The sequence below is a fragment of the Lissotriton helveticus genome, chromosome 7, assembly GCF_964261635.1.
Source record: "Lissotriton helveticus chromosome 7, aLisHel1.1, whole genome shotgun sequence".
NCBI lineage: Eukaryota > Metazoa > Chordata > Amphibia > Caudata > Salamandridae > Lissotriton > Lissotriton helveticus.
In genome coordinates, this window is record NC_136068.1 from 6,277,800 (window position 1) to 6,493,948 (window position 216,149).

A 216,149-nucleotide genomic window follows, 5' to 3' on the forward strand; every position below is an offset into this window, starting at 1 on the left:
TGGGACAACACTTGTCCCTACTTTGGTGAGAACTTTTCCAGCTGGACTCGGGCGTCTGATCCTGTGGATGCGCGAGGCTGCAGCGCCCTCTGGTGGCCTCAGTGGGAACTCACCCCTCACTCCTCACTCATCCGAGGCTGCTGCAGAGGAGACAGGCAGGCCTCAAATCAAACATGGCGCTTCACTCTTCTACTCTGTTTTTCTAGATGCACAGTGACCAGCAGAAATGAGATATTTATCAGAACAAGGGGGCAGATTTACAAGCCCCGTGCGTCATTTTTGCGCCGCAGTTGCGTCACTTTTTGTGACACCGAAGAAGCGTAAAAATGTGGCCCATTTACAATGTGACGCATCTAGGGAGATGGGTCACGTTGTAAAGCCACTATCGGAGTGGAAGGGTATGCTCAGACTTGAGTCCCTTGCTCATTGCACCATCAGGATTCAAGCAAGCCGGCCCGAAGACGGCTGTGATGCCAGAAACCGGTCCCCGGAAGCTTGTTTCCTTCCCAGTATAAGAATTGGCTTGGTAGTTTGGTTTGCCCTGTTCCCATCATGCACTGGGACAGGGACAGACTAATTTGCATGTAGCCAGGTTCTGAGCTGGGATGGTGCAATGAGCTAAAAAACGGTGATGGATCAAGCCCTGATCTGTTGACTGGGTAAGAGTGGTCTGATTAACTCAGATACTCTGTTCATCACCACCCCCTTTTCTGAATCGTTTTTGTCCACTATAGGTGTGGCAGGGTATACTCAGACATGAGTCCCTTTCTCACTGCTCCATCAGGATTCAAGCAAGCCGGGCCGACGATGGCTGAAATGCCAGAAACCGGTCCCCGGTAGCTTGTCTCCTTTCTGGTGAAGAATTGGCTTGGTAGTTTGGTCTGCCCTGTTCCCATGATGCACTGGGCCAGGGACAGACTAATTTGCATATAGCCAGGTTCTGAGCTGGGATGGTGCAGTGAGCTAAAAAACGGTGATGGATCAAGCCCTGATCTTTGGACTGGGTAAGAGTGTTCTGATTAACTCAGATACTCTGTTCATCACCACCCCCTTTTATGAAACGTTGTAAAGCCCAGCATCACATTATACCTGCGTCAGGTATAATGTATGCAGGGTGGGCGATACGACGCAGGAAGGCCTCCGCCTCTTCTAGGACGCCACGGCGTCATATTCTCACGCCTGCTTGAAGCAGCATTAAGGAGTGACACAGCACACTGAGGATAGGCCTCCCACTGCATTGCTGGAGTTGTATCATGCTCGCGAAACTACTCCAGCAATGTGTGACTTTTGCGTCAACAGATGCGTCAGAATGTCCCTCCCTCCCTTTCTCTCCCTTTCCTCCCTCTCTCTCCCTTTCCCTCCCTCTCTTTCCCTTTCCCCCTCCCTTTCTCTCCTACCCTCTCCCTCTGTCTCCCTCTCTCTGTCTCCCTCTGTCTCCCTCCCTCTGTCTCCCTCCCTCTGTCTTCCTCCTTCTGTCTCCCTCTCTCTCTCTCCCTCTCTTTGTCTTCTTCTCTCTCCATCTCTCTCCCTCTGTCTTCCTCTCTTGACTTCTCTCTCCCTCTGTCTCCCTTTGTCTCAGTCCCTCTGACTGTCTCACTCCCTCTCTCTTTCTGTCTCCCTTTCTCTCCTTCCCTCTCCCTCATTTTGCCTCCCTCACTCTGTCTCTCTCTCTCCCTCTCCCTCTATGTCTCTCTCTCCTTCTCTCTATGTCTGTCTCCCTCTTCCTCTCTCCCTCTCCCTCTCTCTCTCTCTGTCTTTCAGCCTCTGTCTTCCTCGTCCCTCTGTCTCCCTCTCCCTTTCCCTCCCTCCCTTTCTCTCCCGTCCTTTCCCTGCCTGCCTCTCCCTTTCTCTGTCTCCCTCCATCCCTTTCTCCCCTCCCTCTCACCCCATCCCTTTCTTTGCCTGCCTCTCCCTCTGTCTCCCTCCCTTTCTCTCCCTTCCTTTCTCTCCCTCCCTTTCTCTCCCTCCCTTTTTCTCCCTCCCTCTCCCTCTGTCTCCCTCTCCCTTTCCCTCCCTCCCTTTCTCTCCCGTCCTTTCCCTGCCTGCGTCTCCCTTTCTCTGTCTCCCTCCATCCCTTTCTCCCCTCCCTCTCACCCCCTCCCTTTCTTCGCCTGCCTCTCCCTCTGTCTCCCTCCCTTTCTCTCCCTTCCTTTCTCTCCCTCCCTTTCTCTCCCTCCCTTTTTCTCCCTCCCTCTCCCTCTGTCTCCCTCTCCTTCTGTCTCCCTCCCTTTCCCTCCCTCCCTCTACCTCCCTCTGTCACCCTCTGTCATCTCACCCTGCCTGTGTGTGCCCGGGCTGAGACAGCTTCCCCAGCGCACGCACACAGCAGCACCCGAGCACTTGTTAATGAGGCTTTGTTGTATGTCCCCTCTTCGCCCCTGGAGCTCCACTTTATCACTGGTCGCCCGGCCCCCACAGAGCAGCGGAGTGTCTCAGACTTGCGCTGCGCCAACCAGCAGTGTTTGCAGTGGCAGTGTAAAACACGGGTAAGATGTCTGAAAGGACCGCGGGCCGCCAAGGAAGGCTTGCCGGGCCGCTGGCGGCCCACGAGCTGTACTATGAGTACCCATGCCCTAGAGAATTCCCATAGAAGCCCAGGTTTGATGTCCCTCATACCAGAACCTGGGCTTCTATTGGAATTATCTAGGGCATATTATCAAGCCCCTTATCGCTGCTGTAGTGACAGTTTCCTGGCGCTAAAGCAGAGATAATGTTATCGCCCGTTCTTGATAATTCGGCCCAGTGTATGTAATTATTGAAAAGTGATAATCTTTCTACATTTTGTTGCTGGATTGTGAATTTACCTTAAAAAAACAAAAGACAAGAGGTGTTTGGCAAAACAGGAACAGCTGCTTAAATTTAACGCTGCAGCGGGAAACAGAAACAGAAACGTGTCTGAGGACTTTCAACATACGTGTGTTCTGAGTCCATTATGTACCGTCTTTGACAGTGCTGGCCCCTCCATTCGAGTGGAGGAGCGCTGCTGCCCCACCACCACATGCGAATAAAATGATAATAAAACGGGTTTTAAACCCATTTTATTTTAAACCCCTGGACCGGCTCTCTGGACTCCGACGAGTCTTGTGGGCGGGTCCGGGGGGTGATACTGCTGGTGGGGGAGTGGTGGGGACTCCCTTCACTGCGCATGAGGAGTTTGGCCGGCCATCTCAGGCTGGCCAAACTCCTCAAGCGCAGTGAAGCTCTCTCCAGCCCCCGCTGCCTTGCTGGGGCTGGAGAGCAGGCACAGGTTCCCAGTCTTCCTGGGAGCGCAAGTTGCCAGCGCTCCGGCAAATCCTGAAGCTACTTTCAGGTGTCTGCTGCTGCTGTTGCCATGTTTTCATCCAACCACCTGGTCCCTGATGCGGTGGTGTGGTTGCTGACTGATTTCTCTGCATCAGCCAGGGTGGAGTGGAGGTGGTACTGGACATAAAAGAGCAGTGCTGCCACCACCACCTCTGAAAACAAAGCACGGGGCTGCACCCCTTCATGGCACCGCCTTCAGCAAGGCAAGTGGCTGCTTACCTTTTTATTCTCCTTCTCTGCCATGGTGCTGGGGGTAATAGAGAGGAAAAAAATAAACAGGAAAAAGAAGGAAAGTAAAACGAATAAGAAGGTAAAGTGAAAAAAGTACATAACTAAAAATAAAACACATCAAAAAGTAGAAAAAACATGAAATACACACTCAGAAAGACATAAGGTAAAGTAATAAATAAAAATGAGGGAAAAAAGTTTTAGAAGGCAAGGATTATAAAGACTGAAAAAGGATCAGAAATTAGTCCCCAGCACCATAAGCAGATTGAGAAATAAAATGGCCAAACCCATACGCACCGTGTGGTGCATTTCACGTGAGATTTCTTCCCGAGAACACATTTGGTGGAGCAGTTTGGCGTAAACATCATGCGAACGGGCCGGGCAAGGGAACTCTGCCCGACCGCGGAAATCCACGTAACTAGGCAGAGGTTTTTTACAACTTTGCGGAGTTCCGCATTGCGTGGCTACGCATACTCCGCCCGGGCCAAGGACTTTCACCTCTCATCTGCATGAGCCGTGCGAGGGGCCTGTGGTCTATCTGAACCAGGAAGTGGGTCCCAAACAGGTATGGTCTCAGCTTCTTCACTGCCAGACCACAGCAAGAGCCTCCCTTTCAATTGCACTCTACCTCTTTTCCCATGGAAGCAGCCTCCTGCTAATAAAGGTTACCGGTTGGTTGATCTACCCCTCCTCATTTAATTGTACTAAAACAGACCATATGCCACGCTCTGAAGTGTCCGTCTGCACTATAAACTCCTTAGAGAAGTGAGGAGCCTTGAGCACAGGAGCTGGTTATATGGCCTCCTCGAGGGTATAAATGTCTTTATGGCTGGCCCCTCTACATATCACCTGTGTGGGCTGCTTCTTTGAAGTCTGCTCTGTCCAGGGGGGGCCACAAAGGTGCCACACCCTTAATAAACTTCCTGTAATATCAGGTGAGGCCCAGGAAGGCCCCCACCTTCGTCTGTGTTTTAGGGGGAGGCCACGCCAGGACAGTCTCGATCTTGGGAAAACCAAAGGTGGTGATGGACGGAGCGTTGACAATGCAAGCACTCACCCCCAGACAAATGATCTGGGTTTAATCCATCACCGTTCTTTAGCCCACTCTGCCACCCCAGTTCAGACATGGCCATATGCAAATCAGTCTGACCCTGTGCCTCATGGGAACAGTCCAGCCCGAACTGCCAAGCCATGTCTTCCCTGGACCGGAATCAAGCATCCTAGGACCAGTTTCTGGCTAATCAGCCGTCATCAGCCAGGATAGTTTGAATCCAGTGGCAAAGTGAGCAAGGTACTCACGTCTGAGCATACCCTGCCAACTTATGGCAAACAAAGCGGTACAAAAGGGGGTGATGGACGGAGCGTTGACAATACAAGCACTCACCCCCAGTCTCGATCTTGGCCTGTAGGGGCTGCACCTTGCCCCCTCCCAGCATGTGGCCCAGATATGCCACAGAACCGTGCCCTGTTTGGCACTTACTGGCCTTAATAGTCAGTTCTGCACTCTGCAGGGTCCGAAGCACCCCCTGAAGGTGGTACAGGTGTATCTCCCAGATGGAACTAAAGACAGCTATGGTATCTAAGTAGGTCGCACAGAATGCCTCCTCCCCAGCTAGGACCATGTTGACCAACCTCTTAAAGGTGGCAGGGGCATTTTTCAACTCAAAGGGCATCACCTTAAACTGGAAATGGACTTCTGGGGTTGAGAATGCAGACCTCTCTTTTGCCCCCTCAGTCAGAGCAATCTGCCAGTACCCTGATGTCAGGTCAAAAGGACTGAGACACTTGGCAGCAACCCCCCGGACTATGAGCTCATCAACTCGGGCGATGGGGCGTGCGTCAGTCTTCATGATGGAATAGAGGCCCCTGTAGTCCACACAGAACCTACGTTCTGAAGTGGCACCTGGTGGGACACCCTTGGGTACCAGCACAACAGGTACCGTCGGGAGGCTCAATCACCTGTAAAACCAGCATCTTGGAGACTTCCTCCTTGATATTGGCCGTCACCTTGTCTGAGAACCAGTACATCTTATTTTAAGAGGCTGAGTCTCCAATGTCAATGCCCTGGACGCACAGGAGTGTGAGTCCCTGGTTGAGGGAGAACAGAGGTGAGAACTGCCACAGTAGCTGGTGACAGTCGCTCTGCTGTTCTGGGGTCAGCGGAGGGGAGACGTTGACACCCTCCAGTAAACCATCCTGCTCTTGGGCTGATAGATGGACAGGGAGAGGCTCACTCTCCTCTTCTGTCACCAAGAGCATGCTCAGTTTTGGCCCTCTCAAAATGTAGCTTGAGGTGTTTCACTTGGAGCACCCTTAAGGGGTTCCATGAGACTTTGAGATCCACCAAGTAAGTGGACTTCCCATTCCACTCCTTCACCTCATATTGGCCTGTCCAGCGATCCTGGAGAGCTCTGGCTTGGCAGACTGCATGACCCACACCTTCTGGCCAGCTTCAGACTCCTTTTCACAATAGAGAGTGAGCGAAGCAGATCAGTTGCAATCTCCCAGGTACAATTGCATCACAAAAGAGCAACTGCTGTTGTTTGTATGTCCCTACGGATGTCCAGACTGTCAAAAAAAGGGAGGAAAGAAAGCAAAAGTGCAAGAGGTCCCACAGAGGTTGTCTGCTTTTCCTCCAATAGATCTTCGGGTGCTAGGGTATCCAAAGATGTTGGAGAACACGCCTCACTCATTTACCGTGATATGCTTCATCATAGGCGTCTTTCCACACCCAGGTAAATGGTACTACCTGGGTGGACTCAACCAAAGATGTTATGGGAGTTCTTATATGAAATAATTACTGGCCATGCATCCAGATGAGCGATGTTAAAAATACCTACAGGTATACTGTAGGAGAGTAGGGTCTGCAATCCTATGATCACCCAGATTTTTGCTTTTTGCTGCACTGGTTTACGACTTTCCCTGGCTGTGGGCCTGCTAATCAGACCCACAGCCTAGCTGTTCTCTCTATCCAAATTGTACTCAGGTACTGAATTGGCACTGGGCCCTCTCCAAGTCCCTGTACCCAGGGCTGAGGTGTACCCAGAAGTCTCCCAGGGGCTGAAGCATGTATTGTGCCACCCCTGGGTTGACTAACTAAACTGACACAACTGGCTGCACGACAGCTGGGGCAAGGTGGTGTACTCACCCTTTGCTTTAGATATAGTATACCTATATCTAACCCTAAAATGGACACACAGATCTCCTATCAGTCACTCCTATGGCAGGCCTTAACAATCCTGAAGGCAGAGTGCTTGGAATCGTGTGAGATGGTGCTCTGGCATGAGCTGAGCCTGTCTGCGGCTTTCGGGATCCATCCCTTAGCCGTTTCCATGATATCGCATACCATATACTCTTAAGTGCATTATAATCCTCGCGGTTATGTGCCAACTCTGGTATCGCTTTATCAAAACATGTCGAGTAAGGTGTCATACGAATTGGAATACTAACCCCTCGCCAATTCTGGCGACGGGGTTAGCATTCCACCCTTCTAGAGGGACACGACATGTATGTAACCCCTAACCCCGATTAAAATCAGACAGAGCCTTAGCATCCACAAAATGGATGCTGCCACCGAGACACAAGTCTGCCCTCCTGCTGCTGGGAGTCCTCCCAGAGCAGGAGATAAGGACAAAGGGTTTCCTGCCAGGGGCGGTGCCAGCACCGTCCCAGACAGGGTTTTGTGTATTATAGGTAGGCAGGGCTTTAGAGGAAGGTGACTGCACGTGGCACCCCGGTGCTCACTGTGCATAGGCTGGCTGGAACCAGTTCCAGGGTCACTCCAGACCCTGTGCTGGGGAAAAGCCCGCCAAGGAAGTGGGTGTAACCACCCCCCTCCTAGTCCCACCCCTAGGGCAGGACTTAGTCGCGTGCCAGCCCCTTTTTACAGGATAAAGGTAGGAACTGGCCCCCTTCCAAATCAGATCATCTTTGAATCCTGAAACTACTTTCCACGAAAGGAACTCAAGACTTCTTCCTAAGATTTCTCCCTTGTGACTAAGGAGTAGTCACCCTGCATCCGCAGGCACCATCTAAAGAACACTGCGGTCTGCTGCAAGTCCTTCCTCCGGAATCCGACTGCCCAGCTCGACGAGAACCGGCTTCCCTGGCACCTCTGACCTCTACCTACATCATCAGTCACGCTGAGATTCGTGGGTGTGACGAGACCTCGAGGGACCGGCCATCTTCAAGACTGCACAACTTCTGCACAGCAAGCCCGCCGAGTGAATTCCTGGTGAGTGCTTTGGGGTCCGAGAAGCCCCCACCCTGAGCAGCTCCAGCACCGAAGAGCAGCCCCCCAGCATCTCCACGATCTGCGTGGGGCCCTTCTGCTTTTTACTGCTCACCGCGTTGTTTGGCTACTAGCCCGCTGGCTTGTGGCCTTCCCGACGACGCCCGACGACATTTCTGCTGCTGGTCTGGTTGCTCCAGACTGGCCCTTGCTTCCCTCCATCGGAGAAGTACCCTGGACCCTCCTGGTCCACCCAAGACGCCATTTTAGGTCCACCGCGTGGGCCTTGCATTTGCCAAGACTTGTTGCCCAATCCTGGGTCCAGCGACGTCGACAGCAAGAACCTTCGTGGGACAGCTCGCACCTCCATCCTGGTCGCCGACAACGCCTCCTGGTCCGAGAGACTGCAGAGCCCAGCAGCGCCCACTCACCTGACTGCGGTGACTTCGCCCGGTGCCATCCTGGTGCCCACTTAATCACTGGCTAGTGATTCAAGAACTTGGTCCCCTCTGCTTTCAGGTTTTCTTCCTCCTTGATCCAGGCGTGGATCCATTGAACTTTTCTTCACTGGTCGCCTGCCAGCAACTTCCTTCTTCCAGGCTCCTGGTCCGGCAACGAGATCCCCGACGTCTTTTCAGACCTATGCAGCTGCAGCCCCTGGGCTAGGTAACTTTGGCACTTCGGTGTCCCAGCATAGCCTCACTATCCTAGGGTCAGGATCCACTGTCGTTTTCTTCCTACCAGGTCGGGTTCGCCCGTGAACACTAACTTTGCCTTTACTAGCCTCCATAGACTTTGTCCCGCATCCCGCGTGAGAGTGCACACTCTGCACCCGAGTCCCATAGGTCTCCTAGAAGTAATCTAACGATTCCCTAGTCAAGTCCTAGCGATTCCAAAGCCTATTAGTACTGTACTTACCTGCTAGTCATTTCGCATTCCACTTTTTAAGTATATGGTTTTTCGTGCCCCTCGGGCATTTGTGTATAACGTGCTAACTTAAGTATTTTCGTAAGAGTTTTGTTGTGTGCCTAGCACCCTGTCCTCATAAAGAGTACAGGGTTGTTGTGATTCTAATAAATACACTGTTTATTTTCATAACACTTGTGTGGTGTCCTTTCACTGGGTGTTCAAGGGGTAATGTGATGGTAAAACAGCTGGCTTAACACGCCCTCTAGAGTCTTAGCCTTAGACTGCTCGTATCCATGCTACTAGGATAGCTGGTCTATAAGGTTGACTTACAACCAATCATCAATAAGGGTTGTTTGGACTGATATATAGTGATCACTAGAATAGTGAACACTGCACATCAGGCCAACTTCTCACATTGGTGAGCAGCGGTTGGGATTTGAGCTTGCTGTTGTTTTACCACACATGCCCTAAGAATATCTTGTGAAAGATCACATAAGTACTAAAGGTACATATAACTTAGCTTAGAATACTCTGAGTTCTACTGAACCAGCTGTTGTAGCTCCTAGGGCTTAGCACACCCTAAACTACAACTCTAGCAAGGGATCAGTAGGCAAACATATAGTGTAGGTAAGTGCACCACTTACACCTCACTAGAAAAGCATGTCTACCCAGGGAGATTCTACTGAGACTCCCCTGGTCAGTGTTGACCCTCCACAGGTCACTTCAAGATATGCAGCTCTCAGTTTCCAGGAGATGAGACAGATCTGTGTCTCCAGAAAACTGAAGCAGGGGTCTAACCCCACCATTCCCTTTCTGATAGGTCTCTTAGAGACATATGATGCCAGAAAGCTTTCTCAGTTACATGAGAACATGCCAGCCTTAGAGGGAACCTCTGGGGATCCAGATATCCCCAACATTGCTACTGCAGTTGAGGAGGAGGATCAAGAGGAACTCTCTGGGGATGAGGTAGACAAAGGTCTTGAGGTAGTCAGAAGGCTAACCAGGGCCAACTTAGACTTGCTTGGGCTAGGATCTGGGGGACCCCCAGTACTAACCCGAAGTGGGCCTAACCTTGGAGTTAGGAGAGATAGATCTCTTTCTAGGGACTCCAATAGATCTCTGCACTCTAATGCCTCTTCTCAGGGGAGAAGGAATCCTCCACAGAGGAGATTTACTTCCCCTCAGAGAAGGGAGCATGAAGCTAGGATGAGACAAGCTGAACTGAGGATTGAAAGGGAAGAAATTGCCCTGGCCAAAGAGAAGCTTGCCCTGGCAAGAGAGCAGCAGATGAGTGGGCTAGCTCCCACTGGTGGCAGCAATCTCCCAAGAGATAGAGAGAAGGGTTTAGATACTAAACACCTGACTAAAATAGTGCCCCCCTTTAAGCAAGGGGATGATATCCAGAAATGGATGGCTGCTCTGGAGAGGGCCTGCACTGTGCAGGGCATTCCCCAGAGTCAGTGGGCAGCTATACTGTGGCTCTCCTTTGATGGTAAAGGTCGAGATAAGCTCCTCACTACAAGAGTGGAGGATGCTAACAATTACCAGGTCCTGAAGAACACACTGGTTGATGGGTTTGGTTTAACCACTGAGCAGTACAGGTTGCTGTTCAGAGACACCCAGAAAACTCAGTCTCAGGACTGGTCTGACTTTGTGGATTGTGCCACTAAGGCCTTGGAGGGCTGGTTGCTGGGTAGCAAGGTTACAGATTACACAGGATTGTATAATCTAATGATGAGAGAAAAAATTTTAAACAATTGTCAGAACCAGTTGCTGCACCAGCACCTTGTTGATTCAGATCTGACCTCTCCCCAAGAATTGGGAAAGAAGGCAGACAGATGGGTCAGAACAAGGGTCAAGCAGAACCAGACTCAGAACCAGGGTGGTCAGAAGAAAGCAGACCAGAAGGGTAATGTTAAGAATGAGCAAAATGACCAGAAGTCTTCACCAGGTCCCCAACAAACCAAAGAGGGTGGGGGTCAGGCTTCCCAGAAGAAGAAGACTCAAGAAGGCCAGTCAAAAAGGTGGTGCCAGTACTGCAAAAGTAAATCTCACTGGTTTAGTGAGTGCACCAAAAGAGGAGGACAAACTCCTGCCACTACAGCTCCTAAAGCAACTGCACCCCCTAGTACAGTCAGTAGTGGTAGTGTACCTCCCAAGGCATTAGTTGGGTTAACCTTGGGTACTGAGGGGTCTGACAACTTAGTTGGCACACTCACTCAGGCTGTCCTTGTCTGTACAGGGGATATGGATATGTCCCCTGAGATAAGTCCCAATAATTTGGGCAAATACAGGCAGACACCTTTGATTAATGGCAAAATGGCTCAGGCCTATAGGGACACTTGTGCCAGTGTCACCATGGTGACACCTAACTTTGTGGACCCTGGACAGATCATGCCAGGTACTGATTTCCTGGTGACCAATGCCAGCAATGTCACTACTAGTCATAGTGTGGCAATTGTGGCTTTCTCTTGGGGTGGAGTGAAGGGACAAAAGAAAGTTGTAGTCAGTTCAGACCTCCCAGTTGATTGTTTGTTGGGCAATGATTTGGAGTCATCACAGTGGTCAGAAGTGGAGCAGAGGACTCACATGGAAATGTTAGGCTTGCCAGCACATGTGCTTGCTGTGACTAGGTCACAGGCCAGAAAATGCCCCACTGAACAGGTGCTGGATCCTGAAATGATGGACCAGACACCTTCCAAGAAGAAGAGCAGTAAGGGTAAGGCTTTGCCTTCCCCCTTGCCCCAGGTTGAGGATCAAGTCTCTGAGGAGGCTGATCTGGAAGAGCTGAGGGAAACTGAGCCTAAAGAGCTTGAACTTGATCAAGTTGAGTTTCTGGGCTCAGGGGGACCCTCCAGAGCAGACCTGGGGAAGGAACAGTTGAGCTGCCCTTCCCTTGAACCCCTCAGACAGCAGGCTGCTGCTGAGGCTGCAGGGAATGCCACAGGTGCCCACAGGGTATACTGGGAAGATGGACTCCTGTACTCTGAGTCAAGAGACCCCAAGCCTGGTGCAACCAGGAGGCTGGTCATCCCCTTGTCTCTGAGAGGTTTCCTTCTCACCTTGGCCCATGAGATTCCCCTTGCAGGTCACTTAGGTCAGACAAAGACTTGGGACAGGCTTGTCTCACACTTTCACTGGCCCCATATGAATGAGAATACCAAGGAGTTTTGTCGCTCCTGTGTCACTTGCCAAGCCAGTGGTAAGTCAGGTGGCACAACAAAGGCCCCCCTCATACCACTACCTGTGGTGGGGGTCCCCTTTGAAAGAGTGGGGATTGACATTGTTGGTCCAATGGAACCCCAGACAGCATCAGGGCACAAGTTTATACTGGTGGTGGTGGACCATGCCACCAGGTATCCTGAAGCTATTCCCCTGAGGACCACCACAGCCCCTGTGGTGGCAAGAGCCCTAGTTGGAGTGTTCTCCAGAGTGGGTTTTCCAAAGGAGGTCGTCTCTGACAGAGGTACAAACTTCATGTCAGGATATCTGACTGCCATGTGGAAAGAGTGTGGTGTGAACTACAAGTTCACCACACCCTATCATCCACAATGCAATGGGCTTGTTGAGAGATTCAACAGGACCCTCAAAGGGATGATTCATGGACTACCTGAACCTCTTAGGAGAAGATGGGATGTCCTGATCCCCTGCCTCTTGTTTGCTTACAGAGAGGTCCCACAGAAGGGGGTTGGCTACAGCCCTTTTGAGCTTCTGTATGGGCATCCTGTGAGAGGACCCCTGTGTTTGGTGAAGGAAGGATGGGAGAGACCTCTCAAAAAGCCTGCAACCAACATAGTGGACTATGTACTTGGTCTCCGCTCCAGGATGGCTGAGTACATGGAAAAGGCATCTAAAAACCTTGAGGCCAGCCAGGAACTTCAAAAAGCTTGGCATGACCAAAAGGCTGTTCTGACTGTATACCAGCCAGGACAGAAGGTGTGGGTGCTGGAGCCAGTGGCCCCAGCAGCTCTGAAAGACAAATGGTCTGGGCCCCACACCATCATTGAGCAAAAGGGAGAGGTTACCTACTTGGTGGACCTTGGAACTCCCAGGAGCCCTCTCAGAGTGCTCCATGTTAACAGGCTCAAGGCATATGTTGACAGGAAGGACATGAGCTTGCTCATGGCCACAGATGAGGGACAGGAGGAAGAGAGTGAACCTCTCCCAGACCTGCTCACTCAGAATCCTGATGATGGATCAGTTGATGGTGTTGTCTTTTGTGGCAGCCTCTCTGAACATCAGCAACAGGATTGCAGGCAAGTTCTGCAATCCTTCAGACATATGTTCTCTCTGACACCCAGCCAAACTGATTGGTGTACCCATGATGTTGACACTGGGGACAGTCTGCCTGTCAAGAGTAAAATCTACAGACAGCCTGATCATGTTAGAGACTGCATCAAAACTGAAGTGCAGAAAATGTTGGAGTTGGGAGTCATTGAGCCCTCAGATAGCCCTTGGGCTAGCCCAGTAGTTCTAGTGCCAAAGCCTCACACCCAGGGTGGTAAGAGAGAGATGAGGTTTTGCGTAGACTACAGAGGCCTCAATGCAGTCACTAAGACTGATGCCCACCCAATACCAAGAGCAGATGAACTTATAGATAAATTGGCTTCTGCCAACTTCTTAAGTACATTTGATTTGACAGCTGGGTATTGGCAAATCAGGTTAGCTGAGGAGGCCAAACCCAAGACAGCATTTTCTACCCCTGGAGGGCATTATCAATTTGTGGTAATGCCCTTTGGACTGAAAAATGCACCTGCCACCTTCCAAAGGTTGGTGAATCAAGTCCTCACTGGGCTGGATGACTTCTGTGCAGCATATCTGGACGATATTGCTGTCTTTAGCTCCACCTGGGAGGATCACCTGGTCCACCTGAGGAAAGTGTTAGAGGCTCTGCAAAAGGCAGGCCTCACTATCAAGGCCACCAAGTGCCAGATAGGGCAGACACAGGTTGTATACCTGGGCCACCTTGTAGGTGGAGGCCAGGTTCAGCCACTGGAGAGTAAGATACAGGCCATCAAGGACTGGACTCCTCCAATCACCCAGACTCAGGTTCGAGCTTTCTTGGGCCTGACTGGGTACTATAGGAAGTTTGTCAGAAATTATGGGTCCATAGTGACCCCCCTTAATGACCTGACAAGCAAAAAGATGCCAAAGAAAGTTCAGTGGACAGCAAGCTGTCAGAAAGCATTCAATGACCTAAAGCAGGCCATGTGCACAGCACCTATCCCAAAGAGTCCAGATTACTCCAAGCCATTCATTGTCCAAACAGATGCTTCTGAGTTGGGTGTGGGGGCTGTTCTGTCTCAACTGAATTTTGATGGTAATGATCAGCCTATTGCTTTCATTAGTAGGAGGTTGACACCCAGAGAGAAAAATTGGTCAGCTATTGAGAGGGAGGCCATTGCTGTGGTCTGGGCCCTGAAGAAGCTGAGGGCCTACTTGTTTGGCACTCACTTCACCATTCAGACAGACCATAAGCCCCTCTTGTGGCTAAATCAGATGAAGGGTGAAAACCCCAAACTGCTTAGGTGGTCCATTTCCCTACAGGGGATGGATTTTACAGTGGAGCATAGACCTGGTACTGATCACAGCAATGCTGATGGGCTCTCCAGGTATTTCCACTTAGAGCAAGAAGACTCACCTGGTCAAGGTTAGTTTATTGTCCCAAAGTTTGGGGGGGGGTCATGTAGGAGAGTAGGGTCTGCAATCCTATGATCACCCAGATTTTTGCTTTTTGCTGCACTGGTTTACGACTTTCCCTGGCTGTGGGCCTGCTAATCAGACCCACAGCCTAGCTGTTCTCTCTATCCAAATTGTACTCAGGTACTGAATTGGCACTGGGCCCTCTCCAAGTCCCTGTACCCAGGGCTGAGGTGTACCCAGAAGTCTCCCAGGGGCTGAAGCATGTATTGTGCCACCCCTGGGTTGACTAACTAAACTGACACAACTGGCTGCACGACAGCTGGGGCAAGGTGGTGTACTCACCCTTTGCTTTAGATATAGTATACCTATATCTAACCCTAAAATGGACACACAGATCTCCTATCAGTCACTCCTATGGCAGGCCTTAACAATCCTGAAGGCAGAGTGCTTGGAATCGTGTGAGATGGTGCTCTGGCATGAGCTGAGCCTGTCTGCGGCTTTCGGGATCCATCCCTTAGCCGTTTCCATGATATCGCATACCATATACTCTTAAGTGCATTATAATCCTCGCGGTTATGTGCCAACTCTGGTATCGCTTTATCAAAACATGTCGAGTAAGGTGTCATACGAATTGGAATACTAACCCCTCGCCAATTCTGGCGACGGGGTTAGCATTCCACCCTTCTAGAGGGACACGACATGTATGTAACCCCTAACCCCGGTTAAAATCAGACAGAGCCTTAGCATCCACAAAATGGATGCTGCCACCGAGACACAAGTCTGCCCTCCTGCTGCTGGGAGTCCTCCCAGAGCAGGAGATAAGGACAAAGGGTTTCCTGCCAGGGGCGGTGCCAGCACCGTCCCAGACAGGGTTTTGTGTATTGTAGGTAGGCAGGGCTTTAGAGGAAGGTGACTGCACGTGGCACCCCGGTGCTCACTGTGCATAGGCTGGCTGGAACCAGTTCCAGGGTCACTCCAGACCCTGTGCTGGGGAAAAGCCCGCCAAGGAAGTGGGTGTAACCACCCCCCTCCTAGTCCCACCCCTAGGGCAGGACTTAGTCGCGTGCCAGCCCCTTTTTACAGGATAAAGGTAGGAACTGGCCCCCTTCCAAATCAGATCATCTTTGAATCCTGAAACTACTTTCCACGAAAGGAACTCAAGACTTCTTCCTAAGATTTCTCCCTTGTGACTAAGGAGTAGTCACCCTGCATCCGCAGGCACCATCTAAAGAACACTGCGGTCTGCTGCAAGTCCTTCCTCCGGAATCCGACTGCCCAGCTCGACGAGAACCGGCTTCCCTGGCACCTCTGACCTCTACCTACATCATCAGTCACGCTGAGATTCGTGGGTGTGACGAGACCTCGAGGGACCGGCCATCTTCAAGACTGCACGACTTCTGCACAGCAAGCCCGCCGAGTGAATTCCTGGTGAGTGCTTTGGGGTCCGAGAAGCCCCCACCCTGAGCAGCTCCAGCACCGAAGAGCAGCCCCCCAGCATCTCCACGATCTGCGTGGGGCCCTTCTGCTTTTTACTGCTCACCGCGTTGTTTGGCTACTAGCCCGCTGGCTTGTGGCCTTCCCGACGACGCCCGACGACATTTCTGCTGCTGGTCTGGTTGCTCCAGACTGGCCCTTGCTTCCCTCCATCGGAGAAGTACCCTGGACCCTCCTGGTCCACCCAAGACGCCATTTTAGGTCCACCGCGTGGGCCTTGCATTTGCCAAGACTTGTTGCCCAATCCTGGGTCCAGCGACGTCGACAGCAAGAACCTTCGTGGGACAGCGCGCACCTCCATCCTGGTCGCCGACAACGCCTCCTGGTCCGAGAGACTGCAGAGCCCAGCAGCGCCCACTCACCTGACTGCGGTGACTTCGCCCGGTGCCATCCTGGTGCCCACTTAATCACTGGCTAGTGATTCAAGAACTTGGTCCCCTCTGCTTTCAGGTTTTCTTCCTCCTTGATCCAGGCTTGGATCCATCGAACTTTTCTTCACTGGTCGCCTGCCAGCAACTTCCTTCTTCCAGGCTCCTGGTCCGGCAACGAGATTCCCGACGTCTTTTCAGACCTATGCAGCTGCAGCCCCTGGGCTAGGTAACTTCGGCACTTCGGTGTCCCAGCATAGCCTCACTATCCTAGGGTCAGGATCCACTGTCGTTTTCTTCCTACCAGGTCGGGTTCGCCCGTGAACACTAACTTTGCCTTTACTAGCCTCCATAGACTTTGTCCCGCATCCCGCGTGAGAGTGCACACTCTGCACCCGAGTCCCCTAGGTCTCCTAGAAGTAATCTAACGATTCCCTAGTCAAGTCCTAGCGATTCCAAAGCCTATTAGTACTGTACTTACCTGCTAGTCATTTCGCATTCCACTTTTTAAGTATATGGTTTTTCGTGCCCCTCGGGCATTTGTGTATAACGTGCTAACTTAAGTATTTTCGTAAGAGTTTTGTTGTGTGCCTAGCACCCTGTCCTCATAAAGAGTACAGGGTTGTTGTGATTCTAATAAATACACTGTTTATTTTCATAACACTTGTGTGGTGTCCTTTCACTGGGTGTTCAAGGGGTAATGTGATGGTAAAACAGCTGGCTTAACACGCCCTCTAGAGTCTTAGCCTTAGACTGCTCGTATCCATGCTACTAGGATAGCTGGTCTATAAGGTTGACTTACAACCAATCATCAATAAGGGTTGTTTGGACTGATATATAGTGATCACTAGAATAGTGAACACTGCACATCAGGCCAACTTCTCACATATACCCAAACAATACATTTATTGGTAGGGTACCTGGGGTATGAATAAAATCGTGAACCAAACTGGTTTTATTCTGAACACTATTGATTCAGTTCTACCCTCTTGAAAGTACCAACATGTTTCAACCAGCAATGTGAGTCCTCATGGGTCTTGGGCCTTCTTCAGGGCTAGAATATCTACTCCTCGGTATCCTTGCTCTAAACTAAGCACGCATTACATGCAAAAATGAGGCCTAGTGCGCTCACCTGTATTTTCTGTTTTCCAGTAGTTTTTCTACTGGGTTTCGCTATTTTGCACCATGTGGATCAGGGGTTTGGTGCTGTCTTTTAGTCACACATTTGTCAAAGTTCAGCCACTGCCGGAGTACCTGTGTCTCTCCCCCCCGCCCATCGAATGGCCTTCTGGTCATACCTGAGCTTCATAACTTCTTGACTGGCCTTGAGATTGCTTTTTACCTTCTTCTAGAAGTGAGGCATTTGGTTGTAGCGGGCCAGCATGTAGCTGATCACATCCTGAGGGGGTTTCCTGAGAGCTTGCTCTCACCCCTTTCTCACCAGGTTAAGAGGTTCCCTGACAGGGTGACCATAGAGGACTTCAAAGGGGCTATACCGAGCCCCCTTCTGTGGCACCTCCCTCTAGACAATGAGAAGGCAGGGCAGGAGGATGTTCCACTTATGCCTAATGTGTTTTTGGCAGGCCCATTATCACACCCTTGAGGGTCTAGTTGAATCTCTTCGTTGGTTTGGGGGGGTGAAAACCCTATTTTACTCCACACTAATCCCACATGGACTTCATGTACGCTGACATTAGGTTAGTGCCTCTGTCAGACACTTCCTCGTTAGGGAACCCCCACTGATCAAAATCCTGATCAGGGTCCTGGCAACTGACAGTGCAGTCACCGACCTCAGGGGATGGCCTCGGGCTAACGAGCAGCACAGCCCAGCAAGATCAGCATGAGCCTGGGGTCTAAAGCTGTCCTGGATTCCAAGGGCCCGATTCACAGAATGAATTTAAGACTCAATCCAAAATAGTAGTAAGTTTAGGATTGAGTCTTAAGTTCATTTTTTGAATCGGGCCCCAAGGGTCCAGCAATGTCGATGCCTACCCTCTGAATGAGAGTGCCAACATTTTCCCTAACTTGTCACTGTCCTGTGCCACCTGCCAGTACCTACAGAATGCGTCTGAGGCCGTCTTCATGTGGGGCCAATAGAAGTGGGCGACTAGGCTGCAGAAGGTCTGGTCTTGCCCCAGATGTCCTGCAAGGGGTATGTCATGAACCATACCCAGTTGGAAGGCTCTGTAACTCTCGAAGACCACCAGCACATCGGCTGCCCTCGGGTACAGACTACTTAGGCCCGCTATACAGCAGGTCATTCTTCCAATAGATCAGGGGATTTCCAGAGGTTACACCTGCTGCCTGAGCCTCAGCTTGCCGCCACAAGCCCTCCTGAGTGCGGCACTCTTTCTGTGCCTGGCAGAATTCCTCCCTGGTGGGCTCACCATCAATTTTCCTACCAGCAAGCTCAGGCAGGTACCTCATTCACACTTGTCTGACTTGTCTGAGACAGAGTGTTCACGTACCTCACTCCCACATGTCTGATGTGTCTGAGGCAGAGTGCTAATGTACCTCACTCTTATACATCTGGTGAGTGTACATGGGTCTCACTTCCACCACATCAGACATGTCCGAGCCAAAGTGTTTATATACCTCACTCAAACATGTTGGACATGCCAGAGTGCTCCTGTACCTCACTCCCACACAAGTGATGTGTCAGAGGCAGAATGTTTATGTACCTCCTCAACACATCTGACGTACCTGATGCAGCGTGTTGATTTACCACATTCCCATACATATGATATCTCTGAGAAGGCAGACTGTTCATCTACCTCACTCCCACCACGTCTGACGTGTCTGAGGCCGTGCTCATGTCCATCACTTCCACATGTCATATATGTCAAAGGCAGACTGTTCATGTACCTCAATCCCACATGTCTGACGTGTCTGAGGCTGAGTGTTCACGTACCTCACTCCCACATGTCTGATGTGTCTGAGGCAGAGTGTTCATGTGCCTCACGCCCACACATCTGAAGTGTCCGAGCTTAAGTGCACATATCCATGACTCCCGCACCTTCCATGAGATGCCCTGGTTGCGGAGAGCACTTGCCTCTCACCCTCACCCGGCGCATTCCAGACCTCTTTCTTGTATAAGTGTGCAAGTGGTAAAGAGCGATCTCACCTCTTCAAAGGCTCTTCTGCAGTCACTAGGCTCCGTCTGATGCCTTCCAACCAGGTGGGAAGATATTCTTTCATAGATCCCCAAGACCTCTTAAAGGGTCATCATCCTGTGAATCCGGAGAAATGTCATCCTGTAGAGGTGCTGTAGATACTTACCTCTTCTTTAATTCTCTGGGAAACATAACATTAGTGTCACACGTACCCTCTCACACCTTAGTATCACAGGCACCCTCTCACACCTTAGTATCACTTGCGCCCTCTCGCACCTTAGTATCACATGCACCCTCTCACAACTTAGTATCACAGGCACCCTCTCACACCTTAGTATCACAGGCACCCTCTCACACCTTAGTATCGCATGCACCCTCTCACACCTTAGTATCACATGTACCCTCTCACACCTTAGTATCACATGTACCCTCTCACACCTTAGTATCACATGCACCCTCTCACACCTTAGTATCACATGTACCCTCTCACACCTTAGTATCGCATGCACCCTCTCACACCTTAGTATCACATGTACCCTCTCACACCTTAGTATCACATGTACCCTCTCACACCTTAGTATCACATGTACCCTCTCACACCTTAGTATCACATGTACCCTCTCACACCTTAGTATCACATGTACCCTCTCACACCTTAGTATCACATGTACCCTCTCACACCTTAGTATCACATGCACCCTCTCACACCTTAGTATCACATGTACCCTCTCACACCTTAGTATCACATGCGCCCTCTCACACCTTAGTATCACATGCACCCTCTCACACCTTAGTATCACATGTACCCTCTCACACCTTAGTATCACATGCACCCTCTCACACCTTAGTATCACATGCACCCTCTCACACCTTAGTATCACATGTACCCTCTCACACCTTAGTATCACATGCACCCTCTCACACCTTAGTATCACATGTACCCTCTCACACCTTAGTATCACATGTACCCTCTCACACCTTAGTATCACATGCACCCTCTCACACCTTAGTATCACATGTACCCTCTCACACCTTAGTATCACATGCACCCTCTCACACCTTAGTATCACATGCACCCTCTCACACCTTAGTATCACATGTACCCTCTCACACCTTAGTATCACATGCACCCTCTCACACCTTAGTATCACATGCACCCTCTCACACCTTAGTATCACATGTACCCTCTCACACCTTAGTATCACATGCACCCTCTCACACCTTAGTATCACATGCACCCTCTCACACCTTAGTATCACATGTACCCTCTCACACCTTAGTATCACAGGCGCCCTCTCGCACCTTAGTATCACTTGCGCCCTCTCGCACCTTAGTATCACATGCACCCTCTCACAACTTAGTTTCACAGGCACCCTCTCACACCTTAGTATCACAGGCACCCTCTCACACCTTAGTATCACAGGCACCCTCTCACACCTTAGTATCACATGCACCCTCTCACACCTTAGTATCACATGCACCCTCTCACTCCTTAGTATAACAGGCACCCTCTCACACCTTAGTATAACATGTACCCTCTCACACCTTAGTATAACAGGCACCCTCTCACACCTTAGTATCACATGTACCCTCTCACACCTTAGTATCACATGCACCCTCTCACACCTTAGTATCACATGTACCCTCTCACACCTTAGTATCACATGTACCCTCTCACACCTTAGTATCACATGTACCCTCTCACACCTTAGTATCACATGTACCCTCTCACACCTTAGTATCACATGTACCCTCTCACACCTTAGTATCACATGCACCCTCTCACACCTTAGTATCACATGTACCCTCTCACACCTTAGTATCACATGTACCCTCTCACACCTTAGTATCACATGTACCCTCTCACACCTTAGTATCACATGTACCCTCTCACACCTTAGTATCACATGTACCCTCTCACACCTTAGTATTGCATGTACCCTCTCACATCTTAGTATAACAGGCACCCTCTCACACCTTAGTATCGCATGCACCCTCTCACACCTTAGTATCGCATGTACCCTCTCACACCTTAGTATCACATGTACCCTCTCACACCTTAGTATCACATGTACCCTCTCACACCTTAGTATCACATGCACCCTCTCACACCTTAGTATCACATGTACCCTCTCACACCTTAGTATCACATGCACCCTCTCACACCTTAGTATTGCATGTACCCTCTCACATCTTAGTATAACAGGCACCCTCTCACACCTTAGTATCGCATGCACCCTCTCACACCTTAGTATCACATGTACCCTCTCACACCTTAGTATCGCATGCACCCTCTCACACCTTAGTATTGCATGTACCCTCTCACACCTTAGTATCACATGCACCCTCTCACACCTTAGTATCACATGTACCCTCTCACATCTTAGTATCACATGCACCCTCTCACACCTTAGTATTGCATGTACCCTCTCACATCTTAGTATAACAGGCACCCTCTCACACCTTAGTATCGCATGCACCCTCTCACACCTTAGTATCACATGTACCCTCTCACACCTTAGTATCGCATGCACCCTCTCACACCTTAGTATTGCATGTACCCTCTCACACCTTAGTATCACATGTACCCTCTCACACCTTAGTATCGCATGCACCCTCGCACACCTTAGTATCGCATGCACACTCTCACACCTTAGTATTGCATGTACCCTCTCACACCTTAGTATCACATGTACCCTCTCACACCTTAGTATCACATGTACCCTCTCACACCTTAGTATCGCATGCACCCTCTCACACCTTAGTATTGCATGTACCCTCTCACATCTTAGTATAACAGGCACCCTCTCACACCTTAGTATCGCATGCACCCTCTCACACCTTAGTATCACATGCACCCTCTCACACCTTAGTATCACATGTACCCTCTCACACCTTAGTATCACATGTACCCTCTCACACCTTAGTATCACATGTACCCTCCCACACCTTAGTATCACATGCACCCTCTCACACCTTAGTATCACATGTACCCTCTCACACCTTAGTATCACATGCACCCTCTCACACCTTAGTATTGCATGTACCCTCTCACATCTTAGTATAACAGGCACCCTCTCACACCTTAGTATCGCATGCACCCTCTCACACCTTAGTATCACATGCACCCTCTCACACCTTAGTATCACATGTACCCTCTCACACCTTAGTATCACATGTACCCTCTCACACCTTAGTATCACATGTACCCTCTCACACCTTAGTATCGCATGTACCCTCTCACATCTTAGTATAACAGGCACCCTCTCACACCTTAGTATTGCATGTACCCTCTCACACCTTAGTATTGCATGTACCCTCTCACATCTTAGTATAACAGGCACCCTCTCACACCTTAGTATCGCATGCACCCTCTCACACCTTAGTATCACATGCACCCTCTCACACCTTAGTATCGCATGTACCCTCTCACACCTTAGTATCGCATGTACCCTCTCACACCTTAGTATCACATGCACCCTCTCACACCTTAGTATCACATGTACCCTCTCACACCTTAGTATCACATGTACCCTCTCACACCTTAGTATCACATGTACCCTCTCACACCTTAGTATCACATGTACCCTCTCACACCTTAGTATCACATGTACCCTCTCACACCTTAGTATCACATGCACCCTCTCACACCTTAGTATCACATGTACCCTCTCACACCTTAGTATCACATGTACCCTCTCACACCTTAGTATAACAGGCACCCTCTCACACCTTAGTATCACATGTACCCTCTCACACCTTAGTATCACATGTACCCTCTCACACCTTAGTATTGCATGCACCCTCTCACACCTTAGTATCGCATGCACCCTCTCACACCTTAGTATCACATGCACCCTCTCACACCTTAGTATCACATGCACCCTCTCACACCTTAGTATCACATGTACCCTCTCACACCTTAGTATCACATGTACCCTCTCACACCTTAGTATTGCATGCACCCTCTCACACCTTAGTATCACATGCACCCTCTCACACTGTAGTGTAGCTCCTATTTTCCCAATAGGCTCTGCGCATTGGAATAGTACCTACAGCAGTAAAGGCCTAGACCAGACGTTAACTAGGTCTACTACTGTCGATACTAGACTTAATTTTTGGGTTTGCCAGGTAAGCTCAGAGTTCGCTAGAAACTTTCTCGAATGTTCAAGGAAGGAATTAACTCCCCTGATTAGACAAGAAGGGATTTAGTTTCTGACAACCATAGAACATGACAACTTTGCTCTCCCCTAATCAAGAGTCAATCTCATGAGTCGTGTGAGCACAAGGCAATTATTTTACTCAGTCAGTACGTGCATTCTTAGTCTCATCAGAATGTAGAGAAAAGGAAGAGACGGGCGTGTTCAATAAAAGATGTTATTTATTGATCAGTCTCTTTTCTCGTACAAGAGAAATGGATCGATATTATTGCAATACTTATAGTTAAGTAAAGTGCATACATTAGAAGCAATAGTATAAAATAATACTGTAAAAACATTGATATGGTTTCTGAGCCATATGATGTTTAAAATGATTAAAATATATTTACATACACATATACATTTGACTAAACGTACTCAACTGGTGTTTCTAAATACGCCTACCCCGTGTACCTGACCTAAGTCTAATGCGTGGGCGGGAATAGAAAGTTACAGTTTAAGTTAAGTTTGTTTTTGCCAAGTGAATAACTAAAGAATTCTCTAGGAGGGGTTATTCAGTTCTGTACCTGGAAGTTAGGATGAATGAGGAATGGTATCTCTTTCTCTGCTCTCGATATTCCAGGCTGCCTGCGAGGGCTGCCCAGAAGCGCCGGTGCTGGGTCTCTCGGCTTGAGATAGCAGCGCGTCTCTCAGTGCGTCAGGAAGGCGGGGCTGCTGCCAGCGGGGTCTGCTTCTGCTCTCGGCTTCGGCAAGTATGGCTGCTCCGTCTTGTCACCACGCGTGTGTTTGCATAGGGCAAGGTCGGCAATATTTATACCTTAAAGGTGCCGAGATTGACGTAAGGATGGACATAGGTACGTCAATAAAGATGTCATACGACTTGCTCGTTAGCACATTCTTTTGCAAAAGTTCTCTGTGAAATCAAAACAATGGCCGCACGGATTGTCCAGGTTGTCATAGGTTTGATTTGTTATGAGAACGTCGTATGCCTTATCAGGGGCTGGAGGAATGTCGCTTGTCTAATTAGATCTCAAGCGTTATGACCTAATCAGATAACACGTTCCTGTGCCGTAGTGTGACTGCGTCAGATAACGGTATCTGCATCATGGGGGATTTCTTGCCTCATGGGCTGACTGTTAGTTAACTTGATAGTTAGTTTAACCAGAATAGGGTCAGGAATAGGGGGACTGATTCAGAACCTATAGAAATACACGACACCCACTCCACGCTAACTATGGTCATATCTACTAATCTATGCATAGTATAACATAGTACAACATACTATAGAGTATAGTGTATACCTTACCACCCCAAAATACATAAATGCATTTCGAAATTTTCAAATATACTGAAAAATTGCAGTCATATATATTGTATGCACTTAAGATATGAATTAAATGCAAAAGTAAACACGCATTGTTATGCATTATTGCTTTTTGGTATATGAGAAATACACATGAAATGGCTCTTAATATGGCTATACAGAAAGGAAGTCCGAGACCATTTCATCACATAATAAAATATTTGTGAACCTACCAGCGGGCAGCTAAAGTCTATATAAAGTATCTAAAAATAGAAATCTTATTTCTCTAGGAATAGTTTCTTACTTTAAGCAGAAGATCAGTGTCCCGGGAAAAAATATGTAGAAAAATATTTTAGGGGCTTGCTGAAAAAATCGCTGTCCGTGAACTGGATTGTAATTGTTCATGTGACTTTATTTTTTAAGTTGAAGGCCGAATTCAGGGAACGCCGTGTGCGAGTTTACTCAAAAGTCTCTATTTCTGTTCCGGAGAGAACATCATATCATTCAGGCTTTCGAAAAAACTGTCAACAGCTTCATGGGAAAGTTCCACTAAGTCGGAAACAGGGGTAACCATGCATTCGTGCGCATGATTGTCTCCATTGACATTCTGATTTGCATTGCTGACAGAAGGTCGTACCTGTTCGATGCTGCTTTCATCTTGAACTTCACTACTCTTCAATCGTAGTGGTGAAGATTCCAGGAATGCCGTCATCAGAATTGGCAGCCTTTGAGGGCAGCACAGTGCGTGAACCTTGGTAGGAACCAACAGTGTATCTGCATCCACCGGCGCATCCGATTGTAGCGTCAGACAGGTGTCTAACACGCATTCTTCTCCGCATAGCAGACACCTTAGTACAGGTAAAACACACCTTTGCGACATTGGTCGAAATGATAGAAACCAAGTCATGTTTAGGTCTCTAAGCCGGGAGAGTCCCAGGATTTTTGATATCCGGTCCCGGTATCCAATGGCTAGGATCGTATCTTCCATTGTCGCGAGAGTTTGATCTGTGACATGGGTTGCCATAACGAAAAATAAGGACTAGGAATAGGATTCCTGCAATTAGTCCCAGGATCAGGGGAAGTCCGCCAAAAATCGAATGGACGAAATCTGGAAAAATACCCAGTATGGCTTTGAATGGTGTTAATGCCATCGAAAATACTGTCTTAAATACCTTTGAGACCCCAGTGGTATCAGAAATATTTAAGATTTCGCTCAGGATTTCCGCGAAATGTACGGGGGAATTAGTTGATAATAATGTATGTATCTCTGCAGTCGTCCTTGCGACTTGTAGATCATACGTTTCTTTAGATGACGTGAGCCTTGTAGGCGTCTGAAGAAGCACTGTTTTCATTCTGCTTAAAGTGTCTATTCGAATAGAAGTAATTTTCAAACCGGGCCATGCCCTTGCCTCCCTGTCTGGTAAGGAGCTGGGGAACAAAGAACGTCCACAGCACTTGACCTTCGCCGTCGTGGTGACGAGATAAGGAGTCCCGGGCATAAGACTACAACATCTGCGGTCTACAATAAGAATGCAACTCCCATTATAGAGTCTTTGAAAGAATGGTTCTATTTCAGTTGCAGGTGCGCCTTGCTGGTGACATGAAAGGTTGTATGAATTCCCTTCACAGGCTCCGTGCAAACTAATACCGTTACACAGAAGCGTGCCGCTTAGTGACATAGCACAATTGTTGCCACTAAGAAACACTTTCTGTCCTTTGTTACTGACACATGCATGTGAATAGGGCAGGTTCCAAGTTGTTTTAAGGTACCCCTTTCCCAATTTCTCGTACATGCCAGCCTGTATATATTTTTGGCAGTATTGAAACCTGAAGGTTGAGAATGGAATATTTATGATTCCGTGTATTATCCATTCACTGACAGGTCGTTCTGACATTGTCATTGGTAATCTTTCTAGTTTTTCAATGCTCAAGATTGTATAATCAGCACCCTTCTGCGCCATACCGATTTGTCTATCAGTAAGGTTAAAGATTTGGAATAGTGATGTTGTGTTGATTAAACGCCAAGGCACATAGCCTGAACGCAGATTTTGTAACGTCCAGCCAAGCTGTACAATGGAACGCAATTGTGACTGACCATGTTGTAATAACAGTAAGTCTTGCGATAATATATCGATTGCTGAAGACACACTGCTGTCCAATGAAAAAATTCTGGAGGACAGAGTCATTAACCCATTGTCCACTACAGAAAGTGATTTTTCCAAATTAATACGATCAATTTCACGTATTCTCTCTGCTGTTTCAATTTGAGTAACCTTCCAGGCCTCATTGTATGCTGCATATACAGAGGCTGCTATGAAACGCTTTTGACGCTGTTTGCGTGGTCCCAGTATGAAATCACGCAAGTCAGCACCATCAGTAAGTAAAGTTAGGTGTTGCTTAATTTCAGGCAGTGTGGAAGACTGTAGCCATTGAAGGCATAATTTGCCCACACTGTAGGTTGTTATTATCCCTGGGTGATGTCTTTGGGGATATCTAGGGTCTGGCCTGGTCATTTTGAAACCCTGTGTTTTATTCAGGAATCTATCTTGACAGTTATTTGTATCTGTGGGCCAGATCAACCATTGTTTCCAATCAGGATGTGTTCTGTTTTGGTTAAGTATATGGTTTATGTCTATTCCTTCATCTGTATCAGAGTTATTGCTAAACATTGTTGGCTTTGGAATAGACAGGTTATTTAAATCTTTGATTTTGGCTAAGCCAAGACAGGTGGTTTGTTGAACAGTGTCATTTAAAAATATCATTTGTTCTGGGATCATGCAGGCTCTAAACAAAGCTTCTATACCCTGTACTTGCCATTCTTTTGTACCCCAAACACTTTTCAAATCAACATTTTTGTCCCAATAATCAAATCCAAATGTATTCATTTTTTCAAAGAATGAATCTGAATATATCAATTTTGTGTTGGTTATCATGGTTTTCATCCCTGTCTTGTTTGACAATTTGTAATAAAATGTTTCAGCATTAGTTATGTTAAAACCTGAAAAATATGAATATTTGTCATAAACGGTTCTAGAGCTCCCTTTTGGAGGTGTAGCACAATGTTCCCATTGATTATAATTTAAAACATTTCTAGGTTGTGCAGATTTATGCAAGAAATGGTTACCATAATGGTTATAGCAATACATACTATCATAATTTGTAGAACCTTGCAAATAATCATGTTTTGTAAATTTAGCAGACATTACTAAGTCAGACATCATATTGTTTATACTTTCAAAGTCCCAATCATCAGCAAATGAGTTTGGTTTTGCAAAGTCACTCAAGGAGATCTTGATTTGGTGTGGATATTTCAGGATCTCGACCGGACCATAAATTTCATAGTCAGTGTTGTCCCAGGCTACCCCACCAGGTATTGGAATTGCTGTGAAGTTGGCTGAAGAAAGTTCTGAAGAAAGTTCTCGTTTCTCGACGTGTGAAGATGTGTGTGGTTTGAGGACCAAGTTGATGTTCTGACTTGCTGTGTCCATTTTAGCATATTTTCCCTCAATGAAGCGTCCCAAGGTAAATACCATGATGAGCCAAAGTATGAGGATAAATGCACCAAAACCCACCCAAAATTCAATTCATGGAGTAACCAGATATGTTTCTTTCAGTTGTTTCAAAAGTTCCTTAGCTTTGTCTTTAAAGGATTTTGATGATGGCTGTGTCTTTTGTTCGCTGAAACCTTCAGAGGAATCATCGAAGTTGATGAAGTAACCAGATGCAGTTCTGTCAATTGTTCCAATTGGTTCAGGATTTTTGTTTCTTGCATTTTCACTTGGAACTTCATTGTAGATTGGTGTGTCTCTGCTAAATGTCTTTATTTGGGTTTTCAGAGGTCTGAGTTCTATTGCATTGTTGCATAGTCCTTGTTGTTCTTCTTTAAGAGTTTCGAATGTGATGAGCCTCTTTGTTAGGACCTCTGTACTGGTAGCAAACCTTGGTGTTCTGCTACTTATTGGGAGTCCACTTGGCCTACTGTTTGTTATCGGCCACATGTTGTGGTTTTACCAGGTCGATGGATACAACTCGGTTCTCCTTTTTTCCAGCAAGTGGCGGTAGTACAACTGATCTTGTCCCGTTGACAGACAAGACAGGAACTGCTTTTCTGTAAGAAGGCCCAAATTCCTTCTTTACCGCCATCTTCTCCCTGACTAGATCCCCGACTTTTGGAATCCAGACAGGTCTTGCTGGGACAGGTGGTGATTCTTCAGTGGTTGTTGGCTGTTGTTTCAACTGTATGTTGCTCAGGTCTTTTCTTGTTTTGTTTAAGTCCTGCAAAATAGCCAAACGGTCTTTGACATCAAAGGTTTTTTCTATTACCACTGAAGTCTGACTATCAAGGTCAGAGATCAACATCCTAGTTCCGAATAATAATTCGTACGGACTGAATCCCTTCAGAGAATTTCTTGGCAAGTTATTTAGACTACGTTGGACACTTATTAGATGTTTGACCCACCCAGCTCCCGAACCTAATATCCTTTCTATTATAGATTGCTTTCTGCCTTGGTTTTTTCTTTACACCATCCCATACCCTCAGGAAGGAAGTGAGAAGATTCCCTCTGGGCTGTGCTCATTTGGCCATGTTTCCCCCCCAGGCTGGTTTGCCTGAGTGAAAGAAATGGTCGAACGTAGCATGCTCTTAGCGTATATGCCATTTAGACTCGCAAATCTTGTATAATAGTCCGGACGTCAGCCGAGTGCTGGTGATCTACATTATAAGTGGAAACTAGCCTGTATATGTTAATCGCAAGCCATTCTTTTTGCTGGTAATATTATCTGCCTTGATTCGACGAGGTATTAAACTGCTTCTCTCCCCTCTGCGATCTCTGTTGCAGTTTGGGCAGTTTTTTACAAACATGGTGTAGTGCAGGCTCATGCCTGGCCACCAGTACCGTGATTGTAATTCTTCCAGATAATCTTTTAATTTAAGGTGTCTGAGACCCTCGCCCATGTGTGCGTCTGCGATTAACAAGTGTCTCCTGTCCATGTTTGGAATCACTCTATCCCCCACTCCAGGGATTCGAGCAAAAGGGACGGAGTTTGCATCGATTATGTATGTATAATTGAGTGGATAGTTGATCGGTAACGCTGAGCAGTCGCCTTTTGATGACGTTTTCACCGCCAGCAATGTTTCACCGTCAATGTATTTTAATGTACGCTTTTTTCGATCTACGGGAGCCGGTTTACTGGCTGCCGCTGCGGCTGTTTCAGCCAATGAATTCCCTACAACGTGAACGCCATCACGCTGATGACTCAGTGAGTGAGTCACGTGAGTCTTTGGTAGTTCTTTTTTCAAAAGAGCTACTTGTTCCCAGAGAAATCTCTGCTTTATTGGTGCATCTGGGTCATCTTTGTAACCGTTCTGAATCCAGGTCTGCAAATCCTTGTTATTTGCTTTGACGCAGAAATATGAATCTGACACTATAAGTGTCGGGAATTCGCGATCCGCATTATCTAGCGCCATTTTCAAAGCTATTATTTCAGTTTGTAGTTCTGAATTAGTTTCTACTGAGTGTGATTTTGTTAATAGAGGTCTTAGTTTACCTCCGCGCCACACTTCTTTTGTGATCTCACATGTGGGATTGTATGCATGTTCTCCCCAAACGGAGGGTTGAGCATGTCCGTCTGTATAGATTACACAGGCGTAATGTCGTAGAGGCAGAATGTCGATTGGCAGAGGATACGTCTTTTCATATTTTAGATTTTTTAATTCTTCTAGTTCTTAAAAGACTGTCAACCAGGCAATACTTGATAATTCATATCCTCCGTACTGGATTTTCAGATGGGCAATTCTGGATTTTTTGAAGTTGAATTTGTAACCCTCTGCAGCGAAACCAAGTATTATGGTGTTCACTCTTTTCAAGTGAGTCTCCAAGTCATCATCTGTTAAGTAAATGTCATCGACATAAGATAATGCTTCATCATCATATAGTTGTAGTAATTCTGTTACTCTCGCTGAGAATACCCCCGGGCTGTTCTTGTACCCCTGGGCTAACCGACAGAATTGTTTTTGAGTGCCATTTACTGAGAAAGCTGTTAAATATCTGCTCTCTGGTGCTATGTTTTGACAAAAGAATCCATTGGAGATGTCCAAGGTAGTTTTGTATTTTTTGCGCACTATGTTATTCATTAGTGCAGCACTGTGTGAGTTTAGCACTGCAAAAGTTTTGCAACATGTGTTAAGGTGTCGGTAATCCAAAACTAGACGATATGAATTGTCTGGTTTGGAGACCGGAAACAAAGGATTGTTCATTTGTGAGGTGCAAGTTTCAATCACCCCCTGGTATTCTAGCTGATCTAGTATTTCATTTACTTGTTTTTTAGCTTCTTGCTTAATTGGGTACTGCCTTTGTGCAGTTGGTTGTGATTTTAACTGGATTTTGTGAGGAGGAGAATCCTCATCCCATCCTACATGATTTTTATATAAAGCAGGTGCTAAGGCCACTGCCCACTTTCTAGCAAGTGTGTATTTTTTATGAATCGGTATTTGATTCGAGAAGGCAGGCATAATTACTTCTTCGCCATGAGGGCACTCCCTGACAAACTCTGGTGGCCAGTCTTTTTCGGCAAGAAGGATGTCATAACCCTTGGAGAGGTTATCCCAAAATAGTCCCCTTATTTTCCTAGTCTTATCTCCCTCTATACGTAATGTTATCTCGTATATTTTGTGGGGCTTGCTAACTCTGGTATCTGCAGTTTCCACTTGAAGGTATTCATTCGTGTCCACTGTCTCCAGATGATTCATAAGGACTTTGCGAGCTATGCTCACCTCTGCTGCGCTGTCTAGCATTGTCTGAGCCCACTCTCCGTTTTTCAGTTGTGTCCTCAGTATTCTCGGCATTGTTAACTACCTTGATACTGGCTACCTTCTTTTTTGGAAATTGTGATTTCTTTTTCAGTTGAGCAGGTTCCTTGTCTTTGGACTTGGCGTGCTCTTCTGATCGTCCTCTTCTTTCCGATTTCTGCGAGGAATTCTGAAAAGATTGAGAGGGACGTGTATCAATGTCTTGATATCTATCAGGTTTTTTAATATTATCCCTATTTCTAAGGTTATATCTATTCCCAGAGGGTTCACTCTGGGGTGACCTTTGTCTCGGGTTTGGAGATTTCTCTCTTCGCCTAGGAGACCTTCCTCTGGACTGGAATTTCTTTTCTTTAGGATTGGATTGTTTGTTCCCATCCCAGTTCTTTTTTGGTGAATTATTATTATTATTAAAAAACATTTTTTCTGGACTTGTAGTTAGTTGCGGTTTTACTGGTATTCCACCTAGACTATCTCTGCCTAGTTCTTCATAGGATTTTTCTATGATTCTGGCAATTTCAGCTGGTTGGTCTGCTATATCTGTCTCTTTTAACCTCTGGCGGATCGCCACGTTTGCTGCTTCACCTTTTATGTTGGCTAATAATATAGCCGAGACCTGCTTGAAGTCTTTCAGTAATTTCATACCAAGAGTTAAAGCAGGTTCTGGACCGTATTCATCTTGAATTTGTTTTAGCACATCTGGTATCACCGAAATGGATGGAACACCGTGCGTTTTTGTATAGATGGAAGCAAAGACTGTACCCCAAGTGTCACAGTCCTCAATGTGTGGTGCGATTCCCATTGGGAGACATATAGTCAGAATCCTGTGTTTTTCTAATGGGGTGGTGTCAGGAAACACCGCCTCTATTTGGGTAATTTTCTGTGCCAACCAGAATGGTATTTGTTCCCGTTTAGCTGGAACTTTACCTAGGCAGGATTGGATGTTCTGTGGTGTAATTTTATTTGTGTTCCCCTGGTGAGGGGTCAGCTGTGGTAGTTTAATCGCTGGCTGAATTGTTGAAGTCCGCATTACATACTGAACTAATTGTCTATGAATTTTTAGTAGTTGTTTTAGCTGTATTAACAGCTCTGCTGCAGGCATTCTTTCGATGTCTGGATGTGGTGTGTATCCGGCTAGGACCGGCCACGTTGCTCCTGGTCTTCCTAAAGGACCGAGCCTTGTAATGTGATTGTTATGTTTTAGGGCGCCATCAAATAAGAGCAAATGCTCTTGGAATTTGAGTGGTACTTCCACCTCCTCGAAAGGAGTGTACGTTTCAGGAGGTTCCTCTACTTTGTAATAGTGGAAGTACTTTGTTACAGCATTTGCTGCTGGAAAATGTATCCATGTATAGTATACCTCTGTCTGCCGATATTCGTGTGCCTCAATTACGAATATGACTGTGCCACCTCTAGGTGTCAGTCCATTTTCTATAAGTTTTAAGGTTATAGATCTCCTTTTGGCGACCTGGATGAGTATTATATCCGGGTCTGCTGTTTGCATGGTAGCATCAGCATCTGCTATTTCAGTAGCTAATCTAATTGCCTCTCTTTCATCATCACTCTCTGCCATTTTACAGACAGGATGGTATTATGTTTGTTTGCAGATCAGGTTTCTTTATGGAACAAAGATTAGATGCACAATATTCCGGAACTGTTTTATCCTTCAACGTTGACTTGACCAAGAACCATACATAGGAGTTCCCTCCTGCGAGGTTTTGGAGGATATAATAACCTTTCACCCACTCCAGACGTCTTTGGAGTATTTGGGAAAAGGGGTCTGAGTGAGAGAGCACGACTGAGTTACTCTAAATGTCTTACGTTAGTTTTATCGCCCTTTCCAAACGCGTTGGGCGCCATGTAGTGTAGCTCCTATTTTCCCAATAGGCTCTGCGCATTGGAATAGTACCTACAGCAGTAAAGGCCTAGACCAGACGTTAACTAGGTCTACTACTGTCGATACTAGACTTAATTTTTGGGTTTGCCAGCTAAGCTCAGAGTTCGCTAGAAACTTTCTCGAATGTTCAAGGAAGGAATTAACTCCCCTGATTAGACAAGAAGGGATTTAGTTTCTGACAACCATAGAACATGACAACTTTGCTCTCCCCTAATCAAGAGTCAATCTCATGAGTCGTGTGAGCACAAGGCAATTATTTTACTCAGTCAGTACGTGCATTCTTAGTCTCATCAGAATGTAGAGAAAAGGAAGAGACGGGCGTGTTCAATAAAAGATGTTATTTATTGATCAGTCTCTTTTCTCGTACAAGAGAAATGGATCGATATTATTGCAATACTTATAGTTAAGTAAAGTGCATACATTAGAAGCAATAGTATAAAATAATACTGTAAAAACATTGATATGGTTTCTGAGCCATATGATGTTTAAAATGATTAAAATATATTTACATACACATATACATTTGACTAAACGTACTCAACTGGTGTTTCTAAATACGCCTACCCCGTGTACCTGACCTAAGTCTAATGCGTGGGCGGGAATAGAAAGTTACAGTTTAAGTTAAGTTTGTTTTTGCCAAGTGAATAACTAAAGAATTCTCTAGGAGGGGCTATTCAGTTCTGTACCTGGAAGTTAGGATGAATGAGGAATGGTATCTCTTTCTCTGCTCTCGATATTCCAGGCTGCCTGCGAGGGCTGCCCAGAAGCGCCGGTGCTGGGTCTCTCGGCTTGAGATAGCAGCGCGTCTCTCAGCGCGTCAGGAAGGCGGGGCTGCTGCCAGCGGGGTCTGCTTCTGCTCTCGGCTTCGGCAAGTATGGCTGCTCCGTCTTGTCACCACGCGTGTGTTTGCATAGGGCAAGGTCGGCAATATTTATACCTTAAAGGTGCCGAGATTGACGTAAGGATGGACATAGGTACGTCAATAAAGATGTCATACGACTTGCTCGTTAGCACATTCTTTTGCAAAAGTTCTCTGTGAAATCAAAACAATGGCCGCACGGATTGTCCAGGTTGTCATAGGTTTGATTTGTTATGAGAACGTCGTATGCCTTATCAGGGGCTGGAGGAATGTCGCTTGTCTAATTAGATCTCAAGCGTTATGACCTAATCAGATAACACGTTCCTGTGCCGTAGTGTGACTGCGTCAGATAACGGTATCTGCATCATGGGGGATTTCTTGCCTCATGGGCTGACTGTTAGTTAACTTGATAGTTAGTTTAACCAGAATAGGGTCAGGAATAGGGGGACTGATTCAGAACCTATAGAAATACACGACAACACCTTAGTATCACATGTACCCTCTCACACCTTAGTATCACATGTACCCTCTCACACCTTAGTATAACAGGCACCCTCTCACACCTTAGTATTGCATGTACCCTCTCACACCTTAGTATCACATGTACCCTCTCACACCTTAGTATCACATGTACCCTCTCACACCTTAGTATCACATGCACCCTCTCACACCTTAGTATCACATGTACCCTCTCACACCTTAGTATTGCTTGTACCCTCTCACACCTTAGTATCACATGCACCCTCTCACACTTTAGTATCACATGTACCCTCTCACGCCTTAGTATAACAGGCACCCTCTCACACCTTAGTATCGCATGCACCCTCTCACACCTTAGTATCGCATGCACCCTCTCACACCTTAGTATCACATAGACCCTCTCACACCTTAGTATAACATGTACCCTCTCACACCTTAGTATAACATGTACCCTCTCACACCTTAGTATAACAGGCACCCTCTCACACCTTAGTATCGCATGCACCCTCTCACACCTTAGTATAACATGTACCCTCTCACACCTTAGTATAACATGTACCCTCTCACACCTTAGTATCACAGGCACACTCTCACACCTTAGTATCGCATGCACCCTCTCACACCTTAGTATCACATGCACCCTCTCACACCTTAGTATCGCATGCACCCTCTCACACCTTAGTATCGCATGCACCCTCTCACACCTTAGTATCACATGTACCCTCTCACACCTTAGTATTGCATGTACCCTCTCACACCTTAGTATCACATGCACCCTCTCACACCTTAGTATCACATGTACCCTCTCACACCTTAGTATCACATGCACCCTCTCACACCTTAGTATCGCATGCACCCTCTCACACCTTAGTATTGCATGCACCCTCTCACACCTTAGTATCACAGGCACCCTCTCACACCTTAGTATCACATGCACCCTCTCACACCTTAGTATCACATGTACCCTCTCACACCTTAGTATAGCATGCACCCTCTCACACCTTAGTATCACATGTACCCTCTCACACCTTAGTATCGCATGTACCCTCTCACACCTTAGTATCACATGCACCCTCTCACACCTTAGTATCACATGCACCCTCTCACTCCTTAGTATAACAGGCACCCTCTCACACCTTAGTATAACAGGCACCCTCTCACACCTTAGTATCGCATGTACCCTCTCACACCTTAGTATAACATGTACCCTCTCACATCTTAGTATAACATGTACCCTCTCACATCTTAGTATAACAGGCACCCTCTCACACCTTAGTATCACATGCACCCTCTCACACCTTAGTATCACATGTACCCTCTCACACCTTAGTATCACATGTACCCTCTCACACCTTAGTATCACATGCACCCTCTCACACCTTAGTATCACATGCACCCTCTCACACCGTAGTATAACATGTACCCTCTCACACCTTAGTCTCACATGTACCCTCTCACACCTTAGTATCACATGTACCCTCTCACACCTTAGTATCACATGTACCCTCTCACACCTTAGTATCGCATGTACCCTCTCACACCTTAGTATTGCATGTACCCTCTCACACCTTAGTATCACATGCACCCTCTCACACCTTAGTATCGCATGTACCCTCTCACACCTTAGTATCACATGCACCCTCTCACACCTTAGTATCACATGTACCCCCTCACACCTTAGTATAACAGGCACCCTCTCACACCTTAGTATCGCATGCACCCTCTCACACCTTAGTATCGCATGCACCCTCTCACACCTTAGTATAACATGTACCCTCTCACACCTTAGTATAACATGTACCCTCTCACATCTTAGTATAACAGGCACCCTCTCACACCTTAGTATCGCATGCACCCTCTCACACCTTAGTATCGCATGCACCCTCTCACACCTTAGTATCGCATGCAACCTCTCACACCTTAGTATCGCATGCACCCTCTCACACCTTAGTATCGCATGCACCCTCTCACACCTTAGTATCACATGTACCCTCTCACACCTTAGTATTGCATGTACCCTCTCACACCTTAGTATCACATGCACCCTCTCACACCTTAGTATCACATGTACCCTCTCACACCTTAGTATCACATGTACCCTCTCACACCTTAGTATCACATATACCCTCTCACACCTTAGTATCACATGTACCCTCTCACACCTTAGTATTGCATGTACCCTCTCACACCTTAGTATCACATGCACCCTCTCACACCTTAGTATCACATGTACCCTCTCACACCTTAGTATTGCATGTACCCTCTCACACCTTAGTATCACATGCACCCTCTCACACCTTAGTATAACAGGCACCCTCTCACACCTTAGTATCGCATGCACCCTCTCACACCTTAGTATCGCATGCACCCTCTCACACCTTAGTATCGCATGCACCTTCTCACACCTTAGTATAACATGTACCCTCTCACACCTTAGTATAACATGTACCCTCTCACATCTTAGTATAACAGGCACCCTCTCACACCTTAGTATCGCATGCACCCTCTCACACCTTAGTATCGCATGTACCCTCTCACACCTTAGTATTGCATGCACCCTCTCACACCTTAGTATCACATGCACCCTCTCACACCTTAGTATTGCATGTACCCTCTCACACCTTAGTATCACATGCACCCTCTCACACCTTAGTATCACATGTACCCTCTCACACCTTAGTATTGCATGTACCCTCTCACACCTTAGTATCACATGCACCCTCTCACACCTTAGTATAACAGGCACCCTCTCACACCTTAGTATCACATGTACCCTCTCACACCTTAGTATTGCATATACCCTCTCACACCTTAGTATCACATGTACCCTCTCACACCTTAGTATTGCATGTACCCTCTCACACCTTAGTATCACATGCACCCTCTCACACCTTAGTATTGCATGCACCCTCTCACACCTTAGTATAACATGCACCCTCTCACACCTTAGTATCACATGCACCCTCTCACACCTTAGTATCACATGTACCCTCTCACACCTTAGTATTGCATGTACCCTCTCACACCTTTGTATCACATGCACCCTCTCACACCTTAGTATAACAGGCACCCTCTCACACCTTAGTATCGCATGCACCCTCTCACACCTTAGTATCGCATGCACCCTCTCACACCTTAGTATCGCATGCACCCTCTCACACCTTAGTATAACATGTACCCTCTCACACCTTAGTATAACATGTACCCTCTCACATCTTAGTATAACAGGCACCCTCTCACACCTTAGTATCGCATGCACCCTCTCACACCTTAGTATCGCATGTACCCTCTCACACCTTAGTATTGCATGCACCCTCTCACACCTTAGTATCACATGCACCCTCTCACACCTTAGTATTGCATGTACCCTCTCACACCTTAGTATCACATGCACCCTCTCACACCTTAGTATCACATGTACCCTCTCACACCTTAGTATTGCATGTACCCTCTCACACCTTAGTATCACATGCACCCTCTCACACCTTAGTATAACAGGCACCCTCTCACACCTTAGTATCACATGTACCCTCTCACACCTTAGTATTGCATATACCCTCTCACACCTTAGTATCACATGTACCCTCTCACACCTTAGTATTGCATGTACCCTCTCACACCTTAGTATCACATGCACCCTCTCACACCTTAGTATCACATGCACCCTCTCACACCTTAGTATCGCATGTACCCTCTCACACCTTAGTATTGCATGCACCCTCTCACACCTTAGTATCACATGCACCCTCTCACACCTTAGTATTGCATGTACCCTCTCACACCTTAGTATCACATGCACCCTCTCACACCTTAGTATCACATGTACCCTCTCACACCTTAGTATTGCATGTACCCTCTCACACCTTAGTATAACATGCACCCTCTCACACCTTAGTATAACAGGCACCCTCTCACACCTTAGTATCACATGTACCCTCTCACACCTTAGTATTGCATATACCCTCTCACACCTTAGTATCACATGTACCCTCTCACACCTTAGTATTGCATGTACCCTCTCACACCTTAGTATCACATGCACCCTCTCACACCTTAGTATCACATGTACCCTCTCACACCTTAGTATCACATGTACCCTCTCACACCTTAGTATCACATGCACCCTCTCACACCTTAGTATTGCATGCACCCTCTCACACCTTAGTATAACATGTACCCTCTCACATCTTAGTATCACATGTGCCCTCTCACATCTTAGTATAGCATGCACCCTCTCACACCTTAGTATCACATGTACCCTCTCACACCTTAGTATCACATGTACCCTCTCACACCTTAGTATCACATGTACCCTCTCACACCTTAGTATCACATGCACCCTCTCACACCTTAGTATTGCATGCACCCTCTCACACCTTAGTATAACATGTACCCTCTCACATCTTAGTATCACATGTGCCCTCTCACATCTTAGTATAGCATGCACCCTCTCACACCTTAGTATCACATGCAAGTCAAGTCAAGTCAAGTCAAGAAATTTGTATAGCGCGCTACTCACCCAGAGGGTTTCAAGGCGCTTAAGGGAGAGGGGTTCGCTACTGATCGAACAGCCAGGTCTTGAGTTGCTTTCTGAAGGAGAGGTGGTTCTGTGTAAGACGGAGGTGGGTGGGGAGGGAGTTCCAGGTCTTGGCCGCTAAGTAGGAGAAGGATCTTCCTCCCATGGTGGCTCTTCGGATGCGTTGAATCGCGGCGAGGGCTTGGTTGGATGATCGCAGTTGGCGGGTGGGGGTGTAAAAGGTCAGGCGAGTGTTGAGGTATCTGGGTCCTAGGTCGTGGAGGGCATTGTGTGCGTGGGTGAGGAGACGGAACGTGATGTTGACGGGGAGCCAGTGCAGGTGCACCCTCTCACATCTTATCACAAGCACCCTATTACACCTTAGCATCACATTTTGCCTCTCATACCTTAACATTAGGGGTGGGTGGTGAACTCCACTCCACTGGCAGAGTTCTCTGAGCTTTTGCCACTCTGCGCTCCGCTTGGAGAACGGAGTTAGGCAAAAAATACTCTGCTTCACCTTGTGGCAGAGTTTACGTCTACACTGGAGGATGTGTCACAGCCTGGGGGACATTGCACCACTGAATTACTCAGATCAGGCATAAGACTATGACTTCCTGCAAGCTTTGCACTGAAGAAGGTGCTTTCGCTTTCAGTCAAAATGGCAGGCTTTGGAAATTTAATCTAACCTATCGAGGCAGGTGGCGAGAAGTGGTAGGCAAAAACAGATGAATGAAGCACTTTGCTATTGGTGCCTTGGTAGTGCGTAGTGGGTTGGCGACTTTTGCAACCAGGAACGCACTTGAAAAGCTCAGCTCGCAGCACCCAGGTGTGGGGAGACACCCTTGACCCTTGAGCCTGACACTGTCCTAGGAGCAACGGTGGAAAAATCTGGCTCCAGGAACAGCAACCAGAGCAGGAGTGCCTGGCAGGCAGCAGAAAGTAGTGGCTGTTGAGGGCTTCCTGCAGGATGAGGCTGCCCCACAGCCATCCTTCCATCATGTACCCTCTCACACATTAGTATCACATGCGTCCTCTCACAGCTTAGTATCGCAGATGGCCTTTCACATTCCAGTATCACATGCACCCTCACACCTGACCCTTCTCACAACTTAGCAGCACCTGTTCATTCTCACACCTTATCACATGTACCCTCTCACACCATAGTATCACATGCACCCTCTCACACGTAAGTATCACATGTACCCTCTCACACGTTAGTATCACATGTATCTTCTCACACCTTAGCATCACATGTACCCTTTCGCACATTAGTATCACATGCATCCTCTTCCAGTTTAGTACCACATGTGCACTCCCAGACCTTAGTTTCACATGTACCAGTCATACTTAGGGGTCCATTAGGATGGCGGGCGGACTTTGGTGCGCTGCCAGCCACTTTGTTAATGCAAATGCTGGTGGGTACCACAGGTCCCCCCCCGTGTGCACACCCCACCTCTCGTTCACTCTGGGGGCCCGCAGGAGGCCCCCGGAGTGAAGACCGCATGCCTTGCCGCCACGGAAAGGCATCTGTTCTGACCGTTCCTAATATGGCTGGCGGTGTCTAATGGACACAGCCACTATGTTAGTCCTTTTCCGCCCCGGCCGCAAGGCGACCATGGTGGAAAAGCGGCAGACTGTCTTTCCGTCCGCCGCGGCCCCCCGCCATACTAATATGGCGGGGGGCATTTAGGTGAGGATGGCGGTCGGATTGCCCCCGCCAGGCTGGCAGTGGCTACCGCCAGCCTGGCGGGGGGGATCCGCCCGCCATCCTAATGGGCCCCTTAGTGTTGTAATTTGGCAGCGATTGGGTTAGCATTAGCAGTATTTCTGACAGCCATTTTGTTTGCCATGTGCTACCATGTGCTCGCCATGTGCTCTGCCCTACCTTTCTGTTAACTGCTCTTGAAATCTGCCTAGATACGAGATATATTTAGCATCTTCCACCTTCGCACATGCTCAGTTGAGCTTACAGCTGTCTTTTAATGCTGCCACTAGAATGTAACTGTCAGGATGTGTTTGCCATAAACAGCCACTGTTAGCTTTTACACTCTATGAACACGAGAAAGATCGGTGTGCATTGTTAGTTCTAGTACAGACACACGGTGACAAGCAGTGTCCCTGTGCATTTTTTTCAGCGGTTCTTGATCCTATTGCTCAAGGGTTGCCTGGATGTTTTCGTTCAGTTGCAGCAACAGCTGTGTCCATACGTCAGAGTGAAGGGATAGTTTTGACACACAAACTGTTGGTGCTAGAACCCCATGCAGTAGATGCCCTTTTGAATCAGACTAAGACACAACACTTAACTAGTGCTCGCATGACAGGATATGAATTGACACTGTTAGCACCGCATATTACCTTGAAGAGGTGCCGACACTGAACCCAGCCACTTTGTTGCCATATCCTGTGACTCAGTCTCAGTCAAAGGAGCCTCACGATTGTATATTCCTTATTGAGGAACAGACAAAGGGTCGTGTCGATTTGCAAGATACGCCCCTTCCAGATGTAGATGGGGAACTGTGGGTTGATGGGTCCTTTTTGAAGTTACCAGATGGCACGACTTCAACTGCTTATGCAATCACCACGCTTGAGACCGTAGTGGAAACAGCTCGCATACCTCAGAAGTCGGCCCAAGCAGCTGAGCTAATAGCTTTGACACGAGCGTGTCAACTCAGCACTGACTTGTGTGTGAACATCTATACAGATAGCCGCTATGCTTTTGGAGTGGCCCATGATTTTGACCTGCTTTGGAAGGAAAGAGGCTTTTTTACATCCCATGGGATGCAGATAATGCATGGAGAAGTAGTACATAACCTTTTGACTGCACTGACATTTCCGTAGAAGATAGCGATTGTGAAGTGTAGCACACACAAGAAAGAGACTGATAAGATAGGACAAGGCATTACCTTTGCAGATCGCATAGCTTGTGAGACTGCAATGCAACGAAGCACTACTTCTATGTATGTAGTGAAGTCTCAAGCTGAGCGATGGTATGATGCTAGACAGGAAGTGTTAGATGTATAGGGATCTGCTTCTGTAGCAGAACTTGAGCGATGGGCTAAAGAAGGAATATTGGACGATGAGGGTTGTTCGCGCAACAAAGACACGGATAAATGGAAATTGCCTGCAGCCTATTTACAACCTATGGTTCAAATGGCACATGGGCTGGCACATGTTGGAGCTCTAGCAATAAATAAATTGCTTATGCAAGTTTTAGAGCATCCTGAAATTGCCAGCACAGCTAAAAGAGTGGTACAGTCCTATTTGATCTGTTGACAGTATAATCCTGGAAAAGGGACACAGACTCCTACAGGAGGGTTTGCTACACCAACTGCACCTTTTGAAGTTTTGCAGATGGATTACATCCAACTTGAACGCTGCAATAACCTGAAATACGTCCTAGTGGTGGTTTGTACCTTCAGTAAATGGATAGAGGCATACCCTACAAAGGATAATACTGCTCTCACCACAGTGAAGGTGCTTCTAAAGGAGTTTTTCCCTAGATATGGTGTTTGTAAACTTTTGTGGAGTGACAACTGACCTCATTTTATTGGGCAAGTTGTTGAGCATGTCCTGAAAGGATTAGGGATCAAGCAGAAATTCCATGCAGTCTTCCACCCGCAATCAGCAGGTCTAGTGGAAAGATACAACGCTCCTTTGAAACTGAAGTTGGCAAAGATACTGGCTTCAACGTCTTTGAAATGGCCAGACACACTACCCTTGGCATTGTTGTCCATAAGATCGGTGCCACATTCATGATCTGGCCTTACAACATATGAAGTGGTCTTTGGGAGACCAATGAACATTTGGGGAGTTCCTAAGCAACGCCCCATACATGATGTTCCTTGTGTTCCGATGAACGATTATTTGGCACAGTTAACCGACAGTTTAATCTCTATTCATCAACAGGTTCGAGAAGCTCTTCCTGACAGATCTACAGGTGAGGCCCACGAACTCCGTCCTGGAGACTATGTGATGATCAAGGTCTTCAAGAGGTCGAACAGTTTGGAACCGAGGTGGCGAGGACCGGAGCAAGTATTACTTGCAACAAGAACAGCAGTTTGAGTGACGAACAAGAAGAACTGGGTCCATAGCACACGAAGCAAACGTGTGTCGTAGCCTTGGTGGAACATGCCTTGTTGACCGACCATCGAGAGATTCTGGAGACAGAGAAAGGTCAAGCTATCTCACCTGATGAATCTGCAGAAGTCTTCCCGGACTACACGATTCCTGGAGCATTGCGATACTACTTGAGACCGAGGCAAGAATCTGCAGTGCTGAAAAAGACTGGTTGAGCTACTGCCCTGGGTTAGTGAAACGGGACGCCGATGTGGCAAGGGGGGGATCAGTCCTGCGTAGTGTAGTGACACCCATCTTGGCCCGTGGTGAAGAAATCAACGGCTGCCCAGGGATAAGAGCTCCAACGATTGTTTCAACGAGTTTGTAGAAAGATTAATTATCGCTATTGCTAAAATGCATAACAAAATAATTATTTGGGCTGTAAGGTTTGCTGTTGCTCTGGTGGTTATGGCAATAATCACCTGGTTTGTTGAGAAAGTGGCTCTTGCTCGACAGCTTTTTGTTGCCACTACTACAGTACCAATGGAACATCCCTACTTCACGCATCCCTATCACGAGCAGAAGCATCGACAATCCTACTTAAACAACACATTCATTCAAATGTTGCATCATACACATAATGCCACGAATACCACCAACTGTTGGGTGTGTGGGATGATACCTGCTCACCAGAAAAAGGGAGGAACACCTTTCATTCCTCTTCCATTCTCGCCCAATGGTTCTTGTCTAGCTTGGTTTGCGCTTTCGTTTGCTTCTGGAAAGCCTTCAGTAGGTGGGAGTAACTTTCACCTCAATAAAGTATGCTATCAAGATAAAGATGGTTATCCTCAAGCTAAATGGACTAAATGGGAATGGGAAGAGTATCAACCTGACAATATTTCGACACCATATGTCTTTACGAACATGAGAAATATCAAGAACAATGGACCTTTTGTAATTTCTGTGACAAGAGCTAAAGCAGATTTATGTATTAGTAGTGTTGGAAGAATTCCAGTGGGGAGAAGTGAATGTACTGTAATTCTAACCATTGAAGGTGCTAATAACAGCAGTTTCACGTCTTCACATAATACTTATTTTGTGTTCGGAAATAAGGGATACTATCAACTACCTGTTGGGTGGTCAGGGATCTGCTATGTGTCCTTTCTGTTGCCCCCTGTGTTTTTGGCACCTGCGTCATATCACCTCGACTTCAAATAGTACAATGATATTTCCAAGAACAGAAATAAGAGGACAATAAGTACTGATGAGGTTGATCAGACTGATACCACTTTGCAACAATATGTCGATTTTAATTTGGCTTTGTTCTTCTTCGTGGATGCTGCATTAAACAGTAGAAAAATAAGGAGACTCACTCGTGTTGTGGAAGCTGTTACCAATCAGACAGCAATGGCACTTGGGAACATTACAGGGGAACTGCAAATTGGAAGGATTGTAGCACTCCAGAACAGAATGGTGCTTGATGTGATTTTGGCTGATCGAGGTGGTGCATGTCGCATCATCAGTAGCAGTTGCTGCGTATTTATACCTGATCACTCACCTTCAGTATACGACACAATATCAAAACCCCATAAGATTGCTACCGAGATTCACCCAGAGACTGGTACATGGACTTTTTCGACCTGGTTCTGGACACTATTTGATACTTGGGGCTGGAAACTACTGACTATTTTATGTATACTGTTGACAATATTATTTACATGGTGTACTTGTATACAATGTGGTCCTATGCTTTGCTCCATGTGCATCACTGCTTTTACACCTGCCAAGAGAAATATTGCAGAAATGAAAGCACAAGAAATGCTAAATAAAGAGATCACTGAGATGATGAGCACCAATGTATTGTATTCCATTGGATGGACTCCAACCACCTCCGCTGTAATTCAAACAAAACAGAGATCCTTCCCATCGGAAAGAACGCCTCTTTCAATCCTGCTCTCTGGTGGCCTGAAAATTCTGCCGCCCCCCCCCCAGACCGTCTCCACCGCTAGAAACCTCGGGGTACTCTTCGACTCTGATCTCTCTTTTGACCATCATGCCACGACCACGGCCGGCAGATGCTTCGGCATAATTAAATCCCTCAGAAAGTTTTTTGACTTTCTCCCCTTAGATTCTAGAAAGACGGTAGCAGCAGCCCTCATTCTCTCGCGCATGGACTACTGCAACGGCCTCCTGGCAGGGACCAAGAAGTCCACCCTCTCCAAACTCCAAAGTGTTCTGCATTCTGCTGCCCGTCTGGTCTTAAAACTACCTCGCAAATCCTCAATCTCTGCAGCCCTAAAGACCTTACATTGGCTCCCCCTGCACAAGAGAATACTCTTCAAAATTCTCATCATTGCCTTTCGGGCCTTCAACAAAACAGGCCCTGTTTACCTCAATAGACGCTTCCAACATTACAACCCTAGTCGTCCCCTCCGCTCTGCCCAAGAAAATCTAATGGTCTCTACCAGGTTCAACCTGAAGTCTAAAGGAGGTAAAACCCTAAACTCCCTGGCTATCAAAGTCTGGAACAGCATGCCCAGACACCTAAGACATCAGACTCTTGAGAAACCGTTCAGAAAACTTCTCAAAACATGGATTTTCAATCTCCCCGACGAATGGGCCAAAGCTTCCATTTAGCCTCCCCCTTACCCTCTGCGACTTGGACTCAAGGATCACTCAGCGCCATGATGCTCCCTTCGGAGCGAACGCAGCGCTTTATAAATACCCCTCCAAATATCCAATGTACAGGATGCGTATCTAGATTACCCCAGATAAACCAAAATGTCTTCAGCTAATGCTAAAAGGGTCGTCTGTTGTAATTTGGCAGCGATTGGGTTAGCATTAGCAGAAGCCATCCTGTATTTAGAGACTATCTTGTCCGTTTTGTGGAATCCATTTTGTATTTCTGTTAGCCATTTTGTTTGCCATGTGCTACCATGTGCTTGCCATGTGCTCTGTCCTACCTTTCTGTTAACTGCTCTTGAAAGAAAGCCTAGAGACTAGATATATTTAGCATCTTCCCCCTTCGCTGTCTTTTCAGCTGCCACTAGAATGTAACTGTCAGGATGTGTTTGCCAAAAACAGCCACTGTTAGCTCCTCCCACTTGCTGACTGTGCATTTTCTGTATGACCTTATATGTACCTAAAACAAGCATTTTGTACTTGTACCTCCTTCATTTGAGCCCCTGTGTGGGTATAAAAGGACCAAGCTCCTTCCATTCAGTGTGCTACTTCATACATTACCGAAGGGTGCTGTGTGAATGTAGTTCCACCTCATGGGGTTTAATATATTTTGTATTTTCTAATCCAGTTTCTGTGCCAACTTCTATTGTATGGTCTGAGGACTCTGTGCAGAGAAGGGAGAACCCCTAGCACTGGTAGGCCTTGCTGAAGCCCACTACTACATTAGGGGCATATTTACAAAGAGAGTGTGCCATCGGAACGTCGCTTTTTTGAAGTTTCCAGTGGCTCAATGACCTGCTTCTTATTTACAAAGTTGTGGCTTGTTGCCGCTTTGCAAATCTGGTACCCTTTCACATAGGTATCTGTGTGAATGAGGTGTGCAATAGGTGTTGCTGTGGACGTTCCACCGCAACACTCATTGCTTTTTGACGCTGCCCCAGATATACAAGGATGTGTACGTCTGAGTCAGCTCTAAAAACTAACATCATGCCATAGCAGGTGCTAGAATGGCACAAAGAGAAAAAATACATTTATTTCTCCTCGTTGTTGCTTTTTCTACGTCTGCTACATTCTGAGGCACACACAAAAAGAGCAAAACACCAGGCATGATTGTCTTTGCGCCGGAAGGTGTCACTTCCTGCACATAAACAATCATTAAATCATGATGATTTGCCACTTCTATGTGTGCTGCGGAATGTCCAAAGTAAAATCTGTTTATTATTGTACGCAGCGCAAACATTCCTGCGTGAACAAAATGTAACCTTGTGACATCTGAAAACGTCGATAGCCCAATTTAATCTGCTATTTGGGCATTGACTGCTGATGAAGACAGCTCAGAGGGACGTATCCCTGCGGCGCACACAGGGACATACTTACAAGGGATTGTGCCTGCAGAAAGACACTTTTACCGACGTGCCAATAGTGCAAGGATGTGCTCCATATTTGCAAAGTGGCGTTTGTGAAAACTGTCCTCTTTCATGGAGGTATCCGCGTGAAAGGGGCGCGCAGTGAGTGTGCTGTGGGCGTTCCACCGCAGCACCCATTGCTTTTTGACTCTGTCCCAGATTAAGAAGCATCTGTAAATCTCAGGCAGCGGAAAAAACAAATGCCGGGCAAAAGCAGGTGTTAGATTGGCTCAACTAGGAGTAATAATTAGATTTTTCCTCGTTTTTGCTTTTTCTTTGAGTTCTGCATTAAGCAGCACTCACAGAAGGAGCAAAACACCATTAATGATTGGTTTTGTGCAGGACGGGGTCCCTTCCAGCACATCAACAGACATCCCTGCATCGCAGGCACCCTTACACTAGGGTGCCAAGGTGCTTGCGTTGGCGCTCGGCAGCTCATTTTAGCGCCAGCTCTAGGGGAAACACAGGGGCGCACCTTATCCCTGTAAATACAGTGCATCTCGGTGCTTTGGAAACAGCGCAGTGCTGGAAAGTTTGTCGCAGTGCCACGCCTGCCGTTTCCTTGTAAATAATATATCCAAGGGTTTTTCGGATTCCCATATTTGGCTTAGGCAGCCGTCTTTCATTATTCCTGACGCATCCACCCTGCTCCAAGCAAAGCTGTGCTCAACCTCGCAGCCGGGCTCATCACAGACTGCAAACGCTTCGATCACATCTCCCCGGCTCTCGAATCTCTAAACGGCTCCCGATTGAAGGCAGGTCTGCCTGCATTACTCATAAAGTCCTCCGCCAAAACACTCCACAGTACCTCGCCAAGAAACTCTTCATCGTTGTTACCACTCGACCTCTGAGAAGCACCAACGCCCTCCTCCTAATCCCGCCCCTGAATGAAAAGAATTCCACACAACCTCGCTCCTTCTCTGGCAATGCTCCTACTATCTGGAATACCCTCCCGAAAAACCTGCGCTGTGACCCCTCCTATCTCAGCTTCAAAAAAGACCTCAAAATCCACCTCCTCAATTATTACTGGGGGTCCTAACCTGTGACCTGCACTTGATCTCCGATTCACCATGTATTATTTGTCCCGTAATTTCTGTCCACTTCCCGAACATCATCTACCTAGTTACCTAGGGCCTCATTTATTAAAAGTGACACATCGCTGCGTGAAAACAGCGTTGCGTCACTTTTCACTGCGCCCTCCTTGCGACACCAACGATGAGTCATATTTACAGTACGACGCATCATGACGCAAGGAGTTACAGATACGTCAGTATTTCTGATGTATCTGTATGGCGCAAAAGTCACGCATTGCTGGAGTGTGTCACAAAAGTGACGCAACTCCAGAAATGTGTCCTTTCACATGGGGCAAGCACCAAGTGAAAGGGCCTGCGTCAGTCTTACGCCTGCTGTGAGGCAGGTGTAAGATATTGACGCATTTGTGTCCTGGAAGTGGCGCAGTGAAATCTCATAGATTTCACTGCGTCAGTTCTATGACCCTTTCTCGCGTCAGAACACCCCCGCATAGATTATACCGGCGCAGGTATAATGTGGCGCAGGGGTTTACAAAGTGACGCATCTACCTAGATGCGTCACTTTAAAAATATGGTGCAAGAAGGCGCTTTTTTTACGCCACTGGTACGTCACAAAAAGTGACGCACCGGCGGCGTAAAAGTGACGCATGGCATCATAAATGAGGCCCCTGAAGTATATAACTCTTGCACCTGTATATTTATTTTGATTTGTATATTTCACAGGATGTTTCATAATCTTTTTTTCTACTTGTATTCCATGTTTGCTTTTATTATCCTCTCATTTAAAGCGCTCTGATACCTCTGGGTCTAGCCAGTGCTATAAAAAACTTTTTAAAATAAATCCTATTGTTCCAGCTGTTTGTTTTCTGTTTTCACTTTGTTTACCTTGGTGAACGTCCCGTCAGAAACACTCTCTTCCACTTCAAACTCACCACAGCCACGCGCACTGCTTTGTCTTATACGTCTGGCAGATGCTGGGCCCACTTTCTAGAGCACTGATGCCCAGTTAAGGAGCTATATGGACGGCCTACACACCCGTGCATGGCCCGAGCGCAGTCCATGGGGTACACGATCATAGTGCAGCGTAAAGTGCGGGGTGCAAAGCGCCAACATGGTGTGTGGTTCCCAGGCAGCGCTAGCTCGGTGCACGGTTCAAGGCCCCCTTGCTGCCGTTGCGCGCGCGAAACCACTTTTCCCCTTTCATTCTGTTGGAATGTTATAGTGATAGTGCACTTTTCGGCAAATAAAGCAATAACGCATGATGTGGGGGGAAATTATTTTAGTCTCACACTCACATTATTTGATGTGTGGGAAATGTGGGGCATATTATCAAGGGGGTTTATCTCTGCTTTTTTGGCTTTAAAAGCCAAGAAAGCGGAGATAAAGTTATCTCCCTATTACCTAGCTGTCGCTAACACCAGTTAGCGACAGCTAGTAGGAGATAGCGACCATCTTGGGCCCCACTTTGCATGTCAGTAATATTTATCACTAATGACATGCAAAGTGGGCGTGCCAAGATGTTAGCGACTGGAAACAGTCGCTAACATCGCTATCTCCTATTACCAACTTTTGGAGATATTCGCGCTAAGCGCGAATATCTCCAAAAGCTAACACCTGCCCTGAGCAGTTCTTAGCCATGTTATTCAATGGGAGGTGGCTAACATGGCTAAGAGCATTAGCTCGGTAATGCATGCATATCGCTGACTTGTCAGCGACATTCATGCATTGCGGCCGTTTTTTATCGCATTTGCGATAAACCTTGGTAATACCAAGGTTTATCTGCGATAAAAATCGCCGCAGCTCAGCGGTAAAATTTTGTCTCTAACCAAGCAATAGCGATAATTATCGCTATTGCTTGGTAATATGCCCCTGTGTTCTCTAAAGCACATACGTCGTCTATTTGACGAGAACACTAAATAGAATGTAATTAGCTCCTAAATCCATCAGTCTATAAGGGATTGTAAGGGATTGTAGCTGGTGGCAAGTTGCCCTCAGGAGGGCGCCAGAGGCAGATAATACTCTGACAGTCTGACAGGCAATAACTAACGTTATATATTAAATCTTATAGTTTACCGTGTGTGGGTGCCCGTTATTCACAGAACAAACGGTAGTAAATACTGCGGGGCATATCATCAAGGACCGGCAATAATTATCGCTAGGCGCACTTAGCGCTAGGTTAATTATCGCCGGGTAACGTGGAATTTTATCACTGAGATAGCGTGCTATTAGCAACGCTTACCTCAAAAGCGATAAAATTACAAGCACTAACTACCAAATGTGAGATTATCGCTGGCAATCCAGCGATAATCTCACAAAGTTTGGTGAGAGCTTGATGATAGGGCGAGGCATACTCAGCCGTGATATCCACCTTACATAGGATATCATGGCTACGTCAGTCTCGAAGCAGGCGTGAGGAAAGGAACGATAACAGAGGTTATCGCTACTTTGCTTGTCGCTCTGCAGGTTAGCGTGCCCCTTGTTAATTGGAGAAATGTCGCTTAGCGGCATTTCTCCAGTAATGTCAGGGCAGAAACGTACTTTGCATCTCGTTAGAGATACAAAGCTGGGCGTTCAGTAAACAGGCGCTAATGCAAGGTTTCACGCGATAGCGTGACCTTGCTGATTAGGCGATAAAATTATTGCCGTTTTTTGTCCGAAAACGGACGCAAAAGCGGCAATAATGTTATTTTGCCTCGTTGATGATATGCCCCTGCATTCTTATATGAACCAAAGACAGCATTGTAGCGCTACTTAGTAGCTCTCCTGGTGCATCTTGATTACTGCCTAGCCAAACAGACGTGTCCAGCTTTGATTCCTGCAAACTGAAATTATGTTTGTGTCCAGATATATATATATGAGCGAGTATGTTGCGCTTCAGACTTCGGGGCAGATTTATGAAGGCCTTGCGCCGCCGGTGCGTCACTTTATTTGACGCAACAGCGGCGCAAACAATGCGCCCTATTTACAACGTGACGCATCTAGGAGATGCGTCACGTTGTAATGCCCTGCGCCATAAGGAGGCGTTCCTGCGCAGGGGGGGCATTCCTGCGCAGGAACGCCTCCTAAAAGTGGCTGAGTGAAATCTATGAGATTTCACTCAGTCACTTTCAGGACAATGCTGCGTCCAAACCCTGCGCCTGCTTGAAGCAGGCGTAGGTCTTGACACAGCATTGTGGACATGGGGCACCCTCGAGCCTTGCTGGAGCTGCGTCGCGCTTGCGACGCAGCTCCAGAAATGCGCCACTTTTACGGCACAGATGCGTCATGCATCTGTGCCGTTTTTGCCCCATGGTGCGCCGCATTGTATATGCGGCGCACCATGGGTGGCGGAGCAGCGGCGCAGGATGACTGGCGCATCCCTGGGGATGCGCCAGTCATCATAAATCTGCCCCTAGGTACTTTTTCGCAACTTAGTTTGAGGCTAATTTCAACCAGTGCCTTAGATGGAAAAATAGAAGTATTTTTATAGCACTCACTAACCCTGACGAGGCGTTGAAGTGCTTGTACTGCTCACTATCAAGAGTACCCGTTTGCTCATGAAAAGTGGCGGTACTTTCCGTTAAATGTATGTTAGCCGTGCCCGAGAAGTGCAGGTTCTCTCCATTTCCAATTAAAGAGGTTCCCAACAATATCTGCCCATTTAAAGCACAGCTTCCAGCCGATTAAAGTGGTAATTTACTTCTCCCAAAAGGAATGCGAGCGTTCCACAGGGTCTGCACTAACCCCACCCCGTTAAAACAGACATTTACTTCCTTTGGCTGGGGTAACAAGCATTTGCAATTAAATAGGTCTCGCATTTGCGAGAGTTTGAGCTACTGGCATTGCAAATGACAATGGGCCAGATGTAGGTGGCCGTTTCAGGCCATTTACCGACTGGTAACGGCCGATTTCGGCCGTTACCGACCGTTAAATGGGTTTTCGGTATGTAGGGGCCATTGTTTACAGAATCGGTAGATTTACCGATTCGGTAAATTTAGCGATTCTGTAAAATACCGAATCGGTATTTTTACCGATTCGGTAAATCTGAGATGTAGGTGGGACTCTTCTGAGTCCCACAAGCCGTACAGAATCGGTATTTTACCATCAAATCCAATTTGATGGTAAAATACCGATTCCGGTGTGCATGCACATGTGTGCATGCACACCTCTGCCATATGACAGGCAGACCTGTGCTTAGGGCATGTATGCCGGCCACATGGCACCCGAGCCTGTCTTGGGGGGGCCAGAGGGTGTCAAAGTGACACCCCCTGCACCCTTGTGAAATTCGGTATTCAAAGCCCATAGGAATGAATGGGCATTACCGAATCGGTAAATCAATTCTACCTACATCTGGCCCAATGTGTTTTATTTGTGTGTTTTGAAAACCTGCAATCAGTGCATAAACACACACTTGGTACTTATAGTAGTAGTTGCTTACGAGAAGCAAGGCTGTTAGTAACTGTGCCTGTTTTACTGCCATTCGTGCATTTCGTAAGCAAGGACTATAAGTACAAAGTGCAAATTTACATGGGCTTGCAGGCTTTCAAAACACATAAATAAAAGGCCTTGTCATTTACAATGCTAATAGCTCAAACTCTCATATTTTTTTAGGACTTGTGCCCGGGTTATAAATAAAAAAGTATGTATTCATTTGTAATGTGACTTTTCTGTCTTTGTTCCCTTTACTTATCCGTCCTGGATCATTCAGGCCGCCCAGCAGCACAACTAAAAGTGCTCTCTATTTATATTTGCTGTTCAAAGTATGCACAGATAAGTCAATCTGGGACATCAAAATAATGAGCTGGCAACCCTAGTCATGAGACTGGAAGTTTGCTGCAGGATCAGCACATTATCAATTTCATACAGCCTCGACCCCTATTAATGCCATAATACCCATAGTTTAACTTATAGCTGAAAGCTACTCCGCCGCCCATAACAAGCTGAGTTACTTCAAGTGTCTGGGAATGCACCCTGTATTCAGACGACTCACTCCTCATTCTTACCCTTCACTTTTACACTCACCCTGAACTCATAGCGATCGCAATGCACTCACACCATTCACCCTGCACTCACACCTTCCCCCACTCACCCTGCACTCACAGTGATCACCATGCACTCACACCATTCACTCGCTCACCCAGAACTCACAATGATCAAAATGCACTCACACCATTCACCCTGCACTCACACCTTTACCCGCTCACCCTGCACTCACAGTGATCACTCTGCACTCACAATGCACTTGCGCTGTTCACCCTGTACCTCACACTGCAGTCACACAAGCACACTACTCACCCTTCACTCACCTGTCCCCCCTCAGTGCTCACTCTGCAATCTCACTCAAACAAGCCCATCACTAACCATGCGCTCTTTCGTCCCACTCTGCACCCAAATTCATATGGTCACCTCACTCACCCTGCAGTCACGTCTCTTACCCTACTCTCACACTGTTGCATTGCTCATTGTGCATTCACATGGGCACTCCTGCCACCCACAAAGCACAGCCGGTTAATGTGCCTGCTACAAAGAACGTGCACCATGCAGATCACAGAACTGAGTCTGAGTAGTGCTATAAAAAAATGAAATGTTTGTCAGAAAGGTGCTATAGTGAGATGAGCTGCATTGTTGGTGAGTGGTAGTGAGGGAATTCATGGAGAAGGAGGAAATGTGGGAGGGGCCACTAAAAAGACTTGCACCATGTGTGACCAGTGCAAGGGCCAGCCCTGGCTGGGAGTGGTAGCCCCCCCTGAAGTTCGGGTCTCGTTGCGCCTTTGGTTTCAATCCCCCGGCCAACTCAGGACTTTAGTTCTCGCTTCCCTGCTTTGTTATCTGAGGCTTAGGTCGGTGATGGCCACTGGGGAAGCAAGGGGCAAAGCCAATCCGTGAATGGGCTCAGGTGTGCCAGCCCCAGTGCCACACCCATTTAAGGTCCATTGTATAGATATGTCTATCTCTGGACATTATTCGGTACTTCCCGTGTTTTGAACCATGAGTGAAAGCTCACGGAGTTGAATATGGGCTGATTTTTTAAGCACACTGCTATGCTAATACAGAGTAGTCAGCCATGTTAAAAATAACGAGCTGTTCGAAAATGTATATTTTTTGTAGACAACAGTGTTTATAATGTGAGGGCACATAAGAGCCATATGTATCAAGAAACTATTTTGCGATTCCTAAATAGCGATTTTTAAGGAATCGCTATTTAGGAATTGCAAAATGGTATGTATGAAAAAATTGCTATTTTTTTAGCGATTCCTTACTCTTCCTTATTTGCGAATTCGCATTTAGCGAATTCGCAATTAAGGAATAATTCCCAATGCATTCCTATGGGCCAGGAGGCCCATAGGAATGATTGCGAAATAATTCTCAAATTGCGAATTCGCAATTTGCTAATCGCAATTTGAGAATTATTTCAAGGGTGCAGGGGTGTCTCAAAGACACCCTGCTGCACCCCTGAAATGTACATGTGTGTACATATGGCGCACATACATGCCCTATGGGCATGTGTGTACGTCACATGCCACTTTAAAAAATGCCAAATTGTTAATTTTTTGAAGAATTCGCAAATTACCATCAACAACAAGTTGGTGGTAATTTGCGAATTCTTAACCAAAATTCGCTACCCAAAAATGCTACATACATAGCATTTAAGGAATCGCAAAATTGCGATTCCCTAAATGCTATGGGAAAATAAGGAATCGCACAACTTTGCAATTCCTTATATGTTTCATACATCCCAAAACATGCAAAAAGGCCGTTTGCGATTCGCAAAGGCCGAAATTCTGAGAATTTCAGCCTTTGCGAATCACAAAAGGCTCGATACATATGGCCCTATGGGCCAGATGTAGGTAGCCAAATACCGGTCGGTAACGGCCGATTTCGGCCGTTACCGGCCGGTATTTGGCTTTTGACATGTAGGTGGCAGAAAACAGGCCATTTCGGTAATTTTACCGATTCGGTAAATATACCGGTCGGTAAATTTACCGACCAGTATTTTTACAGAATCGGTAAAATTGAGATGTAGGTGGGACTCTTCTGAGTCCCACAAGCCCTACAAATTCGGTATTTTACCATCAAATTCAATTTGATGGTAAAATACCGATTCAGGTGTGCATGCACATGTGTGCATGCACACCTGTGCCATATGACAGGCAGACCTGCCCTTAGGGCAGGTATGCCTGCCACATGGCCCCCGAACCTTTTTTGGGGGTGCTAGAGGGTGTCAAAGTGACACCCCCTGCACCCTTGTCAAAATCGGTATTTACCGATTCGGTAAATACCGACCGGTAATGCCCCATTCATTCCTATGGGCTTCAAAGCCCATAGGAAGGAATGGGGCATTACCGGTCGGTATTTACCGAATCGGTAAATACAGATATTTACCGATTCGGTAAAAGGAACATCTGGATGTTCCTACATCTCCCCCCTTCTTATTTACCGATTCTTATTTACCGAATCGGTAAAATTCGGTAAATAATAATCGGTAAATATTTCCTACCTACATTGGCCCTAAGTCTCTTACTCCTCCCAGTATTTATGTTAATTATTCACTGAATGTGCAATATTCATCTACATTTTTGAAGATCAGGGATTCATCTTCACAATAATCTCTCTGTGGAAAAAAGGACGGTGTCCATCACTCTGCATAACCAACTCCCTTCTAAAATCCAGTTGTATTCACCGGCAAAAGAGAAAGGAAGGTGATTGGAATCTTACTTTCAACTAACCACGTTCTCATCTCCAGCTTTACTCTAAACGTCCTAAAACACTTCAATATAGACTTGTTCAGACGGAGAGCTGTTATATGGGAACGGAGTGTATTGGAAAAAAGAAGTGTGCGCATATTTTAAAAGCAAGCTTACAACCAGCTACTATTTGTTTGAAATCATTTGGATGCTTCTAACTAAAATGTACAAGCCTTTGCTTTTCCAAGTTGCGAGCCAACGTGAGGGGCTGAAAGACATCTTTTCAAATTATTTAGGTGCAAGGGTTTTGGTGCCCCTTTGCCTGCAGGACTGTCTCTGGCCACCCTGTAACTTGCCCACCATTTCATGATGGGCTGCTATCTTCCCTCACACTTCCTTTCACAGCAGTACATTCTCCGCTCCTGTTCCATGCCAGGGCCCAGGCCGGATTCTAGGTGCTCTGCCAGGTATCATGTTTGTCGAGCCGTATCCTTGCGATCGCCTCTTCCCAGGGCCTCCTTTGCTTTCCCCAGGTCACAATTGCTGCCTCTCAAGCTGCCATTACTGGATGGGAGATTGTTGCAACCATTAAAGGCAGATACCATCCAGAGACGTTGTAAGGCATGGGCAAAATGGGCTCCGGCACCTTTATGCACAAATAAAAGGGTCATTGTTTGACTGGACGGGTTAAATGTTTATGCTGATAAATTGTATTGCTTTATCAGGCACTTTGAAATATTTATGCCTTCGTGCACACACAAAAGGGGAATTAGTTTTACTAAATAGGTTTGACTTAGCTATGCTGCTGCGTGCTGTACTTGTTACTGTTTGCCAGTCACTTTGAAATATTTGAGCCTTCAAAAAGGGATTGTTAATCTAAACCAGTTTGATTATTGCATGGTGCTGCAGTTGTTATTGTTTACCAGTTGCTTTGAAATTTATGTGCCTTTACGCACACACCAAACAGGGAATTGTTTGACTAACCTGGCTTCATTTGTGCATACTGCTGGCCTTGTTTTTATCATGCACTTTGAAAGGATTTTCCCCTTGATGCAAGAAAGTTGGATTGTTTTACAAAACATGCTTGATGTTTGTATATTGCTGGGCTGGTGATTGCTGTATTATGCACTTCGGAAGTATTTGCACTTTTCTTTTGCTTTACCAACTACAGTTTGTATAGATTCTGTCATTAAGCACTTGCTGATATGATTTGTTTTTATTCTACATGTGGTGTTATTTATGGTGTTTCTTGCACTTTTCGGTAATAGGTGTGCCTTAAATCTTGTATTTAGCATTCTTTACACTACAGAAATTATAAATTCAAACAGACAAACATCTGCATTAGTGTTCTGAAGCATCCAAACAGCTTTCATCCTCAGCCTCGTTTGCCTGCCTGTTTTGTCCTGCTTACTAACAAAGACATGATGGTAGGAATTGAAATTGCTTCCTCCGTTCACATATTTATCACACAGACCTAGACAGTCGCAAGGTTGTGGAATTTCGATAATCCACTAGTCTATTTCTCTTGGAATTTGAGGGATACTGAGTTATATCTTGTGTAATTCTCATGTATATTGTCAGTTGAGTTTTTATGGAATTACAGATTTGCGTTTGTCTTTCAAAGTTTCAAGTTATTGTCCATCAAAGTCAATTCTATTTCAGACCCTCCATAGTTGTTCTTTGATCTTCAGCCAGAGGCAGCTCCTAAGCCAATAGGACCGCTCCTTCCATTGTTCTGATTACTGCTTCAGTTAAATAATCTGCTCTTGACAGTATTGTTCTTAAAGATTGCAGGGATCTGTTAGCATGAGCTGAAAGCCATTTTGTACTTGGCAGCCATTTTAGTTAGCCATGTGCTTGCCATGTGCTTTCTCCCTCTTCCAGAGCCGTGCACATGCTCAGAGGAGCCTAGCTAGTAGAATGCACCTGCTTCTAGTATCCAACTGTCAGGCTATTCTTGCTGATGTAAGCAGTTTAGTCTCCCCTGCCACTTTGTTGAGCAAGCACATTTTGTATACCCATATTTGTCAATAGCCATGCTTGTTTGTGCCGGGACCTCCCCTTGGTTTTATGCTGACTATGTAACCTATGCATATATAAGGCCCCTGTTCTCTGTACTCCGTAGACTGCCTCCTACAGTGGCCTGATGGTACTGTGTGACGTAGTCTCCCTCATGTGAGGTTAATAAATGCATTTTGTTTATATTACTGCTTCTGTGCCAATCTCTTCTTTGTTGGTTTAAGGACCAGGTGTATCAGGGAACCCCTAAAAAGGTTTTTATTTCTACGATGTTACAAATGGCGTCGCTTAAATGTTAAGAGGGTTTCCCACTTTCTCAATAGAACTTTGAGTCAAGCATTTTATTAAATGTTGGAGGTTTCAAATCAAAATATACCAGATTTTTGGTGGTGGGGCAAAGTGGTAGGTGCTGGGCTGGGCTGCCGGGGGGCCCCCCTCCATGTGCTTTGCAGGGGGGCCCTCAAGTTTTGATACGCCCCTGGCACGTATCCTTCCCCACCCTCCACCCCGGCCATCCATCAATAGTTGTATAGATTTAGAACCAGCCAGTGGGATGCGAGAGGAGAAACAGAGAGAGGCACACGAGAGAGAGCGGATGGGCACAGAGAGGCCGTCTTCAGTTTTAATAACAATTATTTATTTACTGAAAACCCAGAAAAATAAATCAACATTTACATAGCGAAAAAAATATATTATCTTTAGAAGGAATTTATAATTATAAGCCTCTTTTGTTGGTCTCACAGCAGGTACCTGAGGTATGGAGGAAGTCGTGGTGAGTCCAGCTCACACTTTGATCCTGGGCTCTTTACAAAGTGCTTCAGAGGACAGAGGCCCACAGCTCCTCCCAGGAGGGGACCTCTTAGCACCCCCCTCCCAGAGCCTCAGAGCTACTTTCACAGTCACACATGGAACCCCCAAAATCACAGCCCACCCCACGCCACCTCTGGTCCACACACACTCCACCGGGCCAACACCGGCTGCTCCCACTGCAGGGATGAAGTATGAAGTAAAGAGAGACACAACTATAAAGTGTGGAGTTGCTACACAATGTAAAAGTAGGATGCTGAGCACTGCGCTATCCTGACCTCACTAAGCACAGTCCGCGGCCTGCGTGTAGTGCCTTGAAGCCAGTACCGCTAGAACGAGGAGTGCCAGGACTTAGGATGGACTTCAACTGGTACTTTACTCTCACTGACCTCCTGGGGAGTTAGAACATCCGGGTGTGTCCTGAGGCAGAGCGGGAGGTAGGAAGGTCATGGGTGGAGGCGGGGTCAAGTCTTGTCATGTGCAACTAAAGGCCAAAGAGTGCCTCGAAGCCTCTGGCTAGAAGGAGCTGAGGCTGCTTCTGATTGTGTAATAATAAGAGCATTCACAGGAAGAAACAATGTCATGTGAGAGGAAGTAGGAAGTGTTCCTCTATAGCACTCCTTCATGCTTGCTTGCCTAGACTAAGAACATGGTACAACCAGTGTGGCTCCGTCAGTGTGTCCCTGCTTCACACCAGTGATGCAAATATTACAGTTTAACCAGTGGGGCCTGGATTCACAGAGGTGAAGTTAGACTTTTAGTCTAAGCTAAACCGTAAGTCTAACTTTACTACTTTTCGATATTCACAAATGTAAGATCAGTGGCGTAACAATGTCCCCCGCAGCACCGACAGTGCAGGCGTCGGCACTGAGTCACTCTTTTTTACTTATATCTCCACCCATTGGCTGACGTCAACGAGGGCCATGGAGTGAGAATAGTGTCATATGCTGATGACACTCAGCTGGTTATCAAATTAGCTAATAACGACAACAGGGCTGCCGGTAACTTTAAATCATGTCTTGCTGACCGAGCGGCATGGATACAGGCTAACTGCCTGAAGTTAAATGCAGACAAAACAGAGGTGCTGGTGGTTGAGCAACAACCCTCAGTCTGGTCCTCGGCGTGGTGGCCTGCTGATCTGGTCCACCCCTATTCCAAAACTTAAAGTGAGAAATATCGGCCTCCACTTTGACGCTCAGCGATCATTTGGAAGTCAGATCGGGGCCACAGTGGGCACATGCTTTGGGGTGCTGAGGCTGTTAAGGACGTTTCTGAGGCTAATACCAGACTCTGCACAAAAAACAGTAACGCAGGCCCTGCTGGTGTCCCGGCTTGTTTATGGCAATGTGCTCTACGTAGGGATTTCTAAGGGCCGACTGGCAATGCTTCAAAGAGTACAAAATGCAGCAGCCCGGACGCTATTGAGAATTCCAAAATGGACCACCATTAGCTCCGGCCTGGCTGATCTTCACTGGCTCGCGGTTAAACACAGAATCTCATTTAAAGCTCTCTGTTTCACGCACAGGATACTAAATCGGAGGGTCCTAGCTATCTTTTCCCCTTGATCAATGCTTACACCCTGTCCAGAGTACTGAGATCCAGGGAAGCGGCTCTGGCAGTGAATCCCAGAGTGCCTTGTGCACGACTGGGGGGTCGTTCCTTTGGTCTCCATGCAGCCAAGCTATGGAACTCAATGCCTCTCAACCCAAGACTTGAACCTTCTGAGGCAAGTTTCCATAAAACCCCGAGGACAGGGCTCTTTAGACAGAGTTAGACGGAGCATTTGGGCCACCTTGCTTCTGACTCTATATCTCTGACCCTGATCTGTAGCTGCTGCTTAACACCTTGGGTGCTCATGACGAGGCCAACTCGTCATGAGCTACGGCGCTCTGGTGCTCATGACGAGCTGAGCTCGTCATGACCGTGCCCGTTCCGTGGAACGCTCGCACGCTGGACTGATTTCCCTGCTGTGCTGAACGTTCCATGGGAACGGGTGTGGCCATGACGAGCTCAGCTCGTCATGAGCACCGGAGCGCCATAGCTCATGACGAGCTGACCTTGTCATGAGCACCGGGGCGCTGGACGTGCCCCACGCCCCCCAGCACAGTGGGGGAAACAGCCCCGCATGGAAGGGGCTAACATGGGGACACTCCATCGGAGTATCCAGGCGCTCTATCAATTTAAATTATTTCAAACAGCTTCCAGGGAATGGACGAGTCTACAATCCACCTTCCAGGGAATAGACGAGTCTACAAACACCTCCAAGGGAATGGACGAGTCTACAGACACCTTTAAGGGAATGGACGAGTCTACAATCCCCTTCAAGGGAAAGGACGAGTCTACAATCACCTTCAAGGGAATGGACGAGTCTACAGACACCTTCAAGGGAATGGACGAGTCTACAATCCCCTTCAAGGGAAAGGACGAGTCTACAATCCCCTTCAAGGGAATGGACGAGTCTACAGACACCTTTAAGGGAATGGACGAGTCTACAATCCCCTTCAAGGGAAAGGACGAGTCTACAATCACCTTCAAGGGAATGGACGAGTCTACAATCACCTTCCAGGGAATGGACGAGTCTTCAGACGCCTTCCAGGGAACGGACGAGTCTACAAGCACCTCCAAGGGAATAGTTGAGTCTACAGATAATTCCAAGAAATGGACGAGTGTGGTACAGGCTAAAAACACTTCCCAGTGGTTGGCTTAACCTAAAGCCTCGCCTCAAGAGACGCTATCATCTACACGCCTCCTCATGGAGAACTCTCATTGAAAGGGAGGATCCACAGGACACTGTTGGGGGCAACACAGCTTTTAGTTTCCGCTCAAGGGCTATGGTCGATACAGACACACCAGAGGGCAGAGCCGTTCATAGCTAGACTTCCTTTTCCTACATCACCGTCAAGACCTGGAACGCCCTGCCCCTCCATCTGCAAACAGCGCCGCCCTGCCGGCTACAGAAAGAAACTCAAGCCCTGGTTGTTCGACGGAGGCATTGCACCCATTGCTCCCAGTTACCCCTAGGGGTGACAGTGATGGGTTATACGAATGCTGATTGATTAATTGATTGATTTGCACTGGATGGGCAGCCACAGATTCTCTGTTGCTGCTTCACCTTGCTTGTCCCACCACCAGTTTCCGGAAGAGGGCCTATCACTGGGCAGTCTTTCGGGGGATAGTGCCTTCCTTCATGTCTATGTGCACTGCGGGTGCTAAACACGGAAGAAGGGTGGTGCCCCGGTCACCTTTAGATGCCCTGGCCTCTAATCACAGAAGACCGATCTCTTCCCCAAGGGAACGGTGTCAAATCTGATATTTCATCATAATTCCGGAGGGAAAGTACATTATTTTCAGCATGTGGTGCAATTATAGCCACCACCAACCCTCACGCTCAGATTTACTATTTAGTTTTACGAAAAGCCGAGCAGCATCGACATCTGCTGCACTGTGTTGTGCAAGAGGGAGACACAGCAGAGCAATATCTCCTGCTAGAGTCATCTCTTAGGCTGCCGCTCAAACAAGGTGTGTGATGCACGCTAGGCCTGGGCAGTAAATTCCGTACCGCTCGGGTAATTTTTCGTTCCACTAACAATGCGGAATTGCCAAAAATTCTGCTAGCCGCGGCTTCGCAGAATTTTTTGCTTATTTGGGCTTTCAAAATGCATGTTCACAAGATATTTCTCGCCGAGCATGCAAACAGCGTTCGCGAACAGGAAAAATGCATTGCGATTACGCAGAACAAGCAATTCCGCGTGTTTGCGGAACTTTTGCATGCTCGCTGACATTTGTAACCATTTTGCAGAGTCTTGCGTAACGCGACTAGACAAATTCCGTCCACCCCTAATGCACACCCTCACACCATGGATGTGCACTTGATGCCGACCCTCCCAGTACAAACGCCTATGCATAGACAAACTCAGAAGGTGCCACACACTGAATGTGTCCCACACCTGCTTGAGGGAGACACTAGACTTTGAGGCAAAGCCCGGCCTAGTTTTCTTAGTAGATCTGGATTTGTTCCAAAACCTATGATTGTTGAGCGGATCTTACCCGCTGGCGCCAAAGTGGCACACAGCGTTTTAAGTGCTGGGAAAAGAGCACCTTTCCTAGTGCAAAGCATGAGCCACTTTGCGGTTCTTTGCATCACACTAGCACCATCACAAAGCCTTAGTATGCCTGCGTCTACCTTTTAAAGGGTCCTAATAGGCAAAATCATGACAGTTTAAGGTATATTACAGCACAGAATGAAAAAGAGGAAATACATTTATGAAAAGATGAATAGAACTGTAAGATTTTCAAAGGGTATTTGTCTCACTCATTCTCTGCTCTGTAAGACTGTGGAAGGGTAATTGTCCCACACATTCTCTGCTCTGTAAGACTGTGGAAGGGTAATTGTCCCACACATTCTCTGCTCTGTAAGATTGTGAAAGGGTAATTCTCTCACTCATTCTATGCTCTGTAAGATTGTGAAAGGGTAATTGTCTCACACATTTTCTGCTCGTGCCCATAAACGCTTCCAATGATTGGTTAAGTTCTAAAGATCCAGGTACCAATAATGCACTTATAGAGTCAATCTTCAAGTGGGTCCCCATGTGCCTAATAAATCAGTTCCTGAGAAAAGCTAGCGAATCTTTCTCTTGTCAACACCACCCTGAAGACAGAGGGCCCGATTCACAAACGTAATCTGAGACAAAATCCTAAGTTTACAACTTTCAGTATTCACAAAGGGCATTTAGGGGTAGTAAAGTTAGGATTTTGTCTCAGGTAAACTTAAGTTTTGGTCTTAAGTTAAACTTAAGACCAAAACTTAAACTTAAGACCAAAACTGTGTCTCAGTTAAACTTAAATTTTGGTCTTCAGTTAAATTTAAGACGTTAAATTAAACGTAAGACAAAAACTTAAACTTAAAACCAAAACTTTGTCTCAGTTAAACCTATGTTTTGGTCTTAAGTTAAACTTAAGACCTTAAATTAAACTTAAGACAAAAACTTAAGCTTAAGACCACAACTTTGTCTCAGTTAATCCTAAATGTTGGTCCTAAGTTAAATTTAAGACCTTAAATTAAACTTAAGACAAAAACTTAAACTTAAGACCAAAACTTTGTCTCAGTTAATCCTAAATTTTGGTCTTAAGTTAAATTTAAGAGCTTAAATTAAACTTAAGACAAAAACTTAAATTTAAGACCAAAACTTTGTCTCAGTTAATCCTAAATTTTGGTCTTAAGTTAAACTTAAGACCTTAAATTAAACTTAAGACAAAAACTTTGTCTCAGTTAATCCTAAATTTTGGTCCGAAGTTAAATTTAAGACCTTAAATTAAATTTAAGACAAAAACTTAAACTTAAGACCAAAACTTTGTTTTAGTTAATCCTAAATTTTGGTCCTAAATTAAACTTAAGACCTTAAATTAAACTTAAGACAAAAACTTAAACTTAAGACTAAAACTTTGTCTCAGTTAATCCTAAATTTTGGTCTTAAGTTAAACTTAAGACCATAAATTAACCTTAAGACAAAAACTTAAACTTAAGACCAAAACTTTGTCTCAGTTAATCCTAAATTTTGGTCTTAAATTAAACTTAAGACCTTAAATAAAACTTAAGACATAAACTTAAACTTAAGACCAAAACTTTGTCTCAGTTAAACCTAAGTTTTGGTCTTAACTTAAGACCAAAACTTACATTTAACTGAGCCAAAATCCTAACTTTAAAACTCCTAAATGCGCTTTCTGAATACCGAAAGTCGTAAAGTTAGGATGTTGTCTCAGATTACTTTTGTGAATCGGGCCCAGAGACATCAACTGTCTGAGCTTTTAACAGTCTCCTGAAGTGGATAGAAATGTCCCTAATCCCAATTCTTCGACTTAGATGATATTGATCAAACTTCCATAATCTCTTGAGAGGAATAAACCCCCAACAACTCCATGATATTGTTGAACACGTCACCCGTTGATTGACTCTATAAAGAATAAGCCGTCTAGATTAGGCTGCAGTCTCTTTCACTCTGTCTCTTCATGCAGAATTCCAGAGGAAGCACTCCCCAAAGGCATGAGCATTTTTACGGGGGGATTTGGGGAGCTTTGGGTCAGATGGCTGTATGAGGCCCCAAAATGCAGTTCAGTTAATGAGTCAATATTGAGTCTCCTTCAAGGGCTGGATGGGTCTCCAAAGAGAAGACAGAAGAGTGAAGCCCAGCCTCCGGTGAACGTTGGCCATTCACAGTGGTACTTCTTGGAGTCTGGCTCTAGAAAGATCGCGGTCCTTCTGATGCACGACTGTCTGTGCGTGAGTAGGACCAGATTCCCTGAGAACAACGATGCCACTTGGTTCAAACTCTGCGGCTGGCGACCTCTCACCGCTCAAAGGAGGCCAGGATGTCGTGAGCCAGGTGTATGTCATCTGGCGCGATGGTGAGGGCTCTGGCGATGTGCTCCTGAGGGTACCCTTCAAAGCAGAGCTGGTGAAACAGCGGGTTGGAGAAGAGCTCTGGTTCAGGGCAGCTCTCCGCTTCTTCCATGACGCCTTGACCTACAACACAATGACACAGGATTTAGATGAAGCTTCTCACAGTCACAAGATCTTCTAAGCCCTGAGTCTGCAGAGTCTGAGATCTGAAACTGGTGCAATGTGATCATTAAGCAGCGTTGATGTATGGATTGTAAGAAGGACAACGACTCACCTGTAATCTATCCTGTTATGCAACATTAAATATATGTTTCAAGCACACAACTGCAAACTATTTGGAGCTACGAAGGCAACATTGAACACGGCGCTAAAATGCTAACTGGGAATTTCATTTCTGGGAGATGGTTGCTGAAGGAACTCCCCATATTGACCATCTCCTTTAGTGGGTTTTAGGAGCATGCACCACCTAGGTTCTTATTATCCATGGCCCTGCGGACAGCGTTCTAGGCCCTGCAACTTACCAGTAGTTCAGGACATGGACATGATCCCTTGACCCTGTTATCAGGCAGGTCGCTCCCCGTGCCGCACAGCACCACCTCTGTGTCGCTGCCCTTGAGCCCGCTGCTGTTCTGCTTAGGTTCAAGCCTTGCGCTCACTCTGCCCCCTCTGTACGCGTCCATTCACCGCCCGCTCCCAGCAGCTCCTCCCTCCCACCTCCCCTTATATGGTGGCCGCTGCGGCTCCCCTCTGTCTGTCCTTCCCCAGGACTCCCCTCTGTCTGTCCTGCCCCAGGGCTTCAATCTGTCTGTCCTGCCCCAGGGCCCCCTCTGTCTGTCCTGCCCCAGGGCCCCCTCTGTCTGACACTGCCCCAGGGCTCCATTTTGCCTACCCTGCCCCAGGGCTCCCTTCTGACTGTCCTGCCCCAGGGCCCCCTCTGTCTGTCCTGCCCCAGTGCTCCCCTGTCTGTCCTGCTCAGGGCTCCCCTCTGTCTGTCGTGCCCCAGGGTTCCCCTCTGTCTGTCCTGCCCCAGGGCTCCCCTCTGTCTGTCCTGCTCCAGGGATCCCGTCTGTCTGTCCTGCTCAGGTCTCCCGTCGATCTGGTCTGCCCCAGGGCTCCACTTTCTCTGTCCTGCCTCAGGGCTCCCCTCTGTCTGTCCTGCTCAGGGCTCCCCTCTGTCTGGTCTGCCCCAGGGCTCCCCTCTGTCTGCCTGTGCTGCAGCTGTTGTGCAGTGCATGTGTCTGGTGACAGTAAACGCTCTCTGTTTGGAAGAGACATGCGGGCAAACCAGGCTTTAACTGAAACAAATACGAACCAGCAATGTCAATGTAGTTTAGAACCACTGGGAAAAAACAACGGTGGAAATACTCCAAGCAGCGCATCGTTACTAAGGTACTTCACAAACTTTATACTTTGAAGTTCTTACTTCAATATCGAAGCCGATAACACGCCAGAGGCAAGCCACTAAAGTAAGTGCATCATATATTTCTGACAGATTCCAAATAGTGTCAACCATAGCAGAAACTCCTGGGTCTACAAAAAACAAGGCAAAGCTGGAGGTGGCGACCGAGCCGTGGTGGAGATTCCCTCACCCACCACGGCGGCATGCTTCATCATTGGGAAACCTCCTCGCACCGTGAAACCTTTTGTTTTTATTATTCTTTTTATTTAAAAAGTTCTGAAAACATAGTCTGGCTGGGTGTAGCAGTGGACGAAATGTCACAATCATTGGTGCAAAGTATCGGTGGAAATAGCAAGACAGGACAGTGCTCTTCAGGGAGTTGGGTAAATGCGCACATTATGCAATTTCAACAAAGGCGTGGGTCACAGTACAATAACAGAGGAAGGCAGGCGCTCATTAGAACACAAGGATGCATTGGCAGTGCAGCGTGTGTTACATATGTGCTCAAAAGACAGTCACACATTATTACTGATTATTTGCATTACATGGTCGTCCCTGGGCAGTAGGTATAGCTACTGTCACTTATCACCCACAGAAGAAACTTCTGGCCCTTCGTTTCCCCTATCTCCTTGCTAACTAGGTAGGTCTGGTAAGGACCCCAGTACTTCCTGGGGGGACACTGTGGTGGTAGTAATTCACTATGTGTGTCAGATTGTGTGTTGCAGCATACCTAGGCTGTCTGGTTTTAGGTTTGAACTTATAGTAACTGATAAAACCCCACTGAAAGAGAAATAGCCCTCACCAGTGAAAACATATAAACACTGAAAAAACACCTGCACTGCCACAAACTAAATGCCATTAAAGAAAGGAAAGGGAGAGTGAAAGAGTAATTTTCTTTCTTCCTGAAGGGGCCAATACAATGTAACTTTGTTATACAAGCTAGCAGTAAGAAAGTCTGGTCTATCATTATTGTGCTTGGGTTTTCTGGTTTAGGGATGCCACTAAAATATTGTTTCTTCTTCCTTTTTTTCAGTTTGTGGTCTTTGGTCTAAAGAGGCAGGGTTTTGAAGAATGCTTTAGGTCTTGTTTAAATATTTTATAAACTGTAGAGAATCAGAAAATATTAAAATCATATTTGATATTTTGGCTGCGTTTGATTCTTTCACTGATAGGTAAAATGGCTGGTTTCATAAGAATCTTTACTAATATGTGTCATCACATTTACCCACAGAGAATAGGTAAAAACCCTTAATACATCAGCCCCAGTTTCTAGGGAGTCAGTATTGATAGTAGATGAATTGCCAACACCCCAGGCTTTAAACATTCAAGGTATAGTGACAAGTATATGTGAAAAGAGCACTATCCCCAAGCATCTGGGATAGTGGTGAACACATGATACAAGACTTTTGGGAAACATGGAACGCAGCGTCACTTGGAATGCTCTGCAAAAAAGTTTCTTTCCAAGTTCAACAAAGATTGGAGTGATATTGTTTGTATTTGCAGTGATTCAGCTACGAAAAAGTTGTGTGATGACCTGTCAAAAGCAATACCTAGTGCTTCCCTGTAAGAGATCCTTACCACTTGTTAGATGGTATGCTGAAAGCATCTTTACAATCTTCAGAGGTAATGAGGGATGCTATTGACTTTTTTAGTCCTTTCTGGTGCACTGCTTTCTTATGCACAGGAACTAAAATGCAAATATTTATCATTTCGTGCTGTGTGTGGCATCAAAGAAAGAGTCATCCCAACTGTGTAACTTAGCGGATTGTTCGCAGTCAAAGGGGCTGTGAATGCAATATTGTCCATGTGGCAACTGTTTACAGAATTTTTGCTGAGTGATGATGCCAAAGGCAAGAAATGTGAGGATCTTTGATCGCATATTGATAGTGATGTGAAAAAAGTACACTCTACTGCATTCTTGGAATTTACAGGAAAACATAACTGCTGTAGTGGGCATAATAAAAAAAAAAAGAGTCTGAGAACCCCCTTGTCTGCCAAGTGTTCAGCATAATTGGTGTAGATGTGAAACATCTCCTGGAGAGTAGGCTGGGCGACACATTTAGTGACTTTGGCACGGCAACATGTTCCATGTTAGAGTGCTTGCCTCTTGGTAAGCAAAGCAATGGTGAAGAGCAAATCAAGAACATTTATTTTACAATATATGAGAAATGGCTTGCAATGATGCATAGACATGTCCCTTCCTCACCAATGTTATTTGAAGTCAATGAAACCTCACTGTGGTACTCTGTTCTAGATCCCTTTAGTAATGGGGAATTTCCTCCGTAATATCAAAAGTGCTGCTTCATTTTTGACCGCTTCAATAACTCTATGGGCATAAGCGCCCAGATCAGCGCAAATTCTGCAGAACCTGCCCTGAGAATCGCAATCTTCAAGTGAACCAGTAATGGCATGGAAAGCTATGTCAGTGGTCAGAGTTAACCAATTGTGTACTGACTGGTTTGGCGTTGCCCATTTCAAGTGCCATTGTTGAGAGGGCCTTTTCACAGATGTTTACATCGGAAGGAAAGAGCGAGCGCACATGACCAAAGACTCACTGAAGACATTTTGAATGTGTGGTTCTGTGTGGGACTTCACAGTGAATTGTTATTTTGTATGATAAAGTCGTTTAATCTATGTACTAAAGACTAAATTAATTGCACCATTGTGTGAGCTAATCATTAAAAATGAAAAAATACAGAGAAAAATTGACTCTATACAAATGTTGTAATTGTCTAACTTGGCACTGCTCTCTGGTCCAAAAAAGGTATTTAAGTACACGGGACCCTAGTATAGGGCCCTATTATCCACGGCAGGGTCCTTTCTTTCTCATTTGGACATTTTGAATGGTGTAATACAAAAAGTTTCATTTGCAAAAATCTAATTGGACCTCATATACACTATACGTACACTGTCTATATACCATGCGCTATCAGTGCAGAAAGCAAGCAATAATAAAAGCAAAACGTTTCATAAACACCAGAAAAATACTGTCTGTAGTTTTTAATGGCGCGAAAATGTGTAACCACCGATAACCACTGTTTTTTAAGGTATTGAAATCACTTGAAAACACTGAAAAAAAAACACCAGAATTTACAAAAAAATAGAAACAGGAAAGCCTAAGTATACCATGTCAGCATGTCAGTCCTTAAGAGCTGGCAGTGTGTCATGGGTGCAGAGCATGAATATCGACGGAGAAATATCGAGAGACATAAATATCGCCGCAAAAATATCGTGGGGAACAAATATCGATAAAAAAATATCGTTGACAAGAATATCGACTGACAGGAAAATAATATCGCTTACAAAAATATCGATGTCATAAATATTGTTTACAAAAATATAGTTGACAAAATTATCTAATCATTAATAATGTTATATATTTTAGTGTTTTTAATGAGAATTGTTTGTCATTTTATAATTTGTTTTATAATTTTACTAGTTATTTATTTTCAATTGAATTTTGCGTGTTTAGTTCCGTAGCGGGTTGTGGGTTTATAGGGGAATAGTTTAGGAAGTAATTCAATTATATAAAATGTATTGAATAATTAATATGTATAGTTGTGAATTTATAGAGTTAAGTGTGTTAATTGATTAATTAATAATTTTGTGATAATTAGTTTTAAAAAAAATGTACATTCTTTATTATCATTTTCACAATTATAACTAAATAAGACTGAACATGAGAAATTACATTATTTTATCCAAGACCCTCCCATCCTCCCCTCGCCACCCCCCCTCCCAAGGCTGACCAGTAGTTAATAGGTACAATTTCTTTGTTATGTTATGTTATGTTATGTTAAAATGGGACTTTTATAGCGCAACGGCTACTCCAAAGGAGTGTCCCGGCGCTTTGAGCTCCAGACCATGGAAAAGAGCAAGAAACATAACAGTAACAGAACAGGGCCCAAAGAAGGGGAAGAATTATCCAGCAAACAACCAGGTTTTCAAGTCTTTCCTGAAGACAAGCAGATTTGAGGTGTTTCGCAGGGACAACAGTAACGAGTTCCATAGCTGAGGAGCAAGGAAGCTAAAAGACCGGCCGCCTAGCCGAGCCTTTTTAATGCGTGGTACCCGAGCCAAAGCCAAGGCTTCTGACCTGAGGGAACGTGCAGGTCGATAGAAGTCCAGCCTCCTCTGGAGATACTTGGCACCATTGCCATGCAAGGCCTTATGGGCAAGAGTCATGGCCTTAAACAGTATCCTCTTCCGCACCGGAAGCCAGTGGAGGGATACAAGGAGATTAGAGGCGCTAGTGCGGCGATGAAGGCCAAAAATGGCACGCGCAGCAGTGTTCTGGGTGACCTGCAGACGTTGGAGGAGATATTCAGGCAAGCCCAGATATAGGACATTGGCATAGTCCAATCTGGACCCTATAAGGGCCTGAACAGTGATCCTCCGATGTTGCTCCGAAAGAAGGGGAAAGAACTTGCGCAACATTCTGAGAATCCCAAAGCATGTTCCCGTAAGAGTGGAAACCTGGGATTTGAGCGAAAGCTCGTTGTCAATTTTAACTCCCAGGTTCTTGGCCCACTTAGAGGACTGTGTGGGAGGGAACATGTCGGCAGGCCACCATCCTTGCCAATCTGGTTCTGATGGGCATCCGAAGAATAGTATTTCGGATTTGTCCGAGTTGCACTTAAGGCTGTTATGTGAAAACCAGCTAAAAACAGCCCCAAGGCACTCACGGATCCTTTCTCCATCGAACTCTTCGCTCTTGCGACAGGTGAAAAGGAGCTGAGTGTCGTCAGCATAAGAGACGATCCGGGCCCCATAGGACTCCGCCAATGTCGCCAGAGGGGTCATAAGGATGTTAAATAGAGTGGGGCTCAAAATAGAGCCCTGAGGCACTCCGACTCCCAATGGCGGCATCTCGGCGGATCCGGGTGGGACCCAGACCGTCTGGCGGCGGTTGGCCAGAAAGGAAGAAAACCAGTTGAGCACCGTCCCCCCTAGCCCGATGTCACGGAGCCTGGTGAGGAGATCCTCATGGGGGACGGTGTCAAACGCCGCCGACAGGTCTAGCATAACTAACATCACCCTGCCTCCCATGTCCAGCACCTCTGTCAGATATTTACAAAATTATACAAAAAATACAGAGCAAAATGTTTGAAATTCATTATTCACATTTCAGATGGGACCAATTCATTACGGGAGCCCAAATAGCCAACTCTTTAGCTTTTGATTTACGGTCTTTTCTAGAATAAGCAGCTCTTTCAAGTCTGTATATTGCTAGAAATCTTTGAAGGTACTGTTGGCCTGTTGGAGGAACAGGATCGAGCCAATGAGTGGCTAAACATATCCTAAAGACTGTAGAAGCAATAAATGAAAAATATATTGGTTTTGATTTGAGGAAAGAGAACCTCATACCCCTAGGACAATCAGTTGAGGAGTAAGATCAATTTCCCTGCCCAACATAGTTGCTAAAATGCAGCTAACACTTTGTTTCAAAGTATATAAAACAGGACATGTGGCAAATATATGAACACTATCTGCTGCAGGATACTGGCACCGAGGGCAGGTAGAACCTGCTCCTCTACCCCATTTAGCAATCTTGGCAGGTGTAATATAAAGACTGAACCACATTTTAAAACATTGTAGTTGTAGATTAGTCGTCATAAATGACTTCCGGGCCAAATATAGTGAATCTTCGATTTCTCCGGGTTCAATCTCTAGCAGATTTTACCAACAAAGTATATGTTTAGTCAGGTCATCAGGTATTAAGTCAATTAGCATTTAATACAATCCTCCTAGAGTGCTTGAGCCTTTAAATAATTCATCCATCAACCTCACCCTAGAGAAGACAAAGGCTCCCCCCATCTTTTTACTTATAAATTCTCTTATTTGGAGATATTAAAAAAATTGTTGATTGTCTAGCCCAAACTTGTCTCTTATGACATCAGACAGACTCGTTTGTAAGAACTCCAATTGTTCGTACTCCTTTGTCGTAGCAGTACCTCATATGACCATCATTAAAGATATGTGGAACACCCAGACCAAGTTTTTTTTCAAACCGAAGTCCAGACCTTAAAAACACAAAATAAAGTTTTAAATTTGACCTGTTTATAATAATTAAATTCAATGTGCTGTAAAAGGCACCCCTTAGACCCAGTTCCTAAAATCAGCTCAAAAACAGAAACAGAGGAGACAACCCTCATTATATCATCTTTTTCATTAAGCAATATCCCCATTTTCTGTAGCATCGGCGCCCAATGATATAATTGAAGATCAGGTACTGCCCAGCCACCCTCTGTCTCTAGGCAAAGTTAGTAGTTTAAATGCTCTTCGAGGGCGGCAGTTAGCCCAGATTAACTTAGAAAAGAGTTGGTTCATTGAAACAAACCAAGCATTACAAATGGACAAGGGAATAGCTCTGAAGAAATATAAAATCTTTGGCAAAAAAATAATATTCTCTAGACGGCAAAATTCGGTTTTGAATTTAAAAATTAGGGGATTTAAATTATTTTTAATTATTTTGAAGACATCTGCCATGATTTCTACACCCAAATAAACTGCTTTCTGGACCGCTCAGGCATCATTTATTTGAAGACCATTGCCAGTAAGGATCTAAGTTTTATTTTGATTCAGGCGATAGCCTGATAGCTTTCAAAAGATATCTGCTTCATCCTCGATCTTGGTTAAAGCATTCAGGGGGTTTGAAGTCATTATTGCGAGATCATCAGCATACGGCAATATTATTGTACTCCTCCCACTGCTCTGCACTCCCACAATCAGGTTATTAGCTTCAATCCTTAACCCAAGACCTGCTCACTTTCAGGAGACTCCTCAAGACCTGGCTCTTGGATCAATAGCAGCACCCCCTCCCCTCAGCGCCTTGAGACCCTCACGGGTAAGTAGTGTTCTTTACAAGTTCTTGATTGATTGATTGATTGAAACAAGCGGGTCTATATAAAGTGCAAACAATAGGGGTGAGCAAGGGCACCCCTTCCGAGTCCCTCTACTAATAATATTGGGTCCGACATCTCCCCCATGATTGAGATTCGTGCGGTCGGGTTTCTATACATTGATTTAATAGCCATGATGAATTTTTCTCCTAATCCTCTATCCTTTGAGGTTGCCCATAAGAAAGACGAGGAGACCCTATCGAAAGCTTTTTCTGCATCAAGCAGGATAAGCCCGATAGGGTCCCCAGTAATGCCTGCCGCATCAAAAAGAGTGATAACCCTCTGGATGTGGTCTACTGTACTGCATCCAGGTACAAACACATGTTGGGTTGGGGAGACTAATCTCTTAATATAGGCCGCAAGGCGAGCAGCGAGTATCTTAGCGAATATTTTGATGTCACTATTTATTAAAGTAATAGGACGGAATGACCCCATTTCATTAGCTGGCTTTCTTTTTTTAGGAAAGACAACTATATTAGCTGCTTCCCAAGACTTTGGGACCTCGTGCCCATTCTGGGAGTTCAAAAAAATTTGCTTAATTATTTCTTGTAGGGAAGATTCAAAGATTTTATAAAACTCAACAGGTATAGCGTCTGGTCCTGCTGCCTTTTAATTTACCGATGAGCAGATAGCACCGTGGATCTCCTCTGCTGTTATTGGAGATTCTAAGGCTCCTCGCTCATAGGGAGTTAGTTTCTCCACTGGAGCTCCAGCCAGATAATGTTGCATTATTTCCTCATCATTGCTGATATCCTCGCAAAAAAGTTGCTGGTAAAAACGGTGACAGGCAGCTCGAATTTCCAAAGGTTCTGTGACCAGCCCTATCCCCGGATCTGCTATTAATAAAATACCTCCTTGGGTCGTATGCTGTCTTGCCCAAAACGCCAGCACGTGACCCACCCTTTCCCCACACTCATACAGTTTGGACCGCCAAGCAAAATGTTTTCCTGCTTCTTTACTTGATGATAACTCTATGATTGAGGATTTGGCAACAGCAACCTTGGTTTGCGCCTGTTCTACTTCTCTATTGCTAGTGATAGCCTGTATCGATTGAGTTTCAGCTACACTCAGCTTCTGATATAGCTCCTGAATAAAGTTTTTCTCCTTTGCTTGTGCAGCCCAACCGTATCGAATTGTTTCCCCTCTGATCCCAGCTTTGAGTATTTCCCAAATTGTCTCTACCTGCGCACTTTCCCTATTTTCAGCACTGGCCTGTCAGGGGGTTCCAAAAGATCATCACCCAACAATTCCCATAATCTGTGTCTAGCTCTGTAGAAATGGTAGCGGGTCAGAGCTGTAGGCCATCTCCCTGTTGTGCCATCTTGGAAGAAATCTCCCAAGGTACCAGTCCCGAGCGTGCGTAAGGCCTGCGTCACTCTTCTCTCCCGACCCTCAGGAAACCAGGAACAACAAGTCAATGAAACATGCAGTGAACAAAATATGGAACCAGCTTGGGGCTCCAGTTGACAATGCCAGGCGTGCAGTATGACATGTGAGGAACTGAGAACGCAATGTCGATGTGTCAGGTTACTAAGCAACGTTTGAGGTAATGTGCGGGGGTCTGAGGTCCCTTTCAAGGTACAGGTGTGGCAAATCACGCGGACCCTGTAGCCAATAGTGAGCAAATATACTCTGTGCCGCCTTGTAGTATGTCTCCAAGTCTGGAGAATTCAGGCCACCCATATCATACGGCAGTACATCTCCCAGCGTACTCTCGGCTGTTTTCCAGCCCAGGCCAATTATATCATGAGCGACCGTGAATGGTCAAATACCACTCGAGAGAGTGGCATTGGAATATTCTGAAAAAGGAATTAAAATCTGGTTAACGCAACCATCTTCATGATATCTATGCGCCCAATTAGTGATAATGGCAATTTAATCCAGCGGCCAACCACCTCCGACATCATTTTTACTGCGCTACCACAATTATCGAGGAGGACCACCACTGGGTCCGTGTGCACCTGAATCCCCTGATAACACACCGATTCTGTTGACCATTGTAAGGGATATTCCAATGTTGTTGGCATCATGACTGGGGTCAGTGGAAAAATTAAGGATTTGTCCCATAGCACGTGGAGGCCGGAGAAACCTCCAAATTTCATTCCCTTGTGCAGTACAGGGGTGAGATTTCACTCCTGTTGGCATATGTACAGCAATGTATTATCCGCGCACGCTGAGGTTATTAGGTTGTAACCTGGGAAGAGCATGTCCCTGAGTCCATGGTACTCATGGAGAGCATATGCCAATGATGCTACCACCACTACATACAGCAATGGAGACGAGGGCAACCCTGTCTAGTGCCTCTAGTTGACATGATTGGAGTAGATATAACACCATTGATGCGTATCAGGGCAGTCGACAAAGTGTAGAGCACTTTCAACATCTGCATAAATAACTTGCCAATCCCACTGTGACACAAAGCATGAATCCCCATTCAACAGAATCAAAGGCTTTTTCTGCCTTGAAGAACACTGCAGCTGCCCTTTTCTCTAGAACAATATGCTTTATAGTGCCAAACAGTGTTCCAAGATTGAAGGTGAGACTACGGGCAGGGATGAATCTGGCTTGTTCCGTTCTCACTACTCTAGGTAGAAGCAGAGCTAATCTACCGGGCAACACCTTGGGGTAAAGTTTAGTATCCAAATTTAGCATTGACAGTGGTCGATAAGATGAACACTGAGTCCACGCTTTGCCAGGTTTCAGCAGGTTTACTATTAAGGCCTCCTTCATTACACCCATCTCCTCGTACGGCGTCACCAAGTGAGGAACCAGGAGATTCTGGTAAACCTTATAAAAGGCCACAGTTAAACCATCCGTTCCTGGAGCTTTCTCTAATTGCATGCCCTTGAGTGCCGCTCGTACCTCTGCCAGTTGCAACAATGCCAGCAAATGATCCTTACGCTCAGTGGTAAGCCAGGGAAAAGCAGCAGGAGTATAACCCGCAGACCAGATTGAGATCTGGGAGTATATATGCATAAAACAACAATATCTCAATTGGATTCACTAGAGCGGCAGATATATTTGCATGTACAAGACATTACAAAGAACCTGGACGACAAAGGAAGAGAGACTCAGAATTTCAGTTTTTAGAAGTGCATATAGCATCATATATTTAAGGACATATTATATACAAAGCAGCCAAAAGCAGCACTGGAGGCATATAATGCAGTGGCAACCCAAGGGGGATTTGTGCACTAAGTGATAGTGAAACAAAGAGTGACGGCGCGAGTGACATGTGGGTGAGCACAGCGAAGGACGCAAGGTGACACAGTGAAAAAACAGTAGATGCAAACAAAAATGCTGGTTCGTCCTCAGAGAATGAGTAATTGATATTAGATTAGGAACCAAAGAAGATGATGCACCATGAGTCGCGCTGTATTGAGGGTCGACGGCGTTTCGATCCTATCGAGTTAGGATCTTCATCAGGACTGGGTTGTCGGATTAGGTGAGTGCTAATAGCAGAGGTGTTTGGCCAGTTCTTGAACAGTCTCTGGTGTTGGTTGCGTGGATAAGAGCCGCTGAGACGTCGCGATGGAGGGGTATCTGGCTGAAGTAGAAGGGGGCTCAAGCGGGTCCACAGTCGGGTGTAGGAGGGTGATGGCCCAGAGACGGAGCCCCGTTCTGGTTCAAAGGAAAATTAAGTTCACGTGATGTGGCAGGGCAGAGGACGCTTGATCCACTGGGTAGGTACTATTGAAATATGGGTAGGTGATGGCACAGAAACGGATTCCCCTTCAAGCCGGAAAAACAACAGATGATGGAGTGATAGCGAGGGCACTTGTTCCATTGAGTGTGTCCACTCGATGGTTCGTTTGTTTAGGTAGTGGCACAGAAACAGAGCCCCGTTCTGGCCCGTGAACAAATCGGGGTTATGTAAATAAAATGTGGCAGGGTCAAAGGATCCACTGCCTAGGTCACAATCGCGATACTGTGAATTAGATGTGGAGCCGCAGTCTGAGTCCGGGGGCTGTGTGTGACCTACCCATAGAAAGGACATCTTTAAACCGCACTCAATTATGTACAAGGTGAACCAAAACATTGCACCTGGTCGTCCGAGTGCAACACTCATACAATACAACCCGGCTAGTTCACTAAGCTCCTGTTCTGGTGCCCACCTGGTGGTCACCTCCACTAAGTGCACTGAAAGGGGTGGGCGAGCTTTCAGGGTGCAGGGGCCATCCTCTAGAACAAGATCTCCGCTGAGATATGCACCCTTCCACAGCTGCTGTTCAAAAAAGATAAAAAAAAGTGGGCTGTTTCACAGGGCCAGACTGGCCGTAATGGGCACCGGGCATTTACCCGGTGGGCCGCCAGGGTGGGGGCCGTTTTAGACTTCTGAGGGACCATTTTTGTTACCGGGCCGATTTTGCAATATTGGCCCCCAGCAACAAATCCAGCACAAAGCTTTCCACTAGCACCCCCACCCGCGGGCCCGGCCGAGCTCCCAGTCTGGGCATGTGTTTTATCAGTGATTTTCAGCATCTAATGTTCTTTCTAAGGATCTCTCTCAGGTGCCGGCACCAAGACACTCCTCTGAGGGGACAGAGCTGTATGTGAATTATTTATCCCCAAGGAATCATTATTAACTGTGTGTTCTCAGATGCTAGTTGTATGCTTGTTGTTGTGACGCTGCCACATTCTATTCCAGTGACGTCAGTAGCATCCTGAAGGGAGGGGGCTGCTGGTGGAGGTAGTGCAGTAACCTCTGTGGAAGTGTTGCTGCTCCACATAATAAAGTAGTGTTTATCTTCTCACAAGTGCACCTTTTCACTACAATTGGCGACGAGCCGTCTGGAACATAACCTTAAACCTACCTGTGTTCCGGATCACCTCGCAATTCACATAAGGGTAACACTCAACAGACCAGGGCGGTCGGAAGGATGGATCAAGGGTGACCTGTCTTCATCTCACTAGTATGCAAAGTACTCATGTTGTAATGCCTGTTAATTGTTGTTAACAACGCGCCTGACGAAGTTGCAAACTTTGAAATTGTTCATTGCACGCACACAGTTGTCGCGCGTGACGTGTTTGCTAAGATTCCCCGCCATGTTGTGAGCTCGCACACTGCTGCACGTGGGGCTGAGACAGGATGATCTCCAACGTGAGGCACGTGCGATCGCATGCTGCACGGGGTCACGCTGCGTGGCCCTGCAGGGCAGCCATTTTGGATTGGGCAAAATGGTGATTACAATGAATATGCTGTTACTCAAGATATTGAGAGAATTTACTACAGAACAACTAAAGGCCACAACTAAATAAATAAACAAATAAACAGTCAGGGAGGGGTCATTGGAGCCGGTGAAGCTGATGGAAGTGAGCTGCAGAGCATCATGGCACTGCAAGAAAAGGATCACATCCAAAACCTCTTATTTGTAGATCAAAGAATCTGCAAGAGCCACTGGTACCCAGAAATATTCCATATACTGTTGAATAAACATGGGCAGACCTGCACCAGGCTTTGTGGGTAAAGGGGGCAATCTCAAACTGAACTCCAGCGTCAATGGTAATCCACTGTACTGTTATAAGAGCATGGGTGACTCTAATTAAAGAGCAGGAGTCTGAAGCCATTCAGGAAGGGGCAAGTCTTTACTTCACGTCGGGACCTTGGGGTACGGCCAAAGACTGAAAGCTCCGATTAAGGAATCCTTCCTCCCTCCAGCTGTGCTCGACTGCCAGGTTTCAATCCCAGAAACAGAACCCAGGATTCATACCTCATGGCACCCACATGCAACACGCAACAGCAAGCACACTCATCCTGTTCATACACAAAGACAACACGTCACTGCATCTGTAAGTAGACGTGCCACGTCACTGCACCATCACCTATCGTAACACAGAGGGCAAAGTAAATGTGCCAAGTCACTGCATCATTACCTATCGTAACACACACAGCAAAGCCGACGTGCCACGTCACTGCAGTATCACCTATCCTAACACACTGGGCAAAGCCAGCGTGCCACGTCACTGCACCATCACCTATCCTAACACACTGGGCAAAGCCAGCGTGCCACGTCACTGCAGTATCACCTACCCTAACACACAGGGCAAAGCCGACGTGCCAAGTCACTGCATCATTACCTATCGTAACACACAGGGCAAAGCCAGCGTGCCACGTCACTGCACCATCACCTATCGTAACACACTGGGCAAAGTAAATGTGCCACGTCACTGCACCATCACCTATCCTAACACACTGGGCAAAGCCGACGTGCCAAGTCACTGCATCATCACCTATCCTAACACACACGGCAAAGCCAGCGTGCCACGTCACTGCATCATCACCTATCCTAACACACACGGCAAAGCCGACGTGCCACGTCACTGCAGTATCACCTATCCTAACACACTCGTCAAAGCCAGCGAGCCACGTCACTGCACCATCACCTATCCTAACACACTGGGCAAAGCCAGCGTGCCACGTCACTGCACCATCACCTATCCTAACACACTGGGCAAAGCCAGCGTGCCACGTCACTGCAGTATCACCTACCCTAACACACAGGGCAAAGCCGACGTGCCAAGTCACTGCATCATTACCTATCGTAACACACAGGGCAAAGCCAGCGTGCCACGTCACTGCACCATCACCTATCGTAACACACTGGGCAAAGTAAATGTGCCACGTCACTGCACCATCACCTATCCTAACACACTGGGCAAAGCCGACGTGCCAAGTCACTGCATCATTACCTATCGTAACACACAGGGCAAAGCCGACGTGCCAAGTCACTGCATCATTACCTATCGTAACACACAGGGCAAAGCCAGCGTGCCACGTCACTGCACCATCACCTATCCTAACACACTGGGCAAAGCCAGCGTGCCACGTCACTGCATCATCACCTATCCTAACACACACGGCAAAGCCAGCGTGCCACGTCACTGCAGTATCACCTATCCTAACACACTGGGCAAAGCCGACGTGCCACGTCACTGCAGTATCACCTATCCTAACACACTGGGCAAAGCCGACGTGCCACGTCACTGCATCATCACCTATCCTAACACACACGGCAAAGCCAGCGTGCCACGTCACTGCACCATCACCTATCCTAACACACTGGGCAAAGCCGACGTGCCACGTCACTGCAGTATCACCTATCCTAACACACTGGGCAAAGCCGACGTGCCAAGTCACTGCATCATTACCTATCGTAACACACTGGGCAAAGCCGACGTGCCACGGCACTGCAGTATCACCTACCCTAACACACAGGGCAAAGCCGACGTGCCACGTCACTGCACCATCACCTATCGTAACACACTGGGCAAAGTAAATGTGCCACGTCACTGCACCATCACCTACCCTAACACACTGGGCAAAGCCGACGTGCCACGTCACTGCACCATCACCTATCGTAACACACTGGGCAAAGTAAATGTGCCACGTCACTGCACCATCACCTATCCTAACACACTGGGCAAAGCCGACGTGCCAAGTCACTGCATCATTACCTATCGTAACACACAGGGCAAAGCCGACGTGCCAAGTCACTGCATCATTACCTATCCTAACACACTGGGCAAAGCCAGCGTGCCACGTCACTGCATCATCACCTATCCTAACACACTGGGCAAAGCCGATGTGCCACGTCACTGCAGTATCACCTATCCTAACACACTGGGCAAAGCCGACGTGCCACGTCACTGCATCATCACCTATCCTAACACACACGGCAAAGCCAGCGTGCCACGTCACTGCACCATCACCTATCCTAACACACTGGGCAAAGCCGACGTGCCACGTCACTGCAGTATCACCTATCCTAACACACTGGGCAAAGCCGACGTGCCACGTCACTGCATCATCACCTATCCTAACACACTGGGCAAAGCCAGCGTGCCACGTCACTGCACCATCACCTATCCTAACACACTGGGCAAAGCCGACGTGCCAAGTCACTGCATCATTACCTATCGTAACACACTGGGCAAAGCCGACGTGCCACGTCACTGCAGTATCACCTACCCTAACACACAGGGCAAAGCCGACGTGCCAAGTCACTGCATCATTACCTATCGTAACACACAGGGCAAAGCCGACGTGCCAAGTCACTGCATCATTACCTATCGTAACACACAGGGCAAAGCCAGCGTGCCACGTCACTGCAGTATCACCTATCCTAACACACTGGGCAAAGCCGACGTGCCACGTCACTGCATCATCACCTATCCTAACACACACGGCAAAGCCAGCGTGCCACGTCACTGCAGTATCACCTATCCTAACACACTGGGCAAAGCCGACGTGCCACGTCACTGCAGTATCACCTATCCTAACACACTGGGCAAAGCCGACGTGCCACGTCACTGCATCATCACCTATCCTAACACACACGGCAAAGCCAGCATGCCACGTCACTGCACCATCACCTATCCTAACACACTGGGCAAAGCCGACGTGCCACGTCACTGCAGTATCACCTATCCTAACACACTGGGCAAAGCCGACGTGCCACGTCACTGCATCATCACCTATCCTAACACACTGGGCAAAGCCAGCGTGCCACGTCACTGCACCATCACCTATCCTAACACACTGGGCAAAGCCGACGTGCCTAGTCACTGCATCATTACCTATCGTAACACACTGGGCAAAGCCGACGTGCCACGTCACTGCATCATCACCTATCCTAACACACACGGCAAAGCCAGCGTGCCATGTCACTGCACCATCACCTATCCTAACACACTGGGAAAAACCGACGTGCCACGTCACTGCAGTATCACCTATCCTAACACACTGGGCAAAGCAACGTGCCACGTCACTGCAGTATCACCTATCCTAACACACACGGCAAAGCCAGCGTGCCACGTCACTGCACCATCACCTATCCTAACACACTGGGCAAAGCCAGCGTGCCACGTCACTGCACCATCACCTATCCTAACACACTGGGCAAAGCCGACGTGCCAAGTCACTGCATCATTACCTATCGTAACACACAGGGCAAAGCCGACGTGCCAAGTCACTGCATCATTACCTATCGTAACACACAGGGCAAAGCCAGCGTGCCACGTCACTGCAGTATCACCTATCCTAACACACTGGGCAAAGCCGACATGCCACGTCACTGCATCATCACCTATCCTAACACACACGGCAAAGCCAGGGTGCCACGTCACTGCAGTATCACCTATCCTAACACACTGGGCAAAGCCGACGTGCCACGTCACTGCATCATCACCTATCCTAACACACACGGCAAAGCCAGCGTGCCACGTCACTGCACCATCACCTATCCTAACACACTGGGCAAAGCCGACGTGCCACGTCACTGCAGTATCACCTATCCTAACACACTGGGCAAAGCCGACATGCCACGTCACTGCATCATCACCTATCCTAACACACACGGCAAAGCCAGCGTGCCACGTCACTGCACCATCACCTATCCTAACACACTGGGCAAAGCCGACGTGCCACGTCACTGCAGTATCACCTATCCTAACACACTGGGCAAAGCTGACGTGCCACGTCACTGCAGTATCACCTATCCTAACACACACGGCAAAGCCAGCGTGCCACGTCACTGCACCATCACCTATCCTAACACACAGGGCAAAGCCAGCGTGCCACGTCACTGCATCATCACCTATCCTAACACACTGGGCAAAGCCGACGGGCCAAGTCACTGCATCATTACCTATCGTAACACACTGGGCAAAGCCGACGTGCCAAGTCACTGCATCATTACCTATCGTAACACACAGGGCAAAGCCAGCGTGCCACGTCACTGCATTATCACCTATCGTAACACAGAGGGCAAAGCCGACGTGCCACGTCACTGCATCATCACCTACCCTAACACACTGGGCAAAGCCGACGTGCCAAGTCACTGCATCATTACCTATCGTAACACACTGGGCAAAGTCGACGTGCCAAGTCACTGCATCATGACCCATCCTAACACACAGGGCAAAGCCAGCGTGCCACGTCACTGCATCATCACCTATCGTAACACAGAGGGCAAAGCCGACGTGCCACGTCACTGCATCATGACCCATTCTAACACACAGGGCAAAGCTGATGTGCTACGTCACTGAACCATCCCCTTTCCTAACCCACAGGACAAAGCACACTATGGTGCACATTAATGGGCATATGTACAAGTGCGCTTGTGACCTTTATTTGACGTTCTGTCGGCCCAATGCCCTGCACCAGATCTAAAAAGCACCGTTAAGCCACTTTGCACGCCTTAACACCGCTTTGTAAATATGGGCCTCCTCCACACAGTTGTCTGTATCAAGGGGCCGTGCAGTGTGTGTTGCTGTGGGTGTTCCCCCGCAGCACCCCTTGCTTCCTGACAGTGCCACAGATTTACAAGGATGTGTACATCTGAAGCAGCGCCAAAAACTAATGTCATGCAAAAGCAGGCATCATATTGTCCTAAAGAGGGAAAATACTTTCATTTCTCCTCATTTTAATTTTTTCAATATATGCTGCATCCTGCAGCACACATAGTAAGAGAACAGCACCATTATTGATTGTTTACACGCAGGAAGGGACACCTTCTTGCACATAAATCATCACCCCTCGAACACAAGCACCCTTGCACTATGAAGCAAAGGTGTCTGTGTCGGCGCTAGGCAGATATTTTTAGCGCCAGAGCTAGAGAAAACACAGGAGTGCACTCTAGTCTAGTAAATAAGGTGCATTTCTGCGTTTTGGAAAAGACACTCCGAGGCGCTGCTGAAGTTGTCGCTGTGCCAATTCCTTGTACATACGCCCTATGAGTCTATTGAAATTTAGCTCTTCCTTCAGCCAGAGGGAAAACTCTAAAAACAGAAAGTGAACGAAACCGGAGAAGTATCCCACCCCCAATTCTTGATGCACTATCTCTCTGGGGATACCTTGCGGGACATTTGAGAAACTTCACATGAACAGAATTTCAGCCCGCATAAGGGAGCAGAAGAAGCATAGTCTCTTAGGGGACACGCAGAACTATCTGCAGGAATGCATTTGGCCTGATGGACTTTGAGAGTCGACTCAACGTGGGTCTGGCCTAGGCATGTTGAAAAAGCACTACTGCACGGATGTCCAGATTAGAGACGGTCTCTCTACCCTACTGACAGGGTGACCTTTCACAAAATGTTTGGAGCTAGTATATCTAGGTCCTATAACGATAACTCAGGACTTGGAAAACCTAGTCGAGAGGTCAAGCCCATCCGAGAAAATAACAAGATCTAGGAGACGCTGCAGTCCTTTGGCCACGCGTGCTATCAGAACAGCATAATTTGCTTATAAGAGTGCGGGTCATAGGGGACCATTCACGCACGGGATATCAGCCTCACCGGTGAGGAGTCGCGTTATATAAACCATGATTGATTTATCATCCAGCAGGGGATAATCTTCAATTCATCGAGCAAATTATGGAGTCCATAATCTCATGCTCGGACCAACACAGCAATATCTTCCTCGGAGACTTTAACCTTCATTGAAACAGCACAGATGATCCTTTAATATGCTTCTTTAAGGCCTTCCTCTCAGACCTCAATTTCACCCAACTCTCAAGGGACCCACCCACAACCAGGGACCCACCCTCGACCTTATCATAGCTAAAGACAACATCGTACAACTTGATGACATTTTACCCTGTGATCGGTCGGATCACCACCAAATATCCTTCCGCATCCTGGAAAAGGTCCTGCGCAGACAGGGCCAACCACGAAAAACCAAACAACAGTCTCGTAATCTGAGGGACATCAACATTATTGATCTAACATCCATTAGCAAGAATTGGCTTCAGCCTCCCCCTAACATGACCAACCTAGACGACCTTACGGATCACTACATTAACTCTGTGACTAGTATTTTCGACTCTATTGCTCCAAAGCAACTCAAAAGGATTCCGATCAAACAATCCAAACCCTGGTTTAATAGCTCCCAAAATGATGAACGTCACAAACTTTGGCTTTTAGAGAGACTTTGGAGAAAGGATTCCTCCACTACCAGCCTCAATCAGTTAAGGAAGATGAGTACTGCATAGAACAAACATATTGGCAATGCTATAACTGATCATTTCAGGGCTCAGCTTGACAGCGCGAAAAACAGACTCAAGAAAATCTTCTAAATCATCAAGCAGCAAGCTAACCACTCTACCAACCTTATCTCACCACCCACAAGCTCCTTACCTAGTGGGGAGGACGTCTCAGCACACTTCTCTGAAAAGGCAAGGATAATTGAACCTGATCTGCAACCACCTACCACTCCAAATTAGCAGCCTTTGATCTCCCTTGCATCATCAGAGGAAACTACGGAACCTTCTGCAGCGAGCGCACCTTCCTACCACATAATTTGCGCTCCAAAAACAACACATCATGGAATTCTTTTCTTCTTCCAGATGACATGTAGCTGCTCCAATCTAAAGCGTCCTTAAAACCTTCCAATCTCTTCAGCGATCCACTACCGGCCAAGTTTTTTAAAGATCTCAGTTCAGCCATCCTTTGACCATGGTCCCGGATCATCCAAGAATCCCTCTTACATGGGAGGATTCCAGATTGCCTCAAGTCGGGGCAAGTCACTCCCATCCCAAAGAAGCCCAATACCGACTTAGGTGATCCCAATAACTTCCGTCTGATCACCAGTATCTTGACTCTAGCTAAACTGCTCGAGAAATGCACCCACACACAGCTCTGCAAACATATTGAGACATTTCAGCCCCTTGACCTCTTCCAGTCGGGTTTCCGAGCGAGTCACAGTACTGAAACAGCACTGACTCACATCGTTGATGATGCATTGAGATCCCTTGATCTAAACGTCGCTTGTCTTCCAATTCTTCTTGACTTGTCCTCAGCTTTTGACACCATCAAACATGAATGCCTGATTGCTCTTCTTCAACATAGGATGCATCTTTCGGGCCCTGTCTTAAACTGGTTTGCCTCTTTCTTACAGAATTGCACGCAAATAATCAAAGTTAATCCAATCCCTTGCAACAAGTGCCTCAGTCACTACTGGAGTATCTCAAGGCTCTGAACTTTCACCTACTTTTTTCAACCTTTTTTAGAACCTCTGCTGATATTCTGAACCGCTCTAACATTCATTACCACTCAACTATATTTGAAGATCTCCTCTCCAGATGGCATAAAAACTCTAAATGATGCACTCCTAAAAATTCAACAATAGTTAACTCATAACCATCTATTGTTAAATACTCTCAAAACTCCTATTGATTGTCCCTCACAACCACTCTGCACCAACCCTGGACGGGCTTAAACAACTCACTGCTCTTAACTGCACTCCGCATGTTGTTGACTCGGCTAGATCTTTAGGTATAACCCTGGACAAATACATAAATATGCAAAATCACATCAGTGCCACTATTAAGAGAGCCAATCATCAGCTCAACACCCTTAGGAAAATCAAGCCTTTCCTTCCACCTGAGAACATCCAGCCAGCAGTACAATCCCCAGTTATCTCACACTGGAATATGGGTTGGTGACCCTTGCTGGGCTACCTAAAGCTAGCTTGGCTCCACTTATAGCCACTCTGAACGTTTCGGCCAGACTCATCACAGGCTCCAGAAAACATGACCACACCACACCAGACCGAATTCAACAAAACTGGCTGACCATTGAAGCAGGGATCCGGTACAAGACAGCTTGCCTGACACACAAAGCTATTCATCGCAACACCCCCGTTTACCTGTCAAAAAAACTTCAACTATCTGGCTCGAGTTGGAACCTAAGAATCTCTAACGCCCTATTATTGAAACCTCCCAAATTCAATAAGAAAAGAGCATACAACCGTGATTTCTCTGGTCTTGCTCCCAGAATATGGAGCGGTCTTCCACCCGAGATCATATCCAACCCATCTACTGCCTTTTTCAAAAAACATGTCAAATGGCTACTCCTGAATGACCATCAACAACACTAACCCGGATATCTTCTCAATCTACTTCTTTCTCCGGTCTAGATAATCTTTTTACCATGTTGTTTCAATTGGGTTTATGTTTCTTCTCACTTGTCCCTCTGATCTACTATGATCTGCTGGAACCTTACAGGTCCCTCTAGATTGGCTGACTCCCCATGACCTCCTTTGTCCTTATGTGTTTCCCCTTTGACCTTTTGGTTGTTAAGTTATCTCATTTGTTTCATTCTGTTGTTGTACTCATACTTACGCCACTTTGTACAGCGCTCTGATACCCGTATGGATCATGTTCGCGCTTTATTAAACTTTTCAAATAAAATAAATGAATACAATTGATTGATTGGTTGAGCACTAGATCTCTGGTCAAGTCATCCTGCAAAGTACAGAATATACAATCAAGGGCCAGTTTCTGTAGTTCTGCTACATATTTATCTACGGTTTCATCCTTGTGTTTTTTCCTTTGGAAAAATGTATACCTTGTTATACCCCAACACACTTTTGGCGCAAAGCACTTATCCAAATGAAGAATTGCCGCATCAAACACATTGAGATCCCCACAATAGTTAATCAAAAAAATGTCGACTGTGGGCCCAGCAATAGGCCAGCACCTGACCTGCTATCCCTAAATATTATGAATATAGTGAAAATCACCCGCCAAATATGTGTGCGCACTGTTAATGCACCCACTGCCACGGTGTAATCCAAAACAGGATTTTAACAATTTTAAAACAATCGCAGAGGTGCACTACTAAACACAACAGAAAATAGGCACATAACAAATTATCAAGTACGTGTCCATAGTATTTTTTCTTCTAGTATCTTCTTTTATTCAAGTTGTGTTAAAAAACTATTGTGATTAAAAAGAACAGCCAACACGTTTCTTCAATACAGATCGACTTCTTCAGGGCAGACCAACAAGTAACAGCACTTCTAGGCAATATTTTTCATCAAAGTGTCCGTGGTAATTGGAACTTTAAGCAGAATGGCAACATTTGTTTCACGAGGATTTCGTTTTACAGCGATGTATGCTCCTCCTCAGGTATTAAAGAAGTCAACGATATAGTAACCAACATAGGATGAACCAGCAGACTTACCAAAAATAAAGTGGTCTGGAAGTATGAGCAACAGTAACCGGCCTCGACCAGACGAGCAAGTAACAGCACTTCTAGGTAATATTTTTCATCAAAGTGTCCGTGGTAGATGGAACTTTAAGCAGAACGGCGAAATTTGTTTCACCATGATTTCTTTATTACGGCGATATGTGCTCCTCTCAGGTATTGAGGAAGTCAACGATATAGTAACCAACATAGGGTGAACCAGCAGTCTCGCCAGAATAGGGTGGCAGTTTGCAGAAAGCGTCGCTAGGTCGGTTTTCGTCCCTATCCAGGTCGAGGCCGGTGGCTGTTGCTCATACTTCTAGCCCACCTTATTCTGGCGAGACTACTGGTTCATCCTATGTTGGTTACCCCAGGTGGTAACCAACATAGGACCTGACAGACTGCATTTAGTTCCTGAGGCGGAAAGCCGGGAACATGTAACAGCGTTTTTAAAAATTGAACTGTTTTTAATTATTGTACCTGATCTGTTGTTTTATTTTCTTGCACCTCACAATTCATTATTCTTTCATTGTCTGACTTGCACTGCCTGGATTTTGCATTACCGGCCCCACAGCAGCCGATTAGGTGCTGCCTCGGAGCCTTTCCATTTCGGCCGCCATCTTGGGTGAGTGAGAGGGCGAGCTGACTAGCTGCTCGGCCCTCCCACCCTCACTAGCATAAATGGCTACCTCCCCTCGAATGCGCAGCGGACGAGCGCAGCAAAGGCGAGCCCGCCTGCGCCCGTCCGTGTCGGGCCTAGGGCCAGTCCCCCTGATCTCTGCTCCCCAGTTCCATCCGCCTCTAGATTGCGATACGACGTTGAGTATCTTAAGACTTTTAACATTACCAACCACACTTGTAGCCCCATCGATGTGGGTCTTCTAAACTACTCTCCTTATACCTGCTCAATTTGCTCTTTTCACATCATGGACAATCCTCACCTACTCTTTTCTGATAAGATGAAACAAAACAAGTTCTCTAAAACAATCAAAGTCGCACTCCCTAATGTAAGATCTTTCCCTAAGCACAGATACGAAATATCGAATATTATTCAAAACTGGAACTTAGACATTCTGTTCCTCACGGAAACTTGGGGTGACCAGGCATGTGACCCCGATTTCACCACGGCCACACCACTGGGCTTTACTAATATGAGACACGACAGGCGTTTAAAAAGAGGAGGAGGTATAGTGATAATATATTGAGATAACTATACTCTGCGAATGGAGCCCTTAACCACTAGCACATGTGAAGCAATTAACTTTACGTTTTTCACCCCCTACTCCAGCTCATTTAGAGGTATTTTGCTTTATCGTCCCCCTGCCTCCCGCTCAGCATTTCTATCCTCTCTGAGCCACCTTTTAGAGCCAATAGCAGGAGAAAATACCTTCACCATTATAGGTGATTTTAATTTTCACCTGGACTTGGATCAGGACCCAGACACTATCACTCTCCTTACTGAGATGGAAACAGTAGGACTGATTCAACTAGCCCATTCCCCCACGCATTCTGCGGGACATACGCTAGACAGAATCTTTTCTAATTCTAAATCTCTTTCTATAGATAAGATACTCCCTCTTACGTGGACTGACCACGCAGCAGTATGTTTCAATATATGCCCTCCTAGTACTCCTCCCATCACACTTTCCAATACTAACTCTTTTAAATCTTGGAAAAGTATCAATCTTGATGACTTTACCCATAAACTGCACCTGATGCAGGACATCAATACTTCCAATCCTGAATCAGCGGCTGCTATCTACACCCGCTGCCTTCAGAACGCACTTGAATCTTCAGTTCCTATCAAAAAAAGATCGACTAATAGAACATCCAACTCAGCCCCTTGGTTCAATGAGACCCTTAGGCTGGAAAAACAAAACTGTAGACGGCAAGAGCGTAAGTGGCGTAGAAATTACGACCCGATTGAAAAAATCTGTTATAAAGACAAATTGAATAAATACAAACAAATGATCATCTGCCAAAAAAGTATATATTATAATAACCAAATTGAGTCAGCACAAGACTCGGCTAAACAACTTTTCCAGGTGGTCTCACTTCTTACAGGACAGGACAAAACCACTACTATAGAAGCATCCAAATCGATGTGTGATGCCCTATCCACCTATTTTCAAGATAAAGTGTGCGACATTTTTTCAAAATTCAATAAGCACACTAATGATACCACAAATCCCAATACTCCCTCTGACCCTATCACAAATAACGTACCAATATTTTCCTTCGATTGTGTATCACCTGAATTAGTTCACAAACATATGATGACCATCAACTCAGGCTCACCTGATGACCCTTGTCCTCCGGCTATACTTAAAATGGCCCCCGATATTATCTGTCACACGCTCACTGACATTTACAATGCTATGTTTGCCTCAGGTATCTTTCCATCTATATGGAAGAAAACAGTAGTCAAACCTCTTCTTAAAAAAAACACTCTTGATCCGTCCAATGTCACCAGCTACAGGCCCATAGCATGTCTTCCGTTTCCAGCAAAGATCATTGAAAAAATCATGAATACCCAGATTTCTGAATTTATAGACAATAACAACTGTCTTGACGGCTCACAGTTTGGATTCAGAAAGGGTCATGGCACGGAGACTGCCTTAATAAAAGCATCCGATGAAATCAGAATGATCCTGGACGGAGGAGGTGCGGCGGTGCTCATAATGCTCGACCTCTCCGCGGCTTTTGACACGGTCGATCACACCATCCAGATCGACCGTGTCAGAGGAACCGGAATTTCTAGGAGCGCCATTACCCTTCTTTCCTCCTTCCTGGCCAATTGGGAACAAAGGGTGACCATGGGTGGCTATTCACCCCCCCCCCCCTTTTGCTCTTCCATGTGGGGTTCCCCAGGGATCCTCGCTAAGTCCAACACTTTTTAACATCTATGTGGCGGACTTGGCGAGGATCATTAAAGATCATCGGTTAGCAGTTACTTCTTATGCTGACGACACTCAACTCGTCCTAGCTATCAACAACAATGGTCTGGAAGTAGCTAACAATTTCAAACTGGGAATGTACGCCATAAGCAATTGGATGAGTACAAATTGCCTAAAGCTTAACTCGGACAAAACCGAGGTCATGGTTTTTGGCAAACTTACCCCCACTTGGTCCCCCATCTGGTGGCCTCAAGAGCTTGGATCTCCACCTGCTCCGGTCAACAAAGCTAGGAACTTGGGAGTGATTTTTGACAATAAACTCTCTTACATACATCATGCAAACTCCATTGTTTCCGCTTCTTTCTTTACGTTAAAAATGATCAGGAAATTGCTCCCTTACCTTCCTTTAAATACCATAAAAACTTTGATTTCCACCCTGCTCATGTCCCGAGTTGACTATTGTAATGCCCTACTGGTCAACGCACAAGAACAGGTCTTAAACAAACTTCAGCTGGTGCAGAACGCAGCTGCCAGACTTGTCACCTTAACACCCAAATTTAAACCCATCTCAAATGTCATTCGCAAACTTCACTGGCTTCCTGTGAGGCAGAGAATTAAATTTAAAGCTTTGTATATAGCCTTCAAGACCTTCCATGAAAAAGGGCCGCTTTTTCTAAAACATTCTTTCTGTCCATATAGGCCAGCCCGTACTCTCAGATCCTCTAAGGCAAATTTCTTGGAGATAGCCAAAACATAGAAAGTAACGTGGGGGGACAGATCGTTTTCGATTGCTACTTCCAAGCTTTGGAACACTCTTCCCAATCACCTTAAAAGTATTCCAACTTTAACCCTTTTCCGAAAACAGTTAAAAACATGGTTATTCAATCAATAAACTTGCTGGTTACTCATATATACAGCTATCTTGTGATCTTCTGTTAAGCGCCGAGACACCTCGGGGTATTCGTGCGCTCAACAAGTTTTATAAAATAAAATAAATAAATAAATAATCATAATTCATCGATCAAATCATGGAGATCATCTCCACCAACAATGACGCACACAACAACCAGATTTTCCTAAGTGACTTCATTATTCATTGGAACGACACAAATGATACACTTGTGAATTGTTTAAAGGCTTTACTCCGTGACCTCAGCCGGACCCAAGTCTGTAACAGCCCGACTCATATAAAAGGGGCCAACGTAGACTTAATCATAGCCAAGGAAAGTACCATTTTATTGGATTCTATCTCACCCTGCAACTGGACCGATCATCACTGCATCACCTTCTTCATTGTGGTACAGGCAACCATCCGCAAAAGCCAGCCCGTAAAAACAAAAGATTGGATCAGAAACACCTTCGATCTCAATCTAGACATGATACCAACCACCAGCCTTAACCTCCTGTCTCCTCCCACTGATATAGTTGATGCTGAAGACCTCTCTAAGCACAATTTTAGCTGGATGTACGACATTACAACGCATGCTTTTACATCGCATGCTTTTACAACGTGGTTTTTACAACGCATACCATTACAACGCATAGTGCTTTTGGGCGCTGGATAGTCAATAGTTTAATTTACTATTCCAACTCCAGTCCCCGTGGACACTAGGGAAGGTTATTGGATAGTAAATTAACCTATTCCCTATCCTTGAGCGCCCCCCAGCGCAATGCGTTGTAATGGTTGCGATGTAAAGGCACTGCGTGGTAAAAGTTGCGTTGTAAGTGATGTTTCCCGTTTTAGCTCTATGTCCAACATCGTGGACTCTATTGCCCCCAAAAGACTAAAGAGCGTCCCAATAAGAAGGTCTAATCTCAAGAGCGGCCTTAACGAGGAACGCCGCACCCTTACACTTGCAGAAAGAGCATGGAGACTGACCCCATCTCTGTCGAACCTTAAACAGTTGTGCAAAAATGAAGGAAATACGATAAGTGAATCAGAAGTGCCAACTCATCATATTTCTGTCAGCAACTGGACACAGCCTTCAACCATCCCAAAAAACTCTTTGAACTGGTCAGACAACAAACTAACGGGAAATACAAATCTGACACTACAACCCTACCCAATTGTCAAACATTTCCCTCCCTTTTTTTTTGAGAAAGCCAAAGGGCGCCCTTGAGCACAGCTGTAATCATTAATCGATTAGTCAGAAAATATTTTAGAATCACTGATATGGTAACTGTGTGAATGTATCCTGGTGCCCGGCACATGCCCGGCACATGTCCGTCCCTTTCCGCCATTCCTATGAGTCTGACGCCTGACTGAGGGAGTCATTTCCTTTACGTTTACTTAGTCTTCATTGCTTGATTTTTGACCGCTAGAAAGTGTCACTCATAGTTGTTGAATGTCACTCATAATTACACTGAAATTATGAAAATGTCACACATAAGAAATCTGAAACCTTGGCAGCTATGCACCTAAACCGTGATGATGATGTCACTTCCTTTTGATATAACTCCACCCACCTGACGCAAAGTCTGATGTGCTCTCTGAATAGTACGGCTCCTCTGGTTCTGCATAGCGCTGAGTGTGCCTGAAAGAGAGTCAAACATCCAAGGAGAGGTCACTCTATTGCAAGCGCATCCACAAAAGAGCAGCTGCGAAACGGCCGCTGTCCACCACTCGCAGGAGACCGCGAACCCAACGAAGACATATTAAAGTTATTAAAGTATTGTCATTATTATTAGTAGTATTATTGTTATTATCACCATCACCATTAGTATGATTATCATAATCACTATTATTATTACTATTATTATTAATATTAGTAGTAGTAGTAGTAGTAGTAGTATTAGTATTATTACTAATAAAATATCCAAATTAGAAACTGGGACATTACTGAGGGGGGAATATTACAATATGGTAGGGTTTTGAGCTGCGTGACACTTGACGGCCACCCCCATTTTTGTTAGCGGTCTAGTGTTTCTGAGTAAGGAAGGTTTAGGGAAATTTTGCACAAAATCATGGGGGGGATTGTAATAAAGGGATTTAATTATTTTTAAAGTGTTTTCTTTTTAAATTTGGATTGAGATCGCCCTAACATAGGAACTGGGTACTTCTTAGCGTCTGGGTCTAGAACGATCGCGGTCCTTCTAATGCACGAATGTCTGTGCGTGAGTAGGACCAGATTCCCTGAGAAGAAAGATGCCACCTGGTTCAAACTCTGCGGCTGTGATCTCTCACCGCTCAAAGGAGGCCAGGATGTCGTGAGCCAGGTGGATGTCATCTGGCGCGATGGTGAGGGCTCTGGTGATGTGCTCCTGAGGGTACCCTTCAAAGCAGAGCTGGTGGAACAGTGGGTTGGAGAAGAGCTCTGGTTCAGGCCAGCTCTCCGCTTGTCTCATGGTGCCTTGACCTACAAGACAATGATACAGGATTTATCTGAAGCTTCTCAAAATAAATCAAACTTCCTAAGCCCTGAGTTTGCAAAGTCTGAAATCTGAAACTGGTGCAAACAAACTAATCCATTTCCATACCCCTGGCATCCTCATAAACTCACTTAACATGGTTTTTCTTCAAGAAAATGTTTGCCAAATGGACAACTATGCCACAACTCCTGAATCTCTGCTCCAGAGCTGGAGAGATTTTGCTATAAGGAAGCTTCTCTTTGCTATCACAGCAATAACAGGAGATGTTGCTTTTTTCACTGGAATTAATACCAAGGGGCATATTATCAAGACAGGCGATAAAATTATCACCGCTTTAGCGGCAGAAAACTGCTGCTAAAACGGCAATATGGGCTTGATAATATACTCTATGAATTCCAATCGAAGCCCAGGTTAGATGTCCTTCACATCTAACATGGGCTTCAATTGGAATTCCATAGAGCATATTATCAAGCCTTTTTTTGCCGCTTTAGCAGCAGTTTTCTGCCACTAAAGCGGTGATAAATTTATCGCCTGTCTTGATAATATGCCCCAAAGTTTGTTAACAGAATTATCTACCTTTATCCCTTATTTCAAAGCCACCGCACATCTTCTGAAATGTCTGCATTACAGACAACAGCTACAATATCCTCCAACGCTGAGTCTCCGTTCACCCACAAGCCTTCCTGAACAATAGAATGACTCGCATGCCTGAGTACCTGATCTTTGAGGTACCGAATATACAATCAAGGGCTAGTTTCTGTAGTTCTGATGCATATTCTTCTACGGTTTCATCCTTAGTTTGTTTCCTTTGGAAAATGTACACCTTGTTATACCCCGGCATAATGTTGGTGCAAAGCACTTATCCGAAACAAGACTTGCAGCAGCAACCACATTGACATCCCCGACAATAGCTGCTTTGGACAGGCGGCTATACATTTTTAACCCTTCGGGTCGTACAGGGCACCTTAGACTTCTGACATCCTCAGCAGGGGTGGGCAGAAAATCATGATTTTATTGAAGGCACGGAGGCCAACATTATGCAAATCCCTTTGTTGCCACTCAGACAGGGGCAACTAAAACAATACACTTAGAACCCTTGGAACTTAGAAGAGGAATCCGACAGCATTACAAGCCAATATATATTCCTGAACCAGGCTGCCATCTTCCTTCTTTTGTGTTGCAAATAAACAGAAACAGTTTGTCGTATCCAGGAAGACAGACCCCAAACTTTAGGATTATATGTACTTTTTTTATATTCCTGTAATCTACGGCAAACTGCGCGACCGGCTACCAACAATCCAACATAGGAAAACTCGTCGGCGAACGCAGGGACGCTACTGCGCGCACGAGAACGCATTTTTAAAGCGCGATCAATAAAAAACGTCAGTTTCGCGGCAGATTGTGAAAGTTTTGACATTTTTGCACTCTTCGCGGAACGCAAAAATGTCAAATTATCGCAATTTCCGTGAGTAGAACAAAATTTACCGCCCAGGCCTAACTCTAACCCTGTTTCTTTCATCAAAGTACTTCTTTTGTTTCAACTGCATTCTGCTTACTCTGGCCTTGACCTCAAATCTAACTCATTACCCTGACTAACTTTCAATCACTTATTCATCCATGCAGGACAAAAACCAGTGGTAGCTCTTATGCCTTGTAATCATTCAAACGGTGAAACTCCAGTCGGATGCATAATGAGTGGCAGAGTAAAACCAAAGCATACTCCTTACAGCATTAGCTACAACACACTTATTAGTGATGGCCCACTGAATACAAACACCCAACACCTTATTCATCCTCTCAATGAGTCTATTCATTTGGGGATGATATAGCGAACTCTTGAGATGCTTCACACGACTACCTTCTAAAAATACTTTCACATCGTTGCAACAAATTGGACCCCATTGTCTGATACGAACATGGCAGGAAATTCCTCTTTTAAAAAACGCCCTTTAAAAATTCTACTACTACTTCAGAAGTCACTCACTCACAAACTTCAGCTCAGGCGACTTACTGTAATAGTCCACCCTAACCAGCACAAATTTAGAAGTATTATCCAATGAATGAAATGACCCTACAATGTCAATCCTTACTTTTTCCCAGGGTCTCCCCAGGAGCTCTATTGGGCATAATGGGGGAGTTCTTACTTCTCATGGACTTGTCACAGCTCGAACAAATCACACACTCTTTGACTACTTGATGAACTTCCAGATCCATAGCAGGCCACCGCAAAAACAATTGTAAGCATCTTTTTGTCATAGTAGCGCCTAAATGTCCATCATGTGCACCTACAATTTGGGAATTTCTCAATGAAACGGCCAGAACAAATGTATCCATTCTCATCACTAATCCATCCTCCACAGATCAATATTTCTTTCTTTTGGCCAACCTAACTCACTATAGTTCATGACTAAACATAAGGTAGCATCCTCCTTCAACGTTTTCCTCCACTCTTGTTCAGTATAAGCTAGCAAATGGGGTAAATCTGTGAACACCATAATGCAGTTCTCATTATCATCATCATTACTCAATGCTATATCATTCTTTTCAAGTGCAGGTGAGTGTGATAGAAAATCTGCACAACAATGTTTCCCCCTGGGATAAACTCAGGTGTGGATTTAAACTGCAACAACTTTGTAAAAAACCTAGTAATATGGGGTGGGGTAAATCCCTTAGAATTTCTTCCACTCAGAATGTACACCAAAGACTTGTGATCGGTCTGAATCACAAAACGCTTCCCCCACACATAGTTCTTAAATGTCATCACCGCCCACCAACACGCTAACAGTTCTCTCTCAATGACTGAGTACTGCTTTTCAGTATCAGATAAGAAATGAGAGACATAACCAATGGTCTGGGTTTGTGCATCTTTCACTTGAGTAAGCACAGCCCCCAACCAGACATTTCTCTCATACACTGTCAACACACATTTGAGATTCGGAGCAACATTTTTCAAAACTTTAGAGGAAAATAGATGCTTCTTCACCTACTCAAAGTCATCCTGACATTCTTTACTCCATTCAAATGCATTCCCTCTCCTCAACATACAGGACAGGGATTGTAACTTCATTGCATAGTTTTAAATGAATCTTGAGTAAAATTCGCACAAGCCATGAAACAACTTTAACGTTACTTTGTCCACCGGTGGCTTAGCTTGTGTGATGCTTTCAACTAAGGCAGCTTTATGTTCAATGCCTTCACATGAGACACATTGTCATAAATACTCAATTGTATCAATAAGGAAAATATATTTGTCCCTCCTTAGCACAACCCCTTTTGTTTCAAATCTTCTCAACACCTCATCCAATATCTTATTGTGAGACTGCCTATCTGTGGAAAAGATTAAGATATCATCCTGAAAAATGGAAATACCTTGTTCTTCTTCGAGTATGTTGACCTTCTCCCTTTGAAAAACGGAGCTGCATAGGCCAGCCCAAATGGCATGCGATAATATTGATACATTCCAAAAGAAGACACAAATGCTGTCAGATGTCTCAATTCTACTTCCTTCTCTACTTGGTGGTAGGCTGAGGCTAAATCCAGCCTTGAAAAGAGTCTAGCCTCTTTCAATCCTGTCAATATCTGAGGTGTTGGGTAATGGATGTGCATCAACCCAGATCTCCCTATTTAAACACTGAATGTCAACACACACCCTCAACTTCCCATTGTACTTGTAAGCAACAACCAAAGGTGACAACCACAATGAGGAATCCACTGGTTCAATAATCCCTCTCTTATTTAATATATCCAGCTCTTTTTCTAAATCTGGATGAATACTAAAGGGCACATTCCCAAGTTTGTGTTTGCCGGGAACTGCACAATCCTTTACTAAAATGTTATGCTTATAGTTTTTAATCTTGCTCTTTTCTCTTGAGAACACAAGCAGGTATTTCTTCATGATTTTTTCTAGGTCTTGATGATTGCTAATAGACAACATCTGTTTTCAGAATCATTTCAAACAGGCACTAGTGAAACCAGCCTAGGATATCTAACCTCTTGTGTGCCACATAGATTTTTCCTGTGATTCTATGCCCTCAAATTCTAATACATCTTCTATGTACCCACACAAGTCTATTCTGAGTCCTTCATACAACACAGCCATTCGATCTGGTGGTAACAAAGGTCCATTTGGCCAAACCTCGTTAAATAGAGCTTTAGTAATCTTTGATATGCATGCTCCAGAATCGACCAATAGTTTTAAGACCTTGTCACTCACCATGATTTCAACATATGACTCAATACAAGTACTTGGGTCACCTGTTCATATAACAGCATTTTTAACAACCAGGACCATGTCTCTCAAATCTCTAAGAATGCTCTCTTTATCATCAAGAACACACTCATCTGTGACACACTTGACCAAAAAAGCTCCTTTATCCTCTTCGATGCGTCGGTCGCCCCCCGGCCGTCCGACGTCACAGTGGGCATGTGCGGAGGACAGCCGAGGCCGTCCGAACTGTGCAAGCGTCAATTTTTTCAGCACAGCGACGGAATGTCCGCCGCGGCGAAGAGGTTAAATCTCTGACTTTGGCACACTTTGACAAAATGTCCACACTTGTTACATTGTCTACCCACAACGGGCCCGATTCACATAGGTAAACTGAGACAAAAGTATAACTTTATGATGTTCAGTATTCACAAAGGGCATTTGTGAGTAGTAAAGTTAGACTGTTGTCTCAGTTTTGGTCTCAGTTAAAGTTAAGACAAAAACTTAAGTTTAACTGAGACAAAAGTCTAACTTTACTACTCATAAATGCACTTTGTGAATACCGAAAGTCGTAAAGTTAGACTTTTGTTTCAGTTTACCTTTGTAAATCGGGCCCAATATTTTTAGCAGGACATTGTCTTCCCCCCTTTGCATGCATGAGATTACCAAAACGAAAACCCACTTTCTGATGTGAAAAAAAGAATGAGGTCTTTATCCTTGTTTTGACAACTGTGACTGGCTCAGAAACTTTGCTCTCCAATTCCTTGCAGAGAGTTGAGACAACTGAATACTTTTTGCAGTTCTGATAGTAAGATCTAGCGATGGGTTTACCACAGATAACAATTTTCGCTTGATGATTTTAACACTACAATGTACAATGAATTGATCCCTCACCAACTGATCTGTAAAGTTTATGAACTGACAATCAGTCGCTAGTCTCCTTAATGCCGTGATGTATGTGTCAATGTCTTCTCCAGAATTCTGGACCCTCGTAAAAGATTTATGCCTGACTACTTCAATACTGGGTTGTATATCAAATCTATTGTGTAGTTTCTCAACCATCTCCTGAAATTTATCCAACTGCTCTTCACCCTCTTCAATCCTTAAATCAGGAAGAGGTTTTAAAATGGCTCTGCCCTCAAACCCTAAGGATTGCAACAACAAATCCTTCTTCCATTCAGGGCGAAAGCATAATGCCCCAAGGGCACATAGATATGTCTCAAAGCCATCATACCATTGTTTCCCGTGGTTCACCCGATGTTTGTAGGAAAGGAGGTGGAGGATTCACACTCTGCATTTTGACCCAATATATCCTATAGCTCACACAAGACTGATATAAAGCTGTTATCAAAAAATACACTACACCTCTTGGTACTGAATGCTAACCACAAACTTTAAGTTTGGTAGAAACAGTTTTAAAACACTCCACAAATGACTTTAAAATTTGTAGTAGGAAAAACAAATTAAATGGTAGCCATTGAAAATAAATTCATCTCCATCAAGCTGTGCACATCATCATAAAAAATGTGCTTCAATTTTAGTATACCCTGTGCGCCTCAACGTCAGCAAACAAACCAGTAGTCGAATTCCAGACCTGTTGCTGTGAGTACCAACAAATGAACATCCAGGGTTTAATAGTACACACTTGTTAGTAGATTCCTTTGCGGGTCAGCGAGCACACCTGCACTAATGCATGTAGATTTGAAAACTTACTGACTGTCCCCAGTGCCGTCGATAGTCAACAATGCTGATTGTCACTCTAGACGCGCAGACTTCGCTTCAGCAACAGTGCTTACTCCTGCGCGATGAATAGCATCATCTTGAATGACAAAAAAATATTAAACTAGAGCGGTAACATTTTAACAAAAAGTGTGTTTTCCTTCCTAAAATGGCTTCCATGCAAAAGCGTGTGATGACGTTACACTGCAAAATTTCCGCTGACATTACACTGCTTGAAGTGAGTGCACATAGATCAAGCTGCAGTCACATTTGTCAGAAGACCATGCTGTAGGATGCATGTCAAGAATTTTGTGTTCCACAGAAACACGTCATAGCACACTTCAAGGACACGGCCACACTTTCTGTATTCTTTTCTCCCACAGACCAACATTGTCTCATGTAAGATAGACAATGGTGTTTAAGGTACAATACAGTCACTGTGTGCCACGTTTATAGGTGAACTCCTTTCCTGGTTGCAGAGTATACCCAACCATAACCTGATGCAGCGTTGAAGTACAGCTTCCTCATACAGGACACGCCGGTCCGTGTCGGCGGTTCGCCAAACACTCGTTTTCAGTAAAAAGTCTGTCGTATCCAGGAAGACAGACATCAAAGTAAAGTTTATTGTACATGTTTTATTCCTGTAATCTGCAGCAAACTGCAGGTGGCATATAGCAGTCTAAAGGGTGGCCACCATCAGTAGGGTGGGATAGTATTAGCCTCTGTGTCTAATCCTAGCGACCCCTGCTGTGGACAATTTTAATTTTATGACATGGAGGACAATATTATGCATGTTCAATGCCTTGCCATAAATCGGCTGCAGTCCGAATACTTCCTAAACGTTCTCCTGTTAGATTAATTTTTGATGCCATAGCTCCTCTTGCTGAACGCGCTCCAGACCTCATAACATCAATCCCAGCCTTTCTCAGACTGCCTTAACCCACCCAGCTAGAGTAGAGCTAGAAACAGGTTCATGAGGATACCTGAAACAAATCTATAACTGAGTATCTCCTTGACCCCTTAAACTCGCTGTTCTTTTCACATACTCCTGCAAACACCTTACTACACACAGTTTCCTGTTTTCCTTCATTCTCGCATAAAAATTCTCCTAGATGTAGTCTTAGTTATTTTCCTAATATTGAAACACACTCCATCTGGTAAATAACTTTGTGATGAAACTTCTAATGCCCTAACATCTGACACCCTACTAAAAGAAATTAAGCAAAGAAGCATAGTCAGTTTAAACGATCAACTCTTTAAATCCAAAAATGAATTCTCACGCCAATCAGCCAACTCCCTTAATACCAAATCGATATCTCGAAGGGAAGAATATTTTGGTCCTGGGGGCTTTTTCAAGCATACACTCTGAATTAGTCTTTCACCACATTTTGCTGCCCCATTGGCACACAATCCACAATCCATGATCCGCTGAAATTGCCGACCTACTCAGATTTACCGAACTATAGGAACTCCCTTCTAAACTCCTCCGTCAAATAATTAACCACACTTACTACAAGTGCTGAAAGGGGATCCAAATGCAGTGAAGCGCACCAGCACACCCATCTCTTCCATGACAACCTGTATGCCTTTGTCGTTCCTGGAGCCCAGGAGTCCTTAATAAGGTTTGAAGCTTCTGACGATAGGTCTGACACCTGCCAAACTCTCCCGAAATCAACCACCCCATCATCTGCAACGGAGCCTGCAACACCAGACCGTGACTCTCCCCCACAAGATTCACTAACAGACCCAAGATACTGGAAGAAGCACAGGATCGACTATTAACAGGTACATGACATCCAGAAACCACACCTGGGGAGGTCAAAAGGAGCCACTAACAACAACTCTGCCAGCTCTGTCCGTACTTTCAACACCAACCTCTGAACCAAAGCAAACGGAGAGAAGGCAAATTTGTGATCTACTCCTCATTGTTGTGGGAACACATCCACTGCCTCTGCCTCCGGATCTGGCCTCCAGCTGTAAAACCTGTGAAACTGTGCATTCAATCTGCTCGCAAACAAGTCCAATAGCAATGGACCCACCTGTCTTCCAATGCCTTGAGGAGCTCTCTGTTCAACATCTAATAGCTTGAATCCCTCAATCGCCTGGCATTCCAGTCTGTCCCCGTATTGCTCTGATCCGGAATATGTTGGGCCTGCACCACAGTATTCTGGCTTAGACAAAATTGCCCAAAATCTTTTGCTAAATCCGCTAAAGCCTTTGAACAAGGGCATTCCAACTTGTTCACATACCTTACTGCCGACACATTGTCCATCTTCGGGAACACACAACACTTTGCCTTGTTCCTGACAAAACTCCTCACAGCAAAGGATCCTGTCAGCAACTCCAGATAGTTGATGCACATTTCCTTCTTCTGTAATGTTAATGTTAATGTTATTGAAACTTATATAGCGCGCTTATACCCATAAGTGTCCTGGAAAATACTAGCACATTTTGCGGCGCTGCTGTGCTCCAGCAGTGAGTTGCTTCGCCACGCCCTCTTCATGACCTGCAGAAAACCATGACTTCTCTCCTCCACTTTCCTTCATTCATTCTCCTGTGAAATGGATCCAAAAAAGAGGATACACTTTCTGCTGCAAATGTCTTTTTCTGACATTTTTCTATTCGAAAATACGACCTCAAGAGGAGAAAAAAAGGTTTTAAAATACAAACAATAAATACATAAGTGTCTAGATTCGTTTTATTCACACCCACACACATTAGCGCCAACTTACAGGAGAAGTGCTGAAAGAAACAACAGAGATGCAAAAAGTGGGAATGGGGTGGAGAAAGTGGTGAGAGAGGTGCAGAAAGAAGCAAGAGGGGTGCAGAAAGAAAAAAAAGAAGAGCAGAAAGAAGGAACAGGGGTGCAGAAAGAGGCAAGAGGGGTACAGAAAGAGGGAAGAGTGGTGCAAAAAGAAGCACGAGTGGTGCAGAAAGAAGCAAGAGATGTGCAGAATGAAGCAAGAGTAGTGCAGAAAGATGCAACAGAGGTGCAGAAAGAGGCAAGAGGGGTGTATAAAGAGGGAAGAGGGATACAGAAAGAGGCACAAGAGGTACAGAAAGAAGCAAGAGAGGTACAGAAAGAAGCAACAGAGGTGCAGAAAGAGGGTAGAGGGGTGGAGAAAGAGACAAGAGAAGTGCAGAAAGAAGCAACATGGGGCAGAAAGAGCGATGGAGAAAGAGGCAAGAGGGGTGCAGAAAGAAACAAGAGATTGGCAACAAGTAACAAAAGAAGTGCACAAAAAAGGAACAGAGGTGCAGAAAGAGGCAAGAGGAGTGCAGAAAGAGGCACAGGAGTGCAGAAAGAAGCAAGAGAGGTACAGAAAGATGCAAGATAAGTGCAGATAGAAGCAACAGAGATGCAGAAAGAGGGAAGAAGGGTGGATAAGAAGGCAAGAGAAGTATGGAAAGAAGCAACAGACATGCAGAAAGGGGGAAGAGGGGTTGAGAAAGAGGCAAGAGAGGTAGGGAAAGAAGCAAGAGAGGAGCAGAAAGTAACAAAAGTAGTGCAGAAAAAAGGAACAGAGGTGAAGAAAGAGGCAAGAGGAGTGCAGAAAGAGGCAAGAGAGGTACAGAAAGATGCAAGATAAGTGTAGAAAGAAGCAACAGAGATACAGAAAGAGGGAAGAAAGGTGGATAAAGAGGCAGGAGAAGTGCAGAAAGAAACAAGAGACATGCAGAAAGGGGGAAGAGGGGTGGAGAAAGAAGTAAGAGAGGTGCAGAAAGTAACAAAAGAAGTACAGAAAGAAGGAACAGAGGTGCAGCAAGAGGAAAGATGAGTGCAGAAAGAAGGAAGAGTGATGCAGAAGGAGGCAAGAGAGGTGCAGAAAGAGGCAAGAGGGATGCAGAAAGAGGCAAAAGAGGTACGTAAAGTAGAAGAGATGTGCAGGAAGAGGCAAGAGAACTACAGAAAAAGAAAGAAAGGTGCAGAAAGAAGCAACAGAAATGCAGAAAGAGGCAAGAGAGGAGCAGAACGAATCAAGAGTGGCTTGTACACTATTAGTACCAACTTAACACCCACATTTAGCAATAAATAACAGGTGACCATTCTAGGTTTACAAAAGGCCTTCCACCACGCTGTAACACTTGTCGCTGCATTTTTGATAACGCTTGATCCGTTTGAGCTAGAAACAAGGCTTTTTTGTTCAAATCTGCAGATTTGGCTACAGATGATGAATTATGTGGCTAATGCGAAAAATGTATAATTGTGCAAAAGTTGGTGCAGCCAAACAGTCGCATAACTACAGTGGCCCTGCTCATACCTCTGACTAGGTCAGGAATTGCACCGCAGTGGGGTTTTAGTTTAGCTTGTATGGAAACGAGGGAGGCTAAACCTGAGGTTACCATTCTACAACACAGATTACCATACCACATAATTACTCTCCAGAACACATAATCCCACTCTACATAATTCCAATACACTAAATACCACGTACTTTCTATCCACATAAATTCACTGCACAACATACCACATAATTCCACTACACACAACCTACATTCACTCCACTCCAAGAAACATTAATAAAAAACTTTTAGATTAACAATGCTAATAGCTCTAACTCTTGCAAATGCAAGACCTATACATTACAAATCCTTCTTTAACTGGTAGTCGCGTTTGCAGAGTAAGGGGGCTGGGCCTCCAACCAGCGCTCAGGAATTCCGCTGCGTAGGACTTACAGGAGGTACCAGGAGTGCTACTTGGCCGCCAAAGTACTGCAGGAGTAAAGTGGACTTCATCACCCAACCAGTACTGTGCCAGGAGGCGCTTTTGTAAAGTGGTGGAGAAAGGTGAGCGTGGCCTCCCGAAGACCTCTTAGCAATCCCACTTTGTGGGATTTACTGGAGGTAACAGGAGGGGTAGTTAGCCCACAAGGTCAACCTTAGGGGTCAACTACCCCTCCTATTACCTCCAGTAAGTCCCACTCAGCAAGATTGCTAAGTTCTCATAGCACCCCACGCCCCCTTTTCCCACCACTCTGCAAACACATTTCCTAGCATGCTCTCGGATGGGGATTAAAGTCCCCTTCGCTGCTGGGGGTCCTTAGAGCCTAACTACCCTACCTGATACCTCCAGTGTGCCCCAGATAGTGGGATAGCTGACAGGTGGACACAGGCCTTGCCCCCTTTTTCCATCACTCTGCAAATGCGCCTCCTGGTGTGTTCTGGGTTGGGGAATTAAGTCCCCTTGAATCTTGAGGGTCCCCAGGGGCCAACAAGCCCACCAGGTACTTCCAGTAAGCCCAACACAGCTGGATTGCTGAGAGTGGTCTGAGGCCAGGCCCCCTTTTTACACCACTCTGCAACCGCACCTCCTGGCACTCTGCTGCTCGAGGAATGTGGTCCACCTTAGTCCTGAGGTCCTCAGGAAACAAGAGGACCTCATCAGCCCACCAACAGTGCGCCAAGAGAGGTGTTTGCAGAGTGGTATAAAATGGGGCATGGCCTCAGACCACTTCCCAGCAATCCCACGGTGTGGGGCTTACTGGAGGTACCTGGTGGGCTAGTTGGACCTTAGGGATCCTCAGGATTCGAAGGGACATAATCCCCCAACTTAGAACGCGCCAGGAGATGCGTTTGCACAGTGGTGCAGGGAGGGAATGGGGCGTCCCGCGAGACACTGGCTTTTTTAAATTTTGCTTTTTTGAAGGGTGACTGTGTGGTCCCCTTCCCTTTATTATTTTTGGGCCCTGTGGACCCCATATCCCAGGTCCTGAGCATTTTGTTTCCCTTAAAAAAAATGGAAAGGGGGCATGGCCACATATATCTTTTTTAAATCCTTTTCAAGGAGGGGGCCTCTTGGCCCCCCTCCTGAGGCCAGTTTTGGCCCTGGGACCCCATACCCCGGGGCCCATCCTTATTTATTTAAAACTAAAATACAAAAGGGAGGGGGGCCACTTGGCCCCCCTTCCCTGGACCCCATCGCCCAGGGCCTGGCCTCTTTGAAGGGGACCTTGGGGGGAGCCCCAATGCCCCCACAGTCCCTGCTGACTCTCCGCCTCCTGCGGGAGCCAGCATTGCTTTTGGACAAGAGGAGCTGCTGACATGCAGCCTCTCTTGTCCAAAAGCAATCTGCTTTGCTTCAAGAGGCAAAGCAGTGTTTGATATGACAGCGTGGGAGCTGTGCTCCCGACCTGCCATAGCAAACAGCAATGTCCCGAGGTTGGGCACCCCGGGACATTGCAGGAGCCGGCCCGGGAGGGTGGGGATCCCCAGGGCCATGGAGGGCTCTAGAAGGGGGGTTGCATGGCCCCTTCCCTACATTTGCACAGCCCAGAGGAGGTGGTGTTCCCTGGGGCCGGGGGCCAGCAATGGACACCCATAGGTAAATAAAGTGTGCCCTGGGGAGGTGGTGTTCCCCCGGGCCGTGAGGGGGTCTCGAGCATGAGCAGCAACAAAGAAGGAAGATGGCTGCCTGGTTCAGGAATATATAGCGGATTGAAATGTTGTTCAGATTCCTACTCTAAGTTCTTAGTGTATTGTTTGCTTCTGTCTGAGTAGCAATAAAGAGGTTTGCATAATATTGGCCTCCGTGCCTTGCCATAAAATCATTTTGCATTGTTCCACAGACCTCTTTCCTGTATCATCAATCACCGGTATGTAGTTAAGAAAGTAATCCTTCCATTGCACCCTCCTCAACAAAGGTTCTGAACCTGAAGACAAAAAGGCTGAGGTGGACTGACGCTGAATGTTTGTGTAGACTTTTTTATAATGGGCTCGTTCACTGACACCTTATAAGAGGACCTACACACTGTCCACTCTTTATCATTAATAGTTCACGATTTCCATGAAAGTCTGACTTCTGGAATATCTATCTGGTCACTTATTAATAAATGACAGGAAACCAGATCGGATCCGCTGCTGTGACCTTTACATGTTCTGTGGTCATTTCCCTCAATACTACAAGTAACAACATATTCATTGTAATCACCGTATTGCCCAACCCAAAATGGCTGCCGTGCAGGTTCACGCAGCGTGACCCCGTGCAGCATGTGATGCCGCGTGCCCCACGTTGGAGATCATCCTGTCTCAGCCACACGTGCAGCAGCGCGCGAGCTCACAACATGGCGGGGGATTCTAAGAGAACACGTCACGCGGGACAATGGTGTGCGTATAACAGACAATTTCATAGCGCTCAACTTCTTCAGGCGCGTTGTTAACAACAATTAACAGGCATTACAACATGAGTACTTTGCATAATAGTGAGATGAAGACAGGTCACCCTTGATCCATCCTCCCGACCGCCCAGGTTTGTTGTGTGTTACCCGTATGTGAATTCTGAGGTAATCCGGAATACAGGTGGGTTTGAGGTTATACTCCAGACGGCTCGTCGCCAATTGTAGTGAAAAGCTACACGTGTGAGAAGATAAGCACTGCTTTATTGTCTGGAGCAGGAACACTTCCACAGAGGTTCCTGTACTTCCTCCACCAGCAGCCCCCTCCCTTCAGGATGCGACTGACGTCACTGGAATAGGATGTGGCAGCGTCACAACAATGAGCCCACAACAACTAGCATCTCAGAGCACACAGATATGAAGGATCATACAATCCCCGGCAGGCTCCTTGGGGACGAGCCATTCACACACACTGTGATGATGATGTCACTTCCTTTCAATAATGACTCCACCCACCTGACGTAGCTTCCGGTGTGCTCTCTGAGTAGCAGGGCTCCTCTGGTGCTGCGCAGTGCTGAGCATGCCTAAAAGAGAGTCAAACATTCAAGGACCGGTCCCTCTATTGCAAGTGTTAGAGCGAAAATACTGATGTTTCTGATTAAGACAAAAGCACCGAAAAGAACAATGAAATGTAAATGTGCACTGTGCACGCATGTCAAAAAAACTATTGAAAATAGGTCAAGTTGAACCATCTAGCAACGTAAAAGTTTGCTTGTTTATTTAGAGAACAGTAGAGCCAATAAACATAGGGGCATATTAGCAAGAAATAGCGATATTTATCGCTAAATGCACTTAGCGCATTTTTTTTATCGCTGCCTATCGTTGGATATATTAGCGGAGAAAACATGCTATTAGCAACTTTTTTCTCCAGCGATAGTGGCGAAATGCGTGAATATTCATGCATTAACGCCAATGGGGACTTAACCTGAAGATCCACCTCCCATTGGATAAACAGGTAAGTCATGTTTTAGCAGGCACTAGATTATAGCGATAATCGCGCTCAGCGCGATTTTTATTATCGCTATGCCTGCCTTGCTAATAGGCGATAGCTGTGTTAGCGACTGCTTTCAGTCGCTAACAGATTAGGTATGCCCACTTTGCATGTCATTAGCGATAAATATCGCTGACATGCAAAGCGGGCCCCAAACCGGTCGCTATCGCCCAAAAGCTGTCGTTAACCGCTGTTAGCGACAGCTTGCTAATAGGGCGATAAAAATATTGCCGCTTTAGCTCCAAAAAGTGCAGCTAAAGCGGCGATATGGCCCTTGCTAATATGCCCCATAGTGATTTTATAACTAATTACTTATATTTCTAAAAAAGATGTGGTGAAGATAAAAGAGGAAAACTTAGCAATTTTTGCAGAATGGCTTGACAGCATATATTGGCACAAAACCTTTATGTTACATGTTACAACCTAGAAAGTTTTTATATTGATACCTAATATTATGCAGATTTTAGATTTATGGAAACTATTTTGATCAAATGCTTTTATAAAATTAGTTTCCACATTGCTATTTTGAAAATGTATCAGTGGGCCATAATCACAGTTGCACATGAATGTGAATTAATCACTGACACACATTATAGAATGCTTATATATGATGTATGTGAGTGATTTTATAATGCCTTTTAACATAAAGTACGAGTTTTACACTGAATGAGTTTAAAGATGCTTGAATTAACTCTTCTCTTTAGGCTGGGTCTTTCCATGTCCTGATGCAATGAACTTTTAACACTTTTCCAAATGTTGCTTACTGTTCTGATCATGTCACATTCCTTAAAGGACAAACTGGACACTTTTCCTTAATTCTCTTTTGTGTGGATTCCACGAGAGCCGAACCTTCTGACCGTGTCTATGGACAAAGCAACAATATTAAAGTTTTTTGTTGACAAACCTGTGAGGATGCAATGTACGGTCTCTCCTAGAGTATCGATTTGTACCTGCTAAACGGAAGAGTGATCACAAGGGATCACTCCACAATGGACTGACGGCGAGGTCATTGGTAGACCTGGCACCTTGGCGTGGGCCTCTCTTCCATTTTTTACTGATTGCCTCCTCTGTTTTTGATCTGTTTTGTGCTGGTTTTAGATGCTTTGGGCACTGTGCCACTGCTATTCAGTGCCAACGTGCAAGTGCTCCATTTTGTAAATTGATGTATGGATTAGTGACTCCATGATTGGCTGGTTTGGTTTACTTGTCAGATCCTAGTACAGTGCACCGTGTGTGCCCAGGGCCTATAGATCACATGCTGCTGGTGGGCATGCACCACTGGTTGTGCCACCCACAGAAGCAGCTTGTAAAGGGTGTCTAAGGTCTGTCGTTGCAGAGCCTTTGTGCAGTCTAGTACTGCCATGTTGACTTGGTAAGTGCACATACTTACCAACCTTCCCTTTCCTACATGTTAGTCACCCCTAAGGTAGGCCCAAGGTACCCCCATGGGCAGGGTGTATTGTATGTAAAAAAGGACATGCCCAGATGTGTGTGGCATGTCCTGATAGTGAATTACAGCCAATTTCATTTTTCACTATTGCAAGGCTATCGGTTCCCCATAGGCCGGAATGGGCAGTTCGATTATAACATCTTATAATCCGAACTGACCCAGGGAACATGGTAGAAAAACGAATTTAGTATGCCTGAACTCAGAATGATAAAAGACATATTTTAGTGAAGGTGATTTTTACATTCTGTGTTTGAAAATAGCACTTTTAGAAAGTAGGTATATTCTTGCCTAACCATCCAGCCTGCCTTCTCTAGGTTGTGTATTGCATGTCTTGGTTGTGAGTGACAGAAGGGCTTGGGCTCCAGAGGTCTGATGAGTCAGGGTTGGGCTGAATAGGACCTTAGCTGCACAGAGACTGGGGGGGGTGGGGGGGTGGAGATTTCCATTCAGCGCCCCCAGTCTTCATAGAATAGAGAGTCGGGGGAGGAGATTTCCTTTCAGCTACCTGGGCCAGGTCTGCTCTCAGACAATGCTGTTGCCACCTCCAGCCAGGAAGCTGCCCAGAACTGGTTTTGGCTGGGCACAGGCACCCTCTGCCTTCAGAGGGCAAAGGATTTACTGGTATAAATATTGACCCCAGAACTTTAGATCACTTCTGAGAATCAAGACAACCCTTTGCCAAGGAGAAGAAACCAAGGAAGCTGAAGGATTTGACTGCCCCTGTGCCAGCGTGCTATTTTCTGGGGTTGGCCTACAGTGGTTTCTTTATTGCCAAGGAAAGGAGAATGACTTTTATTGCAACTTTCATAATCTTGAAGCATAATCTCCAAGGGCTTGAACTGTGCTTGCCTCCTGCTGAAGTCTCAGGGATACAAGACTTCCCCACCAGCTCCCCCCTGAATTTCCTTGTTGGGAATTCTGTCTGCAGAAGCTTGCGTATTGTTGGGGGCTGGAAGCATGACTCAACGAGGAGATGTGTGTCGCATCCGCAGCTGTTGCCGTCACATCATCGAACAAGCGTGTCGCCACTGCAAGGGTCACCGTCACATCACCGGAGAAGCGTGTCTCCATCGCAGCTGTTTGTCGTCGCATCACCGGAGATACGTGTCACCACCACAAGGGTTGCCGTCGCATCACCAGAGAAGCATGTCGCAGGGCCTGTTGTGGCTCAGAAGTTCCAGAGTCGCCGCACGGCCATCGGGCGTGCATGCATCTCCTTTATGTCGTCGCATCGCATCAAAGATGCCTAGTTGGCGCAAGCGCTGAGAAACAAATGCATCGCCTCCCCCGAAGCAAGGAACTGACGCATCGTTCTCCATGCGAACCTTTTGTTTAACTTGCGTTACACATCAAAAGGTACTTTGTGAGAAACGTGTCGCATTTACTATCATCTTTGAACTAAGCTATTTCTACTATCAAAAAGTTATTTTTCTAATACTGTAGTGTGGATTTTTGTCGTTTGGGTCTTGTGTTAAGTCTATATAAAGAATACTTATTTTTATAAAACCTGTGTGGTGTCCATCTATAGTGTTGTAGCTGGATTACTATATGTGTTCACAAATGTTTTACATACTTCCTCTGAGATAAGCCTTCCTGCTCGTGCCGAGCTACTACAGGGTTGAGCAGCGGTTATTTCAGGAGTGTCGCCCCCTTACCCTGACTAGAAGCAAGGGTCCCTATTTGGACAAAGGTGCAAACCATTGCCAACTAGAGAACCTCAGTTCTAACAGTCATGATGACAGATATGCACGATGAAGACTATTGGATTTAGGAGGAGTGTGCGGAGCTCCCCTGCCTCTCCTTTGGTGTTGGCTGCCGGAGGACTCTCTGCTCTTGGGAACTGTGGCCGTTGCAGTTGTTCCATCACTTCCTCGACTCTACTCTGCCTGCTGAGCTATCTTATTTCCTTGTTGCCTTATGCTAATGAAGATATCTGCTGGACTATTTGGAGCTGTCCAGTGAGAATCCAAACCTGAACCTTTGAAAAAGCTCGATTTCCTTTTGCCTATACGTGTGAATTTTGCCCTCGTGGACTTTAACTCGAACATGTGTCCTTTTGAGAGATTTCTAATTGAACCATCCTGTTAGCTTGGAAAACATCCTTTGCATTCTTTGATTTGATTTACTAAATGTTTAGAGTTTTGCTGCAAGCTTTAGCATGCATGGCAGAATTGCTAGTGATGTTACTTGTATTAATTTTAAATCTCTAATACTATAATGTATTTTGTTTGTGTTATTTATTTGAGATTAATGATCTTTCTTTGAAACTGTGATTGGGAGTTGGCTACTAATTAATGGTCCTCAGTGGGTAGGCTGACAGTGGGTTATACTAGATTCCAACCCTTACTCCGCTGAAGAAATATTAAAAAATACCACCCAGGCCACCGCTGACAGATCATGGAGTACTAACTTCTCGGGAACTTATTCCCTAAGACAAAGGCACTCACATGATGGCTCCACTGACTGGGACATTTAAAGTAGGGTGGGCAGGCATCCAAGCCACTGGGTGAAAGGAAGTCATTGCCTCCACCTTGCTAGTGGAAGACGACCGCCTTATTCAGAGATCCCTACCGTGCAACCGGGGTCTGCAAGGCTTCAACTGAGCTACATTGATGGCAGGGAATCTCAAAGCTGGGTCATTAAGTAAACAAATTAACTGATGGGTGAGTCACCTAGTAAATGAAGTAACTACTGGCTGGTTCATCAAAAGAATTATCATTTTATTTAATTAATTAATTAAAAGATGAGTAATAGATGGCTGGGTCACAGATTGAAAACACCAACTGTTGGCTGGGTCATTGAGTGAATGAACTAACTGATGGATGGGTCACCAAAAGAATTAACAATCTGATTAATGGGTAATTTAATGCATTAACTAATAGATGGCTGCGTCTAAGATTGAATGAACCAGCTAAAGACCCAGTCACTGAGTTAATTTAACTGATGACTGGGCCATGGAGTAAATGAACTCCTTGAAGGATGGATCATTGGGTGCATGAGCTGATAGATGGATCATTGGGTGGGCACACTAACATGTCTCTCATACTTGCAATCCCTTTTCAAGAATGACATTTCTTGCTTTCCTCATGCGGTCACAGTAGACCTGGTCTGGCAATCTGAAATGATACCTTTGACAGGCAATCTGTCGCCTGTGTTGACATCATGGGTGCACCATGTTGTCAGGCCTGAGATCAGAGAGAATAGCCCTGCAAACTGCTCCAACAACTGATAGAGGGTCCGCTGTTGCTGTCTGTTAGGGGGGAGGAGAGAACTACTTCTTCCAGTGCACCATCTTTGGGGGTGAGCATCCAAAAACAGGTGTTTCCTTACAGAAATACACAACTATCACATTTTACTGTCACAGAAGAAAAGAACAAGCCAGTCCTGAAAGACTCAGGAAAATCAGTCGAAAACCCAGAGTACAACGGCAGGCTCCCACCAGCTGCCCCGGAGGGCAATCTTCAAAGAACACCCCTCCCCTGCTCTGAGCGGACCCTCAGGTTTTCTACAGGCTCCCTCCAGCTGCCCCGGAGTGCAATCTTCAAAGAACACCCCTCCCCTGCTCTGAGCGGACCCTCAGGTTTTCTACAGGCTCCCTCCAGCTGCCCCGGAGTGCAATCTTCAAAGAACGCCCCTCCCCTGCTCTGAGCGGACCCTCAGGTTTCTACAGGCTCCCTCCAGCTGCACCGGTGGTCATTCTTCGAAGAACACCCCCCCATCAGGCTCTGAGTGGGCCCTCCATGGCCACGTGTACAGTGTCCGAGAGAGAATCGCAACCACCAGAAGCACTAAGAACAGAAGGTCTGCAGTTCCTCAAATGATCAGACAAGTGAGAGGAGAGTCTGAGAGCCCCTGGTTATGTGTTCTGTTAGGGTACTTTGGAAAGGGAGGAGGGGAATTCCTCCTGTCGGAACTAGGGCCCTCACACACCCAGCCTACTGTGAGTCATGCTTCATCATATGGACCTGCTTCTCGTTAGGTCGGTGCTGCAATACCCGACGAGCACCCATAAAGGTGCTCTTGAGCGGGGATCTTTTGTTCCTTGCCATTTGGTGAAGGGGTGTGAGGGGCCCAGGTAGTGTAAAACGTGATTAAAACAGGTTGGATAGTCCAAAAAGACTTTTATTCAGGCTGGCTATCAACCTGGTTAAAGCAACAGAAGAATAGCAGCTATCTGATGGTTCAGCTTAGCTATGCTCAACTCTACAGGTCAACATGTTTCATGCCTGTTGGTCAGAGAGATCCATGGCAATTCATCAGGACCTAGGGGGTGAACTATCTACACAGTGTGGTGTGTGTGGATTCTAGCTACCACATATCAGCTCTACGAGTGAAGTTACCCGCAGTATCACGGAAAGACCTAAGAAAGAGACACAGGACGAGGTCACAGTTGTATCGATGGTGCTTAGGTCATAGTATAGTCAACTCTCTCTCTCCATGTCCACACGTGCTCGTGAACATCCAACAATGGACCATGTGCAGGGGAGCCCCAATAAAGAGTGTGGTATCCTGGTGCACAGTAAGGTCATCAATTAATATGCTTCAAACGAATTTCATTGAAAATATAATGAAAAACATGTGGTGGAATGCACCACTTTTGCCAATGTTCCAAACTTTTCTTGGGGGAAGAACCCCCCAAAGCCCCCTAGTAGTGGTCAGGCTCTCTCGTTGTGCTCGCTCGCTACAGACCACAGGGGGACTGATCTGACAACATTCGCCAGGGCTGCTATGAGTTTCAAGTCAGGCCCGGCTGAGGAAGGAAAGGGACCAGTCCAAGAGGCACCGAAGAGGAAGAGTAGAGAGTCTGGGGGACGCTGATGAGGGAAGGGAGGCAGTCCAGGGAGGCTGAGGTGCCTCAGAGTCAGACTCGAAGAATCGGAGACTGAACGTGAGCGTCAGTGTCTGTGGAGGATGTCAGGCCAGTGCCTCTTCTCTCTTCCTTGAAATGAGGGGAAGAGTGCCTTGAAGGAGTGCTTCTGTGCACTATCTCTCCTGCCACTCAAGAGCATACTCAGCAGGGATCCCCAGAGTCCAGGTACAATGTGCACTTCAGCAAGACACCATCAGGTCCCAGCAAAGCCAACACCCCATAAAGACCAGCCAGGAGGAAATGAGTGAGTACAAACAGTGGAAGGGAGTGAACGCTTTCCCCAAGTACGCCCTCCATACAACACCATCAAAAATCCTGAAGTGACAGACAAGAACAGCAATCCAAAGGTATCAGAGGCATGGAGGGCCATACAGCAGTGCTGCCGAGCAGTCCCGAAACCCCACCAGACACCTCCAGCAAGCAGGAAGGACAGCCCTGCATGAAGCACACACCTCTACAACAAGTGTTGTGTACAAGCCAGAAGGAAGGGGCGTGCCAGCATGACACTGACTACAGAGCCCACCGACTCCTTTGGGGGAAGACAAAAACAGCTGTATCAGCCACCCACAGAAACGTCATGGCAAGTAGATCCCAGGCCCTGGAAGGGGCAGTCTAGGGCAGCTCCACAGACATACCGCATTCACGTAACATGTACTACCCTTCCAGTCCCCATACAAAAGCCTCGATGACCATGAACAATACGGCTGCAGTGGAAGCTGCCGACACTCATGGCATTCCAGGAAATGGTGCATGGGTGTGTTATGTTATGCTATGCTGTTATGTTATGTTAATTTAATATCGCACACAAATCACCCTGGCCACAATTCACAGAACTGACTTAAGACAAAATCCTAAACTTACTACCATTCCGGTATTCACAGAAGGCACTTACTCATTTTGATATTCACAGAAGTTAGGAGCCCTAACTTTAGGACTCCTAAATGCCTTCTGTGAATACTGAAAGTCTTAAAGGTAGGTAGGATTTTTCTCAGTTTAGGACTCCTAACTTCTGTGAATACCGAAATGAGTAAGTGCCTTCTGTGAATACCAAAATGTTAGCAAGTTTAGGATTTTGTCTTAAGTTAGTTCTGTGAATCGGGCCCAACAAGAGAGGTATCTTGTCATGTCGGTGCCGCCCCACAGTGGTAAGGACACCCCATGGTGTCCAAAGCAGACACCTCGAGGTACTAAGGACTAGGGTGAGAATGGGTGAGGTGGTCACGGCGTCTCTCAGACTCGAGTGGTGAGGTGTGGGGGGGGGGCTGCCACAACACCGCAGCTAGAAGATTGTCTGACATAAGTAATGTTTACTAAAATATCACCTCTTTGGCATTAATATTGAAATACACACAGGAGGGGGATATTTTGTAAATGATATTTAGAGCACATATGATATTTATTTATACAACACACTGATGCACACCAGGGGCCCGTGGGCCCCTGGACTCTGCTCACCAGGACACCAGAGGGCCATCGGTGGCACTGCCGCTGCCGTTCTGAAGAGGGCCAGAGGGGGCGCTGCTGCTGTCCGGGGGCTCCTAAGAGAGGCAAGGTAGAAAGACAGGTCTCAGGAAAGATGAAGGAACCATCATTGACCCAACATTAAAGGAGAAATACTTTCAAAGCAGCCTTCCTCCCCTCTGAAGCCAAATGACAGGTGGAGCCTCTCATCACCCCAGCATGTACCCCCCCCCCGCCCCCCCAAAGAGAGAAAACATGTCAGAGCAAGAAGGAGAGAGAGCAGCCTGAGAGGCAGCTTCGACTCCTCAGCAATGAAGGAAAACTAAACAAAAACACGTTGTTTTCAGGGATCGACGCCCCCCCACCCTTCCGAGAACAGAGACCTGAGCTTCTCAGCTTAGAGTTAAAACCCTGAGCAATTGTCACCAACCGGGGGTTAGTAATCATCTAGACACTTATAGCATCACCCCAGCAGACACTTATAGCATCACCCCAGCAGACACTTTTAGCATCACCCCCAGCAGACACTTATAGCATCACCCCAGCAGACACTTTTAGCATCACCCCCCAGCAGACACTTATAGCATCACCGCAGCCGACACTTATAGCATCACCCCAGCAGACACTTATAGCATCACCCCAGCAGACACTTTTTAGCATCACCCCAGCAGACACTTTTTAGCATCACCCCAGCAGACACTTTTAGCATCACCCCCAGCAGACACTTATAGCATCACCCCCCAGCAGACACTTATAGCATCACCCCAGCAGACACTTTTAGCATCACCCCAGCAGACACTTTTAGCATCACCCCAGCAGACACTTATAGCATCACCCCCCAGCAGACACTTATAGCATCACCCCAGCAGACACTTTTAGCATCACCCCCAGCAGACACTTATAGCATCACCCCCCAGCAGACACTTATAGCATCACCTCAGCAGACACTTATAGCATCACCCCAGCAGACACTTATAGCATCACCCCAGCAGACACTTATAGCATCACCCCCCGCAGACACTTATAGCATCACCCCCAGCAGACACTTATCGCATCACCCCGCAGACACTTATAGCATCACCCCCAGCAGACACTTATAGCATCACCCCAGCAGACACTTATAGCATCACCCCCAGCAGAGACTTATAGCATCACCCGAGCAGGCACTTATAGCATCACCCCCAGCAGACACTTATAGCATCACCCCAGCAGACACTTATAGCATCACCCCCAGCAGACACTTATAGCATCACCCCACGCAGAGACTTATAGCATCACCCCAGCAGACACTTATAGCATCACCCCAGCAGACACTTATAGCATCACCCCCAGCAGACACTTATAGCATCACCCCAGCAGACACTTTTAGCATCACCCCATCAGACACTTATAGCATCACCCCCCAGCAGACACTTATAGCATCACCCCAACAGACATTTATAGCATCACCCCCCAGCACACACTTATAGCATCACCCCAGCAGACACTTATAGCATCACCCCCCAGCAGACACTTATAGTATCACCCCAACAGACACTTTTAGCATCACCCCCAGCAGACACTTTTAGCATCACCCCAGCAGACACTTTTAGCATCACCCCAGCAGACACTTTTAGCATAACCCCAGCAGACACTTTTTAGAATCACCCCAGCAGACACTTATAGCATCACCCCAGCAGACACTTATAGCATCACCCCAGCAGCCACTTATAGCATCACCCCCCAGCAGACACTTATAGCATCACCCCCCAGTAGACACTTATAGCACCACCCCCCAGCAGACACTTATAGTATCACCCCAACAGACACTTTTAGCATCACCCCAGCAGACACTTTTAGCATCACCCCAGCAGACACTTTTAGCATCACCCCAGCAGACACTTTTAGCATAACCCCAGCAGACACTTATAGCATCACCCCAGCAGACACTTATAGCATCACCCCAGCAGCCACTTATAGCATCACCCCCAGCAGACACTTATAGCATCACCCCATCAGACACTTATAGCATCACCCCAGCAGACACTTAAAGCATCACCCTCAGCAGACACTTATAGCATCACCCCAGCAGACACTTTTAGCATCACCTGCAACAGACACTTTTAGCATCACGCCAGCAGACACTTTTAGCATCACCCCCAGCAGACACTTATAGCATCACCCCAGCAGACACTTATAGCATCACCCCCCAGCAGACACTTATAGCATCATCCCAGCAGACACTTATAGCATCACCCCCCAGCAGACACTTATAGCATCACCCCAGCAGACACTTATAGCATCACCCCATCAGACACTTATAGCATCACCCCAGCAGACACTTATAGCATCACCCTCAGCAGACACTTATAGCATCACCCTCAGCAGAGACTTATAGCATCACCCCAGCAGACACTTTTAGCATCACCCCAGCAGACACTTTTAGCATCACCCCAGCAGACACTTTTAGCATAACCCCAGCAGACACTTTTTAGCATCACCCCAGCAGACACTTATAGCATCACCCCCAGCAGACACTTATAGCATCACCCCAGCAGACACTTATAGCATCACCCCCCAGCAGACACATATAGCATCATCCCAACAGACACTTATAGCATCACCCCCCAGCAGACACTTATAGCATCACCCCAGCAGACACTTATAGCATCATCCCAGCAGACACTTATAGCATCACCCCCCAGCAGACACTTATAGCATCACCCCAGCAGACACTTATAGTATCACCCCAACAGACACTTTCAGCATCACCCCCAGCAGACACTTTTAGCATCACCCCAGCAGACACTTTTAGCATCACCCCAGCAGACACTTATAGCATCACCCCAGCAGACACTTATAGCATCACCCCCCAGCAGACACTTATAGCATCATCCCAGCAGACACTTATAGCATCACCCCCCAGCAGACACTTATAGCATCACCCCAGCAGACACTTATAGCATCACCCCCCAGCAGACACTTATAGCATCATCCCAGCAGACACTTATAGCATCACCCCCAGCAGACACTTATAGAATCACCCCAGCAGACACTTATAGCATCATCCCAGCAGACACTTATTGCATCACCCCAGCAGACACTTATAGTATCACCCCAACAGACACTTTTAGCATCAACCCCAGCAGACACTTTTAGCATCACCCCAGCAGACACTTTTAGCATCACCCCAGCAGACACTTTTAGCATAACCCCAGCAGACACTTTTTAGCATCACCCCAGCAGACACTTATAGCATCACCCCAGCAGACACTTATAGCATCACCCCAGCAGCCACTTATAGCATCACCCCCCAGCAGACACTTATAGCATCACCCCCCAGTAGACACTTATAGCACCACCCCCCAGCAGACACTTATAGTATCACCCCAACAGACACTTTTAGCATCACCCCAGCAGACACTTTTAGCATCACCCCAGCAGACACTTTTAGCATCACCCCAGCAGACACTTTTAGCATAACCCCAGCAGACACTTTTTAGCATCACCCCAGCAGACACTTATAGCATCACCCCAGCAGACACTTATAGCATCACCCCAGCAGCCAATTATAGCATCACCCCCAGCAGACACTTATAGCATCACCCCAGCAGCCACTTATAGCATCACCCCAGCAACCACTTATAGCATCACCCCAACAGACACTTTTAGCATCACCCCAGCAGACACTTTTAGCATCACCCCAACAGACACTTATAGCATCACCCCCCAGCAGACACTTATAGCATCACCCCCCAGCAGACACTTATAGCATCACCCCCCAGCAGACACTTATAGCATCACCCCCGCAGACACTTATAGCATCACCCCCAGCAGACACTTATCGCATCACCCCAGCAGACACTTATAGCATCACCCCAGCAGACACTTATAGCATCACCCCAGCAGACACTTATAGCATCACCCCAACAGACACTTTTAGCATCACACCCAGCAGACAATTATAGCATCACCCCAGCAGACACTTATAGCATCACCCCATCAGACACTTATAGCATCACCCCAGCAGACACTTATAGCATCACCCCCGCAGACACTTATAGCATCACCCCCAGCAGACACTTATCGCATCACCCCAGCAGACACTTATAGCATCACCCCAGCAGACACTTATAGCATCACCCCCAGCAGACACTTATAGCATCACCCCAGCAGACACTTATAGCATCACCCCATCAGACACTTATAGCATCACCCCAGCAGACACTTATAGCATCACCCTCAGCAGACACTTATAGCATCACCCCAGCAGACACTTTTAGCATCACCTGCAACAGACACTTTTAGCATCACGCCAGCAGACACTTTTAGCATCACCCCCAGCAGACACTTATAGCATCACCCCCCAGCAGACACTTATAGCATCACCCCAGCAGACACTTATAGCATCACCCCCCAGCAGACACTTATAGCATCACCCCCAGCAGACACTTATAGCATCACCCCAGCAGACACTTATAGCATCACCCCAGCAGACACTTATAGCATCACCCCATCAGACACTTATAGCATCACCCCAGCAGACACTTATAGCATCACCCTCAGCAGACACTTATAGCATCACCCCAGCAGACACTTTTAGCATCACCTGCAACAGACACTTTTAGCATCACGCCAGCAGACACTTATAGCATCACCCCCAGCAGACACTTATAGCATCACCCCAGCAGACACTTATAGCATCACCCCCAGTAGACACTTTTAGCATCACCCCCAGCAGACACTTTTAGCACCACCCCAGCAGACACTTTTAGCATCACCCCAGCAGACAATTATAGCATCACCCCAGCAGACACTTATAGCTTCACCCCCGCAGACACTTATAGCATCACCCTCAGCAGACACTTATAGCATCACCCCCGCAGACACTTATAGCTTCACCCCAGCAGACACGTATAGCATCACCCCATCAGACACTTATAGCATCACCCCCAGCAGACACTTATAGCATCACCCCAGCAGACACTTATAGCATCACCCCAGCAGACACTTATAGCATCACCTGGGGGCGGCCACATCCTGGTACACACACCCTCCCTCCAGTGTTCAGTAGTCACTCCCTCCCTCCAGTGTCCAGCAGTCCCTCCCTCCCTCTAGTGTCCAGCAGTCACCCCCTCCCTCTAGTGTCCAGCAGTCACTCCTCCCTCCAGTGTCCAGCAGTCACTCCCTCCCTCTAGTGTACAGCAGTCCCTCCCTCCCTCTAGTGTCCAGCAGTCACTCCCTCCCTCCCTCCAGTGTCCAGCACTCCCTCCTCCCGTGTCCAGCAGTCACTCCCTCCCTCCAGTGTCCAGAAGTCACTCCTTCTCTCCCTTCAGTGTCCAGTAGTCACTCCCTCCCTCCCTCCAGTGTCCAGCAGTCACCCCCTCCCTCCAGTGTCCAGCAGTCACCCCCTCCCTCCAGTGTCCAGCAGTCACCCCCTCCCTCCAGTGTCCAGCAGTCACCCCCTCCCTCCAGTGTCCAGCAGTCACCCCCTCCCTCCAGTGTCCAGCAGTCACCCCCTCCCTCCAGTGTCCAGCAGTCACCCCCTCCCTCCAGTGTCCAGAAGTCAACTCCTCCCTCCAGTGTCCAGCAGTCTCTCCCTCCCTCCCGTGTCCAGCAGTCACCCCCTCCCTCCAGTGTCCAGCAGTCAATCCCTCCCTCCCTCCAGTGTCCAGCAGTCACTTCCTCCCTCCAGTGTCCAGCAGTCTCTCCCTCCCTCCAGTGTCCAGCAGTCACCTCCTCCCTCCAGTGTCCAGCAGTCCCTCCCTCCCTCCAGTGCCCAGGGGTCAGTCCCTCCCTCCAGTGTACAGCAGTCACTCACTCCCTCCAGTGTCCAGCAGTCACTCCCTCCCTCCAGTGTCCAGCAGTCACTCCCTCTCGTGTCCAGCAGTCACTCCCTCCCTCCAGTGTTCAGAACTCCGTCCCTCCAGTGTCCAGCAGTCACTCCCTCCCTCCAGTGTCCAGCAGTCACTCCCTCCCTCCAGTGTCCAGCACTCCCTCCCTCCAGTGTCCAGCAGTCACTCCCTCCCTCTAGTGTCCAGCAGTCACTCCCTCCCTCCAGTGTCCAGCAGTCACTCCCTCCCTCCAGTGTCCAGCAGTCACCTCCCTCCCTCTAGTGTCCAGCAGTCCCTCCCTCCCTCTAGTGTCCAGCAGTCACTCCCTCCCTCCGTGTCCAGCAGTCACTCCCTCCCTCTAGTGTCCAGCAGTCATTCCCTCCCTCAAGTGTCCAGCAGTCACTCCCTCCCTCCAGTGTCCAGCAGTCACCTCCCTCCCTCTAGTGTCCAGCAGTCACTCCCTCCCTCCAGTGTCCAGCAGTCACCTCCCTCCCTCTAGTGTCCAGCAGTCACTCCCTCCCTCCAGTGTCCAGCAGTCACTCCCTCCCTCCAGTGTCCAGCAGTCACCTCCCTCCCTCTAGTTTCCAGCAGTCACTCCCTCCCTTCAGTATCCAGCCGTCACTCCCTCCCTCCAGTGTCCAGCAGTCACTCCCTCCCTCCAGTGTCCAGCAGTCCCTCCCTCCAGTGTCCAGCAGTCATTTCCTCTCTCCAAGTGTCCAGCAGTCAGTCCCTCCCTCCAGTGTCCAGCACTCACTCCCTCCCTCCAGTGTCCGGCAGTCATTCCTTCCCTCCAGTGTCCAGCAGTCATTTCCCCCTCCAGTGTCCAGCAGTCACACCCTCCCTCCAGTGTCCAGCAGTCCCTCCCTCCCTCCAGTGTCCAGCACTCCCTCCCTCCCTCCAGTGTCCAGCACTCCCTCCCTCCCTCCAGTGTCCAGCAGTCATTCCTTCCCTCCAGTGTCCAGCGGTCATTCCTTCCCTCCAGTGTCCAGCAGTCACTCCCTCCCTCCAGTGTCCAGCAGTCACTCACTCCCTCCAGTGTCCAGCAGTCACTCCCTCCCTCCAGTGTCCAGCAGTCACTCCCTCCCTCCAGTGTCCAGCAGTCACTCCCTCCCTCCCTCCCTCCAGTGTCCAGCAGTCAGTCCCTCCCTCCATGGCAGTGAAAGCCTCGCCCTGGACTCACCGTGGCGCTGCTGGCTGAAGGCTCTGAGTTGGGTGATGGTTCAACCCTCGCCGGGATGGCACCGCTGGGGGTGAGGGCACCGCTGGGAGTGATGGCACCGCTGGGGGCGGCCACATCCTGGTACACACTCCCGTTGAGCAGGTCCATCGCCGTCAGCCTGGCCCTGGCACGGACCCTCGGTGGCCCGGTGGTATCTGGTCCAGAAGAGGTGGGCGCTCCACCCGCTGGGAGGTCCCATGGCACGGGGGCTGGCGTTGCTGGTGGTGGAGGGATGGGCACACTGGGCAGAGGGCGGCTCCGGAGCCAGTCGTCTGGGCCCTGGCTCTGTGCTCTGTCTGTTTCTGGAGACCCCAGGACCACCTGTGGGAGGAAGGCAGAGGAGGTGGTGAGTTCCTGCTCCAGGCACAGTTCTCTGAAGGTGGAGGAGCTTGCAGCTCCCACTGCTGCCTTACACTCCCCTCAGACCCTACAACGCCGCCTGCCGTCTGCTTGCTCTTGTAGTGTTTTGCATCCTTCATTTTGTGTTGTGTCCGGGATGTGTGATGTCCAGGGATGCTGGACCCTCTCCCCTGTGGGACCTGGGACCCTGAAGGATTCATTCCTGATACAACCAGACACTGCTGCATCTCATACCAGCTCTGAGAGGCTTTGTAGCCATGACTTACACTGCATTATAAGAGGGAGACACATAGAAACTGTTGGCATAAGGGTGTAGGAGCATGAGAGCAGGGTAGAAACAGGCACTGAAAGACACATCTCTTCTGGTAGGTGAAATAAGGTTGCTAATCGCCTGCATTCATTGAGGGTAACACGTCGCATCTCTTACCAGACAGCTCGTAGTTGGATATCTGCTCATGATCAGGGGAGCACACGGCAGCTTGATACTGGAGACATGACCCCCGTCTTTAGGACACAAGCTTCTTTTACAATGAACACACTCACCCTTAGTGATGGACTCATGATTTGCTGACAAAGGCCCCATGACCACCTGATAGAGGGCACATGATCTCTTGGTGATGGAAACGCAATCCCTTGGTAATAGACAAATGACCTCTTAATGATGGGCATATGATCCCCTGATGATCCTTTGATGATGGACACATGCTCCCTTGATAAATCCCCTGATGATGGTCATATGATCCCTTGAGGATCCCATAATAATGGACACACGATCCCTTGATGATGGACATAATACCTTGATGATGGACACATGATGCCTTGATGATCCCTTGTTGATGGACATATGATCCCTTAATGCCGGACACATGATTGTTTCATGATAGAAAAATTGTCCCTTTATGAAGGAAACATGATCCCTTGATGATCCTTTGATGATGGACACATGATCCCTTGATGATGGACACATGATCCCTTGATGATGGACACATGATCCCTTGATGATCCTTTGATGATGGACACATGATCCCTTGATGATCCTTTGATGATGGGCACATGATCCTTTGATGATGGACACATGATCCCTTGATGATCCTTTGATGATGGGCACATGATCCTTTGATGATGGACACATGATCCCTTGATGATCCTTTGATGATGGGCACATGATCCTTTGATGATGGACACATGATCCCTTGATGATCCTTTGATGATGGACACATGATCCCTTGATGATGGACACATGATCCCTTGATGATCCTTTGATGATGGACACATGATCCCTGGATGATGGGCACATGATCGTTTGATAATGGACACATGAGCCCTTAATGATCCTTTGGTGATGATCACATGATCCCTTGATGATCCTTTGATGATGAACACATGATCCCTTGATGATGGACACATGATCCCTTGATGATGGACACATGATCCCTTGATGATCCTTTGATGATGGACACATGATCCCTTGATGATCCTTTGATGATGGGCACATGATCCTTTGATGATGGACACATGATCCCTTGATGATCCTTTGATGATGGGCACATGATCCTTTGATGATGGACACATGATCCCTTGATGATCCTTTGATGATGGGCACATGATCCTTTGATGATGGACACATGATCCCTTGATGATCCTTTGATGATGGACACATGATCCCTTGATGATGGACACATGATCCCTTGATGATCCTTTGATGATGGACACATGATCCCTGGATGATGGGCACATGATCGTTTGATAATGGACACAAGAGCCCTTAATGATCCTTTGGTGATGATCACATGATCCCTTGATGATCCTTTGATGATGGACACATGATCCCTTGATGATGGACACATGATCCCTTGATGATGGACACATGATCCCTTGATGATCCTTTGATGATGGACACATGATCCCTTGATGATCCTTTGATGATGGGCACATGATCCTTTGATGATGGACACATGATCCCTTGATGATCCTTTGATGATGGACACATGATCCCTTGATGATGGACACATGATCCCTTGATGATCCTTTGATGATGGACACATGATCCCTTGATGATGGACACATGATCCCTTGATGATGGACACATGATCCCTTGATGATCCTTTGATGATGGACACATGATCCCTTGATGATCCTTTGAGGATGGGCACATGATCCTTTTATGATGGACACATGATCCCTTGATGATCCTTTGATGATGGGCACATGATCCCTTGATGATGGACACATGATCCCTTGATGAAGGACACATGATCCCTTGATGATGGACACATGATCCCTTGATGATGGACACATTATTCCTTGATAATGTTTACATAACCTATTGATGACAGACATATGATCCTTCGTAATCTCTTGGTGATGGACACATGATCCCTTGATGAAGGACACTTGATTCCCTGACTGGTCCATTGGTTGCTATAGATCTGTTGTAGGGTTGGTGCTGAGTTGCTTTCAAGGGAGGCCAAGCCTCCCCACTGAAGATGTCTTGTAGTTGTACGACCCATGAGAGAGCTGCACGCGCGGGCAAAACGAGACCAGGCATTGACTTGTCAAGAACGTCAACTCTCTCTGGTTGTGAATATCAACACGGTGACAGGGCGCAGGGGCGTCAGGAATGCTTCCATAGGATTGGACAAGCTGGAATTCTTAACTGCAGGGGATCCGTGTGGACCGGCAAGGATCCCTTAGGGCTGACAGGATGCCGTCACAGCAGGGGCGCTTCCATAGGATCGGACAAGCTGGCATTCTACACCACAGAGCATCACTTAGGGATGACAGGAAGCAGCGGTAGGAGTGATTTTCCATAGGATGTGCCACGCTGGCGTTCTTCACCGCAGGGGACCCATTAGGGCTGACCGGGCTCAGCCACATCAGCGATGTTTCTATCGGTTGAAACAAGCAAGCATTCTTCACCACAGGGGATCCATTAGGTCTACTATGGGGCAGCCATGTCAGGGATGCTTCCATAGATTGCATTCTTCGCCGCAGGGGATCCATTAAAACTGGTGAAATCCCTTAGGACTGAAGGGGCGCTGCCACAACAGTGATGTTTCCATCGGTTTAAAAAAGCTGGCTTTCTTCACCACAGGGGATGTGTTGGGGTGCTGAGGTGCCCTTAGGCCTGAGAGGGAGTGGCCACGTCAGTCACTTCAATGGGACTGCGCTCGCTGGCCCTCAGCAGCCCCAGGGGATCAGTTTTGATTTACGTCAGGGTGGAAGAGAGGCAGAGATTGAACATGTCATATTGTGTGATTGCTGCAGGGAGTGAGATTAAACGTTGTGTTATGAGGACCACAGAGGATCAGGGCTCCAAGCGTCAAAGACGCCTCCAGCTTCATGTTTATATCCAAGGCTGGGTGGGCTGACCGCAAGTATCCAGGCTGGGTGGGATGACGGCAAATATCCAGGCTTGGTAGGCTGACAGCAAGTATCCAGGATGGGTGGGGTGACAGCAAGTATCCAGGCTGGGTGGGCTGACGGCAGGTATCAAGGTTGGGTGGGATGACAGCAAGCATCCAGGCTGAGTGGGCTGACAGCAAGTATCCAGGCAGGGTGGGCTGACAGCAAGTATCCAGGCTGGGTGGGCTGACAGGAAGTATCCAGGATGGGTGGGCTGACAGCAAGTATCCAGGCTGGGTGGGCTGACAGCAAGTATCCAGGATGGGTGGGCTGACAGCAAGTATCCAGGCTGGGTGGGCTGACGGCAGGTATCAAGGTTGGGTGGGATGACAGCAAGCATCCAGGCTGAGTGGGCTGACAGCAAGTATCCATGCAGGGTGGGCTGACAGCAAGTATCCAGGCTGGGTGGGCTGACAGGAAGTATCCAGGATGGGTGGGCTGACAGCAAACATCCAAGGCTGGGTGGGATGACAGCAAGTATCCAGGATGGGTGGGCTGACAGCAAGTATCCAGGCTGGGTGGGCTGACAGCAAGTATCCAGGATGGGTGGGGTGACAGCAAGTATCCAGGCTGGGTGGGCTGACGGCAGGTATCAAGGTTGGGTGGGATGACAGCAAGCATCCAGGCTGAGTGGGCTGACAGCAAGTATCCAGGCAGGGTGGGCTGACAGCAAGTATCCAGGCTGGGTGGGCTGACAGGAAGTATCCAGGATGGGTGGGCTGACAGCAAGTATCCAGGCTGGGTGGGCTGACAGCAAGTATCCAGGATGGGTGGGCTGACAGCAAGTATCCAGGCTGGGTGGGCTGACGGCAGGTATCAAGGTTGGGTGGGATGACAGCAAGCATCCAGGCTGAGTGGGCTGACAGCAAGTATCCATGCAGGGTGGGCTGACAGCAAGTATCCAGGCTGGGTGGGCTGACAGGAAGTATCCAGGATGGGTGGGCTGACAGCAAACATCCAAGGCTGGGTGGGATGACAGCAAGCATCCAGGCTGGGTGGGCTGACAGCAAGTATCCAGGCAGGGTGGGCTGATGGCAAGTATCCAGGCTGGGTGTGCTGAAAGCAAGTATCCAGGCTGGGTGGGTTGACAGCAAGTATCCAGGATGGGTGGGCTGACATCAAGTATCCTGGCTGGGTGGGCTGACAGCAAACATCCAAGGCTGGGTGGGATGACAGCAAGTATCCAGGATGGGTGGGCTGACAGCAAGTATCCAGGCTGGTTGGGCTGATGGCAAGTATCCAGGCTGGGTGGGCTGACAGCAAGTATCCAGGCTGGGTGGGCTGACAGCAAGTATCCAGGCTGGGTGGGCTGACAGCAAGTATCCAGGCTGGGTGGGCTGACAGCAAGTATCCAGGATGGGTGGGCTGACAGCAAGTATCCAGGCTGGATGGGCTGATGGCAAGTATCCAAGGCTGTTTGGGCTGACAGCAAGTATCCAGGATGGGTGGGCTGACAGCAAGTATCCAGGCTGGGTAGGCTGGCAGCAAGTATCCAGGCTGGGTGGGCTGACAGCAAGTATCCAGGATGGGTGGGCTGACAGCAAGTATCCAGGCTGGGTGGGCTGACAGCAAGTATCCAGGCTGGGTGGGCTGACAGCAAACATCCACGGCTGGGTGGGATGACAGCAAGCATCCAGGCTGGGTGGGCTGACAGCAAGTATCCAGGCTGGGTGGGTTGACGGCAAGTAACCAAGGCTGGGAGGGATGACAGCAAGCATCCAGGCTGGGTGGGCTGACAGCAAGTATCCAGGCTGGGTGGGCTGACAGCAAGTATCCAGTCTGGGTGGGCTGACACCAAGTATCCAGGCAGGGTGGCTTGGCTGACAGCAAGTATCCAGGATGGGTGGGCTGACAGCAAGTATCCAGGCCGGGTGGGCTGATGGCAAGTATGCAGGCTGGGTGCGCTGACAGCAAGTATTCAGGCTGGGTGGGCTGACAGCAAATATCCAGGCTGGGTGGGCTGACAGCAAGTATCCAGGCTGGGTGGACTGACAGCAAGTATCCAGGCTGGGTGGGCTAACGGCAAGTATCCAGGATGGGTGGGCTGACAGCAAGTATCCAGGCAGGGTGGGCAGACAGCAAGTATCCAGGCTGGGTGGGCTAACAGCAAGAATCCAGGCTGGGTGGGCTGACAGCAAGTATCCAGGATGGGTAGGCTGACAAACAGTATCCAGGCTGGGTGGGATGACGGCAAATAACCAGGCTCGGTGGGCTGACAGCAAGTATCCAGGATGGGTGGGATGATGGCAAGTATCCAGGCTGGGTGGGCTGACAGCAAGTATCCAGGCTGGGTGGGCTGACAGCAAGTATCCAGGCTGGGTAGGCTGACAGCAAGTATCCAGACTGGGTGGGCTGACTGCAAGTATCCAGGCTGGGTGGGCTGACAGCAAGTATCCAGGCTGGGCGGGCTGACGGCAAGTATCCAGGCAGGTGGGCTGACAGCAAGTATCCAGGATGGGTGGGATGATGGCAGGTATCCAGGCTGGGTGGGCTGACAGCAAGTATCCAGGCGGGGTGGGCTGACAGCAAGTATCTAGGCTGGGTGGGCTGATGGCAAGTATCCAGGCTGGGTGGGCTTATGGCAAGTATCCAGGTGGGTGGCCAGACCGCAATTATCCAGGATAGGTGGGATGACGGCAGGTATCAAGGCTGGGTGGGCTGACAGCAAGTATCCAGGCTGGGTGGGCTGATGGCAAGTATCCAGGCTGGGTGGGTTGAAGGCAAGTATCCAGGCTGGGTGGACTGATGGCAAGTATCCAGGCGGGTGGGCTGACAGCAAGTATCCAGGCGGGCTGGGCTGACAGCAAGTATCCAGACTGGGTGGGTTGGAGGCAAGTATCCAGGCTGGGTGGGCTGATGGCAAGTATCCAGGCGGGGTGGGCTGACAGCAAGTATCCAGGCTGGGTGGGCTGATGGCAAGTATACAGTCTGGGTGGGTTGAAGGCAAGTATCCAGGCTGTGTGGGATGATGGCAAGTATCCAGGCTGGGTGGGCTGATGGCAAGTATCCAGGCTGGGTGGGCTGACAGCAAGTATCCAGGCTGGGTGGGCTGATGGCAAGTATCCAGGCTGGTTGGGTTGATGGCAAGTATCCAGGCTGGGTGGGCTGATGGCAAGTATCCAGGCTGGGTGGGCTGACGGCAAGTATCCAGGCTGGGTCGGCTGACGGCAAGTATCCGGTCTGGGTGGCCTGACAGCAAGTATCCAGGATGGGTGGGCTGACAGCAAGTATCCGGTCTGGGTGGCCTGACAGCAAGTATCCAGGATGGGTGGGCTGACAGCAAGTATCCAGGATGGGTGGGCTGACAACAAGTATCCAGGCTGGGTGGGCTGACAGCAAGTATCCAGGCTGGGTGGGTTGAAGGCAAGTATCCAGGCTGGGTGGGCTGATGGCAAGTATCCAGGCGGGGTGGGCTGACAGCAAGTATCCAGGCTGGGTGGGCTGATGGCAAGTATCCAGGCTGGGTGGGTTGAAGGTAAGTATCCAGACTGGGTGGACTGACGGCAGGTATCAAGGCTGGGTGGGATGATGGCAGGTATCCAGGCTGGGTGGGCTGATGGCAAGTATCCAGGCTGGGTGGGCTGATGGCAAGTATCCAGGCTGAATGGGCTGACAGCAAGTAAATGTAAATGTAAATGTATTGCGACTTATATAGCGCACTTATCACCCGAAGGTCTCAAGGCGCTTGCTTAGGGAACCCATCCTGGTATTCCCCTGTGAGATACCCCGGCAGGGTATCCACAAGGTGAAAGCCAGGCATCCCGCCGCGAGGGGCCGTAGTGGAGATTAAGCAAGCTATTGCCCAGAGTCGCAGAGTGTGACCCCGTGAGTCGAGTAGGCACCGGAGCGAGAATTGTCGAGTCCGTGGAATTTTGAGCCCGAGACCCGCCGAGGCGGGGAATCGAACCCTGGTCCACGGCCAATCTCAGCTTCCGGGTCTGCCGCCTCTAATCACTGAGCCACGCTTCTCCCCTGGCAAGTATCCAGGCTGGATGGGCTGACGGCAGGTATCAAGTCTGGGTGGGCTGACAGCAAGTATCCAGGCTGGGTGGGCTGATGGCAAGTATCCAGGCTGGGTGGGATGACAGAAGTATCCAGGCTGGGTGGGCTAATGGCAAGTATCCAGGCTGGGTGGGCTGACAGCAAACATCCAAGGCTGGGTGGGCTGATGGCAAGTATCCAGGCTGGGTGGGCTGACAGCAAGAATCCAGGGTGGGTGATCTCTTGATGATGGACACATGATCCCTTTATGAAGGACACTTGATTCCCTGACTGATCCATGGTTGCTATAGATCTATTGATGGGTTGGTGCAGAGTTCCTTTCACTGATTCGTTGGAGCATCAATCAAATGTTGGGTCTGCCCTTTTGAACATTGGCCTGCTTGGGGCTGCGAGTGTAAGTCTTAGCTGGAGGATCGAGAGGTCATTAAATATTACAGGGCTTAATTTGTAAATAGAAATAAGTGCCAAGGCCCTCTTCAGCGGACCACTGCAGCTTGCACCACACACTGCCCCTGCCAGCACTGCCAATAACAGTACCAACAGAACTACTACCCATCACAGTCCAGCAAGTGTGACACTTCAGACTATTCCAGGTCCCCAAAGCCATAATGCTTTAGGTGGCAGTTAAAAGGTCACTTACTATATATATTGAATTAATAAACAACTGTTTTTGTGCTCATCTTTAAATTAGACCGACATCGCCACCATGTGGCAGACTGTCACAAGCACTCCTGTTGACAATTTAGTGCCGGTGCTGAGCACCCGAAAGCACTGGCTCAAACTAAGCACTGATTATTCACTCCCTGTTATGCTGAGTGACGGTGTTTTGCCTTCTCACAGGAGTCTACGGTTTGGATGTCGGCAAGTGTGTGTGAAAGCCTCCAAAGTAGTGGGATTTTTTGCTTCATTTTGTATTGTGGCAAAGTTAAGTTAAGGGTGGTAATTAGCCCAGGGCTGAGGAAAATTGAATTTTGCCTTGTCATATGTGCCTACGTGTTCCCCATCCTATGTTATATGTGCATGATCGATATGCATATATCCCCCTATGATCGATTAAAGACGCAATTATAGTTGTGTCCAACTCTAGTATGCCAGTTATCCAGTTCTCGTGAAAGCAACGAGTATTAGGCCTATGTTGCCCACGTTTTCCATTGTGCACGTTAATTCATTGAATTGTCCCCGTTTCTAGGCCTCGAAAGGGCCCGGACACCAGATTCTAGCTCCTGTCTCCTGAATTCACTCCGAAGAGCGATGCAGCCCCCACCTGCATCCTTATTACTCTATTATTTATGACGTTTCTGAGTCTTATGGTTACCTGCATAAGTTATGCCTTACATTTATGTTTTCCTATTGATTCACATGTACATATATTTTCTAATGTTACAGTAGAGCACACATTTAGTGACCTGCCTCCTCACGAGTTATCCTATCGTCTTGCCATGCGTAATAATACTTTTATCCGTATGTTACACTATTCACACCAGACCAGCAATGCCACTAATTGTTGGGTGTGTGGTCGACTCCCCCCTTTCCAGACACCGAAGGGAGTGCTGCCACTCTTTCCTTATCCATTTTCACACAATGGTTCGTGTGGAGCATGGTCCACGTTAACGTCATCCTCAAATGATATGTCCCTTCTGAATAGAACATGTTTCCCAGACAAGGAAGGTCTTTCCCATAGAACAGGGTTAGATCTAGAAAATGAAGTATATGATCTAGGTAATTATTCCTCGAATTTCACGGTTTTGAATGTTCAGTCCGAGACTACTCCAGATTTGCCTGCTATTACAGTTCTACCAGTGAAAGGCGAATTATGTGTCAGAAAGAATGGTACAATACATGTGGGACATAGTGATTGTACTACTATGGTCGAGTATAGTGACAGTGGGAAATCCACATTCAAAGCCTCACGTCATTCTTATTTTGTGTGTGGTCAGACCGCATATGTTCGTCTGCCCCTCGATTGGGATGGAACATGTTATATTGCCTTCCTACTGCCACCAGTTTTCCTAGCCCCATCCGATTATCACAGAAACACACATCTAGTACACGTTAGACATAGAAGGGAGACTGAGTCCCCAATTGTCGATCAAACTGAAACTGCCTTAGAACAATATCAAGATTTCAATAAAGGTTTCTTCTTCTTCATAGGTCCTGTCCAGAATAGTAAGTTAATACGTAGGCTAACTAGAACCCTTGAAGCAGTAGTGAATGAGACTACTTCCGCTCTAGGTAACTTAACTGAAGAACAATCTGCTATGAGATTTGTCGTGCTCCAAAATCGTCTCGTCCTTGACGTCATACTGGCCGATAGGGGAGGAGCTTGTAGAGTCATCGGATCTAGTTGCTGCATTTTCATTCCTAATAACGCACCGTCTGTTTATTCAGCTATAACCAGACTTCATAAAATTGCCCATCAGTTACACCAGAATCCAGGCACCTGGACATGGTCCGGTTGGCTCTGGAGTATAATATCTGCCTGGGGATGGAAAGTATTGTCATTCCTAGGTATAGCAGTAATGATCATATTCAGTTGCTATCTCTGTTTACAATGTGGCCCTGCGATTTGCGGCTTGTGTGCTACCTCTTGTATTCCTAGTCCTAAGTCCCGTTCCAAGAAAATTCGAGACGAGCAAATGATGCTATATGAAATGATAGATGGTATCATGAATACTGATGTTTCCTGATGGAAACGTAGGGCACAAGGAGGGAATGAGGAAAATTGAATTTTGCCTTGTCATATGTGCCTACGTGTTCCCCATCCTATGTTATATGTGCATGATCGATATGCATATATCCCCCTATGATCGATTAAAGACGCAATTATAGTTGTGTCCAACTCTAGTATGCCAGTTATCCAGTTCTCGTGAAAGCAACGAGTATTAGGCCTATGTTGCCCACGTTTTCCATTGTGCACGTTAATTCATTGAATTGTCCCAGTTTCTAGGCCTCGAAAGGGCCCGGACACCAGATTCTAGCTCCTGTCTCCTGAATTCACTCCGAAGAGCGATGCAGCCCCTCCCGCATCCCTGACCCTTAGCTTACTTCCTGCCGCGCAGCGCGGTGCCCGGCCTGGCTCTGCCTGCCTGTCTGCCAAGAATATGTTATGCCTCTAGTTATCAGTTATCAGTTCAGCTCTTCGTCTTCACATTCCTAAGCTAACGAACCACATAAACAGCTTCAGCTATAGTCCAGTCTTTCTGTCTCCATGCAAGTGAATTACTGTATTAATATTCATGAAAGATTCATAGCACACGCAATACATGTAGAATATATGCATGCACCAGCCTTAGTGTCAAGTAGCCTTTACCCTGATAACTTTTAGATTCTATCAACATGTACTCCAAACACCAGATACCAGATATGCTATAGGTACATGTCGTCCTGACACCGCAGACTTTAGTCTCCTCTTCTAGTGCAGAAGTCAGAGCCCCCAGTTCTCCCCGGTAACACGTCATTGTCCGCTTGCGCGCACCACTAGGTTAAAGGTTCCAGCTGCCCAGGTAGCCCCCTCCATGTATCCACCCACTTCATGACACTTCTGTGATGTTCTCATCACATGTCTACGTGCACGCCCTGTGCACGCCTTCTTTTCACGCCCATGTGTTCTTATCTTACGCTTGTCACTTGTTACGCCTACTGTATGTAATGTAATTGTGATGTTTTACTATATATACCTTGTACTGTTAATGAGACGTTGCAGCTGCCTTCTATGCCATTCTATTTCAGGCTGTTCCGATCCTGTCCCTTCCCTTATGCCTGATTAAAGCCTGTTAGACTCAGATTCCTCGGATCCTGCCTCTTATTTATTGAGCTATCTGTTATTATTAATGTATTCAAAAATAGTACCGGTAATTAATTATTTATTTACCACAGGGCACAGTGACAGATGCGGTAAGTAGCCCATGGCTCAGTAATACATGCATTAATTTGCCCATGGCTCAGTGATACATGCTATAAGTGGCCCATGGCTTAGTGATACATGCATTCATTGGCCCATGGCACAGTGACACATACAATCAGTAGCCCATGGCTCAGTCACACAGGCTGTAAGTTCTTCATCCACCTACCGCAGAGGAGGCGATGGGGCTGACATCTGGATGTGCCCCTGCAGTGTGCCGGTTGAGTAGGTCCTGGCGACGAGGGACGGGCGGAAGCACCAGTGCCCCCGGAGGTCTGTCCATCTGTAGGGAGAAGGGGAGGGTTCAGAAGGAGGGTGAAAACAGAGAACTGAGGGTCAGAAAAAGTGGACTGAATGTCACAAACTGAGAAATAAGTGCTGTACACAAAATCAAGGAATCACATGGAAATGACCCACATTAACTGCAAAGAGTTTACAAAATGAAGGCGATCAGGGGATTCACTGACTGTGGCAAGGAGAGACTCCCAGAGGATTCACTGACTGTCGGATTCACTGACTGTCTGAGTATGGAAAGTAGAGACTCTCAGAGGAATCACTTAGAGATATTGCTAACCTAGCACTGGTCACCGCTTAGATATACCAGTGACCCCACACTGGTCACTTAGAGATATCTCTAACCAATCACTAGTCACCGCTCAGATATATCAGTGACCACACACTGGTCACTTAGAGATATTGTTAACCTAGCACTGGTCACTGCTCAGATATACCAGTGACCACACACTGGTCACTTAGAGATATTGTTAACCTAGCACTGGTCACTGCTCAGATATACCAGTGACCACACACTGGTCACTTAGAGATATCGTTAACCTAGCACTGGTCACCGCTCAGATATACCAGTGACAACACACTGGTCACTTAGAGATACCGCTAACCTAGCACTGGTCACCGCTCAGATATACCAGTGACTACACACTGGTCACTTAGAGATATCTCTGACCTAGCACTGGTCACCACTCAGATATACCAGTGACCACACACTGGTCACTTAGAGATATCTCTGACCTAGCACTGGTCACCACTCAGATATACCAGTGACCAAACCCTGGTCACTTAGAGATATCGCTAACCTAGCACTGGTCACCGCTTAGATACACCAGTGACCCCACACTGGTCACTTAGAGATATCGCTAACCTACCACTGTTCACCGCTCAGATATACCAGTGACCACAAACTGGTCACTTAGAGATATTGCTAACCTACACTGGTCACCGCTCAGATATATCAGTGACCCCACACTGGTCACTTAGAGATATCTCTGACCTAGCACGGGTCACCGCTCAGATATACCAGTGACCCCACACTGGTCACTTAGAGATATCACTAACCTAGCACTGGTCACCGCTCAGATATACCAGTGACCCCACACTGGTCACTTAGAGATATCGCTAACCTACCACTGGTCACCGCTCAGACATACCAGTGACCCCACACTGGTCACTTAGAGATATCACTAACCTAGCACTGGTCACCGCTCAGATATACCAGTGACCTCCTAGTGGTCACTTAGAGATATATCTGACCTAGCTTCAGTCACCGTTCAGATATACCAGTGACCCGTCACTAGTTACTTGCAGAAACACACCAACCCCTCATGTCACTTAGAGACTGACAGTCTTTTGACGCTGGAGCAGCATTGAGGTGTTGGTGAGCCTTACCTGGGGCGTTTGCTGCGGGTTCCTCGGCGCTGCCCTGCTGTTAGCCGGTCCACTCGCCTCACAGACCACCTGTCCAACAGTGGCCCACACCTCCTCGGTCTTCACCGTCGAGGGCTTCGCCCTGGGAGGGGATCGACTGAAGGCCAGAGGGTCAATCTTGATGTCCTTGTGGCCTTTAATCTCACAGCGGCAGAAGGGGCAGGTCTGACCATCGGACTGCTGCGGGGCAAAGAGAAAGAGTGAAACATGTAAAGAGGGGTGTGGACCGGGCACGGCACTCCTGGCTACAGTCGGACAGCTGCTGCAGGGGCACTCGCTGGGCACAGCACTCCTGGCACTCTCTGGATAGCAGCGCCATGGGCACTGACTGGGCACGACACTCCTGGCACTCTCTGGTTAGCAGCGCCATGGGCACTGACTGGGCACTCCTGGCACTCTCTGGATATGGGCACGTACAGGGCACAGGGCACTCCTGGTACTCTCTGGATAGGGGCATGCACAGGGCACGGGGCACTCCTTGGGCGCCTCCATTATCAGTGGCACTGCAGTGCTCAGGCTTGGCAGAGCTTGTGCAGGACTGGGGCACGCACATACTGTCTGTGTGTCATGACCCCAAGATGGACACTCAGGGCTGTCACAGGTAAAGACTGTTTACATTTTATTTCATTGCTATATAGTTTGATATTAGTTAAGGAATCATCCCTCACCCGTAGGCTCTTCACTGTTCCAGATTGTGAGAAGTTGGCCTGATATATGATGTTCACTAGTTCTAGTGATCACCTTGTATCAGTCCAAACAACCCTTATGGTGATTGGTTGTAAGTCAACCTTATAGACCAGCTATCCTAATGGTAGCATGTACAAAGCAGTCTTAGGCTAAACTCTTTTGGCATGTGAAGCCAGCTGTTTTACCACAATATAACCCCTTGAATACCAGATGAAAGGACACCACACAGGTTGTTATGAAAATAAACAATATATTTATTAATAACAAACACCTCTGAACTCTTTATGAGGTCAGAGGGCTAAGCACATGACAATCTCTTAAGAAAAATACGACAAGTTGCACAAAATTACAATGGTGCCTTAGAGGCCCGACAAACCATATACTAAGTAAGTGGAATGTGAGAGTCGATAAAAGGAATTGAGCTGTCCAGAGGCTGGAGGTTCGCTAGGACTACGCTATCTTCACCTTAGGTAAGTAATAGGAGGCCCACGGGACGCGTGTGGAAAAGTAAATTTTGCCATGTTCTGTGTCCCTACGTGTCCTCCATCTTATGTTATGTGTGCATGATTAATATGCATATGTATTCCCCATGTTCGATTAAAGACGCAATTACAGTTGTGTCAATCTCTAGTATGCCAGTTTCCAGTTCTCGTGAAAGCTACGAGTATTAGGCCTATGTAAAGTTACGTTGCCACGTTTCTCAGTGTGCACGTTATTTCATTGTAAAGTCCCCGTTTCTAGGCCTCAGAAGGGCCCGGACACCAGATTCAGCTTCCGTCTCCTGAACCCTCGCTGAGGAGCGATACAGCCCCCACCTGTATCCTCGACCCTTCACTTACTTCCTGCCTCGCAGTGCCCGGCACAGCCTGGCTCTGCCTCTGAGTCTGCCAAGAGTATGTTATGATTCTAGTTATCAGTCCAGCCCTCCTTCTCTGCATTCCTAAGCTACTGAATCGCATCAATAGTTTCCGTCATTGTCTAGCCTTTACGTCTCCATGTAAGAGAAATACTGTATTAATGGTCATTTAATATTCTTCAACGCACTACATGTAGAATAATGCATGCTCCAGTCTTAGAGTCTGTTAGCCTTTCCCCCCCTGACTTTTAGTTTATATCAACATGTTCCCTAAACATCAGATACTAGATATTGTTTAGGTACATGTCGCCCTGACTCCCCAGACTTCAGTCTCTGCTCCTAGCACAGAGTTCATAGCCCCCAGCTTCTCCTAGTAACACGTCATTGTCAGTTTGCGCGCACCATTAGGTTAGAGGTCCCGGCTCCTTAGGTAGCCCCCTCCATGTTTCCGCCCCATTTATGACATACTCTGTTACGTTTACATCACATGTCTATGTATACGCCTCCTGTTACACCTACTTTCACCCTTATCTTTCGCGACTGCTATTGACCACACCCACTGCTCCGCCTATTGTATTCACTGTAATGCAACTGTTTTAGTATATATGCTTGTGTACTGTTATTAAAGTTAGCGCGCTCATCCCAGATCCAGCCCCGGCAGCTGCCGGGCCCTGTCATCCTATTCCTGTGCAGGTTGTCCTGTTCCTGTCCTTTATGCTGTATTAAACCTGCAAACTCCTACAACCTCGAATCTTGACTCTTATTTATTGAGCTATCTGTTATTCATTTATCCATTCAAAAATAGAGGTATTATTTATTTATTTACCACATAATGGCGCCCGAACAGGGACTTGCCCTTTCCCCACGCGCCGGTGAAGCCACGCCGGCCCCCTGACCCTCTGCAGCCGTGACTGAACTCTTCTGCGCACCGGCAGATATTTCTGCTTCAAGTATCCCTCAGGCCCACGGAGGAGACGGAGGTGGCGGTCCAGCATCCAGACGAGGCGGTGGAGGAACGCGGCGAGTCCCGACCAGAGCCCAAGCCGAGAGTCCAAGGTCCGAGGTATCCGGAGGCCCACCCGTAACAGAAGTCCGAAGTTCGTCCGTCCGGCGTCGAAGCAGTCCAGTCCAGTCCGAGGCCTTCCGTTCTTGCTGCCCGGTGAGTACCATTGCTGGGGTAGTATCTAGACAGGGTCAATCTAATTGACTCTGGTCCGTGGGTTGGTGGTACACAGACCCACAACGAAGTGTCCACTTTGGTGGATGCGGGTCCTAACGTGTCTCTTTATGAGACCGGTGAGTTTCGTACTGTTTTAGCAGTACATCTAGTTTCTGTTCTAGTCAGTTCTGTTTCTCGAGAAAATTCATGTATTCTGTTTTCAGTATTCCAGGTAGTATTCTGTTCGAACTGTTATTTTAAATGTTCTTCATGTATTTTAATGTCGTGGTATGAATGTGGAGTAATTATCGTGTTCATTGTGTATTGTAATTGCGTATTGTGTCTAGGTTACAGTTCAGTCATGCCCTTATTTTCTAAACTACGTCAGTTAAAAACCAGAAAAGGTCTGCTAGAAGCAGCAGTTCCTGTCCCGCCTAGGGACAGTCCAGGTCATTTTATGTATCAGAAGCATGGCATAAGTGCCATATTATATCTAGATTTATGGGTAGAGTACACCAAGGAATTAGAAGAAAAGTATAGATGGCCCGTATCGGGTACGTGGGATGCCGAGTGCATCATGCGAGTAGAAGAAGCATTATGGAAAAAGAAAGCCAGACAGTCACAGAAAGATGCCATCGAGTTATGGCGTAAAGAATCTCATAGAAGAACCGAAAAAGAAATCAGAAAGTCAGAATTAAGTAGAGAATCCTTAGAACAAGCCCAAGAAAGGGAATTAATCGAGATAGGTGAATGAGTTAAAACCGAACAGTCAGACAGACAGAGGCATGCCCTTATTAAGGGTATGTATCCTCTTCTCGCCGAGGGCTTGCCAAAAGCAACCCCGGAGGCATCCAGTAATTTTCCGCCACCATTAGTTCCGACTAAGCTACGTCACAAACCGACCGCAGCTGATATTTTTATTTCGTCCTATTTGGACGACACAGTCCCCGAATATGCAAATCCTGTTCCGCCGGCTCCTGTAAATAATGTAAATCCTGCTCCTCCAGTCACCGGAGTACCTGTTACGGTACCCCCGGTCCAGCCTACATTACAATTTCCCACTCTGCCAGCACGAAGAGTATCAGTCGATGATTCTAGTTTAGGGGCCGCAGGAGGAGGTCCTCCTGGTACCCCGCCACCACACCAACGTAGAACGTTGGCCGAGTTACATGAATGTGCGTTACAGCGTACGCCCAAATATAAGTCCGTTGCAGATATCCGACGAGCTCTCACTGAATGCCGCTATGATCCAGTTGCAGGTGATGATAGTACAGTTATATATTCCATCCGTGTAAGACGGGTGACCGGGTATTTGGACACCCTACCGGATATGAAAGGAGATCTAGACAGAATATATCGTTTCATCCGTACAGGGGATGCACCAGAAAGTATTGGCGAAGCCATGTCTCAAAGGAAAGCTGAGATCCAGCTCATGTTATTAAAGTTTCTGATTAATTGTCTAATAAGAGAACAAGATTCCCCGACTAAAGATCCGGCCGAAATGAGAATCCTGACAAGGTGGAGTGATAATATAGCCGAGGGTAAACACAGGACACTCAGTAGCATAGAGAGTATGTACAAGAAAATTCGTAAAGAAATAATAAGGTTACACGAGAAACGCAAAGAAGCACTAGTAAACGAGAAAGAAAATGACTCTTCTACTGAAGAGGTAGACGACGAGAATCCCACTAGAATAGCGTATGTAGGTAGAACTAGACTTTCCGACCGACATTCACGTCTAGATTACAAGAAAACTGTTCCTTATCCAGCACCAGAGCAAGGTTCTCTAGAACAAGTATTTCAAGCTACCGATCACATTCTGAAATCACGAATCGGTTACAGTGAGTTAAGTACTATGCATGAACAAGAACTAGCCCGATCAGCAGTCCGATGGATTACTGATTCTACCACTTTTCCAGACAAAATAGTGGCACAAATGTTTCTGAAACTGCCTCCAGCCGAGCAACGACTGGTGGGTATGTATATGATCCAACACCTCATTACTCTGTATGAGGGTCAACATTCTGATCCAGGTCCGTTACACGATGTCCTGAACGAGTTACTCCAGTATAGATGGAAAGGTCTAGGTACCGATTTAATTAGTGTTATTCTAGAACAGCGCCACAAATATAGAACGTTTTTGAACCCGCATTTTGTTCATGTCTCACCCCCAGAAAGTAAACCGTTTTACATAGATAGACAGAATCCGTTACGAGAAGTACACCCAGTCAGGACAGCAGATGGTGAAATGCAACGAGTGTTTGTTTACACTCCGATTACAAAGATGGAACTCTTAGAGATGAAGAAATTAATTCCCTGTCATGACAAAGATCCAGCAGGGTTCCACCGAGAATTAAAAGACATGCTCCGTATGGGAGAATACACGTATCCAGATATTATTAAAATGTTAAAGGTCCTATTGCCCGCAGGGGTATATGAAAAACTCAAGGAAAAAGAATGGGAGGTGGGAGAGAAAAAGATCGATTGGACAGTTCTCGAAGCTGAAGATAAGATACGAGTACCAGGTACCGGTCTAGGAGAGAAATGTAAAGAATTACCTGAATTATTGATACAAGTTTTGCCCAGATTATTAGCCACTAAAAAGGAAGACTGGGATGCAATCTCAGCCTGTAAACAGAAACAAGACGAAGACACTAGTGATTTTTATTCTAGATTCGAGAAATGCTTTAGTATTAACAGTGGCCTCAAGACAAGTAGCGAGTCATACCCTCATCTCTTTGTTACTAAATTAGTCGAGAATTCAAGTCCACAAGTTAAGAACCGAGTTTTGAAAGTCGAAAGTACCTGGCAAGCTAATACTCCGTCCCAGATGTTACAGATGCTTCAATATCACCAGAATAGAATCAGAGAAGAGCAAGATCATGAAAGAAAACGTATGAAAGATACGAAAATAAAAGTACTAGTTGCACAATCTGTTCCTCAAGACAGTCAGAAGAGGGGTACGAATCAAGCCAGTCATCCTGCAGTTCCCGTTAAAGGGACCTGCAATTATTGTAAACAGCCAGGTCACTATATAAACGAGTGTGCAGTTCTGAAACATAATATAGCTACTGGTAAAACTAAAGAAAGACCACGTCCGCCTAGACAAGAACAAGTTTCACAGACTTCTCAGCCACAGAATGTACAACAGACAGTTCCAGCACCGCAGCCTATTGCTGCAACACAGCATGTTACACAGCAGATGTACCAGTATGCACAGTCCGAGTATCCAGAGTATCAGCCATATTCATGAAACAGCCTAGAGAGGGAGGTAGGCTTGCCTCTCATCGAGATACCCGTAGATCAAGAAGGTCCCTATGTTCATAGTCAAGTACTAGGGAAAGACAGAAAGTTTTTGATTGATACAGGGGCAAGTAGGACGACCATCAGTCACACCGAAGTTCCAGGGGCTCCGCTCTCAGGCTCTAGAAATGTTTCCCTTGGTTTTTCAGGAAAGCCTATTGTAAACGAGATATCTAAGCCAGTTATTCTAGAAGTAGGTCCATTGTCCCGCACTACTGATCTGTTACTTACGAAGTCATGCCCAGAAAATCTGTTAGGTATTAAAACACTGAAAGAATTAGGTGCAGTTATTTGCTGCTCCCCAGAGGGAATACGATTGTTCTTACGTGACTTCAAGGGTCACTATGTATTACGAGATTTTGATCCGAGATTGTCTAATGTTCCGCAGCATCTATGGGCGCAAGGTCCAACTGATGTTGGCTTCATGCAAATCACACCCCATCGTGTGACTCTCAAACCAGGTGTAGTGTTACCACGAATCAGACAGTACAGATTGCCACCTGAGGCTGTAGCAGCCTTATCCAAAATTATTGACGAGCTCATCGCTCAAGGAGTAGTTGTAGAAACTGACTCCAATGTATGTAATTCTCCGATCATTCCAGTCATGAAACGTACTGATCCAAATGCACCCCCAGTATATCGATTAGTGATTGACCTTCGAGAACTCAACAAATGTATTATTCCCCAGTACCCAGTTGTCCCAGATATCTCTTCCCTATTGACAGCCATTGATTCTGAAGCCTCATTTTTTACAGTCATAGACCTCAAGAACGCATTTTTCAGTGTCCCCATTCATCCAGACAGCCAGTTTCTTTTCGGATTTTGTTTAAATGGAAGGAGCTATATGTTCACACGAGCTCCTCAAGGTTTCACAGAAAGTCCTAGTATTTACAGTCAAGCACTTAAGAGACAACTAGACAATATTCACATGCCAACTGACACTGCCCTGCTCCAGTATGTCGATGATCTACTGATCACAGCCCGTTCTGAACGTGCTTGCGAGCGAGCATCCCTTACAGTCTTGTATTTCCTTGCCGAGATGGGGCACAAGGTGTCCCCTTCGAAGCTTCAATTCTGTGTCCAGCAAGTGATCTATTTAGGCCACTTACTGTCCAAGAGGGGTAGGCAGTTGACACCTGACCGTATCCAGTTAATAGCGAGTCTTCCTCAGCCCAAGACCCAGAAGGAGGTACGTGCTTTTATCGGCCTTACTTCTTATTGCAGACAATGGATTCCTCAGTATGCATTTCTAGCCAAGCCACTGATACAGTTAACGACACAGGAGGCAGCCGTATTGACTGTCCTCCCTTGGACATCTGAACATACACTTAGTTTCAATGAGTTAAAGAAAGCCTTATGCCAAGCTCCAGTTCTAGCTATACCGAACTACAGTAAGCCTTTTACACTTTTCGTCACTGAACGTGACGGTACAGCATTATCTGTTCTTACACAAGATCAAGCAGGACAATACAAGCCCTGTGCTTATTTTTCGAGCACACTAGATCCTGTAGCCCAGGCGCTGCCTGCGTGCCTCAAGTCAGTTGCAGCCACAGCACTAGCTATCAGACAAAGTGATTCCATAGTATTAGGACATTCCTTGACAGTACAAGTTCCACACTCTGTGGAAGTTCTTTTAAACCGAACACAGACTCAGCACTTGACAATTGCACGTTTAACAGGTTATGAACTGACACTGTTCCAGCCACACATAGAAATCAGACGCTGCAACGTTCTAAATCCTGCTACACTGTTACCGTCAGTTACTTGAAATCCTGCCACACATGACTGTGTGGAAGTAGTTAACATTATGACAAAGCCAAGACAAGATCTGACAGACATTCCATTACCAGATCCCGACCTGACACTTTATGTGGATGGTTCATGTATGAGAACAAGTACAGGAGAATTAGTAGCCGCGTATGCAGTGACTACAGACACTGAAGTTATAGAAACACACCGTATTGACACCCTGTCTGCTCAAGCAGCAGAGCTAGTTGCTCTGACTCAAGCCTGCATACACGCCAAGAACCTGAAAGTTAATGTTTACACAGATTCACGTTACGCATTTGGAGTCGTACACGACTTTGGAGTGCTCTGGCAGGAGAGAGGTTTCATGACTTCTCATGGAACCAAGATTCAGCATGGTCTCCTTATTCAAGCTCTGTTAGATGCCATACACTTACCGACATCTATTGCTATTATGAAATGCAAAGCACATACGAAAGTTACTGACATTATTTCCCAAGGTAATGATCTAGCAGATCGCACAGCCAAGCTTACAGCACAGACTCCAGACATGTCAGTTAATCCGACACAGACACATACTTCAGATCTGACTACCTGTATGACAGTTAAGGACCCTACTCAAGATGTCATAGATATCCAGTTACATGCTACTCCCGATGAAATCAAGAAATGGTCCGAACAAGGAGGGGTCCAGACAGATCAGGGATGGGTGACGAAGGGTAAAGCCACATGGTTTCTCCCCGACTCTATGGTTCAAGTCATTATCAATACCGCACATAGTCCAGCACATTTAGGAGAAAAAGCTATGTTAGATAGTATCCAGAACATTTGGTCCAACAAGCATTTACGAGCTGCAGCCAAGCAGAAGGTCCGTACTTGTATGATATGTTGCCAGTTTAACCCAGGTAAAAGTGTCCCGGTGGAACAAGGTGGATTCCAGCCCCCTGACCACCCTTTTGAAGTCCTCCAGATGGATTATATTCAGATGGAGCGATGTCGAGGTTTCAAGTATGTCCTCGTAGTTGTATGCGCTTTGTCCAGGTGGACAGAGGCATATCCAGTCCCAGATTACACAGCCACGACCACTGCCAAGCAGTTGGTTCGTGAATTCTTCCCCCGCTACGGACTCCCTAGAGTCGTATATTCGGATAACGGCCAGCCATTCTCATCCGAGCTTATGAAACATATTTCCCTGTTGTTAGGGTACCAGTGGAAGTTCCATTGTGTACGCCATCCTGAAGCAGCCGGTCTCATAGAGAGACATAATCAGACCCTGAAAATTCGAATTGCAAAAGTATGTAAAGAGAAAGGTGTAGACTGGCTAGTAGCTCTGCCAGTTGCTTTGTTTTATATGCGCATGGTCGCACATTCCAGATCAGGTTTGTCCCCGTACGAGGTCGTATTCGGCCGCCCCCCTAACATGTGGGGTACACCTAGACCTCGAAGTATTACCGATGTTTCAAGTAATATGCTGACAGATTACCTAGCTTCCTTGATGTCTGCCCTCAACTCTTGTCGTTCACAGGTTGCTGCCGCATTTCCAGACAATACCGAGGTGGCACCGCATGAAATCGTTCCCGGATGCATGGTTCTTGTGAGGAACTTTGATCGTTCAAGTCCGCTGGAGCCTCGCTGGAAAGAACCCAAACAGGTCCTCCTGGCCACCCGTACTGCCGTCAAGCTGGAAGGCAGGAAGGGCTGGGTCCATTTGTCACATGTGAAAAGATTTTTTGGATTGAAGTCTGTTACCAAGAACATTTCCGAGGATTTGAAAGACTGCCAAAGTACTATTCTTAAGGACTGTCCCGCAAAAGACTATGATACGAATTCCTCCCCGTTAGAGAAAACTCCGCAGCAGGAGTATAAGAAGAAATTAAGGTCTAGTAAAATAAGTCAGCCAGTTTGATTGTCTAAGTCCTCCCCTAGGTGAAACGGTTAGACCGGTTTCTGACATGTATAAAATAGACCCCCATAGTGAGAGAGTTAGTCAAAACTCAATCCGATGTATCGTTTTTCTAAGTTTCATATTGTTTTTTAGCATTATGATTTCCTGCACATGTTATGCATTTTACTTGTGTTTTCCAGTTTCTCATATAAATAAGTCTGCTAATGCTACAGTAGAGCATACGTTTAGTGATCTGCCTCCTCATGAACTCTCATATCGTCTTGCTATGCGTAATAATTCTTTTATCCGCATGTTACATTATTCACACCAGACCAGCAATGCCACTAATTGTTGGGTGTGTGGTCGACTCCCCCCTTTCCAGACACCGAAGGGAGTTCTGCCACTCTTTCCTTATCCATTTTCACATAATGGTTTGTGTGGAGCATGGTCCACGTTAACGTCATCCTCAACAGATATGTCTTTTCTTAATAGTACATGTTTCCCAGGCAAGCAAGGTCTTCCCCACAGAACAGGGTTAGATCTAGAAAATGAAGTTTATAACTTAGGTAATTATTCTTCGAATTTTATGGTCCTGAATGTTCAGTCTGATTCTACTCCAGACTTACCTGCTATGTCAGTATTACCAGTCAAAGGTGAATTATGTGTCCGAAATAATGGTTCCATACATGTAGGCCATAGTGATTGTACTACTATTATCAAGTATAGTGACAGTAGGAAATCTATTTTCAAAGCTTCACGTCATTCTTATTTTGTTTGTGGTCAAACCGCATATGTTCGTCTGCCCCTCGATTGGGAGGGAACCTGTTACATTGCCTTCCTACTGCCACCAGTTTTTCTAGCCCCACCTGACTATCATAGGAATTCCCACCTAGTACATACTAGACACAAGAGAGATCTCCCGATTGTCGATTATACTGAAACTGCTCTAGAACAATACATTGATATCAATAAAGGTGTCTTCCCCTATTTAGGTACTGTCGTGAATAGTAAACTGATACGTAGATTAACCAGAACCCTTGAAGCAGTAGTGATTGAGACTACTTCTGCTCTAGGTAACTTAACCGAAGAACAATCCTTTATGAGAATTGTCGTGCTCCAGAATCGTCTCGTCCTTGACGTCATACTGGCCGATAGGGGCGGGGCCTGTAGAGTCATCGGATCTAGTTGCTGCATTTTCATTCCTAATAACGCACCGTCTGTTTATTCAGCTATTACCAGACTCCATAAAATTGCCCATATGTTACACCAAGATCCAGGCACCTGGACATGGTCCGGTTGGTTCTGGAATATAATTTCCGCGTGGGGATGGAAAGTATTGTCTTTTCTGGGTATTGCAGTAGAGATCATATTCAGTTGCTGCCTCTGTTTACAATGTGGCCCTGCGATTTGCGGCATTTGTGCTACCTCTTGTATTCCTAGTCCCAAGTCCCGTTCTAAATTCCGTTCCAAGAAAATTCGAGACGAGCAAATGATACTGTATGAAATGATAGATGGTATCATGAATATTGATGTTTCCTGATGGAAACGTAGTGACAAGGAGGGAATGTGGAAAAGTAAATTTTGCCATGTTCTGTGTCCCTACGTGTCCTCCATCTTATGTTATGTGTGCATGATTAATATGCATATGTATTCCCCATGTTCGATTAAAGACGCAATTACAGTTGTGTCCATCTCTAGTATGCCAGTTTCCAGTTCTCGTGAAAGCTACGAGTATTAGGCCTATGTAAAGTTACGTTGCCACGTTTCTCAGTGTGCACGTTATTTCATTGTAAAGTCCCCGTTTCTAGGCCTCAGAAGGGCCCGGACACCAGATTCAGCTTCCGTCTCCTGAACCCTCGCTGAGGAGCGATACAGCCCCCACCTGTATCCTCGACCCTTCACTTACTTCCTGCCTCGCAGTGCCCGGCTCAGCCTGGCTCTGCCTCTGAGTCTGCCAAGAGTATGTTATGATTCTAGTTATCAGTCCAGCCCTCCTTCTCTGCATTCCTAAGCTACTGAATCGCATCAATAGTTTCCGTCATTGTCTAGCCTTTACGTCTCCATGTAAGAGAAATACTGTATTAATGGTCATTTAATATTCTTCAACGCACTACATGTAGAATAATGCATGCTCCAGTCTTAGAGTCTGTTAGCCTTTCCCCCCCTGACTTTTAGTTTATATCAACATGTTCCCTAAACATCAGATACTAGATATTGTTTAGGTACATGTCGCCCTGACTCCCCAGACTTCAGTCTCTGCTCCTAGCACAGAGTTCATAGCCCCCAGCTTCTCCTAGTAACACGTCATTGTCAGTTTGCGCGCACCATTAGGTTAGAGGTCCCGGCTCCTTAGGTAGCCCCCTCCATGTTTCCGCCCCATTTATGACATACTCTGTTACGTTTACATCACATGTCTATGTATACGCCTCCTGTTACACCTACTTTCACCCTTATCTTTCGCGACTGCTATTGACCACACCCACTGCTCCGCCTATTGTATTCACTGTAATGCAACTGTTTTAGTATATATGCTTGTGTACTGTTATTAAAGTTAGCGCGCTCATCCCAGATCCAGCCCCGGCAGCTGCCGGGCCCTGTCATCCTATTCCTGTGCAGGTTGTCCTGTTCCTGTCCTTTATGCTGTATTAAACCTGCAAACTCCTACTACCTCGAATCTTGACTCTTATTTATTGAGCTATCTGTTATTCATTTATCCATTCAAAAATAGAGGTATTATTTATTTATTTACCACACGCGGGTGCAGAGTGTGAACTCACACGCGAGATGCGTAACAACGTCTATGGACAGTACAGTTCAAGTTAAAGGTGAGTACGGACAATCCTGACTAGTTAGGACTAAAACGACTGTGGAATTGGACACTAGGACAGTTAAACTACCCTTGAGCACCGAAATGCTCTCGTTACCTCACCCACGGGCCGCGGGTGCATAGGTGCCAAAGTGTGTCGGGTTCTCGCGTTGAAGTCAATGGAGCCTGAAAGAAAAGATGCTGCAGGCGACCAGGAGGAAGATGTCCAGTGCGATCCAAGGGTGGATAGGTGAAGAAGAGGACCTGAAAGCAGAGGGGACAGTGTTCAAAGTCACTAGCCAGTGACCGGTGTGGAACCAGGAAGGAGCCAGATGCTGTCGACGCGATCAGGTGAAGAGTGGACGCTTGACTCTGCAGCCACGTGGACCAGGAGGTGTCTTCGACAACCAGGATGGAGGCACGAGCTGTCCCACGCAGGCTCTCGCTGTCGGCGATGTTGGATCCGGAATCGGCGTCAACAGGCCTTGGCAAAGGCAACCCACGCGGTGAGTGGAGAAAGCGTCTGGTGCGGACTAGGAGAGTCCGAGGCGCCCCTCTTTTGGAAGGGAGCAAGGGCCAGTCCGGAGCAACCAGACCAGCAGAAAAGATTCAAAGGTTCGTCGTCTAGGAGGCCACTAGCCAGCCGGCAAGTGACCAGACAACGCGTCGAGCAGCAACCAAGCAGAAGGGCCCCACGCAGATCTCGTGGATGCTGGAGGGCTGATCTTCGGTGCAGGGGCTGCTCGGGGCTGGGGCCTCTCAGTCCCCAAAGCACTTGGTCGAGTTGACCTCGGGAGTCGTGCTGGAAGCGAAGTGCAGGTTCGTTCAAGATGGCCGGTCCCACGTGTCTCGTCGCACCCACGGGTCTCAGCTTTGCTGCAGAGGTGAGTTGAGGTCTGGGAATCCGGGTCTTGTCGGGCTCTGAAGTCTGGATCCTCAAGGGAAGACGACAAAGTGAAGCCGCTGGACGCTTGATGCTGCCTGCAGTTGCAGGGTGGACACTCCTTGCCCACAAGGGAGATTCTTCAGTCTTCTGTGGAGCAGAACGTCGAAGTCCAGAGTTTCTTCTTGTAAAGTTGTTCAGGATAATCTAATTTGGAATGGGACCAGCTCCTACCTTTATCCTGCTAAAGGGGGCTGTACTGCTGACTAGGTCCCTCCCCTGGGTGGGACCAGGACGGGGGGTGGTTACACCCCCTATCCTTTGTCCGGATTTCGCGCCAGAGCTGGGGCAGGGATGCCCCAGCAACTGGTTTGAACCGGTGTGTGCACAGGGCACCTTGTGTGCACCAGGCATGTCTCATTCCTTTTAGGCCTCCCTACCTCAATACACAAAATCCTGTCTGGGGTGGTGCTAGCACCTCCCAAGGCAGGAAACCCTTTGTCCAAGCCTCTCTTGCTGGAAGGACTCCCAGCAGCAGGAGGTCAGACTTGTGTCTGTGGTGGCAGCATCCATTTTGTGATGCTGAGGCTCAAGTTAACTTTAACCTGGGTTCACAGTTACATACATGTCGTCTCCCTCTAGAGGGGTGGAATGCTACCCCCGTCGCCAGAATTGGCGAGGGGGTAGTATTCCAATTCGTATGACACCCTACTCGACATGTTTTGATAATGTTATACCAGAGTTAGCATTCAACCGCGAGGTTGATAATGCACTTAAGAGTATATGGTATAGCGTTATCATGGAACAGCTATTAGGACTTGGTTCCGCAAGCTGCAGACGGGCTCAGCTCATGCCAGATCACCATCTCACATAATTCCAAGCACTCTGCCTTCAGGATTTTTGAGGCCTGCCATAGGAGTGACTGATAGGAGGATATGTGTCCATTTTAGGGTTAGATATAGGTATACTATATCTACAGCAAAGGGTGATTACACCACCTTGCCCCAGCTGTCAAGCAGCCAGTTGTGTCAGTTTTGGATGGCCAGCCAGGGGTGGCATAATACATGCTTCAGCCCCTGGTAGGCCCTGGGTACACCTATGCCCTGGATACCTAAGGTATACTGTACAGGGACTGATAAGGTGACTCAGTATCCAATTAGATATGTACCTAGGATACATGGAGTCCATTTTAACAGAGAGAGCAGGAAGCCTGGGGTCCTGAATAGCAGGGCCCCAGGCCAACTAAGTAAAAAAACAGCAAAACACCAGGCAAAAAGTTGGGGGCAACCATAGTCAGGTATCCACCTTCCTACATAACCCCCCCCCCCCCAATCGAAAGGAGATAAGGCTATCCTTGACCAGGTAAGCCTATATTGCCTGAGTGGCCATATGAGGAGGTGCATGCACTGGCATGGTTACCCCCTATCTCATGGTCCACTAAGCAATCCCTCACCCTAAGGGTATCTGAGGGTCTCCACCATAGGGAATCTCTACCTGTGGTGTGTTTTGGCAAAGTAAAAGGCTGGTGCTGGGATGGAGTACTGAAGTGAGGCTCCACTAATGTTGGGCTCAACTTCCTCCAATCACTCTCCACCATGTAGGCCTTTCTTTCCAGGACTGAGTTGCTGTATGCTCTCAGGGTCAACCTCTGGCTACCTAAAGCTGGAGGCTGGGTCCCTCTGTTTGGCTTACTGGAGGGACAGGTCAGGTTTGGGGCCCTTAGGTCCCAGGTTTGGCTGTGCCCAACAGTGTCCATCTGTGGGAGATCCCTAACTAATTTTAAGGGGGATCCCTCAGGAGTTTGTTTTCTTTTCACTTGGCTAGGACTACTAGTTTCAGTGTCCTTAATCTGCTGATTGGGGAGTTCTTTTGGACAGGGGGCCCTTTGGGGTCCACCACTGGCCTCCCTGACCTCTACAGCCCTGGGCTGACTGAGGCAGGGTAGAGAGGGGCAGGTTACCTGTTCCAGACTGGGTCCCACCTTGAAAGGGTCCACTGACATCAGGGGTTCTGCCAGGCCAGGCCTGACTACCTCTGGGGCAGTTTCTTCACCACAAGGGGTAAGACCAGTTCCCTGAGGAGGCTGATCCTTTCCTAAAGTCTGGTGGGAGGGAGATTTCTCTTCCTCCTCAATGCTCTCTGTTTGTGTGGAGTGATCCATAGTTTCAGGCTTCACAGCACTATTATCAGTCTGAGTTTGGGCTGTGGCCATCACAACCCCACCAACCTTTTCAGGAAGGGACTCAGTTTGGGTATGGGCTGTTACCATCACAGCCCTGCTAACCTTTTCAGGGAAGGAATCTGTTTGAGATTGGGCTGAGACTGGCACAACCCTCCTAACCTGTTCAGGGAGGACATCTTGGACTGGGGCTGTGGCCATCACAGCCCCACTAACCTTTCCATGTAGGTTTACCATTTTAGAATGGGTTTCTTGTTCTACCCCAGCCCAGGCTGAGATCTCTAAATCATTCCCCAGTAGGCAATCTACAGGCAAGTTTGATGACACTGCCACTCTCTTGGGGCCAGTGACACCTCCCCAGCTGAGATTTACCACTGCCATGGGATGATTTTTCTGCACTCCATCAATGTTTGTCACCTGGTATGTGGCACCAGGTATAAGTTGCCTTGAGGGGACTAGGCTCTCAGTCACCATGGTGATGCTAGCCCCTGTGTCTCTATAGGCCTCAACTTTCAGTCCATTGATGAGGGGTTCCTGTCTGTATTTTCCCAAACTGTTGGGACAATCAGTGAAGTTGGCAAACCCCATGCCATTCTCACAGACAAGAGTATCTGAGTTAGGGGACCTGGTTAGGCCAGAGTCCCCAGGAACCCCCAAAGTAAATCCGCCCAAATTCTTAGGGACACTCCCACCACCTGGGGGGATTACTACTAGTAGTAACAGGAGGCTTGGAAGTGTTACTTGGGGGTATGTTCTCCTTATTGTTGTTGGCCCTTGGGCAACTACTGTCAGTTTTCCAATGGCCTACCTGTTTGCAGGTATAGCAATAAGGTTTCTTCTGGGTATTGGAAGGATTCTGGGACCCACCCCCCTCAGAGGATTTTTGGGGCCCTGACGTGGTTTGATCTATAGATTTATTCCCACCCTTCTCTTAAGGCTTGGTTGATTCCTTCTTTTGGTCACCACCTTGGTTCTTAGGCCTAATCCTGGTTCTGACCCATTTGTCTGCCCTCTTACCCAATTCTTGTGGAGAGGTCAGATCAGAGTCTACCAGGTGCTGGTGTAATAACTGGTTCTGACAATTATTTAAGACTTGCTCTCTCATAATTAGATTATACAATCCTGTGTAATCAGTAACCTTACTTCCCAGTAGCCAGCCTTCCAAAGCCTTAGTGGCACAATCAACAAAGTCAGTCCAATCTTGAGCCTGAGTTTTCTGGGTGTCTCTGGACATTAACCTGTAGTGTTCAGTGGTTAAACCAAACCCATCAATCAGAGCAGTTTTCAAGACTTGGTAATCATTAGCATCCTCATCTCTAACAGTGAGGAGCTTGTCTCTACCTTTACCTTCAAAGGAGAGCCACAATATAGCTGCCCACTGACTCTGGGGTACCTGCTGTACTTTGCAGGCTCTCTCCAAAGCAGTTATCCACTTGTGGATATCATCTCCTGTCTTATAGGAGGGCACTATTTTACTCAGGTGTCTATTATCAAAACTCCTGTCTTTATCCTTAGGGATATTGCTGCCACCAGTGGGGACAACCCCACTCAACTGTTGCTCTCTAGCAAAGGCAAGCTTCTCCTTGGCACAGGCAAGTTCTTCCCTCTGGATCCTCAGATTAGCTTCCCTCATCTTTGCTTCATGCTCTCTCCTCTGAGGGGAAGTCATCCTCCTCTGAGCAGATGCATGAGAGTGCACAGATCTATTGGAGTCCCTAGAAGGAGATCTATCTCTCCTAACCCCAAAGTTAGGCCTGCTCACGGTCAGTACTGGGGGTCCCCCTGTAAAACCTAAAGGTTGGGGACAATCGATATTTGCCCGGCGGTATTGCCTCTGTAACCCACGAATTATTAATCAATGAAGAGGCAGGCGCTGGAGACTGGAAAGCAGGAAACAAGGTTTTATTCTCTCCGGAGGAGAACACAGCAAAACAGACAGCAGGTATCGTTCTGAGGTGCTCTAACCGCATCTCTGAGGCCTGGCCTCTTATACACAAGTTTGTCACTTTATTGCATGTAACACATTCTCGTCAATACTTTGATGTACGGGAAGACATCCCCGGGATCTCCCCCTCGGGCCCGTTCCCACACACTTTTACAGTAGAAGTCCCCCCCCCCGGTCACAACAGGTGATGATTATCGCGCAGCTGGATATTCCGCCGATTCATGGAATGTGGGATTCGATCGGATCTCATGGGGTGGGGGGCTTTTATCAACTCGGGGGTCCTTTGATGAGGGAAGCTTTCTACTGTACGGGGAGGGGCAAGGAATAGTATCGGCAGAGCTGGGTGTCGGCCTGGGAACGAGGAAGACAAACGGGCACACGGGGAAAAAAGGGGTTTGCATCAAAGGGCCGGGGACCATGAAAGGAATGAAGGGAGGTGTTGCGCTGGGAACAGGATGGGGTTCTGAGGCAGAGCCGCGCTGAAGAGGGGTTTATGACTCAAGGCAGGTGCGAGCAGGGGGGGTTGGTCAGCGTGCAGGCTTGGTGAGGGTGAAGGGCTATGTCGGGGGCCAGTGGCAAGCAAAAAGGGCTGTTCTGATCAAGGCACCTAAAATGGCGGGCGCGCACGACAAAAGTGTGGCATCAGGGGAAAAGGCAAGATGGCGCAGATAATGTTTACCAAACCGTACTAATTTTCCACAGTCCTCCCTTTAACATATTCAAGACATCTTGCTGGTTCATTTTCTATTCAGGTCTATTATGGTGGACATAAGGAAAGCAGTAGGAACCCAGGTGAAGGAGTCGTAAACATTACATTTAAGATCTCTAGTTTTAGGAGGCGGGTCTATTGATAAACTTTGATAAATTTGTTAGCAGGAAAGTCATAGTAATGTAATACAAAAAATGATTCTGTAGCGAGCAGTGAGTACATTGCATACAGGTTATTATATACGGGCTCCATATATATTTGGTTGGAGCATAATCAATACAATGGTGGCTGGGAGAGAAACGAGACGTAGCAGAAACGATGATTGAGGGTGTCAATGTTCGAAGTTAATGAGTTCTCAGTACTGTTTGTCGTCCTTTGTTGGCGCTGTGGAGCACCGGCGGTGGAGCTAAGGGTCCAGCTCTATTCTAGGTCCCGTGTTGCAGGGTACGACCTTTTCCTCGCGTTTCTGGTCGAAAAGGTCTTTTTCGCCCTGTGTCTTTCGGAGTCGATAGTCAAGTAAGTTCAGATGGAAGAAGAGTGTACAAATAGTCCATAGGGTAGGTCGGAGAAAAAGGGGGATGGAGCGAAGGCCAGATCGGAAACAGACCAGGGGGCGGAGAATTCCGGGTAGGCGGGCTCATGACTGAGTTCAGAGAGCGGGGACTTTTTCGGCACACATTTGAACATGGAGCAGGGGCATCAGGTTAGCCTTCTCCTCTCACTTTGTCGGAAATAGTGCCACGTCCTGCAGCTCCTTTCTGTCGCGGTCCCGCCTCGGCCAACGTCGCAGGTGTTCCAAGATCTGTAGTCAGGCCACGTGCTCCCACATCCGGTCCTTCTTTCCTCCGACAGTCGTACCCTTAAATGAGTTCGAAAAGACAGTCGTTAGAGAATTGGTAGAGGAAAGTAATCACATAAGTCTATTTCTCTCCCAGCTCCAGGTAAATGAGAATAGAAACGTCCGTTATATTAGGGTTCACAACTGACATATAAATGATCGATGGTGGGCCTGCTGGATTTACTATGACTTTCCTTCACAACTGGTTATTATAGTCACGACAGTTCATCTGATGGAGACCCACCCTCGTAATACGAGCCTGACAAAGCTATACCGTTCTCTAGGGGTTTATATTTACAAAGGGTGTTGTGAGCTATCAACATGGTACTAATAGGTATCTCGTTGAGGGACGAACATAGGCTAAACATCTTTCATATTATCCATGCATCCTGCCTTTTAACTAAACATTTTCACTTTCAACAAGGTTCATTGTAATGGTTTTCTTCGTTTTGGTCTAATCTTTAACTTTGTAAAACATCATTCTGGTTCCTATGCAGCCTCTCACGGCCTGATTACTAAATTAGAAAGGACAGGGGTCTCATGGGAAAATAACTAAGGACATAGAAAACTGTGATGGGGGGGGGGCATCATCTTACTTTGGGTTATAAGGGTACTATCGGCAGAAGGCCACAGTTCAGTTGGTGAGCGTTCAGTGGCATTTCTTGAATTTCGAACTCTGGAATTTGCCTATCCAAAAATCACTTCTAGGAACCACAGCTGGCCTGCGTTAGTCGCAAGTCGGCCCCTCTTTTACAATCGGGGGTGAAGGATAGTTAAAAAACTCTTATCTGGGGCAACTGAACACAATACTGGGTGCGTCCTGGGAAGATGGGAAGGTTTCGATTACCTTTACGGTTTGGGGATTGCGACAATTCGGAACGGGGAAGGTCGCGTTATCTGGGGCACTCTATTCCATCAGGGGAGCCGCTGACATGTAGTTCCCTTATTACGGGTCAGATTAGGGAACCTCAGTCGTCTTACCTGTCCTTTCCCTTATGGTCAATTCTCGGTTTCGTCAATTTAGCAGAAAGGAGAGGTAGTGACACGGTCTCATGGTGATTTTATTACAGACAAGTTTTGTGCAAATACTGGCGGTATTTGGAGCCAATTGGGTGGTGCGCTAGGGGTGGCAGTACGCCAATTTCGGAGCTAATCGCTCGGAAGAGTGGGAGTGTGAAGGAGAGAGAGAGAGAGAGAGAGAGAGAGAGAGAGAGAGAGTGCAACAGCAGGCTAAATAGTACACGTGCGACATGGAGAGTGGCAGTGTATTTAAGAAAGGCTATTTAGTGCATTACACAGCGAAGGGCATTTACGGGTCTGCGTTAGAATCTTGAAAGCATGCAGTTTGAGGCGGACGAGCATTAGACAGGGTAGAGAGGACATGCTTTGAGAAAAGGAAAAAGGGTACCACTGTGTCGCACTTTCTTGCATTCTCGGTCCTTCGACCAGTTGAGTCAACGCTTCAGTCACACACACACATTCTCTCAGAGTTTCGAACATACGTAACATGGGTTCATTCGTGCAGCATGGGTTAAGGGTGATCATTTTTCATCAGATCATACTAAATTTATGGGCTCGTTAGCTACGTGAGTAGTTTGTGGGCGTGCTTAGGCGCCACCTTGCAGCGTTGGTCCGCTTCGCGTATCGGACGGAGAGAGGCTTCAGATCCTTGCCAAACCTCGGTTGCGGCCCCTGATGTAACCTGTAGAGGGAGGAAAAAGAGGGGAAGGGAGGGGGACAACATTCGCGCATATCAAATACATGTATTCAAGAGTCCTTTACTTACCTCATACTCGTCTTTCCTCCTCGGGGTAGAATCCCTGGGGTATGGTTTCTGGAGTCGGGGGGGGGGGCAGTGTGTCCTTATAGGTCGTGTGCAGGGAAACGTGAAAAAAGGAAACCAGAGGTACCTAGTGCGAGGTATCTAGTTAGTAGATGTATCTCACTATCGGGGTCCTTAGACCTCCTTCAACGCTGTGATGTTCTAAGGTTCTTCAGTTCTTTGGTCAGCTCTGTTCCCTAATACCTTTGAGTGTCGTACTTTATAACATTTACATCGTTTTATTTTACCCTTCTTTTACATTCCATCATTTATACCGTTTCGTTTTACCCATCCTCAGAAGTCGAGGTCTTTCTCCACGCGAGAGTTCATGAGTCAGTCGCGTACCTTGAAGGCAGAGTATCGTGTCGTAGATCCGATCCTTCCTCCGGGGCTGGGCAACCACCTTCTAATAACCTTAAAGAGAGAGCAGAGTAGGGTGCACAGAAAAGAACTCTCCCGCCGATCCCACATTTTTAAATAAAGCATGCAGTACCCGTTCATAATTTCGAAAACCTTTATTTTGCAAAATCATTTCAGTACATGGATTCATGAGGGTGCAATCGTATTTGGCCGGACACGGCAATGACTAAAGTGCGTGCAGTGGGGGTGTTGTTTTGCAGTAATAAAAACATTAGAAAGTTTTATTCATTCATTTGTAGGAAATTAAAAACGTCTATCAACTGACTGGGGGAATCGGGGGCATTTATTTCATAATTTAGAAGCATAGTCAGACTAGTTGCAATCAGATTTCCTATATGCATACCGTGTGCTTGCGTCATAAGCGAGGTTATACATCAGCGATATAAAAATATAATACATCGTACATTTGTAATCAACATTTTTAACGGGATCCTTTTACATGTTCGTCGAGTGAACTCTCCTTCTTTCTCGTCAAGTGTACAAAGGATCATATACGTGTCTCAGGACATCAAGTTTTTTATTTTAGCAAAAAGAAACACCACGAGGTGTTCGTAAGTTCCTATTGATACCGGCGCCATTTTGGGTGGGGCCGGGTCAGTCCGGAAGTAGCATCAGGAAAAAGTTTCCTACAACCGGCGGTTGGACCAGAGTCCTTTTCGGCAGTTTAGAATTCATGCTAACAGAAGGAGTGGCAATGTCATGTTTATTTCGCTGGCGATCAAGGCAGTTGTCCCTTACCGGAAGCCTGCAGGGGCCGAGGGCTCCGCCGGGTACCCTTTTCAGACTCTTCAAGGCTGTGGAGATGTTGTCGGAGGTGGGGGCTCGCGCCCCGGCGGGCAAGCGCCCGAGTTACATTGCTGGTCAAAGTTACTCTAGCGGCCGAGGCCCGCCTTCTAGCGGACCCAGACGCCATTTTGAGGCCCTGCAGCAGTCCCCTCTCGTCGAGTCTGCAAGAGTGGAAGAGACCTTTCTGAGGAAAAAAATAGGGAATGGAACTTTGTGTTGTGGAAGCGGGACGTTCGGCTAGGGTGCAGCTGTGATGCCCCCACCTGGGGGGGCGAGGGAGACTCGTTCGCGCCGTCTCCTTCTCCCGGTGCACTCCAGGCCGCTCTCTTTCATGGGCATGCACGATGGTCTCTCCACACCCTGTGCTTCGCAAGGCCCATGCCCAGTGCTACGGAGGTATGGCCACCTGCGGCGCACATTCGGTGCTGCGCAAGTATCGGTGCAGTCATTGCATGTTCGGTGCTCCAAAAATATGGGCACCGTTGCACGTTCGGTGCTGCGCAAGTACTGGGGTGCCACCATGGTATGTTCGGTGCTACGCAGGTATTGGCACCACCGCCTGGCTGGGGGAGTTCGGCGCTGGGCCGGGGGCTGGGAGACCTCCTATCCGTGGAGGTGGGAGAGGCTCGTCCGCGTCGCCTCTCCCTCCCAGCCCAACTTGGACAAATTTCTGCAGAGGTATGGACAGGACATCCCGCCGCCCAGAGCTGCTGCGGCTGTCACGGAGGGGAAAAGAAAGAGGTGTCTCGTTCTTCTCTGGACCGGGCTTCCTTAGGTTATGGGCTGCAGCCGGACTCAGTTGGCCCCGGTCCCTGGCCATGGGTGGTCGGACCGGGGGGGGGGCATGTGGCGGGACTGCCTGCAACTATCCAGGGCCGCTGCGGCCGGACTTCCGGTGGCCCCTGCCTCTCCTCCGGCTCCCCCATATGTTAAGATTTCCTGACCGAGTGTTGGCAGCGGGGCCCGTCTTATATGGGTTGCCGCCGGTTGGGCGTAGCCGTAACCCTGCCCTACTTTGGAAGGTTCCAGAATGTGGGGGGGGCGAATGTTCTGTTGACTTTCATTTTCTACAGTTTACCGTTCTTGTTTCTAGCGTTATTGTTTCTTGTTTGTTATGTTAAATAAAAGTTCGTGTTCATCAGTGGCTTACTGATTTTGTTTCCCATTCCTTTCTTTCCAGGTTGTTTCAAGCTAAAATTTCTGTTAACAGAGTTTATGTAACACGGAAGCACGTGCAGAGGGATGACGCAGGTTCATACATTACGTACACATAAACTCAGACGGGGAGACAGTAAAAGTATGACACACAAGATCCAAAGACAAACATAAAAACAGTTATTGGCCATAATTATCTTTTTCCGTCTGTTAATTTAGAGCTAGGCTGGGTTCCCGTCTTTACATTGTCCGACCTAGGAAAACTCGAACATGTCGCTGAAATTGTTCTGGCGAAATCTGTGCCATCGGGCATAATCAAACGTGGTGGTTCTATCTGGTCTGTCCATGTGAGTCTGATTCTTCTTTGTCTCGCGCCTTTTCCCTTTCTGTCGGCCTGTTATTCCTGTCGGCCCTCTATTCCCACTCTTGCTCAGCAGAGTCGGGCATTGTGCTTTCCAGTGTCCGACACATCTACAAAAGGCGCATTGGTCTTGCCCTAAGTCTGGCCGTCCTGCGCGTAGTGTCGGGGGATAACTTTCGGGTCGTGGTGCCCAGGGGTTGTCCTGTCGATATATTTCTCTACCTGCTCTGTCCTCGTCTTTTTTCTGTCGTTGCATTGCCTCTTTGCGCCACATACCGAGACTGTCGAGCATAATAGGCGTTGTCTTATTATTGCGAAGAGCTATTTCTAACGTTTCTATTTTATCAAGGTCAAAGGATCCTACCAGTGGCCACTGTTTGTCTTGACTTTCTTTGGTATACCTGTGCCACAATTTATTATAGGCTATGGTAACTAATCCATAGTTTATGAACATGTCCTTATTAGGGGTGCCTTCCAGCGGAGCTAGATGATCCACTTCTAATAAACGGTCCGGGCTGAACCAATTATCAATCAGTGGGGAGAAGACAGACATGACGGCTCGCAACGAGGGACAAAAAGTCAGCACTGCCTATCTTATCACTGTGCGCAAAGACTAGACAGAATATTTCTATTCTACGTTGTTTGCAGGCAGTGAATACCTCATGAACCAATAACAAAGAATAACCAATAACAAGGAACAATCAATAATAAATAAAATAAAATAAGATCAGTGGGGAGAGTAAGTAGGGCGCAAAAGTCTGCGTCCTCTACCCTTTCACTATCCGTAAAGAGGAATCTGTTATTTCCTGTTTGCAGACAGAGAATCTCCAGAAGACAATTCGTGAACAGTAGTTCGGGGTCAAAGAACCCAGTTAATCAGTGTGGGAGAGGGAATCTCCCGAAAACCGTTAATAAATAATAGGATTCAGTGGGGGAGAAAAATAGGCACGACGGCTGCGTTACCTATCCTTCACTGTTTGCAAAAGGGAAAGAGCCTACTGTTTCTCCGTGTGCAGACAGTGAATCTCCAAATAAGTCAAATAAAGAGTAATACTAGTATTTTCTGAACAATCAGTCAATTATTTTGCAGTTTGTCGTGTTTACACGACCTTACCCGGACCGTATGGACAGTTTCTTGTCTTCCGAATCCAGCGCCTGTTCGTCCTCTTTTTCTCGTATTTCTCACGGCACTCCTAATGGTTCCCAGTCAGGACCGTAGATCACTCGAGAGAGGTCTGTTCGGAACTAGTGAAGTTCGGATGATCGGCTGCCAGACGAGGGTCTATTGGGCAAGAGCTCTCCCGATCGTTGCAGTCGTTCACTCTGTCGTCGGGACCTCTCCCACTGGATCCACGAGTCGCTGATGGGCCCCACGCTTGGGACGCCAATTGTAAAACCTAAAGGTTGGGGACAATCGATATTTGCCCGGCGGTATTGCCTCTGTAACCCACGAATTATTAATCAATGAAGAGGCAGGCGCTGGAGACTGGAAAGCAGGAAACAAGGTTTTATTCTCTCCGGAGGAGAACACAGCAAAACAGACAGCAGGTATCGTTCTGAGGTGCTCTAACCGCATCTCTGAGGCCTGGCCTCTTATACACAAGTTTGTCACTTTATTGCATGTAACACATTCTCGTCAATACTTTGATGTACGGAAAGACATCCCCGGGATCTCCCCCTCGGGCCCGTTCCCACAAACTTTTACAGTAGAAGTCCCCCCCCCCGGTCACAACAGGTGATGATTATCGCGCAGCTGGATATTCCGCCGATTCATGGAATGTGGGATTCGATCGGATCTCATGGGGTGGGGGGCTTTTATCAACTCGGGGGTCCTTTGATGAGGGAAGCTTTCTACTGTACGGGGAGGGGCAAGGAATAGTATCGGCAGAGCTGGGTGTCGGCCTGGGAACGAGGAAGACAAACGGGCACACGGGGAAAAAGGGGGTTTGCATCAAAGGGCCGGAGACCATGAAAGGAATGAAGGGAGGTGTTGCGCTGGGAACAGGATGGGGTTCTGAGGCAGAGCCGCGCCGAAGAGGGGTTTATGACTCAAGGCAGGTGCGAGCAGGGGGGGTTGGTCAGCGTGCAGGCTTGGTGAGGGCGAAGGGCTATGTCGGGGGCCAGTGGCAAGCAAAAAGGGCTGTTCTGATCAAGGCACCTAAAATGGCGGGCGCGCACGACAAAAGTGTGGCATCAGGGGAAAAGGCAAGATGGCGCAGATGATGTTTACCAAACCGTACTAATTTTCCACACCCCAGTTCCTTCCCTAAGTAGGTCTAAGTTGGCCCTGGTTAGTATGCTGACTACCACAGGACCTTTGTCTGCCTCATCCCCAGAAGTGTCCTCTTCTTCCTCCTCCTCATCTACATTCTCTGTTTCAGGGAGGTCTGGATCACCACGAGTACCTTCTAAGGGGGGCATGCTCCCATCTGTATGAGAAGCTTTTCTAGCATCATAAGTCTCTAAGAGACCTAACAGAAAAGGAGTGGTAGGGTTAGAACCCTGTTTCAATTTCCTGGAGGTACACAATTGTCTCATCTCCTGGAAACTGAGAGCTGCATATCTGGAAAGGACCTGTAGAGGGTCACTAAAGTCTCTCCATGGGTAGACATGCGTTCTAATGAGGTGTAAGTGATGCACCTACCTACACTATGGGTTTTCCTACTGATCCCTTTCTAAGAGTTGTAGTCAGGGTGTGCTAGGCCCTTTTTACTACAACAGCTGGTTCAGTAGAACTCAGAGTATGTCTAAGCTTGTTATATGTACCTAGAGTACCTTATGTGATCTTTTCGATGATATTTCATACGTGGTAAAAACAACAGCAAGCTCAAATCCCAACGCTGCACACCAATGTGAGAAGTTGGCCTGATATATGATGTTCACTAGTTCTAGTGATCACCTTGTATCAGTCCAAACAACCCTTATGGTGATTGGTTGTAAGTCAACCTTATAGACCAGCTATCCTAATGGTAGCATGGACAAAGCAGTCTTAGGCTAAACTCTTTTGGCATGTGAAGGCAGCTGTTTTACCACAATATAACCCCTTGAATACCAGATGTAAGGACACCACACAGGTTGTTATGAAAATAAACAGTATATTTATTAATAACAACACCAATGAACTCTTTATGAGGTCAGAGGGCAAGCACATGACAATCTCTTAAGAAAAATACTACAAGTTGCACAAAATTACAATGGTGCCTTAGAGGCCCGACAAACCATATACTAAGTAAGTGGAATGTGAGAGTCGATAAAAGGAATGGAGCTGTCCAGAGGCTGGAGGTTTGCTAGGACTACGCTATCTTCACCGTAGGTAAGTAATAGGAGGCCCACGGGACGCGGGTGCAGAGTGTGAACTCACACGCGAGATGCGTAACAACGTCTATGGACAGTACAGTTCAAGTTAAAGGTGAGTACGGACAATCCTGACTAGTTAGGACTAAAACGACTGTGGAACTGGACACTAGGACAGTTAAACTACCCTTGAGCACCGAAATGCTCTCGTTACCTCACCCACGGGCTGCGGGTGCATAGGTGCCAAAGTGTGTCGGGTTCTCGCGTTGAAGTCAATGGAGCCTGAAAGAAAAGATGCTGCAGGCGACCAGGAGGAAGATGTCCGGTGTGATCCAAGGGTGGATCGGTGAAGAAGAGGACCTGAAAGCAGAGGGGACAGTGTTCAAAGTCACTAGCCAGTGACCAGTGTGGAACGAGGAAGGAAACAGATGCTGTTGACGCGATCAGGTGAAGAGTGGACGCTTGACTCTGCAGCCACGTGGACCAGGAGGTGTCTTCGACAACCAGGATGGAGGCACGAGCTGTCCCACGCAGGCTCTCGCTGTCGGCGGTGTTGGATCCGGAATCGGCGTCAAAAGGCCTTGGCAAAGGCAAACCACGCGGTGAGTGGAGAAAGCGTCTGGTGCGGACTAGGAGAGTCCGAGGCGCCCCTCCTTTGGAAGGGAGCAAGGGCCAGTCCGGAGCAACCAGACCAGCAGAAAAGATTTAAAAGTTCGTCGTCTAGGAGGCCACTAGCCAGCCGGCAAGTGACCAGACAACGCGTCGAGCAGCAACCAAGCAGAAGGGCCCCAGGCAGATCTCGTGGATGCTGGAGGGCTGATCTTCGGTGCAGGGGCTGCTCGGGGCTGGGGCTTCTCAGTCCCCAAAGCACTTGGTCGAGTTTACCTCGGGAGTCGTGCTGGAAGCGAAGTGCAGGTTCGTTCAAGATGGCCGGTCCCACGTGTCTCGTCGCACCCACGGGTCTCAGCTTTGCTGCAGAGGTGAGTTGAGGTCTGGGAATCCGGGTCTCGTCGGGCTCTGAAGTCTGGATCCTCAAGGGAAGACGACAAAGTGAAGCCGCTGGACGCTTGATGGTGCCTGCAGTTGCAGGGTGGACACTCCTTGCCCACAAGGGAGATTCTTCAGTCTTCTGTGGAGCAGAACGTCGAAGTCCAGAGTTTCTTCTTGTAAAGTTGTTCAGGATAATCTAATTTGGAATGGGACCAGCTCCTACCTTTATCCTGCTAAAGGGGGCTGTACTGCTGACTAGGTCCCTCCCCTGGGTGGGACCAGGAAGGGGGGTGGTTACACCCCCTATCCTTTGTCCGGATTTTGCGCCAGAGCTGGGGCAGGGATGCCCCAGCAACTGGTTTGAACCGGTGTGTGCACAGGGCACCTTGTGTGCCCCAGGCATGTCTCATTCCTTTCAGGCCTCCCTACCTCAATACACAAAATCCTGTCTGGGGTGGTGCTAGCACCTCCCAAGGCAGGAAACCCTTCGTCCAGGCCGCCCTCGCTGGAAGGACTCCCAGCAGCAGGAGGTCAGGCTTGTGTCTGTGGTGGCAGCATCCATTTTGTGATGCTGAGGCTCAAGTTAACTTTAACCTGGGTTCACAGTTACATACATGTCGTCTCCCTCTAGAGGGGTGGAATGCTACCCCCGTCGCCAGAATTGGCGAGGGGGTAGTATTCCAATTCGTATGACACCCTACTCGACATGTTTTGATAATGTTATACCAGAGTTAGCATTCAACCGCGAGGTTGATAATGCACTTAAGAGTATATGGTATAGCGTTATCATGGAACAGCTATTAGGACTTGGTTCCGCAAGCTGCAGACGGGCTCAGCTCATGCCAGATCACCATCTCACATAAAACCAAGCACTCTGCCTTCAGGATTGATAAGGCCTGCCATAGGAGTGACTGATAGGAGTATATGTGTCCATTTTAGGGTTAGATATAGGAATACTATATCTACAGCAAAGGGTGATTACACCACCTTGCCCCAGCTGTCTTGCAGCCAGTTGTGTCAGTTTTGGATGGCCAGCCAGGGGTGGCATAATACATGCTTCAGCCCCTGGTAGGCCCTGGGTACACCTATGCCCTGGATACCTAAGGTACACAGTACAGGGACTGATAAGGTGACTCAGTATCCAATTAGATATGTACCTAAGGTACAGGGAGTCCGTTTTAACAGAGAGAGCAGGAAGCCTGGGGTCCTGAATAGCAGGATCCCAGGCCAACTAAGTAAAAAACCAGCAAAACACCAGGCAAAAAGTTGGGGGTAACCATAGTCAGATATCCACCTTCCTACACAGATCTCCCTCCCTAATTCCCTGCCCCTCGTCTGGGCACTCTGACCCTCTGGTGTATGTCACACAGAGTTGGAGCTGCCAGGAGGGGGCCTTCTTCAGGGCACTGCTCCTGAGGAACTAAACAGATTGTGACACTTTGGGGCAGAGTTACAAACCCCCTGCGCCACCAGTACGTTACTTTTTGTGACGTACTGGTGGCTTATCTTACTGCTCCATATTTACAAGGACAGGGCAAGCCAACCTGAGTAAATACGGCCCCTTCACACGCAGCACTTTGCGTGAAAGGGGCGTTCCATGGGTGTTGTTGTGGGTGTTCTCACGCAACATCCAGGGAACAAGACACTTTTTCAGATTTAAGAGGAATCGTAAATCTGGAAATGCTTCTGAATGCTACGCCTCTCCAGAGGCGGCGTAGCGAGGCGCAATGAGGAAAAATGTTTTCATTTCTCCTCGTTTTTTCCTCTTTCAATGCGTGCTGCAACATTGAAAGAGGAAAATGCTTGTAGTGGTTTTTTTTGTGCAGGAAGGTGCCCCTTCCTGCACAAAAACAATAATCCCCATGACGCAGGCATCCTTGCACCATGATGCAAGGGTGCCGGCGCATGACAGCTGTTTGTGCGCCAGAGCAGGAGGAAGCACACAGATGCACATATCATTGTAAATGTCACATCCCTCTGCTTCGGAAGTGACTCAGTGCAGCGCAGCCAAAGGCCTTGTAGAACACACTGAGTCACTTTCATTGTAAATCTGCCCCCAGTCTCTCCACCTCCCTCCTGAACTGCGCTTGGACGCATCAGGAGAGCGCTATGGAAGTTCTGCAGCTTCCCTCCCGACAGGCCAATGCTCCACGCCTGTGGAGTGCAGCCCTGCCACGGGACAGCCCTCACAAGGGCTTGGGGTGATGCCTGCTCGAGCACATGCCGCGGGGCTCTCGCAAGCACCCAACAGCCCATCGTTTAATCTCCTTTGGCCACCTCCTGACTCCGGGGGCATGCTCAACTTGCTACTCTGTGCATTGTACCGGGTGGCATGTTATGTCTCCCCTAATTCTTTCCCATCCCAGAAGAGTGTCGCCCCGCTGCTCGCATTGCCCTGGTTCCATATGATTTGAGAAGGCCGGGAGCTTGAGCTATCTGCTAAGTGCTGGAACTCGCTCCATCTAAATAGCTCTCCCTGGCTGCTTTTTACCCTCCCAGGAATGTACAAGGGTTGACATGTGAATCCTTTTCAACACTGACACAATGTGGTCACAGGTTTGTTACCTCACTGGGCTCCTTTCATGCCACACACTCTCCAGGTGGTGGAGTCGGAGGGTGTTTGGTACTGGCTCCGCGAGCCGCTGCCATGCACCAGTGTCAGATCACCTGCTTCATGCGGCTCGGTACGACTGGCCTCAGTGCTATTGCTCAGTTTTTGTGGCTGTGCATTGGTTGAGGGTCTTGGAGCCCCTTGAGGGGCTGCCTGGATGTCAGCCCCTTACAGGCTTTCCTATACCAGCCAGGCGGGTCATGCAGTGGGGGTGACTCAATATGGGGCATATTACCAAGTGACAGTGATAATTATCGCTGGCCGCCCCCAGCGTGAAAATGTTTATCGCCGGCTATCGCTGATAATTATCGCTATGCCAGCGCTGTATTAACAAGGCATAGTGCAATGGCGATAATTATCCCCGCGATAGCGATGTTTTCCATGGAACATCGCTGGTTTTTCAGCGATGTTCCATTGAAAACGGCGGTAACCTTGCTGATACGACCCTGTGGTCGTATCAGCATAATCCATCCCCAATGGTAAGTATACCTAAGTCAGCATTTTTGCAGACATTAATTTTTGGCGAGACTAACGTCTGCAAAAATGCGTGGGCCTCCTTGTAAATATTGTGATGTGCACATCAGCGATAATTTACAAAGAGATCTGCCCAGTCACGCCCACTTTGCATCTCCTTAGAGATGCAAAGCGAGGCGTCGGGAAAACGGCGCGAACATGCGCTAATGCATGTTAGCGTCCCCTTGTAGATAGGGTGATGTCATTTTTGCCACTTTTTTGGCTTTTAAAGCCAAAAAAGCGTTGAAATGGCCCTTGATAATATGCCCCTCAGTTTTTAAGAAGCGGTGTATGCTCGATTCTAGGTTGATGTTTAGCCCCAGTCCAAGGCGTCTCATCTTTTTGAAGTTTTGCATGAATCGTCCGACCTCTCCATTGGCGTGGGGCCACCGTGGGGTCATTTTACGTTGGGTGACGCCCACTCCTTCAGGTCCGTCTCTTGAAACGATGGCCCATTGTCAGAGTGCCACAGAATGCAAAGACTGTCTCTATCTTCGGCTAGACATGCTCAGACGATGTGATCTCAAGAGTGTCCACTGAGTGTCTTAGTGTGTGTCCAAGACTAGCCGGTGCTGCTTCCAGTCAAGAAGGGGGTCATGATGGCCGTCACTGGTCTCCAGAGCCCCCCGACATCCGCCCCCCCCCACTCGGCCCACTCCTTACCTGCCAGGAGGTCAGGCACTTGCTGCAGATCAGGTGTCCGCAGGGCTCAATCTTCACATCCTTGTCGTTCTCAGTGCAGATCTTACACAGCTCGAAGGTGGTCCCGATGTCACAGTAGAGCTCGAACTGCTCCTGCAGGGGGCGATGTGGAGGAAGAGCAAGGTGATGAGGACTGCAGGCACAAACGCAACCTCCAAACACAACTATGAATACACAAGGGCCAGCAAGAAAACATTAACATAGAGAGAAAGTGGGAGCACCTGGGTGGGAGTGAAAGATAGAAAGAACAGCTGAGGGTGCAGACGGGAGGGCCCAGCCCACACCACAGCAGAGTTTGTGAGGGTGACTGGCTGAAAGGATGGTTTGCACTCTGACTCTGGTGGGCGTCTCCAGGCCCTCAATGGGTATGCAGAGTGTAGGAAATCTATTTCAACGGTAAACAACGTTTATCCCAAAACTTTCACCCCCGTAGGGAATCACAACGCAGTCGTTACAACAACGCGTTGTGAATCCGCATACCATTACTCCGCAAGTCGGTGTTGTATGGGGAGGTGTTGGATTAAAAATCCAACACCTTCCCTAGTGTCCGCACAGACTGCAGTTGGAATAGTAAATTATACTATTCCAACATCCAGGGCCCCCCCCCCCTCCGCAAGCCTTTGTTCTGACTTGCAGAGTAATGGTATGCGGAATCACAACGCAGTCATTGTAACAACCGCGTTGTGATTCCCTGTGGGTAAAAAGGCTGCGGGATAACGATATAGATTCATTTCAATGTAGTCACCGCAGATATTTCATCATTTGCTGGACCCTATACTTTTGCCGACTTGAGGGCTCTGTACACTTCACCCCTGCTGACCAGTTGTAAAGTTCCTGCGCTCCCACTTAACATGCGATTGCATTACCATACTCCTGACGGGTATATTTAACTTGCCTATAAGTCTCTCATGTATGAAGTGTAACCAGGGCTTAGAAATTAAATACTGCTGGTGGATGAAAGCATCAATCGTGTCATCCTCGACTCTGGCAGTGCAAACATGGCTTCAGGCCTACCACTGTAGCACAAATCTAGCAAGGTAAAAAGTGCAAAGCATAAGCACTTTAGACAATTCAAAACCACCAATTTAAATATTAATTAGTCACGCCTTTGTAAGCCGTCTAGCCCACAAGGGATGAGTGCATGATATTTGAAAGTAGGCTTTGTGGAACTGTAGTGTTGACATGACATTACAGGTACTAGCACCAAGAAGCCATTTTACCTATAGAAAGTCTGACTGGCTCATGGAGGAACACTGGGAATCAGTAGCAGGTGCTATCTCAGGATTGGGACGAGATAGAAGAATAATTAAAGAACTCTTTGTAAAAGTTTCTAAAAATAAAATGTAATGACGAAATTGGACTTTTAATAAATATTAAGAAAAAGTAACTTTTAGAAAGTAACATTTTCTCTGTCTGAAGTTTATGGAGGCTAATTTGCATTGGCTCGCTAGCTTCTCCCAGCCAGTGATTAGCCTTGAATACGAGTGAACTGCTTCTCAGGAGCAAGTAATAGACTGACCTGAATGGGTAGCGATGACACCTCTGTACTCCACATACGATATGATGCAGGATGAGGGGCTGTCAGCATCCTTTCTGACACTAAAGGTTCAACTCTTGCGTGAGTGTCAAACCCTCCAGTTCCCGGTATTGGTTTCCTGTCATCGCCCACAAATAACAATCTAATGGTTCACATAGAGCCTCACCCTTATTGGCCCCTGAAACAGATCATCAAGCCTCTCGGTTGCCAAAATGTTGACAGAGTTCACGTTGGAGGGCAGAGGAAGGAGCGATACTTATTATGGGAAGAGCTGAGGTCTATCTCCGGCACCCCTGCCAAGTGCCACCCATCTTGGATTAGCCAAACACATTTTAGTCATTTTCTTGCCTCTTGCAAGGACCCAAAATTGTCCGATAATGTATGGCTCTAGGTAGGACTGCAAAGGATGAGCCAATCAGTTTATAGGTAAAGATTGTGGGGTGCATCAAACAAGCATCATTCTAGGACCAAAAAGAGGTAGGAGTTTTCAGGTTTCATACACAGTAATTTGCATAATGATGGCATCACAGATAGTGATATCACATGAAATTTAACCCGACCATGATCAATGCAGTAAATTACCTCACAAACACATGACCTAAACCAGATCCTAAAAACAATCGTGGGGTGGAATGGCTTGGACTGAAACCTACCCCGCCTCGTCTAGCCATTGACGACCCATTCCTTATTCACCACCCAGATTTAGACTCAAGGTTTACCGCTGCCCTTTGCAGTTCTCTTCATCTTCTGTCTTGGAGTCGTCTACTATGACCACTTCCATCCTTCACTCTACTCTCAGGCCCACGTCAGGCCCACAGTTTCACCCATCCTCACTCAAGGTCCAGACTTCTGTGGTTATTACTGTGAATCCCCAGAGCGGTCTGTTGCAGCACTGGGACCCTCACCTGCTGCAGAGGGATCCTGTCACCTCCTCACGGTGGAAAACAGTCTGACATCTCTAGTGAACAAATAGTCAACAAATAGTCAACAAGGCACAGACCGACAACAAGTGGGCTGGGTATGCTCAGACGTGAGTCCCAGGTTCTCCACACCACTGGAATCAAGCTATCCTGGCTGATGAAGGCTGATAGCCAGAAACCGGTCCTTGGATGCTTGATTCCGGTCTGGGAAAGACATGGCTTGGTAGTTCGGACTGGACTGTTCCCATGAGGCACAGGGTCAGAGCTGATTTGCATATAGCCAGTGTCTAACCCAGGGTGGTGTGGAGTGCAAAAAAACGATGGATTTAGGCCCAGATCCTTGTACTGGGGTGAATGTATGACATTGTTCTACATTCTGTCCATCAACTGTGTTTTTTGCAACAGACCGACAACAAGGCACAGACGGAAAAAACAGAAGGGCTGGCAGAACGGACCAGCAGAATAGCAAGACTCTCCCACTGGACCACCAGGGATGAGGCGCAGGCAGCAGCCTGCGAGTGGAGGAGGGACTCGAACACCTACGTGAACCAGAGAGGTGCTGGGGGCAGAGGCTCAACGACGGAGCTGAACAAGGGGAGAGCAGTTTCACTCACCAGGAGGTTAGGTGATGATGGGAGTGAGGGTAAATCCAGGTAGGGTGATGATGGGAGGTAGGATGACACCATGTAGAATAATGTGAGAAAGGGTGATGACAGCAGGCAGGGTTTTGTAATGTTATGTTATACCATTTGTAGAGTGCATGGTTGCTCCAACAATTGGGCATCCTAGCACTAGTCTCACAAAGAACAAGCAGTACAGAACAACCTAACAAAAAAGTGCCACAAAGGGCATTTAAGAGTTTCTGCCCACATATATTTTGTTAACACACATATGCACATTTGGGTTTTTCACCTCTATTAATAACGAACACTTTGTCGTGCCTGGGACGGTTCTCATAGTTGAGTTTCACTTTTGTTTGACCCATAGATATTGTTTGTTATGAGCATTTAAGAGGAAAACAACCAGGTCTTCAACCCTTCCTAAAGGACCAGTGGATCTGAATTCTCCTATAAGATAAGGGGGGTGCGTTCCAGAGGGCAGGTGCTTTAGCGCGAAAAGAGCGGCCTCCTGCTCCGACTCTCTTAACACGAGGAGAAGAGGCCAGGCATAGATCAGCTGAGCACAATAACCGAGAGGGAAGATATGGAGCTTGCAGATTGAACCATAAAGAAGCCCCCTTGGGAGAAGAAGATCTTGTGAGCCATACAGAAGATTTCAAAGATTACACATTTATCCACAGGGAGCCAATACAATCTGTGAATACGGACAGCAACTGGGCAGTGTTTCATCAGAGAAAACAACAGGATGGCCAGAGGATTTTTGGCCAGTTGGAGTCTTCTGATCACAGCCTTGTTAGTTCCCGGGTATAAGATGTTACAATAGTCCAACCTGGAGAGTATTGCTGCCTCCCTGATGACTTAGGAGAGGGGATAAAAAAACAGAACGGCTTTGAGCCCACGTAAAAGCCCGAAGCAGACGTCTACCACAGATTTCACCTGTGCTTCAAAAGTCAATGCTCTGTCCACCCATACACCTACATTTGTAACCACCGGCTTGGAACGGGGAAGGAACACAAGGGAAGGAGGCCACCCGTGGTCACCCCCAAGAGTGGGAATCTGTACCAAGAAGAGAATTATAGTTTTGCTCGCTTTCAGCTGCAGGCAGTTCACAGCCATCCACTCTGCGACCGCTAACACACCTCCCTGGAAATAAGCCAGGTCCTGACTGAGGGTGTCAGAAAAAGAAAGCACAAGCTGGGTGTCGTCTGCGTAAGACGCCAGCGTGAGCCCCAGGGTCTTCACCACCTGAGCCAGGGGTTGGATATAAATATTGAACAAGGTAGGGCTCAGAGAGGGATCCTGGGGAATGCCACGGAGCAGAGCGTGTGAGTGGAAACTACAAGGAGGGGAAATAACCTGAAAAGATTGATCAGAAAGAGAGGAAGCAAACCAGGCTAAAGCAGATCCGCCTATGCCAACCTCCCGCAGGCGCTACAGCAAGATTCTGAGGCACGCAGAGTGTCAAAAGCAGAACTTAAGTCGAACAAGATCAGTACAGAGGATCTGCCTTCATCTATAGTGCTGGGTGATGTCAGGTCAGGTGATGACAGACAGTGGGGTGAAGCCATGGTGATGGAGCTGCTGAGAGGGAGGGCTGCCCCTCCAGTGATGCCATGTATGGTGATGCCAGGCAGGGTGATGATTCCAGGTAGGCTGATGCCAGGTAGGGAGATGCCATGTTGGGCGATGCCAACAGGTAGGGTGATGCAGCTCCTGGGAGGGTGGGACGCTTCACCCCCTTCAATGATGCTGGATAGAGTGATGCCAGCTCCGGTGATGATGGGAGGTAGGTTGAAGCCAGCTATGGCAATGCCAAGTAGGGTGATGCCAGGTATGGTGATGCATCTGCTGAGAGGGTGGGCTGTCCCTCCATTGATGACCTCAGTACTAAGAAGCAAACACAAGGAGATGATGGGCGGAGCTCTGAAACTTTTCAGACACTCACCCCCAGTCACAGATCTGGGTTGAATCCATCATCGTTGTTTAGCTCACTTTGCCACACAAGTTCAGACCCAGCTATATACAAATCACTCTTGACCCTGTTCCTCCTGGGAACAGTCCAGCCCAAACTGCCAAGCCAGGTCTTCCTTGAACCGGAAACAATCATCCGACCGGTTTCTGGGTAACGTTCCTCACCAGCCAGGCTAGCTTGAATCTAGTGGCAAAGTGAGCAAGGGACCCACGTCTGTGCATACCCTGCCAACTTAGGGTGAACATAGCAAACACAAGGAGATGATGGACGGAGTGCTGAAACTCTTCAGACACTCACCCCCAGTCACAGATCTGGGTTGAATCCATCATTGTTCTTTAGCTCACTTCTCCACCCCAGTTCAGACATGGCTATATGCAAATCAGTCTGACCCTGTGCCTCATGGGAACAGTTTAGCCCGAACTGCCAAGCCATGTCTTCCCTGGACCGGAAACAAGGATCCTGGGACCGGTTTCGGGCTAACACCCCTAATCAGCCAGGCTATCTTGAATCCAGTGGCAAAGTGAGCAAGGGACCCCTGTGAGCTTAGGTGTCATTCCAAAACTCGCCTAGCGTGGGGAAGCCTCCGGGTAACCATGTGCTTTAGAAACAAGCATAGAATAGAATGCCAGGTAGAGTGATGCCAGTTATGGTGATGCAGCGGCTGGGAGGATGGACTGTCCCTCCAGTGATGCAAAGTAAGGTGATGACAGATAGGGTGATGATAGCAGGTGATACCAGGTTGGGTGATGTGAGCTGTGGTGATGATAGCATGTAGGGTGGTGCCAGGTAGGGTGATATGCAGTAAGGTGATGACAGCAGGTAGGTTAATGCCAGATCAGGTGATGCCAACGTCTAAGGACGGGGTCTGAGACCCAGAATGTGTGGTGATGCTGTCACAAGAGTGGTTGGCGCAATACAAATACAGCATTGTATATAATGTTGTGAAAGATAAGTTGAAGAGGTGGCACTATCGGAGACTGAAATTAAACATCCATATTTAACTGAGCGTGAGACAGTTTTTAAATGATGATGCCGTTGACTGACATGAGTTACATAGAGGTGGATGCTGTCGGTGTGTTGATTGACCTTGGCACCATGGTTGACTATCAGTTAAATGTGGAAAGAGAACACGGATGAGGGAGGGGGGCTGGTCCATGGGGTTTGCAGCACTAAAACCGAAGTCTTCAAGTTATGGACATGATCATGTCAACAACGGGTGATGGTTTGAAAAGTGTTAGGTGGATGAATGAGGTGCAGCCACCATCTGTGGTGGCTCTCACCACATCCCCAGCTAGGACACCACCAAACTAAGTAGTGTAAACGACAAAAATCAAGGCAGCATCTGTGCATTCAGGATCTGGAACCACATCCCAGCATTCCACGAGGACCACCTAAATGCTGCTCCAACTTAGGAAAGAGTTGCAGAAGCGACTCTTTAAACAACACTACATCATGGCGCAGTAAAGTGCACGGCTCCATTCTCGAAACCCCTGCCTAGAATCAATCTCTATCCTAGAATCACTCTCTATTCCATTTCTGCCTTTGGGTTCAGCTGCCTGTCAGGTTTGATGTGAATTCTCTGATCTAACGCCGGATCCGACCTCTCCACGCGGAAGAGACATGATTGATCAATGAATGGATTTGCTCAACTGTATGCTGAAGTCTTGCTGAGGCCTTACTTGGCAGGCCCAAGGCTGTTACAACAATCCAACTCAGAAACAATGTAGTCAGATGCAACAGAGGCATCATGTTCCTTGGGAAGAAGGTGTGGCAGGGCCTGTCTTAACAGAAATAAAACGTAGAAGATAGTACAGCCCACTGAGTTGAGTTGAGCATTAAAGGCAAGGTCTCGATCCAGTGCGTGACCTCAGGGAGCGGTAAGGGTGCTGCCCCCAGTCTCACTGAATAATTAACAACAAGGGGTGGTGATGGACAGAGTCTCTGAATTAAGCAGAAAACTCTCACCCAGTCAAGAGATCAGGGCTAGATCCAACACCGTTTTTTAGCTCACTGCATCATCCCAGTTTCAGAACCTGGCTGTATGCAAATTGGTCTGTTCCTGTCCCAGTGTATGATGGGAACAGGGCAAACCAAACTACAAAGCCAATTCTTACACTGGAAAGGAAACAAGCTTCCGGGGACCGGTTTCTGGCATTTCAGCCTCTTCGGCCCGGCTTGCTTGAATCCTGATGGTGCAGTGAGCAAGGGACTCATGTCTGAGCATACCCTTCCACGCTTAGGGTGGACAAAATAATTAACAACAAGGGGTGGTGATGGACAGAGTCTCTGAATTAAGCAGAAAACTCTCACCCAGTCAAGAGATCAGGGCTAGATCCAACACCGTTTTTTAGCTCACTGCATCATCCCAGTTTCAGAACCTGGCTGTATGCAAATTGGTCTGTTCCTGTCCCAGTGTATGATGGGAACAGGGCAAACCAAACTACAAAGCCAATTCTTACACTGGAAAGGAAACAAGCTTCCGGGGACCGGTTTCTGGCATTTCAGCCTCTTCGGCCCGGCTTGCTTGAATCCTGATGGTGCAGTGAGCAAGGGACTCATGTCTGAGCATACCCTTCCACGCTTAGGGTGGACAAAATAATTAACAACAAGGGGTGGTGATGGACAGAGTCTCTGAATTAAGCAGAAAACTCTCACCCAGTCAAGAGATCAGGGCTAGATCCAACACCGTTTTTTAGCTCACTGCATCATCCCAGTTTCAGAACCTGGCTGTATGCAAATTGGTCTGTTCCTGTCCCAGTGTATGATGGGAACAGGGCAAACCAAACTACAAAGCCAATTCTTACACTGGAAAGGAAACAAACTTCCGGGGACCGGTTTCTGGCATTTCAGCCTCTTCGGCCCGGCTTGCTTGAATCCTGATGGTGCAGTGAGCAAGGGACTCATGTCTGAGCATACCCTTCCACGCTTAGGGTGGACAAAATAATTAACAACAAGGGGTGGTGATGGACAGAGTCTCTGAATTAAGCAGAAAACTCTCACCCAGTCAAGAGATCAGGGCTAGATCCAACACCGTTTTTTAGCTCACTGCATCATCCCAGTTTCAGAACCTGGCTGTATGCAAATTGGTCTGTTCCTGTCCCAGTGTATGATGGGAACAGGGCAAACCAAACTACAAAGCCAATTCTTACACTGGAAAGGAAACAAGCTTCCGGGGACCGGTTTCTGGCATTTCAGCCTCTTCGGCCCGGCTTGCTTGAATCCTGATGGTGCAGTGAGCAAGGGACTCATGTCTGAGCATACCCTTCCACGCTTAGGGTGGACAAAATAATTAACAACAAGGGGTGGTGATGGACAGAGTCTCTGAATTAAGCAGAAAACTCTCACCCAGTCAAGAGATCAGGGCTAGATCCAACACCGTTCTTTAGCTCACTGCATCATCCCAGTTTCAGAACCTGGCTGTATGCAAATTGGTCTGTTCCTGTCCCAGTGTATGATGGGAACAGGGCAAACCAAACTACAAAGCCAATTCTTACACTGGAAAGGAAACAAGCTTCCGGGGACCGGTTTCTGGCATTTCAGCCTCTTCGGCCCGGCTTGCTTGAATCCTGATGGTGCAGTGAGCAAGGGACTCATGTCTGAGCATACCCTTCCACGCTTAGGGTGGACAAAATAATTAACAACAAGGGGTGGTGATGGACAGAGTCTCTGAATTAAGCAGAAAACTCTCACCCAGTCAAGAGATCAGGGCTAGATCCAACACCGTTTTTTAGCTCACTGCATCATCCCAGTTTCAGAACCTGGCTGTATGCAAATTGGTCTGTTCCTGTCCCAGTGTATGATGGGAACAGGGCAAACCAAACTACAAAGCCAATTCTTACACTGGAAAGGAAACAAGCTTCCGGGGACCGGTTTCTGGCATTTCAGCCTCTTCGGCCCGGCTTGCTTGAATCCTGATGGTGCAGTGAGCAAGGGACTCATGTCTGAGCATACCCTTCCACGCTTAGGGTGGACAAAATAATTAACAACAAGGGGTGGTGATGGACAGAGTCTCTGAATTAAGCAGAAAACTCTCACCCAGTCAAGAGATCAGGGCTAGATCCAACACCGTTTTTTAGCTCACTGCATCATCCCAGTTTCAGAACCTGGCTGTATGCAAATTGGTCTGTTCCTGTCCCAGTGTATGATGGGAACAGGGCAAACCAAAATACAAAGCCAATTCTTACACTGGAAAGGAAACAAGCTTCCGGGGACCGGTTTCTGGCATTTCAGCCTCTTCGGCCCGGCTTGCTTGAATCCTGATGGTTCTGAAACTGGGATGGTGCAATGAGCTAAGAAACGGTGTTGGATCTAGCCCTGATCTCTTGACTGGGTGAGAGTACTCTGCTTGATTCGGAGACTCTGTCCATCACCACCCCTTGTTGTAAATAATTTTGTCCACCCTAAGCGTGGAAGGGTATACTCAGATGTGAGTCCCTTGCTCATTGCACCATCAGGATTCAAGCAAGCCGGGCCGAAGACGGCTGAAATGCCAGAAACCGGTCCCCGGAAGCTTGTTTCCTTCCCAGTGTAAGAATTGGCTTTTGTAGTCTGGTCTGCCCTGTTCCCATGATGCACTGGGCCAGGGACAGACTAATTTGCATACAGCCAGGTTCTGAAACTGGGATGGTGCAATGAGCTAAGAAACGGTGTTGGATCTAGCCCTGATCTCTTGACTGGGTGAGAGTACTCTGCTTGATTCGGAGACTCTGTCCATCACCACCCCTTGTTGTAAATAATTTTGTCCACCCTAAGCGTGGAAGGGTATACTCAGATGTGAGTCCCTTGCTCATTGCACCATCAGGATTCAAGCAAGCCGGGCCGAAGACGGCTGAAATGCCAGAAACCGGTCCCCGGAAGCTTGTTTCCTTCCCAGTGTAAGAATTGGCTTTTGTAGTCTGGTCTGCCCTGTTCCCATGATGCACTGGGCCAGGGACAGACTAATTTGCATACAGTCAGGTTCTGAAACTGGGATGGTGCAATGAGCTAAGAAACGGTGTTGGATCTAGCCCTGATCTCTTGACTGGGTGAGAGTACTCTGCTTGATTCGGAGACTCTGTCCATCACCACCCCTTGTTGTAAATAATTTTGTCCACCCTAAGCGTGGAAGGGTATACTCAGATGTGAGTCCCTTGCTCATTGCACCATCAGGATTCAAGCAAGCCGGGCCGAAGACGGCTGAAATGCCAGAAACCGGTCCCCGGAAGCTTGTTTCCTTCCCAGTGTAAGAATTGGCTTTTGTAGTCTGGTCTGCCCTGTTCCCATGATGCACTGGGCCAGGGACAGACTAATTTGCATACAGCCAGGTTCTGAAACTGGGATGGTGCAATGAGCTAAGAAACGGTGTTGGATCTAGCCCTGATCTCTTGACTGGGTGAGAGTACTCTGCTTGATTCGGAGACTCTGTCCATCACCACCCCTTGTTGTAAATAATTTTGTCCACCCTAAGCGTGGAAGGGTATACTCAGATGTGAGTCCCTTGCTCATTGCACCATCAGGATTCAAGCAAGCCGGGCCGAAGACGGCTGAAATGCCAGAAACCGGTCCCCGGAAGCTTGTTTCCTTCCCAGTGTAAGAATTGGCTTTTGTAGTCTGGTCTGCCCTGTTCCCATGATGCACTGGGCCAGGGACAGACTAATTTGCATACAGCCAGGTTCTGAAACTGGGATGGTGCAATGAGCTAAGAAACGGTGTTGGATCTAGCCCTGATCTCTTGACTGGGTGAGAGTACTCTGCTTGATTCGGAGACTCTGTCCATCACCACCCCTTGTTGTAAATAATTTTGTCCACCCTAAGCGTGGAAGGGTATACTCAGATGTGAGTCCCTTGCTCATTGCACCATCAGGATTCAAGCAAGCCGGGCCGAAGACGGCTGAAATGCCAGAAACCGGTCCCCGGAAGCTTGTTTCCTTCCCAGTGTAAGAATTGGCTTTTGTAGTCTGGTCTGCCCTGTTCCCATGATGCACTGGGCCAGGGACAGACTAATTTGCATACAGCCAGGTTCTGAAACTGGGATGGTGCAATGAGCTAAGAAACGGTGTTGGATCTAGCCCTGATCTCTTGACTGGGTGAGAGTACTCTGCTTGATTCGGAGACTCTGTCCATCACCACCCCTTGTTGTAAATAATTTTGTCCACCCTAAGCGTGGAAGGGTATACTCAGATGTGAGTCCCTTGCTCATTGCACCATCAGGATTCAAGCAAGCCGGGCCGAAGACGGCTGAAATGCCAGAAACCGGTCCCCGGAAGCTTGTTTCCTTCCCAGTGTAAGAATTGGCTTTTGTAGTCTGGTCTGCCCTGTTCCCATGATGCACTGGGCCAGGGACAGACTAATTTGCATACAGCCAGGTTCTGAAACTGGGATGGTGCAATGAGCTAAGAAACGGTGTTGGATCTAGCCCTGATCTCTTGACTGGGTGAGAGTACTCTGCTTGATTCGGAGACTCTGTCCATCACCACCCCTTGTTGTAAATAATTTTGTCCACCCTAAGCGTGGAAGGGTATACTCAGATGTGAGTCCCTTGCTCATTGCACCATCAGGATTCAAGCAAGCCGGGCCGAAGACGGCTGAAATGCCAGAAACCGGTCCCCGGAAGCTTGTTTCCTTCCCAGTGTAAGAATTGGCTTTTGTAGTCTGGTCTGCCCTGTTCCCATGATGCACTGGGCCAGGGACAGACTAATTTGCATACAGCCAGGTTCTGAAACTGGGATGGTGCAATGAGCTAAGAAACGGTGTTGGATCTAGCCCTGATCTCTTGACTGGGTGAGAGTACTCTGCTTGATTCGGAGACTCTGTCCATCACCACCCCTTGTTGTAAATAATTTTGTCCACCCTAAGCGTGGAAGGGTATACTCAGATGTGAGTCCCTTGCTCATTGCACCATCAGGATTCAAGCAAGCCAGGCCGAAGACGGCTGAAATGCCAGAAACCGGTCCCCGGAAGCTTGTTTCCTTCCCAGTGTAAGAATTGGCTTTTGTAGTCTGGTCTGCCCTGTTCCCATGATGCACTGGGCCAGGGACAGACTAATTTGCATACAGCCAGGTTCTGAAACTGGGATGGTGCAATGAGCTAAGAAACGGTGTTGGATCTAGCCCTGATCTCTTGACTGGGTGAGAGTACTCTGCTTGATTCGGAGACTCTGTCCATCACCACCCCTTGTTGTAAATAATTTTGTCCACCCTAAGCGTGGAAGGGTATACTCAGATGTGAGTCCCTTGCTCATTGCACCATCAGGATTCAAGCAAGCCGGGCCGAAGACGGCTGAAATGCCAGAAACCGGTCCCCGGAAGCTTGTTTCCTTCCCAGTGTAAGAATTGGCTTTTGTAGTCTGGTCTGCCCTGTTCCCATGATGCACTGGGCCAGGGACAGACTAATTTGCATACAGCCAGGTTCTGAAACTGGGATGGTGCAATGAGCTAAGAAACGGTGTTGGATCTAGCCCTGATCTCTTGACTGGGTGAGAGTACTCTGCTTGATTCGGAGACTCTGTCCATCACCACCCCTTGTTGTAAATAATTTTGTCCACCCTAAGCGTGGAAGGGTATACTCAGATGTGAGTCCCTTGCTCATTGCACCATCAGGATTCAAGCAAGCCGGGCCGAAGACGGCTGAAATGCCAGAAACCGGTCCCCGGAAGCTTGTTTCCTTCCCAGTGTAAGAATTGGCTTTTGTAGTCTGGTCTGCCCTGTTCCCATGATGCACTGGGCCAGGGACAGACTAATTTGCATACAGCCAGGTTCTGAAACTGGGATGGTGCAATGAGCTAAGAAACGGTGTTGGATCTAGCCCTGATCTCTTGACTGGGTGAGAGTACTCTGCTTGATTCGGAGACTCTGTCCATCACCACCCCTTGTTGTAAATAATTTTGTCCACCCTAAGCGTGGAAGGGTATACTCAGATGTGAGTCCCTTGCTCATTGCACCATCAGGATTCAAGCAAGCCGGGCCGAAGACGGCTGAAATGCCAGAAACCGGTCCCCGGAAGCTTGTTTCCTTCCCAGTGTAAGAATTGGCTTTTGTAGTCTGGTCTGCCCTGTTCCCATGATGCACTGGGCCAGGGACAGACTAATTTGCATACAGCCAGGTTCTGAAACTGGGATGGTGCAATGAGCTAAGAAACGGTGTTGGATCTAGCCCTGATCTCTTGACTGGGTGAGAGTACTCTGCTTGATTCGGAGACTCTGTCCATCACCACCCCTTGTTGTAAATAATTTTGTCCACCCTAAGCGTGGAAGGGTATACTCAGATGTGAGTCCCTTGCTCATTGCACCATCAGGATTCAAGCAAGCCGGGCCGAAGACGGCTGAAATGCCAGAAACCGGTCCCCGGAAGCTTGTTTCCTTCCCAGTGTAAGAATTGGCTTTTGTAGTCTGGTCTGCCCTGTTCCCATGATGCACTGGGCCAGGGACAGACTAATTTGCATACAGCCAGGTTCTGAAACTGGGATGGTGCAATGAGCTAAGAAACGGTGTTGGATCTAGCCCTGATCTCTTGACTGGGTGAGAGTACTCTGCTTGATTCGGAGACTCTGTCCATCACCACCCCTTGTTGTAAATAATTTTGTCCACCCTAAGCGTGGAAGGGTATACTCAGATGTGAGTCCCTTGCTCATTGCACCATCAGGATTCAAGCAAGCCGGGCCGAAGACGGCTGAAATGCCAGAAACCGGTCCCCGGAAGCTTGTTTCCTTCCCAGTGTAAGAATTGGCTTTTGTAGTCTGGTCTGCCCTGTTCCCATGATGCACTGGGCCAGGGACAGACTAATTTGCATACAGCCAGGTTCTGAAACTGGGATGGTGCAATGAGCTAAGAAACGGTGTTGGATCTAGCCCTGATCTCTTGACTGGGTGAGAGTACTCTGCTTGATTCGGAGACTCTGTCCATCACCACCCCTTGTTGTAAATAATTTTGTCCACCCTAAGCGTGGAAGGGTATACTCAGATGTGAGTCCCTTGCTCATTGCACCATCAGGATTCAAGCAAGCCGGGCCGAAGACGGCTGAAATGCCAGAAACCGGTCCCCGGAAGCTTGTTTCCTTCCCAGTGTAAGAATTGGCTTTTGTAGTCTGGTCTGCCCTGTTCCCATGATGCACTGGGCCAGGGACAGACTAATTTGCATACAGCCAGGTTCTGAAACTGGGATGGTGCAATGAGCTAAGAAACGGTGTTGGATCTAGCCCTGATCTCTTGACTGGGTGAGAGTACTCTGCTTGATTCGGAGACTCTGTCCATCACCACCCCTTGTTGTAAATAATTTTGTCCACCCTAAGCGTGGAAGGGTATACTCAGATGTGAGTCCCTTGCTCATTGCACCATCAGGATTCAAGCAAGCCGGGCCGAAGACGGCTGAAATGCCAGAAACCGGTCCCCGGAAGCTTGTTTCCTTCCCAGTGTAAGAATTGGCTTTTGTAGTCTGGTCTGCCCTGTTCCCATGATGCACTGGGCCAGGGACAGACTAATTTGCATACAGCCAGGTTCTGAAACTGGGATGGTGCAATGAGCTAAGAAACGGTGTTGGATCTAGCCCTGATCTCTTGACTGGGTGAGAGTACTCTGCTTGATTCGGAGACTCTGTCCATCACCACCCCTTGTTGTAAATAATTTTGTCCACCCTAAGCGTGGAAGGGTATACTCAGATGTGAGTCCCTTGCTCATTGCACCATCAGGATTCAAGCAAGCCGGGCCGAAGACGGCTGAAATGCCAGAAACCGGTCCCCGGAAGCTTGTTTCCTTCCCAGTGTAAGAATTGGCTTTTGTAGTCTGGTCTGCCCTGTTCCCATGATGCACTGGGCCAGGGACAGACTAATTTGCATACAGCCAGGTTCTGAAACTGGGATGGTGCAATGAGCTAAGAAACGGTGTTGGATCTAGCCCTGATCTCTTGACTGGGTGAGAGTACTCTGCTTGATTCGGAGACTCTGTCCATCACCACCCCTGGTTGTAAATAATTTTGTCCACCCTAAGCGTGGAAGGGTATACTCAGATGTGAGTCCCTTGCTCATTGCACCATCAGGATTCAAGCAAGCCGGGCCGAAGACGGCTGAAATGCCAGAAACCGGTCCCCGGAAGCCTGTTTCCTTCCCAGTGTAAGAATTGGCTTTTGTAGTCTGGTCTGCCCTGTTCCCATGATGCACTGGGCCAGGGACAGACTAATTTGCATACAGCCAGGTTCTGAAACTGGGATGGTGCAATGAGCTAAGAAACGGTGTTGGATCTAGCCCTGATCTCTTGACTGGGTGAGAGTACTCTGCTTGATTCGGAGACTCTGTCCATCACCACCCCTTGTTGTAAATAATTTTGTCCACCCTAAGCGTGGAAGGGTATACTCAGATGTGAGTCCCTTGCTCATTGCACCATCAGGATTCAAGCAAGCCGGGCCGAAGACGGCTGAAATGCCAGAAACCGGTCCCCGGAAGCTTGTTTCCTTCCCAGTGTAAGAATTGGCTTTTGTAGTCTGGTCTGCCCTGTTCCCATGATGCACTGGGCCAGGGACAGACTAATTTGCATACAGCCAGGTTCTGAAACTGGGATGGTGCAATGAGCTAAGAAACGGTGTTGGATCTAGCCCTGATCTCTTGACTGGGTGAGAGTACTCTGCTTGATTCGGAGACTCTGTCCATCACCACCCCTTGTTGTAAATAATTTTGTCCACCCTAAGCGTGGAAGGGTATACTCAGATGTGAGTCCCTTGCTCATTGCACCATCAGGATTCAAGCAAGCCGGGCCGAAGACGGCTGAAATGCCAGAAACCGGTCCCCGGAAGCTTGTTTCCTTCCCAGTGTAAGAATTGGCTTTTGTAGTCTGGTCTGCCCTGTTCCCATGATGCACTGGGCCAGGGACAGACTAATTTGCATACAGCCAGGTTCTGAAACTGGGATGGTGCAATGAGCTAAGAAACGGTGTTGGATCTAGCCCTGATCTCTTGACTGGGTGAGAGTACTCTGCTTGATTCGGAGACTCTGTCCATCACCACCCCTTGTTGTAAATAATAACCCAGTCTCACTGAAGGCCCAGATGGAGCCCTCCTAATGCTCTCTGCTTCTTCCGTGTCCATAAATTCAATCCCATGTGCATTTAACCTAGGTAGCTGTGCCTGATCATCCACTGAACTTCTAAACTTCGCTTGGTGACTGGTGACCTTCTGGGCTTATGCGTCAACTGTAGGGGTCTGTGTTTGATCTTGTGGACACAGGTTCAAATCCCTGTGGGTCCACTCAGACTTTCATCCATCTGAGGTCGATAAAATGAGTACCACTGAGTTGGGCAACATTAAACATCTGTTATTCAGAGCAAGACACCCTTCACCGTGATTGTGCGCTTTACAAATATGCATGTTATGTTATGTCTTTATGTTGTGTTGTGTTAGGTTATGTAGGTATGAAGATTGGGCAGGAAGCAAGTTATCCAGTAACATCCGCTTTGGAGAGCACTTCACACTGAAAAGTTTGGTTGATCCGAGACAGAGCAATCACTGACCTTGGTCACCTCAATGCAGTTCTTGGAAGAATGTCGCCTCAGTTGGGAGAGGTCAGGGTTGACACTCCTTCCATCCGGGTACAAGTAGCTGTTCAAAGGGAGACACAAAAACTGCAGGTTTAATTCAACCAAAAATACTGGTCAGTAGCACATTGTGTATCAGAACCCACCATTAACAGACTCTAAACGTCAAACTAAGCGACCACACACTATTTAACCATAAACTACCAACCTACAGACCAGCTTTGACGGAACCATTGAGGCAGAACAGCAAGACACACCAACCAAAATCAGGATCCCTATATTAGAACCAACAGACAACAAACAAACTAATATCAAGGTCTGTATTTTAGGGCCAGCAGACAACAACCGAACCAACAGAAGGATGTATCTGTACATTAGAGCCAACAAAAAACAACCAACTAATATCACGATCTGTACATGAGAGATAACAACCAATCAACTAATATCAGGATCTGTACATGAGAGCCAATAGACAACAGCAAATCAACTAATATCAGAATCTGTACATTAGAGATAACAACCAATCAACTAATATCAGGATCCGTACTTCAGAGAAAACAACAAATCAACTAATGACAAAATCCGTACATTAGACATAACAACAAATCAACTCATATCAGGATCTGTACATCGGAGATAACAACATATCAACTAATATCAGGATCTGCACATCAGAGATAACAACAAATCAACTAATGACAAAATCTGTACATTAGAGATAACAACCAATCAACTCATATCAGGATCCGTACTTCAGAGAAAACAACAAATCAACTAATATCAGGATCTGCACATCAGAGATAACAACAAATCAACTAATATCAGTGTAGAAGAGTAGGGTCTGCTTCCTATGGTCACCCCCTCTTTTTGCTGTGATTCACAAAGGGGTCCTCTTACAGGATGCCCAAACAGAAGTTCAAAACGGCTGTAGCCAACCCCCTTCTGTGGGACCTCTCTGTAAGCAAACAAAAGGCAGGGCAGCAGGATGTCCCATCTCCGCCTAAGCTTTTCAGGGAGACCCTTAATCATGCCCTTTAAGGTCTTGTTGAATCTCTCAACTAGACCATTGCACTGTGGATGGTAGGGTGTGGTGAACATGTAGTTCACTCCACACTCCTTCCACATAGCAGTCAAATATCCAGACATTTACAGCTAGATTCATGAAAGGAAATTGCGCTCGCAAAGGGCCAGATTCTCAGAATCTGGCCCCTGAATGCCAAAGGTATGACCAACCTCCTGGAAGCTCCAGGATTGGGGTGTCTAGCCTCTGAGTACAGGAGCCCATCATACCAATAGACTTTGTGGGTCCCACTAGCATTCCCTGCAGCCTCAGCAGCAGCTTGCTGTCTGAGGGGTTCAAGAGAAGGGCAGTCTAACTGCGCCTGCCTCAGTTCTGCCCTGGAGGGTCCCCCTGTCCCAAGAAACTCATCCTGATCAGGCTCAAGCTCTTCTAGGACAGTTTCCTCCTGGGTCTCACAATCAGCTTCCTCAGAAGGCTGATCCTCTTCCTGAAGCAAGGGTTAAGGCACTGCCTTAACCCTACTGATTCTCCTCCTGGTAGGCAACTGGTACAGTGTTCCAGAATCCAGCGCCAGTTCAGTTCTGCTATTTCTGACCTGTGACCAAGTCACAGCAAGGACATGTGCTGATATCCCTAACATTTCTGCATGGGTCCTATACTCCACTTCAGCCCAAGCTGAAGACTCCAGGTCATTTCCAAGCAAGCATTCAACAGGGAGGTCTGAGCTAACCACAACCTTTTTGAGGCCAGTTACCCCTCCCCAGGAGAAATTAACAATTGCCATACTGTAAATGGTAGTGACATTGCTAGCATTGGTCACTAGGTCGTTTTCACCTAGTATGATCTGTCCAGGGTCCACAAAGCCAGGCATCACCATTGTGACACTAGCACACGTGTCCCTGTAGGCCTGAGATACTTTGTCATTAATTAAAGGAGTTTGCCTGTACTTGCCCACGTACTGGGACTCACAATAGAGGACACAGGTATGTCTCCATCACAGATCAGGACAGCTTGAGTTGGTATTCTGACTAGGCCAGAATCCATCTCAGTTCCCAGGGTTAACCCTACTACACCCTTCTGTTGAGAACCACCACTTGGAGCTGAACTAGGGGGAACAGTTGCCTTAGGGTCAATGGTGGCTTGAGCTGCCTCCTTCTTAGTGCATTCACTGGTCCAGTGAGTAGTAACCTTACAAATCTTGCACCATGGTTTCTTTGGGCCTTCTTTCATTTTAGATTGCTGGGAACCCCCACCATTAAAAGCTTTTTGGGGACCTTGAGAAGACTTCTGGTCTTTTTCTTTCTCCCCACCCTTTTGGTCTTGCTTCCTCTGATCACCACCTTGGTTCTGTACCTTCTGCTTCACCCTGGTTCTGACCCATTTGTCTGCCTTCTTTCCCAATTCTTGGGGAGAGGTCAGATCAGAGTCAACCAGGTGCTGATGCAACAGCTGATTTTGACAGTTGCTAAGAATTTGTTCTCTCATAATCAGATTATACAATCCTGTTTAGTCATTTACTTTACTGCCCAGTAACCAGCCCTCCAGAGCCTTAGTGGCACAATCTAAAAAATCAGTCCAGTCCTGAGTCTGTGTCTTTTGGGTATCCGTGAACAGCAACCTGCACTGCTCAGTGGTTAGGCCTACCCCATTTATAAGAGCACTCTTCAGGACATAGTAATTATCAGCATCCTCTTCTCGTACAGTGAGGAGCTTATCTCTGCCTTTGTCTGCAAAGGAGAGCCACACGATTGCTGCCCACTGACTCTGGGCTACCTGCTGTACTTTGCAAGCCCTCTCCAAAGCAGTTATCCATTTGTGGATGTCATCCCCAATCTGATAGGGAAGGACAATCTTGTTCAGGTTTCTATGGTCATGAGACCTTTCCCTATCTCTAGGAATATTGCTGCCACCAGTGGGTTCTAACCCACTTAACTTTTTCTCTCTTTCCAGAGCCAGGGTCTCTTTTGCAAGGGCAACTTCTTGCCTCTTGATCCTAATCTTGACTTCTTTCATCCTAGCTTTGTGCCCTCTCCTCTGAGGGGAAGTCATCCTCCTCTGAGCAGAGGCACTGGATCCCACTGAGGAATCAGAATGCTCAGAGCCACTGGACAGTGACCTGTGCCTTCTGTTTCCAGTGTTAGGCCTACTGGGGTGAGTGGAGGGGGCCTGCCTTGGCCCTCTCTTTACCCCCTTGGCTACCTGGGTCTGATGCATTCTCTACATCATGAGCCACTAAGATATCTACCAGGCGGTTAAAGGTTGGACTCTGTCCTTGTCTCAACTTTCTGACTGCACACAGGCTTGTCAGTTCTTGAAAAGTGAATGAGTCATACTTAGAAGGCACCCTCTGGGTTTCTTCTTGAAGCGCACCTCCCCAGACAGGCGTTTGTGTATTGGGGCAGGGAGGGCTGCATTCAGTGAATGGTATATGACAAGTGGGTTGTGTGTTCTATGTGTGGTGGCAGACAGATCACTTCCTGTCTCTAGGTCCCCTTTAGATATGTGGAAGCATGCTAAGATATTCTACTTACAATCCCTGTCTCTCGCCTTCCATCAAAGACTGGAAGAGCGGCTTGTTCTCCGGGATGGTCTGCAGGATGCTGCCGTCTTTGTTGACGTATCCGATGGCCCACTGTCCGAGCCGCGTGCAGCTCAGCCTGAAAATATAACTGCGACAAAAGAAGAAATGTGAGGGAGGGTGAAAGGAATGGAGGACAAATGGTAGATGTAAGAAAGGGAAGAAGAAAAAAGAAATAAGGGTTAGCGGAAGGACAATAGACATGTAAGAAAAGAGGGGGTGGTAAATGTGGAGAGGAAACAGAAAAAGAAAAAGAAAATAGAGGGATGGAAGAAAGGATACGAGAGGGATCGAGGGAAATCGAAGCAAGGAATGAAGTAGAAGTAAAAAAAGTGGGGGGGAAACTAAACAATATTATAAAAAAGAACGAGAAAGTAATTTAAAAATGTCAAAAAGAAAGATGTAGAGAGAAGAGAAACAATGGTATTGAGAAACTTTGTGATAATGTTTAAGGAAGTAGAGAAGGGGTTAGAGGAAGAGAGAACATCAGGATGTTATCATATGACACAGACCTTATCTTTTCATAAATGCCTGACTTTAAATGCCCTGCAGCCCCCATGGCCGTCTCTCCACACTTCTCCGAGGCCATGTATGTTTATGAGAAGAGCAAACCAAGGAATCCAACAGAAGAGGGAAGGGGGCTAGACTGGCCTCAGCCAAATAAAGGGGCCCATTAGGATGTCTGGTGGATCGCCACCGCCATGCGGGCGGTCGTGATCCGCCAGACATCCATACCTGCCCGCCACCCATTTCCCCACCGCCATATTACTATGGCGGGGGGACCGCGGCGGACGGAAAGACCGCCGCGGTGCCTGTCGCTTTGTTTATGCAAATGCATACGTGCATTTTTAGCATTGTGGCAGGCGGTGCTGAGAGCACCGCCCTCCACAATATTAAAAATGCAGGATGCGCCCGCCACTGTGGCGGGCGCATCCTAATACCCCCCACGAGACCCCCGCCCTTATGGCAGGCGGTCCCACCACATGACAGGATGACGGGCGGACAAAGTCCGCCCGTCATCCTAATGGGCCCAAAGGTGTTAATTTTGGAAAAAACGATGTACACCAAGTTATATGTACATATAAAAACTAATTCACATCTCTGTTGTTAAATTTACTCGTTGTGACCCACCCCACCTCCCCATGTCATAAATACGTGGTCAGGCAGGCCCTACGACCACAGCCTGAAGCAACTGGATGACAGATCATGGTCGGGGGACACGTAACCCTTAGACAAACACGTGAACAGGAAAACCCATATCGATCCCACAGATAGACAGCAACGCCACAAAGGTCCCAGGAGATTGGCCCCAATAACACATGTTGGGCAGGAGGGGTGCACATTTTCAAAACATCATAAAGTCAGATGCCACACTACATTAGAAACACACAAACAATCAGAACACAGCATGCACATTACACACAGTGATCACACGCTCCCTATGCCGGACATCTAGACCTGCACACACGGACCCTGGACTGTGCCCACACAGGGTCGAGCCCCACCTGCGCTTCTCATCAGACACCTCAATTTATTACCCTGTGACTATGCCCACATTATCTGTCACCAAAGAAATGCATAAATCAGTTTATGATGCGTCATGTAATGTATAAAATGATGGCCAAAGCCATTGCGCTTTGAGACAGTCTTCAGACCCGACTCTGTTGTCTTTCATTTTTTTCACAATTAACTTCATATTCAAGCAGCATTTTGGTGATTCAGACAGGAGAGATTGGTTCTACAAGCCCGGCTGCAGCCGAAGGAAAAGGACCACACCGTACATATTCACATCTACACAAAAAGAACGGTGAGCAGATGCCGCAACTGATTGAAAGTTCTGCTGAATCGGGGGTATGGAGGACTGTCCTGAAGTCACCGTGAGTAGGTAAATGACTACATCTGGCAACTTATCTCAGCATCTGGGGTCTGGCAAACTAGGAAAAGTGAAGATCGCTTGTCGCTTGGACCACTGGGCTTGACACGGAGGGTACACTTGTCTCTGGGTCTAATACAGGGGCCGTTTGGACCGCTGGGTGAGGGGCCGATTCACAGAACTAACTTAAGACAAAATCCTAAACTTACTACTTTTGGTATTCACAGAAGGCATTTAGTAAAAGTAAAGTTAGGATTTTGTCTTAAGTTTGATTTAAGACAGACTTAAGACAAACTTAAGAGAGACTTAAGACAGACTTAAGACAGACTTGGTAGTTGTTAAGATCCGTGGGGTCGGCTGTTGGTTTCTTTTCGATGGGTGAAACCTGTCCGACTTTGAGGGAGTTTGAAATGCATCCTTGTTGCAGTGAAGTTTGAATGATTTTGGTCCATAACGGAAGAATGCATCTGTCCTGGGGGTAGGATGCGCACCTGATGTTTCACACTAGTCAAATGTATCCATTCTATTCCATGAGTGCGTGCAGACTGGGTAAGTGCCATGCCCTAGTGGCACTGGAGTAACAAACAACATTCATAATGGGGCGTCGTCTCGCCCCACCCAGCCGCACAGCTAAGTTGCGCCACCTTGGCGGTAATGTGATCATACTTTCTAATTCAAATGTTCCTTATTTTCCAAAATTTTTCACTTTTCTTCAACTGTTCATCTGAATCCACACGCGGAGTGTCAATGCAATTTCCCAAACTTCTAATATTCCAGCTGTGTCCATCTGGACCTCTTGGAAGAATACGAATGAAGCAATATTCATAAAAGGCAGCGTTTATTCAATGAAAATACCCAATGCATTTCAGGGAAAGTGCCCTTCTTCGGAGGTCACTGCCTTGCTACGTTAAAAAAGCATCCATCTATAATGCGCCTTCAATCACAACATAAGGTTCCCCATTCACCCTTTCACTTTTAACCCCTGCCTATGAACTACCCGATTGGCCCCCTGAGTTCAAATTTCCCGCCGTCTTGACGCAGATGTTATTTACGTCAAATCCTTGTCGTAAATACTCTCTGCGCATTGGAGATGGATGCTCTTCTCTCACCTGAAATTGGGGCATGTCATAATGGAGCCTCTTCATTGGAGCCGCTTTGGACTACCAACTGCAGCTATTGGCATTGCGGGAAGGGCAACTGCTGATGGCAGCCGCTGGGGGACTCCAGTTCCCAGAATCCCAACGTCCACACACCTGGCCCATTGATTACAAGGGCAACCAACTGTAAAGCTGCAGTGTGGCCTTGCTGTGTGGGACGCACCCGTGTGTGCCAGGCAAAGCCCGTGCCCGTCCGCGCCCGTCAGAGACTGGAGGAGGCTGGGCTGGGCCACTCCTCTTGGCTGTCCACTAAAAGGTATTGACTTGGGTCTCTGGGAGAACAAGGACACAATAGATATAGGATGCCCTCATATATATTATATAGTCAGCCCCTGGGACAGACTCTCAGCCAACCCCTGTGCTGCAGAGACTCTAGATTGATGTCATTCTAAACCTACTTTTTTGAGCAAGAGCGCCGAGCCAATTTAGCAGCCGCAATAGTGGAATCATCTTTAAGCAAAGAGACAGTAGGCTGAACTTGACGAGAAGCAAGAGCTGGCGAAGACAAAATGGAACGCTCAATGCTTTTGTTAATGTCTATAACTTCAGATAATGTGGGATTAGGGCAGGTAAGCAGGCGTTCTTGCATTTTTCTTAATAGCAGTTAAAAACAAAGTGATCCCTGATGCAGGTTTCAACCGAATTTTCAAATTCGCAAGTGGAAGCTAAGGCATGTAAATCAGCAATAAACTCTTCCACAGTTTCATCACTGGTTTGTTTACGCATAACAAAGCTGTGTCTTTCCAATAATACACTTGGCTCATCAGCAAAATATTTTTTAACCCCTTGGGTGCTGGTGACGGAACCACTCCGTCACCAGCCACGGGCGCGCTGTGCTGGTGACGGAGTGGTTCCATCACGGCGCGCTGCTCAGCCCACGCTGCCGCAATTACGCACCTGCGCGGCGCGTTCTATTGAGCGGGCGGGGCCATTATGGAACCACTCCGTCACAAGCACAGCGCGCCCGTGGCTGTTGACGTAGTGGTTCCGTCCCCAGCATGGCAGCGCCGCGCGGCCCCCCTCCCCCCCAGCGCCACGGCAGAATTAAACCTCTCCTTAGCTTCAATGTAAACATTCCATATAGAATCCCCAGATGGACGCGGAATAACAGGAAGGTTGTCAAAAATATGCTGATCTGCAAAGCCTAAACTGTTAAATAGTAAACCAAGTTTTCTAGCAGGTGAGTATTCAAGGCCATCAATAGCAATAGTGGAGAAGTGTGGCTCAATGGTTAGAGCGGCAGACCCTGATGCAGAGGTCTAGCCCGGGACCAGGGTTCAATTTCCGCCTCGGCGGGTCTTCGGCTCAATTTCCCCGGACCTGATAATTCTCGCCTCGGTGCCTATTCCAATCATGGAGTCCCACTCTGTGACTCTGGGCAATAGCTTGCTTAATCTCCACAACGGCCCCAACAGCGCTTGGGTGCCCAGGAGTGGATATTTCACAGGGAAAAGCCAGGAAGAGTTCCACAGCGGTATGAATACAGCGATACGAGACCCCTTCGGGGGTGATATGTGCGTTATATAAGCACTACATTTACATTTACAACCAAATAACCTTCGAAATCTCAAAGCCATTGTTTCCACTTGATCTCAGGTTTTCCAGGCTTCGGTAAGAAAGGAGGAGGATGTAAAACATTATTAGAAGAAGCCATAGTGTAAGAAAGACAAAAAGAAGGAAGAAACGAAGAAACACAAGAATAAGTGAAACAGGGTAAGTAGCGAAGACACAAAGAATAAATAAATAAAATGTAAAGCAAAGAGGGTGGTTGGAGCAAGAATGCCGACAATGCAGACCAAAACTCCCACAACCAAGTAAAAAGGATACAAAAATAAAGAATTTAAAAATCAAAAAATGTCAGAATGTAGATGGAGCAAGACTGCCGAAACACAGACCGAAACTGCTGCAGCAGGATGTTAAAGGTGGCACAGAAGTGGAGGAATCCCACTTAGTAAACAGCAAAAAATAAAATGTTCTGTTGGAAGGAATATAAATGCACACATTGTCCACTAGGTGTCAGGGTAGGACAATAAATAGAGTAGTAATCCGGAGACGTATGAAAACATAACTCGGAAAATACGCAAATATTCCTTGCGTTATAGCAGCTGATGAACAAACATACAGTGTATTTCTAAATAAGCACAATACTGCAAGCCCCCACATATCATTTTGGCCCCACTTAATACGTCAATGAACAAACAGTGACTCATATGAGCCGATCCACCTGAATTCCGTCTCCAATTTAGGACCTGATTGCGTTGTCGGGGGTGCGGTGTCGTGGCCCCTAGGCCCACATGCTGCGGCAATGACCACGCTGACACCTAGTGACCTTTGATTAACAGGGTCACCTGACTGGTGACGCCGGTGGTGGGTGGGTGATCACAGGAGCACTGGACTGCATCCAGCCGGATGCTACAGGGAGGACGACAAGTCGCAGATTGCAACCGCCTGGCCCTAGAACGGCGGTTCCGACAGCACAATTTGGATGCAGCTTATGCGGCAGGCGGAAAAGGCCCGCAGCACAAGCTGACATTGAAACAATTGATGTTTTCAAACATTCCTGCACCGTGTGGCAAGCACCATGCGATGTCTGACACGCGCACGTTTAGGCCCCATAGCGGAGGACCAGAGGGGAAGGGGGCCCTGCTAGGGGCGCCCAAAGTCACTTTCCAACAGCCTTTCCATGCCGCATAGGCTGACATAGAAAGTGACATCATAATCCCGACGGGGGAGCCGAGGCTAGCTCCGCCGTTATTATGGGATTGTGATTTTTTCAGAGCCCGTCGGAACAGCAGCGGACAGTCCCTCCGCCTGATGCCTCCACCCGCCGCGTCATAATGCGGCGGGCGGACCGCAGGGGTAGATGTCGGCCGGAGCACAACGGACAGTCTGTATGCTAGCATACCGGGCGTTATTGAACCAGCAGCTGATATAAGAGAAATGGATCTTTGAGCGCTCCCAGAAAACATGCTTCGCATAATATCATGGAACATCGCCGGGACGCGTTGTAGAATCTCAAACCCAGATTGGATTCTCCTTGTTAAACAACAGGATATTGTCTGCTGTCAGGAAACATTTGTCGCAAAGTGAGTTCAATATTGATGGGTTTCGTGCCTCTTTTGAACCCGCAATTCCTTGTAAGGCGGGTGGAGAAAGACGAGGACTGGCACATTTTTCCTTTGCGAAACCTTTTAAGTTATCTGCCAGTAAACGTTGGTGCTCGCCTCCAGATATGATTCAGCCTCCACGACGGTCAGTAATCTCCATTGGCTGACAATTAGAAATCGCATAATCTTAGCAGCCGGTGTGAACCTAGATGTTAAAGAGGCAAGAGCAAACTACAAGATGGCGCTTGAGGATACAGAATCAGGACAATGGCTTGGGACGACCTTAAAAAGGCCGGGGAGCTGAAGGATAGTGATAAATGTTGGGAAGTTATTAATAGGCCTTTTTTGAAAGAAACGGATGCCCCAACAATAAATACAATAATCACAGTAAACGCAAGGGCGGTCCATTATACGAACATTTACTCTTCCATGAAAGCTCTACGCCACCAGAACCAGGAAGGCCCTCTGCACACATCTCAGGTCAGAGATTTTCAAAATCCTATTACTGCCACTGAGTGTAGGATGCTGGCTTGTTATGGTAAAAGGTGCACACTTATTTAAGTGTAGCACCCTGCACTAATTCAGGCAACACATGGTACTTTTAGTGGTCTTAGACAACCTTATAAGCTCTCTAAGTGGTAGCTGTGGAGAGAAGCCTTCAGGCTTAGTCCAGAAGGAGTGTTAAGCATCTTATTTATCCAGATCAAATCATGTAGTGTATGTTAAATGAAAAAGAACCAGAAAGTGTATACATAAAAAAATGTCTATTACAAATCATTCACTAGCACATTGGCATATCTCCTACCCAGAGACACCAACACAAATACACAATTATCCTTCAATTGTAAACAGGTAAGTTAGCACAAAATACAGTGGTGTTCAGGGGGAGGCCAAACCAAACACTAAAAGAGTGGAATGTGAACTGAGACTGAAGTCGGGACTTGGACCAGGAGACTCAGAGGAACCGGGGACACAATTAACCACCAAGGTAAGTACCTCAGAACCCCACGGCGCCTGTATGCAAATTGGAAACATAGTCACGTGTCCAACAGAAGTCAACAAGAAAGTCACGGTTGCAGTTTTGGAGAAAAAGGACCCATCCCAGGAGACCCTGAAGAAGCCCCTTGGAAGACAGAAGGTTAGAGAGTCACCCTACACGAGGATACCCCAGGAACCAGGAAACCTACACCAGGGAATCCGGGTGCAAAGGTGCAAAGTGACGTCAGAAACTGCAGTGGACAACTTGAAGGGCTTCAGGGAAGATAACGCTGGAGAAGACTGTGAAGGAGTCCGGTGGAATTCAAGGGTGGATTCTTCGAAGCGAAGCACCTGCAAACAGAGAGGACAGAGTCTATGCCACACGGAGGTGAACAGGAGGCACGGAAGGGTATTGCCCACCGATGTCGGATGGTTCAGAAGAGCTGACAGTGCCTTTGTTGCTGCAGCTGTGGGGACCCGGCAATACTGAGGAAGACCAAGAGCCGAGCACAAGCTATCCATTGACTGAAGTCGAGAACCAGGGGTCGGTGTCTGGTGGGAGCATCAACAAGCCTTGGCAGCTGCTAGAGGTGTGGAAAGTGAAGAAAGAGCAACGCTGGAACCAGCAAGGTCCAAGGGACTCACCACAAGCAGGAAAGTCAGGGAAGGCCCCAGCAAGCAGGGGAGTCTACTGGAGCAGAAGAAGACCCTCAAGAAGACCCACAGGCCGATGGCACATAGCCGCAAGAGGACATCAAGCAGATCACCGTAGATGAAGGCCCACGGTGCAGATGATGTAGTGAGGACTTTGATCTTTAAAGGAAGAGATGGAGGAGGCTGGAACTTCTTGTATCCTGAAGATGTATGGAGTGCAGAGCCAACAAGCCTTGGGAAAGGCAAGTCGATGCAGTGCACAGGCATTCAGTCTCAGCAGTTCCAATACGGGATACTGTCCTCAAAATTGCATAAAGAACAGGTCAATCAATCAATCAATCATAGCATTTATATAGCGCACTACTCACCCGGAGGGTCTCAAGGCGCTAGAGGAGGGGGGTCCGCTACTGCTCGAAAAGCCAGGTCTTGAGATGCTTCCTGAAGGTGAGGTGGTCCTGGGTCAGGCGGAGGTGGGTCGGGAGGGAGTTCCAAGTCTTGGCGGCGAGGTAGGAGAAGGACCGTCCTCCTGTGGTGGTTCTTCGGATGCGGGGGACGGTGGCGAGGGCATGGCCGGTCGAGCGAAGCTGGCGTTTGGGAGCGTAGAAGTTGAGGCGGCTGTTGAGGTATCCTGGGCCTTGGTTGTGTAGGGCTTTGTGTGCGTGGGTGAGGAGACGGAAGGTGATTCTCTTGTTGACCGGGAGCCAGTGCAGGTCTCTCAGGTGTCCGGAGATGTGGCTGCGACCGGGGATGTCCAGGATGAGTCGTGCTGAGGCGTTCTGGATCCGCTGGAGTCTCTTCTGGAGTTTGGCAGTGGTTCCGGCGTAGAGGGAGTTGCCGTAGTCCAGACGGCTGGTGACGAGGGCCTGGGTGACCGTCTTCCTGGTCTCGGTGGGGATCCACCGGAAGATCTTACGTAGCATGCGCAGCATGTTGAAGCACGACGAGGAGACGGCATTGACCTGTCTGGTCATGGTGAGGGAGGAGTCCAGGATGAAGCCCAGGTTGCGTGCGTGGTCTGTTGGTTTGGGTGCGTTGCCTAGGGCGGGGGGCCACCAGGAGTCGTCCCAGGCGGAAGGTGAAGAACCCAGGATGAGGACTTCCGTCTTGTCCGAGTTCAGTTTCAGGCGGCTGTTCTTCATCCATTCGGCTACCTCTTTCATCCCTTCGTGGAGGTTGGCTCTGGCGGTGGCGGGGTCGTTGGTGAGGGAGAGGATCAGCTGGGTGTCGTCGGCGTAGGAGATGATGTTGAGGTTGTGCTGGCGTGCGATGTCTGCGAGGAGGCTCATGTAGACGTTGAAGAGGGTTGGACTAAGCGAGGAGCCTTGAGGAACGCCGCAGATGACTTCGGTGGCTTCTGATCTGAACGGGGGAGGCGGACTCTCTGTGTTCTTCCGGTGAGGAAGGAGATGATCCACTCCAGTGCCTTCTACTGGATTCCGACGTTGCTGAGGCGCTGCACTAGTGTACGGTGGCAGACAGTGTCGAAGGCCGCGGAGAGGTCTAGGAGGATGAGGGCTGCTGTTTCTCCGTTGTCAAGCAGGGCTCGGATGTCATCGGTGGCTGCGATCAGGGCGGTCTCGGTGCTGTGGTTGGCCCGAAACCCAGACTGCGAGAGGTCGAGGGATCCGTTCGTCTTGAGGAAGGCGGCCAGCTGCTTGTTGACGGTCTTCTCGATGACTTTTGCGGGGAACAGGAGCAGCGAGATGGGGCGGTAGTTCTTGAGGTCGGTGGGGTCGGCTGATGGCTTCTTTAGTAGAGCGCTGAGTTCGGCGTGCTTCCAGCTCTCCGGGAAGGTGGCGGTGTTGAGGGAGGTGTTGATGATGTCCCGTAGGTGGGGTGCGATGACAGCGTCGGCCTTGTTGAAGACGTGGTGCGGGCAGGGGTCGGTCGGAGATCCGGAGTGGATGGAGTTCATCGTGCGGACGGTGTCTTCGGTGCTGATCGGGGTCCAGGTGCGGAGGGTGGTGGTGGGGGGCGGTGGTTCGGTCGTGGCGTGCGTCGGTTGCGTGCTGAAGCTGTTGTGTATGTCCGCGATCTTGTTGTGGAAGTAGGAGGCGAGGGAGTTGCAGAGGTCTAGCGACGTGGGTGATGTCATTGTTTCCGGCGTTGGTTTTGGAGAGCTCTTTAACGATGTTGAAGAGTTCCTTGCTGTTGTGTGCGTTGTTGTCCAGTCGTTCCTTGAATGCAGTTTTCTTGGTGGCGTGGATCAGTTGGTGGTGTTTTCGGGTGGCGAGCTTGAGGGCAGTCATGTTGTCCGGTGTTGGGTCTCTGCGCCAGGCTCTCTCGAGGGCTCGGCAGTTCTTCTTGGAGCTCTTGAGTTCGTCGGTGAACCATGGGGCATTCTTGCTGCCGGGTCTGCTAGGCGGGGTCCTCAGAGGGGCGAGGTCGTCTGCGCAGTCGCTGATCCACTTCGTGAGGTTGGTGGCCGCTTGGTTGGGGTTCGCTGTGCTGGTGGGTGGGTTCTTGCTCAGGGAGGTCGCGAGCTGGTCGGCTGTGATCTTGTTCCAGCTTCTGTGTGCAACCTGTTGCTGGTGGTGGTCGATCATGGTCCTTTTGAAGCTGAAGTGGACGCAGCTGTGGTCCGTCCAGTGGAGTCCGGTGACGTGGCTGAAGGCGATGTCCTTGCTCGATGAGAAGACGGGGTCGAGTGTGTGTCCGGCGTAGTGGGTGGGGGTGGTCACCAGCTGCTTGAGTCCGAGGTTTGCGAGGTTGTCCAGCAGGGTGGTGGTGTTGCGGTCGTTGTTGTTCTCCAGGTGGAAGTTGAGGTCCCCGAGGAGGATGTAGTCCGTGGAGGGGAGGGTGTGCGGGCTGACGAAGTCGGCAATGTCTTCGCTGAATTGTGTGCCTGGTCCTGGGGGTCTGTAGATGAGGGTGCCTCTGAGGGTGGTCTTGGGGTTGATGTGGACCTGGAAGTGCAGGTGCTCGGCGGGTGCGAGGGTGTCGTCGGTGCTGGTCGTGATGCGGATGGTGTTCTTGTGGATGATAGCGATGCCTCCTCCAGTCTGGTTGATGCGGTCCCTCCGGATGATCTTGTAGCCGCCTGGGATGGCGATGGCGATGGCGATGTCGGGTGCTGAAGAGGCGTTCATCCAGGTTTCCGTGAGGAAGGCGACGTCTGGGGCTGTGGTGTCGAGCAGGTTCCAGAGCTCGACGGTGTGTCTGTGGACGGAGCGGGTGTTGAGCAGGATGCATTTCAGGTGGCTGCTGCTGGTGCTCGTCTCGGTCTTGGTCGGTGCTGGGGTAGTGCAGGTCCGGATGCAGGTGAACTTGCAGGAGTGGCAGCAGAAGGGTCCGTGGGTGCGTTTCGGGGTGGCTCGGTAGCAACCCGGGAGTCGGCCGGCGTTGAGTGCGTTGAGTTCGGTGGTGTCGTAGGTCCGGCGGGTGGGCTGGCTGCTGCGGGGGCCAGGGGTCCGGGCACTGGGCGCGGTCCAGGCGTGGACGGGCGCAGACGGGCTTACCTTTGGCGCGCGTCAACGCTGCGCGTGCGCACGGTCGCCATTTATGGCCAAGTGCAGGGAGGGAGGGGCAGCTGGGAGGCGGGAGCGGGGAGGAAGGGGGCGTGTCTACACTCCCCGGCGGCGGGAAGCGGGGCGGGTGGGTGCAGGGGACAGCAGCACAGGGGGGGATACAAGCACAGGGGACAAAATGAGCAGCACGGATACAGTGACAAAAATCACAGATATACAGTAAAAGACGAGTAAAGCTTCACAGTGGCACAGAATGCGGCAACAACGAGCGGGGGGCGTGGCCCGAGGGCGGGCCCACTCAGCGAGGCTGAGAGTAGCGGCAGGCGGGGGCACACGCAGCAGCTGGTGGCCGTGCGGCGCGGGGTGTCCTACAAGTGGGTCACACTCACCTGTGCCGCACGGTCGCCATTTATGGCCAAGTGCAGGGAGGGAGGGGCAGCTGGGAGGCGGGAGCGGGGAGGAAGGGGGCGTGTCCACACTCCCCGGCGTCGGAAAGCGGGGCGGGTGGGTGCAGGGGACAGCAGCACAGGGGGGGATACAAGCACAGGGGACAAAATGAGCAGCACGGATACAGTGACAAAAATCACAGATATACAGTAAAAGACGAGTAAAGCTACACAGTGGCACAGAATGCGGCAACAATGAGCGGGGGGCGTGGCCCGAGGGCGGGAAGACTCAGCGAGGCTGAGAGTAGCGGCAAGCGAGGCTGAGAGTAGCGGCAGACCTTAGGAGTGTTGCAGAATCACAACCTGTGTTGCTGAGCCTTTCGAAGCCTGTGGGACATCAGGAGCAGCAGACCGGTCAGCTTCATTGCGGTGCCTGCAGATGCAGGGGAGTGACTCCTTCACTCCAAGGGAGATTTATTTGGGTGCCCTCGATGCTCACAGGTCTGTTGATGATCCTAGAAGAAGCACAGACACAGGCGGCAAAGATGACATGGAGAAGAGTGTGACCAGGAGCAGCAGTTGTCTTCCGTGATGCAGTCTCGGTTTCAGGTGATGTCCTTTGAACTCCAAGTGTCCAGATGGTCAAAGAGTGACGTGTTTTCAGGCTTGAGTCATGTCCCAAGATGAATCTGAGGACCACCCATAGGTAAGCCCATAAATACCCTAGGAAAGGGGTTAGGAACAAATCAGGGGTCCCTCCCCAGAGGTGGGGTGTATAGAGGGGTGGATATTCCCCTGTCCTTTGTCCAGTTCTGTGCCAGAGCGGGAGTCAAGGGCTCCCTGACCTGGCTCAAGTGGGAGAATGCAAGGAGGGCGCCAAATGTGCCCTTCAAAGCAGTCTGTGGCGCTGGCACGCGCCCCCACCCCAGCCCAACACACTAAGTCCAACCTGGGGTCACACCTACCTGTGAACGAAAATGCTATTGTTCTACTTTAGGAATTGACAATTATTGAGCACAGACTACCAATCAATAAAGGACACGAGAACTTTTAAGGTGCTGCCTCCAATGAACACCCTATTGTTGTAAGAAAGGATTGGAGGAATAACCAGTATATTCGGATTCACCACTTTTGTTGCCCTGAAGAAGTCCTTGAGGACGAAACGCGTTGGCTACGATTTGTTTCAAGAATAAAGCATAAAGGGCCTCATTTATGAGGCCATGCGTCACTTTTACGCTGCCGGTGCGTCACTTTTTGTGACGCACCAGCAGCGTAAATAATGTGCCTTGTTGCACCATATTTACAAAGTGACGCATCTAGGTAGAAGCGTCACTTTGTAAACCCCTGCGCCACATTATACCTGCGTCAGGTATAATGTATGCAGAGGGGGCGTTCCCCCGGAAAAAGCCTCGTAGAAGTGACACAGTGAAATCTATGAGATTTCACTGCGTCACTTTTAGGATACCATTGCGTCAAAATCTTGCGCCTGCCTCACAGCAGGCGTAAGACTGACGCAAGCCCTTTCACATGGGGCTTGCCCCATATGAAAGGAAGCATTGCTGGAGTTGCGTCACTTTTGTGACACACTCCAGCGATGCGTCACTTTTGCGCTTAAAGATACGTCAGAAATACTGACGTATCTGTAACTCCTTGCGACATGATGCATCATACAGTAAATATGACGCAACAGGTATGTCGCAAGGAGTGTGCACTGAGAAGTGACGCATCGCTGTTTTCACGCAGCGATGCGTCACTTTCCATAAATGAAGCCCCAAGAACTTTTAAAGACCTACTGAACGATTTCAAATTCTATTGTATTTGCTTGTTACTGACCTTTTGTGGAGAGTGCTGGATCATGGTGTTTTATTGTAAATTGTGGGTATATCACCTTGGAAGCTTAGGGGTATTGAGCTTCAGATCCTTGGCACCCAGACTCCATGAGTACTTAGGACGACAGTATAGATAAGTGCAGTCACTATTGCCCTATACCCTGGATTTTCCGTTGCTGTTGTTTCAAAGTGTGCATTCCTGCCCTGACATAACTGGAGAAATGTCGCTAAGCGACATTCCTCCAATTACCAGTGGGCACGCTAAAAGGCAGAGCGACAAGCAAAGTAGCGATAACCTCTGTTATCGTTACTTTCCTTACGCCTGCTTCAAGACTGACTTAGCCATGATATCCTATGTAAGGTGGATATCACGGCTGAGTATGCCTCGCCCTATCATCAAGCTCTCGCCAAACTTTGTGAGATTATCGCTGGATTTCCAGCGATAATCTCACATTTGGCAGTTAGTGAAATCTCATAGATTTCACTGCGTCACTTCTACATGGCTTATTTGCATCAGAACGCCCCCCCCAGCATACATTATACCTGGCGCCGGTATAATGTGGTGCAGGGCTTTACAAAGTGACGCATCTACATAGATGCGTCACTTTGTAGATATGATGCAACATGGAGCATTTTTTACGCTGCTGGTGCATCACAAAAAGTGACGCGCCGGAGGCGCAAAAGTGACGCAAGGGTTCATTAATATGCTCCCTATTACTAGGACTGCCAGAATTGTATGAAAATCCATCTCGCTTTAAGTGCAACCATAAATCCTTTTTCAAAACCTGCTACCTGGCTTATTGTTCAAAAACCCTTTTAGAACTTGCCCAGGCTAAAGTATCTGTTATTACATATGTTGCCATCTCTACAACAAACAGCATAGAGCCTTACATATGCTGGGTAGAAATCCAACCCATAGATATTGGCTGAGAAGCCTCAGATTGGAAACAATGCTCTTAAAACTTGCCTTTCCCAAAGAGGAGATTGAAGCAGGGACCTTCAGGCATGTAGTAGTGATGGTATGTCACTTTAGAGCACAGGTCACTTTATGCTACATTTTAGCTTGAACCACAACGTGCTTTTTTAGTCCCAGCCCTCCATAAATCTAAAGTAAAAACCCACAAAGAAGGGCTAATATATTTGCAATCTTTGATCTCTCGAGACTTGTGTTATTCTGCTCTAAATTTTATAAGATTTGCTTTTAACATCAGAAAACGTATTCAAATTAAAAGTACTGTATTTTCCATTTTAAATTAACTTTTTTTTAATTGATGCAATATACCTTTTTATACCTCGTCGGTCTGCTTTGTAGATGGTCTTTTTTAACTGTATATGATAATATTTGATGTTTTGCTCTTTTGGTCTTTTGACCGGATAACGGTTGTTATGACCTGAACTGAACTGAGAAATAGACTGTTTACACTGTGCCAAGAAAAGACACCCCTGGACTCCAGAAAGCTGCAGACGACCCCTCCAGACATCATCCCAAGACCTGCAGTGTTCCACAAGTTACGAAGTATTGCACCTTTGTATATTGTCTACTTAGCACGGGTGTGGCCGCGTCCATCCGTAGTGAGAACTATGCCTAGTCACATGCAGCCGTTCTCAACACTCCCACAGCGCCTGAGTAGGGACCTCTCCCGTCTCACTTACACCTACACGGAACCAACTGCTAGTATTCCGCATGCACTACACAGCGCACTCTTGCACAACACATAGTACCAACACAGGCCCACCGTGGACCCCCAGACGTCGGCTCGGGCATGCAATGCCTGCTCGTTGACGCACCACTTTGTGGGCACAGACGGACTTTACATAAAACAATCGATAGCTTCCGAAAAAGGAAAATGCCTCACCCTCCTGGGCCTATGTAGGATGAAGGCCAAGATACAACCTCGTAGAGTAGAACCCCATAGAGTGGTGATAAACATCACCGGGTATGAAACCAGCCCCACAGTGTTGCACCTTTGCACAAAGTCTAGCGACATACAAACACAGCTAGATAGGATGAGCAGTTGGGGAACTATAGGGGAGGACACCGTTTGGCCCCGCGATGTTCCAGAGATGAGGTTCTTGGAGGTGGCAAGACCACCGCACCAGTGCACGCATATGTTCGCTCCAGCCTCTGTCTGTGGTCCCGGGATGGCCCTTGGCGTATCTGGGTCAGTATTCTTTAATTATAAGTCTAACTTTACTAGTAGTAACTTACCTTTGTGAATATAGAAAAGCAGTAAACTTACACAGAAGTGTACATTTACCGTTTGAATCGGGCCCTGTGTGTTTTCCCTTTCCCTTTCTTGCTCTTAGGAAATGCCTGATTAGTAAAAATAAGTGTCAGTCTCCAAAAATTTGTGTCGGTGGCCCGCACTGCTAAAATTAAGCACTACGTGTACTATGAGGCATTTCGTTCATCAGCTCTTACCGCCATGGCCTAGATTCCTACAGATGATTGCCAGGTCTCACTAGACCCAGACTTCAGACTTTGTACATTTGGCACACCAATGAACCTGCAGATGGTCAAAAGGCTGGAAATACCCAGCTCAATTTGGCACTAAACTATTCAGTAAGGGATTATTGGGATAATAAGGTGCAATGGGAGCTCTATAATCCGTTGGCTCCTTCCCGGAGCAGGATTGCGGGCAGAGTCCCTTAAAGCCGATTCTTCTGCCAATATGGAGCAGATGTAGACTGCGAAAATGAGATAAAATAGACGTTTGCCATGATAAACCTAGAAGATGTCTTTTGGCACATTTTTTAATCAGGTACAATTTATTCCTAAAAGTCACGTGGAGGCTGTAACAAGTGTGCGGAACCACAAGCAGGTAAGTTTGCTTGTAGTTATTCAAGGCGGTAGCCCAAGACGTATAGCAGCTTGCCAGCCACAGAGATTTACATTCAGAGAGTTACAATAGTTCAATCCAGAAACAATCGCAGCCTAGACAATGATCTTATGTTTATCACAAGCAGAAACAGGTCAAACTAACTTTATTGGTTTGGGATCTAAAAGATAGCTTGCTGTCAAAGATCACCTGAAGATTTTTGGGCAAATCTACAGGAGCGGAAAGGTGTCCCAGGACAACAGGCCACCAACTAGAAGACCAAAATGGAGGCCAAGCTACCGCAAATCAGTACCTCTGCCTTGTCTCTGTTCAGATTTAGTGAGTTAGCCGACATGAATTTCTTACATCTGTTTGCCACAGCGTCCGAGTCCTCCATAAAAGACAGCAATCTGGGTATCATCTGCATATGATACCCGTCCAAACCCAAAGGGCTGAATAAGCTTGGCCAAAGGCGACACATATATATCCAATAATGCCACAAATGACGCATCATCTAAGAGGTTGAGAGGTTGAGCGATAGCATGAGAGCTGACCAGCCTGGGTCCTGAACATAAAAAAAAGTGAAGTTAGCCAGCCTAGTGATTCCCAAGATGCCTCAGAGCATAAGCTGCTGTAAAACCGTGAGGTGAGATAGTGTCAAAGGGGACACTCACAACCCATCAGTGGCCTCATGTTACCCACAACTGACCTCACAAGTACTCCAGTGACCTCGCTTTCTCCTCCAGTGACCTCTACATCCCACCTGTGACCTCGTTTTCCATCAGTGGCTTCCTGTTTTCCATCAGTGACCTTGTAATCCCTCCAGTGACCTCACTTACCCCACCAGAGACCTCTCAACCCCACCTCACATTCTCCTAAAGTGGCATCTACATCCCACAGAGACCTCTTGTTTTCCATCAGTGACCTCTCTATCCCTCCCGTGACCTCGCTTTCCCTACCATTGACCGCTGGTTGCCGCAGCCAGTACGCCCTCACCTGCCAGGTTTGTTGCTGTAGCACTGGAGCCGTGCTTTCACCTCGTCATACGTCAGGAAGGCCATGTACCCGGGGTGTGTGACTGCCAGACTAGTCCAGTTCTTGAGCAACGACTCCCAGGGCTGAAGGGAAAGAAGAGACAAAGAGTCAGGTACTGAAATAATCATGGCTGTGCCTGTGTGTGTGTCTTCTAGTGTGCTGTGTGTCTGTGTATGTGTGGCTGTCTGTGTGCCTGTGTGTGGATCTGCGCATATCTTTTTACGAGTGTCTGTATTTATGTGTGGCTGAGTGTATCAATGTGTATCAGCATGTCATGTGTGCATGTTTCTGTCTGTTAGTATGCCTCTGTGTGCGTGTGTATCTGTGGCTGTGTGAGTACTTGTGCATGTTTCTATGTGTGTGTCCGTGTTTGTGTGCGTATGTGTAGGAAAGTGCATCTTTTGACATGGTTACCCCCCTCACACTGTTTGCCTGCTGTCTGATGTGATTTCAAACTGTAAGTGCACTGGGTTCCTGCTATCCAGGTTCTCAGTGCCAGGTCTCCTTCCCTAAAACTGTACCATGACTGGCACAACTTCTGTTGCCTCTGCAAGCCCCAGTAAGTGGTACCCCCAGTACCCAGGGCATGAGGATAGAGGAAGGTCCCCTAGGGATCCCTCACCCAGACCAGGCAGGGCTCCTACCGCAGGCTGCACGTCCAGGTGCAGGACAAACAGAAGAGTCGGCACGGCACACAGCCATGTGAGACACCTGAGAGACCTGCACTGGCTCCCGATCAACAAAAGAATCATCTTCCGGCTCCTCACCCACGCACACAAAGCCCTACACAACCAAGGCCCAGGATACCTCAACAGCCGCCTCAACTTCTACGCTCCCAAACGCCACCTCCGATCGACCAACCACGCCCTCGCCGCCGCCCCCCGCATCCGAAGAGCGACAACAGGAGGAAGGTCCTTCTCCTACCTGGCCGCCAAGACCTGGAACTCCCTTCCGACCCACCTCCGCCTGACCCAGGACCACCTCTCCTTCAGGAAGAAGCTCAACACCTGGCTGTTCGAGCAGTAGCAGCACCCCCTCTCCCCCCTAGCGCCGTGAGACCCTACGGGTGAGTAGTGCGCTCTATAAAGGTCTTTGATTGATTGATTGATTGATTGATGTGTGCTATGGCAACCCTCCACTGCATAAGATAGAGGTAAGTCACAACTACGGCAGGCCTTTAGCCCTAAGGCAGGGTGCACTGCATCCTATGTGGGGGCGTATCAGAAGGAGCAGATGGGTGCCTTCGACGTCCGGTCCATTCTGGGGGTTGTAATTGAACAGGGAAGCCATAAAGAATACAATCAATCAATCCGGGGGTTTATACAGCGCGCTACTCACCCGTGAGGGTCTCAAGGCGCTGCAATGCTCGTCAACACACGTTTCCTAGCTCCATGATGGCTTCACTGATTTTTAAGATGTTTGCTACTGAACCTCTTAATAAATCATTGCTGATGGCAGTATTGGTTTATCAATAAATTCACACAGGAGTCCCTTTTAGAGGGTCCTCCGAAACCTTACCCACCACTGGTGCGGCCCCTGTTAAGTTTTAGCCAGCCTGCTCCACTTTTGGCAGTAAAGAACACCATCATGGGTGAGGACCGGCACATACCGTGTCGAAGTGACTCACCACTGAAAATAAATGTTGCAGCTTCCCAAGCCCATTGGTTCACTAGTTCGGTGGAACTGGTCCCCGCACGTTTCCATCACCGTGAGGGATCCTCTCAGCATAGCGACCAACACACGAAACAGCTCCGTTCCTGAGAGCCCATACCCTCTTGCTGATGACCTTGTCAGTTTACATCAGCAAAGTTGTCATGTCCATCTACCCAGTGATTGCAGGAGAGTAGGATCTGCTTCCTATAGTTACCCCCACTTTTTGCTGATGTTTCACGGTTTTCAACGTAGTCTGGCTGGGGCCCTGCTATTCCGGACCCCAGCCTAGCTGCTTCCTCTCTAAAATGAGTGCATGTACTTTAGGCACACTCCAGATTGGATACTGGGGTAACCTTATCAGTCCCTAATATATGGCACACCATGTATCCAGGGCATGAGTACCCCAGAGGCCTCCCACGAGCTGCAGCATGTATTATGCCACCCCTGGGAGACCACTCAAAATGACACCCCAGGTCTGCTACTGCAGCCTGGGTAAGGTGGTGCCTGCACCCCTTACATAGATATAGCAGTTCCTGATCTTCCTTTTCTTAGTTCCACCGCAGCAGCCACTACCCTGTTGTCTTCCTTTGCTTCCTCAGTAGCATCTGCTTTCCCTGTTTCCCCCTTCTGCCCAGAGCAACATCTGCTCTCCTTGTTGCTTACTTCTTTCCTGAGCAGGACAAGCTTTCCTCGTTATCTACCCTTCTCTTCTCAGCAGCACCTGCTCTCCCCATTTATTATAGTAAATAACCCAACTGCAGGCTGGTAAATGTCAAGACAGTGTATTTAGGGATGTAAGTTGTCATGCCAGCAACAGGGAGAAACTCCATCTCACAGCCTGCAGAACCCTCAAAGATTTATCCCAAACATAGGCCCATAATACATAGAGGAGTCCCTTCTGTGAAAAGACACCATATGTACAATAGCACAACAAAATAAAGCATTTACTATCAGCCTAGAAAAACATGACAAAGGAGGAACACAACTTAAAAAAGTACAAATTAAAATATACTTATCATCAAATAAAAGAGCAACCAATAAATAAAGAGGGAAGAAATAACAGACAAAATGCAGAAGCTACAGAATCCATCTCAATTTCCATAGTGGAAGTTTAACTCCGTGGAAGGGGTGTTTTGCATAGTGTCACGTGACCTTAAACAAGCACTCTTAGAACGGGTACTTTGCATAGTGACACCAGACCAAGAACAAGGAAGTATCTGAGAAGCAACTTTCACACTCCTTTCAACATTTCACTACTGACTGCATTGGATCCTAACCACATCTCCATACATTTCCTCTACAATGACAGGGTCACCTTAGCACGCATCACCTTTGTTTATGAAACCAGGCTTCTTGATACACCCCTTGTCACCCAGAAGAACGAGAACACTGTTTAACATTGTTCTTGGCATTATTCTCAGTTCTTTGTTTTCCTGAGACAACTCTCTCACAGACATTGTCAACCAAACAAGCTTCAACCATTCCTTTACTAAGCCATTTGACAATACAAGTTGAAAAGAGAAATCTTAGTGACCAAATGAAGGGTCACTAAGGGAGGGAGTGGGGTTGGCCTAACGGCTAAGGCGCTCGACCTCGGACCTGGGGAACTGGGTTCGAGTCTCGGTAACGACGCCAAAAACCCCCTGTGATTCTGGGCAAATCACTTAATCTCCCCGTGCCTAAAATGAAAGTGTCCTCATGTAACGTAACTGGTGCTATGTAAAGCGCTCTGATAACTGGTTCGGTTCTAGTTCGCGCTATATAAAACTCTGCAAAATAAAAAATAAATAAAAAAAAGGGTGATGTGGTAGTAATACAGCATGGACATGACTGCCTCTTCTATCACATAACCAATGTTTCTGACCCATTTGATACAGTCAGTCAAGGCTCTGTTTAATCTCTCTACAATGCCATTGGTTTGAGGGTGGTAAAGACTACTTTTGAGCTGTTTGGCACCATAATCTCCCAGGAACATGGACAAACACCTACTGACAACCTGCAGAACCTTCAAAGACACATTCCAAACATGGAACTACAATACATCAGAGCAGCACATTCTATGAGAAGAACATAACACCATTGTCGATCCTTTTTTCTCAGCAGCATCCACTCACCCTATCGTCTTCCTCTTTATCCATGGCAGCATCTGATTTCCCTGTTGTCTCCCCTTCTTTCTTCGGTAGCACCTGATGTCCCTGTTGCCTCCCTTTTCCCAGAACTTTCTACTGTCCCTGTTTTCTCACAACCTCTAGAGATACATCCCTCTTCTTGCCCCCCACATGTATCTCCCCTGAACCCATCCTTTCCTCACCTGAAAGAGACGTGTGAAGATGTCAAATTCAAATATGGAGATGTGATCATTGCAGGTCAGGTCAATGGTCGACTTGAGCGCCAAGGCCATGGGTCCCGACTCGGCCTTGTGCACTGTGTCCAGCTTCTCTTTAAACTCCACCCACGGTACGATGTTCCTGAGAAGAGCAGCAGGGTCAGAGGTCAGAAACACGTATAACCATGCCCAGTATCATAGAAAAGACACAGAGGTCAGAAACACATGAAGACATGTCCAACATCATAGGGAAACGACCGAGGATAAAAAGAAGTGGAGACATGTCCGAGATCAGAGGGAAGAGACAGAGGATAAAAAGAAGTGGAGACATGTCCGAGATCAGAGGGAAGAGACAGAGAGGCTAGGAACACACAAAGACATGCCCAAGATCAGATGGAAGAGACAGTGAGGGTAGAAAGACATGGAGATATGTCCAAGATCAAAGGGAAGAGACAGAGAGGCTAGTAACATGTGGAGACACGTCCGAGATCAGAGAAAAGAGACAGTGAGGCTAAAAAGACATGGAGGAATGTCTAGTTTCAGAGAGGAGAGACACGGAGGTCAATGACGAGTCTCCTCAGTATGTGGAATAACTCTCCGTCCTCAAGGCATTCGATGATCTCCATACTCTTCTAAATGCAGCCTCTTCACTCCGCAGTGATCCTTCCAACCTCCTCTTGATTCACCCTCACACAGAACGCATTCCCCTCTCCTCTACCTACTGTAGCTCCTTGTGGTATTTAATGTTGAGATAGTCTCTTACTTCAAGAGGACTGGTCTGGATTCAGACTCGTTCCCGCTCCATGACAATCACCATCCACACTAGTTGTCGGTGGACTGCAAGTCTCTGGCCCTGGAGACCTGCGTCTCCCCATCCTGCTGGGTCGCATTACAGCTCTCGGTGCTGATCGCCTAAGCCTGCTCAACCGGCTGTACATTGAGAAGAGATTAAAAAGACACCAGAGGGATCAATGAAGATGATCAGCCACTCACGAAGATTGAAGCCTTTTCTTTGGATGATCCTGGAAACGATGAGTCGAATATCTGTTGACTAAGGGCCCGATTCACAGAACTAACTTAAGACAAAATCCTAAACTTACTACCATTTCGGTATTCACAGAAGGTACTTAGGGCCATATGTATCAACATTCCGTTTTGCGATTCCTAAATAGCGATTTTTAAGGAATCCCTATTTAGAAATCGCAAAATGGTATGTATGTAGGAAATCGCTTCTTTTTAGCAATTCCTTAAAATTCCTAAATTGCGATTAGCAAGTTGCTAATCGCAATTAAGGAATAACTTCCCATTCATTTCTATGGGCCAGGAGGCCCATAGGAATGAAGGGGAAATTTGCGATTCGCAATTTGCTAATCGCAAATTGTGAATATTTTCAAGGGTGCAGGGGTGTCTCAAGAACACCCTGCTGCACCCCTGAAAATGACATGTGTGCGCATATGGCGCACATACATGCCCTAAGGGCATGTATGAGCGTCACATGGCACCTTTTGATGTTTAAAAAAATGCTTTATTAAAAGAATTCGCAACTTACCACCAACTAGAAGTTGGTGGTAATTTGCGATCCCTTAATGGCATTTTGGAATGTTTTTTTCCTTGATACATTGCATTTAAGGAATCGCAAAATTTGCAATTCCTTAAATGCAATCGCAAAATAAGGAATGGCAAATTTAGCGATTCCTTATTTTGCACCAAAAATGTTTCATACATACCATTTAGCGAAAATGGGTTTGCAAACGCCGGAATTCTGCGAATTTCGGCGTTTGCGAACCCATTTTGCTTTGATACATATGGCCCTTACTCGTTTCGGTTTTCACAGAAGGCCCCTAAAATGAGAAAAATCCTGACTTTAAGACTTTCGGTATTCATTCACAGAAGGCATTTAGGAGTCCTAAAGTTAGGACCCCTAACTTCTGTGAATACCAAAATGAGTAAGTGCCTTCTGTGAATACCAAAATGGTAGTAAGTTTAGGATTGTTGGACTTGGGCCTTCTGGCAGGTTCACCCCTGAACTTTTTGCCTGGAAGTATAGTGATTTCTGGTCTTTGCGCACTTTGACACTGTGGCGCAGTGTAAAGTGCGTGCGCTCCCTGAGTGCGTGTGTGAGATAGGCCTGCCCTCCCATAGGAATGCATGGGGAATGTATGTGTCCCTGGTAGTTCCTGATGCGTGGGGAGTGCAGGCTCGAGTTTGGTATGTGTGAACTCATGAGAGTGAATGCTGCGCAATGGTATGTGCGGCTTGTATGTGTCTAGTGTGGAAGTGCTACTTCTAGACATTGATGTATGTGTGCAGTGAGGGTGCTGGAGCGTGATTGGCTGGAGCTGGCTGGTGAGCCTGGCTCCAGGAAGGCTGGATGGGTCTGCCCGGTGGTGAGTGGGAGATTAGCATGCTGATTGCTGGGGAGGAGTGTACCTGTGTCCTGAATGAGGCTGGGTTTTCCCCTGACAATGCTGGCTCCGCCCCCCTGTGGTGCGACTGATGACCCTAGCCCTGCCAGTGAATGAAAAGGGTGATTGAGCACATCAAGAGTGCTCACCAACCAGCTGCGACTGGTTTCTCCCCTCACCCTGTGCCAGAACAAAGGATTTACAGTATAAAAATGGGGCTGTGTCCCCACAGAGGTTGTTCTCTTCCAGGATCCTGATAGGAGGGGGCTGCTGCTGGTGGGGCCCAGGAGGGACCGCCATGGGGGCTGTCTCCTGCCCTGTGCGCTGGCCCCTGGGCCCTACATGCTCCTCCTGATGCCCAGGACCTTCTGCTGTGCCTTTGTCCTTGCCCCAGGGCTGTGGCTGCCCTCTAGCGCTTGGGAGCGCTGTGATCCTCTGCCCTAGCGCTTGGGAGCGCTTTATTTGCTATTTTAGCGCCTGGGAGCGCTTTTCTTTCACCTATAGCGCCTGGAAGCGCTGCATTGTCGCTAAGCGCTTGAGAGCGCTCCATGTGCCTTAGCCGGTGCCCACCCGGCATTTGTCACCCCGAGTGGTGGCCGAGCGGCGCGGGTGCCACCCCGCTCATTGCCGTCTTCAGTTGCCGCTGCTTGCCCCGGTTACAAATTCCCTCGAGAGAGCCTACCCCTTGGTGAGGTCAACCCCCGTCTACAATTCCCAGCCGGGCCGCCGCGCTGCCCGCGACGACCCGGAAGTGGTTGGCCGGCCGCCCAATGGCAGCGCAGCTCGGCCGGAAGTCCCGCCTCCTCGAGTACCCAAGGAAAGTGAGGAAGTGAAGTTCCCTCCGTGGCCCGGGGCTCCCGTGAGCTGGGGAGAGCCCCGGGGCCGCCAACCAAGCCAAGTGCGAGCCGATGAAGGCCCGGTCCCAAGATGGGGGACCGGGTGAACAGCGAAGAGGGCGCATGAGGAAGGCGGGGCTCCCATGAGGAGAGAGAGCCCCGCCGAGCGCAACCGCCGCCCGGACACCGAGAGCCTGCCGCAGAGAGAAGACGACCCTGTGAGGGTAGACCGGTGAGTGGGGACCGGGTGTGTGCTAAAGAGAGGGGGGGCGTCGGGGCACATGGCCGGTGCCTGCCCCCTCCCTTCCGCGGAGTTAGTTGTTTTGGAGCCCGAGAAGGCTCGAGGCGCCCCACTTGTTTCCCGGGCCCCGAGAGGCTCTTGGTTGCCGCAGTTTGTTCACTTCGAGTCCCCAGAGAGGGGGACTCCAACGGCAGTGCATATTTGTGCCTAGAGAGGCTCAGGGCATCCCCAGTGCTTCCGGGTCCCCCCCTGAGGGACCCCAACAGCCCAGTGAGGCTGCATCAGTGTGCCCAAAGAGTCCAGTGAGGCTCTAAGTGCATTTCTTGGCCAGAGCCTGCGAGGCTTCACCGTTTGGCCACAGCATTGCTTACAACTGCCCAGCACTTCGTGGGCAGTTGCACCGTTAGGACCCTGATATTGGGACTGCCATAGGTTGTGGTTTACGTGACTGTGTTGCATAGTTGCTTGTTCCTTACACCTCTGAATGGGTAGATTATTCATCATGTGTTCTCCTGCGCTGCACCTCTGAATGTGTTGATAATGCATCATGTGCCTTGTTCCTTACACCGCTGAATGTAGGTTCTGCATCATGTGTTTTCCTTCCCTACACCCCTACAGGTATTGTGATACTTAGGTGGTTGTTTTTCTCCTAGTGCAGGTGGTGCTAGTGAGGTCCTGGTTACCAGTGAGTTCTGGTTGTGTACTTATGTTCTAATTTGTGCTACAGTGATTTACATTCTATGTTCTAAGTGCTATTTCTAAAAGTGTTACTTCTAAAAAGTGCTGATTCCTGACAGTGGTCCAGGTGGCCCTGTCTTGTACATATCCCCTGTAAATTCTGCCCGTGCCTCTGGCACCTTGTAAAGTGTGTGTTTTAATCTAATGTGTTTTGGTGTAATACAAAGGCTATTTTTATATAACCTTGTGTGGAGTTTCCTTTGTGGTGGGCCTTGGGTGTTGTTGCTGGGGTGCGTGCGCAAATACTTAACTCACATCGCCTCCAAGTTTAGCCTTGCTGCTCACGCCACGTTACCTAGAGGGTGAGCAGGGGTTATCTTGGCGTGTAACTCCCTTGCCCTGACTTAGGAGTGGTGGTCTCTGACTGACTTTGGCGCAAGCCCTGGCCAGCCGGGGATCCCATTTCTAACAAGGATTTTGTCTTAAGTTAGTTCTGTGAATCGGGCCCTAAGTTCCTACTGAGAGGATCATACTATGAACGCCTTCACCACGGACTGCTATGGAACAGGCAGATCTGGTGCGCGTCTCACCCTGTGCTTCAAGAGAGGTGCTTCTGAGGGGGTTGGTGGCGGTTAGACCTCCAGGAGTAGGGATTCACCAGCTTAGGTTACTGATTGGAGGAGCTGGTATAATCTCATGGTGCCGTCACTCCATTTGATTTAAAGCTTCCAAAAACCATGCAGTCTGGCTGTTTTCATCTTTGCCATTTTTCCTGTTATGATCTTTCTGGCAAGAAGCTCAAAGCTAGCACCAAGGGATGCGACACGACAGACCTTGCATCTGACCTTGAAGGGAACCTTGTCACACACAGACGTCATGTCTACTTTGCTGACTATGGGCCCGATTCACAGAACTAACTTAAGATAAAATCCTAAACTTACTACCATTTTGATATTCAAAGAAAGCACTTACTCATTTTGGTATTCACAGAAGGCACTTAGGATTCCTAAAATCTGTGAATACCGAGGTGAGTAAGTGCCTTCTGTGAATACCAAAATGAGTAAGTGCCTTCTGTGAATACCGAAATGAGTAAGTGCCTGCTGTGAATACCAAAATGAGTAAGTGCCTTCGGTGAATACCAAAATGAGTAAGTGCCTTCTGTGAATACCGAGGTGAATAAGTGCCTTCTGTGAATACCAAAATGAGTAAGTGCCTTCTGTGAATACCGAGGTGAATAAGTGCCTTCTGTGAATACCAAAATGAGTAAGTGCCTTCTGTGAATACCAAAATGGTAGTAAGTTTAGGATTTTGTCTTAAGTTAGTTCTGTGAATTGTGCCCGCCATCTTTCTCTGACCGTCTTTACTCAGAGCTTGCCTAGAGTGCAGGGATGTCCCAAGGACAGGCATTGACCACAGCTACTTGTACCCTCTGCTGCTGGACAGTGTTTTATATCTTCAGCCCCTGAGGGGTGCATGCATGGAAGCTGCCTACAGCTGCTTCACCCCATTCTTCACTACAACTTGTAGCCGTCTCGACAAAGAGATCTCTTCCAGAGCTCCATGAGCCTAAACATTTAGGGGTCCATTAGGATGGCGGGCGGGGGTCCCGTTGTGGGTATTGGGATGTGCCCGCCACAGTGGCGGGCACATCCTATATGTTTTGCATTGTGGCGGGCGGTGCTCTCTGCACTGCCCGCCACAATGCAAACATAAGTTG

At 47.7% G+C, this 216,149-nt stretch overlaps 1 protein-coding gene across 1 annotated transcript; it reads right to left on the bottom strand.

Annotated features, from left to right (window-relative positions):
* Nucleotides 1-63,258: 63,258 nt before the first annotated feature.
* On the bottom strand, nt 63,259-210,411 carry CBLC (Cbl proto-oncogene C). Its single transcript, XM_078651274.1, has 14 exons — nt 210,258-210,411; nt 206,255-206,376; nt 188,942-189,079; nt 185,366-185,453; nt 168,809-168,940; nt 137,159-137,377; nt 135,645-135,758; nt 123,769-124,128; nt 116,770-116,852; nt 108,460-108,527; nt 94,724-94,895; nt 94,006-94,073; nt 64,212-65,497; nt 63,259-63,938 (listed from the first exon to the last, which is right to left on the bottom strand). The coding sequence occupies exons 1-13, from the start codon at nt 210,345-210,347 to the stop codon at nt 65,322-65,324; spliced, it is 1,830 nt and encodes a 609-aa protein (XP_078507400.1). The 5' UTR covers nt 210,348-210,411; the 3' UTR covers nt 63,259-63,938; nt 64,212-65,321.
* Nucleotides 210,412-216,149: the final 5,738 nt, after the last annotated feature.

Excerpts from the sequence above, each read along its gene's own strand:
- CBLC (XM_078651274.1), bottom strand. The coding sequence starts at position 210,347 with ATGGCCTTGGCGCTCAAGTCGACCATTGACCTGACCTGCAATGATCAC. Across the intron at positions 189,080-206,254 it reads TACAGCAACAAACCTGGCAG|TTATATTTTCAGGCTGAGCT; the intron begins GTGAGGGCGTAC and ends CTTTTGTCGCAG. Across the intron at positions 168,941-185,365 it reads ACTGCATTGAGGTGACCAAG|GAGCAGTTCGAGCTCTACTG; the intron begins GTCAGTGATTGC and ends CGCCCCCTGCAG.